The sequence below is a fragment of the Maniola jurtina genome, chromosome 25, assembly GCF_905333055.1.
Source record: "Maniola jurtina chromosome 25, ilManJurt1.1, whole genome shotgun sequence".
Classification (NCBI taxonomy): Eukaryota; Metazoa; Arthropoda; class Insecta; order Lepidoptera; family Nymphalidae; genus Maniola; species Maniola jurtina.
The window spans coordinates 4878133-5115031 of NC_060053.1; the positions used below are offsets into that span (position 1 = coordinate 4878133).

At 37.3% G+C, this 236899-nt stretch overlaps 13 protein-coding genes and 1 long non-coding RNA gene across 24 annotated transcripts; 8 read left to right on the forward strand and 6 right to left on the reverse strand.

The window, feature by feature from the left end:
• Positions 1-6986: 6986 nt before the first annotated feature.
• LOC123877943 lies at positions 6987-130240 on the reverse strand. 2 transcript variants are annotated; one of them, XM_045924879.1, is made up of 11 exons: positions 129968-130240; positions 41738-43015; positions 40397-40506; positions 20695-20789; positions 17365-17632; positions 16473-16589; positions 16046-16125; positions 14919-15024; positions 13027-13170; positions 12306-12387; positions 6987-12216 (listed from the first exon to the last, which is right to left on the reverse strand). In XM_045924879.1, the coding sequence occupies exons 1-11, from the start codon at positions 130020-130022 to the stop codon at positions 7583-7585; spliced, it is 6969 nt and encodes a 2322-aa protein (XP_045780835.1). In that variant the 5' UTR covers positions 130023-130240; the 3' UTR covers positions 6987-7582. The 2 variants fall into 2 exon arrangements, with proteins under 2 accessions (XP_045780835.1, XP_045780836.1); XM_045924880.1 differs by lacking the exon at positions 129968-130240 and adding an exon at positions 73022-73293.
• A 1516-nt stretch (positions 130241-131756) lies between these two features.
• Positions 131757-133900, reverse strand: LOC123877947. Its single transcript, XM_045924886.1, has 2 exons — positions 133133-133900; positions 131757-132313 (listed from the first exon to the last, which is right to left on the reverse strand). Exons 1-2 carry the CDS (start codon positions 133481-133483, stop codon positions 131870-131872), a joined length of 795 nt encoding a protein of 264 aa, XP_045780842.1. The 5' UTR covers positions 133484-133900; the 3' UTR covers positions 131757-131869.
• An 871-nt stretch (positions 133901-134771) lies between these two features.
• LOC123877982 lies at positions 134772-140565 on the forward strand. 3 transcript variants are annotated; one of them, XM_045924942.1, is made up of 6 exons: positions 134772-134969; positions 135107-135368; positions 135914-136072; positions 136698-138771; positions 139151-139320; positions 140181-140565. In XM_045924942.1, exons 2-6 carry the CDS (start codon positions 135200-135202, stop codon positions 140249-140251), a joined length of 2643 nt encoding a protein of 880 aa, XP_045780898.1. In that variant the 5' UTR covers positions 134772-134969; positions 135107-135199; the 3' UTR covers positions 140252-140565. The 3 variants fall into 3 exon arrangements, with proteins under 3 accessions (XP_045780898.1, XP_045780897.1, XP_045780899.1); XM_045924941.1 differs by having other exon boundaries at positions 134772-134943; XM_045924943.1 differs by lacking the exon at positions 134772-134969 and adding an exon at positions 134981-134992.
• Positions 140566-143763: 3198 nt separating this feature from the next.
• LOC123877987 (porphobilinogen deaminase) lies at positions 143764-153313 on the forward strand. The gene is made up of 7 exons (XM_045924950.1): positions 143764-144055; positions 144951-145023; positions 145454-145640; positions 147484-147566; positions 149174-149358; positions 151189-151348; positions 152628-153313. Exons 1-7 carry the CDS (start codon positions 144005-144007, stop codon positions 153116-153118), a joined length of 1230 nt encoding a protein of 409 aa, XP_045780906.1. The 5' UTR covers positions 143764-144004; the 3' UTR covers positions 153119-153313.
• A 7757-nt stretch (positions 153314-161070) lies between these two features.
• On the reverse strand, positions 161071-164771 carry LOC123877995 (mitochondrial import receptor subunit TOM20 homolog). The gene is made up of 4 exons (XM_045924967.1): positions 164504-164771; positions 162498-162601; positions 161840-161944; positions 161071-161209 (listed from the first exon to the last, which is right to left on the reverse strand). The coding sequence occupies exons 1-4, from the start codon at positions 164628-164630 to the stop codon at positions 161081-161083; spliced, it is 465 nt and encodes a 154-aa protein (XP_045780923.1). The 5' UTR covers positions 164631-164771; the 3' UTR covers positions 161071-161080.
• Positions 164772-165180: 409 nt separating this feature from the next.
• Positions 165181-167056, forward strand: LOC123877983 (vacuolar protein sorting-associated protein 26B-like). Its single transcript, XM_045924944.1, has one exon. The coding sequence runs from the start codon at positions 165369-165371 to the stop codon at positions 166905-166907; it is 1539 nt and encodes a 512-aa protein (XP_045780900.1). The 5' UTR covers positions 165181-165368; the 3' UTR covers positions 166908-167056.
• Positions 167057-181954: 14898 nt separating this feature from the next.
• Positions 181955-182325, forward strand: LOC123877997. Its single transcript, XM_045924973.1, has one exon. The coding sequence runs from the start codon at positions 182105-182107 to the stop codon at positions 182303-182305; it is 201 nt and encodes a 66-aa protein (XP_045780929.1). The 5' UTR covers positions 181955-182104; the 3' UTR covers positions 182306-182325.
• Positions 182307-183735, forward strand: LOC123877986 (GPI mannosyltransferase 1). Its single transcript, XM_045924949.1, has one exon. It carries the CDS (start codon positions 182307-182309, stop codon positions 183600-183602), a length of 1296 nt encoding a protein of 431 aa, XP_045780905.1. The 3' UTR covers positions 183603-183735.
• A 448-nt stretch (positions 183736-184183) lies between these two features.
• LOC123877996 (mitochondrial import inner membrane translocase subunit Tim10) lies at positions 184184-188925 on the reverse strand. Of its 5 annotated transcripts, XR_006798717.1 has the most exons (5): positions 188753-188903; positions 187978-188124; positions 187056-187246; positions 185641-186186; positions 184184-185598 (listed from the first exon to the last, which is right to left on the reverse strand). XR_006798717.1 is itself a non-coding variant. In XM_045924968.1 (4 exons), exons 3-4 carry the CDS (start codon positions 187195-187197, stop codon positions 186047-186049), a joined length of 282 nt encoding a protein of 93 aa, XP_045780924.1. In that variant the 5' UTR covers positions 187198-187246; positions 187978-188124; positions 188753-188925; the 3' UTR covers positions 184184-186046. The 5 variants fall into 5 exon arrangements, 4 of the variants coding, with proteins under 4 accessions (XP_045780924.1, XP_045780926.1, XP_045780928.1 ...); XM_045924968.1 differs by having other exon boundaries at positions 184184-186186; positions 188753-188925; XM_045924970.1 differs by having other exon boundaries at positions 184184-186186; positions 187978-188119.
• Positions 188926-189456: 531 nt separating this feature from the next.
• Positions 189457-194226, forward strand: LOC123877992 (UPF0488 protein CG14286). Its single transcript, XM_045924962.1, has 3 exons — positions 189457-189832; positions 190615-190749; positions 192638-194226. Exons 1-3 carry the CDS (start codon positions 189643-189645, stop codon positions 192976-192978), a joined length of 666 nt encoding a protein of 221 aa, XP_045780918.1. The 5' UTR covers positions 189457-189642; the 3' UTR covers positions 192979-194226.
• Positions 194227-194583: 357 nt separating this feature from the next.
• Positions 194584-198673, reverse strand: LOC123877990. Of its 3 annotated transcripts, XM_045924958.1 has the most exons (5): positions 198468-198673; positions 197269-197437; positions 195957-196209; positions 194861-195266; positions 194593-194672 (listed from the first exon to the last, which is right to left on the reverse strand). In XM_045924958.1, exons 1-5 carry the CDS (start codon positions 198607-198609, stop codon positions 194647-194649), a joined length of 996 nt encoding a protein of 331 aa, XP_045780914.1. In that variant the 5' UTR covers positions 198610-198673; the 3' UTR covers positions 194593-194646. The 3 variants fall into 3 exon arrangements, with proteins under 3 accessions (XP_045780913.1, XP_045780914.1, XP_045780915.1); XM_045924957.1 differs by having other exon boundaries at positions 194584-195266; XM_045924959.1 differs by lacking the exons at positions 194593-194672; positions 194861-195266 and adding an exon at positions 195732-195773.
• A 682-nt stretch (positions 198674-199355) lies between these two features.
• On the reverse strand, positions 199356-208947 carry LOC123877984 (coatomer subunit delta). Its single transcript, XM_045924946.1, has 15 exons — positions 208808-208947; positions 208621-208660; positions 208413-208533; positions 207749-207851; positions 206820-206939; positions 205997-206056; positions 204872-204983; positions 204189-204276; positions 203644-203796; positions 203143-203219; positions 202198-202286; positions 201684-201825; positions 200751-200862; positions 200163-200285; positions 199356-199597 (listed from the first exon to the last, which is right to left on the reverse strand). The coding sequence occupies exons 1-15, from the start codon at positions 208808-208810 to the stop codon at positions 199429-199431; spliced, it is 1512 nt and encodes a 503-aa protein (XP_045780902.1). The 5' UTR covers positions 208811-208947; the 3' UTR covers positions 199356-199428.
• Positions 207949-229098, forward strand: LOC123877998. Its single transcript, XR_006798718.1, has 3 exons — positions 207949-207960; positions 209688-209689; positions 227553-229098. It is a non-coding gene; the product is annotated as an uncharacterized LOC123877998 (long non-coding RNA).
• On the forward strand, positions 209243-225675 carry LOC123877991 (deubiquitinase DESI2). Of its 2 annotated transcripts, XM_045924960.1 has the most exons (9): positions 209243-209482; positions 210360-210514; positions 219889-220016; positions 220857-221009; positions 221401-221490; positions 221979-222030; positions 223577-223665; positions 224557-224648; positions 225549-225675. In XM_045924960.1, exons 2-8 carry the CDS (start codon positions 210386-210388, stop codon positions 224642-224644), a joined length of 729 nt encoding a protein of 242 aa, XP_045780916.1. In that variant the 5' UTR covers positions 209243-209482; positions 210360-210385; the 3' UTR covers positions 224645-224648; positions 225549-225675. The 2 variants fall into 2 exon arrangements, with proteins under 2 accessions (XP_045780916.1, XP_045780917.1); XM_045924961.1 differs by lacking the exon at positions 210360-210514.
• Positions 229099-236899: the final 7801 nt, after the last annotated feature.

Here is a 236899-nt window from a genome sequence, read left to right on the forward strand (position 1 = left end):
CTAGCACTTGGACGGTTTTTTAAATTTCATTTTGATTCATTATCAATTACACGTGTAATGAAATTAATGTCGTTTACACGTGTAATTGATGCTGAAACTAATTTCGTACCACTAATTTCGTAATGTAAATTCCGCTTTACTTATGCTACATTTTATCCCGGAAAATCAAATACTTCCCATGAGATTTTTAAAAATCTAAATCCACTCGGACGAAGTCGCGGGCATCAGCTAGTAATCTATAGATAATAAGAATTAATAGGGTCATAGGTCGGTACTTTAAGCCGATGTAACTGGAATTTGGTAAAGCTCGTAAAATCGTAAATATTCGTAGGTATTCAGTAAAAGTACAGCTCAAGTCAACGTCAAAAAAGACAGCACATAATGCGGTCACGCGATATCTGTGCTAGGCACAGGTTTGCACCTCAGCTATGGAATCATACTACCTACTCGGTTTTCCGATATAAATAACTAGCTGATACCCGCGACTTCGTTCACGTGGATGTACTTTTTTTAAAATTCCCGTGGGAACTCTTTGATTTTCCGGGATAAAAAGTAGCCTATGTGCTAATCCAGGGTATAATCTATCTCCATTCTAAATTTCAGCCCAATCCGTCCAGTAGTTTTTGCGTGAAGGAGTAACAAACACACACACACACACACACACACACACACACACACACACACACACACACACACACACACACACACACACACACACATACAATCTTTCTCCTTTATAATATTAGTGTGATGTACCTACCAACTATTTATTTTCGTATGAAAATCAATGTAAGTATCATTATCATCCTTATCAACCCATAGACGTCCATTGCCTGGCAATAGGTCTCTGGTAGGGTTTTCTAGTCACCTGCACTGACTCCAGCTTCTCCCTGCGACTCGTTTGATTTTAAATTTATTCAGATAGGTACTAGAGGATGCCCGCGACTTCGTCCGCGTGGTTTTGGGTTTTTAAAGATCCCGTAGGATTTTTTTTTAAAATTATTTAGACTAGCGCTTGGCTGCAATCAGACCTGCTAGCAAGTGATGATGCAGCCTAAGATGGAGCGCGCTTGCCTAGAAGTTGCCTATTCACTCTTGACTTGAAGGTGCCCATATTATAGGTGGAAGGGAAAACTGATGCCGGAAGGGCGTTCCATATCCTAGCGGTTGGAATTAGTAAAGAGGAACTGTTTGATTTTCCAGGATAAAAAGTTGCTTAAGTCAATTACAGACGCGAGCTACCTCCGTACCAAATTTCATACAAATCGCTTAAGCGGGTGGGTTTTGGGAATACCGTGGGAAGTTTGATTTTTCCGGGATAAAAAGTAGGCTATGACCGTCCCCGGGATATAAGCTAACCCTTTACCAAATAATCGGTTTTAAATTGTAGGGCCGTGAAAATGTAGCAGACAGACAGACAGTAACATTTTCGCAATTATAATATTAGTATGGATGAGTTAGCCCTTGGCTGCAATCTCACATGGTGGTAAGTGATGTCTGATGATGCAATCTAAGATGGAAGTGGGCTAACCTAGAAGGGATATGGCAGTTTTTTACTAAACCCATATACCCCTTTGGTTTCTACAGGGCATCGTACCGGAACGCTAAATCGCTTGGCGGTACGGCTTTGCCGGTAGGGTGGTAACTAGCCACGGCCGAAGCCTCCCACCAGACCAGACCAGAAATTTGGAAACTATAAGATTCCAAACCCCTGCCGAGAATCGAACCCGGGACCGGGAAAAAGCAAAAAAGTAAAAAGTTTATTTGAATAAAAATCTATTCTACTTATTCTAACGGCCGTATTCACAAACGTTACTCAGCTCGAACGCATAGGGTAGGTTCCACCAATCAGATCATTGTAAATTGACGTGATACAGTCATCTGATTGGTGGAACGGACACTGTGCGTTCGAGCGCACTATGAGACCTCATAGTAACGTTTGTGAATACGGGTGTACGATCTGCTGGCAAGTGGTGATGCAGCTTAAAATGAAGAGTTAGAGTGCTTTCCTAGAAGACGTCTTAGATTCAAGTACCTATCTTTAAGTCGAAACTTGAAGATACGTTGGATGGTATTAGGTAGGTGGAGTGGAAAATTGATACCAGAATCGCGTTCCATTTTTTGGACTGTAAATTGTAATAGTAAGTTGGAAGATAGGTACAAGTTGGTGCCATACACCGTTATTGCGTGTTATCTAACCTTCGTCGATCGCAACTTCGTAAACTATGGTCAATAAACTGTTTCGTAATCTTTGTTTGTTTTTATGGAATCCTTAAGGGGCATGAGACGGGCGTGCCTGCGAAATTCAAGTTTAATTTGGTTTTTCGCAATTTGTAAACTAATACGACAACGTAGGCTAATGGTATTTTAATTGCGACAATTTTATCATCCTCACAGGTTTATATAAAAATCTTTACTTGAAAGGGTCCAGTTTAAGAAATTAATTCTAGTATCGACTATCCTCACAAATTAGTCGATTCCTGAATCTTACTTATGATAACTTAGGCGGGCATTAACCCTGCAGCATCAGGATTTTAAGGTGGATCAAGAAATTTTTATAGGACCACCACGAAAACTTCTATTGTTGATTTAAAAAAAAAATTTGCAAATCGGTCCAGAAACCTCAAAAAAATCTGTACATACATTAAAAACATACGGGCCGAATTGAGAACCACCTCCTTTTTGGAACTCTGTAAAAAAAAAGCATCTGTTCGGAGTACGGACATTATCTAACATGTACCTACATAGTGAAGGTGAAATAAAAGAACATGCTTAAGAAAAATCGTTTTATTATTATCAAAGTCTACCTCGATATGGGCAATACGTAATTAGTAATACTTAATACGAAACAATACTACGTAACTCTACGTACTCGTAATAATGAGTTAACTTCACAACTTTCATTGTACACTGGTGATAATTTAATTTTGTCTGGTGGTTCTGTGAATCAATTACTAAATAGCCAGTTTTTAGGGTTCTTAGGATTTTAGGGACCTCAAAAGGAAAAAGGAACCTTATAGGATCACTTCGTTGTCTGTCTGTCTGCCCGTCTGTCGTGTCTGTCAAGAAAATATATAGGGTACTTACTTGACCTAGAATCATGAAATTTGGCAGGTAGGTAGGTCTTATAGCACAATTAAAGGAAAAAATCCCAAAACCGTGAATTTGTGGTTACATCCCAAAAGGAAGTTTAAAATGTGCTCATGAACAAATTATAATTAGTATTTTTCAATTTTCAAACTAAGATAATTTTACCAAGTGGGGTATCATATGAAAAGGTTTTACATGTACATTCTAAAACAGATTTTATTTATTTTTATGCAGCATTGCTCGTAAGATAGACAAGTTTCTAAAATCCAAATAATTACTTAGTTTTTAAAACACAAAAAAATATGTTTGCTATCTTAAGTTTTCGTAAATGAAAATAAGTAAGATTCTATTCACAAAACCATTAGACAAATGGCAATAATTTGCACTTTTTAAGGCTTGATTACATTTTATTATAAAAATGATATTTATTTTTTAAATAATGTCACCTTTCTGTACACATTGTTTAATATTATTTCATTAATTTGGTTATTTCAACAAGTTACCAATAATAAAAGGTAATTAGGAATCAATTCAATGACATATTTTAATTATTTAAAAGTACTATTGTAAGGTACGCAGTGCCGTTCCGCGTATATGAACTTATGAAGTGCATCGCTGAGTTAATATCGAACAATGTGTAGAAAATAGTGCCTAATTTATACTAATAATAAGGCCTGTTTTTAATTAATTAGAAAAATGTTTATAAAATAGAGAATATTTGCGGTTATCAGTTATAATTTATGTTATACAGGCCTTAAACATAATTTTGATTCTGATTAGAATTCCGACTTAAGCCTTTTTTTTCTCTCTCGTCTGGCTTTACACTGATTAGCCAATGTCAAGTTTGTAGTTATTTACAAGTTATGGAAACTATATGTATAAGTATGGACTTCGTCTGTGCCGTCGCCCGCCGACATACACGCGGCGCCCCTTTAGAGCGCCTCCCAGTCAGTTCCACCAGCAATAAACACCAGCAGAACACAAAAACCGGCCACTTCTCACAAAAAACACTCCAAAAAAACACCGCACGCGCGCCAGCAAACGCCACCACAGACGAAGTCGACTTTAGCCTTTTACATATTGTATGCATTTAATGACCATCAATTAAGCTGTGATGCGGTGAAATGCAAGCAGACAGATACTCTTTCGTATTTTTAAAACAGTACGGTGCAAGTTAGGTAGGTACCTACCTTTTTTTTTTTCTCTCTCGTCTGGCTTTACAAAGATTAGCCAATGTCAAGTTTGTAGTTATTTGTAACAAGTTAGCTAAACTATACAAGTATGGACCCCGTCTGTGCCGGCGCTCGCCGACATACGCACGGCACCCCCTTAGAGCGCTTTCCAGTCAGTTTTAACAAAAATAAACACTCCAAAAAGGCAGAGCACGCCCGCCAGCTAACACCAACACAGACGAAGTCCCAGGTCCCTACTTATAGGTACCTTACCTATGAGTTTTTTTTTTGTAAAAATACAAAATGTATAAATTATTTATCAAATAAGGCCCAATGTCGGCATTATAATAAGAATCAATACCATTATTCATTTCCTAATTAATACAATTCCTTGTATGTAACTTTAAGTAATTTTATGAGTACAGTAATTTATTACTATCATTGTAGAGTACGCATTGCTTGAGATTTAAAAATAACTTTAATGTTAGTACAATTCTCCTATAATTTTACGTTTTCAATTAAAGCCATGGTCCAATACAACGCGTGACGGCAGCGGCAGAGTTTACTGGCGAACCAATCGCGCGCCGGAACAAACACCATAAACATCGCGCTAAACATCTTTCCTCTAACAAGATCGATAAATAAAATTCAGGATTACTTTTCCAGATTCAGAGTTATTTTACTATATACATAGTTATAGCACAATAAACAAAAGATATTTTTGCAGCCTAAAACAGCATGTGGTAGTTTAATGATTTTATACCTAGACCGCATCTTGCTGTAGCTTTTTAACCGACTTCAGAAAAGGAGGAGGTTCTCAATTCGTCGGAATCTTTTTTTTCAACATCACGATACGACCGTTTGCCAACGATTTTGTTACATTTTAAATTATTATGGCGTACGGCCCTGTGGCATGGCACTTTGTGGCTAATTTTAGAGCCTCGTTAGCTCAACGGTTCAGGAGCAGACTGAATTCCGAAAGGTCGGCGGTTCAAACCCCAACCGTTGCACTATTGCCGTACCCATTCCTGGCACAAGCTTTACGCTTAATTGGAGGGGAAAGGGAAGTATAAGTCATGATTATCATAGCTAATATTCTTTTTTCAAAAAAAAATCTGTTAATAAATCTCCAAACTAAAATACAGGTCTAAATATACTGATACTCCCTGTGGAAAAGATATCTCTAAAGTTAGATAATAGTAGCGCAAATCATAGTAGCAGCTGTAACGCGTTGCTGCCGCATCGCGCTGTGTGTGACCAGGACTCAAAAGTTATCAACTTAATCAACTAACAGTCTCCACGAGTTAAGTAATTTAAGTAGGTATACTTTGTCTTCTGTTGCGATAAAATTAAATAAAAGTAATTTCATTTTTGCAAACTTAAAGGTATTCTGTTACAAAAAAGTTAAACTGTGTAGGGGGCTAACAGGAGTAAAGAATTTAAAAATGTGGATAAATTTTGGTGTATTGGTGGTTTTGTATGGTGTATTTTAGCCATTGGCGTCCAACCTTAACTGACTTAAAAGTTAAATAAATAGCTTCTCGCTGGAATGCGTAAGAGGAGCACGATACGAGGCCCAAAGGACCTTGGTATAACGAAATGACAATGAAACCATGATACAAGTGAAAACTAGGTCTAAGCACTGAGCGAATCGCGTCGCTTACGCGTTTCGCTGAGAAGGTTTCTGCAATTTATTTATCTTTTAACTTAGCTAAGGAAAACTAAAGTATAATTTTATATGCCATGTGACAAAGTAAATAGTAATAAATATTAATATATTGCCCCCCTACTTGAAGTATTTAAATATTCACTTCATTGTTATACCAAAACAAAATAAAATTTATGATGTACTTAGTAAATTCTATTTTAACTAGTTCTACATTGTAAAACTGTTCTATATTGAAAAGAAATCACGACATAACAAAATTCATAGAAATGTAGGGTAGTTACAAAAATAAATTCATAACCATGATTGGCAGTGGTCGGATTTCGAAAAAAAAATCGGAATGTAAAAAAACCGATATTCTATTTTCGTTTCAAAATCGATCGCAAAAATAAACGTAACCTAAAAACAACATCTCTACTTTTTGGTGTTAGTATTATCTACGAAGTAAAACTTAAAATTAAAAAAATAAATACTTTGAAAATGATTTTCAAATTTAAAATTGCACGAAATAATATTTTTGAAAATATATATTATATAGATCTAATGCTACATATTTCACGATGGCACTTTCGGATAAATATATAGCAAAATAAGCTTAACAAATCTTTATGTACAATGTGCGAATTGATTGTTATATTTTGTGCATAGTGATGTATAACATACCGCCAAAATATCTATCTTGTCTATGGCACAAGACATCAAAGCTCAAGGAGGTTTGACAAAACAAAAACATTATTTACATTATGGTGCCAACACACTAATCCAACGAATGCCAACTATGAGATAATATTGATCACTGGTCTGATAGATGTGTATAGAGTAGCCAACAATAATTAAGGTGTATGAGACAGGTCTGTCCGCGAAATTCAAATTTAATTTGGTTTTTCGCAATTTGTAGATTAATACGACAACGTAGGCTTATAAATTGAAAGTGTTCAGTTTAAGAAATTAGTCAAAATAATGAGTTTGACATGAGTTACTCACAAATTAGTCGATACTATAGCTAATTTCTTAAACTGGACTTTTTCAAGTAAATTTTTTTATAAAAACCTGTGAGGATGATACTGCCATTGGCGCAATTAAAGTGCCATAAGCGTACTTTGTCGTATTAGTTTAAAAAATTGCGAAAAACTAAATTAAATTTGAATTTCGCTGGCAAACCCGTCGCATGCAGCTTAAATATAGACTGTTCACTATAACTTGTCCGTAGCCGTCATGTTGGCACCATTGCTTTGATTGTTTTAGTCCTTAGAACTTAGGATTTATTATTGTGTGAACTGCATGACGGCAAAGGACTACAGTCCAACAAGGCTCTTTTGGGACTTGAATGAGGGCGCTGTTGTAGCTTTATGCTGACACAGCGAACTAACTTCTCAAAATGGCGGCTTTAGTTCCGATTTTGGCCACGCGCCAAAAGAGCCTTGTCGGACTGTAGTTATAGTGAACAGACGTGTTACCAAAGAGTAAAGAACGTTGAATGTCCAACGCCATATCTCTTGAAGACAATCAATGGATCGGTGTGTTCGCTTCCTCACAATAATTAACAATAACCTTATAAATATTAAGTTCGAAAGTGGGATTTCAAAAAAGTGGAGTAAAAAATCAGACGGAATAATTATTTCTAAATGCATCGATACTTATCACTCGTCCAAGCTCATTGGAATTTATTGACAACCTGTTTCACCCAACTTTCTTTAGGATCATTTTCATTAACGTCCGAATTTTGATCGCTGTTCTTATTGATAACACTCGATCTTACAGTCGTAGGTGAAAGAACACTTGATCTTACATTTCTGATTTCTTTACCACTATTTTCACTAACACTTCTTTCGAATGACGCAACTTTCGATGTCACAGATTTGGGTTTGGGCATTGGTTTCTTCTGTACCGTTTTATTCGTTTGGCTTTTAGTCATTTGTTCTATTTCTAATCGCCTTTCTAATACTGATTTTGAGGTTGAAGGCTGTTCTGCTGACGATCGTTTATTTTCAATGACTGGTTTAGTCTTTCTTGTAGCCGAATCTAGGCTCGCCCTTTCAAAACTTAGCCGTTTCATTTGTATATTTCCTTGAGGTTTTATTTCTTCTTTAGTCGATTTACTTTCAAGTTTCTCATTTTTATCTCTTTTCGCAACTTTTTCTTCTACAGAATTTTTATCTTTAGATGCTGGGGTGGGTTCTGATTTTGTATACGATGGCCTATAATTCGAATTCCGTTTTATGGTTCGTGTATTAATAGATTCTGATGACGATGACTGTTCAATACTTTTAGATAGATTGTTGTTGCACGTTACAATTTTACTTTGAACAGTCGAGACTGTAGGAACATTGGTCATTTTAGGTTTAATTGGTACTGGCGGAGCTATCTTTGTTTTCACAAACTTTTCCGCGCTTTCAGCCTTTTCGTCTTTATGAATATTTTTATTACTACCTATTTGTTGGTTTCTAATACTTGTAGTAATAGTACGGGAATTAACACTACTTTTCTCTGAAATAATCGTTGACACAATGACTTTTTTGGATCTGAATGAAGATTCGCGTTTGATGCTCTCCACTCTAGTTAGATGTTTGTTACCAGCTTTATCAGTCTGTTCATTTTGTAAATCTTCACCGTCTTCCTGATCAGAATAAACGGCTGAGTCTCTAAACATATCTGCGTCTGTAATTTGTTCTATCTTTTCAAACGATTTTTCATAAAAACTCTCATCCGAGTTTTGTTTTTCTACACACTTTTCAGTCACTAGGCTCTGGTGCGTAGTATTTGCCTTATTTTGATTTTCTTGATAAGTACTCTCACTGGATGAAGTAACGAAGGAAGAATTAGAGAAAAGACTATCGGGTCTTAAGGCATTTTTATTAATAAGTACATTGACATTTTTAAGTGCGTCCTTTTCATTTTTCAAGGTCGTTGGATCTACGTAATCTGACTGAGCTATTCTAGCGCCTAAATGCTTACTACCCTGCATATAGACTGGCAGTTTATTTAGGCTCTGATAAGAACTGCAATTTGATTTAGACGGTGAAGGTGTACTACTTATAGAACTTGAAACATTGGTCACCATGCTAACACTTTTTTCGTAACTCGGTCGGTACAAAGTGGGCTTTTCGTTAATATTCTCACAGCTTTGAGATAGAATTTCCAAATGATTTTTCTCTTTCTGACTTTCACTCATTGTAGTGTGTTCACAAACACTTTTACTTAAAGCGTCAGTTTGAATAGAATAAACAATGGTTGAGGTTGTAGGACTGTTATCAGTTGACGTGATAATAACTTTGATTTCCGTTTTTGCAATATTATTATGGTTATCTCCTTTAATCTTGTTTTGATTGTCGTCTGGCTGTTCGTCACCAATAATACTTCTAAACCGCTGCAACAAGTTTTTAGAGTAGCTTCGAGGATTCAAAGCAGATCTTTTTTCGCCGGTTGGACTTTTTAAATCAGATTTTGCAGTTTCAAAACTTTGATCGTTTGCATTGATTTCGATATCTTCATTATTTTTTGGCGGCGTACGACTTTTAAATCTACTAAGCACATTCTTTAGTGATAGCACATTACTTGTTGGTTTATATATTTTATGTTCTGGGTGTATAACATCAACAAGTTTTGTTTTTTCTTCACCATGTTCAACTGTCAAGGCCTCGCAAGAAGACGTTGTAGAGACATTTAAATTAACTTGTGATGTATTCATCACATTTTCTTCCTTACTAGTTTCCAAATCTACTTTTTCAAAGTTACTTTTATAACATCTGTCTATTTCTTCTTCTAATTCTAACGTCGACTTACTGATGTTTTGTGGATATTCTTCATCTTTTGATTTAGAATTCTTATTGAATTTCAATATATCTCCTTCGCTCATGTAAGTTTCAACATCATCATAGCTTATTTCACTTTGATCGGACGCGATTGTGAACGGTCGATCTACGCTCATAACTTTACCATCTCTGTTTAAATAAGTTTTACTATTGCTGTTGGGCTTATATTTAAATGTGCTTAAATTATCGTCTTCTTGACCTGTCATAACTACTTGAAAACTTCTCGGCAGGGATCCAGATTTCCTATCTCTAGAGACGTTAAAGTGTTCTTTCTGTCGACTCAGCCATATTTCTGGGGTGTTAGGGCTTTGTTGATCCGGACTCATAGGCAAGTAATCCGTAGGTAAAGTACTTGGTACATCTTTCTTTCTTCGACACACATCTATTAAATTATCGTAAATGTTTTCATCATTGGTCGCAGGACCTTGATTCTCCATAGCAACATAGTAATCTGCAACATTTGTAGTTTGGTGGACTTTTACATCTTTTTCTGGAGTTTTTACTGGTACATCGTATATTCCATCATCTAAATTTACACGTCGTTTGTCTTCATCAAAAGAAAGATAAACATAGTCCGATTCTGGTCCAGTCATTTTAGTTAATTCGGAAGTATTTGAGGTCGGATTTTGGGGAGACGATAATCTTTTAGGTCGAGAAACATGCGTATTGTGTTGTATTAATTTGCTTTTATTGTTTAACTCATGTAGGTTAATATCGACTCTATTTTCTATTCTCAAGGTTTCGTAAATATGATCTTCATCAGAAGCGTCATCGATTTCATTTTGAACATTTCTTTCTGTGTCATTCTGCTCATTTATTTTCAACTCTATATTTTCTGATAACTGTCTAGTATACTTTGGTTTTAACTTTGTGAGTTCGTTTTTGGCTAAGATTACTGTATCAGGGTTTGAGTGGGACTTCAAAAGTCTCTGATGTCTTCTTTGCGCAGTGTTTCGCAGCTGTTGTTTCTTTAGAAGCTTTTGGAATTCTCTGTTTTCCAATAACAGTTGCGATATTATTTGCTCTAACGGCTGTTCAATTTCTTCACAGATCTCTTGCGCTTCTGCTTCTTCTAACTTTTCAATGTCATGTAATTTATCTTCAGTCTCAGTTCCTTCTGATATTACTTTTTGCTTATTCAAGAACTTAACCTTTTCTAGTTCGTTCTTTTTAAATGAATCTGTTTTTTCTATTAACTTTTTATAGGTTTCTTCGTCTATATCTTCATCTTTACTTATTGAATCTGGAATATCTAAACTTGGTTGGATCTTGGACTTGTCAATATTAAGACTATCAGTAGATTCAGATATGTGTAATATATTTTCAGTAGATACATCAGTTGAAAAATCTGTATAAAATCGTGTGGTAGTATCTGAGCCAAGACGCAATCCTTTAGCTCTATTCTTTTTAATTTTTGAGATTTTCTTTGGTATATTTTTAGTATTGTACATCTTTATTTCTAAATTCGGTTTCAGTCCACTGTTTGTCAATTTCTTTCTACTGTCTAGTTCAGGATCGGATATAATAGCTCCGTCGTTTGATTTAGTTTTTTTATTGATTTTATTGGAACCACAATTACGACATTCAAATTCTATCTTTTCACTCCCTTTGCTTTCTGTCCTTTCACTATCACTGTCTTGAGACCTTTTAGTAAACATAACGGTATTTTGCAAACCAGGTTCAGATTTTCTTCTCCAAGTACCAATTTTTGATAACTTAGATCTCTGTGGATCGTCTTTAGATTTAGATCTTAAAGTATCAGTTCTATGCTTATCAACGTTGCATCTAGATTTTCTCATTGTGTTTTCTCTACGTAACGTCCCCGTAGCATCTATTACTGCTATGTTTTCTTTTATTTTAGAGCATTTTAGGCAAGTTTTTTGGATACTCTTAACATTGGCTAACGTATCAGACAAATCCTCTTTACTTTTGCTGTCTGTATAACTGACGATATTATCAGATGAATGGTAACCCCTTGTTTTGTTAAGAGAACCACTGAATTCTTTAGTAACACTTTCTTGTGAGGATTTAAAATCGGAACATTTGCAGGATTTCTTTCTTTCTATTTGCTCTGTGCTTCCAGAGTCCATATAATGAAGTGCTCTATCACACTCAGCACATCTTTCTCTAGATTCATTATCAGCACTTTGGCAGCTACATTTCTCATCTTTTGCCTTGTCTTTTGTAACTTCAGTTTCACAGTCCGAACACAGATCTATATAACAGACATCACATATATAATCTATGCCTTTTTCAGCTGAGTATTGAGCACAGTCACATTCTTGTGTATCATCTCTGGAATTGTTCATTGGGTATTTTCTGTTAACTTTCTTAAGTCTTCCTCTGATGCCATTCTCGAATGATTTTCTCCTTTCTCTTTCCACCTTTCGTTTTTCGAGATACTCTGGGGCGGATAGCTGTTTTCTCATCGATGCTTGAGTTATTAAATTGTGCGATTTCTCAGCCAAAATGTCATCTGCAATAGAGGATAAACGGGCATTAAGTACATAATTTAAGTTACAAATATTAGCTTTACTTAAGTAATTTATAGAAATATTTACATACCATCAGTTTTATTTTGTCCTAATTCCATCACTAACTGCCGTGCGTGTGATGGTATCACTGCATTGTAGTTTTCCAATATAACCTTTGAAATTAAAACACATGTTTTTAATGAAATAACTAACTTTCTGACAGCACTACCGTATATTAAACATTAGATGATGCCCGTGATTTCGTCCGGGTAGATTTAGGTTTTTAAAAATTCCGTGGGAACTCTGATTTTCCGGGATAAAAAATGGCCTATGTCGATTTCCGGGATGCAAGCTAATTTTTATACCAAATTTCATATATAAATCGGCTAAACGGATGGGCCTTTAAGAATCCCGTTTTAACTCTTTGATTTTCCGGGGTAAACGATAACCTATGTCCATCCCCGGGACGTAAGCTTACTATATACCAAAGATCAAAATCGGTTAAACTGTTGAGCCGTGAAAGCTATAGCAGACAGACAGCCAGACACACTTTCGCATTTATAATATGAGTAAGTATAGTTTGGATTGAACCTCATATTTCAGCATTTGGCGCTAAAAAACTAAAATCTAATAACTTGCTGAACAATATTTATTTATTGAACGACCACTCGATGGGAGGTTATTTTTTTTTTACTAAACACCCGCTTGTGGTCGTCTATACACTTCCTAAACAAAGTCTACACTCTACAGTAGGGTTATGGTCTGAGTTTGATCAAAGAGTACAATGAGTAGTAGTTGTAAAATAAACTTACTCGTTTAAGTAATAAAGTCCATTCTCGCTTGTGCCGCGGAGATCGGGCTTGCAGAGTGAGTTGTGATCGAGGTGCATCCCACGGGATAACGTGGAAGGATAAAGGAGCCCCCGCGATGGATTCCACTAACATCATGTTGTTGCACTGAAAAGTTGCAAAATCACACTAATATTATAAAGGCGAAAGTTTGTATGTGTGTGTGTGTGTGTGTGTGTGTGTGTGTGTGTGTATGTTTGTTACTCCTTCACGCAAAAACTACTAGACGGATTTGGCTGAAATTTGGAATGGAGATAGATAATACCCTGGATTAGCACAAAGGCTACTTTTTATCCCGGAAAATCAAAGAGTTCCCACGGGATTTAGAAAAACTTAAAACCACGCGGGCGAAGTCGCGGGCATCGGCTAGTAGTATGATATTTTATTATTGTTTCTTTCCAATAATACCGTTTAAATGAAAAAAAAAACCGGCCAAGTGCTTGTCAGATTCGCGCACCGAGGGTTCCGTACTCGAGTATTTTATCCGACATTTTGCACGATAAATCAATAACTATTATGCATTAAAATAAATAAAAATCTGGTCTAGAAAAAACAGGTAAAGCCCTTTCAAATGATACGCCACTTGGTATAGTTATGTTACTTTGAAAATTGAAACACATTTTAATTTTTTTGGATGATGTAACCACAAATTCACGGTTTTCGGATTAATTCTATACTTGTGCTATAAGATATTCTACCTACCTGCCAAATTTTATGATTCTAGGTCAACGGGAAGTACCCTATAGGTTTTCTTGACAGACACGACGGACGGACGAACAGACAGACAGATAGACAGACAACAAAGTGATCCTATAAGGGTTCCGTTTGTTCCTTTTGAGGTACGGAACCCTAAAAACACTTATAATACAGGATGTCATAGAACACTAGCGAAAACTTAGTGCTATTATTATACCTAATACAATTTGATACCAATAATAACCATTTGCCTTGTAGTTATAGTGATTTAGTATTTTTCGAACCCGCAATGCGAAATTCGACGTCAATGCTTCACTTACGACGCGGAATTGACCCCGCGGCACCTATCTACGAAACATTCGTTGACCTCTAGCGTCAGACAGATGTTTTATATGCAATACATTGCGAACTTTTAAAAATTGCAGGAATTTCAAAACAGCAGGAAAAAACAGGTAAAGCCCTTTCAAATGATACGCCACTTGGTATAGTTATGTTACTTTGAAAATTGAAACACATTTTAATTTTTTTGGATGATGTAACCACAAATTCACGGTTTTCGGATTAATTCTATACTTGTGCTATAAGATATTCTACCTACCTGCCAAATTTTATGATTCTAGGTCAACGGGAAGTACCCTATAGGTTTTCTTGACAGACACGACGGACGGACGAACAGACAGACAGATAGACAGACAACAAAGTGATCCTATAAGGGTTCCGTTTGTTCCTTTTGAGGTACGGAACCCTAAAAACACTTATAATACAGGATGTCATAGAACACTAGCGAAAACTTAGTGCTATTATTATACCTAATACAATTTGATACCAATAATAACCATTTGCCTTGTAGTTATAGTGATTTAGTATTTTTCGAACCCGCAATGCGAAATTCGACGTCAATGCTTCACTTACGACGCGGAATTGACCCCGCGGCACCTATCTACGAAACATTCGTTGACCTCTAGCGTCAGACAGATGTTTTATATGCAATACATTGCGAACTTTTAAAAATTGCAGGAATTTTTTTGCGGGTTTTTCTTGTGGTACCTACCTTATCAGTAATCATCAGTAGGTATGTACTATCACCCGTCTTCGTTTTTGATTGCGTTCTAATAACAACCTGTATAATTAGGTTGAAATAAACAGATGTTAATGCTTACCATGATATGGGATTTGTACGCAAGTATCCCGTCCTCTCGATTCTTGGTGACGAGAAGCATTTTGTCGAAGAGGAAGGCGTGCCGCATTGCCTTGGCGCCGAAAACTCTGGAACGTTAGTTAGTTAGTTAGTAATTACAGGATGTTCAGTATTTTCGTTAGGTATTTAAATTATTAATTTCCTAGCACAAAACAGACCTTTTTTCCAAATTCTTATTTTATATAAATAAATCAAAACAAAATCATTTATTCAAAATGGGTACTATTTGTACACCTTTTATTTGTCCGATTTGTTAGATTTCAAAGACGATATATTGGTGATAATTAATGGCGTTAACTTAAAACTAAAGCTACGAGGGTTCCAAACACGCCCAAGTCTGAGAAGAGCCCACAACAAACTCAGCCGGGTATAAAATAAAATAAAATAAAATAAAATAAATATATTTTATTACAATCAGTCAGGGTTAACAATGTAACCGCTTAAAAAATTAGAACGCTGCTAAAACCGGCAATAACAGTGCTGTCAACGATGGAGAAGGGGACGCGGAGAAGACGAAGAAGGAAGACGAGGAAGAAGAATGTAACAAGCGCCGAGGAGGGGAGTAGGGAAAGTGAGGAGTAAATAGGAGAGAAGTGGATGCCAGGAGACACCACGACTGGCGAAGGGAATACCCCAGAAAGGGGAGAGTGACTATTACTATGACTATGACTATGACCACGACCATATAGGAAAAAGGAAGCTGATAGAAAAGTTTTTTTTTAAAGAATATTAGTCAAGTTTTAGTTTCCTGTGACTTGGTACTATCCAACACTAGCTTCTCCTTTTAGCAAAGGTTGCCTGGTAGAGATTGCTCTAAGCAATAAGGCCGCCTTTGCACACAATTGTTTTTTCTTGTGCAATAAAGTGTTCTATCTATCAAGTTTAATTATGACTAATATTCCCTTCTCCCCCCCCCCCCCCAAGCGTAAAGCTTGGGCTAGGAGTAGGTACGATAGTTATAGTGCAACGGGTGGGATTTGAACCGGCGACCTCTCGGATTTCAGTCCGCTCCTTTTAACCATTAAGCTATCGAGGCAAAAAAGTATTTTTAAAATGGATAAGGAAGGTTAGACAATATTAAAAAATTACCTAAATGTCCCTTCAGCGCACAACTCTCCATAGGTTGTCAAATCTGGTCCGTTCCATCCGTACAATAACGATTGGATCTCCTGCAAATAAACCATAATGGTAGCTTTAACCTGTGTACCTAAGAAATATATATATTGTATGAAATATATTGTATGTTGTAAGAAGTACCTAGTCTATTAGTATAAAATAGATTCTTAAGGCCATAAAAGAAATATCAATGTGGAACATATTTTCTTTACTTTGTTTTGTTTTCTCCGAGTTGGAAGCCCTGTTTTCCGAGACACCGGTTTTACTAGTTCGGAAACAGATGCACAGTAATGTTTGTTATTATAACTAATTACCTATATTAAGTAAATATGTTTTGTTACATTTATTACTGAGCCAAATAAATTTATCTTATCTTATCAATAGCTTAAAAGGATCGTACCTGTACTCGGACGGCATGTTCGTGTCGTCTCTTCATGTCGTCGATGTGATGCGCGATGCCCGTCATCTTCAGCAATGCGTACTCCGTCTCGCACGACGCGCATTGCTTCACCACATTCTGGAAACGTCACATAGATACTTGGTTTATTGATAAAATGAAAATTACTGTCTGCTCTTAGGCGTCACCAACAAAAGGACGAGCCAGGTCTGAAGCCCACCAGTCAGGTGACGCCTTGAGCCCAAACGTTTGGGAGCAAGAGCGCAGTTAAATAACAGAACTAAATAAAATAACAGAAGTAAAGACGTAATTATAGCAGCTCAAGTGTAAATTAAAAATTTATAGCACCCCCGACAAGTGAAGGATACAGTAACAAGAAAAGAGCTGATAACTTTCAAACGGCTGAACCGATTTTCTTGGATTATGGCTAAGAACACTCTGGATCAAGCCACCTTTCAAACAAAAAAAAAACTAAATTAAAATCGGTTCATTAGTTTAGGAGCTACGATGGCACAGACAGATACACACGTCAAACTTATATCACCCCTCTTTTTGGGTCGGGGGTTAAAAATATGGTACTTAAAAACTGTTGCAAAGGTTTCAACAAGTACGAAGCCAGTGGTAAAGGATGCCTCAACTCCAGCTGCCATTTCTCTAAACTCTCTGGCGCTTTGTGGTCGCGACGACAACATTGCTAGTTGCTCCATGGTTTAAGGGTAGCCAGTACAGTATGAGGCGTAAACTGAGAAACCAGTGCTATTGTCAACTTACCAAATGAATTTTGGGAATTGAGATGTTTTGACTCTCTCCAAAGTTGCTCCATGGAATAATCTTGCAATCATCAAAAATACAAGATAGTGTATTGAAAAGTATCGTAGTTCATTAAAAGACTTACTTGTAAAAGCAAATGGTACTTCAAAATCCGTTGCACAGGCTTCAACAAATACGAAGCCAGGGGTAAAGGATGCCTCAACTCCAGCTGCCTTTCTCTGAATTCTCTGGCACTTTGTGGTCGCGACGCCAACATTGCTAGTCGCTCCATGGTTTTGGGGTAACCAGTACAGTATGAAGTGTACACTGAGAAACCAGTCGTGTTGTTGACGAAGCATCGGGCTATGCAAGTGGCGTCTAGACGACAGGAGTTCAGCTCGCTGCATAGTGATCTGAAAATGATATGACCATTTTATTATTATTTCTCTCTCACTAGCTGATGCCCGCGACTTCATTCGCGTGGATGTAGGTTTTTCGAAATCCCATGGGAACTCTTTGGTTTTCCGGGATAAAAAGTAGCCTATGCGCTAATCCAGGATATTAGCTATCTCCATTCCAAATTTCAGCCAAATCCGTCCAGCAGTTTTTGCGTGAAGGAGTAACAAACACACACACACACACACACACACACACACACACACACACACACACACACACACATATACAAACTTTCACCTTTATAATATTAGTGTGATACCACATCACATCGCACTACAAAGGCGAAAGTTTGTGTGTATGTGTGTATGTTTGTTTCTCTTTCACGCAAAAACTACAGGACGGAATTGGCTGAAATGTAGTAAAAGAGAACTTTTCATGTATAAAATTACCTGCGGGATCGATTTATGCAAAAGTAAATAACAAAACTAAACATAAATCTCAACCGCTTGAAGCTTGACCTTCGCATATTTTATAACCAGAAAATACATAAATATTCCCATTGTTCTCATTCCTTATTCCTATTTACCATTGTTACTCGTATTTCTACACTACGACCAACCAGTTCATAGGAAACGTGACTTTCCGTATTTTTTAGTAAGTATAGTTTCAAGTCTGTAATAAAAAAACTCTGTAGTAAAAAAAAATACTAAGGAACGCATCCAACGAAGTAAGAACCTAATTTTTTTTAAAGGACCCCTGCCTTCCCTTTTGACCTCAAACCAAAAAGTATTACAAGGTTTTTAGGGGACTTCGTCTGTGTTGGTGTTAGCTGGCGGGCGTGCTCTGACTTTTTGGAGTGTTTTTTTTTTTGTTAAAACTAACTGGAAAGCGCTCTAAGGGGGTGCTGTGCGTGTGTCGGCGAGCGCCGGCACAGACGGGGTCCATACTTTAACTAACTTGTTACAAATAACTACAAACTTGCCATTGGCTAATCTTTGTAAAGCCAGACGAGAGAGAGAGAAAAAAAAGGTTTTAGGGTTAAAAACCTTATAATACTGATGAATTAATTTACATTCCAAAAAAACTATCGAATTGATATCGTAACATGAGAACATGCAATAAAGCACCCCTGCCTCTGTCATACCAACACAATGTCTCAAATAAACGACAATTTTGCCTTTCCACATTTTCTAGGGTGCTATTTGAGCGGCTTTTTTTTGTGTGTGACATTTGGCACAGGGAGGGATTTAGGATTTTTTCATTAAAAAAAACCAGTGATAGCCTAGACCCTAGGGATTAAGACGTTGGCCTACGGGTTAGGTAAACTTTTCGGAGTTAAGTGCGTTTAAAGCAATTAAATATCACTTGCTTCAACGGTCAAGGATAACATCGTAAGGGATTCTGCGTGCCTAATTTCCGTAAAAATATCTAGTTTTTACGTAATTCCGTAAGCCTTTTGCTTAGTTTTGTGAACTAAATATTTTAACAGAAATCTGACATGCACATGCACAGATATTAATTCCTAGAACATATCTACAAAATATTGATCTACAAAATATCTACAAAAGTTTGATTGGTTATAGTATTCAAATGAGAGCCAAACTACGTTTTTTTGGAGCGCACTACGAATAAACTTCTCTTATCCTACTGAATTTTTATGTACTATACTAATGTTAAACACTAGCTGCCCGCGGTGCAATAAAATGGGGAAAAAGGACGCCACTTGTTGCACTCTCTGTCGCATTCACACGCTCGTAGTATCGATGTGTGTGTGTGAAAAATAACGATATAACATAATTATGAATTACATTTATTTTATTCGTCAACGAGTGTAAATTAAAAATTTATAACACCCCCGACAAGTGAAGGTTACAACTTACTGTAACTAGCAAAGAGCTGATAACATTTAAACGGGTGAACCAATTTTCTTGGATTATAGCTGAGAACACTCTCAATCAAGCCACCTTTCAAACAAAAAAAACTAAATTAAATTCAGTTCATTAGTTTAGGAGCTACGATGCCACAGACAGATACACAGATACACACGTCAAACTTATAACACCCCTCTTTTTGGGTCGGGGGTTAAAAATACATACTTAGACCGCGCACTAGAGCACATACTATTTGTTTATCATTCTAGAAATCAATAAACGGTTATCAATAAGTGACCCACCGAGCGGAGCGAGTGTTTAGTATTAGTATAGTAACCATACTTTAATCTTGACGTCCAAATACGGCCCTTGCTAAAACGAGGACTTTCGCCTCTGTAGATATAATAGGGAAGGACGTCAAAACCAGAGGGTGCAGTATTTTTATGAAGGGAATATTATGCTTGCCTAATCGTTTTTTTCCTGTGCATTTTATTAAGTACGCCCAATATTTATTATTTACGTACGTATGTATGCATTTCAATTGAGGAGACCAGCGACGACAAGGTATTTTGTAATTCGTATACCATCAACACAGTTCACGACAGTTAACTTGTACAAAAACGCTGAAGCTTCGAAGTCACTGGCAGGCGCCAAAAAAAGGGACCCTTATAGGATCACTTCGTTGTCTGTCTGTCTTTTATGTCTGTCCAGAATAGGGAATCAAAACCTATAGAGTACTTTCCGTTGACCTAGAATCATGTTTGTCTCCGGTCGTGTCGGATTTCCGATCAGTCGCAGGACCGACGGCTTCGAGCTCTCCGACGCACGGGGGTTACACACCGCCAACTTCCTCTCAACAGAAAACCCCAATACTTAACTATATTTTGGCCCGACCAGGTCCCAGTGCCAGTCCCAGGCCATGTGCAGTAACACACACACACACACACACACATACACACGCACGCACGCACGCACGCACACGCACCCACACACACACACACAGAGACACATACAAGATAGTACTGTATTGTTATGGAAGAGCGGTGTCTTCTGACACAGAGGTAGTTCTCCTACCTCTAAAAGAAGGCTCCAACCTCCTCCAGACGATTGTTAACATAAGTTACCGAAAATAAACAATTTTGAATTGGATTTGCAGTCGAAGATACTAACTAGACCAACGAGGCAGCAGATATCTAAGTACCTACCTATTGAAAGCGTAGATGTCTTCAATGTTATTGAACAGCTCTGTCAACTCTTCATCAGAGAACGTAGCGTCCCGACGCCAGACGTGCAGGTAACCCTGGAATAAAGAGACAAAATATAAGGGCTATGTTCAAGAAAAACCGGCCAAGTGCAAGTTGGGCCTCGCTCTTTTTGGGTTCCGTACAGAATTACATTTTTGTCACCTGCAACTACATGTATTATAGAAGCAGGCGTTATTTTGCGGAAGTCCATGATATATATACAAGGAACCAAAAGTTCCGTTTCTTAATAATAATAATAATATTTAAATAATTCTTAAAAATAAATAATAAAAAGAATGAAAAACCTACTCAGTGAGCCCTAGCTAGACAACCCTTGCATGTGGATACATAAAAAAAACCTTTTGAAAGACTCCCCCCCTGAAAAATAAATAGGTAAATAAAATTAAATTTATTATTTTTGCCATAATGTTTACACCAGATTCTTACCAAAATTTCAGGTTCGCAACTTATTTTGTCTACGAGCTAAAAACCCGTGCTGTGATGTGACGCAGACAGACAGACATACAGCAGAATGACATTAACAAGGCTACATTTCGGTACGGAGCCCTAAAAACAGGGATAACAAATCACCAATAAAAAAATTATCCTGGTCCCTTGACCTGATCCTAGTATATAATCATAGTTCCAATTTCATTTGAGTATTAAGCAACCAAAGTCCATGAAATTTTGCACACATATTCTAGAAACTAATAATTTGTGCCAGTGGTGTTTTAGATTTTTCTAAAAATAAGTATTTTTAAAATTACAGGGGCTCAAAGATTTGTATGTAAATTTTTAAGACCGCGTAACTTTGAAACCGAATAATTTAACAGAAATTTTTAAAACCACAGGCATAGATATTAGTTTCTAGCATATCTCTGCAAAATTTTTAAAAATGACTTTGGTTGCTTAATATTCAAATGAAATTGGAACTATGTTTGTATGGAGCGAGTGACGGAGAGACCCCTCTTAAATAAAACACGAACCCTTCTGTTCGCAAATCATTATTCGCACCGCGAAAAGATGCTATCAACAAAATAAACCTCATGGCCTTTGCTAAACTTTACGGTTACAAACTTACTGAACAAAAACAAGGAAGTAAGTCATACTAATAAAAATCCGTCAAGTGCGAGTCGGACTCACACACAAACGGTTCCGTACCATCCTACAAGACATAGTAAAAGTCAAAGTCAAAATCATTTATTCAAAGTAGGTACAATTGTACTCCTTTTGATGGTCGAAATTGTTGTACGATATTAGTGGTGATAATTAATTACGTAACTTAAAACTAAAGCTACGAGGGTTCCGAACGCGCCCAAGTCTGAGAAGAGCCCACAACAAACTCCACCACCACCACCACCACTTTACAAAATCACATGAACATATTAGAACTATCATAACTATTTTTAATTATCATAGCGGGGCCATTTAGTTTTTATCGTATGTTGTTAAGCAATACATATTCTGTGAAAATTTAAAATGTCTACCTATTACGGTTTATGAGGCACAGCTGATGGACGGATAGACGGACGGAGGGACAGCGGAAGCTTAGTAATAGGGTCTCGTTGGTGCTCTACGGGTACGGAACCCTAACAAGAAAGTAAGTAGTAACACAAGTACTAGTAAAATTCCAAACAAAACAGAGGTGCGTTAGGTACGCTTGTACGCTTGCAGTGCTAAGAATAACTCTACCATTGCGTATGCGCAGTTCGATAACCGCAGGTGTAATTTATTATCACACGACTGCCCAAAAACCGGTCAAGTTCGAGTCAAACTTGCACATGAAGGGTTCCGTACCATCGTACACGACATTTGTTCCTTTTTTAGGGTTCCGTACCTCAAAAGGAAAAACGGAACCCTTACAGGATCACTTTGTTGTCTGTCTGTCTGTCCGTCAAGAAACCTATAGGGTACTTCCCGTTGACCTAGAATCATGAAATTTGGCAGGTAGGTAGCTCTTATAGCACAAGTAAAGGAATAAATCCGAAAACTTTGAATATCTGGTTACATCATTAAAAAAAAAATTAAAATGTGTTTATTTTTTCAAAGTAAGATCACTATACCAAGTGGGGTATCATATGAAAGGGATTTACCTGGACATTCTTAAACAGATTTTTATTTATTTTTATGCGTAATAGTTTTTGATTTATCGTGAAAAATGTCGAAAAAAATGCCCGAGTAGGGAACCCGACTGCGCGAGTCCAAAAAAATGCCCGAGTACAGAAACATCGGTGCGTGAGTTTGAATCGCACTTGGCCAGGTTTTTTTAATTTGCATGGAGTCAATTTGCAATTTTTTTTTTTTTAATAAAAAAATAGCTAGCAAAGGAGCTCTCAACCTGTCACACACTACAGGTACATATCTATGCTACAGGTGCTAGGTAGGTACGTATACAGAGTAGTCTCATGATACCTACTATAAAATGGACAGCCATACGTGGAATATTACGATCAATTGAATATGCAGTAGTTCCATATTACATCTATATTATACTGACTGCATCATACTAACTGGACTAACCAGATTATCAAATAATAAAGACTCTTTATGCTTCGTTGACATGTGAGAGTTAACTCGATAGAGTCACTAAATAGAACCTTAATAGCGTAACAGGGACTTCGCCTGTGATGGCGTTTGCTGGCGCGCGTACTGAGCTTGTTTGGAGTGTTTTTTTTGTTAAGAGTGGCTGGTTTTTGTGTTAGTTGGTGTTTTTTGGTGGTGGAACTGACTGGGAAGCGCTCCAAAGGGGCGCCGCGCGTATGTCGGCGGGCGCCGGCGCAGACGGAGTCCATACTTGTATAAATTCAATAACTTGAAAATATCACAAACTTGACATTGGCTAATCAGAGTAAAGCAAGATTTAAATAAAAAAAAAATAAAAAAATAAAAAATAGCATAACAGGCAAGTAGCAAATGAAAATAACTAACATATCGAAATACGTTACCTAATTCAACTGAAATTGCACAATTGTCGTATCTACTCGTAGATTCATAAGTTCTTGTTGCCAAACAGCTTTGATAGTTCTAATGAATATAAGTGATTTTGTAAAGTGGTGATAAAAAAATAGAATACCCGGCTGAGTTTGTTGTGGGCTCTTCTCAGACTTGGGCACGTTTGGAACCCTCGTAGCTTTAGTTTTAAGTTTACGTAATTAATTTATCACCACTATATTATCATCTTTCAAATCTAAAAAATCGGACAAACAAAAGATGTACAATAGTACCGATTTTGAACAAATGATTTTTGATTTGATTGATTTGTATATTTAGTTGGAGGGGAAAGGGGAATCTCTCCTTGCTTCGTATTCCACATATTAGGTTATGAGCCCTTTCCATTTATTACATTATGGTTGCAGATTTCTTAGGATATAATACGGTAAGTTTCCGGATCCTTCCGCATAGCCATAACTCGACTAAGAGAACGAGAATTCGACTCTTAGGTGTTCCATAATAACCGGGACCGACACCTTAATGCGCTCTCCTTAGAAACGAAAAGGCTAACTTGAAAGACGTGGTTCAACGCGCCTTCAATCGATTTACATGTGTGTTAACTACAGATCAAAAAACACGTCACTCAAGAAAGGGAAGTCAAAAAATTGGAGTTTTCAACAGCACAAAAACTAAAAGGAATTTGAGTCAAAAATTGATCATACCTACTCGTATGTACTAATTGTGATAATGATTCACTAAATTGATAATGAATCATTGCTGCATGTTTAGTGTCATTTATCATTGCGGGACATATACGGAATCACAATAAATGGTAGTAGGAGTCAAAACAACCACAATATTATAGTTTTACAATTTGTAAAACACTTTGTCACAGAGTAGGTGAACGTTTTATTCACAAATTGTAAAACACTATGTCTTCTTGTACTGTTTGTACACTTTCGCTAAAAACACTTTCTTTATCCATACTTATATTATAAATGCGAAAGTGTGTCTGTCTGTCTGTCTGACTTTCTGTCTGTCTGTCTGTCTGCTACGTTTTCGTTTACGGCCCAACCACTGAACCGATTTTAATGGAATTGGTAAGTACAGACTTGGGATAAAACGCACATAACTCCGAAAAGATGGAGGCGCGTGCCCGGAGTCAAACTCTTGAATTTATTTAAGTTTCTTTCTATTTATGCACCTTCTGCAATTATTTTCTATGGCATTATGATATGATTAGCACTTTATTAACACTTGTCATAAAGTTAGTCACTACTATTTGTCGTTCAAGTCACGTAACGTCTCCAAACGCGGCACGCCGTGTAAACAATGGCGACACCAGTTTGCCCACTGTCATTGTCACTGTCACGCTCTTACTACCATCATGTGTAAATACATGCTCACTTTACCGGTTTTCCTCATTCGAATAGTATCAATTGACTTGCTTTTGTACGTGACTACCGCGTGGATTAAAAAAAACAAGTTTACCCCATTTACGCCTTTTTTACGCATTTGAATTTTTTTTTTGAATTTACGCCTAGTCCCCATTTTAAATCAAACTGTGGGAGAAAAAATCCCCTATCCAAAAAAAATTGTATATAGAAAATAAACTAAGGGCTGAGTTTTCAACCATCAAAAAGTTCTTATACTTACAAACTATACATCCATATGCATCTGACTAGTAAAGACATTTTCATACAAAAACTGTCAAAACGTCAAATTCTTGGGCCGCGATTACACCTGTATGTTTTACGCATATAAGTAGCTAAGTACCTTAAGTACGTAATTATTAATTTACAACTTTACTAATGTAAATGTACTTATGAGTGTTTACATTAGTAAAGACGTAGGTATTATTTATTATCTGGCGACTTTCTGGCGATTGAAAATGTATTAGAGTAAGTGTATTTTATCCTTCCTGAAAGTATGTTGGTTATGTTAGTGAAAAACTCATAAAAAATTGAACTCGAAACTGTACGGTCGGCCTCAGAATTCGAGTAGCAATTCTGCCAAACTATAACAATCAAAAACCTGTCGCACTTATGACGTTTTTCTATAAACACGCCACACACACCTAACGCATAACTTCGCCACGCGAATATGATCATTAAGTTGTTAAACGACTTACGGCCTTTGACTGTAGCTACAATTTTAAATGTAATATATGTAAACTAAGTTAGAAGAAAGTTGGCGTATAATTTATTTATATCCCTTGTATGCCTACGGGACATAACTCTTTTTATATCGCAATGCGTGGGCGCACGACACAAATAGACACGTTCCATTCTGTGTGACTGTCATTATACGAAGTTAAAATTAAACTGTTTGATGGCAGTTTTATGAACGATTTTAAAGGGTTTTCGTAAGCTTGTAATGTTTTGGTTATTTAACAAGCTGAGCAATCACACTATCACACTTCACACTATCACACTAATATTATAAAGGAGAAAGTTTGTATGTGTGTGTTTGTTTGTTACTCCTTCACGCAAAAACTACTGGACGGATTGGGCTGAAATTTTTGAATGGAGAAAGATTATACCTTGGATTAGCACATAGGCTACTTTTTATCCCGGAAAATCAAAGAGTTCCCACGGGAATTTTTAAAAACCTACATCCACGCGAACGAAGTCGCGGGCTTCAGCGTTAAGGACGTATTTGCACACTTGTATAGATTTTCGGTACGCTTTGTGGCTAAAATATACTAAGTAAATTGGAACTACAGATTGCTAAAAATAGATTGGTCTTTTATCTCCAGAGATCGAGTAATTTTTTGATAAAATCATTAATTTTGATACTATAAGAACGATTTTCCTTCACCTCTTCCACGCAGAATTAACGATTTAGGGTCAAGTTTAGGTACATTTTTCTCAGTTTACGTACGGATTTTATTCTTCTAATAAATATTTTCCGTTAGCACATAATGTGCACCTCAAAATATAGCATTATTATATTAATAATAGTATAAAAATAAATAAAAACATCGTGTATAAATTTTTCACGTATTTTGCTTCAACCGCAAACCTTAATACAGTGCACTAAGGGTTATTTTGATATTGGGCAGGCAATGGTATGATTTCAAAATTATATCAGTCAGCGGCCAGCCGCCTTCGTGGGTGGTCTCTGCGTCGGTTGCTACAATTTTTTGATGTGGAAAAGATCGCTGTACGAACACAAAATAGTTCGACAAAACCCTAACTGATATTTATAGGTACTTATTCCGTGATTGTGCTGATATTTTGGCAAGGTAAGATAATAATGATAATATTATGTACCTATTATCACATTTTATCGTTAGCTGGATTTTTTTCTTGAGCATGATAGTGATCTGATAGTGAACTTCGAAGGCTGCGACAGGAACTTGAAGACTAGAAGAACTAGATGTGTCCAGTTTGGGCTCGTTTTCTTAGTCATGACGAGATCTTACCTCCGGATTTGTGGAGTGACCTGATGGTATACCTCGAAAGTCACTATTGGAACTCGGAGACGAATAGAGCTAGGTGTTTCGAGTTTGGGCTCATTTTCTTAGTCATGATGAGATCTTACCTCCGGATTTGTGGAGTGACCTGATGGTATACCTCGAAAGTCACTATTGGAACTCGGAGACGAATAGAGCTAGGTGTTTCGAGTTTGGGCTCATTTTCTTAGTCATGATGAGATCTTACCTCCGGATTTGTGGAGTGACCTGATGGTATACCTCGGAAGTCACTATTGGAACTCGGAGACGAATAGAGCTAGGTGTTTCGAGTTTGGGCTCATTTTCTTAGACATGATGAGATCTTACCTCCGGATTTGTGGAGTGACCTGATGGTATACCTCGGAAGTCACTATTGGAACTCGGAGACGAATAGAGCTAGGTGTTTCGAGTTTGGGCTCATTTTCTTAGTCATGATGAGATCTTACCTCCGGATTTGTGGAGTGACCTGATGGTATACCTCGGAAGTCACTATTGGAACTCGGAGACGAATAGAGCTAGGTGTTTCGAGTTTGGGCTCATTTTCTTAGTAATGATGAGATCTTACCTCCGGATTTGTGGAGTGACCTGATGGTATACCTCGGAAGTCACTATTGGAACTCGGAGACGAATAGAGCTAGGTGTTTCGAGTTTGGGCTCATTTTCTTAGCCATGATGAGATCTTACCTCCGGATTTGTGGAGTGACCTGATGGTATACCTCGGAAGTCACTATTGGAACTCGGAGACGAATAGAGCTAGGTGTTTCGAGTTTGGGCTCATTTTCTTAGTAATGATGAGATCTTACCTCCGGATTTGTGGAGTGACCTGATGGTATACCTCGGAAGTCACTATTGGAACTCGGAGACGAATAGAGCTAGGTGTTTCGAGTTTGGGCTCATTTTCTTAGTAATGATGAGATCTTACCTCCGGATTTGTGGAGTGACCTGATGGTATACCTCGGAAGTCACTATTGGAACTCGGAGACGAATAGAGCTAGGTGTTTCGAGTTTGGGCTCATTTTCTTAGTCATGATGAGATCTTACCTCCGGATTTGTGGAGTGACCTGATGGTAACCTCGGAAGTCACTATTGGAACTCGGAGACGAATAGAGCTAGGTGTTTCGAGTTTGGGCTCATTTTCTTAGTCATGATGAGATCTTACCTCCGGATTTGTGGAGTGACCTGATGGTATACCTCGGAAGTCACTATTGGAACTCGGAGACGAATAGAGCTAGGTGTTTCGAGTTTGGGCTCATTTTCTTAGTCATGATAAGATCTTACCTCCGGATTTGTGGAGTGACCTGATGGTATACCTCGGAAGTCACTATTGGAACTCGGAGACGAATAGAGCTAGGTGTTTCGAGTTTGGGCTCATTTTCTTAGTCATGAAGAGATCTTACCTCCGGATTTGTGGAGTGACCTGATGGTATACCTCGGAAGTCACTATTGGAACTCGGAGACGAATAGAGCTAGCTGTTTCGAGTTCGGGCTCATTTTGTTAGTCATGATGAGATATTACCTCCGGATTTGTGGAGTGACCTGATGGTACACCTCGGAAGTCACTATTGGAACTCGGAGACGAATAGAGCTAGGTGTTTCGAGTTTGGGCTCATTTTCTTAGTCATGATGAGATCTTACCTCCGGATTTGTGGAGTGACCTGATGGTATACCTCGGAAGTCACTATTGGAACTCGGAGACGAATAGAGCTAGGTGTTTCGAGTTTGGGATCATTTTCTTAGTCATGATAAGATCTTACCTCCGGATTTGTGGAGTGACCTGATGGTATACCTCGGAAGTCACTATTGGAACTCGGAGACGAATAGAGCTAGGTGTTTCGAGTTTGGGCTCATTTTCTTAGTCATGAAGAGATCTTACCTCCGGATTTGTGGAGTGACCTGATAGTATACCTCGGAAGCCACTATTGGAACTCGGAGACGAATAGAGCTAGGTTTTTCGAGTTTGAGCTCATTTTCTTAGTCATGATGAGATCTTACCTCAGGATTTGTGGAGTGACCTGATGGTGTACCTCGGAAGCCACTATTGGAACTCGGAGACGAATAGAGCTAGGTGTTTCGAGTTTGGGCTCAATTTCTTAGTCATGATGAGATCTTACCTCCGGATTTGTGGAGTGACCTGATGGTATACCTCGGAAGTCACTATTGGAACTCGGAGACGAATAGAGCTAGGTGTTTCGAGTTTGGGCTCATTTTCTTAGTCATGATGAGATCTTACCTCCGGATTTGTGGAGTGACCTGATGGTATACCTCGGAAGTCACTATTGGAACTCGGAGACGAATAGAGCTAGGTGTTTCGAGTTTGGGCTCGTTTTCTTAGTCATGATGAGATCTTACCTCCGGATTTGTGAAGTGACCTGATGGTATACCTTGAAAGTCACTATTGGAACTCGGAGACGAATAGAGCTAGGTGTTTCGAGTTTGGGCTCATTTTCTTAGTCATGATGAGATCTTACCTCCGGATTTGTGGAGTGACCTGATGGTATACCTCGGAAGTCACTATTGGAACTCGGAGACGAATAGAGCTAGGTGTTTCGAGTTTGGGCTCATTTTCTTAGACATGATGAGATCTTACACTATTGGAACTTACAAAACGAGCTCAAACTCATAACATCTAACTCTACTCGACTCGAAAGTCCAATAGTGGCTTTTGAAGTATACCTTCAGAGCACTCCAACAAGTTTCAAGGTATAATCTCGTCATAACTAACAAAACGAGCCCAAACTCGAAACACCTAGTTCTATTCGTCTCCGAGTTCCAATCGTGACTTCCGAGGTATACCATCAGGTCACTCCACAAATCCGGAGGTAAGATCTCATCATGACTAAGAAAATGAGCCCAAACTCGAAACACCTAGCTCTATTCGTCTCCGAGTTCCAATAGTGACTTCCGAGGTATACCATCAGGTCACTCCACAAATCCGGAGGTAAGATCTCATCATGACTAAGAAAATGAGCCCAAACTCGAAACACCTAGCTCTATTCGTCTCCGAGTTCCAATAGTGACTTCCGAGGTATACCATCAGGTCACTCCACAAATCCGGAGGTAAGATCTCATCATGACTAATAAAATGAGCCCAAACTCGAAACACCTAGCTCTATTCGTCTCCGAGTTCCAATAGTGACTTTCGAGATATACCATCAGGTCACTCCACAAATCCGGAGGTAAGATCTCATCATGACTAAGAAAATGAGCCCAAACTCGAAACACCTAGCTCTATTCGTCTCCGAGTTCCAATAGTGACTTTCGAGGTATACCATCAGGACACTCCACAAATCCGGAGGTAAGATCTCATCATGACTAAGAAAATGAGCCCAAACTCGAAACACCTAGCTCTATTCGTCTCCGAGTTCCAATAGTGACTTCCGAGGTATACCATCAGGTCACTCCACAAATCCGGAGGTAAGATCTCTTCATGACTAAGAAAATGAGCCCAAACTCGAAGCACCTAGCTCTATTCGTCTCCGAGTTCCAATAGTGACTTCCGAGGTGTACCATCAGGTCACTCCACAAATCCGGAGGTAAGATCTCATCATGACTAAGAAAATGAGTCCAAACTCGAAACACCTAGCTCTATTCGTCTTCGAGTTCCAATAGTGACTTCCAAAGTATACCATCAGGTCACTCCACAAATCCGGAGGTAAGATCTCATCATGACTAAGAAAATGAGCCCAAACTCGAAACACCTAGCTCTATTCGTCTCCGAGTTCCAATAGTGACTTCCGAGGTATACCATCAGGTCACTCCACAAATCCGGAGGTAAGATCTCATCATGACTAATAAAATGAACCCAAACTCGAAACACCTAGCTCTATTCGTCTCCGAGTTCCAATAGTGACTTTCGAGGTATACCATCAGGTCACTCCACAAATCCGGAGGTAAGATCTCATCATGACTAAGAAAATGAGCCCAAACTCGAAACACCTAGCTCTATTCGTCCCCGAGTTCCAATAGTGACTTTCGAGGTATACCATCAGGACACTCCACAAATCCGGAGGTAAGATCTCATCATGACTAAGAAAATGAGCCCAAACTCGAAACACCTAGCTCTATTCGTCTCCGAGTTCCAATAGTGACTTCCGAGGTATACCATCAGGTCACTCCACAAATCCGGAGGTAAGATCTCTTCATGACTAAGAAAATGAGCCCAAACTCGAAGCACCTAGCTCTATTCGTCTCCGAGTTCCAATAGTGACTTCCGATGATACCATCAGGTCACTCCACAAATCCGGAGGTAAGATCTCATGATGACTAAGAAAATGAGTCCAAACTCAAAACACCTAGCTCTATTCGTCTTCGAGTTCCAATAGTGACTTCCAAAGTATACCATCAGGTCACTCCACAAATCCGGAGGTAAGATCTCATCATGACTAAGAAAATGAGCCCAAACTCGAAACACCTAGCTCTATTCGTCTCCGAGTTCCAATAGTGACTTCCGAGGTATACCATCAGGTCACTCCACAAATCCGGAGGTAAGATCTCATCATGACTAATAAAATGAGCCCAAACTCGAAACACCTAGCTCTATTCGTCTCCGAGTTCCAATAGTGACTTTCGAGGTATACCATCAGGTCACTCCACAAATCCGGAGGTAAGATCTCATCATGACTAAGAAAATGAGCCCAAACTCGAAACACCTAGCTCTATTCGTCTCCGAGTTCCAATAGTGACTTCCGAGGTATACCATCAGGTCACTCCACAAATCGGGAGGTAAGATCTCATCATGACTAAGAAAATATACCCAAACTCGAAACACCTAGCTCTATTCGTCTCCGAGTTCCAATAGTGACTTCCGAGGTGTACCATCAGGTCACTCCACAAATCCGGAGGTAAGATCTCATCATGACTAAGAAAATGAGCCCAAACTCGAAACACCTAGCTCTATTCGTCTCCGAGTTCCAATAGTGACTTTCGAGGTATACCATCAGGTCACTCCACAAATCCGGAGGTAAGATCTCATCATGACTAAGAAAATGAGCCGAAACTCGAAACACCTAGCTCTATTCGTCTCCGAGTTCCAATAGTGACTTCCGAGGTATACCATCAGGTCACTCCACAAATCCGGAGGTAAGATCTCATCATGACTAAGAAAATGAGCCCAAACTCGAAACACCTAGCTCTATTCGTCTCCGAGTTCCAATAGTGACTTCCGAGGTATACCATCAGGTCACTCCACAAATCCGGAGGTAAGATCTCATCATGACTAAGAAAATGAGCCCAAACTCGAAACACCTAGCTCTATTCGTCTCTGAGTTCCAGTAGTAGGTTCCAAAGTATGCAATTTCATCAAGTCGGGAGGTAATGTAATGCTATACTTCTCAGATTATTTTAGTCATAGTAGGAGCTCATAATTTCATAAGCATGGAAATGTTGTTCATTGCCAAGAAGTCATGGTGAAATATTTCATCATCAGACCCTTAGTCTGTAGGCACTGTTCTACTTACTGTATTATTGTCAAGATACATATTTTAAAAAAAAACTGTTAAAAAAAATAGATGACCAAATATAAAATAAAATAAAAATATCAAAGTATCAAAATCAAGTCGATTCACTCATTTTGACGCAGCTGTGTGCGTGTGGGCAGTGTACTTATGTAGTAGTGCAATTTTGATACCTATTCATTTTGCAAAGACGTCCTTAATAAACTTTCTAAGTATATGTTCGCCCTAAAGCCATCGATTACGAAGCAACCTCCACACAATAAAACTCTCATCGTGGGCGTATTACAGTTAAGAGGGGTCTCTCCGTCACTCGCTCCATACAAACGTAGTTCGTCTCTCATTGTCATACTAACCAATCATACTCAATGGAATTTTGTAGAAACGTTCCGGGAACTAATATCTATGCCTGTGGTTTTCCAGATTTCCGTTAAAATATTAGGTTTCAAAGTTACACGGTCTTAAAAATTCACATACAAATCTTTGAGCCCCTGTAATTTTAAAACTACATATTTTTAGAAAAATCTAAAACACCACAGGCACAGACATTAGTTTCTAGAATATGTCTGCAAAATTTCATGGACTTTGGTTGCTTAATATTCAAATGAAATTGGGACTACGATTGTATGGAGTAAGTGACGGAGACCTGTTAACATCGATATTCGATCATGAACGATGCGCCTACGTCGATCGATCACGGGCGATGTATCGTAATCGATCACTGGATGGGTTACCGTTCTATCGATATGTTCGGTAGCAATTCTCTATTGTTATAAATTAGGTAGGTAGGTACTTACATGTTATTCAATAATGAAATAAGTTGTATGTACTTACATGTTATACAATCCATACTAATATTATGAATGCGAACGTGTGTCTGTCTGTCTGTCTGCTACGTTTTCACGGCCCAACCGCGGAACAGATTTTGATGAAATTTGGTACAGACATGGGCTACATTCCGGGGAAGGACATAGGCTACTTTTTATCCCGGAAAAATCAAAGAGTTCCTGCGGGAAATCCAGGCGGGCGAAGCCGCGGGCATCCTCTAATAATGAAATAAGTTGTACGTAGATACTAATAACTATTCGTACCAATTAAGTATTCAAATAAGTAAGTAGGTATTATAATAAGTGTAAATTAAAAATTTATAACACCCCCGACAAGTGATGGTTAGTAACTAGAAAAGAGCTGATAACTTTCAAACGGCTGAACCGATTTTCTTGGATTATAGCCATAGATATAAACGACTTTAGTATAGTATTATTTGGATTTCTGTGATTATAACTAAGAACACTCTCGATCGAGCCACCTTTCAAACAAAAAAACTAAATTAAAATCGGTTCATTAGTTTAGGAGCTACGATGCCACAGACAGATACACAGATACACACGTCAAACTTATAACACCCCTCTTTTTGGGTCGGGGGTTAAAAAGAAAAGGTCACCAACTGACTGACTGATAACACACAGCTCAAACTACTGGACGTATCGGATTGAAATTTGGCATGCAGACAGCTTTTATGACGTAGACATCCGCGAAGAAAGGATTTTTGAAAATTCAACCCCTAAGGGGGTAAAATAGGGATTCGAAATGTGTGTGGTCTAAGCGGACCAAGTTACGGACACAAGCTAGTCATTTATAAATGCGAAAGTATGCCTGTCCATCTGTCTGTCCGCTTGATCTTCACGGTCCATCCATTTAACCGATATTGACGAAAGGTACATAACCATTTAACATACAGAGATACATATAGCTTCCTGCTACATCCCGAAAGACGATATTAAAAAAAACCGACGAATTGAGAAACTCCTCCATAGCGACCTCGCACCAGGCAAAATCTGTTCCTTACTTATACGAAATTCCAATATAACTGTATCACAAATGTTTCTAACAAGCTAGCTTGATTAATCATCACGTCTATTTTACATTGACCCCTCCATATATTTCGTTCCTACTTAAACCTAACCGTTACGAGAAAACCTTCGGGACGTGGAGATCATTTAAAACTGGTCATATTAAAATTATGCAGCCAAGAGATTTTAAACTCTATGTCTGAGTGATAAGAGCGATTTGTTTGGATAAATGTTTGTAGGTTGTTACTTGTTAGTCTCCTAACGGGATGGCCACAGCCTAAAAAGGGATGATTGTAGGGTAGTGCTGGTTTTTGCGAACTGTATGTAATAGGCGTAGGCTATGTCGTGACTTTATTGGGTTACATATAAATCACTCGTGTAATGATGTTAGGTACGGGTGATAAGTGATCCCGGATTTGAATCCCATATGGGGTGCAAAATGTAGTCAATATTTTTTGCGTGTCAATGAACATATCAGACAGTGTGGCTAATTCTCTTGTACACAATCTCTTAACTATACTAAATGAACAAGTAGCTAAAACCTAGAGTTATCCTTTTCTGAAGCGACCATAATGAAAATGGCATTACATTATAGACCTCTCATTTTAATTTAGAGACAGAAATCCTCCCGCACCCTCTTCAATCCGACAATAAGATTTTAAAATAAAAAAGGTTTTTTGAAAATTCCACCCTAAGGGGGGGTTAAATGGAGTATGAAAGTTTGTGTGAAGACCGTTCATTTTTCAAATTATATGTATGAAAATTTGTATTTCCTCTTATCGTTAAAAATGAGGGAATACGTATGTAATTATTTAATTTAAAGGGTTTTTAGTAAATTCATCCTCAAGGAAAATAGGGGATGAAAATATATGAAAATTCGTCATTTTTCAAGTAGATAGATAGGTACCTACTTGTAAATTAAACTTTCACAAGTACTTTTGAATCGTCGAAACCACCTACCACTGGTACGGAATGTCTTTCCTACCGAGAAGAACCAGCAAGAAACTCGGCGGTTGCTCTTTTTAAAGAATCATTCCCTTAATTAATTACTTTTGGACTTTCGCTATTGAACGTTACGTTATTGAAGTTAGATTTATAGTCCAAATCGCAGTGTATTAACAGTGTAACATAAGCACTAATTAGGCTAGTGGAAACTTTTAAGAGAAAGCTAAAATGTAAAGCCGCACTTTACCGGGGAAAGTGTGTAATTTGGCTATAAATTCTGTTCCGAGTGAGATAATTGGACAGTGGACATCAAACTTATGGTTAGCATGCAACATTTGTCGGGCTTTGTCTTTTAGAGAATCTGTAGCATACAAAAACATACCAACATACTATGTACTATTACTTTAAAAAACCCTATTAAAACTATGCTGAGTAAAGCATATTATCCAATCGAAGATTATGTAAATGATAAAAAAGCGTGGATTTGACCTGCAGCTCGCTCCAGCAATGTGCGGATCTTCAATTACTTTTATACATGGCATAATATTGTATATCCAATCTTTGAAAAGGGCAACCGCTGAGTTTCTTGCTGGTTCTTCTCGGTAGGAAAGGCATTCCGAACCACTGGTAGATGCTATTAAGGTTGGAAAGTACTTGTAAAAGTCTAATTGAATAAAAATATATTGAATTTGAATTTAAGGGCTAAAGCTATAGATTAATTACTGTGTATTGGCAACGCTGAGCGGCGCGCAGAACAAGGGACAGCGATTCTAATGACGGGGAGTAACAAGTGTAAATTAAAAATTTATAACACCCCCGACAAGTGAAGGTTACAGTAACTAGAAAAGAGCTGATAACTTTCAAACGGCTGAACCGATTTTCTTGAATTATAGCTAACGACACTCTCGATCAAGCAACCTTTCAAACAAAAAAAAACTAAATTAAAATCGGTTCATTAGTTCAGGAGCTACGATGCCACAGACAGACACACAGATACACACGTCAAACTTATAACACCCCTCTTTTTGGGTCGGGGGTTAAAAACAGGGGTTTGTGGAGGATTTGCGATAATTATTGGATAGTAACTAAGTACGTGCTACGTACCAAATTATGTGAGTAGAGGCCTAATGTAAAGAAGTAAGAAGTACTTCAGTACTTACGCGTTATATTGACGCATACCTTACCTATTAATTTTATCAAAACACTAGCGACCCGCCCCGGCTTCGCACGGGTGGACATTTATTTTTTCTATTTTCCGGGATAAAATATAGCCTATACAGATTCGGAAGAATCCCTCTAAGTAATGGTAAAAGAAATTTTGAAATCGGTCCAGTAGTTTTTGAGCCTATTCAATACAAACATACAAAAATACAAAGGTTTCCTCTTTATAATATTAGTATAGATTGGCCGGGACTGGCCGAGAGATCTGCTGAACAAAATTTTGTCTTAAGTCTAAACAGAGTGCTCTCTATAGATCTTACCCTAAAAGATTTTTTTTTTAAATTATATAGACTGGCGCTTGGCTGCAATCAGACCTGCTAGCAAGTGATGATGCAGCCTAAGATGGAGCGCGCTTGCCTAGAAGTTGCCTATTCACTCTTGACTTGAAGGTACCCATATTATAGGTGGAAGGGAAAACTGACGCCGGAAGGGCGTTCCATATCCTAGCGGTTCGAATTAGGAAAGAGAAAGCAAATCGTTTCGTACGTGTTCGAGGAGTCCTTGGTACTTAAAAGCTCACTGTACCTAGTAGGTATTTATAGGCGGCTTTTCTCGTTAGGAACTCGAAAATAACCGAAAATAACTTCAGAGAGGGCTGTCAAGTATCGCGCGTCCCCCATTAGCGCTTGTCAAAGTTAATGAGCTATAGCTTCGCTTGACAAATACGACAGCAGGCTATTCCTCAATCGTCCAAAAGATCTTGTTTCGAATTTCACACCTAAATATATACTTCCCATCAAAAAACACTTCACAACACCTTTCAGTTTGGAAATGTTTCGATTTTATTGATGAGAAGTATATGTATTTTTGAAGATTCTGGCACAACAGCAAAACAGTATAAAAAGTCTCTAATTTGATAATTAAGAAGCTTATTTCAAAAGCCCAATATTAAATAGAGTCATTTGGGATAATGTAAGGATTCTATAAGATGCCCCATAAATTCAAATCTGTTCAGGCGTTTAGAAGTAATGGTGGAATAAAGTAACTCACATACGTGAACCCTGAAAATATGACATTCCTTTTTTTGGGCAGTCGAGTAAAAACGAATCTAATTAGTATGTACTTATTTTAGTTTTCCAAAAATGTACCTATACTATTAATTACTACTGGCGTGTGCAAAAAAATGTGCATTGTTTTAGTGGTCTTCGCATTATTGCCTTTCTAATGAAACTGGCGTTTAAGGCACATCGGTTGGATGGTTTCAAAATCTATAAAGAACATAGGTAGTTTTTTTTTTTTTGTATTAGGATTATTCTCATAAATATAGCCTTATCTAAGTCAATGCAAAGTTACCACGGCACGAAGTTTGTTTTGCGGTTGCCTAGCAAATCCCTTGTCCTACTGACCTGCTAAGTAATCAGAGTGTTACGGAGAATCACATTGACATTTTACTGTAGGACAAAATAAAATAGCAAACATTTATGTATCGCTTTATAGGTTTGTATAATTATTATTATTACAAGCTCTTTAAGGTGCATGAGACGGGTCTGCCCGCTAAATTCTTTAACTTGGTTTTTCGCAATTTGTAAACTAATACGACAAAGTAGGCTCATGGCACTTTAATTGCGACAATGACAATATCACCCTCACAGGTTTGTATAAAAATCTTTATTTGAAAGGGTCCAGTTTCAGAAATTAGTTATAGAATCGACTAATTTGTGAGTAACTCGTGTCAAACTCATTATTTTGACTAATTTCTTAAATTGAACACTTTTAAGTAAAGATTTTTATGTAATCCTGTGAAGATGGTACTGCCATTGTCGGAATTAGAATAATGCCATAAGCCTACTTTGTCGGATTAATTTACAAGTTACAAAAAACCAAATTAAATTTGGATTTCGCGCGCAGACTCGTGTCATGCACGTTAAATTTAAATTATTCAAATCTATGATAGCTTGTAATGCTAAAATCCTAACCCTTTCTTTTGGCTTTGCCATATTCGGTTAAAAATACCAGAAGTGTAGAAACAAGATAAAGTTGAAAACTAAAAGCCGACTGAGATCGCCTCAATAAACGCTGAAATATTATATTAAAATTATTTTTCTGCCGCTTGGTATATTATGTTGTTGTACATTTATATTCATGAGCTCAGGATTTTCTACTATTTCATTTGACATCCCACTCGATACAATAGCAAAAAAAATTTTTGGAGACCTCCACTTTTTTGATGTAACATCCGTTAGGTCAATTTTTTTCGTTTAAAACATAGCCTACGTCACCTGGATCTTTACAAAAAATCAATTGACACTTCATTCATCAAAATCGGTCAAGTAGTTTAGGCACTATGGTGGAACACACAGAATTTGGACACAAACATACATAAATACATACATAGACTGCTAAAATCATAACCCTTCCTTTTGGCTTTGCCACAGTCGGGTAAAAAGGAAGTATTTCTACCACCTTCCGACGTCTAATAGGATTGCTCAACGATATTTATTTGCGGCCGCTTCCTCTTCAGAACGCTTTGAAACGTTAGAACTGCGTTTCAATTCATCTGGATGTGGTTGTATAAATAGCTTATACCTACTTACCTAAGTTACGTCACATCACACCTAACACTATCACACTTCACACTAATATTATAAAGGCGAAAGTTTGTGTGTATGTGTGTGTGTTTGTGTCTGTATGTTTGTTACTCCTTCACGCAAAAACTACTGGACGGATTTGGATGAAATTTGGAATGGAGATAGATAATATCCAGGATTAGCAGATAGGCTACATTTTATCCCGGAAAATCAAAGAGTCTCCACGGGATTTTTAAAAACCTAATTCCACGCGGACGAAGTCGCGGGCATCAGGGAGTATGATTTGAAAATGTTATATTGGGGACGGAATAACTTTTTTCTGAATGATAGGTTACCTAATGGTAAGTTACGTAATACTAACTGATGCCCGCGAATTCGTTCCCGTGTGTTTTTAAAAACCCCGTGGGACCTCATTGATTTTCCGGAGTAAAAACTATCCTATGTATATCTAGTATCCAAAGTATATCTATCTGCATTCCATCCAGTAGTTTTTGAGTCAAAGAGTAACAAACATCCATACATCCATCCATACATACCAATTTTCGCGTTTATAATATTAGTAGGATTATCATTTTCTTCGCAGCAGAATCTGCTTTCCGAACGTTGGTAGAGTCATATCATTAGAGCATAAGTCATAACTCATAACGTATGTTCCTAAATACTCGTATGTTTTTAAATCTACGTTTAGAAGTAATTTTCACCTAAAATTTGAGTTAGCCGTTATTGTAACCTACGATTCAAACCTCGTTTGGACTAAAACCGTCGATAAGGCCTAAAAAATGTTTTTTAACAAGTGTTAATTAAAAACTTATAACACCCCCGACAAGTGAAGGTTACAGTAACTAGAAAAGAGCTGATAACTTTCAAACGGCTGAACCGATTTTCTTGGATTATAGCTAAGAACAAAATCAGAATCAAAAACTAAATTAAAATCAGTTCATTAGTTTAGGAGCTACGATACCACAGACAGATACACAGATACACACGTCAAACTTATAACACCCCTCTTTTTGGGTCGGGGGTTAAAAAATGGAAATGCACAAACACTTTACGGGTTAGGTATTGGGTAAAGATGAATGACCGCAATCGAAACCTAGGCTGTAAATATATTTCAAAAGCGGTAATCTAACTCAGAAAAGGCAACGAAACATTTCACGGATCTAAAAACGGCTTGTTGTTTATCGCAGTAGTTTATTAATAGAAGCAAAGGGGTACTTTTCTTTTAGTATCTTTTCGATATGGATAAAAATAGTAAAATTACAAATAAAATTAACTTACCTCAACAACTTGCCTGAGGTCTTCGACGTAAACGTTTTCCGTTTGCACGATTTCGGCACACACTCGCTCCAGCTGCGATAACCCTGGCATCTCCTCGAAGGCGTTTTGTCCTGTTCAATAACTCAAAATTTAAGAAACCCCCGACACAAAAACCTCTATAAGAAAACTAGAAAAAAGCTGATAACTTTCAAACGGCTGAACCGATTTTCTTCGATTATAGCTAAGAACACTCTCGATCAAACCACCTGTCAAACAAAAACAAACTAAATTAAAATCGGTTCATTCGTTTAGGAGCTACGATGCCACAGACAGATACACAGATACACACGTCAAACTTCTTCTTCTTCTTCTTCTCTCTGGGCTGGTTTCCGCACTTAAACGTTTCCGTCTGTTGTGCGTGCGTTGCCCCTCCCCGCCGAAGTACACGTTAAACTTATAACATCTCTCTTTTTGGGTCGGGGGTTCAAAAAGTAATTATTCAACTGATTTTTGTTTCTAAAAACGTGAAAAAGCGGTGCCTTACTTTCAAATAGCCTAATGGTTTGTTTAAGCAATTTTTTATTTTTTTTAATGTTTAAGAGGGCTCCCTCCGTCACTCGTTTCATACAATCGTAGTTCATATTTTTGGAAAAATCTAAAACACCACAGACACAGATATTAGTTTCTAGTTGGAACTACGATTGTATGAAACGAGTGACGGAGAGAGCCCTCTTAAATATCACTTGCTTTAGCGGTAAAGGAGAACAACGTGAGGAAACCTGCATGCCTGATAGTTCTCCATAATGTGTGTGAAGTCCGGCAATCCGCATTCGGCCAGCAGCGTGGTTTTCTTTCACCAAAAAACCGTCCAAGTGCGAGTCAGACTCGCGCACCGAGGGTTCCGTACTCGGGCAATTTTACCGACATTTCGCACGATAAATCTAAAACTATTATGCATAAAAATAAATAAAAAACCTGTTGTATAATATGCAGGTAAAGCCCTGTCAAACAATACCCCACTTGGTATAGGTATCTTAGTTTAATGATTACTTTTTTTAAATGATGTAACCACAAATTCAAGGTTTTCGGATTTATTCCTTAACTTGTGCTATAAGACCAACCTACCTGCCAAATTTCATAATTCTAGGTCAACGGGAAGTACCCTATAGGTTATAGGGTACTTCCCGTTGACAGACACGATGGATGGACGGACAGACAGACAGACAGACAACAAAGTGATCCTATAAGGGTACCGTTGAGGTACGGAACCCTAAGGTCACTCATCAAATCAAAAACCCTCCTTTTTATAAGGTTTTAATGCTTCCTAACCAAGTTCAAGCGGTTTTTACAAAGGTTACTTACTTGGCAATTCCGTCCGACTATCTTCTGACACACTAGCTTTCAGCATACCAGCGCTGTTCACAAAATTATTGCTCCCATTTGCAGACGTCATGTCAGCATCACTATGGTCATCCAGACTTTCGATCGAAGCTAAGTACGCTGAGTTCACTCCTCCCTTATTTTGTACCCCACTACTCGAAGTCGAACTTGAGGACGCAATGGAACTCATTGATAGAGGTCTGGTCACTTCTATTGCAGGATTTAGCCTGATGACTTCCTTTTCTTGTATCATTTTTAGATTCCCTGTAGATGCCACAGCTTCGGGATAGGGTCCAGATTTTAGGAGCTTACTCGGTGAACCCTCAGTTTTGCTGCCAAAGTTTTTTCTATGTAAACTATTAGTACCGTCATTTAGATTTTTTGGGAACTTGATTGGAGACGCTTCAGGTGTCGAAGTTTTGAGATCAGGCTTTTGTGGGGAACTGTCTTTTGAGGGCAATTTAGTATCGAATTCCCTATCATTAGAAGATATAGAGAGCTCGATCGATTGGTCGATGAAAGGTAGGGAGAGAGATTCAAATGCTGTCTTATTAGAATTAGGAACATCGTATATAGTGGGTTGGTTATTCGTTGGGACATCGTACGTCGTTTGCTCTTCGTCGATTTTAAATTCCGGTTTGATTGGAGCCGTTTTTGCTGGAGATTCATTGCTGAAAGTTTTTAATGTCGGCTGATCGTAGATTTCTACTGACGGTAATATTTCTAGTCCCGATTGAGATATTTTTGACGTTGCCCCAACTAGTGGTATATTGCATCGTCGGGTTGATGATCTACCGATGGTTATGGATTTCTTTTGGAATTTCAGAGTCGTCGTCTCCGCCGCGCCTGATATCATTCTTTTAACGTTTGGGGAGAGATTATCGAAAGTGGTTGCTTCTTTGTTAACTTCTTTGAACGTTCTTTGCACTTTAACTGTATCACTGGTAAGGTCACATGTGGGTTCGTTAGCACCATGGTTATCACTTTTAGTTCGTAATGTAAAGAGGGAGCTTTTGTTTACTGTTGCTAAGGGTAGTTTGACACTGCCTGCTATTTTGGAAGGGTCCTTCGGTGGGCTCGCGGGTACTGTAGTATCCTTTTCTTCGGTCATATTGGCTTCAATGTTTTCCTGTACAGGTGGGTCGTTTCTGGCATCTTTGGCTGTTTCGAGGCGATCCGCTTCAGGCCTCAGGCTCTTGACTGGTTCCAACAGGGAGTCGTATATGCCGATAAGCGTTGGTGCGAGATCTGTTGTACTACCTGTAACAATAGATAAAAAAAAATTAGTTGATGTAGTGATAACAGCCTAGTGGTTAAGATGTCAGCACCCTTTTCGAGAGGTCTGGGGTTCCATCCCAGTACGGAATTATGCGTGTTTCAGCTTGAGGAAACCCCCATGCCTGAGAGTTATCCATAGTGTTCTCAGCGTGTGAAGTCTGTCAATCCGCACTTGGCCAGTGTGGTGGACTATGGCCAAACTGTTTTGATTCTGAGAGGAGACCAGAGCTCAGCAGTCGGGCTTCTTAGCTAGAGCACAATAAATGCTATGACAGCTTTTTATTTCAGTCGCATAGTTATCTACAATCTACATTCCTATCTAGATAATTCTTAAGTTAGAAGAAACGCCACTCTGCATAAACGATGAGACTGAGGAACTGTAAACGTAACTTGCATTGTAAATGCGGCTTTAGTAATCTCTACCAATCAAAATGCACCATTGCATTTTCTAAGTACACAGTAACTTATCACAGAATTCTTTGTACCAAATAGATTTGTTTGTTTTAGCGGATTATAGCGAAGTAAATGATGCCGGTAAGTAACTTCATCTGCGTGTATTCGGGGGGTTTTTAATTAAAATCCCGTGGGAACTCTTTGCTTTTCCGGGATAAAAAGTTGCTTATGTCAATTTCCGGAAGGCAAGCTACCTCTATCATATAAATCGATTAAACGGATGGATCTTTGAGAATCCCGTGGGAACTCTTTGATTTTCCGGGATAAAAAGTAGCCTATGTCCGTCCCCGGGATGTAAGCTAACTCTGTACTTTTCATCAAAATCGGTTAAACTGTTGGGCCGGTAAAACCTAGCAGACAGACAGACAGATACACTTTCGCATTAATAATAGTATGGAAGTATGGATTAAGTATGTCGTTCCTTGTATTTAATTTAGATAAAACCAATAGAAATAGATAACAAGATAAAGTTAAAATCTAAAACCCGACTACAATCGTCGTAATAAACGCTGAAATAATAAAGTAAAATTGTTTTTCCGTCGCTTAATATTTTAATATTATTGTACATTTATACTCATGGACTCAGAATTTTCTCCTCTTTCATTTGACATTCCACTCGATACAATAGCAAAAACATAATTTTGGAGACCTCCACTTTTTGTAATGTAACATCCACTAGGTGAATTTTTTTCGTATAAAATATAGCCTATGTCACCCGGACCTTTACAACGAATCAATTGACACCTCATTCATCAAAATCGGCCCAGTAGTTAAGGCAGGTTTACAGTGGAACACACAGAATTTGGATACAAACATACATACATACATAGACTGCTAAAATCATAACCCCTCCTTTTGGCTTTGCCGCAGTCGGCTAAAAAAGCTCGTGATCAAAAGTATAAACAGAGAAAGCAATTGATGCTTATCATGGTAACGTCAGGATTATGTCACATGGTAACAAAAAGGCTTTTAACTTTGGTGATGGGATCCTGTTTAGTGACGGAATGGGGGCGATGACGACACGATGTTTTTTGTTACGCGGATTACGAAACATTGTTAGTATTTAGTTAGTATTTTGATTTACAAAACAACCTAATTATCTGACACAAAAGACATGTACCTAAATCTGATAACTGAAAATAAACTGAAATTGATAACTGTGTAATAAACAGCATATCCATACTAATGTTATTATAAATGAGAAAGTGTGCCTGTCTGTCTGTCTGTTTCTGTCCTATCCTATAGGATCCTTATAAGGATTCCTTTTTAAGAATTCTTATAGGATCACTTTGTTGTATCTCTCTAATATTTTAAACTCAAGTATATCAAGAACCGTCAAAGAAATCAAAACCTATAGGGTAAAATTTCCTGTTGACCTAAAATCATGAAATTTGACAGGTAGCTCTTATAGCATAAGTAGAAAAAGGAAAAAATCCGAAAACCATGGTTGCATCACAAAAAAGTGTTATTTTTAATTTACGATGGTACGGAACCCTTAGTGCGAACCTAACTCGCACTTGACCAGTTTTAACAACTTTTAAATGCAATAATTTTCAGATTTAATTGAATAATGTACCTATTTCACTTGACTTTTGGTACATAAAAAATAGCAAAACTAACGATTTTTCAGAAAATCCCGGTTCCGGAAATTTTCCGGGAACGGAGCCAGGCCGGAAAAAACGAAACCCTAGATCGGGCTGAAAGGCATGCAGATAGCTATTATGACGTAGACATCACTGCTGAGAAAGGATTTTCGAAAATTCAACTCCTAAGGGAATTATAGGTTTATGGGGTAGTTCATGCGGACAAAGCCGCGGGCATAAGGTAATCTCAAGTACAATACTTGTCGTAACTCCTAATCGAATTTGTTCGGCCACTTCCCGACTGTAATGGGAGTTTTATGGCCCTTTAAGTAGTTACATACGTACTCGTATGTAGGTATGATCTTTGAGCCCGTATAGAGATGTTCCTTTCTATTATCATTTAAATTAACACTACGGCGCCACGCTTATCCGTCTTTTTTGACGTGACAACGTCTTATAATTCGATAGAGCCGGCTGCACGCACGAAAAAACATGACTCATGCGGCGTTACCGCGCTCTGAGGCGTTCCATGTAAGGCTTGAAGTGCAAGCGAGAGCGCGGAACGAGCGACAAAGAAGCACAATCGGCCTTTGTTGTCACGTTCAACTATCGTCAGTAAACCGACTTTACAGACAACCAATTTTTTTTTTTCAAGTTAGCCCTTGACTGTAATCTCATCTGGTGGGAAGTGATGATGCAGTTTAAAATGAATGTGGGCTACGCTGGAAGGGGTATGCCAGTTTCAATTAAACCCATAGGTACTCCTTTGGTTTCTACACGGCATCGTACCGGAACGCTAAATCGCTTGGCGGCACAGCTTTGCCGGTAGAGTGGCAACTAGCCACAGCCGAAGCATCCCAGCAGAAAACGGTGTCCCACCAGAAGTCTTTTATGAAACGGTAATCTTAAAAAAACCTAAATAGCCTATTGTGTTATGTCCGTTATAAATGTTGGATTCAATAATGGTTTGGCGGATTATAGCAAACCTTATTTGGGTTCCTTGTATAAAAATCTGTCTCGTTTTAACTGAAACTTAAGTCTAAGCAAAGTCAAAGTGCACTCTATAGATTTAAACCTGAACAATGCTTGGACTGCATATGTGATACCTAATTGATAGAGTAACAAGTAGGTTCCTACTTTCGCGAGAAGTGGCGATGTCTATTACGACATGACAACGCTATAATTTGGCAGCTAACATCTGTTGCTCCGGAAGCAATTTGTTGTGGAGGACAAAGGTCATTAGCACAAGTAGATAGTACAGCCAGCAAAAAAAAACACTTCTCTAAAATTGAAAAGTATCAATCTTTCTAATCAGATATGTTTTTACAAGCTTCGCTAAGGCTTTTTAATCGATTTCCGGTTTGAATCGTTATTTTTTGAAATACATATCTACTAATAATATTAATTGTTCATGAACACATTGCTTAATGTAACCACTTCACGGTTTTCATATTTTTTCCTTTACTTACACTACTGTGCGATAAGACCTACCTGCCAAATTTCATGATTCTAGGTCAACGGGAAGTACCCTATAGGTTTTCTTGACAGACACGACAGACGGACGGAAGCAGATAGACGGATGGACTGACAGACGGACAACAAAGGGATACTATAAGGGTTCCTTTTTTCCTTTTGAGATATGGAATCCTAAAAAGGAATCCTTATAGGACCAATTCGTTCGTTGTCTGTCTGTCTGTCTGTCTGTCGCGCCTGTCAATTCAAGGAAATCAAAATCATAGGGTACCCATTTTCCATTGACCTAGTATCATGAAATGCAGCAAAGCAATGCCTTATAGTGCAAGTAAAGAAAAAAACCGAAAACCGAGAATTTGTGGTTACATAACAAAAAAAATAAAAAAATATTATTTCTTGTACGATGCTAAGGAACCCTTCGCGTGCGAATCCGACTCACACTTGACCGATTTGTACTATTCCAGCGTAAGCAAAATAGCAGACTGATATTAAATGTAATGCTCTATTTAATCATGTGATCTAAAGGTGATCTAGGACAAAAGTAAAAACGGATGTGTAGCGATCATATCATTTGTCGCGCGGATGGACCTCAATTTTCTAGACTTTAGACTAGATGTTAGGTTTAAAGTAAATAATACCTAATTTGACGCCATTCGCCATTATGCTTACCGGATTTGTTGACCACTGTCTGGTCATAGGCAGGCATGTGTTTCAGCGTTGATTTTATGTATTTAAATTGAATAAGGTCATTTTGAAGAAGTTCTGAAGAGTATTAAAATATAATTAAAAGACACTAGTTTTTGTTAACCCCCAATCCTAAAAAAGGGGTGTTAAAAGCTTGACGTGTGTATCTGTGTATCTGCGGCATCGTAGCTCCTAAACTAATGATCCGATTTTAATTTAGTTTTGTTCGTTTGAAAGGTGGCTTGATCGAAAGTGTTCTTAGCTATAATTCAAGAAAATCGGTTCAGCCGTTTGAAAGTTATCAGTTCTTTTCTAGTTACTGTAACTTTTACTTGTCGGGGGTGTTATAAATTTTTAATTCACACTTGTTGAAGTATGTACTTACTCTTTTGGCCGCCATAGTAAATAAATAAATAAATATTTGTAATTCAATTAAACTTTTACAAGTACTTTTGAATCGTCAAATGCATCTACCACTGGTTCAGAATGCCTTTCCTAGCGAAAAGAACCAGCAAGAAACTCGGCGGTTGCTATTCAAAGATTTGATATACGATATTATGCCATGTATAAAAGTAATTGAAGTCCGTTGCTGGAGCGAGCTGCATGTCAAATTGCATGGATGCTCTTTTTACCATTTACATAAATAAATAGATAAAGTATGAAATAAATTGTACCCCAAAATCTTTCCTATGGCATCAGTTTCAATATAATTGGGTGATTTAGTAATAGTATTTTATAACTATTGCTATTTGGTGTATTGATCGGATATCCAGATATGTCCAAGGTTGACTCCAATCGTAGAACAATAGAATTCCTTGAACTAGTAACCTATGTTGACACCGATATTCAATTGAGAATAATTGGGTAGAGCGTGGCGTGGATATCGACAATGGATTCGAACCAAAACTGTTATTTTGGAGGAGCTTTTGCCTCTTAAAAAACTGGCTAAGTGCGAGTCAGACTCGCGCTCTGAGGATTCCGTACTCGGGTATTTTTTCCAGCATTTTGCACGATAAATCAAAAACTATTATACATAAAAATAAATTATAATCTGTTTTAGGATATGCAGGTAAAGCCCTTTCAAATGATACCCCACTTGGTATAGTTATCTTATTTTGAAAATTGAAACACATTTTAATTTTTTTTTCTGCAATGTACCTATGCTATACACGTAACTACAAATTCACGATTTTCGGATTTATTTCTGTACTTGTGCTATAAGACCTGCCTACCTGCCAAATTTCATGATTCTAGGTCAACGGGAAGTACCCTATAGGTTTCTTGACAGACACGACAAACAGACAGACAACAAAGTGATCCTATAAGGGTTCCGTTTTTCCTTTTGAGGTATGGAAACTGAAGAAATACTCACGTTTCAGGATTTATAGAAATTCCACTTCCAAAGGGGTTAAATAAGCGATGAAAGTTTATATGAAAGTACGTAATTTTTCGTTATATCTATGAGAATTCCTACATGGGTTTTCGGGTATAAATGAAAAACTACGTGTTTCAGGATTTTCGCAAATTGCACCCTCTTACCGATTTTCAAAATAGGTCGCGAGATCAGCTAGTCTAAAAATATAAAAGGAAAAGGCGACTGACTAACTGACTGAAATATAACTCACAGCTCAAAGTAGGTATACTGGACGGATGCAGATACCTATTATGACGTAGAAATACGCAAAGAAAGGATTTTTGAAAATTCAACCCCTAAGGGGTTAAGAAAGGGGTTTGAAACTTGTGCAGTCCACGCGTACGGAGTTGCGGGAAAAGCCAGTTAGGTATAAACTATAAACTAAAGTCTAAGCAGTGAAAATGAAGTGGTCAACGTAGCCTAGTATTGATTTCCAGTATAACTAGTATAATATTAATTTCCAACGTTATCATAAACTGACAGTAACGGTTTAAATCTAATAACGATGTTATAACGGTGGTCGTAATAATTTTACGTCGCACTTGACCATCGAATCTTAATTCTAAATTCAAATAATCCAATATGGCGTCGTAAAGTTCCCGCGTTTTATGACCCCTAGTAAAATTTCCTTTGTAGATTGACGGATACCAAACTTTTATAGTGTTCTCATTATTTACTTTAAGCTTAAGGTTGGGTAAAGTACGGAAGAGGTAGTAATTGTGTATTTCAGTCACGTAGGAAAATCGCTAAGTATTTAAAAATTCAAGGAAAAAATAAGATATGAGGAAATTTAACCAAGACAATAGGACATGATGACTATTAAGGATTTAATGCAACAGCGACAAAAAATGATAGGGAAAATCTAGGTAGACTAAAAGTTAACAAAAAAATATCTTCTATATTACATATAATAAAATTGTAGAAAAGTGGTGTCTGTACAATGGACATATATAAAAAAAAAAGTAGCAGGGGTTGTTATTATATCGATGCCGAACCCGAAATTGTAATTAATTTTTTTTTGTCTGTTTGTCTGTTTGTCTGTGTGTTTGTGCACGCTAATATCAGAAACGGCTTATTCGATTTAGATACGGTTTTCACTAATATATTGTAGTAAGCTTCACTTAACATTTAGTGTTTATTTCATGTCAATCGGTTCATAAATAAAAAAGTTATGTCAATTTAAAGAATCACGGCGAACATTTTTAACGTACAGAGTATATGCTGCCCGAAAAGTCACTATTCCACGCGAACGAAGTCGCGGGCACAGCTAGTTACTAATAAAAATTGTCAATGCTTGATACCACTGCAGCTTCAATGATGTCGAAAGACTTTTAAGAACTAAGTACTAGATTTAGGAAGTAGGAATCAGCATAGCAAAGATTATCATCATCATCAAGCCATCACCGGCCCACTACTAAGTACGGGCCTTCTCTCAGAATGAAAAGGGAATGACCATAGTCCACTGTGCTGGCCAAGTGAGGATTGGCAGACTTCACACATCTTTGAGAACTTTATGAAAATCTTCAGAGCAGACAGGTTTCCTCGAGATGTTTTCCTTCACCGTTAAAGCAAGTGATATTTAATTATTTTTAACTATTTATGATAGTGTTTTACCTACACTTAAGGAAATTAAATAATTTTTAAATACATATTTAGATCAATCCATACCAATATTATAAATGCGAAAGTGTGTCTGTCTGTCTGTCTGTCTGTCTGTCTATCTGTCTGTCTGTCTGTCTATCTGTCTGTCTGTCTGCTACCTTTTCACGGCCCAACAGTTTAACCGATTCTGACGAAATTTCGTATAGGGTTAGCTTATATCCCGGGGACGGACATAGGCTACTTTTTATCCCGGATAATCAAAGAGTTCCCACGGGGTTCCCAAAAACCCATCCGCTTAACTGATTGGTATGAAAGGTACCGAGGTAGCTTGCGTCCCTGTAATTGACATAGACAACTTTTTATCCCGGAAAATCAAACAGTTCCCACGGGATCTTTAAAAACCTAAATCCACGCGGACGAAGTCGCGGGCATCCTCTAGTTAATTATATATTTGATTGCTTAAAACTCCGAGAAGTAAAAGTAAAAGTAATACCCGGGATAGAACCCCGTACCTCTCGAATAGGAGGCCGACGTTTTGACCACTAGGCTATCACCGCTAACACAATAAAACCGAGACCCAAAGTGGAATGAATATCAAATTCCTAGCAAAGGGAAACTATGGGCATATAAGTACTGAGTAGAACTAGAGAAAGTGTGCAAAAGGTATGCAATTACAGGGAACAATACTAGCCGCACTCTATGCTCTACAGTCTACGGTGTATTATGTAGTGCAGCGCCGGCCAAGGCGAACTCGGCGCCCTAGGCCAAGGAGCCCGGGGGCTAAGGCCTAAGACCAACCACCACCAAGCAACACCAAATAATTGTAAATCCATAGTACTTAATATTATAAAGGTGTCTGTCTGTTCGTCCGTCTGTCTGTCTGTCTGTCTGTCTGTCAGTCTGCTAGCTTTTCACTGGTACAGAGTTAACTGACACCCCGTTGGAGGACATATGCTACTTTTTATCCCGGGAGATCAAAGAGTTCCCACGGGATTTTTTACCCATCCGTTTCACCGATTTATATGGAATTTCGTACAGAGGTAGCTTGCGTCCCGCACAAATTGACATAGGCAAGTTTTTACCCCGGAAAAACAAAAAGTTTCCACAGGTTTTAAAAAAACTCAATCAACGCAGACGAAGTCGCTGGCATCATCTAGTCTAGTCTAGTCTAGGGTGGGTTATAATATGTTTGGCCTGTAATGTGTGTCCGTCCCACGGTCCCTATATCCGCTCGTAACTTCTCAAAGGCTCCACCGATTTTGATAAACGATACGTCATTAGATTCGTCTTGATAGCGCAAAAGACACTGGGTAAAATAATTTGGGCAATAAAAAATGGGTTTAAAAAATCAAAATGGCGAATGCATCCGCATTCGGGGTTAAAAAAAAATTGTATTCAAAAGCTTTACCATGAATCAAGATAAGATCATCATCATCGTCAACCGATAGACATCCATTGCTGGACATAGGTATCTTGTAGCAAATAAATGATTGATTGATTGTAGAACCGCCCGAATCCGACGGAAACCTGCAACTCGTTTGATAGAGTCAAATTCAAAGTCAAAATCATTTATTCAAAGCAGGTACAATTGCACTCCTTTTGATGGTCGGAATTGTTAAAGTACAATATAGTGGCGATAATTAGATTGATTGTAAAACCGCCCGAATCCAACGAAAACCTGCAACTCGTTTGATAGAGTCCAATTCAAAGTAAAAATCATGTATTCAAAGTAGGTACGGTACAATTGTACTCCTTTTGATGGTCGGAATTGTTAAAGTACGATATAGTGGTGATAATTAATTACGTAACTTAAATCTAAAGCTACGAGGGTTCCAAACGCGCCCAAGTCTGAGAAGAGCCCACAACAAACTCAGCCGGGATAACGTCTGTTTTCAAGGGTTCTTCCAACGCTGCACTTTCCGGTGCAAGGTCGCCATTCTAGCTTTGATAACACCCCACCCCCAATTCGAGCGCCCTAGGCCGTCGCCCAGTTCGCCTAGGCCCTAGACAGTCCGGCCGGTCTATGACATTATGCGAGTGCAATCGACGCTGAAAGTGCAGGGAAAGTCATATTATATCAAGCGTATGGTAATGTGTGGTTGTGGGATGTGTATTAATGTCCCTTGTCTATGCCCTCATTTGAAAGTAATCATTGAGCGTTTGCAAGCAATCACAAAGCGGTTATGGCTTCGTGGTTAAGACCTCAGGCTCCTATTTGGAGGTCTGGGGATCACGGTACGTACCTCTAACTTTACGTGCGTTCTAAGCTATTTTAGGGTTCCGTAGTTCAAAAGGAAAAGCGGAACCCTTCATAGGATCACTTTGTTTGTCTGTCTGTCGTGTCTGTCAAGAAAACATATATAGGGTACTTTCCGTTGACCTATGTCCTAGAATCGTAAAATTTGGCAGGTCGGTAGGTCTTATAGCACAAGTAAAGAAAAAAATCCGGAACTTATCGATGAAGGAAAGTATCGTGAGGAAACCTGCAGGCCTGAGAGTTCTCTATAATTTTTTCAAAGGTTTGAGAAGTCTACCAATCCGCACTGGGCCAGCGTGGCAGACTATGGCCTAAACACTTCTCTCTCTGAGAGACCCGTACTCAGTAGTGCGCCGGCAATGGGTTGATCATGATAATTCATAGAAAAATCCAAGCTTTCCCTAGTTTAACTAAAGTCATACATTCCGACAGTTTTGCCGTAAAAACACGCACGCTTCAATCAAAGCAGATTATGAGTACAAGTATTTGCGAAATTCAACAAGATTCTTATAATAATTGGCTATCAACACAAACAACGTATATTTTAACGATCAATCATTTAGAAATTCCGAAAGCCATATTTTATTTTTATTACTTGATAAGATGTTAGTAAGTAGTTATGTAGAAAACTTAGGTCCGGTGTCCACCTAAGCGGAGCGGAGAGGATCAGTCGATCAATCAGATTCATTAAGTGGAATTTACATTACGAAATTAGTGGCACGAAATTAGTTTCACGACGTTAATTTCATTATAATTTCCTTTATTTCATTTATCTGATAGACAGTCAGTCAGTCATCTTTGCCTTTTATATATTTAGATTTATCTGTAGTCTATACTCTGTACAGCATTATCTGTCAATCTCTATAATCTGTGGTGAGTTTTCCCGCGTCACCCCGGCGCCTGCGCCGACCGGCGCCGGCGCAGAATCTCATGCGAGTTAATACGAGTCGCATATCATAAACTAGTCGGTACTTTCGAACGTGGAAAGTGAAAACTTTATTTATTTCTTTTCGATTTAGTTTATTTTATTTACAAGATAAACCGTGATAGCTTAGTGGTTAGTCTCTTAGTCGGAGGGTCCGAAGTTCGATCTCGGGCACGCATCTTTTTTTATTCAATAAGTATCACTTGCTTACGGTGAAGGACAAAATCCTGAAGAAACTTGTATGTCTTAAAGTTATCTATAATGTTTTCAAATGCGTGTGAAGTCTGACTTGGCTATCGTGGTAGACTATGGCCAAACAGGGATCCTTCATCATTTTTTTTTAAATTCAGATACAAGTTAGCCCTTGATTGCAATCTCACCTAACGGTAAGTGATGATGCAGTCTAAGATGGAAGCGGGTTAACTTGGACGGCATGTGGCAGTTTTTATAAAACCCTTTGGTTTGCTTTGGAACTTTGCGTTTAGAACGCTAAATCGCTTGGCGGTAGGCTTTGCCGGTAGGGTGGTAACTAGCCTCGGCCGAAGCCTCCCACCAGGCCAGACCAGTGAATTAGAAATTATAAAATTCTGAAACCCTTGCCGAGAAAATCGAACCCGGGACCGCCCACTAATAAGACCACAGCCCTTCTTAATGCACCATGGAGGTCGTCATATAAATAAAATTATTGATCCTAATCCCTAATACCGTTTCATAACCGGTACTTTTATAACGTTCGCGTTATTAAAAAGTAACGATAGCGATCATAATGAGTTCCTACTTAACTACTTAAAAAGCCAATCCTTCATACCGAAGTAGTCTCCATTATGTAAGATCATCGTTAAGAAAATTCATTGAATACCACTTAACACTTTTTTTTATAAGCCTCGCTTTGTTTTCATGGTTATTTCAACGCGTTAACATAATGCGATGACATTCATATTGTCCAATAAAGAAAAAATGTTAAAAAGCACAGCATTTTCAACTCTATCACAATGGAGATAAGAGATAGAAATCGATAAATTAAAGTTAAGTAATAAGATACCCCGCTGTTAACAATTCGATACGGTAGGTATTATTCGTATGTAATTTAAAATGCAATTTAAGCTTATCGATTCATCGTATTTAAAATCAATGATAAATTATTACCGTTAATCGATTCATAGCTCACTACTGTGTAATGTGAAAGCCTGTTTATCCGGCTAAGTTTGTAGTGGGCCTCTTCTCAGATCAGGGCGCGTTTCGAACCCTCGATGCTTTAAGGTTTAAGTTTACGTATTTAATTATCACCATCATCGGACCGTCGCGCGGACGGTCCGTATGGCGGAGATATGGCAAAGATGTCCACTGAATAGCTAGGATTTGGATCAGAGATCGGAATAATGCGTATTCGTAATATCCGAGTTCGGTCTGAGTTTTTTATATCCGTATTTTGAAACCTGCATACCTGAGAGTTCTCCATCTTCTCAAAGGTGTGTGAAGTCTGCCAATCCGCATTAAGCCAGTGTAGCAGACTATGGCCTAAACCCTTCTCACTCTGAGAAGAGACCCGTGCTCAGTAGTGGGCCGGTAATGGGTTGATCAAGTAAAGAGAACTCTCAGTTTCAACCACTTTAAAATCTTTTAGCTCGAACGAAACTCAAATTGTGTCAGTAAACCATTGAGTTATTTTTCCTTACAACATTGTTTATAACAGTGTACTCGTGATTAACAAATTGTTATCAGAGACAGGAACTCAACCGGTATGGTTTCAATTTAAGACAGGCCACGAAGATGGCCGCATTTATACCGCACGACAAAATAATGATACGACACGATAAATAAAAATGCAGACCTTATACGTCAATATTATCATTTATTCATAATTATTTATAAGTTCTATACATTATACGTCAATCACAATTCACATTCATTTTTTAATAATAACATGTCACTCGCTCAAGTTCATTTTCTATTGTTCATTTAAATATCGACTAACTAACATCACGCATGCAAGTATATTATGTGAGCCAGCTTATCTTATCTTTCAAAATAGCTAATATTTATTTTAGTCTAGAGAATCGCTTTTATTTTTTTATATTAAAGTATTTAGAATGTTGGTTTCGCTTCCGAACTGTCTCTAAATAAAATAAAAATACTTATTGAAACTTAGAATCCAATAAACTTTTCAACAAACCCGGGCACGCACGTATAACTTTTTGCAGTTATGTGCGTTTAAATTATTATTATTACTTGACATCACCGTGAAGCAAAACGTAATGAAGAAAACTGTATGCCTGAGAGTTTTCAAAGGTGTGCGACATCTGCGAGGTAAACTATGGCCAAACTCTTTTCATTCTGCAAGGATACCCATACCAGTAGTGAGCCGACGATGGGTTGAGGACGATGCTGACTTATCGTTACGATACCATAACGTTATCGTGTCGTAACGGTTAAGTAATATACCGGTGCGCGCTCAAGCCAGATGCCAGTGTTATCGGTCACAGATAACTAATGAATATTCATACCATACCGTTTACTGTTAGATTACTCATGGCCCCAGTGTTGCCACGTGTGAATAATGTGGTTAATTACTTTTATTTCACGAAAAAGTTAACAAATCAAAAATAAACGTTTTAGTTAACATTTTAGCAAAATTATAGTAGTAAATAATTTGATCGTAAAAAAGATAAATAAAGTTATATACTAATTCAATTGTCTATTTATAACGGTACAAGAGGATGCCCGCGACTTCGTCCGCGTGGATGAAGGTTTTTAAAAATCCCGTGGGAACTGTTTGGTTTTCCGGGATAAAAAGTTGCCTATGTCAATAACATGAACGCAAGCTACCTCGGTACCTTTCATACAAATCGGTTGAGTGGATGGGTCTTTAGGAATACCGTGGGAAATCTTTGATTTTCCGGGATAAAAAGTAGCATATGTCCGTCCCCGGGATATAAGCTAACTCTGTACAAAATTTCGTCAGAATCGGTGAAACTGTTGGGCCGTGAAACGGTAGCAGACAGACAGACAGACACACTTTCGCATTTATAATATTAGTATGGATAAATATTAATTCAGTACGTAATTAGTTTTGCATTATCAAATAGCACCATTTTCAAGTGTGAGAAATTTTAGTTGGTTTAAGGCAGGGTCGTTTTCTAATTTTTAACCCCCGACCCAAAAAGAGGGGTGTTATAAGTTTGACGTGTGTATCTGTGTATCTGTGTATCTGTCTGTGGCATCGTAGCGCCTAAACGAATGAACCGATTTTAATTTACTTTTTTTTATTTAAAAGGTGGCTTGATCGAGAGTGTTCTTAGCTATAATCCAAAAAAATTGGTTCAGCCGTTTAAAAGTTATCAGCTATTTTCTAGTTTTCTTGTAGAAAAGAAGGTTAGATAACCCTTAGGTTCATAATATTCAAGTGTCAATGGACAAATGTCAAGCTGTCAAGATGGACGTTGCATAGATATACATAATTATTTATTTGAAAATGATTTGTCGGGGGTGTTGAAAATTTTTAATTTACTCTTGTTTGAATTAAGCACAACGTGTAAATCTAACATCCGTATCATTTTTAAAAGCGTTACATTTCTACCTGTGTCTAATTTATAAAAAAAAAGAAGTTATGTAAATCTGACAACCCACAGTGGGGGTCCAATGAACGTGTGCCAGCCGCGGCGTCAAGCTTGGCGCCAAGTTTGTGACGAATGACATTCGAATTACGAATGACATTTCACATTCGAATTTCGAATGTAGTTACACCTATGCATGATTCTGCATTCCATACTCCGCATTTGGCCTAATCTTGAGAAAAGTGTACCTACCAAAGAGAAAATTGGAACTTTTTTCGATAACATAGGTATTTTAGCCACAGAGTTATCGATATATAATCATATTTTATTTTATTATCAGCTTATCAGCAATATTATCTGCTATAGGTATGCATTTTTACAGCCCGTTTACAAATCATAATGTTACCTGTGATAAGTAATCACTAATCATCCCACGATATCTTATTACTACATTCCATATTCAAAATAATGTCTTGCATTCCGAACCAAAGACAAAAATCATTATTTTTATATTCATACGTAGTAATGGGAACGTAATGTTTCGCTATTGAAATATCATTTATCACTATTAAAACATTATTTTATGGAGATGGCGCAAACTCATAAAACCGAATGCCTTACAAGATGACAAAATATGTATTTCGTTAGAAAGAATCTCTATCTAATTTCATTTCATGAATTCACGCTTATGTTTAACTGATTTTTTTATCGATATAATCATTTTGGCAAACACTTTGGCTCTGCTTAGTGCTTATATTTACAATATATATTATATTATTGACTAGCTGATGCCCGCAGCTTCGCCCGCGTGGATTGGTCAGATCCCCTGCAGCATCAGGATTGAGGAGTTGGACTCCAAATTTTTTATGAAACAATGTCGCAAAGTTCCTCTATCGATTAAAAAAGAAATGACGCAAATCGGTTCAGAAATCTCGGAGATTTCGGTGTACATAGGTAGAAAAACACAACTCCCTTTTTGAAAGTCGGTTAAAAAAGTAGCCTATTTTACGCCCTGGTCAATCCTCTACTTGCCTGTGAAAGTCCCGTTAAAATCGGTTCAGCCGTTCCAAAGATTAGCCTTTTCAAACAGACAGACAGACAGACAGACAAAAATTTTAAAAACGTGTGATTCAGTTATGGTATCGTTCAAATAACCATATGAGCTTAATATGAGGTAGTTATTTCGAAATTACAGACAGACACTCCAATTTTATTTATTAGTATAGATAACAACATGGGGTTATCCAAGGAGCGGACCAACAAATTCCTGAAAAGCCGGCAAGGCATCGGCGCGGTACCTTTGGTGCTGCAAATGTTCATGGGCGGCGGTAATCACTTAACATCAGGTGACCCGCCTGTTCGTTTGCTCGCTATTGTATATAAAAAAACTGAATGAAAGTTATTTAAGCTCAATCTGGCATCGCTGTGTGATTATAATAAGCGAGTACTGCGCGTGCGGGCGCCACGTGTTTCGCAGATCTCCCACAGTGACGTGAGTTCGAATTTTGAATGGGTACATTCCATCGGCCATTTTAAGCCACTTTTTTTTTTCAGAACGTCGCATTTCCTTTTTTCAAGATTCTGAAATATTTCTGAACGATGTACCTACTATTGAAATTTTTTTTTTTGCACTTCACGATGATAGGCACATGATACGCCATGATTATTAACCCCCGACCCAAAAAGAGGGGTGTTATAAGTTTGACGTGTGTATCTGTGTATCTGTGTATCTGTGTATCTGTGTATCTGTGTATCTGTGTATCTGTGTATCTGTCTGTGGCCTCGTAGCGCCTAAACGAATGAACCGATTTTAATTTAGTTTTTTTTGTTTGAAAGGTGGCTTGATCGAGAGTGTTCTTAGCTATAATCCAAAAAAATTGGTTCAGCCGTTTGGAAGTTATCAGCTCTTTTCTGGTTTTCTTATTACTTTTATCCCAGGACCACCAGAGGTTACGTATTTTCTGACACAGGAAATATGTACGATTGAGTAGTGTTAGTAAGTATTAAGAAAGCATGCCTAGCCTACGTGCTAGCTTGCTTAGACGGCCAATTTTCAGGCATCTGATAATCAAGGTACATAAAACCATTACTTACCTCACGTAAATTCTCCAAACTGATTTTTACGTATATTTTAGGCAATATCCTTAAAAATATGTCGCCAATACTCCCAGACACTTCCCGCGTCGGCCGTATTACTTTTCAGACGCTTTAAAGCTCCCAAAATAAGTAATTACTTAACTGCACGTAAATTCTGATGCTCCATTTTTATATATGTCCACCAGACAACTATTTTAAAACCTTTTACAAGAAGACAGACCCATCCAGAGGGCCAATCATCCCCTAAATTCAATTTTAATGCCTCTGTGGGTTTGAGCGCGAGGGCATCATTATCTACGCGCATGAGACTAAGTAAGACATATTGACTTCTCTCTCACTCTCTTATAGTTTACTTATGTCAATTAATTATTAATATTAAAAACTAGGCGATGCCCGTGACTTCGCCCGCGTGGGTTTAGGTTTTTTGAAATCCCGTGGGAACTCTTTAATTTTCCGGGATAAAAAGTAGCCTATGTGCTAATCCAGGATATTATCTATCTCCATTCCAAATTTTAGCCAAATCCGTCCAGTAGTTTTTGCGTGAAGGAGTAACAAACGTACACACACACACACACACACACACACACACACACACACACACCCATACAAACTTTCGCCTTTATAATATTGTATATAAAAATTGGCCATCTAAGCAAGCTAGCAGGTCTGTAGGCATGCGTTCTTAGTACATACTAACACTACTCAATCGTCCACATTTCGTTCGTCAGAAAATATGTGACGGCTGGTGGCCCTGGGATCTTTCACTATTGTAACAGAGGTTCATAATATTATGTCAATTGGCAAATGTCAAGCTGTCAAGATGGACGTTGCTTAGATACATAATTATTTATTTGAAAATAATGTTTTGGAAAACTCCGATACTTTGGATCGTAGGCGCGGAGTTTCTAATTTATAAAATATTATAATCACAGTTAACCGAGAAAACATCAATTCAATTATAATATCCAACAGTCAACCAAAGGCCACGAACAATCAACGCAAACCCAAACCATAGTCAAACTATTTTTAGGGTTCAGTAGGTATCTGTAGAAAAAAAAATGTTGTAGCCTCGACTGTTGTAGTCGCGTAGGTGTGCATGTCACCATTAAATATCGTAGGAGGCGATGACCCTCCGCGCGGCTGAGGTTCCCGCATCGTAGTCGCTTTGTCGCGCAGGTTTGGATGATGCATTAGGCGCACCTTCTTTATATTTTATCTGCTTGAACTCAGCTTATTTACTTTGACAAAATACGTTTAAAATTCATCATCATCAGGATCAACCCATCGCCGGCTCACTACTGAGCACAAGTCTCCTCTCAGAATGAGAAGCTACCACACTGGCCAAGCACGTATTGGCACACCTCACGCACCTTTGAGGGAGCATTATGGCCAACTCTCAAGCATGCAGGTTTCCTGACGATGTTTTCCTTCACCACTTCGTTGTCTGTCTGTGTGTCATCTTTCAAGAGAATCAAAACTTATAAATTGAGTACTTCCCGTTTACGTAGAATCATGAAAGACAGGTAGCAATATCTTATAGCCCAAGCACTCTACTCCTGTGGCCCAAGTAAACAGAAAAATCCAACAACTGAATTGTCATTACATAAAAAAAAACTTGTACGGAACTCTTCATGTGTGAGGCAGACTTGCACTTGACCGGTTTTTGAAAGTTATGTCAAATAAAAATTTGACATGCAATAACAAACAAAATGAAATACAAGCCACTTTATTCCTTATTTCATCGGGTGAAAGTCGATTTCAATTTAATCGTAGGTATATCTTGAAAAGCGAACTATTATACGACTACAATACGACTACGTAAAATGGGTACATTTTTAAAGCAACGACATGTTAGAAACAGATATTTCGTTTTGGTCGTGTTAAACTATGTGAGTCATTCAGAAAATTCTTGATTTAGTGATGTTCGGTCAAAAATATTTCATGGAACGTATAATTAACATAACATTGATGTTACTTTTGAAGAGATATTAGCTACCTTATTGGATTTATATTATTATAGAAATTGGGTTTTAGAATGGCACAAATAAACGGTAATTTATGAATAAAAGTTTAAAAAGCGTGAAATAAAAATTAAATTAAAAATTTAAAAACCCCCGACACATACACCTCTAAAAAGTAAAAAATAATAGGTAAGTATGTATGGGCCCTTTAAGAATAGTATAAATAGTAAAGTTTTTATCCAAGCGTTCGTTGCGTCGGGGGACCGCTAAAGACTATTCTTTCTACAACAGATGACTTTCATAGTTTATGATAGGTAGCGGTCCCCTGGCGCAACGAGCGCTTGGATAAAAACTTTACTATTTATACTATTCTTAAAGGGCCCATACATACTTACCTATTATTTTTTACTTTTTAACCCCCGACCCAAAAAGAGGGGTGTTATAAGTTTGACGTGTGTATCTGTGTATCTGTGTATCTGTGTATCTGTGTATCTGTGTATCTGTGTATCTGTGTATCTGTCTGTGGCCTCGTAGCGCCTAAACGAATGAACCGATTTTAATTTAGTTTTTTTTGTTTGAAAGGTGGCTTGATCGAGAGTGTTCTTAGCTATAATCCAAAAAAATTGGTTCAGCCGTTTGGAAGTTATCAGCTCTTTTCTGGTTTTCTTATTACTTTTATCCCAGGACCACCAGAGGTTACGTATTTTCTGACACAGGAAATATGTACGATTGAGTAGTGTTAGTAAGTATTAAGAAAGCATGCCTAGCCTACGTGCTAGCTTGCTTAGACGGCCAATTTTCAGGCATCTGATAATCAAGGTACATAAAACCATTACTTACCTCACGTAAATTCTCCAAACTGATTTTTACGTATATTTTAGGCAATATCCTTAAAAATATGTCGCCAATACTCCCAGACACTTCCCGCGTCGGCCGTATTACTTTTCAGACGCTTTAAAGCTCCCAAAATAAGTAATTACTTAACTGCACGTAAATTCTGATGCTCCATTTTTATATATGTCCACCAGACAACTATTTTAAAACCTTTTACAAGAAGACAGACCCATCCAGAGGGCCAATCATCCCCTAAATTCAATTTTAATGCCTCTGTGGGTTTGAGCGCGAGGGCATCATTATCTACGCGCATGAGACTAAGTAAGACATATTGACTTCTCTCTCACTCTCTTATAGTTTACTTATGTCAATTAATTATTAATATTAAAAACTAGGCGATGCCCGTGACTTCGCCCGCGTGGGTTTAGGTTTTTTGAAATCCCGTGGGAACTCTTTAATTTTCCGGGATAAAAAGTAGCCTATGTGCTAATCCAGGATATTATCTATCTCCATTCCAAATTTTAGCCAAATCCGTCCAGTAGTTTTTGCGTGAAGGAGTAACAAACGTACACACACACACACACACACACACACACACACACACACACCCATACAAACTTTCGCCTTTATAATATTGTATATAAAAATTGGCCATCTAAGCAAGCTAGCAGGTCTGTAGGCATGCGTTCTTAGTACATACTAACACTACTCAATCGTCCACATTTCGTTCGTCAGAAAATATGTGACGGCTGGTGGCCCTGGGATCTTTCACTATTGTAACAGAGGTTCATAATATTATGTCAATTGGCAAATGTCAAGCTGTCAAGATGGACGTTGCTTAGATACATAATTATTTATTTGAAAATAATGTTTTGGAAAACTCCGATACTTTGGATCGTAGGCGCGGAGTTTCTAATTTATAAAATATTATAATCACAGTTAACCGAGAAAACATCAATTCAATTATAATATCCAACAGTCAACCAAAGGCCACGAACAATCAACGCAAACCCAAACCATAGTCAAACTATTTTTAGGGTTCAGTAGGTATCTGTAGAAAAAAAAATGTTGTAGCCTCGACTGTTGTAGTCGCGTAGGTGTGCATGTCACCATTAAATATCGTAGGAGGCGATGACCCTCCGCGCGGCTGAGGTTCCCGCATCGTAGTCGCTTTGTCGCGCAGGTTTGGATGATGCATTAGGCGCACCTTCTTTATATTTTATCTGCTTGAACTCAGCTTATTTACTTTGACAAAATACGTTTAAAATTCATCATCATCAGGATCAACCCATCGCCGGCTCACTACTGAGCACAAGTCTCCTCTCAGAATGAGAAGCTACCACACTGGCCAAGCACGTATTGGCACACCTCACGCACCTTTGAGGGAGCATTATGGCCAACTCTCAAGCATGCAGGTTTCCTGACGATGTTTTCCTTCACCACTTCGTTGTCTGTCTGTGTGTCATCTTTCAAGAGAATCAAAACTTATAAATTGAGTACTTCCCGTTTACGTAGAATCATGAAAGACAGGTAGCAATATCTTATAGCCCAAGCACTCTACTCCTGTGGCCCAAGTAAACAGAAAAATCCAACAACTGAATTGTCATTACATAAAAAAAAACTTGTACGGAACTCTTCATGTGTGAGGCAGACTTGCACTTGACCGGTTTTTGAAAGTTATGTCAAATAAAAATTTGACATGCAATAACAAACAAAATGAAATACAAGCCACTTTATTCCTTATTTCATCGGGTGAAAGTCGATTTCAATTTAATCGTAGGTATATCTTGAAAAGCGAACTATTATACGACTACAATACGACTACGTAAAATGGGTACATTTTTAAAGCAACGACATGTTAGAAACAGATATTTCGTTTTGGTCGTGTTAAACTATGTGAGTCATTCAGATAATTCTTGATTTAGTGATGTTCGGTCAAAAATATTTCATGGAACGTATAATTAACATAACATTGATGTTACTTTTGAAGAGATATTAGCTACCTTATTGGATTTATATTATTATAGAAATTGGGTTTTAGAATGGCACAAATAAACGGTAATTTATGAATAAAAGTTTAAAAAGCGTGAAATAAAAATTAAATTAAAAATTTAAAAACCCCCGACACATACACCTCTAAAAAGTAAAAAATAATAGGTAAGTATGTATGGGCCCTTTAAGAATAGTATAAATAGTAAAGTTTTTATCCAAGCGTTCGTTGCGTCGGGGGACCGCTAAAGACTATTCTTTCTACAACAGATGACTTTCATAGTTTATGATAGGTAGCGGTCCCCTGGCGCAACGAGCGCTTGGATAAAAACTTTACTATTTATACTATTCTTAAAGGGCCCATACATACTTACCTATTATTTTTTACTTTTTAGAGGTGTATGTGTCGGGGGTTTTTAAATTTTTAATTTAATTTTTTTAGAGGTTTATGTGTCGGGGGTTTTTAAATTTTTAATTTAATTTTTATTTTCCTATTAAAATGTAAAGGATTATTTAAGTGATAAGAAAGCTTGGGAATGAGTTGCCAAACAGCTTTGATAGTTCTAATAAAGTATAAGTGATTTTGTAATGTGGTGATAATAAAAAAAGATACCCGGCTGAGTTTGTTGTGGGCTCTTCTCAGACTTGGGCGCGTTGGAACCCTCGTAGCTTTAGTTTTAAGTTTACCTAAATAATCACCACTATATCATCTTTCAAATCTAACAAATCGGACAAACAAAAAGTGTAGGTACAATAGTACCTATTTTGAATAAATGACTTAGATTTTTGATTTTTTTTTTTTGATTCCTGCTTTGTAACTTATGTATGATTTTGGATTTTAGTTGATTCTTATAAAATAGAATGACGCGAAAAGATCGTCCTTTTCTTAGGTACTTTGACTGATGAAACTAAAATTAACAGCTTGATTCATTTATTAATGAATATAAGAGTTCGATAGTAATACAGTAGCAAACATTCCCGCTATTACGCCCATTTACGTTTCATAACAAATTTTCTAAAGTGAAAATAAAATATGTAAACGAATATAAATCACTTCTCTACACAAGCCCGCTATTTATCTGTTCATTTCATTGATATGGTATAGAATACAGATAATAAATTAACTGAGAACTCATGACTAATATCGGATGGGTAATTTTACAATGTACGATATTCTGGCATTTAGGTTTCCGTCAACCCTGGTTTAACACGCTCATAGGTGTCATAACGCGCCGATATCTATAGTCTTTTATTTATTTATTCAGATACAATATTAGCCCTTGACTGCAATCTCACTTGATGGTAAGTGATGATGCAGTCTAAGATGGAAGTGAGCTAACCTTGAACAATGCCCCTTTGGTTTCTACTAGACAACTCTAGTCTGTCACTACGCGTATGTTTCACACTCACAAGCGTACTTTGTCTTCACCTTTTTAAAACATAGTTGTGTGAGGTTTGCCTATATCTGGAGTTATATTATATCTTTATTTTCCGAAGTAAAACAAAGAACCGTTACAGTTTCGTCCAATCCATCTGTCCAACTGTTTGTCTGTCCATCTGTCCGTTAGTCCGTATGTTTGTACATCACAAACATTTTAAAATAAGCTGCTATCAACTTTAGCACGGTTATTACCGTTACATGGTGACATATGAGTTTTATTCCTGAAATTGCCCCAAACGGGGACTGGCACCTGTGTCATTTTCGGGTCGTCAAATCGTATCGTAAGCGTCTCGTGATCGCCTTAAAAAAAGGTTTATAAACCACCCACTATAGAGACTGAACAGTTATGCTTGCATGCTGGTAACTAATAAAATTACTGTAGGTAGGTAATATCTATAAAAAAATATCTTTTAATTCAGACTTAACAGGGCTCTCTCCGTCACTTACTCCATACAATCGTAGTTCCAATTTCATTTGAATATTAAGCAACCAAAGTCCATGAAATTTTGCAGACATATTCTAGAAACTAATATCTGTGCCTGTAATGTTTTAGATTTTTCCAAAAATATGTAGTTTCAAAATTACAGGAGCTTGAAGGTTTGTATGTGAATTTATAAGACCGCGTAACTTTGAAACCGAATATTTAACAGAAATCTGGAAAACCACCGGCATAAATATTAGTTTCTAGAATATTTGGTTGCTTAATATTCAAATGAAATTGGAACTACGTTTGTATGGAGCGAGTGACGGAGAGACCCCTCTTAATGATTTGACTGACCCTAATTTTATGACGTAGGTGTATATGATTATCGTTTTATTTTTATTTAGGTATTTATTGGAGAAAGGTAGGTGGCCCAATGATTAATTACACAATGCAAGAAATTCACATTCGTAGCACGGAGTTAGGAATTGATGGTGTTACCACCCTACCGGCAAAACGTGTCGCCAAGTGATTTAGCGTTCCAGCCCGGCTAGTGGATATAATCAGTGGATATAATACCCCGATTATATCCACTGATGTCATACAAATCAGTGGATATAATCGGGGATATAATTTTTATCTACTGCCCATGCTAGCCGGGCTGTACGATGCCACGTACTGTTCCTAGTGTGAAGTGAAATCAAACAAACATTTCTATCGCCCATACAATTAATTCCATGTGAGTTTAGTTTAACATATGGTAATAGTGGATAAGCAGACGGCGCCTTCTTAAACGTGTCTCTAGACATCTTGATTCTTGAATAACTACCTTCACTGACTTGATGTGACACCCTTTAGAAAATTCCTTACATTGCTCACATAGCTGACACAAAAAAGAAGTACCAACCTATCCATTATATTTTTATTTTTAACCCCCTACCCAAAAAGAGGGGTGTTATAAGTTTGACATGTATATCTGTGTATCTGTCTGAGGCATCGTAGCTCCTAAACGAATGAACCGATTTTAATTTAGTTTTTTTTTTTGTTTGAACGGTGGCTTGATCGAGAGTGTTCTTAGCTATAATCCAAGAAAATCGGTTCAGCCGTTTGAAAGTTATCAGCTGTTTTCTAGTTACTGTAACCTTCACTTGTCGGGGGTGTTATAAATTTTTAATTTATCCTTTTGTCTTAGATAAAGAGTGCCACGTTTTTATAAAATACGTATTCATAGTCACATACAAAAACTGTCAGAAAAAGTGTTTACAGCAGAACCGAAAAAAATATGGTCAAGTGCGAGTCAGAGACGTACACGAAGGGTTCCATACCATCGTACAATAAATTACTTACACTTCATTTTTTTGTTGTGACGTAACCACAAACACATGGTTTTTGGATTGTTCCCTTTACTTGTGATATAAGGCATTGCTAGCTGCCAAATTTCATAACTCTAGGACAACGAAAAGTATCTATCCTCTCAATATATCTTCTATTATACTATATATAATATAATATATACTTGTATATTATATAATATAACATAATATCTATTAAGCTTTTTTCATGAATACTGTCTATCTTTGCTGTACCTATTCTACTCCCTTTACAACCTCTCGCACTGCCAAGGGTCACTGGTAGAGATCTCTTATAGAGATAAGTGCTGCCCTGTCCACTTTTTCTTTCTTTTTATCATTATTTTTACAACTTTCTGGTACAAATAAAAAAAAAATATAATTAAATGAATATTTTCTAATCTATTCTATTCTAAAAACATCACCAGGTCAAACCGCAGTCAAGGGGTTATCTGAATAAATGAATGAAAAATCTCGAACGGAATTACGCTATTTACGTAACTATTATCAACTTGTCCTTACAACTGTCATGTCTTAATTACCTACCTCTACTTTTTTAAAGGCATTGTTATCTGTGGAATTATACCACAGATTATACTGCTACTGATTAGACGTAATTGTTGGTTAATTATACGTAATTCGTAAATATAATCAAAAGTGAAGCCTTAAAATTATTGAGTCACATTTGTCATACTAATATTATAAATTGCGTTTGTGTGAATGTTTGTTACTCTTTCACGCAAAAACTACTGGACGGATTAGGCTCAAAAGAATGGAGATAGATTTTATCCTAGACTAACACATAGGCTACTTTTAACCCGGATTAAAGAATTCCTGGACTTCGTCTGTGTTGGTGTTAGCTGGCGGGCGTGCTCTGCCTTTTTGGTGTGTTTTTTTTTTGTTAAAACTGACTGGAAAGCGCTCTAAGGGGGTGCCGTGCGTATGTCGGCGAGCACCGGCACAAACGGGGTCCATACTTGTATAGTTATTTAACTTGTTACAAATTACTACAAACTTGACATTGGCTAATCTTTGTAAAGCCAGACGAGAGAGAAAAAAAAAAGAGTTCCTGCGGGACATAAAAAACCTATATCCACCCGAACGAAGTCGCGGGCATGAGGCCAGTATTTTATAGAGCACTATCTCATCTACTCTAATGTATCTTCTGAGTTAATTTAATAGTAATAGTAAGATGATAATGATGATATGGAAATATCTTGAATATTTAGGGAAATGAATAAGGTTTGGTTGCGTTTCTCTGTGAAATAATGCAAAGTAAGTAATGTAAAAGTAACAGTAAGTAGAAACTTGTTTTTAATTCCATTACAAGTTAGCCCTTCACTGCGATCTCATTAGGGGTGATACAGAGATGGAAGCGGACTTGGAAGAGGCTGTTTTTAACCCCCGACCCAAAAAGAGGGGTGTTATAAGTTATACGTGTGTATCTGTGTATCTGTCTGTGGCATCGTAGCTCCTAAACTAATGAACCGATTTTTATTTAGTTTTTTTTTTGTTTGCAAGGTGGCTTCATCGAGTGTGTTTAGCTATAATCCAAGAAAATCGGTTCAGCCGTTTGAAAGTTATCAGCTCTTTTCTAGTTACTGTAAACTTCACTTGTCGGGGGTGTTATAAATTTTTAATTTACACTTGTAATCAAACCCATACCTACCCCTCTCGGTCTACAGAAGAAACCCCTACCATTTTTCAGGTAGCATTGATGACGTGAAGATGACGTGTTAACAGGGCTCTCTCCGTCACTTACTCCATACAATCATAGTTCCAATTTCATTTGAATATTAAGCAACCAAAGTCCATGAAATTTTGCAGACATATTCTAGAAACTAATATCTGTGCCTGTGGTGTTTTAGATTTTTCAAAAAATATGTAGTTTTAAAATTACAGGGGCTCAAAGATTTGTATGTGAATTTTTAGGACCGCGTAACTTTGAAACCGAATATTTTAACAGAAATCTAGAAAACTACAAGCATAGATATTAGTTTCTAGAATATGTCTGCAAAATTTCATGGACTTTGGTTGCTTAATATTCAAATGAAATTGGAACTACGTTTGTATGGAGCGAGTGACGGAGAGACCCCTCTTAAAAATAATTTGAGGAAATCCGAAGTCAATAAATAAATAAGTTATTAGATTTTTCAATGATGAAATCATTCATTGATTTAAATATTCAAATGAGATGCCGATCGAAGCGTCATGACCTAGAGTAATTTTAAACAGAATCATCATCCGAAGGCCGAATTGATTTCGTCATTTTAAATTCAATAAATTATTCGGAATATGTATGTAAATACATAAACAAATTATTACAACTTTGATCTTTGAATTTGATCCGCCCGGCTAGCATGGGCAGTAGATAAAAATTATATCCCCTATTATATCCACTGATTTCTATGACATCAGTGGATATAATCGGGGGATATAATTTTTATCTACTGCCCATGCTAGCCGGGCAGGCTATCTACACTACTTAGCAAAAATTGGATGTCTACGAAATAAAACTATAATCCAACTATTCCTATACATCTACATCTAATATTATGATATATTAATTAATCAATATAATATATCAATTACTTTTATACATGGCATAATATTGTATTTCAAATCTTTGAAAAGAGCAACCGCCGAGTTTATTGCCGGTTTTTCTCGGTAGGAAAAGCATTCCGAACCACTGGAAAATATTTTGAAATTTTTTTTTTTTTTTTTTTAATATGTATTTTTTAATATGTATATGTTACAGTCATAGTGATTAAATAGCTATTATACATAATGACTGGTCATTATGTATAATATCAAAATTGACTAGACAATGTAATAAATTAATCACTTTATCCGGATATTATTCATAATAGCGGTTCAAAGTTAGCCAAAGTAATAAATACGGTCTAACTTTGAACCTAACCTAACCTAACCTAACCTAACCTAACCTAACCTAACCTAACCTAACCTAACCTAACCTAACCTAACCTAACCTAACCTATGTACCCGTTATAATACATAATTATGTCATTAAACCACGAAATAAGTCTCAAAACAGTATAATATTGCTACACATATAGTTAGGTATGCATAAGGCAAATTGAAATATAATTTTATAATATTTACCTGTAAGTACCTACTTGTTTTATTACATCATCCAAGTCTTCGAAGAAATTATATAAAATTGCTAGTTAATGTGATTAATTCTGTGTCAATTATCAGTTTATCTAAATTGGGTAGACATTATAAATAATGACTAGATAATATATATAATATCAGGATTTATTACTTTGGCTGTGACATATATATATAAAAGGTAAAGGTGGCTGACTAATTGATCTCTCAACGTACAGCTCAAACTATTGGATGGATCGGGCTGTTTGGCATGCATATAGCTATTATGACGTAGACATCTTGTAAGAAAGGATTTTCGAAAATTCAAACACTAATATTATTAAGGTGAAAGTGTGTGTGTGTGTGTGTGTGTGCGCGCGCACGTGCGTGTGTATGTTTGTTACTCCTTCACGCAAAAACTACTGGACGGATTTGGCTGAAATTTGGAATGGAGATAGATAATATCCAAGATTAGTACATATGCTACTTTTTATCCCGGAAAATCAAAGTTCCCACGGGGGAACTAACAGATTTAAGACTAACAGGGAACTAGATTCTAACAGTCGCCGTCGACTGAGTCGCCGGGCGACTAGTGGACCGTGTGTAATGGGTCTAAATCGCGGATATCATCTAGTATATAATATTCTGTGTTCAGTCGCGGTAGCCAATAAGTCTGCCGGTAATTATTATCTCATACAATTTATTACAATAATAAAATCATTATCACAATAGGCCTGCGTGAGTACAACTGGCCCGGTTATCGACTTGTGTCGTTACCTACTTATTGCAATTATTGCAGGAAACACTCGCATTGCATAAATAATGTAGACATCATGTTACAGCACCTACCTGCACCCAATCACACTAATATTATAAAGGCGAAAGTTTGTGTGTATGTGTGTGTATGTTTGTTACTCCTTCACGCAAAAAATACTGGACTGATTTGGCTGAAATTTGGAATGGAGATAGATAATATTCTTGATTATCACATAGGCTACTTTTTATCCCGGAAAATCAAAGAGTTCCCACGGGATTCCGAAAAACCTAAATCCACGCCGGCGAAGTCGCGGGCATCGACTAGTCCATTATACTACAAACGAGCTTATGTTCGCGAGACTTCGTTCGCGTGGATTTAGTGTCCAAAAATCCTCTTTGATACTGGGATATAAAACAGATCTTTCGTTATACCCATGCAAAAAATACGTCAATCCATTACGTATACGCCACAATAACGGCCAACAACGCGATGTGCAACGGCGTTTCCCGTTAAATGTAGATGTAGCCACGATCAACGTTTAACGGCATTTACAATGCCGTTTGGCGTTAGACAAGCCTCAATTCAAATAGCATTAGACGTTGATCACTCAGTTAAACGCGTTGATTATCGCAATAATTATGGCGTTGTTGGGCATTGACGTTAACCTTAATGTAGCCGCAAAATTACCCCGTTGCGACGTGATTGAAAAACAAATCAAAATAAACACACTTTTGCATTAATTATAACATGGTTAATGTTGCGGAAGTATGTCTGCGTGTCTGTCTGTTATCATTTCACAGCCCATCCGCTTGACCGAGCGAACCCTTGAGCCTAGTGGCTAACACGTCGACCTCCTTATACAGCCGGGTTCGATCCGGGGCACGCACTTCTAACTTTTCGGAGATATTTTCGTTCTGTACAATTGAATATCACTTTTAATGATTTTTACCTACACTTCAAGGAAATCACACTATCACACTAATATTACATAGACGAAAGTTTGTGTGTATGTGTGTATCTAATATCTATGTTACTCTTTCACGCAAAAACTTAATATTGACATGGACTAGTTTAAGATTTCACCTCCCTGACCGACCTGGTTCGCCGAGTTTCTTGCTGGTTCTTCTCGGTAGGAACGGCATTCCGAACCAGTGGTAAATTATTTGACGATTCAAAAGCACTTAAAAGCACTTAAAAGTAAAAGTTTATTTGAATAAAAATCTATTATATTCTGAACCATCTCAAAATTTCACCTAACTTCTTCATAGATTACTTAAGATCAGTTCAAACTGTACCAGACTTTCTATACGCCCCAGGCATGCTACCTACTACAATACTAGAATACTATACTACCGGTAGATCACGGAGTGCCTCAGGCTTGTAATCCTTGCCTTATCTCATAGAATAGAGAGTTGGATAATGCACAGACGAGTCACTCTCTAAAGGCATGCAAATATGCCTACAGTGAAAATCTGCTCTAAATTAATTGACACGAGAAACTGAAATAATATCGTCTCTACTGTCATGGTGTGCTTACTCTGTAAGTAAAAGTATTAGGTTCGATTCCAGTCGGAATTTTGATTTAATTAATAAAGAAAAACAAGCCATTATCAAAAAAATAAATGCGACTATCCTGAAAATGGCGCCGAACAGCCGCCATGTTGCAATTTTTCAAAAAAAAAAATTGTAGCCAGTGTTACTTGGGATGATTTAAGAATTCTAACGATACCTCACACATCCATTTCAGGCATTTAGAAGTTATGGTGGAATAAAAAACTCACATACACACCTAAAAACATTCGATGACTACATTTAGACTCTTTTTTTTGTGGGCATTCGTAAAAAATGTATTGAACCTCTGTCACACTGGAACTGGCCAATTAAGTTTAAGTATTTTTATTTAATAAAATATTAAAGACTAGGTACTGTTACATACAGTAACAGTACCTAGTTGCCTAATCTATACATTATAAAAAAACCCTTAAACATGATAATTGGAACAAGAACAAAGTTAAATATTAACTAATATGTACGTAAAACTCAAATTACATAAATACCTACTCACTCTCTAAGATTGCCTTACCTTAAAAATAATAATAACTGTAATCCAACAAAATCCGACAATATAACATTAAACTGTGTCACACTTATCTAGTCCTCAACTTAAAAAGGCTCAAAACTAGAACCCAAAGCCGTAAATCCATTAATGAAGCACAAATTCCACTTCAAAACACAGGAACAAGATTCCTTGCTAAACTTGGCTCTACCAAAGACAAACCAGAGTCCAGAACCGCGCGATTTATTTAAAAAAAATAAACAAAAACAAAATGGACGTCTGTTTTCGTCCTCTCGCACGCGGCACTGGCGCGATGAACGATGAATCACAAATAAGGCAAATAATACCAATTAAACTTGTACAATAGGATATTTTAAGATGTTTTTGCTATAATTGCAAGCGATTTTCAACTTTATATCTAGGTCTCTATAGTGGTAAGATGTTTGTTTGTTTCGCAAACTTTTTCACACTTGAGCGAAGACTAAATTAGATAATGGACAGAGCACAAAAAAGGCTTTTATGTGTAAATGAAAAATTAACCAGATTTCGTCTGTGTTGGTGTTCGCTGGCGGGCGTGCTCTGCCTGTTTGGAGTGTTTTTTTTTTCTTAAAACTGACTGGAAAGCGCTCTAAGGGGGTGCCGTGCGTATGTCGGCGAGCTCCGGCACAGACGGGGTCCATAATTGTATAGTTTAACTAACTCAGTGTTGCGTTGGCCTAAGACAGAGTAGAGACCATGTAATTGATCATTCGGAGAAGCCAATTTTCAAGGCATCGCATTGCCCTGATCGCTTCTCAAAACATGACACAGGTCTTCTGATTACCTCGTCTCTAGTATTTTTATGACGAATCATCTTCAAATCATCCTATAATTGATACATTGAATCAATGATAGTAGGAACTCTACTATCATTGATTCAACACTTCTTACTCTATAGTTACAGATTTCTACGCAAAAAATTCCACTCAAGACATTGTTTCATTTATCGAACATTATTTTTTGATGTGACAACGTCTTATAATTCGATAGAGCCGGCTGCACGCACGAAAAAACATAACTCATGCGGCGTTACCTCGCTCGGAGGCGTTCCATGTAAGGCTTGAAGTGCAAGCGAGAGCGCGGAACGAGCGACAAAGAAGCACAATCGGCCTGTGTTGTCACGTTCAACTATCGTCAGTAAACCGACTTTACAGACAACCAATTTTTTTTTAGTGGCATTCGACAGTTCATTTTCCGTCTATCTTTCAATTTAGTCTGTACACTGGAGAAACTATGACGTAGTTCTATGACTCAACTCTACTACTACACTTCAACACAAGTTCAAGACTTCCTAGTATTATGACGTTATAACAAATTATTTAATTCATGACTACTTTTACGGTATTTATTTGCCGTTTTAGTTGATACAGGAATATTGTCTCTGTTATTGCATAGTTAGTTGTTTGCATATTAAGTAATTGAATTGCGGTAGAAAAATTCCAATTAAAAAATTCTCATAAGAACCTTACTCTATTTGGCTTTTCAGGATGCGCGACTTTAGAAGCCCAGAATGCTTGTAATCTACTGTTTTACAAAAATTTACATAATCCATACTATGTAATGTGTATAGTACTATAAAACCGAAAATGTGTCTGTCTGTCCGTCTGCTAGTTTTTCATGGCCTAGTTTTTCACGGTTTAATCCATTTTGACCAAATTCGGTGACGAGGTAGTAAGCATCCCAGGAATAGAGGCTACTCCATATCAAATCAAAGAGAATCAAATAGTTTCCACGGAATTTAAAAAAACCTACACCCACGCCAACTTTATCTAGCTACTTTTTACCTATGAAAATCAAAGAACTCTAGAATTTTTTTAGGACAGGATTTTTACTAAAACAAAGTCGAGGGCATTATCTAATAAATCCATCCATACTAATATTATAAATGGGAAATTGTGTGTCTGTCTGTCTGTCTGCTACCTTTTCACGGCCCAACAGTTTAACCGATTCTGACGAAATTTGGTACAGGGTTAGCTTATATCCCGGGGACGGACATAGGCTATTTTATCCCGGAAAATCAAACAGTTCCCACGGGATTCCTGAAAACCCACCCGTTTAACCGATTTGTATGTTTGGTACCGAGGTAGCTTGCGTCCTTGTAATTGGCATAGGCAACTTTTTATCCCGGAAAATCAAACAGTTCCCACGGGATCTTTCAAAACCTAAATCCACGCGGACGAGGTCGCGGGCATCCTCTAGTTATATAATATTTGATGTTGCGCAAACCTAGTTCGAAACACTTAACGCCTCCAAAGGTCATGCACCGATTATGCAAAGTAAAATTTTTCTGGCGTGTCACACATTTTGTATTCTAAGGTCGTACCCAATTCTCGCGCTGTAGGCGACTGCTGAGCGATAGTCTGTGTGACAGTGACAGATGTCTGGTGTTGTGCATCTATAATTTATTTATTTATTCCTCTCACCTCGTGCTAGAATTCCCTCTATTATTTTGTTATAGTCTGTTTGCTGTTCTCAGAATAAGGTGTATTTTTTAACCCCCGACCCAAAAAGAGGGGTGTTATAAGTGTGACACGTGTGTATTCCGAACCAGTGGTAGATGCTTTTGACGATTCGAAAGAACTTGTAAAAGTCTAATTGAATAAAAACATTTTGAATTTGAATTTGAATTTGAATTTGAATTTGTATCTGTCTGTAGCATCGTAGCTCCTCCTAAACGAATGGACCGATTTTAATTTAGTTTCTTTTGTTTGAAAGGTGGCTTGATCGAGAGTGTTCTTAGCTATAATCCAAGAAAATCGGTTCAGCCGTTTGAAAGTTATCAGCTCTTTTCTAGTTACTGTAACCTTCACTAGTCGGGGGTGTTATAATTTTTTTGATTTACACGTGTAGAAAGTATAGTTTCTGTTATCTAAATCAAAATCGGATCATTCGTTCAGGAGCTACGGTGCCACAGACAGATACACAAATACACACGTCAAACTTATAACACCCCCCTTTTTGGGTCGGGGGTTAAAACGATTTGTACCCGGACGCTCATATTGTTTCGCAGCCAGTACAACTAGATCAAAGAGGCAGTAGAATAGAATAGAATAGATTTTTATTTAAATAAACTTTTACAAGTGCTTTTGAATCGTCATATAATTCACCACTGGTTCGGAATGCCGTTCCTACCGAGAAGAACCAGCAAGAAACTCGGCGGTTGCTCTTTTCAAGTGTTGATACTAATAACTATAATAGTTTATACTGATAGAGTATAGCAAATAAAACAAAGCATCTAGTATTACGAAACCTCAGTAATTAGTAATCAATTGAGCGTAAGCACGAGGTCGTCTCGAAGGCCGCAAATGAATGGTCTCTCCCACGACTGTCGGGCTCGGCAGACGGCATAGATAACCTTTGAGATGATGCTACTTGATTTGTAAATAATCAAAATAATAAATAACACTATTCATTTGCTCGCTATATAAAAATAACGAGCAAACGAGAAGACAGTTCACATGATGTTAAGTGGTTTCCACCGCCCATGAACGTTTACAGCGATGCGTTGCCGGCCTTTCAGGAATTTGTTGATCGGCTCCTTGAATACAAACCTACACACATACATAGTGTAGTAGCTAAAATCATCACTTCCTTTTGGCTGTGCCGTAGTCGGGTAAAAAGGCTTTGACGCCTCAGTTTATTCCATAGCATATATTTTTATAGTGAACACTGATCAGAGATCTGAATTCTGACCATGTTTTACGAGCAACGTATAATTTACATGCATAGATAATAATTAAAAACGTCTCAGTTTTATCATACTTTATTCCTTACTATATTATTTTATATTTCCACAATGGCCGGTTCTGTCTCTAGTATATTAATCCCTTATCAAGCCAAGCACTTGGTTTTTAATCACAATGCATCTTCATCGGTTATTCATTTCTCATTTTTACTGTACGCCCGCCGGCCGTAATTACAGTTCATATCTTCGGACATTTTCTAGGCGTTTAAAAAAATATTTTTTATCTTCACAGCGAGTGCATTCATTAGTACCGTAGCGGTCAATGACCGCACGCATATCGCACGCAGGGCTGCGCTTAGTCGATAGAGATTTATCGAGATGAACTTATAGACTCGAACTGAATAACAGCGTTGTGGTTACTCTGTGTATCCACAACATTTAGCTGAGTTGGCCTTTTCGTTGGCACGACACATAATATTATAAACACGGTTAAATTAATTTAGATTTTAAGGAATTAATTTATGAATAAGATAATTAATTTTATTAATTAAGATTTTTTATCTTTGTAAATATTTATTGTGTTTAATATGTGTTGGATCAACGAATAAACCTTATTCTATTGTATTCTTTTCTATTCAATTCTATGATACCTGCCACTTCGTCAGCGTAGTTATAGATTTTTCAAAAATCCGGTGGGAACTCTTTGGTTTTTGGGGATAACTAACAAGAATATTATAGCCTAGGTACGGTCGGCCTCAGAATTCGAGTAACAATTCCGCGAAATTATTACATCAAAAACCTGTCGCACTTTGAGTAATCGGGGAACATACATGAAAAAAAAAAGATTCCGACGAATTGAAACCTCCTCCTTTTTTGAAGTCGGTAAATTAAAGTAAAAAAAAATCACATATAAGTAGATAGGTAGCCAAAATTTACACTCACAGTCCCCATTACATAACCTCTTAATATCAGGGTGCAATGATGCACTCAAGCGCATGCCAATATTAAGAAGTCAAGCATTTCATTTAATGAAAATAAAATCTTAAAGAAAACATAACAAATTGGCGAGTTGCAACCATATAAGAATGTGAAATCAATCGACATATTTTTTCAATTAATTGGCTGACATGTTATTTTATCCGTTTTTTCTGCTCTCTCTCGAAATCGATTTATTCTTACATATCGGTGTCGTTACAGATTTTCTCGGATCTGACTGAACCGATAACAAGCTCTGATAAATGCAATTACGATTAAAAGGGCAAAGTCATTTTACAAATTGAAAAATGTGTTCACTGATTTTTGTTTTACAGGTTGAGGTTGAGAAACAACAGAAAGTACAACATTTAACTGTTAACAAAAATTTCACTATTTAACTATGACTATTTAACATTTAGGAGATAGGCGTTGATTAGTCGATAAAAACAAATAAATAATAATATTGTAAGTGAGACCTTGACTGCAATCTCACCTGGTGGTAAGTGATGATGCAGTCTAAAATGCAAGCGGGCTAACCTGGAAGGGGTATAGCAGTTTTCATAAACCCATACCAATTTGGTTTCTACACGGCATCGTACCGGAACGCTGAATTGCTTGGCGGCATAACTTTGCCGGTAGGGTGGTAACTAGCCACGGCTGAAGCCTCCCACCGGACCAAACCAGTAATTTAGAAATTATAAAATTCTAAACCCCTGCCGGGAATCAAACCTGGGACCTCCCACTAATAAGACCACAACGCCACTGCGCCAGGGAGGCCGTTAAAAAATTAATATCGATAACACGATTACATCACTATAAAGCAACAGTACACGAAATAAAAGCAAAGTCATAATATCCTGCACCGCACGTGCGATAGCCGTCAGTTCGACTCCGAGTCAAAAAGCAACACTACAGCCCCTCTCTAATGGGAGATCCTATACCCAACATTCTCCTTTGCCAAAGTACCGGACCACTGGGTCAACCACAAATATTGTATGGATCGGAGTTTGAGTGAATGTAATCATAATATTATCCCATAATATAATTTTTATTATCTATTGTAACGTAGCAACCATATAAATGTGTGCACTGCATAGTAGGCTGTATGATGACTTATCATCAAGTGAGATCGTGTTAAGGAACATTTTGCTGTTTGACAACTTAGCTTTACATGACTTGTCAAAGAACGAAATCTTTCGTAACAACTGACTACAGAAAATCAAAATTAAAATGAAAGCGCATCTTATAATTTGCAAACAGACAAAATACCTACTACTGTTTTAATTTTTTTTAAAGGCCAAGAGTAGCTATCTTAATCTAAATAATAAGTAACTAGATCAACCATTTGGGTTTCGTTTGGACGGATTTATTGAAAATCCTTTTTTAATGGGGGCCTAAATTATAAAGCATATTGTAATGTTTTTCAAATAGTTATAACTGCAGCGTCACATATTATTAAAATAATTAACAAAGGCTCATTACAGCCAATCTTAGGTCGTTTATAGACTTATATGACTTTGCTTAGACAAGATTCAGTAAAAACGAGACAGATTTATGCCAGTGATATAACGCTGTCTCGTTTTAACAGTGTCTTTAGTCTGAGCAAAGACAAGTATGCTCTATAGGGCGCAAATCTCCTTTCAGACGTATCATTCTTTAGTTTCAGCTCGAAGTAGGGCCTATAATATCCACAATACCACATTTAGACTCGAGCACCTCCATTGAGCGCCGAGATGAATGGAGATTTGCCTCTTGACTCGGAAGATGGATGATAAATGTGTATAGGGTCTCATAAAAATAACTGTTTTTAACCCCCAGACCCAAAAAGCGGGGTGTTATAAGTTTGACGTGTGTATCTGTGTATCTGTCTGTGGCATCGTAGCTCCTAAACGAATGAACCGATTTTAATTTTGTTTTTTTTTTTTTGATCGAGAGTGTTCTTAGCTATAATCCAAGAAAATCGGTTCAGCCGTTTGAAAGTTATCAGCTCTTTTCTAGTTACTGTAACCTTCACTTGTCGGGGGTGTTATAAATTTTTAATTTACAATCCATACTAATATTATGAACGCAAAAGTGTGTTTGTGTGTGTGTCGATCAATTAGCACGGGATCGTTAAAAATCTAAATCCACGCGGACGAAGTCGCGGGCATCCTCTAGTTGTACATATTTAGACAAACAAAACATTATAGCGACAAATAAACGCGGCTTTACTTGGTACTTGAGCGGTTCGTTTAAGCCCTCAAGGAAGTAGGTCATCTAGAATCTAGATAAGGCCTAGATCTGAGCTAACACAGATTAGCCATTGAGCGTTTGCATTTACAACTGACCGATGCCGTGTACCTATTCGCTTATTACCCGACTACGGCAAAACCAAAAGGAAGGGTTATGATTTTAGCAATCTATGTATGTACGTATGTATGTTTGTATTTATGTGTGTTCCACCGTAGCGCCTGAACTATTGAGCCGATTTGATCTGTTAAATACAATGCTGAAGTAAAATGACGAAATAAAATTATAAAAAATTCCATATCAAAGTAGCATGGGTACGTGTGTCGTCATTATATACTAATTACCAAACACCCTGTATATCAACGCACAGCTCAAAAGTTCTAACTATAACTGCAAACTGATAGCTATTTTATGACGTAGACAGACGTCCGCTAATAGGGATTTTTGAAAATTCTAGCTGTGGAGTATCATTGTTTAGAGCTCATTGAGTACAATATGTTTTTTTTTATTTATTTTTTATCTTAAAAAATAAGGAAATGGGCCGCCAGTTTTTAGACCATTTTTGTGAGGAGGCTATCTCAAAAACTAAACTAGTCAGGAGTATGAAATTTCGGTGTATTATGTACCTACCATATATTGTATTTAAAGAATAAATACTGAAAATAACGATTTATAAAATAGTTTGTACCTAAGCTGTGACCAAAGCAAACGAATATTTTTTGGGGTTTTTCTTTCACGATTTATTGCGATGTTCTAGCCCGGAAAAGAAAAATTTTCATACATACGATGTTAAGAGGGTTCTCTCCGTCACTCGCTCCATACAAACGTAGTTCGTCTCTCATTGGAATACTAACCAATCATACTCAATGGAATTTTATAGAAACGTTCCGGGAACTAATATCTTATGCCTGTGGTTTTCCAGATTTCCGTTAAAATATTCGGTTTCAAAGTTACGCGGTCTTAAAAATTCACACACAAATCTTTGAGCCCCTGTAATTTTAAAACTACATATTTTTAGAAAACACCACAGGCACAGATATTGGTTTCTAGAATATGTCTGCAAAATTTCATGGACTTTGGTTGCTTATACTCAAATGAAATTGCTACGATTGTATGGAGTAGGTACCTGAGAGAGCCCTGTTAATAATTATGTGCAGAACCCACAGGCAGAACCCTAAAAGACTCGCACTTTACCAGTTTTTAATGATAGTAAGTAAAGTCTAAATATTTTACTATAGTAAGTTAGTAACTCATAAACAAACAGTAATTTACTTTAAACATACCTAACCATAGAGTACATCTTGCATATCACGATTTGCAAATACTATATCAACTTACAATACCAGTGTCATATCTAAATGAACTTTATGTTTAAGGTATTAAGGTTGTAAACATAAAAGCAAGGATCAATACTGGCTCAGTAGGTCACGTCTTCGGTAATTAATTGGCTGCTAAGTGCTATGTAGTGCAAGTTAGGTCATTGTAATAGGATGCCGCCCCGTTTGCATACTTTTACAAATACAGAGAAGCCCCTTAGCATGAAAGTTGTAAATTATAATAAAACCACAATAATTCAAGCCTCAATAGCTCAACCGGTAAAGGAGTGGACTGAAAACCGAAAGGTCGACGGTTCAAACCCCGCCCGTTGCACTATTGTCGTACCTACTCCTAGCACAAGCCTGACGCTTAGTTGGAGAGGAAAGGGGAATATTACTCATTTAACATGGCTAATATTCTTTAAAAAAAAAAAAAAAAGCGATGAAATGCGAGTTAGTCTGGCTCGCACACGGGGGATTCCGTAGGTATGATCCTGTATGATATAATATAACACTATGTACTTCAAATTTTTAGGGTTCCGTAACTCCAAGTGGGGTATCATAATATGAAAGGGCCTATACCTGCATATTCTAAAACAGATTATTATTTATTTTAATTTTTTAATTTATTTTCCGGTATTTATTATGCTCCGGTGTCGGGGCGAAACGTGCGTCGAATGGTGTTGGGATTTGTGTGGTGCTGCGTGGTGGTGGTCCGTGTCTTGCTTGGTGGCTGGCTTTTCCTGCATGTTTATCAGTGGGAGGGCGGGCGGCGCATGTCGCATGCTGCATGTTGCACCATACAGATTTCTTTGGTTTGGCGGATAACAGCAAAATAAGCTTTTGGTTCCTTGTATAAAATAATTTGTTTAGCTAAGTTTTATTACTCTCAAACAATACAAATGCACAAGACGGTCTTTTTATCTGTGTGTCTGTTCAATGTTTAATGCATATTAAAAAACAAACAAACGCGGGACATCCGTCACACGTGGCCGCTCCTAATTTGATATTCATAACGTCTGCTCCGCTGCCTTTCAATAAAGAACCGCTTGTAATACCAATTTTGTAGTACACTCTAGTAATATCGATGTTACTGGAGAATAGAGATATAATTAATGATTATATATTGACAAGACCAATGGGTATCTATCTACGATTAGCGAGAAACGAGTAGTTTTACTCGTATTTGTTTATTTTTTAAGATAACAAAATAAAGTTGAAAACTAAAACCTGACTGCGATCGTCTTAATAAACGCTGAAATATTAGAGTAAAATTGTTTTTCTGTCGCTTGGTATATTTTAATGTTGTAGATATTTATATTTATGAACTCAGAATTTTCTCCTCTTTCATTTGAGCAAATACAATAGGAAAAATAAAAAATTTTGAGACCCCAATTTTTTTATGTAATATCCGTTAGGTCAATTTTTTTCGTATAAAATGTAACGTATGTCACCCGGACCTTTACGACGAATCGATTGACACCTCATTCACCAAAATCAGCCCAGTAGTTTAGGCGCTACGGTGGTTCACACAGAATCTGGATACAAACATACACACACACATACATAATACATAGGCTGCTAAAATCATAACCCTTCCTTTTGGCTTTGCCGCAATCGGATAAAAAAAAATCAAAAAAAAACTAAAAAGTAAAAAATAATTCAATTTATTCCGAATACCTACATTATGTACTTGTACAAGAGTTAATGTAGTTCTTCGCTACCGTTTTTAGGAACAGGTGCCAATAAATAATTAGCCACACGGACCGTTTAATCTTCATATTATTTGTTACTCTACATTGGCACCTCATTGGCACTTTTCCGGGATAAAAGTTGGCTATTTCAATTTCCGGGACGCAAGCTACCTCTGTACCAAATTTCATACAATCTGGTAATAAACGGATGGGCTATTACACGGCCTAACAGTTGAACCGATTTTAATGAAAGGTACAGAGAGCATACATCCCGGGGACGGACATTGGCTACTTTTTATCCCAGAAAATCAAAGAGTTCGCACGGGATTCTTAGAGACCCATACGTTTAACCGATTTATATGTTTGGTTCTGAACCAATCTTGGTACTTCCATCCTGGAATTTGAGATTGGCAACTTTTTATCCCGGAAAATAAAATAATTTAAAATCCTAAATCCACGCGGCAAAGTCACGGGCATTATCTAATTAATATAACAAGTATGGCTAACGTATATCTGCACTTGTCTACATGCTAATGCGTAGTTTCAAACTCTATCATCACCTACCATCTGTTGAGGCAGCAGCCAAGCGTATAACCTGTCGACGACGCGACGGCAAAAAATAAAAGAAGCTCCTCAAATATCCCAAAACGGGGCCGATTTAATTAAACTAAGGATCACTACCTCTACTTCCAAATAGTATAAAAATATTGCCTTTGTTTGCGTTTTGCGCTTATAACTTCTACAATCTACATAAACTTCTAACGGTTCTAACGACCGAAATTTGGTAATCTGTCTTACCCTCAAGCAATCTCTTAAGTCGCGCCTAAAGAAGTTTTACTTGAAAACAAAATACATCCAAAAATTGAGACATTTATAGCTCGTTCATACAGGCTGTGTAAGCGTAGACGTAGAGTGTACCATTTTATGTATATATGAAACATCATACATACAATGGTACAACATAACTGTATGAAACATGGCACACCGCTTGTGTAAAGCGTGGACGTATGCGTAACCCGGTTTGTTAGGGGTTTACGCGCGTCACTACGCACGTGTCACGTGCACGCAATTGGTGTGAATTGGCTTTTAAACCAAATTAGCGATATATCATTATAAACCAATAAAATACACAACATATCTCGCATCCAAGCCAGTATATAAATATCAATCGGACACTAAATCGAAAGGTCAATCGATATAAATGTCGATTACGTTTAGATTGTACGACCATATCGTAAATAACGCGGCCGGCGACATTATTGCGAATAGGTTTAAGAGAGGTCTCTCCGTCACTCGCTTCATACAAACGTAGTTCCAATTTCATTTCAAAATTAAGCAACCAAAGTCCATGAAATTTTGCAGACATATTCTAGAAACTAATATCTATGTCTGTGGTTTCCAGATTTAAAATAAAGTTAAAATATTCGGTTTCAAAGTTACGCGGTCTTAAAAATTTACATACAAATCTTTGAGCCCCTGTAATTTTAAAACTGCATATTTTTAGAAAAATCTAAAACACCACCGACACAGATATTAGTTTCTAGAATATGTCTGCAAAATTTCATGGACTTTGGTTGCTTAATATTCAAATGAAATTGGAACTACGATTGTATGAAGCGAGTGACGGAGAGAGCCCTGTTAAAGGGTTTAATGTATTATCTTTTAAAGTACATGAATAATTCAAATTAATAGTGAGTATTGCGGTAGCAAAAGGCCTTGAAGATAATAGAAATGGACGTTGAAATTGGATAAAAAAAATTGTTAAAAAATTGGCCTTGAAAATAGAAATGAACGTTAAAATTGCCTCAATTTTGATAGAAATAAAAAAACAAGCCATAAAAGTGAATGAATTGTTATTTATTTTATTTATTTATTATACTTACCTACTGCATAGATAGCAAAGTAAAAAAAAAATTAATTGACTTAATTAATGGACTTCATTCGATCATGATTCAATCCGTCTTCTATTTTCGAGTCTACAAATCAGACAGGTGCTATCTTCAAATAATTTATAACTTCAGCCTTTGCGTTGTTGCAGAATTTTTTTAAACAAGTGTAAATTAAAAATTTATAACACCCCCGACAAGTGAAGGTTACAGTAGTAACTAGAAAAGAGCTGATAACTTTCAAACGGCTGAACCGATTTTCTTGGAAAGAACACTCTCGATCAAGCCACCTTTCAAACAAAAAAACTAAATTAAAATCGGTTCATTAGTTTAGGAGCTACGATGCCACGGACAGATACACAGATACACACGTCAAACTTATAACAATCCTCTCTTTGGGTCGGGGGTTAAAAAGTGTCAAAACGCCCGCGCTGTCGCTTCGTAAGCCGCCATTGCTATACTTAATCAGAAATTCCAAAGAAGGATAAAGTTAGAAAAGGCGGGAGGTGTGTTTGTGAAACAAAATTATACAGATCCGTTCGCGTTGGTCTTGAGACGATGTATTTTTGGGCAATTTTAGTGAATTATAGTCTTCAAAATGGTTGTTTTAGTCGATGTAAGCTCGACTAGTTTCTAGTAGTTAGTCCGACTAGTTAGTAGTCTAGTCACGTATTTAGTCGGGCTTAGATCCACTAAATACGTGAGTAAAGCTGGTAGGTACCTACGTTCTAAGTATAATTTTGAAAATTTCTAATTTCTAAGCCGGTTCATGCCTGGTCTAGAGAGGATCTAGCTGAGGCTAGTTTTTTTTTTTCTCTCTCGTCTGGCTTTACAAAGATTTGCCAATGTCAAGTTTGTAGTTATTTGTAACAAGTTAGTTAAACTATACAAGTATGGACCCCGTCTGTGCCGGCGCTCGCCGACATACGCACGGCACCCCCTTAGAGCGCTTTCCAGTCAGTTTAAAAAAAAAACACTCCAAAAATGCAGAGCACGCCCGCCAGCTAACACCAACACAGACGAAGTCCCTGAGGCTAGTTAACCCTACAAGCAAAGTCGTGCTGCCAAGCTATATAGGAACGAAATATCGTTCCTGTACAAAGCGGTGGTATGGATTTAATAGAACTGCCATACCCCTTCCAGGTTAGCCCGCTCGCATCTTAGACTGCATCCTCACTTACCACCACTTCACCAACCAGGTGAGATCATAGTCACTAACTTGTCAATAAATAAAAATAAAACGAAACATCAAATCAAGGGTCCAAAAATGTAGAACCTGGTTCTGTTTGTTATCTTAGCGGCGCATCTTTAATTACCTGTGAACAAAATAACATTAATTTTAGATATGGCGTTATAAATTACGCATTTCGACGAATCCTTGGTTTTATACTAATTAGATAGTTCGATAGGTGTGACTTATGGACGAAACAAAATTAAATAGTTAGGTATAATAAATTTATTTGCAATCAATCGATAAATTACATTATAAGAGTTCAAGATACTTAGCTGTTAAGTAGTAAGTTTAATAAAAAAATAATTTTTAGTAGATATAAGTTAGCTTAGTACACTGTGGCATTAGGACAGTTGTTTGTCTAAAATCATATAATCTTTTTTGACTTTTGGTGGATTTAGGTTTTTCGAAATCCCGTGGGAACTATTTGATTTTCCGGGCTAAAAAGTAGCCTATGTGCTAATCCAGGATATTATCTATCTCCATTCCGAATTTCAGTCAAATCTGTCCTGTGGTTTTTGCGTGAAGGAGTAACAAACACACACACACACACACACACTGCCACACATATACACAAACTTTCGCCTTTACTGTGATTTCGGCCATAAGAATAGAAAATTATCAGAAAAGATAGAGATTCTGTATTACTTTCTTTTTACAATTAGGACAATTTAGTAGGCGTACCCTACTCAGCAGTGAAAACAGATGCGAAGCGCGCAAAGCCACTTCAACATTCCATATATACAACTACATAATTACAGCTACTACTAGGAACTACTACAACTAGGGAAACAGGAAATGCGATCGGCCAACGTTAACTGGAACGCGATTATTGTTACACTAGCTGATACCCGCGACTTCGTTCGCGTGGATGTAGGTTTTTAAAATTCCCGTAGGAACTCTTTGATTTTCCGGGATAAAAAGTAGCCTGTGTGCTAATCCAGGGTATAATCTATCTCCATTCTAAATTTCAGCCCAATCCGTCCAGTAGTTTTTGCGTGAAGGAGTAACAAACATACACACACACACACACACACACACACACACACATACAAACTTTCTCCTTTATAATATTAAGTGTGAAGAGTATGCATCGAGTGATCATCATCATGATCATTATCAAACAGTAGATGCCCACTGCTGGCCATGGGTGTCTGGGATTACCAGTTACCACACATCACACATGATGTCCTCATGAGGAAGGAGGCGTCTACCAACGCTCCTCTCTGGTTTAAAGGCGAAGGAAAACATCGTGAAGAAACCTGTAGCTCGATTCCGTAAAACCTGCATCAATCATTATCACAATCGCAATTGTTGTTATTGGCTGTTATGTTATTCTTGTTGCATGGTTGCAACAATGCATTGTAGCAAATAGTGAGCGAGCGGGAACCAATCCGAGTTTCTTCAACCAACCGCCGAGTTTCTTGCTGGTTCTTCTCGGTAAGAACGGCATTCCGAACCAGTGTAAATTATTAGACTTCGTCTGTGTTGGTGTTAGCTGGCGGGCGTGCTCTGCCGTTTTGGAGTGTTTTTTTTTTTTTGTTAAAACTAACTGGAAAGCGCTCTAAGGGGGGGTGCCGTGCGTATGTCGGCGAGCGCCGGCACAGACGGAGTCCATACTTGTATAGTTTAACTACACTAGCGGCACGCTATGATGGCCGGTTTGACACATTACAATAGTGATGTGGAATGTCAATTTATTCTCGAACAAAAAACAATTAAGTTTTGTTTTTGTACCTGATTAAATAGGTTTAATAAAACAAAAATGTATATGTTTATTTAATTTATTTGAACGAACTGAATATTTGAACGAAAATGAATATACATACTTTATATGCACACAAGAAACATATGAATACAAAAGATACCAAAAAAGGTGCCACAAAAGGCCATAATTAATCAGATTCGTCCATACTACTATTTTCACTGTCGTCACTGCTATCATCACATACATTAATAATTATATGTTCGTTTTCTATAATATTATCTATTTTCACATCTCTTTCATAATCTTCCCTTATTAATTTAACAGTTCTATTCACAACCTTTTCCCAGTCTCCTTTAGTCACATGTTCACAAGCTTCTTCTAATAAAATCTAGCCAGCGATCCTATGTGACGATCGTATTAGATTCCATTTTTAAAAATTTATTGATATTTTTTTGCGATTTCAGAGGTTTGTCCACATAGTGAAAATTGTTCATATTCACAAGTACATTCACCCCTTAAATGGTGCAAACTGATTTTTCTACACTTGTATACATTTAAGAAATCAATTTAATAAATAAATTTTGAGTCCTAAACCTAAAACTACATTCGATAAAATTTATGAATCTCTGCACATCACTATCGTCAATAAAGTAATACAATTATTTCCTTCAAAGTCGTTATCAATTAATACGGAACTTCATGAGCGGACAAACGTCAAACCGGCCATCATAGCGTGCCGCTAGTTTAACTAGTTACAAATAACTACAAACTTGACATTGGCTAATCTTTGTAAAGCCAGACGAGAGAGAAAGAAAAATCTATTCTATTCTAATCAAAGGTGATTGCGATCGTGACATTGTAGCTGTCATTCTACCGCAGTCGAGTAGCAGCATGAATGATGGTTGAAAGGCATGTGAAGTATGCCAATCCGCACTGAACCAGCGTGGCAGACTGTGGCCTAAACCCTTCTCGTTCTGAGAGGAACCCGTGCTCAATAGTGGGCCGGCGCGATGATGCTCATGATGATGTAGATGAGATAAAAGCTTAGCAGTTTTTTTGTCCCTAATTTTTTATTCAATAGGTTATTACATATATAACAAGTGTAAATTAAAAATTTATAACACCCCCAACAAGTGAAGGTTACAGTAATAACTAGAAAAGAGCTGATAACTTTCAAACGGCTGAACCGATTTTCTTGAATTATAGCTAAGAACACTCTCGATCAAGCCACCTTTCAAACAAAAAAAAACTAAATCGGTTCATTAGTTTAGGAGCTACGATGGCACAGACAGATACACAGATACACAGATAGATACACACATACACACGTCAAACTTATAACACTCCTCTTTTTTGGTCGGGGGTTAAAAATAGGCAAGATACAAAGGAAGGATATTATATTTCATTGTTAGTACATTTACCGGCCAATCCTATGACTCAGGTTGCATCATAGTCATAACTCTAGGATCTAACGCGCTTAGCGTGTAAATGCACAGTTCCCAACTGCCATTTATCAACGTCCTTTGCTCGTGTTTACAACCATTTCTGTCAAACTACAGTTTTGTGGTTTTACTTTGGAAAACACACTATACAAGGTGTAAAATAATGTCTGTATAACATCTCGATAAGCTGAAGTAAGGATCGATGTGAGGTGTAGTAAAAAAAATGAGTCTTGTAGCTTTGGGAGATATAAGGACTTAAATAATAATTAGTTTAAAGGTCCAATCAAGGTAAAAGACTTCTGTGAACTCGAAGCAATGTTTGAACAAGTAGCAGACTCAGACTCAAACTCAAACTCAAAATCATTTTAGGCTTCCGTACCTCAAAAGGAAAAACGGACCCCTTATAGGATCACTTTGTTGTCTATCTATCTGTCCGTCCGTCCGTTCGTCACGTCTGTCAAGAAAACCTATACGGTACTTCCCGATGACTTAGAATCATGTATGGCAGGTAGGTAGGTCTTATAGCACAAGTAAAGAAATAAATCCGAAAACCGTGAATTTGTGGTTACATCAGTAAAAAAAAATTAAAAAGTCTTTCAATTTTTAAAGTAAAATAACTATACCGAGTGGGGTATCATATGAAAGGGCTTTACCTGTATATTCTGAAACAGATTTTTGTTTATTTTTATGCATAATAGTTTTTGATACATCGTGCAAAATGTCGAAAAATTACCCGAGTACGGAACCCTCGGTGCGCGAGTCTGACTCGCATTTGGCCGGTTTTTTTTTCAAAGTAGATATTATCGTACACCTTTTGATAGTCAGAATTGTTAGATATGTAAGGTGATATATTAGATAATTGAGTACGAGGGTTCCAAACGCAGACTCAGAGACGACGAAACAATTTATGGCTCGGGATTTCGTCTGTGTTGGTGTTAGCTAGCGGGCATGCTCTGCCTTTTTGTTAAAACTGACTGGAAAGCGCTCTAAGGGGGTGCCGTGCGGGTGTCGGCGAGCGCCGGCACAGACGGGGTCCATACTTGTATAGTTTCCCTAACTTGTTACAAATAACTACAAACTTGACATTGGCTAATCTTTGTAAAGCCAGACGAGAGAGCGAAAAAGAAATCTATGGCACTAACATATTGGTACTACACACCTTCCTCATCAATTGTTAGGTACATTATATTTATGACTAGCTGATGCCCGCAGCTTCGCCCGCGTGGATTGGTCAGATCCCCTGCAGCATCAGGATTGAGGAGTTGGACTCCAATTTTTTTATAAAACAATGTCGCGAAGTTCCTCTATCGATTAAAAAAGAAATGACGCAAATCGGTTCAGAAATCTCGGAGATTTCGGTGTACATAGGTAGAAAAACACAACTCCCTTTTTGAAAGTCGGTTAAAAAAGTAGCCTATGTTACTCCCTGGTCAATTCTCTACTTGTCTGTGAAAACCCCGTCAAAATCGGTCCAGCCGTTCCGAAGATTAGCCTTTTCAAACAAACAGACAGACAGACAGAAATTTTAAAAACGTGTGATTCAGTGTTGGTATCGTTCAAATAACCATATGAGCTTAATATGAGGTAGTTATTTCGAAATTACAGACAGACACTCCAATTTTATTTATTAGTATAGATTAATCACACACTTAGTCCAGCATGCAACTTTGTCACTAAGAAATTCATCAATTATTGTTTAAAAAATCAGATACATCCTGACTCACAATATTGGTCATTTAATATTGAACAAAGAGACTGTAAGCATTACTTAAATAATGTGTGTTATTGTTTTATTTATGAACATTAGTTAAGTGGTGATTTAAATCAAACGTTTTATGGAAGGTGCTTCGTTGTTTTCCATTTGATTTCCATTGTTTAGTTTGTTACTACGATCAATGATGATACTTACTTTGCGATTTCTCACAAGGCAATAAATAAATAAGTTTCTCGTACGTGTATTTAATCATTTATATTTTAATTAGATTAACAGATCACTTTGAATGCTCATGAGAAACTTAAAACAAAATTAATTTAGCAGATAAAAATCGAGGAGTCACTAAAATCAATTAAATAAATAACCGGTAATGTTGTGACAAAAATGACCTTTTTCTTTATTTTATCCCTGTTAATATACTAATTATACTATTATATTAATTATACTATAACAGTATAAATGCAAAACTGTGTCTGTCTGTCCGTCTGCTACCTTTTCACGGCCCACCAGTTAAACCTATTTTGATGAAGGTTACTTACATCCCGGGGAAGAACATAAGCTACTTTTTATCCCGGAAAATTAAAGAGTTCCCACGGGATTCTTAAAGGTCCATGCGCTTAACCGATTTATAGAGGTAGCTTGCATCTCGGAAACTGACATAGACAACTTTTTATCCCGGAAAATCAGAGAGTTCCTACGGGATTTTTAAAAAACCTAAATCAACACGGACATAGTCGCGGGCATCATTTAGTTTTAGATATAAGTACTCTATCGATGTAACTTTCAATTTTACTTACAACTTTAGGATTTCAGACTTCGATCTATCTACCACTTTTGTGAAAATTCTTAACGGAGGCTGCCAGGTTGCCAAACATTGACACAAATTAAAGTGAAATTAATTAATAGTAATTAGATAAGGCTAGCTTTTAAATTTTATTGTAATACTAGCTGATGCCCGCAGCTTCGCCCGCGTGGATTGGTCAGATCCCCTGCAGCATCAGGATTGAGGAGTTGGACTCCAAATTTTTTATGAAACAATGTCGCAAAGTTCCTCTATCGATTAAAAAAGAAATGACGCAAATCGGTTCAGAAATCTCGGAGATTTCGGTGTACATAGGTAGAAAAACACAACTCCCTTTTTGAAAGTCGGTTAAAAAAGTAGCCTATGTTACTCCCTGGTCAATTCTCTACTTGTCTGTGAAAACCCCGTCAAAATCGGTCCAGCCGTTCCGAAGATTAGCCTTTTCTAACAGACAGACAGACAGACAGACAGACAGACAGACAGACAAAAATTTTAAAAACGCGTGATTCAGTGTTGGTATCGTTCAAATAACCATATGAGCTTAATATGAGGTAGTTATTTCGAAATTACAGACAGACACTCCAATTTTATTTATTAGTATAGATTTTCATTAAAAAAATAAAAAAAAAAGCCAAAATTATATAGAAATATTGAAAAAAAAAAAAGTGAAATGTGCATTTAATGTTGCCAGTTGCCACTCAAAACATCATAGCCAAATGTTGCAATTACTATTGCTAGAACGCTCTTTCACGTTTATGGGAGGAACGCGAGATTTTATCATGGAAGAAATGATGCTCTACGAATACTTATGCAACTTTGTTACTTTGTACTTATGTAAGGCCACGTGTAGAAAACCTTTTACGTCCTACCTGGCGCAGTGGTGAGCGTTGTGGTCTCTTAAGTGGAGGTCCCGGGTTCGATCCTGGCAGGGGCAATTTGGGAATTTATAATTTCCAAATTCCCTGGTCTAGTTTGGTTGCAGGCTACGGTCATGGCTAGTTACATTACCACCCTACCGGCAAAGCCGTACCGCCTAGCGATTTAGCACTCATGAAACAAACAAAGTTGCGCCAATACCTGATTAGGGGGTTTCACATTTCACGATAACTGTAACGTAACGTGACGGCAACGATTAAAATCCAAGAGCAAAGCCTAGATTATTAGCAAATTGAGACAATTTTTTTCTTAAAAAAACCCGTCAAGTGCGAGTCGGACCTGGATGCGAAGGGACTTAAAATTAAATTAATTAAAATATTGCTTTACCTATAAGACCATCGATTTTGGATTCATCGTCCCCCTTATACATGCCATAGGACTGATGGACAGACAGACAGATAGGCAACAAAGTGAGCGTAAAGGGCTCCGTTTTCCTTGCGAGGTACGGACCCCTAAAAAAACTATTGCAACTTTGTTTACGTAATAACTAACAGCACGTGTAGCCAACCTTTTACGTTAGTTCAAACTTAAATGCAAAGTGATGACTGCCGTATAAAGTAGGCCGAGCTTTGATTAGAGTGTTTTGCTTTCTGATTCATTGTTCCTTATGGGTTGTTACCCACTTGAACGAATACTTGGTTGAATAAAACTGTGATTTTATATGGAGTTAATAATAACTTATTTAAATATCAGTTATTTTGTTGAAACAAAGCCCTTTTTTTCTCTTTCGTCTGGCTTTACAAAGATTAGCCAATGTCAAGTTTGTAATTATTTGTAACAAGTTAGTTAAACTATACAAGTATGGACCCCGTCTGTGCCGGCGCTCGCCGACATACGCACGGCACCCCCTTAGAGCGCTTTCCAGTCAGTTTTAATAAAAAAACACTCCAAAAAAACAACTTTTGATAAAGATAGGTATAATATATCAGTTCACTAGAGGATGCCCGCGACTTCGTCCGCGTGGATTTTGGTTTTTAAAGATCCCGTGGGAACTGTTTGATTTTCCGGGATAAAATGCCCATGTCAATTACAGGGCCGCAAGCTACCTCGGTACCTTTCATTAAAATCGGTTAAGCGGATGGGGTTTTAGGAATCCCGTGGGAACTCTTTGATTTTCCGGGATAAAAAGTAGCCTATGTCCTTCGCGGGGATATAAGCTAACCCTGTACCAAATTTCGTCAGAATCGGTTAAACTGTTGGGCCGTGAAAAGGTAGCAGACAGACAGACAGATAGACAGACACACTTTCGCATTTATAATATTACTAGAGGATGCCCGCGACTTCGTCCGCGTGGATTTAGATTTCTATAGATCCCGTGGGAACTGTCTGATTTTCCGGGATAAAAAGTTGCCTATTTCGATTACAGGGACGCAAGATACTTCGGTACCCATACAAATCGGTTAAGTGGATGAGTCTTTAGGAACCCCGCGGGAACTCTTTGATTTTCCGCGACAAAAAGTAGCCTATGTCCGTCCCCGGGATGTAAGCTAACTCTGTACCAAATTTCATTAAAAACGGTTCAGCGGTTGAGCCGTGAAAACGTAGCAGACAGACAGACAGACAGACAGACAGACACACTTTCGCATTTATAATATTAAGTATGGATATTAGTAATTGGTATGGATTTGTTGAAACAAAGCCTTTGTTATAGATAGTTAGATAAATCTAAGTAGTTATAGTGCATACCTACATTAGGAGCTTGGATGAAGGATTATAATTAGGAGAAAGGGCTCGCAATAATATTTTATCTATGTGACAACGGTCATAGAGTATACTTCCTATGGCTCCTTATTCTAAGCTTTTTTTCACCTTTCTCAAAATTTATGGATTATACACACATTTGTTAAAGTAAGTGATACCTTTTTATTAGTAGCTTAAAACGTACATAACTCCAAAATGCCCCGGATCGAACCCTGTTTCCCCCGACTTGGGAGCCAACATCTTAACCATTAGTAACTAGCTATCATCGCCGTATAGATAACAGCGATAAAATGATAACAGAACTAAGTCACACATGATTGCACTTTAATAGACGTCTGCAAATAAACCTGGCCCGTAGTAGGTATGTTATCTGTTCCATAATACCTCGCAAATAAGATAAGCGATAAGAAATATATCTACCAACATTTATGTACCACGCAATACCTTTTTACCCGACTGCGGCAAAGCCAAAAGGAAGGGTAATGATTTTAGCAGCCTATGTATGTATAAATGTATGTATGTATGTATGTAATGTATGTATGTATGTATGTTTGTATCCAGATTCTGTGTGTTCCACCGTAGTGCCTAAACTACTGGGCCGTTTTGATGAATGAGGTGTCAATTGATTCGGCTATATTTTATACGAAAAAAATTGACCCGGATGTTACATAAAAGTGGGGCATCATATGAAAGGGCTTTACATGTACATTCTGAAACAGATTTTCATTTATTTTTATGCATAATAAACATACATAAGCCTGATTATACCATTATCACACTAATATTATAAAGGCGAAAGTGTGTGTGTGTGTGTGTGTGTGTGTGTGTGTGTGTGTGTGTGTGTGTGTGTATGTTTGTTACTCCTTCACGCAAAAACCACTGGACGGATTTGGCTGAAATTCGGAATGGAGATAGATAATATCCTGGATTAGCACATAGGCTACTTTTTATCCCGGAAAATCAAAGAGTTCCCATGGGATTTTTAAAAAACCTATACCCACGCGGACGAAGTCGCGGGCGTCAGCTAGTAGAAGCTCCTTAAAACAGATCCGATTAAAAGCCATCAATAAAAAATATGTGAGTATCAAACGCAATAACAATATATCATAATCAATAATCGAATAATAATAAAATCGATGTCGCAACATCTCGATACCGGTCGTAACCCGTACGCGTATTAACCGAGTGTCATTAAAGTGAAAGTGCTTGACAGATGTCAACGTCGATTCCATATCGTGTTAATGAAAGTTGCACCAAAATGGATGCATCATTCATAGTTTAGGGCCTACTTCCAGTGCATGCGATGCTAATGCTAATTTTGCTGTAAGCTAACTTAACCGGCAAAACAAACACCGGCGAAGTGCGAGTCAGACTCACGCACCGAGGGTTCCGTACCCGGGTATTTTTCCCACATTTTGCACGATAAATCAAAAACTATTATGCTTAAAAATACATAAAAATCTGTTTTAGAATGTATAGGCAAAGCCCTTTCATATGATACTCCACTTGGTATAGTTATCTTACTTTGAAAATTTAAACACATTTTATTTCTTTTTTTACATGATATAACGACAAATTCGCGCTTTTCAGATTTATTCCTGTATTTGTACTATCAGACCTACCTACCTGCCATGATTCTAGGTGAACGGGAAGTACCCTATAGGTTTCTTGTCAGACACGACGGACGGACGGACAGACAGACAGACAGACAGACAACAAAGTGATCCTACAAGGGTTCCATTTTTCCTTTTGAGGTACGGAACCCTAAAAAGGATTGAAAGCCTAGTAAACAGTGATAGTCCTCCTCCTATTCGGAAGATCGGGGGCTGAATCCCGTACCTCTAACTTTTCGGAGCTATGTTAAATATCGCTTGCTGAACCGATGAAGGAAAACATCGTGAGGACACCTACATGCCTGAAAGTTCTCCATAATATTCTCAAAGAAGTGTGAAACCTGCCAATCCGCACTTGGCTAACGTTGTGGACTATGACCAAACTATTCTCATTCTGAGAGAAGATTTTGATGCTGTGCATCAAAATCTTCCGCGATAGGCTTTCTGAATGACGTAAGGAAGATGGCTTTGGTGAATACCCAAACTAACAATACCACAGTTTTAGTTAGGAAACTTGCCATAAAACGTCGAGGTTTCGACGTCACTTGTTGGCGTCAAATGTTCCTGCATTTGACGCTAGGTAGCCTGTCAATAACCTGTTTTTCTTTGATTTCACGTCACCCATAGCCTAATATTTGACATATCATAGATTCAGGATATTACTCAAAATTTTAAAAACCCCCGACACAAAAACCTCTACAAAAAAACTAGAAAAGATCTGATAATTTTCAAACTGATGAACCGAATTTCTTCGATTATAGCTACGAACACTCATGATCAAGCCACCTTTCAAACAAAACAAAACAAAATAAAAATCGGTTCATTCGTTTAGGAGCTACGATTCCATAGACAGATACACAGATACATACGTCAAACTTATAACACCCCTCTTTTTGGGTCGGAGGTTGAAAACCGAGAGTTCCTTCCCTCACTCTGGTTAACTCTGACAATACCTATATACAGTCAATTTTGTACCTAGTGAGACGTTCAAAAATCAATCATCACATATTTTAAACATACGAGAGAAAGCTAGCTCCGCTAGCAGTGAAGGTATAGTTTTAAATTAAAAGTAAATGATCACGCGCCATAATTTTTGACAGAATTACATCACTATCCCGAGCAAAGAACTGTCATTGAACTTGATTTCCGAACGAAGGTGCGAGTTTATATCGGATGCTTTTATAATCACTCCTAAACGAAAGTTCCATTTTTAAATATGGAAATCTGACGGCCATATTCCAATATGGCAACTGGCAGGCCATCTTAGAAAAGAGTATTTGGGGTATTATGTATCATATTTAAAAGGAAAAGTTGACTGACTGACTGACCAATCTATCAACGCAAAACTCAAACTCTGGACGGATCGGGCTCAAATTGGGCGGCATGCAGATAACCATTATGACGTGTAATCACACTAATATTATAAAGGCGAATGTTTGTATGTGTGTGTGTGTGTGTATGTTTGTTACTCCTTCACGCAAAAACCACTGGACGGATTTGGCTAAAATTCGGAATGGAGATAGATAATATCCTGGATTAGCACATAGGCTACTTTTTATCCCGGAAAACCAAAGAATTCCCACGGGATTTCGAAAAACCTAAATCCACGCGGACGAAGTCGCGGGCGTCAGCTAGTTAGTATAATAAATGCATACTTGCTAAATGCATACTGTAGATTTGACTTTACAAGATCATGGACGTATAAATACTCTACAAGATTTAAATAATTCAACTATGTAGGTTTTGCCTGCGTTTAAAATGAAATCTAATTAAAAGTTTTCTCTTTTGCGGAAATTTCAAAAGCCAAAAAGGAAATGAGTTTACGCTAGGTAGGTACTGATGCTTTGAGTTGTTAATATTAAATCTTTAGTTTATTTTATGCTGAAAGTGTGAATACAGTTAAGCTTTAAAGTTTTTTTTTTAATCAGATTTTTTAAGGGACTAGCTCTTAAGTTGTTGAGATGCTTGGTAAATCTCAATAAATCACATCACACTATCACACTAATATTATAAAGGCGAAAGTTTGTATGTGTGTGTGTATGTGTGTGTTTGTTACTCCTTCACGCAAAAACTACTTGACGGATTTGGCTGAAATTTGGAATGGAGATAGATAATATCCTGGATTAGCACATGGGCTACTTTTATCCCGGAAAATCAAAGAGTTTGCACGGGATTTCGAAAAACCTAAATCCACGCGGGCGAAGTCGCGGGCATCGGCTAGTATACATTAATTATTGTGTACCCTTAGTTACTTTACAAATTCACGTATCCTAATTAATATACGTATATATCTAACTCATTGTTCAGGCTTTTTACTTATATAATACTAGCTGATGCCCGCGTCTTCGTCCACGTGGACTTAGGTTTTTGAAAATCCCTGGAAAACTCATTAATTTTCCGGGATAAAAAGTTTCCTATATCATTTTTGAGAGCGCAAGCAATCTAGCTGTAAAAAAATCATATGAATCGGTGAAACGGCCCACCCGTTTCACCGATTTATATGATTTTTTTAAGAATCCCGTGGAAACTCTGATTTTCCGGGATAAAAAATAGCCTATGTCCGTCCCCGGAATGCAAGCTAATTTTGTACCTTTCATCAAAATCGGTTAAACAGTTGGGCCGTGAAAAGCTAGCAGACAGACAGACACACTTTCGCATTTATAATATCAAATATGGATTTAGGTGCAGGATTTTCGAACATTTGATTTAAATACTAACGAAGTTGTGTATATTCATTGCCACTCTTAGATATAAACTCACGTCAAACCAGTGTAGAATTACTAACTGCGTAGGCGCAACCAGTCCGCCCACGGTCGCTCCAGAGTGAATGAAACCTTTGTGAGTAGGAATAAAACAACCCAAGTTACACACTACTACATACGACAAGTGTAAATTAAAAATTTATAAAACGCCCGACATGTGAAGGTAACTAGAAAAGAGCTGATAACTTTCAAACGGCTGAACCGATTTTCTTCGATTATAGCTAAGAACACTCTCGATCAAGCCACTTTTGAAACAAAAAAAAACTAAATTAAAATCGGTTCATTCGTTTACGAGCTACGATGCCACAGACAGATACACAGACACACACGTCAAACTTATAACACCCCTCTTTTTGGGTCGCGGGTTAAAAATACAGCATTCTTTTTTATTACCCCTTCTTCACCGTTTCTATATTCTTTTCTTTTTTAATTTAATTACAAGTTAGCCTTTGACTGCAATCTCACCTGGTGGTAAGTGATGACTTGATGAGTCTAAGATGAAAGTTGGCTAACCTGGAAGGGGTATTGCATTTAATCAAACCCATACCCTTTGGTCTCTACACGGCTCTCTACCGGAACGCTAAAGACCACACATCACTTTCCATCAGGTGTGATTGTGGTCAAGCGCTTACCTATAGTGAATAAAAAAAAAAAAGATCAGAGATTTGATATTATTATTATAAAGTGCCTGCCGGGAATCGAACCTGGGACCTCCCACTAATAAGACCACAACGCTTACCACTGCGCTTGGGGGGTCATCGAAACAATACATAATTGAAGTTGTTTCAAACCGACATGGCCGCGAAAATGTTTAAAATAAAAAAATACAGCCATTCTTTCATTACACCTTCAAAAGACCGTTTCATATTCCAGTCACGTTGTGGCAGCGTACAACAATTGGTTGTAAATATGTCTGTCTGTCTGTGTATTTTTGCGGTAGGTCGCGCAGATACCTACGCAACTTTGTAATGAACAATACCACGTAAACTATGGGTGACCTTTATAACAGGGCTCTCTCCGTCACTCGTTTCATACAATCGTAGTTTCGATTTCATTTGAATATTAAGCAACCAAAGTCCATGAAATTTTGCAGACATATTCTAGAAACTAATATCCGTGTCTGTAGTGTTTTAGATTTTTCTAAAAATATGTAGTTTTAAAATTACAGGGGCTCAAAGATTTGTATGAAAATTTTTAAGACGCGTAACTTTGAAACCGAATATTTTAACAGAAATGTGGAAAACCACAGACATAGTTATTAGTTTCTAGAATATGTCTGCAAAATTTCATGGACTTTGGTTGCTTAATTTCAAATGAAATTGGAACTACGATTGTATGAAACGAGTGACGGAGAGAGCCCTCTTAAAGCCGTCTTCAACTTAGTGGACGAATACTCGTAAATCCGAGAAATACCACTGTAGATTGATGAACACATAACTATTTTTGCGTTGCGCAGTCGGTTAAAAAAGACGCGTGTCACACCTGTCAATTCAAATTCGATTGGACAATGACATACAATGAATAAAGTTGATAATAATTAGGTGCCTTATACATCACGTTTAGTTACCGAAGTTACATAGCGGTTGGCACTTGCAAAAATCATAAGATGCACGATAAAAAAATCGGTCAAGTGCGAGTTGGGCTCAAATACGGAGGGTTCCGCACCATCGTACAAGAAATGTCCCTTTTTAACTATTTTTAGGGTTCCGTACCTCAAAAGGAAAAACGGAACCAGACGAACGGGACGGAAAGTTTTTGATTTATCGTGCAAAATGGAGTATTAATTATTCGTCAAAGGCAAAATGTTGGAATAAATACCCGAGTACGGAACCCACAGTGCGTGAGTCTGACTCGCACTTGGCCGGGTTTTTTTTTTTAATTTTCATAGCGGCCATTTTGAATTTTTTTATAATAATTGTTGATATAGCGGCCATCGAAATACACACTAAAAATTTCAACTCTACATAATTACATTATGAGATACAGCCCGCTGACTGACAGACAGACAGACAGGCGGACGGACAGAGTGGAGTCTTAGTAATGTTTGCACCATGCTTCAGGTACGGAACCGATAAAAATAGGCGTGTCACGCCTGTCAACTCAAATTCGATTGGACAATGACACAATGAATAAAGTTGGTAATAATAAGGTGGCTTATCTATCACGTTAGCGAAGTTACATAGCGGTTGGCACTTGCAATAATTAAGATGCACGATAAAAAACCCAAACAATGGCGGTGGTAACAATACCGCCCACTGGGACCGTTTATTGCTTTTTGCAAGAGTGGCAACACTTGATTTCAGAATATAAATATTCATTTTATTCTTTCAGTTAACCTTTTTCTTTTAATTGCTCAATTATTGTGCTCCCACTGTAATTAGTATAATATTCTTAAATCTATACCAATAAATAAAATTCAAGTGTCTGTCTGTAATTCCGAAATAACTACCTCATATTTTATTTGAACTGTACCATAACTGAATCACACGTGTTTAAAATTTTTGTCTGTCTGTCGGTTTGAACGGGCTAATCTTCGGAACGGCTGAACCTATTGTAACGGGACTTTCACAGACACAGATAGAGAATTAACCAAGGAGTAACGTAGGCTACTTTTTAACCGACTTTCAAAAAAGGAGGAGTTGTGTTTTCTACCTATATGTACACCGAAATGTTTGAACCGATTTGCATATATTTTTTTTAGTCGATAGAGAAACCTTGCGACATTGTTCCATAAAAATTTGGATTCCTACTCCTCACTCCTGATGCTGCAGGGGACCTGACCACCAATACTGGTGAGATTTAGAAACTGTCGTTTAGAAACTGTAAAAATTCATATTGGAAGTGCCTTCTCCAAGGTGTGTGAAGTCTGCAACTGTCCGCACTGGACCAGCGTGGCAGACTATGGCCTAAGTCTTTTTCACTCTGACAGGTGTTGACTGTTGATTTGAGGATGATGATTATAACGACGACGAAGTCGCGGGTAACTGCTAGTCTTCTTAAATAAAGTTCTTCAAAAATAAACAATCTGTATAAATCTTTTTTATTATCTCAAAAGTCAGAAGCCCAAACTGTTAAACAATCCAATCTTTCTAAAAGCTCATAAATCCTCGGCCAGTGACACTGATTCGGAAGACAGTAAATCTTTTTAGCGCATTAAAGCCCAGTTGCCTGACATGCGATTAAAGTTACGCTACGTTTACCGTTAAACTTTGACCGTCAAGGAAGGCAAAATGGATTGCACTAATAGGCCTCTATATCAAATAATAAGCCTCAATAGCTCAACGGTTATAGGAGCGGACTGAGATCCGAAAGGTCGGCGGTTCATACCCCACCCGTTGCACTATTGTCGTAGCTACTCCTAGCACAAGCTTTAAGGTACCCAGTGACATACGCGCGTCGCGGCTGGAGAGAATATCGTGCGGGGCGCTGACGCGACGCGCAGTTCAATTGCAGTTCAGTTCGAGTGCGTGGGCACCTTTACGCTTAGTTGGGGGGGTAGGGGGAATGTTAGTCATGATTAAAATGGCTAATGTTCCTTAAAAAAAATGTCCTCCCGACACATTAATTTCGGCCACGGGCCCAATCTTCATGGAGATTAGCGAACTGCGCAGGTGATATTAAAGTCCAGAAGTGTGTTCACAGTAACAAGTGTAGGTGCACTCTGTATTCCCTCACTTTCATAGCCCGATGGGACGGAATCCGACACGACCGGAAAAAGATCAGGCGCAGGACCGACGGGTTTATGTACTTTCCGAGGCACGGAACTCCTAACTCCGGCTTTGTTTTTCATTGGTGGTCTACGTTTAACCGTAGTTAACTTTAACTAATTGCCATGCAACTGGACGTAAAGCACGCGCAGTTATGTCAACACGGGTTTGAGTGGCCACCGTTATTCTGACAGTTCAGTTTGCGCAATGGCAATATTAAACCAGATATCTCACACATACTTTACTATCTTGTACCCGTTTCATTTACTACTTGCGAAGCTAGTAAGATTTATGGGTCCCTACTGCGTTTCTTATATTTGAAATGTTTAGGGTTCCGTATGTCAGAATGAAAAACGGAACCTTCGTAGGAGCATTCGTGTCTGTCTTACCGTACATGTCACAGCCAATTTGCTCCTAATCTACTGAACCGGATAGACATGTGAATTTCAGAAGACATCTACCAATTCAGGAGGTCAGGGCCCAGGGGTTTGATTTCGGGCTTAGAGGTCAGTGCCCGGAGGTTCGATGCTTTTACTACCTCTACCTTTCCTCTAATTTATTTTGCTTTAACGGTGAAGCAAAATATCATGCGGAAACGTGCATATTATGTTTTTTTTATTTGTTTGTTTTATGCGGCACGAGTTTGCCAGTAGGTTAACTAGCCACGACCGAAGCCTCCGACCAAACCAGACCAGAAATTTCGAAATCATAAAATTCCAAACTCCTGCCGGGAATCGAACCCCGGACCTCCAACTAACAAGACGACAGCGCTTACCACTGCGCCAGAGAGGGAGAGTTAACTATTATGTTCTTTCTCTTTCTCAGAGGAGACTCGTTCTCAGTAGTGAGCCGGTGATGGGTTGTTGATGATGATGATGATGATGAGAATTTTTGGCAGAAATCGAACCTTTATAATTTTACAGGGCCATAAGGCACTGTTGCTTCGAAAGTTAATCTTTAATCTTGTTAGAGAAATGTATCTCACTAGTTTATTACATAATCAAAATCAGTTAAGTATATTTGCGTAAACATTTTGACACAGGCTCGTGAGGAGGTCAGTGTGTCAGGGGTTACCTGAGGTCACGCTTACGAGTTAATCGATAAAAAAACATTGACAGGTACCTGATGTACTTACCTGATGGTGTATTGGAAAAAGCGGCATTTAACGTTACCAGATCGGATTATCCATTTTTTTTTTGTGATTACTTATAAATAGTGTCTGTCTAATATATCTGTCTGTTTGAGACATTTTTAGGGTTCCGTACCTCCGTACCGGCCAAGTGCGAGTCAGACTCGCGCACTGAGGGTTCCGTGCTCGGGTATTTTTTTCCAACATTTTGCACGATAAATCGATTTAATTTTTAATTTTGTAACCGCAAATTCGCGGTTTTCAGATTTATTCCTGTATTTGTGCTATAAGACCTACCTACCTGCCAAACATGATTCTAGGTCAACGGGAAGTACCCAATAGGTTTCTTGACAGATACGAGGGACCACGGACGGACGGACAGACAGACAAACATACAACAAAGTGATCCTATAAGGGTTCCGTTTTTCCTTTTGAGGTACGGAACCCTAAAAACGGAAACCTTATAGGATCACTTTGTAATACGAAGAAGTTGCCCAAACTTTTCCGAAAGCAACCCAGGGCCTCTAAAATAGAGACGACAAAGCACCGCCTGCGCCATAGAAGTCTCATTCGTCAAAAGTCAATACGCGAGCTCGTGTATGTCAATGATATTTAATGTAGGTAGGTATGACTCGAGACGTTCGCAGCTGCTTTTCACACTTGTGCGGTGACTAACGGTTTACTTTACAGTGCCTACACGTGATTGGTTTCCATTAGAGGTGTCAAACACGCATCTAGAGTAGGCCATGAATGCTGAAAGGACGCCCAGGACATCCATCCATACACACCCGTAGCCAGGAATTGGTAGTGCGGTACGACAGGAAATAATAGCAGAAGGATAAGGCAAACGAGCTCAGCCATAACACAATTATATATTTTAAAACACATCACTCTACTGTTTTCATGTTTTTCATCCTGGAAAATCATCATTTCGTTGATGGTGGCGGTAGACAAACGCCTTAACACCAAACCGGGACAACTAACTCACTGACCGGGACACAATGCTTCCGATCAGGACATGTCCTGGTGTACCGGGACGTATGGCAGCCCTAGTTTAGACTCTAGAGCCGTTTATCATTGTTGTATAGAAGCAGTCGTTACTTTGCGGAAGTCCATGATATACAAGGAACCAAAAGCTTAATGTGCTATAATCCAGTAATCCAGACAAATCTGTATGGTGCAATGCTGCATGCGATATGCACCGTCCGCCCTCCCACTGATAAACAAGCAGGAAAAGTTAGGCACCAAGCAAGTAATACGCACCATCACCACGCATGCTGCATGTTGCATCATACAGATTTGTTTGGTTTAGCAGATTATAGCAAATTAAGCTTTTGGTACCTTTTTTTTTGCTCTCTCGTCTGGCTTTACAATGATTAGCCAATGTCAAGTTTGTAGTTATTTGTAGGTAACAAGTTAAGGAAACTATACAAGTATGGACCCCGTCTGTGCCGGCGCTCGCCGACACACGCACAGCACCCCCTTAGAGCGCTTTCCAGTCAGTTTTAACAAAAAAAAAACTCCAAAAAGCAGAGCACGCTCGCCAGCTAACACCAACAACACAGACTAAGTCCCTTTGGTTCCTTGTATTCATCATTGTGTCATATCAGTTTCCGGGACGTAAGCTGCCTCTGTACCAAATGTCATATAGACCTTTAAGAATCCAGTAAGAACTCTTTGATTTTTCCGGGACAAATACCCTGGGATGTAAGCTAACACTGTACCAAATTTCGTTAAACTGTTGGAACGTGAAAAGCTAGCAGACAGACAGACACACTTTCGCATTTATAATATTAGTATGGATAGAATCGGTTAATTCAAATGCACTATTCGTTGGTATCGGCTACCATAGTGCATTGGGATTATGTAGAAACAACAATCACAAACTTTCTTCGTGTCAGCGGCAGGAAGCGCCGGATCGTGGAATACATAAACCGTTGCATAATGGACACGAGCGCGCACGCTACACAGTTCCGATGTATAATGGAAAGTAACGCTTTTGTTTACTTTTATAAGTCCATGGGCCTAGGTATATCCAGCGTCCTATGTCCTAACTCCTAATGCCGCGCCGCGCCGTCCGCGTCACTCGTTGCTCGTTGTTAAAAGACAAGAAACAATTAAGAGGGGTCTCTCCGTCACTCGCTCCATACAAACGTAGTTCCAATTTCATTTGAATCTTAAGCAACCAAAGTCCATGAAATTTTGCAGACATATTCTAGAAACTAATATCTATGTCTGTGGTTTTCCAGATTTCCGTTAAAATATTCGGTTTCAAAGTTACGCGGTCTTAAAAATTCACATACAAATCTTTGAGCCCCTGTAATTTTTAGCCCTATAATTTTATAGCCCTTAATTTAAAAAGTTTTCAAAAACCCCAACTGTGGTTTGCACTGCATCTTTCTCAGTCCGCACATTAAAGCGCATAAAATCCGTTTTTTTTTTTTTTTGGTGATGTTATGTACCCAGTGACCATCGCGCCATCAAGACGATTCTAATGACGTAATTTATCAAAATCGGTTCACCGTTGAGTACGAGAGACTCAAACAGATAAACCGTCTTTTTGCGCTTTGCTGCAAACGGGTAAAAAAAGCATATTTTCGCTTTTATAATAGTTTTATATAGCTTTTGTATAATATTTTTATAATATTTTATTTTAATTTAATAATGATTTTTGATGTCACTAATCCACATGATGATAATCTAGTGAAAGCAGAAAAGGAAAAAGTATCGAAATACTTGGACCTGGCCCACGAGATTACCGCCATGTGGAGTGTTGTCTCAGCGATTATTGTACCGATAGTTGTATCAGTCCACGGTCTTATTGCGAATAGTTTCGACCAACATCTTAAGAAACTGTCGCTTAACTGTTGGATCAAGGGTAAGATACAGAAGGCAGTGGTTCTTGAGACGGCACGCATTGTGAGGAGGTTCCTCACTCTGGAGCCCTGACCACTGGCGGCTTGGGTCCAACCCACCCCGCTGCTAGTGGGTCCCATTTTACCGTATTTTTATCCAATGTTTTTTCTTTCTTCCGTTACTTTAGTTTTCTGTTGTTTCTGTTATTTTATTTCTCTTTTGTTTCTGTTATTTACTGATTGGGTAAGGATGGCACCTTGATGAAAATGAACCCCGATTCCTGAAGTATAGCCAGGGACGGGCGCGGCGAAGGTGATCAATATGTCATTGAACTTGAACTGGCATCAGTTAATTGCGCCACGCTTCGCGCCACAGATTATATTAGCGAACTATCCAACCATAGACTAAAATAGAGGAGACATCGACCTGTATTGTATTGAAATCACTGAATAGGAAATTGAGATTTAACTGCTAGTGGACCCGGTGGTCTTACAATCTATTCCATAGATTAATCCGGGTATATTTAAAACAAGAGTGAATAGGAACCTTCTAGGCATCCCATCTTAGACCACATCATCACTTCTCATCAGGTGTGATCGTAGTCGTGCGTGCGGCTATAGTGAATAAAAAAAAGATAAACTTTCCTCGTCAAAAGATCTGTACCACAAAGAAACCCGTATTGAATTGCGCTGAGTTTAGGTCCTACCAATTTTTTTTTTTTTTTTGCCGAAATCGAATGGTAAAGAAAAACTATCCTGTATGTTAACCCGAAGTAATAGCATAAGTATGCCAAGTTGTATTCAAATCCGTACAGCAGTGTCAGCGTGACGCATACACAGACAGACACACAAATACAGAAATCGCCCAGTTACTGTTTCATTATTAAAAGTATTTAAAGTAAGTTTAGTAGATTATAGAAAAAAGGAATTGAATAATAACTGGTCAAGTTCTACAAAGTTCCGAAAACAATCTAGTGCATCACAAGACGATCTTCATCACTCTAATATTATGAAGGCGAAAGTTTGTGTTTATGTATGTGTGTATGTGTGTGTGTATGTTTGTTACACCTTCACGCAAAAACTACTAAACGTATTAGGCTGAAATTTGGAATGTAGGTAGATTATATCCTGAATTAGCACATAGGTTACTTTTTATCCTGGAAAATCAAAAAGTTCCCATGGGATTTCATATACTTAATTATTCCTAAATCTACGCGGACGAAGTCGCGGGCATCAGCTAGTCAAGAATAAAATGCTATTAAAACTGATTAAGTATTTAATTGCTTCCACTTCCTCGCTTAAACCCTTTCCACTAAACTTAACTCATCGAATAAAATCAACACGCAATGTTTAGACAATTCGAGAATAGCTCTCTGAGATTTGTCTTTCTTACTTGGCTAATGTAGTTCTATCCTTATTTAGCCTATTGGGTCGTTCAACTTAAAGATTTTATTTCACTCGTAAAAATATTCAACCATAAGAATACTTCAACCACAGAATTCTAAATAGAAATGGTATCTGCTGTTTTTAATACTGGGACAGCGAATAAAAAAAAAGAATTCAGACCTAAGACACCGCACTCAAAAAAAATACAAAAAAAAATATATAAAAAAAAGATTCAACTTTTTTCGCGAGTACGTCTGGTCTAATATACTTATTAATAATTCCATAATAAATTATGTCCCGCCGATAAAATCATGCAATGAAAATTCGCAGTGCGGGCTTACCCTAATATTAATATTGCTTAGATCTACTGACCGAATCTAAGCTTTTAAGTTTTAGTACGAAAATATTAAATTACTAGCCGATGCCCGCGACTTCGTCCGCGTGGATTTAGGTTTTTCGAAATCCCGTGGGAACTCTTTGATTTTCCGGGATAAAAAGTAGCCTATGTGCTAATCCAGGATATTATCTATCTCCATTCTAAATTTCAGCCAAATCCGTTCAGTAGTTTTTGCGTGAAGGAGTAACAAACATACACACACACACACACACACACACACACACACACACACACACACACACACACACACACACACACACACACACACACACACACACACACATACAAACTTTCGCCTTTATAATATTAGTGTGATACCTATGACCCCTAGCATTATTTTAAGTACTTATACATATTTCCCACGCAGATTGACTAACTAAATATTGCCGTCTGAATATATACCAAATAACAACGCAGTAAGGTTGAAAATATAACAATCGCTGCGAAATGAGTTTGCTCTCACAAGCCCAAACGAACAATAAAGTATAAACAACTCTTTTGAAGAACCGCTCATATCCAGGACTCTTTGACATATTGAAAGTGGTGATGGCAAGAGCTTTTAACGTAAACGACTAGGTTTAACAGGGCTCTCTCCGTCACTCGTTTCATACAATCGTAGTTCCAATTTCATTTGAATATTAAGCAACCAAAGTCCATGAAATTTTGCAGACATATTCTAGAAACTAATATCTGTGTCTGTGGTGTTTTAGATTTTTCTAAAAATGTGTAGTTTTAAAATTACAGTGGCTGAAAGATTTGTATGAAAATTTTTAAGACCGCGTAACTTTGAAATCGAATATTTTAACAGAAATCTGGAAAACCACAGACATGGATATTAGTTTCTAGAATATGTCTGCAAAATTTCATGGACTTTGGTTGCTTAATATTCAAATGAAATTGGAACTACGATTGTATGAAACGAGTGGAAACGAGTGACGGAGAGAGCCCTCTTTAGTGGCGTGCAGCTCATAGAGGTATAAAGGTACTGCCTACCCTAGTGGTAATAAATCAACACTTATTTTCCATTATGATCTGCCAGAAAATAAGTTCATACCTTAATGCCTACCCTGGCTTTAAATCCTGTGCACGCCACTGTGGGATAACATTTTTAGGGTTCCCTACCTCAAAAGGAACTCTTATATGATCACTTTGTTGTCAGTCTGTCTGTCTGTCTGTCGTGTCTATCAAAAAAACCAATAAAGTACTGTTCGATGACCTAGAATCATGAAATTTGGCAGGTGTATTGAATTAATTGGAGAACCTATAGACGTAGATAAAGCCAGCCCAGCCAGGAGTTTATGGGCATCAGGATAGTAAAAAATATACATATTACATAAACACAGATGCTTGGTTGTACTTTATTATTAAAAAATTGAGCACACCCAAATAATTTATATTCTACCTTATTAAACCTTTCCCATCATTAGCACTTTTAGCAGATTATAAAAAGAGAAACTCTGTATAAACATAAAGTGCAATTAACGCTCCCTTCGCTCCCTCGACGAAGCACTCCGGATTAGAGATGGACCATTTCAGATATAGCATGTGAAAAATCACATTTTCAAACATAACACTTACTACTTTACAGTAGCTTGTGAAAAATCACGAAGCACAATCTCACAAAAATGAAAATTATTATATTTAACCCTGCTATAGTTTAAATTTTGCGCGCGCACGGTCACCGAGTCAAGGTAAATAGCGTGCGAGCGAGAAAACTGCATCGCTGTATGTTTGGAAGAGAAAAACAACGCTTTTCGTGAAACATAGCAAACGGTTGTTTATGTTTACAATATTGATTGCACTAGTTGTTTTTCTCGTCGCCATCGCCCTCCCTACAAATAAAACAGGCAGAATGGATTACTTTGATCTTGATCAAATTAATGTAGCAAATGATAGTTAAGCGTGAAAATTAAGAAACACTTTCCGTGAAAAATCGCCTGTGAAATTACCAAATGAAAATGATTCAAAGTTAGCAATCATGCCCATCGCCACTCCCGACAAAATAAAACAGGCAGAATGGATTAGTTTAACGCTATGAGTTGATTTATTGCGAACCACCCCTAGGCACTATGAGCGCCCCTACAGAAAGTGGTTATGAGAATCCATAGAAATAACGATTTGTTACAACAAAAATGAAGAATTCAAAAATGTTTTCGCTTTTTTGTAGTGGGCGTGCATTTTTACCCGACTACGGCAAAGCCAAAAGGAAGGGTTATGATTTTAGCAGTCTATGTATGTATGTGGGTTTGTATTTATGTGTGTTCCACCGTAGCGCCTATGCCCTATACTACTGAGCCGATTTTGATGAATGAAGCGTCTATCAATTCGTTATCATAGTCCGGATGACATAGTTTCATTTTGAATGAAAAAAACCGACATGGCAACCAAATGGCATAATATTGTATATCAAATCTTTTAAAGGAGCAACCGCCGAGTTTCTTGCTGGTTCTTCTCGGTAGGAAAGGCATTCCGAACCAGTGGTAGATGCTTTTGACGATTCAAAAGAACTTGTAAAAGTCTAATTGAATAAAAATATTTTGAATGTGAATTTGAATTAGTAGGTACGTACCCATTTCTCTTTCTTTTTTTTTAATAAAATATTACAATAAAACTTAACGCTAGCCTTATCTAATTACTATACAAATCATGTCCGCGTGGAATGGTGCCAAGAATACTGGCACCATTATCTTATTACATATTTCTCTTATCACTACAAGAGTTTGTACGAAATTGTTAACATAAACTATGGCGCTTACAACTGTTATCTCTATTCGAGTAGGGAGCGTATCGACCCGCGCAGGCCTACCCCAAAACTGCTGATAACGGAATAGGGTTCGACATTGAACCTTGCCTACTAGCGGAAATTGTACGATATTTTTTAACCCCCGACCCAAAAAGAGGGTGTTATAAGTTTGACGTGTGTATCTGTGTATCTGTCTGTGGCATCGTAGCTCCTAAACTAATGAACCGATTTTAATTTAGTTTTTTTTTGTTTGAAAGGTGGCTTGATCGAGAGTTTTCTTAGCTATAATCCAAGAGAATCGGTTCAGCCGTTTGAAAGTTATCAGCTCTTTTCTAGTTCTTACTTGTAACCTTCACTTGTCGGGGGTGTTATAAATTTTTAATTTACACTTGTTGTACAAATTGAAGATAATAACAAGTGTAAATAAAAATTTTATAACACCCCTCTTTTTGGGTCGGGGGTTAAAATGGCGACTGACTGACTGATATATATCGACATATAGCTCATGCCTACTACTGGACGAATCGGATTTAGGCCTATGGTGCAAACCACATGCCTACAGACAACAGAACTTAAAAAACTGGTCAAGTGCGAGTCGGATTTGCAGAGGAATGGTTCCGTACCAGAAATAACACTTTTTTTTCACTCGTCTGGCTTTACAAAGATTAGCCAATGTCAAGTTTGTAGTTATTTGTAACTTTGTAACAAGTTAATTAAACTATACAAGTATGGACCCCGTCTGTGCCGGCGCTCGCCGACATACGCACGGCACCCCCTTAGAGTAAGAACTCACGGAGCGGTTTTCACCCGTGCCCGCCGCGGTGGCGGAATTTTAAAAACTTTTCAAAACTCACGAGACCGGAGTTTTGTGCGGTAACGCAGCCGCCACGGTTGCGATTATCGCCCGCAAGCTTGGCGGGCGATAATCGCCAGACGGGCGGTTGCAAGACGGGCGGTATTTTAGTTTCAGTTCCAGGCAGCCATAGACATACATCAGAAACGAATTGTTGCGTTATACTTACTTCATAGAAAAATGAAAAAAGAAGGTTCTGGGTGCATCCACTGATTAAGGAAAGAGATCGTTATGGATTATTTGTTACTCTTATTAGTGAGTTAAAGAAGGATGAAGAAAAGTTCTTTAATTATTTTCGAATGTCTGTATCTAGTTATCTAGAACTTTTGAGAAAAATGAAAATTGCTCCGCCGCCCACCGCGGTCGCCCGCCAAGTGATCGCAGAGTGCGCGGGAGCAAACCGCCGAGACTGCGGCTGACCGCAACCCGCGCGATTCTACAAGTTGCCCGCCGGTGCAGCGGGCGCCGCGAGTAACCGCGACCGCCGCGGCCGTAAACCGCGTCGTGAAATGTGCCACTCAGTTTTACATACATATCAGCATTCTACAGGAACTGCGGGCCCGCTACCGCAGCGGGCGCGGCTGAAAATCGCTTCGTGAGTTCTATCTCTTAGAGCGCTTTCTAGTCAATTTTAACAAAAAAAAAAAAAACACTCCAAAAAGGCAGAACACGCCCGCCAGCTAACACCAACACAGACGAAGTCCATAACACTTTTTAATTTTCATGGCGACCATTTTGAAATTATCGGCAATAGAAACTGAAAATTTCAACTCTCTACCTAACCTGCAGCGTCTATCAGAGAGGTCGTCAAAAGTTTCAAACAGTTTACAATTTATTGGCCCCCGCTTTCCCCTGGCGCAGTTTATCTCACGGGTTTTACGGGCAGACAGACCTACCCCAAACTGCAGACAGTTGAAAGGGTTGTTCATTGAATTGTCTTGGCATCCTGCCAGTCGTCCAAGCGGGCTGTAATAAAATTATCCCAACAAAACTGTTCAACGGTGCTTTAATTTTGTACAAAATTCAGTTAAACTGTGATTTGAAAGTCCAATTTCCATACTAATATTATCAATGCGAAAGCGTGTCTGTCTGTCTGTCTGCTAGCTTTTCACGGCCCAACAGTTAAACCGATTTTGGTACAGGCGTTAGCTTACATCCTGGGGAAGGACATGAGCTACTTTTTATATCGTAAAATCAAAGAGTTCCCACCATGTTCCCACAGGATTCTTAAAGGTAGCTTGCATAACCAATTTATATGGGTACAGATTCAAAGAGGTAGCTTGCATCCCTGAAAATGACATAGCCGACTTTTAATCCCGAAAAATCAAAGAGTTCCCTCGGGATTTTTAACAAACCTAAATCCACACGGGCGAACTCGCGATCATATACTAATTGAAATTAGCAGATGATTATTCTTTATACAAATCACACTTCACATCACACTAATATTATAAAGGCAAAAGTTTGTATGTGTGTGTGTGTGTGTGTGTGTGTGAGTGAGTGTGTGTGTGACGTGTGTGTGTGTGTGTGTGTGTGTGTGTGTTTGTTACTCCTTCACGCAAAAAACTACAGGACGGATTTGGCTGAAATTCGGAATGGAGATAGGTAATATCCTGGATTAGCACATAGGCTACTTTTATCCCGGAAAATCAGAGAGTTCCCACGGGAATTTAAAAAAAATTATATCCACGCGAACGAAGTCGCGGGCATCAGCTGGTAAAGAATAAATCTGTAACTTGTAGTGACTATAAACTTTTAAACCCTTTATTAATTTAATACAGTTTTACGAGTGTGTCCTTAAGAGGGCTCTCTCCGTCACTCGTTTCATACAATCGTAGTTCCAATTTCATTTGAATATTAAGCAACAAAAGTCCATGAAATTTTGCAGACATATTCTAGAAACTAATATCTATGTCTGTGGTTTTCCAGATTTCTGTTAAAATATTCGGTTTCAAAGTTACGCGGTCTTAAAAATTTTCATACAAATCTTTGAGCCCCTGTAATTTTAAAACTACATATTTTTAGAAAATTCTAAAACACCACAGACACAGATATTAGTTTCTAGAATATGTCTGCAAAATTTCATGGCCTTTGGTTGCTTAATATTCAATTGAAATTGGAACTACGATTGTATGACGCGAGTGACGGAGAGAGCCCTGTTAAAAAAACGATAAAATCGTCAATCTCGTCTGATCGCATGATTCGAATGACAAAAAGGCGGCGGCCGTAATGAGTTAACTGCAACGAGACCGACATTCGTGACAGAATGACTGCCTTTCGGAGAATATCATTCAACGGTCCGAACATTTATCTACTTTAATATTTACGACACGACACGACACGATACGACAGTTAATTGCTTTACACATGTCGTCTATAAAATAGTTTTCCTTATATTCGGTGTCGAGACCCTTCGTCCGTGGGGTCCTATCGCTATAAGGCTTTTTAGGGAAATATCAAAAAGGTTAGTCGACATAACAGGAGACCGAAGAGCTGGCAGCTATCTCGGACAAAGAATTATTAGTATAGCCATTCAAAGGAGGAACGCTGCGAGTATCTTCGGAACCTTGACGAAAGGGACTTCTTTTAATAAATAATTTATTTTAGTTAGTTATTATATTATATTTTTTAAGGTTTTTAGTTTTAGGTTCATTGTTTTAATAATTTAGATTTTAGATGTTCTGAAATTAAAATAATTATCACTTTCGTTATATCGTATTGTATTTTCATCTCGAATGTATTTGGGTAAACTCTTTCTATTTTGATTCTTAACTCATTAATTTTCGTTGGGTTCAAGTTCATAGTCAAAGATATTTAAGTATTGTCTACTATTACATTCATATATTCAACTGTTAAAATTCGTACCAAGATAAAATAATTTAAATATGACTAGGTAGCAAACAAACTAAGATTTTTCGAAAAAGATTTTACAATCTTTAACAATGGAGATAGCTGAAGAAGATAGCTCAGATATAATAAAAAATCCTGTTCAAGTCAAAGTAAAAGATGTGCTATGTACCTACTAACTGCTTAGCCTAATCTTTCGCCACAAAGTTTTATTTTTACTTAATTAGGCAGATTTATGCTAAAATAAGTACCTATATGTTAATTCTTTTTCTTTAGTTGGTATTTGGTATGAATTAGAGACAAACCCCACGATTAGTCGTGTCGTCGAGTCTAAATGACAAATCGAAGGCGCGCAAATTGTTTTTATTGCATTTTTTAGGTTCATGGTGCAGAGGAATCTTGCATTTTTATCCTTTGAGTCACGCATCCCGCCGGCGCTGAATTATAAATGATGTTCTGCTTATGTTTTTTTAATAAGTTACCAATCACTTTTGTTATGCCGTCTTCCAACCCCAGGGGGTCATGGGTCTTAAACTCTTAACTAGCTGAATCCGCAAGACTAGTTTTTTTTAATAATAAAATAGCAAGCAAACGAGCAGGCGGGTCACCTCATGTTAAGTGATTACCGCCGCCCATGAACATTTACAGCACCAGAGGTACCGCGGATGCGTTGCCGGCCTTTCGGGTATTTGTTGGTCTGCCTTGAATAATCCAGTGTAATCCAGTGACCAGCATTGTGCCTGCATGTCTGAGAGTTCTCTATAATGTTCTCAAAGTCTGTGAATTTCATAAATTCTAAAAAAAACCGGCCACTTCCGAGTCAGACTCGCGCACCGAGGGTTCAGAACTCAGGTATTTTTTCCGACGTTTTGCACGATAAATCAAAAACTGTTCTTACTGTTATGCATAAAAATAAATAAAAATCTGTTTTAGAATGTACAGGTAAAGCCCTCTCATATGATATCCCACTTGGTATTGAAAATTATAACACTTTTTTTTTTGTGATGCAACCACAAATTCACGGTTTTCGGATTTTTTCCTTTACTTGTCCTGCTATAAGACCTACCTATCTGCCTTTCATGATTCTAGGTCAACGGAAAGTACCCTATAAGATTTCTTGACAGACACGACAGATGGGCAGACAGACAGACATACAGACAGACAGCGATAAGGGTTCCGTTTTTCCTTTTAATGTAGGAAACCCTAAAAAGCGGATATTCTAACGTCTATGCACAAACAATACTAAATCGATTCACATAGACCACACAATACTTAGACCTAAATCATACTCATACCTATCATTCGCAAAACAGATACTAGTCGCAAAAGTTTTTTTTTCTCTCTCGTCTGGCTTTACAAAGATTAGTCAATGTCAAGTTTGTAGTTATTTGTAACAAGTTAGTTAAACTATACAAGTATGGACCCCGTCTGTGCCGGCGCTCGCCGACATACGCACGGCACCCCCTTAGAGCGCTTTCCAGTTAGTTTTAACAAAAAAAAAAACCCTCCAAAAAAGCAGAGCACGTCCGCCAGCCAACACCAACACAGACGAAGTCCGTCGCAAAAGTTTGTTTCAGAGAAAATAGATTTCCTATTTCATAGAGTCAGTGGTGGAGGAAAATGTGTATTATATTCATGAATAGCGGCCAAAAAGACCAGTGGTACAGTCTTAGCCTACATTATAAACTGAAGCCACCCCGTCTAGACGTCTGCGTCTGCAGCGCCGCGCATGCGTACGACTCTGTGCTCGCTGCGTTGCCAAAAATCGACGGCGGTATATTTAGGATAATAAAACCTTTATCAAGCTTTAAGGTACAGTATTTTAAGGTAGGACTTAAGTAACGTTTTCATAGCTATAAGTAACTAGGTACTTTTTAACCGCCGACCCAAAAAGAGGGGTGTTATAAGTTTGACGTGTATCTGTCTGTGGCATCGTAGCTCCTAAATGAATGAACCGATTTCAATTTAGTTTTTTTGTTTGAAAGGTAGCTTGATCGAGAGTGTTCTAAGCTATAATATAAGAAAAACGGTTCAGCCGTTTGAAAGTTATCAGCTCTTTTCTAGTTACTGTAACCTTCACTTGTCGGGGGTGTTATAAATTTTTAATTTAGGTACACTTGTTAGTATAAATCGATGCTTTTTAGGATTCTGTACCCGAAAGTTGCCAGAGGGTCCCTAAACCTCAGCTGTCCGTTCGTCTGTCCGTCTGTCTGTCAGCGGGCTTGATCTTGTGAACCGTTACAGATAGAGAGTTGAAATTGTCACATAATGTATATTTCTATTGCCGCTATAACAACAAATAATAAAAATTTCAAAACGGCTGGAATGTAAAAAAAATTAAAAACTATTATTTCTTGTACTTGTACTTATACTTGTTCGGAACTATTGGTGTGGGAGTCTAACTCGCACTTGACCGATTTTTATTAAGAAAAGTCCTTAGTGTGCTCCCCAGCGTTCTCCATACAAACGCAGTTTGATTGTCATTTCAAATTAAACAATCAAACTAAATGAAGTTTTATAGACACGTTCGAGAAACTGAAATATCTGTGTTTATGGTTTGCCAGATTTCCTTTGTTTAAAAATAAAACTACAGCTGAATTTACATTATGAAATTAGTTTCACGACATTAATTTGTTTAATGTAAATTCCGCTTACTTCAGAGTTGTACGAGTATTTAGTGATCGACACGGATCGACCTCACGAACTTTGATTTCAAGTTTTGCACAGTTTTAGGCTGTTTTGCTTGGAAATAAGTCTGGATTTGTATTTAATGGGCCCAAAACTTCCAAAATCCGAAAGAACAAAAGTATTTTGTTCAGAAGTGTAATCTATACTTAATATTATAAAGAGGAAACCTTTGTATTTTTGTATGTTTGTATTGAATAGGCTCAAAAACTACTGAACCGATTTCAAAATTTCTTTTACCATTACTTAGAGGGATTCTTCCGAATCCGTATAGACTATATTTTATCCCGGAAAATAGATAGGATTTTTCGTGGTAGTGAAAATTGTGGAGTAAGGCGTCGAAAAAACTGCCATACGTTAACGATTCTCGCGAACGCTGCCTAAATGGTTAGAGATGTATGGTTGACTTCTATAGAAAAGTTGTAGAACTCAATAATGCCTACAAAAAAGTCCGCGATAGTATAAACCAAACATTTATATTTTAGCCATTATAACCACTTTTCCATAGAATAAAAGTAAATGTCCACCCGTGCGAAGCCGGGGCGGGTCGCTAGTATTGTAATATTACACCGTAATCTTCGCCAGCGGCCAGGCTCCTCAATTCGTGTCAAATAAACGCACCCATATTAGGTACGAAACATGTACTAACTCGTAAGTAAATGCAGTCATTTTCTTACACTATTTATCTTCATTCGTTTGCTTTAAAACAACAAACAAAGAGACAAACAGAACATTGTAGCCCTTGTTAAGAAATTAATCGAACACGGCTAGGGTTGCCAACTAGCTGTTGAAACAGCGTATATTTACCGTATAACATATAAAAATATTGCTATCAATTTCACCAATGTTTAGATAGGAATTTGAACTTTACCTTTACTAGAACCTATCGCCAGCTCACTACTGAGTTCGAGACTCCTATTAAAATGAGAAGAGTCCACATGACATAGTCCACCACGCTGGTCAAGTGCGGATTGGCAGACTTCTCACAGTTTTGAGAACATTAGAGAGAGTTCTCAGGTGTGCGGGTTTCCTCACGATGTTTTCCTTTACCGTTAAAGCAAGTGTGGACCACGCCAGATGTGTATTCATGTGAGTTGGCAGATAATTTACTAGAAAAACATTTATTTTCACTAACAACTGATAATAATCGTCGTTATCATCGCCTCATAGCATAGGTCTCTTACGTACAGGGGCTTCCATACGTCACAGCATTGCACTGCCTGATTCCAGCAGCTTTCTACGATTCTTTGATTTCGCAAGCGGAAGAATCTGGGAGCCCTCTGCAATGCAATGTTACCCCTACCATTGATCAATGGAAGGTTTGAAGATCCTGAAAAATTGTTCCTCGATCTCAATTTCACCTGATACTAAGTTAAAGAATTTTTACACGACTGCCCAAAAAAAGGAGTGTAATATTTGCAGAGTTCATGTATGTTTCCTTATTCCACTATAACTTCTAAATGCATATTTGCACAATATACATACTTGTATGTATCGTTAGAATGCTTACATCATCCCGAGTGAAACTGGCTATAATTTTTTGTAATAAAATCAATATGGCGGCTGCACTGTATCTACAAATATGAAAGTTTTTAATTTTTATTTCAGTTTTTTTGGAAGTCCTGTTTTTTAACTTTTTAATTTAGGTTTATTTAGTCGCAACCCTACACGCAAATGACGTCATGGCGTGCGAACTGAATGCAACGTGCGTTCGTTGACGCGTCATGTTGAAAAAATAAATACAGATCTTTTCTGCACTCAAACTTGAAATGCAAACAAATAGGATCAACATTTCTTGTGTTACTTTTTAATGGCAGTTTTGAAGTTTAATAAAATGGTATGTTGGAATTCATCTTCAAAAGGGGCTGACAGTTTCCAATCCAATGATCCACTTTAGCGTCAGTTTTATGGAGAAAATTGTATTGGATTGAAAGTTAAAACATCGATGGTTGAAACACATATTTTTGTCGTCATATACTAAGTTTTGATAGAGAAAAGTGCAGGGAATGAAAAATACCAACTGAATATTTTCACAATTTTTCTCTATGAAATACTATTGATAATACAATAGAAATATGTCTTAATTAAAGCTAATTTTATGGTTTAGGTCTTGGCCGAACCACATGTAAACTGGCTGAGTTTGGCTGACCATAAATTAACATCGCATCGAGCATCGAGTGTCTATTACCTACCTGTTGCGATCTATAACCGTGAGCATCATCTTTATGTAGTACAATCTATAGATATCGATAGGTTTTTTTTTAAGAACATTAGCCATGCTAATCATGACTAATACTCCCCTTTCCCCTCCAATTAAGCCCTCTAGTAAAGCTTGTGCCAGGAGTGGGTACAACAATAGTGCAACGGGTAGGGTTTGAACCGCCGACCTTTCGGAATTCAGTCCGCTCCTCAACCGTTGAGCTGCCGAGGCTCTATCACAGACAACGTTCATCAGTGCATAAAGCATTACACAGTCGGCCGTGTGTAAACTGGCTGAGTTTGGCTGAGCATAAATTAACATCGCATCGAGCATCGAGTATCTATTACCTAGATTATTACCTACCTGTTGCGATCTATGACCATAATTATTATCACACTAATATTATAAAAGCGAAAGTTTGTATGTGTGTGTGTGTGTGTATGTTTGTTACTCCTTCACGCAAAAACCATTGGACGGATTTGGCTGAAATTCGGAATGGAGATAGACAGTATCCTGGATTAGCACATAGGCTACTTTTTATCCCGGAAAATCAAAGAGTTCCCACGGGATTTCAAAAAACCTAAATTCACGCGGACGAAGTCGCGGGCGTCAGCTAGTCATCTTTATGTAGTACTTAGTAGGTACAATCCGATAAATAAAGATGGTAAACCTGAATAAAATAGTGAATAATAAATTAGATTTAAGTTTATTTTTATAGAATTTTTAGTTTTTAGTTTTAGTTTAGATGTATGTACTTAAGTTTATTTTATTTAAAAAAAACTCTTATGTTAATGTCAATTTAAAAGAAATAAAAACCATGTTATAGGATTGTTGACCTGTACATTCTAAAACAGAATTTTATTGATTTTTATGCACAGTTTTAGATTTATCGTGCAAAATGTCGGAAAAAATACCCAAGTACGGAACCCTAAGTTTGTATAACGGTGAATTAAGACCCACTTTACAAGCAAATAATATAAAGTACCTATTTTTGAAATATTTTAAATTCTACGAGAGAACCTGCATGCAAAATCGCAAGTTTCTTGAGTCATCTAGAGAGATGTACGTTCGTACATCTGTCAGTCAGTTTCTCCTTCTATATACTTATACAGAATACAAATTACATACAAGTACCTACTTAAATTGTACTAGCATTAACAGGGCTTTCTCCGTCACTTACTTCATACAATCGTAGTTCCAATTTCATTTGCATATTAAGCAACCAAAGTCCATGAAAATTTGCAGACATAGTCTAGAAAAACTAATATCCGTGCTTGTGGTGTTTTAGATTTTTTTTTAAATATGTAGTTTTAAAATTACAGGGGCTCAAAAATTTGTATGTGAATTTTTAAGACCGCGTAACTTTGAAACCGAATATTTTAGCGGAAATCTGGAAAACCACAGGCATAGTTATTAGTTCCCGGAACGTATCTACAAAATTCCATTGAGTATGATTGGTTAGTATTCCAATGAGAGACGAACTACGTTTGTATGGAGCGAGTGACGGAGACACCCCTCTTAAGCACAAGGAAAACAAACTCGCTTTCAAAAGGAATGCCCGTTGAAATAAATTGCTTTTGCGAGCAAAGTCGAGTGTTTAAAGTTATGTAATCGCCAGGTATTGGTTGTCGTAAGTACCGCATACTTAATAATTAAGATGCGAGAGACATACCATTCCTTTAATGATGAAATTATTAACTTGTCTTAATCAAAACGTAAATTTTCCGACGTTTAGTATAGGGTTGTCACTTGTCACGCTTTTTAGGGTTCAGTACCTCAAAAAGACCTAAAACGTAAAGCAAATATTTATTTTAATCAAGGTAAAAGCACTAATGGCGGACAGAGAACTAAAGGAACTTTGAAATAAAATTTAGAATTTTATTAATTCATTATTTTTACTTTATTAGTCATTAGTTTATTCGGTATTTACCTAAAACGTGAAGCAAACATATTTATTTAAATTATTTGTTTATTGCTAAGTTTAGAAAAAATTAAAAGTTCGCAACCCTAATTTGAATTTTGAAGGGTAGTTTTATTTGACGTAAGTATAAATAAAACTTAAAACTGCCTGCACCATTTAAATTACAACTCAAACCCCAACTTAGTAAGACTCAAAATAGGGGGTATTTGTTAGAGTTATGTTTCTTTTGTGTCATTGTACTGTCAAAGAAACCCCCAAAAATTTTTTGTAAACAAAAATATATCGTATAATAAACTCTTTAGGGGTTAAAATTCCATGCACCAGCTTGTGAATTATGTATTCTGCATAATGGGAGGTATTAGCGTAGTAGCGTTGAGTAGCTTCATTAAGATTTCCGTATTTACAAATCATTATTTTCATTGTAAATTGTAAAAACCGGCCAAGTGCGAGTCAGACTCGCGCACCGAGGGTTCCGTAATCGGGTATTTTTCCGACATTTTGCACGATAATTCAAAAACTATTATGTATGAAAAAAAATATATTTTAGAATGTACAGGCAAAGCTCTTTCATATAATACGCCACTTGGTATAGTTATCTTACTTTGAAAAGTGAAAATAGGTACTAATTTTTTCATGAACACATTTTTTTTTGTGATGTTACCACAAATTCACGGTTTTGGGTATTTTTCTTTTACTTGTGCTATAAGACCTACCTGCCAAATTTCATGATTCTAGGTCCACGGGAAGTAACCTATAGGTTTTGTTCACAGACACGACAGACAGACAGACAGACACACTTTCGCATTTATAATATTAGTATGGATGTATAATTAAACTAGGTCACTGCAGGTATTTTATTTGTAGGCACAGGCAGTATAATTGCTATCAATTGCGTATAATAAAAAAATATATACAAACACACCTTGAACTAAAAACCGGGGACCACGCGAGATTGTGTATCGCTGATCGCAGTAAAATCGATATTTTACGATCTTTTTATTTTACGTAAAATACGAGTATGATTTTATAAAATACAGAACTCGTTTTGTTTTATATGTACACTAGGTGCGCCCCGCGGTGTTACCCGCGGTGAATAAGTTAGTAAATCCCACGGAAACCATGGATTTTTACGGGATAAAAAGTAGCCCATGTGCTAATCCAGGGTATAATCTATCTCCATTCTAAATTTCTTAATTGATGGTACTTAGGTTATTTTCACAAAATGGTCATAAAATAGCCTTCTTCTATATTTTCTCTTTCGGGTCGATTTTTTGAAAATCCTTACTTAGTGGGGAACCTACATGTCAAATTACTAGACCCAGTCAGTTTCTTTTTTAATTTTTTTTTATAAGAAACTGTAGGATGCCCGCGACTACGTCCACGTGGATTTAGGTTTTTAAAGATCCCGTAGGAACTGTTTGATTTTCCGGGATAAAAAGTTGCCTATGTCAATTACAGGGACGCAAGCTACCTCGGTAGTCGGTACCAAACATACAAATCGGTTAAGCGGATGGGTCTTTAGGAATCCCGTGGGAATGCTTTGATTTTCCGCGATAAAAAGTAGCCTATGTCCGCCCCCGGGATATAAGCTGACCCTGTACCAAATTTCGTCAGAATCGGTTAAACTGTTGGGCCGTGAAAACTGAAAAGCTAGCAGACAGACAGACACACTTTCACATTTATAATATTAAGTATGGATTACGATTGTTTAAACTAAAAAACCAATAAGTTTATAAGCTTGCAATTGCGCTATATAAACAAGTGTAAATTAAAAATTTATAACACCCCCGACGATCCAAAGTATTTGAGTTTTCCAAAACATAATTTTCAAATAAATAATTATGTATTTAGGCAACGTCCATCTTGACAGCTTGACATTTGTCTATTGACATAATATTATGAACCTAACGGTTATATCTAACCTTCTTTTCTACAAGAAAACTAGAAAAGAGCTGATAACTCTTAAACGGCTGAACCAATTTTTTTAGATTATAGCTAAGAACACTCTCGATTAAGCCACCTTTCAAACAAAAAAAACTAAATTAAAATCGGTTCATTCGTTTAGGCGCTACGATGCCACAGACAGATACACAGATACACAGATACACAGATACACAGATACACAGACACACAGATACACAGATACACAGACACACAGATACACAGATACACACGTCAAACTTATAACACCCCTCTTTTTGGGTCGGGGGTTAAAAAGCTTTATTAACATAATAGGTACTTATTTTATGCATGTACAATGTACTGGTACACGGTACACTTTCAATTCTCATCAAGGCAGAATGCAGACAGACGCATGCAGTGTTCTTTTTTAAAAAAAAAAAAGACGCGCCAACAGCTCATTACTTCGTCTGATAAGACAAAGGCAAAGGAACATTTACACAAAGCCTAAGTTAAAACTTCATGCAAGAATAGAAACCGTGATCAATTAAGAAATCCAAAGGATATGAAAGCGGTGAAAGTTTTTATTAGTATGCGAAGTCTAGACCGTTGTTAGTTACATTGGTTTTTAACCCCCGACCCAAAAAGAGGGGTGTTATAAGTTTGACGTGTGTATCTGTCTGTGGCATCGTAGCTCCTAAAGTAATGAACCGATTTTAATTTAGTTTTTTTTTTGTTTGAAAGGTGGCTTGATCGAGACTGTTCTTAGCTATAATTCAAGAAAATCGGTTCAGCCGTTTGAAAGTTATCAGCTCTTTTCTAGTTACTGTAACCTTCACTTGTCGGGGGTGTTATAAATCTTTAATTTACACTTATTTTTCGAGCGAGCTGCACTCTTGGATTTCTAATTTTGTTTTAATATGCTCGCTCGACTTCATATCTAGGTACATTACACGTGTAGCTAAGCAAAAATTATTTTTTACTTCTTAGTGTTTGTGGTTTTTGAAGTCGGTTTTATTTTTCTTTTGAAATTTATTTTGTCTGTTATCTACCTTTTCACGCCTCAACCAAGGAACTGTGTGCCTAGTGGGAGATTTTTAACCTATTCGATCGCGTAAAAGTTAACTGCGTTTTGTATGGAATAGAAACAGCGCCATCTTCTTGTCACTAGATGGCGCTGTTTCAATTCCATACAAAACGCAGTTAACTTTTACGCGATCGAATAGGTTAAAAATCTCCCACTAGGCACACTGGCTCAACAGATATTGACATTTGGCACAAATCATTTACTTTCATCCCAGAAAATTAAAGAGTTCCCACGGGATCTTTATAAACCTAAATTCACGCGAACGAAGTCGCGGGCATCCTCTATGGAAATATATTTCTATAGCGGCTTCTACTGGGCTTATCGAATGATGAACGATCACTGCTTAGATCGAATCGAGCGATAGAATTAAAACGACATAATTATCTTTCCATGTAAAGGAGTTCACGGAAGTGCACTGCATTAATTAGGTTGCCTTATACGATACGATGATCCCACATAGGGACACGCTTAATCTCACAAGGAAAACTATTCATTATCTCGACGGATTAAAGACTAAAATAGCTAGACATTAATTGATAGCTTCGAATGATTTACAACAAAACCAATGATCCCCGCCTAGTATAATGCATTGATTATGTCATTTCTGTAGTTAAAATGCTGTCGAGAATGCAAATTGATGTTGATTATTATTTTTCTCACGAGTTAGAATTGTCCTCTAGAATTTTTAAATAGTGGATAATATGTAGGTAGGTACTTATTGAGAGGCCTTCTCATGTTAACGTTTAGCTTACATGACTAGCCATTTGGGACCATAATTATGGACGGACGGACAACATCGCGATTTGACATCTTCACAAATGTTACTCGATTATAGTGTGGTTATCTTTAAAATGTGGTCAGGTGCTTGAAAGTAGCTAAAGCTTGTTAAAATAATAGGTACATTAGGTAATTATCATAAAATTATCGATGGGACAATAGCCCTTTCATATACAATGTACCTATGCAATATATTTATTATTTATGGTAAATATAATTTAGTTTATTTTTAATCCCCGACCCAAAAAGAGGGGTGTTATAAGTTTGACGTGTGTATCTGTGTATCTGTCTGTGGCATCGTAGCGCCTAAACGAATGAACCGATTTTAATTTACTTTTTTTTGTTTGAAAGGTGGCTTGATCGAGAGTGTTCTTAGCTATAATCCAAAAAAATTGGTTCAGCCGTTTAAAAGTTATCAGCTCTTTTCTAGTTTTCTTGTAGAAAAGAAGGTTAGATAACCCTTAGGTTCATAATATTCAAGTGTCAATTGACAAATGTCAAGCTGTCAAGATGGACGTTGCCTAGATTATTTATATGAAAATGATGTTTTGGAAAACTCAGATACTTTGGATTGCAGGCGCGGAATATTCTAAGAAAATCGTTCAGCCGTTTGAAAGGTTACTGTAATCTTCACTGGTCGGGGGTGTCGAAAATTTTTAATTTACACTTGTTACTTTACCGTTAAAGCAAGTGATATTTTTCTTAAAATGATTTAACAGGGCTCTCTCCGTCACTCGTTTCATACAATCGTAGTTCCAATTTCGTTTGAATATTAAGCAACCGAAGTCCATGAAATTTTGCAGACATATTCTAGAAACTAATATCTGTGTCTGTGGTGTTTTAGATTTTTCTAAAATATGTAGTTTTAAAATTACAGGGGCTCAAAGATTTGTATGAAAATTTTTAAGACCGCGTAACTTTGAAACCGAATATTTTAACAGAAATCTGGAAACCACAGACATAGATATTAGTTTCTAGAATATGTCTGCAAAATTTCATGGACTTTGGTTGCTCAATATTCAAATGAAATTGGAACTACGATTGTATGAAACGAGTGACGGAGAGAGCCCTCTTAAATTCAAATCATTCCAATCCGTCGAATCAGAGAATAATAAGAATATTATTTAGAGTTTTTCCAAGAAACTGTACAGTGTTTCTGGCATTCATAAGTGTGTGCTCTGAGTCAGTACTAATTGCTGTATCGTAGTTGTGTAGCAAAACATTGGGAGTAGCAAAAAAAAACCGGCCGAGTACGAGTCAGACTCGCGCACCGAGGGTTCCGTACTCGGGTATTTTTTCCAACATTTTGCACGATAAATCAAAAACTATTATGCATAAAAATAAATAAAAATCTGTTTTAGAATGTACAAGTAAAGCCCTTTCATATGATAACCCCACTTGGTATAGTTATCTTACTTTGAAAATTGAAACACAATTTTTTTTACATGATATAACCACAAATTCGCGGTTTTCAGATTTATTCCTGTATTTGTACTATAAGACCTACCTACCTGCCAAATTTCATGATTCTAGGTCAACGGGAAGTACCCTATAGGTTTCTTGACAGACAGACAGACAGACAGACAGACAACAAAGTGATCCTATAGGTAAGGGTTCCGTTTTTCCTTTTGAGGTACGGAACCCTAACAATAGGAGCCTAATATGTAAGCGCAAAAAACAGAAGTAAAATGTAATTGTTGTCTGTTAAAAACTTTTTGTTCTGTATAAAACGAGTGGTTATTCAACTCCAAAATAAATTTTGAATGATTACCTAATTCGCAAAATTTTGATAAAGAATTGTATAATCACAGGTCGAAGAAATGAACGTAAAAATAATTTAGTTGATTTACTTATTTAATAATCGATATTAATAAAATTTTATGAGCACTTCATAGAGACAAGAGCGCACTGCATAATATTTACTCTATTTTCTAGTATATTAATCATTGTTGGTTTATGTTTCCCAGGTCCAAAAGTGTTTTTAAAATAAAAATAGCGAGCAAACGAGCAGGCGAGTCACCTGATGTTAAGTGATTACCGCCGCCCAAGAGCAGCACCAGAGGAACAGCCGATGCGTTGCTTGCCAGCCGAGAAAAACCAGTAAGACCAGTAACCAGCGGTTGCGCTTTTCAAAGATTTGGTATACAATATATTGAGTACTTTGAGAATACTATAGAGAACTCTCAGGTTGCAAATTTTCATTACATATTTTTGCACCGTTAAAGCAAGTAACACCTTACATAACTACCTGCGAAAAGTTAGAGGTGCGTGCCCGATATCGAACCCCGGACCCACGGACCTCACGATTAGAAGGCTTACATCTTAACCACTAAGCCTATCTACACTTTTTCACTCATTACCTAACATGAATTGCGTTCCATAATATTTAAGACTGAGCATGATTCTAACAAGTTGTTTTAATTAGTCATTCTGAGTACAAGTAATAGACGGAGGAATTTGGGTTGTTATGACAACCGGATGGCGTTCCATCCATCCGGTTGCGCTCTTTGAAATAATAAAGAAAAAAAAAATAACTTTCACATACATAAGCGTTAGTCTCGTTACATTATAATGATCGAAGTGCGTAATATATTGAATAATAGAGAGTACAGACAACGGACTTAGACCTCATTCGCACGAGAGCTTTTTTAACGTCCGTTAAAAAGCGTTCAAATAGAACAAATGCGTTCCCAAGTATCTGTTCACACGTCAACGCTTTTTTAACGCGCACTTTGTATTGTCAGCGCAACGCCGGGTTTTAACGCAACGCTTTTTTAACGCTCGTGCGAATTAGGGCTTAGGATTGAAGTCTATGTCTTTGACTTTGCTTAGACTTAAGTTTCAGTTAAAACGAGACAGATTTATGCCTAGCGGTATTTAACGGTATTTTTATTCATTCATAAAAAACAAAAATCGGCCTAGTAGTTTAGGCGCTACGGTGGAACACACAGAATCTGGATACGAACATACACACATACATACATACGCAGTCTCGTTTTAACTGTCTCATCACTTGGATGGATTAAATTCATCCAAGGTTGATGATGATGATGGTGATGGTGATGATATCAGGATTTGTAAGACAAGTGTAAATTAAAAATTTTCAACACCCCCGACAAGTGAAGGTTACAGTAACTAGAAAAGAGCTGATACCTTTCAAACGGCTGAACCGATTTTCTTGGACTATTCCGCGCCTACGATCTAAAGTATCTGAGTTTTCCAATGTATCTAGGCAACGTCCATCTTGACAGCTTGACATTTTGTCAATTGACACTTGAATATTATGAACCTAAGGGTTATCTAACCTTCTTTTCTACGAGAAAACTAGAAAAGAGCTGATAACTTTTAAACGGCTGAACCAATTTTTTTGGATTATAGCTAAGAACACTCTCGATCAAGCCACCTTTCAAACAATAAAAAGTAAATTAAAATCGGTTCATTCGTTTAGGCGCTACGATGCCACAGACAGATACACAGATACACAGACACACAGATACACACGTCAAACTTATAACACCACTCTTTTTGGGTCAGGGGTTAAAAACACGTTGTTTTGAAAGAGTTGATAAATCACGTTCGAGAGATACCCACAGTGGGCGGGCAAGAGTACCAGCAGGCAATGAACCGATTGAGCGCAACGCACACATGCCTTAAGTGGAAATGCTAAGTAAACCTGTCCCTTCCCGACTTAGCCTCGGGAAAATCACGACATGGTACCTACCTACTTTTTACTCATAGATAGGTAGGTTATAAACCCTATCTATTTTTAACCCCCGAGCCAAAAAGAGGGGTGTTCTAAGTTTGACGTGTGTATCTGTCTGTGACATCGTAGCTCCTAAACTAATGAACCGATTTTAATTTAGTTTTTTTTTTTGTTTGAAAGGTGTGGAGATCGAGAGTGTTCTTAGCTATAATCCAAGAAAATCGGTTCAGCCGTTTGAAAGTTATCAACTCTTTTCTAGTTACTGTAACCTTCACTTGTCGGGGGTGTTATAAATTTTTAATTTACACTTGTCTATATTGTAATAAATTAATTTATCACATAAGGGTAGAAGCACGTAGAAGATTGTTCCTTCTCAACTTAGCTAAAAAAGCTACCCTATAGCTAAGCTATATTCTAGCCTTTTCCCGATTTAGCCTCAGGAAAAGGATTCAAAATTTAATTTAATTTCTAACGGATTTTAAAAATTAAGAACATCCTCGTTCTTTTTTGTAGTCGGTTAAAATAGGTCGTTTCTTAGCCCTCCTGATCATAATAACACAAGTTCTTTTCTGAATTCACTGAGAAAAAACCTTTTTTTTCCCACGATTTTAGCATTAAGGGAAATAACTAGAAAGGTAGGTACCTACATACTGCCCTATAATACCTAAGTATACCTACTTAGTGGTACCAATTTACGTATTTAGAACTGAATAAGTAGTATCAAAGCTTTTTAAGTAAATTAAGACATAATCTAGTAAATTGATAAGCGTCTTAGAACAAGAAACACCTAATAATCTGAACGTAATTAGAATTAGTTGTACCTACCTACCTATCTACTTAAAACATTCGCCAAATCGCCATGTCTATTTCAATGCATTCGCCTGAAAATTAAGTTGGAAAATAAACTAAACTACAAAAGCTGAAAAAGTCCGTCAAAGTTACAGACAAAGTAACAATCACTTAAACCTATATAGGTAAAAAAAAGTTGCTAAAGCTTTAAGCTACAAACTAAGTTAAAAATAGTATAGAAAACTCGAAAAAAAGTACAAACCAAAAAAGTCCTCCCAAGTCATAGAGTGATCCGAGTCAGCGCTCGCACCGTCCATCTTTCCAAACACAATGCAATTAACATAACATCAAGGAAAATATCCATTGAACGTTACAAAACGTTAACAAAACCCCACATGTCTACCCCATTTACTATATCATTTCACATAGCACTTGATTTTTGTTTGTTGATAAACAAGTTCGCGTTAGGTGTGCGACAGAAGTGCATACAGGCGCGCGGACGGCCGACGACTATTGAATGAACGTGGAAAAGTTCGACTTCGGAGTCCCCGTGGCCCTCCGTGTTCCTCCGACGTCGCTCCCTCCTCGAGCACTAGAATATTATTACTATTCAAAGTTCAAACAAGTCTTTTTCTGTTATTACAGCAAATGCAGCAAGAGTCGAAGCAAAGCCATTGTTACTAGCTGATGCCCGCAGCTTCGCCCGCGTGGATTGGTCAGATCCCCTGCAGCATCAGGATTGAGGAGTTGGAATCCAAATTTTTTATGGAACAATGTCGCAAAGTTCCTTTATCGATTAAAAAAAAATTACGCAAATCGTTTCAGAAATCTCGGAGATATCAGTGTAGGTACATAGGTAGAAAAACACAACTCCTCCATTTTTCAAAGTCGGTTAGAAAAGTAGCCTATGTTACTCCTCATCTTCCTAAGGTTTCTCAAGATTCTAAGATTCTAAGGTCAAAAATAGAATCCTGAGCGGAGTGAGGAATTCAAAGGCTCGAGCGCAAATAAAGCAGCCGTGCGAAACACACAACTTTTCATCTCACTATAACAGCGCTAAACTAAACGCTAAACTAAATGCTTGATACAAGAGGCGCCAGTACCGTGGAGGTTTTAATGAGTAGTTTCTATATTAATAGGGCGCAAACTACCTCTGTGCCCGGACTTCGTCTGTGGTGGCGTTTGCTGGCGCGCGTGTTGTGACTTTTTGGAGTGTTTTTTTGTTTTTTGTTAAAGCTGACTGGAAAGCGCTCTAAGGGGGTGCCGTGCGTATGTCGGCGAGCGCCGGCACAGACGGGGTCCATACTTGTATAGTTTAGCTAACTTGTTATAAATAACTACAAACTTGACATTGGCTAATCATTGTAAAAGCCAGACGAGAGAGAGAGAAAAAAAAACCTCTGTGCCCATATAAATCGGTTAAACAGATGGGCCCTTAAGTACCTATCCCGCGGTAACTCTTAGATACTCTGGGATCAACGTGGTGGAATTCCATCGGGAATTGAAGGAAATAAGGACTAAAATAAAACTCAACGCTGTGATTTTTTTTAAACAAGTATATGATGAATCTTTTTTTGGATAAAAATGAAACATTACGCTGGTAAATTCCATAATTTCTTTCTTAAAATTTTCGCCGAAAAAATAAAACATTATTTGTGAGTGCAAATCTGCACTACCTAACATCCTAACTCAGAGTCACTTTATAAGTAACTAGCTGATACCCGCGACTTCGTTCGCGTGGATGTAGTTTTTTTAAATTCCCGTGGGAACTCTTTGATTTTCCGGGATAAAAAGTAGCCTATGTGCTAATCCAGGGTATAATCTATCTCCTTTCTAAATTTCAGCCCAATCCGTCCAGTAGTTTTTGCGTGAAGGAGTAACAAACATACACACACACACACACACACATACAAACTTTCTCCTTTACAATAATAGTGTCATGACTCTGAGTAAGGCCTCATTCGCACGAGAGCTTTTTAACGTCCGTTCAAATAGAACAAATGCATTCCCAAGTATCTGTTCACACGTCAACGCTTTTTTAACGCGCACATTGTATTTTCAGCGCAACGCCGGGTTTTAACGCAACGCTTTTTTAACGCTCATGCGAATAAGCTTAGGATGTAGGCGATTAATCAGCTTACGAATTTAAAGTAAAATTCCAAGCCTACGAACGATTGTTAGAAGGTCCTTGCAAATCCTGGTGTTCTATACTAAAATCGCATTGGGTCTTCAAATCACTACCTCCCGACATCTCAGATGGCTCTGAATAATTCGGATAAATCGTAGCAAACTGAGGCGGAAACTGCCTCTCCGAATGTCTGAACATTCCCATATCCGCATCAAACAGAATCTTGCTTATTTTAAACTCGGCTTGAGCTCGAGTGTAATCATCGTACGTGTTTAGTTTATTCGCTACGTATTCTCCAAAACTTATGTTCGAGTTTCTTTCTTTATTTTCGTTTGCATTAAATAAAGATCCACTCCTTTCTATTGGTTTCGGTGGTTGTAATGTGATTTCTTTCTTGGGAACCATTTTTATCTGTGGTTCCTCTGAGGAATCCGAAGATTCATCTGATAAAGGACTGTCATCATCGTCGTGTTCGGTTATCTGAAAAATAGATATTCTTTTACATGATCGCTCAAGTAAATGAAAGATATTGTAATTTAGCGATGGGCGATTTGTAACAAAAAAAAAAGAATCGAATGAATCAAACAATCGATTGTCAATTTATTCGTCTTCACAAAAACAATCGAATAAAAATTGACAATTCGATTCATTCATTGTTAAGTTTACGTATGCAGAGCGCACGGTCTGGAACGAATAAATTGAAGATCTAAATCAATATTGCATTCGATTTTCGGTTCATTCGTCCAGCGTCTAAAACCCGCGCGCTAAGTGACAATCCAACAATCGAAAACAATCGATTGTTTTCGATTTTTCAATTGTTGTAGAATAACAACAACAATCGAATAAATCGCCCTAATCTCTTAATAGCATACCTACAACCTAAGAAAAGCTAGAGCTTTCCGGATTTCATGAACAGTTTTCGCGATTTTAAGGCAAAAAGCGCCATTAACGCATGGCAAAAAGTGTCACAACTGCCCAAAAAAGTAGTGTAATGAGGTTCATGTACCTATGTAATATGTACTTATGTGAATTTTTTCACCATTTTCACCATAACTTCTGTCTTCTAAATGCCTGAACAGATTTGGATGTATGGGATATCGTTAGAATCCTTAGGTAGGTGCCTACATCATCCTATTCACGAGTGACTCAGGCTATATTTTTTTGAAAAACGTCGACATAATGACCTCAAAAGGAAAAACGGAACCCTCATACGATCCGTAAAAAAGGGCAGTCTTGTTTTTAATTACTTACTAAATACTTATTAAAACTTAAAAGTAGGCACTTGTTAGTTTTACTCACAGAAGTTTTAGTAGAGTTTTCGCTGTCTACTCCTGTACCACGACCATCTACTGACAAAATGAAGGAAATTGCGTCATAAGCGAACCAAGTTATCTGTTTACCACCCTTCTTTTTGTGTTCAGTTTGTGCATAGGTCCTCAGATTTCTGAACTTTTTGTAGGCCACGTCGGGCGTAATATTGAATTGTGCGGCGACGGCACTCCATGCATTAAACTTAGCTTTGCGGTCTCGATATGCACTCACGGAGACATTCCATAATTCAGGTCTCATGTGAACTTCTTTTATAAACTTTATTATTTTCTTGTTTGACCACAGGCGTTTATTCATAGTATTTTGTTCTTCGCTAGTCATTAAAAAAAAAAGTAAAAAAGCGCGGGAACACGTTTGAAATCAAACCCAAGCGCGCGAATTTGCACAATCAAGATGGTTGAATTTTCAAACGATTGGCCGCTTGTCGATGGTCGACCGAGGAATAGAAAGAGACACGCCTATACAACAGAGCAAGATAGAGACCTGGTAGTAAAAGTACCTAATTATTTTAATGCCTGAATTGTTGCACTTCGCGTTTGCTGCTGTATTCTCAAATCATAACTTTCCAAGTTCACTAATATTACCACTAACACAGTTTAGCTGGCTAGATATTAGACGCTTAATATGCAATACCTATCACAGGGATAACTTGCAAGATTGCAATAAGTATTGCACTGAGTTGCGCGATATATAGGCGGCTAGGGCGCGGCAAGGCAACTTGCCCATTTTATTGCCCGTTTTACGTTTCGTAATGGTTAAATAAAGCAGGCTATACATTACTAGACTGTCGTGTCGCTAAACCACGTTACATATTTGTGTGTTTGACATATTTTTATTTAAATTGATTCGTAGACCATAGACGCAGCGCATGCTAAAATAATGTTATGAGGCCGGTTGCTATAGGAACTCAAAATAAATAAATCTGCTTGGACTTTCAAAAATCTTTTATTATGCAATGAAACATTTATTTTTAAATAAACTAAAAATTTTGAAATCAGACATTCGTAGCCACTGATTCTGTGCAACTAAATAAAGTATTCGCATCTTTTCCTTACCAATGTAATAAGAAAAGGAGAGAGAAACCTAATTATATTTAGAACTGTCAAACCTCGTGATTTAGGTGTCGAAATTGTGAGCCTATTGTTTAAAGTAGAGTGCACAAAAAATTCGAGGCTTAAAAATATAAAATTCAAGCCAATAATACAAAGATGGTTTTAGACCATTAAAACAATGGATGTATTAGTAATATTCTTTTTTTTAGCATAGTAGCACATGCCGGGTATCCGCTGGTACTTAATAAAATAAATATAACTTTCTATGTTATTTGTCGTTGAGCGAATAGACAGCCTTATTTTATTTATTATCTGTGCATTCGCTACAACATCAGGGTTGCTAGTATAATATACAAGTCTTTTTTATAAATAATCTGAATTGAAAAATTATAGTAAAATTGAACGAATATTATACTATTATTTCCAAAATAAGCTATTGCACTCAGATAAAGTGAGTTTTATTATCAAAAAATCGTGAATTTAGTGTAAAAATAATAATTTTTTATTTTTCTTTACATAAAATATTTATTTCTAGCAACATCTCGTGTCTAATCAAATTGATCGGTTGAGTTTTCATCAACATGGCGAACTTTCGTTAAAACTAACAAACACAAATCACAAAATAGTCAAAAATAGCGGAATTTATCTGTTTTTTCGTTCTAAATCAAACGTGGCAAAGCAGGTCAACTTTCGTTGTTGTTTTTTCCCTAACTACCGATAATTGAACAGGTAAAAGTAATTATTTGGGCACGAAGGTAACTAATGAAATACTTGTTTGGTAACTTTTTTTTAATGCAATGTCTATTATATGTGTATTGTAAAAAGATTCTACTTTAAACTAGATACGAACAATGCTTCTAAAGATATATCATGCTATATTACATCATTTCAGGCGTCTTCGAAGAAGTAATCTTTAAATCAGACCGATAGCAAAATATGCAAGGATCAATGAACTTTTGAGAAGATATTTTCTGGAATTATTAGAATGCCGCGCCGCGGGCATGAGTTGGAGGTGCGAGCGGCTCTTAAAAAGGTGAAGGCTGTTGAGGAGCCATCTAGTTTGGACGTCAGTTTCAGTGACGACGAGGCATTGCCTCCAGGTATCGTCTTCACAGATGTTTTACAAAAGAAATGGCGAATAGGAAAGCCTATAGGTAAGCAAAATATCTTCATTTTTGTCTTATAGTATTTATATTCTATCCCTGCATAGATAAATTAGGACTTTACCCTTAAATTGTTAAAATTTTGATATGGATCAGTCAATTTATTTGCTTAGTAACAATGATGTTCACCATCATCATTTCAATTCATTGCTGGCCCACTACTGAGAATGGGTCTCCTCTCAGAATGAGGATTTACACCACAGTCCACTATGCTGGCGAAGTGCAGTTTGACAGATTTCACACACCTTTGAAAACATGGTTTCTTGCTCGCTATTGCCAAAATGCACTTAACTCAGAAAAGTTACAGGTACTTACCTGAGATCAAACTTCAGGTCTCCTGAATAGTAGGCCCAAGCCTTAACCACTAGGCTAACAATACTGCATCATCACCTACCATTTGGTGTGATTACCGTCCTAGCCTATAGTTTATTTTTAGTTAAACAGAAGGGGAAATCCTCATGAACACCCTAACATCTGGACAAGCCTATAGTTACAATATAAAACATTATGGTGGGTTCTGTTTCCTTTATTTACAGGCAGAGGCAGCTTTGGAAGAATTTATTTGGCTTCGGATGATACAGACAAGGAGGTGACTAAGCTTAATGCTCGGTATGTGGTCAAAATCGAACCACACACCAATGGGCCTTTATTTGTTGAAATACATTGTCTTATTCGGACTGCGCAAGTCAATGAAGGTAACAATATTACAATTTTTTTTATATTAGCTATAAGCTCTATTACAAATAATCTATATTCATACTCCATACTAATATTATAAATGCAAAAGTGTGTCTGTCTATCATCTATTTTAACCAATTTTCATAGTTACAGAGCTAGTTTGCATCCTCAGGCTACTTTTTATCCTAGAGTTTCTATGGGATTTCAAAAACTCAAATCCATCAGACAAGTTGCTGGCATCCCTTATAATCTCTATTACAAATAACTCCCCTACCGCAGTACATAGAGCCATAGAGAAGAAAAGAAGAAGAAGAATAACTCCCTATAGCAGCAATACAAGACTGCACTATCACTTCTTTTTCTCCCTTGAATGAGAGTGAAATAATTCATAGAATAACTCAACAGGTTACTTAAAGTGGACTGAAAACCGAAAGGTCGACGGTTCAAACCCCGCCCGTTGCACTATTGTCGTACCTACTCCTAGCACAAGCCTGACGCTCAGTTGGAGAGGAAAGGGGAATATTAGTCATTTAACATGGCTAATATTCTTTTTAAAAAAAAAAAAAAAGAAAGCCCTTGTCATTCACTAGAACAATAATGGGCTATTACATATTATAAACTCTTTGATATTTTGTGTTTCAGTCAAAGCATGGAGACACCAAAACAAGAGGAAACGATTAGGCATGCCCATTTATATAGCAAGTGGATCATTTACCGATGAGAATGCGGGCGTCAAATATCGGTTCCTAGTGCTGCCGCGCTACGATGTAGACTTGCAGAAAATCATCTCAAGAACTAAAGTGCTGGACTTGAGAAATGTACTTGTGATAGCCATACAAATACTCGATGTATTAGAGTATTTACATAACAAGGGATATACGCATTCAGATATAAAAAGCTCCAACCTTATGCTAGGCTTTGATGGAAATAAATATAGTAAGGGACTCTCTAAACCCCCACCGTCATTCCAAAAAGACGATAAGCAAATTGTGTTGCTCTCAAAGAAGCATAGAAAAGCTAAAAGTACCAGGTCTCGAGCATCCAATTATTATGATGACGAAGATTATAAAACTAGAGAGAGATCCTCCACAGAAACTCAAGAGGAAAACGACAAAAGATTGGCCACTGTCAAACGGAAGCTAAGGAAAATCCTCTCCGAGAAAGACAGTAGGACATTACACCGTCATCATGCTTTCAATCTCAGGCAACTGTCAAATTATGTCAACTACGAAGATTTGAACAGTTCTGTATGCTCAGACCAATCATATCAAAATTTTCTTGACGATTTCGGCCAAATTTACTCACCTAGAAAGGTTTATAATAAAGAATTGAATGACGAAATTTGCAATACTAAAGATATAAATGAAATTCACAGGGAAGCAGTTTTGTCACAGTCTAACGGTCAAATCTATTTACTTGATTATGGACTTGCATCAAAGTTTGTAGATTCGAATGGGAAGCATAAGCCGTTTGATATGGATGCTAGGAAAGCTCATGATGGTACCTTGGAGTATAGTTCTAGAGACTCTCACATCGGGGCTCATTCCAGACGTTCGGACTTAGAAACTTTAGGTTTCAACCTCCTCGATTGGCTCACGGGGACTCTACCATGGAAAACGACAGAGGTTTTAGCGGAACCAGACTTAGTGCACGTTTTGAAGAAAAACTTTATGAACGACACAAAGTCTCTTCTCAAAACCTGTTTCAAAACGGAATTCTACCCTCAGTTTATGGAGAAGTATTTGCAATATGTAAAAAGTCTGGATTTCACCGAAAAACCTGATTATGATTATTGCAAAAGTTTGTTCCGAAATGAGTTACTGAAAAATGGGTATGTCCTAGATAAAGAATTGAATGTGAACTTTGCTGAGACACCGATGACTCCAATCAGAAACAAGTTGTGTTACTCAAAACGGTTTGGTAGGAAGAACACTCCACAAGATTTCATTGCACGAAACGGTATTAAGAAAGCTTTCGAAAGAGAAAACGTCTGCTCATTAGAAAATGACTTGAAACTAGAACTCTTAAAGCAAACTTTGAACACATCAAGTGACGGCATCCGTAAACCTTGTGCATCTAGAAACTTTTTCATTTCCGACGCAGACTTAGTAGCACGTTTGAAGAAATCTCTGATGCCCCACGATGTATTTGGCAAGAAATTATCCCCTAAGAACTTACGGTCAAACAAGAAAAATGTCACAAAACGCAAAAGTGTGAGGAGACATAGGAATAGTATTGGAAAATTCGGGAAATTTATGGGTTCAGCCCGACAGTTCACTTGGGCAGAGATTTTAGCTGGCAACCCGGAAGATATCATCCGCAAAGAGCGTAACCCTGTCACAGACAACGAAGAAGAAGATGACGATTCGACATGCAAGTATAGGATAAGGAAGCTGTCGAGTGCATCAGAAAATTCTGACACCCAATCTCCTTTGTTACAGAATGAGTTTTTACATGACAAAAATCCGACTTACGCTATGAAAGAAGTCATATCCAACTTAACTAACAGAATAAACCGTAAATCATCAAAAGATGTCGATGACAAAAATCCTCAGATCGAAGGTTACACTCCGGCAATGATGAAATATTATTTGATTAAGAAGAAACGAGAAGCCGATGAGAAAATCGAAGCTCAGAAGAAGCAGCATTGCATCAAGGAGGTTACAGTACGATGCACTCGATCAATGGCAAATAATTCCAAGAAAACTCAAACAAGGTAAGTCATAGGATCACTATTTCACTCATCATCATCAACTCAATGCTGGCCCACTACTGAGAATGATTTTCTTCTCAAAATGAGAAGCATATGCCCAAGTGCAGATTGGCAGACTGACACTTCACTGTTATTATTACTATTTACTAGCTGATGCCCGCGACTTAGTCCGCGTGGATTTACGTTTTCCAAAATCCCGCGGGAACTCTTTGATTTTCTGGGATAAAAAGTAGCCATTGTCTTAAATCCAGGGTATAGTCTCGTTCAGCCGTTTTTGCGTGAAGGAGTAACACACACACACACACGCACACACACACACACACAAACACGCACACACACAAACTTTCGCCTTTATAATATTAGTGTGATTCATTTATTCTAGGTCCACATCAACGAAAAGAAAGACTGATGCAAACATTGAGCAGAAAACTGTAAATAACACTGAAGAAGCAACTCCTAGAAGGAGTAAAAGAAATAAAATTAAGGACAAGAGCAGTCCAAAGGATGAAGTCACAGTTGTGGAGAGTCCTAAGAATACAACTAAAAATAAAAGTAAGTAGCTTGTCTATGATTTGTGGACAGCCTGTTCAATAAAACACCGTAAGCAGTGATCAGGATTGGTTGAATACAATTACCTAAAATTGCAATTTGTAGCTAAAATATAACTTTTTTTAGAATTCCGTACCTTAAAAGGAAAAACGGAACCCTTATGGGATCACTTTGTTGTATGTCTGTCCATCTGTTTGTTGTCAAGAAAACGTATAGGGTATTTTCCATAGGTCTTATGGCACAAGTAAAGGAAAAAAGTCGAAAACCGTGAATTTGTGCTATAAGACCTACCTACCTGCCAAATTTCATGATTCTAGGTCAACGGGAAGTACCCTATAGGTTTTCTTGACAGACACGACGGACGGACGGACGGACAGACAGACAGACAGACAACAAAGTGATCCTATAAGGGTTCCGTTTTTCCTTTTGAGTACAGAACCCTAAAAAAATTAAAATGTGTTCATGAAAAAATGAATTTACTAAATCTAATGTTCTACATAAAAGAGTTACGTATATCTTGTACGATGGTACGGAACCCTTCGTGTTCGAGTCCGACTCGCACTTCACCAGATTTTATTTTTAAAAAGTAGTCTCCATCCCTAAACAAAACTAAACAAAATAATTCAAAAATGGATGGGCAGTGACAAGGTACCTGAGAGGCACACTTTCGCATTTATAATTAAGTATGAATGTTGTACAATACCTTTTTTTTTTTTAATAAAAAATGTGAGCAAACAAGCAGGCGGGCCACCTGATGTTAAGTGATTACCGCCGCCCATGAACATTTGCAGCACCAGAAGTACCGCCGAGGTTATTTGGAGTTAAATTGAATTTTATGTAAAACCTTATATTTTTTTTTACAGAAACTGTAAGAAAAACCACGGTTACAGTTAACCGGAGGCAATTAAGAAGCAGTAAACGCAAAAAGGGCTAAGTCAACACGATATATTAAGTTTAAAAGTATCAAAGTTCAAAAAAAGTTACAATTTAAGCACCTATGTATAGTACGCGACAAGTCGAGATAGCAGTCATATGAGGCGAGGGGACACCTCGCACACCATCACGACCTGTCGTGTACTAAAGTAATTACTATAATTATATTGCTATAATTAAAATTCTTGCATTTAATTGAAAAAGAATGAAGATCACATCTAATTTTTCTATTTTCGTAATTTTCATGTTAATATCATAATTTTCGTGGGTATGTATTTTCCTACAATGCGAGAAGCGAGAGGTTGACTGAAGAACCAATAGCAGCCTCTCAAATACCTCGCGGTCTCAAGTACTTCTTACCACCAAATAGATCGATAAATCACCCACTTCGTAATTAAACCAAAATCTATCTGTAATCTATCAACCATACAATTTTTGATCAAGTTTTTAGTCCAGTCATTTGGTAGTATTGGATGGAAAGATTTCCGGGAGTTTTGAAAATTGGTGGTTTTAAAGATTTCGACGTGCTCTTTCCGAATTTTCATATTGCCACCTCGTATCTTTGCCGCTCGCGCCGCCATCTTGGAAAAATGGCGTTCAAAAACAGTTTTTTGGCGATAACTTCTTTCCAAATCATTTTACGATAAAAATTGTTATGTAACAATTAAACTAAAGGCAATTTCCTACTATTTATGTAGGTAGTCAAATTTTTTTTGTAGACTCAATAGTTTTAATGTACGAGCGCCACAAAGCCCACTCCAGCACTCGTTTTGGTCAAATAACTCATTTCCACACCACCATGTGGTAGAGTGAGTGGCGCTGTTTTTTATGGTATCTCCAGGAGACGGTAGTCACCTTCAATTTTAGCCATCACTTGGTCCAGACAAAACTAACTCTTAGAACTCTCTTTAGAATTCTGCTCGAGATAAGAGATCTCATGGGCATATTATGAGCCTTTTTTTGGCTTTCGCACATTTTGAGCACCAAATGACTGGACTAAGATTACAGATAGGATTTTTATTATTAATTTCGACCGTTAGTCAGATAAGGAAGAATAGATTAATTATACACATAAGTACACAATGGTAAATGATATAATGTTTATATTAATTTTCTAAATGGACTGTGACAAACTTGGCTAGGAGAATATCTATTATAAATTTATTATTAGATCTATCAATTACTAGCCAATACCCGCGACTTCGCCCGCGCGGAATTAGTTTTCTCAAAATCCCGAGGGAACTCTTTGATTTTCCGGGATAAAAAGTAGCCTATGTGCTAATCCAGGATATTATCTATCTCCATTCTAAATTTCAGCCAAATCCATCCAGTAGTTTTTGCGTGAAGGAGTAACAAACATACACACACACACATACAAACTTTCGCCTTTATAATATTAGTGTGATTAAAATAGTTGTCTCAAATCGTATTAAGATTTCAAACTTTAGAAAATAAATGAATCATCTGTTTGTAACTTGTTTTTCTTTTTAATCTTAAGGTAGACATACACTTGCGCACGCGCACGAACCGTGCACACTGCTTGCATAAAGTGCCTATGAGGCGCCTTCGTTACTTGACTGTATCCACGAGTATATCACGAACGCCTTTATCATTTTGTACTCTCAAAAACTCGCTAACATGTACAAGCCATGAGCTAGCTGTACAACATTCACGCAACTGCTCGCAAAACCACCCGTGAACAAGTCTACTATGTTCTTATGATTGTGTTGTGTGCATTGATTTTAGAAGAGCCACCTCTAGTTGTGTGTGATTCCTGTGTGTGCGCAGGTGTGAATTGGCCTTTATATCCTTACAATATCTCATATACATAATATATAACAAGTGTAAATTAAAAATTTATAACACCCCCAACAAGTGAAGGTTACAGTAACTAGAAAATAGCTGATAACTTTCAAACGGCTGAACCGATTTTCTTGGTTTATAGCTAAGAACACTCTCGATCAAGCCACCTTTCAAACAAAAAAAACTAAATTAAAATCGGTTCATTCGTTTAGGCGCTACGATGCCACAGACAGATACACACGTCAAACTTATAACACCCCTCTTTTTGCGTCGGGGGTTAAAAATATATACGAGTAATTGCTGACATTTTACTTGTAAAATATAACTAACCCTTTTTTATAAGATAGCATACTAAGATGATAGTGGAAACTATGATTATAAGTATTTTATAATTTAAAAGAAATGACGCCAAACTTCTTTAATGCTCTGAACATTCTGAGGTTTTTTTTTGCGCAGGTAGCCCCGTAGATGCTTTAGCCTAGCTCGCCCCGCGTAGATATTCGTCTGCAGCGACATTGTGATGAATTTGGTCAGTATTAGGATTTAGGAACGACGTACAGGTCAATATCAACTTTTTGACGTGACAACGTCTTATAATTCGATAGAGCCGGCTGCACGCACGGAAAAACATGACTCATGCGGCGTTACCTCGCTCTGAGGCGTTCCATGTAAGGCTTGAAGTGCAAGCGAGAGCGCGGAACGAGCGACAAAGAAGCACAATCGGCCTTTGTTGTCACGTTCAACTATCGTCAACCGACTTTACAGACGACAAATTTTTTTTTGGAATCCTTACTGATAGGTTACAAGAACTTAGCAACAAATTGGACGGCTTTATATTAATCAAATATTTTATTTAATTATAGTTTTATTTGTAACCTTGGCCGCTTCTATAAATTCTTAGCAAATATAAGAAATTCATTTGTGTAAATATTTAACTAATTTTAAAGCAAGGCGCATCTTATGAGATGTAAGATGTTACATGGTAACATTTTGAAACGTCATTCGTTAATGTCTGCAATGGTTAGTGACGTGATGTCGCAGCGGTTGTTCGATAAAAATCGATTCGAATTATAAATTGTTTTCACAATATTGATTTACTAACTCACTTAAAAATCGATGTATTTTTTTAAAGTTTTATTTGTAGTTAGGTGTTTCTGTTATTTTTTTGTTAACATGTTTAAAAATAAGGTTAAATGAGATTAATAAATAAATGATAAAAATTATACGTTTTTTATTAATAATATAAATGCATCATTTATTTCTATACTTTTATCGATCTAACTTTGATCACAACGATCACGTGGTTTACGGATTTTTCCTTTATTTGTGCTATACGACATACCTACCTGCCTGATAGGTCAACAGGAAATACCCTATAGGTTTTCTTGACAGACAACAATGTTATCCTTTAAGGTTCCGTTTTTCCTTTTGAGGTGCGGAACTCTAAAAAGGATTTCGGATGGGTTTCGAAACTAGTTGAGCTTACATCGACTAAATACTTGAGTATAGCCGTAACAATCTATGCTTCTAATGGAAATGACTCACGATAATCGGTAAAAAAAAAAAATATCAAACGGTAAAATATTCTAATTTTATTACCGAATCGTATTCATAATTGATTGAATGATAAAAATCGATTCTGTCGATACTAAATTCATTCGTCATTCTCCTCCTTATCCCCGTGACACTCATTGGCTGTCATCCATAGTTTTGACAGTTGACATTTCTTATCGAAAGTTTATCGTACATGGTTACGATAACTTAAAAATAATTTAAAACAGTTTAATAGTTTTATTATTACTTGTCCACTACAGTGTTAGTGACAAGTATTTGATTAGTTTTTACGATAATAATGCCTAAAGTGTAGTTAAAGGCGCCTTTTTAGATTTTCTTTAGTGTTATGTTATAACCTATAAAATTTATTTCTATTCAAATTAATTATATTCTTGAAATGGATAATCAAGGGAAACATGTTATTCGTGTCGGTTCGAGGAAGAGCGAGGTGATTGCATATGGAAATTTATAAATTATAAGTTTTTTTTCCACCTAACCACCTAATTGGATTATTATATCTCTCATACTTGCTTATTTAATACCAAGTAACTACTATTAATCAACTATCTATACTTATCTTTATAATATACCTATTAAAGAAAAAACAGGCTGACTAACCTATCAATGCACAGCTGAAATTGCTGTCTAGAAACTTGAATTTTTGTAATTAGCTTCTATAATAAATAAATAAAATTTGAAAAATTTAAAAATTGAAAAATTCCAACAGGATTCCTAAAAAACCTAAATCCATACGGATAATGTCACAGAGATCAGCTAGTCATTATAAACTCAAAAATGCTTTTTTTTTGTTACTTCTTAATGTCTCACTACTTAATTTACTTAAATAAAATAAGATAATTAAGCTTAAATAGTACTTGAACCAGGACAATACCAATGCCCGTATACTGTGTATTCTGCTAAAGTAGAGGATTTCTAATGGACTCTAAAGAACCCAAATCCTCAAGATGCAGTCACAGGCCAAAGCTCATTATACTACCCATTTTAACTACTTATCCATACTAATATTATAAATGCGAAAGTGTGTCTGTCTGTCTGTCCGCTACGTTTTCACGGCCCAACCGCTGAACCGATTTTAATGAAAGGTACAGACTTGGAATACATTCCAGGGAAGGACATAGGCTACTTTTTATCCCGGACAATCAAAGAGTTCCCATGGGATCTAAAAAATCGAAATCCACGCGGGCGAAGCCGCGGGCATCCCCTAGTTATTCATACTTATTAATATTTTATGTACACATTACTAGTAGCACATTACGCACTGCTGCACTACCACAGGAGTGTCAGCTATGTGCTATACCCATACTTAATGTTTTTTTTTTCAGTTGGCGCTCATTCAAACTAATTTTGTTATTGACAGCTTAAAGAAAGTTTATCCTGATAAAGAATTTAAGATAGGTATGATTTTTATTTCTACTTTAAGTAAGACCAAAAATATAAGATAACAAAGTCCCCTTCAAACATCTCCCAATCAACACCTTAACACAAACCTTTTAACACAATTATAGCCTCGAGGCTTTAATTGTGTTATAAGGTTTGTGTTCAGAATTCAATCAGATCTTCAATGGTTGAGCTATCAATAGCTCAACGGTTGAGGAGCGGACGAATTCCGAAAGGTCAGTGGTTCAAACCCCACCCATTGCACTATTGTCATACCCACTCCTGGCACAAGCTTTACGCTTAATTGGAGGGGAAAGAGTATTAGTCATGATTAGCATGGCTAATATTCTTTAAAAAAAAACCCTATTTTGACCCTGAAATCTATTACTCTATAAAGTGACCATTGAGTTACTATTGGAATTATTACTTCATAGATTTTCTTTTTCAGTAACCATGACAACGTTAGGTGATAGAATCCTGGACGTCTCCCTGCCGAAGATTGGAGAGAAATCTCTGTTCACCAAAGACCTGGAGGATGCTTTAAGAAATGACACTGTAGACTTTGTAGTACATTCCCTGAAAGATTTACCTACTTCGCTGCCTGATGGACTAGCTATTGGAGCTGTGTTTGAAAGGTATCAGTCAAATCATATTATACTAGATGATGTAGATTTAGGTTTTTCAAAAATCATGTGGGAACTCTTTGATTTATTTGGGAAAAGTAGCCTGTGCCCATCCTCAGAATATAATCTATCTCTATGCCAAATTTCGTCAAAATCGGTTGGACGCAGGGGCCGTGAAAAGCTAGCAGACAGATAGACAGACATGCTTTCGCATTTATAATAATGACTAGATGATACCCGCGACTTCGTTTGAGTGGATTTAGGTTTTTTAAAAACCCCATGGGAACTCTGCTTTTTCGCGGTAAAAAGTTGCTTATGTCAATTTCCGGGACCATATAAATCAGTTAAACGGATGGGCTTTTAAGAATCCTGTGGAAAATGCTATGCTACTTTTTATCCTGTTGATTTTTGGGATAAAAAGTAGGTAGCATATGTCTGTCTCCAAGATGTAACCTAACTCTGTACCTTTCATCAAAATCGGTTAAACGGTTTGAGAGCCTCGATAGCTCAACGGCTGAGGAGCGGACTGAATTCCGAAAGGTCGGCAGTTCAAACCCCACCCGTTGCACGATTGTCGTACCCACTCCTGGCACAAGCTTTACGCTTAATTGGAGGGGAAAGGGGAGTATTAGTCATGATTATCATGGCTAAATATTCTTTAAGAAAAAAAGAACTGTTGTCCTGTGAAAAGCTAGCAGACAGACACATTTTCGCATTTATAATATTAGTATGGACTTCATGAGGATCCACCGAATAGAGGCACATGTGTTAACCACTAGGCGCTCACTGTCACTACTTACTTTACTTAATGATAAGAAGAAATATGTAGGCCTAGGATACATTGGATATACATATAGATAAGGTCATCAAATTATTAGTTTAAAACATTAATTATTATGAGAAATTTGCAAAACCAATAAATGAATAGCCATTACAATTTTATACCTAACAGTAGACCATAGAGATTACAAAAATTCAAACCTTGACCTTCTTATCTTATTTGAAATCCTATTCGGGCAAATAAAATCTTTATCATACGTCAGAATGTCTCAACTATTAGGTATTGTTTACATTCATTAAAAAACCGGCCAAGTGCGACTCAGATTCGCGCACCGAGGGTTCCGTATTCGAGTAGTTTTTGACATTTTGCACGATAAATCAAAAACCATTATGCGTAAAAATAAATAAAAATCTGTTTTAGAATGTACAAGTAAAGCCCTATCATATGATACCCCACTTGGTATAGTTAGCTTACTTTGAAAATTGAAACACTTTTTTTTTCTGTGATTTAACCCCAAATTCACGGTTCTCGGATTTATTCCTTTACTTGTGCAATAAGACCTACCTACCTGCCTTTCATGATTCTAGGTCAACGGGAAGTACTCTATAAGTTTTCTTGACAGACACGACGGACAGACGGATGGACAGACAGACAGACAGACAACAAAATGATCCTATATGTAACCAGATAGGTAATAACATCGCAAAACTATGATAATAGTTAGGCTCCATGCCATTTCAACCCGATCCGTCCAGTAGTTTGAGCTGTGCGTTGATATATCAGTCAGTCAGTCATCTTTTTCTTTTATATCAGACTAGCTGATACCCGCGACTTCGTTCGCGTGGATGTAGGTTTTTAAAATTCCCGTGGGAACTCTTTGATTTTCCGGGATAAAAAGTAGCCTATGTGCTAATCCAGGGTATAATCTATCTCCATTCTAAATTTCAGCCCAATCCGTCCAGTAGTTTTTGCGTGAAGGAGTAACAAACATACACACACACACACACACACTTACAAACTTTCTCCTTTATAATATTAGTGTGAAGTGTGATGAAATTGTTTATTAATTTCCAGGGAAGACCCCAGAGATGCTTTAGTTTTACGTGATGATGTCAAGGAATGCACTTTAGCGTCTCTACCTACTGGTTCAGTTATTGGTAAGAACATATTCTTTCTTCTACAAGTGTAAATTAAAAATTTATTACACCCCCGACAAGTGAAGGTTACAGTAACTAGAAAAGAGCTGATAACTTTCAAACGGCTGAACCGATTTTCTTGGATTATAGCTAAGAACACTCTTGATCAAGTCACCTTTCAAACAAAAACAACTAAATTATAATCGGTTCATTAGTTTAGGAGCTACGATGCCACAGACATACACAGATACACACGTCAAACTTATAACACCCCTGTTTTGGGTCGTGGGTTAATTTAACAATGCGAATGTGCGTAAAAGTTGACAACTGTGTAAATTTTCTTTAATGACTACTGTTTACTTCAAAACATGTTATTTGGATTGTACTTATAATAAAAGTGAATTAATCACTACCCATATTATAAATGCGAAAGTGTTTTTTTTTTTTTTAAATTATATAGACTAGCGCTTGGCTGCAATCAGACCTGCTAGCAAGTGATAATGCAGCCTACGATGGAGCGCGCTTGCCTAGAAGTTGCCTATTCACTCTTGATTGATTTGTTTGTCGGTTTATTGGTTTGTCCTTCAAAATAAACTAAATTAAAATCGGTTCATTAGTTTCAGAGCTACGATGCCACAGACAGATACACAGATACACACGTCAAACTTATAACACCCCTCTTTTTGGGTCGGGGCTTGCCTAGAAGTTGCCTATTCACTCTTGATTGATTTGTTTGTTGATTTATTGGTTTGTCCTTCAATCACATCGCAACGGAGCTACGGATCTTCGGTATTTTTTGCGTGACTATAGTCAAAGACCTGGAGAGTAACCTAGGCTACTTTGTATCCCAGAAAATCAAAGAGTTCCCACGGGATTTTTAAAAACCTAAATCCACGCGGACGAAGTCGCGGGCATTAGCTAGTTACACATAGTGAAAAAGTCAAGTATGGGTTTGTTTAAACAGTTGCTACTTATGTTATGTACTTAAAGCCTTAAATGATAATAATGATTATATCTATTGAAAACAACATGTTTGAGTTATCTTAAAAACAGTAAAAACGTTGGCGGCGGAACCTCACCAGTTTTTATTTTTTAGGGTTCTGTACCTCAAAAAGAAAAAAGGAATAAGATACTTTGTTGTCGAATCTGTCAAGAAAAGGGAATCAAAGATTTCCTGTTGACTTATAGCACAAGTAAAGGAAAAAATCCGAAAACCATGAATTTGTGGTTTTATCACCAAAAACATCATTTAATCACGAAGAAATAAATAATTAATTAGTTTACTAAATCACATATAGATGGCGATGTCCGTTTTTAACTTGCACTGTTACACAAAAGTGTTATATCTTTTCGAAACTCTTCGTGTGCGGGTCCGACACACATTTAGAGCTCGTTCACACAAGCTGCGTAAGCGTAGACGTAGCGCGTAGCATTGCGTTGTAATGTATGGGACTGTATGAAACATGGCATACCACTTGCGTGGCGTGAACGTTTACGTAGACGATTACGTCTACGTGAACGTTCCGTTGTATCAACGGGATCACGCGCGTCACTGCGCACGTGTCACGTGTACGTGCTGCATACGCAATTGGTGTGAAACAGTCATTAACCAGATTTTTTTTAATCAGGTACTTCCTCACTCCGACGCACTGCGCAGCTAAGAGGATCGTTCCCACATTTGTCGATAACAGACGTTCGTGGTAACCTCAACACTAGACTGCGTAAGCTGGATGCGCCCACCAAGGAATATTCCGCCTTATTACTCGCTTATTCCGGGCTTCAGAGAATGGGCTGGGGAAATCGGATATCCAGGGTAAGTATTATGGGGCATGAGACCGGCCTGCCCGCAAAATTCAAATTTAATTTGGTTAATTTGTAAACTAGTACGACAATGTAGGCTTCTTCTTCTCTTCTTTCTTAGCCCTTGTTAATCCATTGTTGGACATAGGCCTCCTCACGTGCACGCCATTCCTCTCGGTGTTGTGCGAGCCTCCTCCAAGTTTATGCCAATGTAGGCTTATGGCATTCTTATGGTTAACAATAGAAAGTACTCTTAGCTGGAAAAAACATATAAACGTTTTGGTTAATCGTATCCGAAAGCTTATGTTTATTCTGAGGAAGCTGAGAACGGTCTGCGACCAAAAATTATTGATAACTGTGTACTTTGCACTAGTGCAGTCCTTACTATCGTACTGCATCACAGTTTGGGGTGGCTCCAATAAAACTGATATGTTACGACTGGAGCGCGCCCAAAGAGGTATTCTTAAGGTTCTGGGTAGCAGACCGCGCAGGTATCCCACGTCGGCACTTTACCAAGAGTGGGACGTTTTGAATGTCCGGCAGCTCTTTATCTCCCAGGTTATTTTACGCAAACACTCAGAAACAAAAGTTCAATCCGAAGCAAATGTTAATATTTTAATAAGACGCAAACCAAAGATATTCTTAATGTTGCCGAGGAGAACCGCACTTGCCGGAAGACATTACCACTTCCTTAGCCCTAAACTTTATAATAGAATAAATGACACACTTAATATATCTAAATACAACAAACCCAACTTAAAAAAAACGGTTAATGCTTGGTTAAAGAAACTTAGTTACTATGAAGTTGAGGACTTGATCGCCGAAGTGAAATCATAGCAAGTTGTCTTTTACACACCCGTCGTACCTACTATAATTTACATCATACATACAAATAATATCACACACACACACACACACACACACACACACACACACACACACACACACACACACACACACACACACACACACACACACACACACACACACTTGCACACTTCTGTTTTACATTACTATTCTACATAATTATTATTTTTAAAATACAAATTTGTATAGTTAAGTTCTAATCGATGGATCCGAGGGAAGGCTGCGGTACCCGTAACACAGGTTTTCCTAGTACGGGTGCCAAAGCACTCACAAGAAATCTTTATTTTACTTTGTGCTTTACTTTGTCTTGTATTCTCCGTTTTGGAAGCCCTGTTTTCCGAGACACAGTTTTTACTAGTTCAGGAAACAGGTGCACATGCAGTAATGTTTATTATTATAACTAATTGTGTTTTGTTACGTTTATGTTACATTTGTTTCTGAGCCAAATAAATTTATCTTATCTTATTCTAATTCCGACAGTGGCAGTCTCATCCTCACAGGTTTATATAAAAATCTTTACTTGAAAAGGTCCAGTTTAAGAAATAATTTCTTAAACTGGACTCTTTCAAGCAAAGATTTTTATATAAACCTGTGAGGATGAGACTGCCATTGTCGCAAATAAAATACCGTAAGCATACGTTGTCGTATTAGTTTACAAATTGCGAAAAACCAAATTAAATTTGAATTTCGCGGGTAGGCCCGTCTCATGCTCCTTAATAGTCTTTCCCACATCTAACGATAACAGAGCCTGGATCACACTAATATTATAAAGGCGAAAGTTTGTGTGTATGTGTGTATGTTTGTTACTCCTTCACGCAAAAACTACTGGACGGCTGACTACTGGCTGAAATTTAGAATGGAGATAGATTATAGCCTGGATTAGCAAATAAACTACTTTTTATCCCGGAAAATCAAAGAGTTCCCACGAGATTTTAAAAAAAATAGTGCAATATAAAAAATTGGTATTTGTTTTCAGGTACTGTCATGTGCTGAGATGATGTACGCAGTTGGCCAAGGCGCCTTGGCGGTGGAGTGTCGGTCGGATAACCAACAGTTACTGGACATGTTGGCGCCCTTTAACCATCCAGAAACGTACTGCAGGATATTGGCTGAAAGGAGCTTTCTTAAGACTTTGGGTAAGATACAAGTTGAGAAATGTTGGGCAAGTTAACTTGGCCATGGAATGTGCGCCGGATAACACATTGGCTCTATATGACCATCCTAGACGCACTGCATGATATTGGCTGAAAGGAGCTTTCTTAAGACTTTGGGTAAGATACAAGTTGAGAAATGTTGGGCAAGTTAACTTGGCCATGGAATGTGCGCCGGATAACACATTGGCTCTATATGACCATCCTAGACGCACTGCATGATATTGGCTGAAAGGAGCTTTCTTAAGACTTTGGGTAAGACACAAGTTGACAAATATTGGGCAAGTTAACTTGGCCATGGAATGTGCGCCGGATAACACTTTTGCTCTATATGACCATCCTAGACGCACTCATGATATTGGCTGAAAGGAGCTTCCTTAAGACTTTGGGTAAGACTAATAAGTTGACAAATATTGGCCAAGTTAACTTGGCCACGGAATGTAGGCCTGATAACCAACACATTGGTTTTGTAAGCTATGACCATTCTGAGACTTACTGCATGATATTGGCTGAAAAGAGCTTTCTTAAAACTTTGGATAAGACAAATGGTTGAGAAATGTTGGGCAAGTTAACTTGGCCACGGAATATACGCCTGATAACAAACACATTGGTTTTGTATGCTCTGACCATTCTGCGACGTACTGCATGATATTGGCTGAAATGAGCTTTCTTAAAACTTTGGGTAATACAAATACAGGGCAAGTTAACTTGGCCACAGAATGTACACCTGATAACCAACACGTTGGTTTTGTAAGCTCGATATAACCATCCTGAGATTTACTTCGGGACACTGGCTGAAAAGAGCTTTCTTAAGACTTTGGGTAAGAGTAATAAGTTGACAAATAGTGGGCAAGTTAACTTGGCCATGGAATGTAGGCCTGATAACCAACACATTGGTTTTATAAGCTCTATACGACGATCCTGAGACTTACTTCGGGATATTGGCTTAAAGAAGCTTTGTTAGGGCATGACAAACAAGTCTATATCACACTAATATTATAATGGCGAAAGTTTGTATGTATGTATGTGTGTATGTTTGTTACTCTTTCACGCAAAAACTACTGAGCGGATTTGGTTGAAATTCCGAGTGGAGATAGATACCCTGGATACATAGGTTACTTTTATCCCGGAAAATCAAAGAGTTCCTACGGGATTTTGAAAAACCTAAATCCACGCGGGCGAAGTCGCGGGCGTCAGCCAGTTACAAAAACTGTAAACTAAACTACTAACTGTAAACTTTATTTATATATTTTTTTATCTTTAGGTGGCGGTTGCAGTGCTCCAGTAGGCGTGTCGACAAAACTAAAGCCCCTAGACACAAACTTCCAACTAACAATCACAGGCGGAGTCTGGAGTCTTGACGGCCTCACCAAAGTCGAGCACACATTGGAACAAACATTTGCTCAAATAAAACAAACGCACAAACACAAACTCAGTCCTACCGAAGAGGGTAGTAACAAAAAACTTAAGGTTGACGACGAAAATGCCGACGAACAATCAAATGACAATAATTCCGACGAAATCGATAAAAGCGTTGAGAAAATCGAAAATCCAACAAATATTTTAGATGATTTAGATAAAAAGACTAGAATTTTCTGCGGTCTAACAGAAAATCCTAATATTCCAATAGATGTTATAATCAAATGTGATAACTTAGGACGCGATTTAGCTAATGAGTTGATATCTAAAGGTGCTTTAGATGTAATGAAAGTTACGCAGGACCTCATTCGGAGCTCTATTGTTAAGAGCTCTTGACGGGTACTTAGATATTGTTATAGAAGAATTATTATTATTAAATATGGCGCATATTTTTATACCGTTAATATCGAATACTTATACTAAAGATGCCTGCGACTTCGTCCGCGTGGATTTTGGTTTTTAAAGATCCCGTGGGAGCTGGTTGGTTTTCTGGGATAAAAAGTTGCCTATGTCAATTACATGGACGTAAGCTACCACGGTACTTTTCATACAAATCGGTTAAGCGGATGGGTCTTTAGGAATCCCGTGGGAACGCTTTGATTTTCTGGGATAAAAATTAGCCTTTGTCCGTCCCCGGGATATAAGCTGACCCTGTACCAAATTTCGTCAGAGTCTGTTAAACTGTTGGGCCGTGAAAAGGTAGCAGACAGACAGACACACACACTATATGGATACTGTATGGATGGATATGGATTTGAATCACAGATTAAAGAAAGACATTTTTTTTTTTTGGATAGTTATGTCAATCCTGGCCGCCATCTTTTGAAGTACGCACGTAGGTGTCAAAAGTTGTTTAAACTCCGCGTTTTATTAAATAAATAGGTATAGATGGTTAGCCCTAATTCGCACGTGCGTTAAAAAAGCGTTGCATTAAAACCCGGTGTTGCGTTGAAAATACAAAGTGCGCGTTAAAAAAGCGTTGACGTGTGAACAGATACTTGGGAATGCATTTGTTCTATTTGAACGCTTTTTTAACGGACGTTAAAAAAAGCTCTTGTGCGAATGAGGCCTTAAGGTCTCAAGACAGTTGTAAAAATTGTTTACACAAGTGACTGACTCCATAATGAAATATGAACAAATATAGAAAATTCGCCATTTTTATTAATTTTGTGTTTACTTTACTGCCATGAATCGAATAATAAGTATTTTAATTGTTTGTTATATCTTGTCACAGACTAAAAGAAAAACAGACTGCATGTATGGATGTCTTGTGAACCTTACTATCGGCTTTTCTTCGCTCAAGTATCAATTATTGGCAGCTCTTCAATTCAACAGTCTATTTTTCATTTAGTCTATGTAATTTTTGTTACTAGTTATTTTTTTTAAGGTATTACAGATGTTCTATTTCACGAAGACCGTTTGGCCATGTTTGTGTGAGTTAAGAGGATTGTCTAGTTGTAAATTTTCATACCTTTTTGTTTGAAAATTTACAACTAGACGATCCTCTTAACTCAACGTTAATGTTTTTCTCCCCGTAAATGTACCTAGTCCAATTTTCATAAATTTTAGGAAATGTACCTAGATATAATAATGAAGGACAATGCTCGTATGTTTTAATTTTAAAGAAATATTGCTTACTAGCTGATACCCGCGACTTCGTTCGCGTGGATGTAGGTTTTTAAAATTCCCGTGGGAACTCTTTGATTTTCCGGGATAAAAAGTAGCCTATGTGCTAATCCATGGTATAATCTATCTCCATTTTAAATTTCAGCCCAATCTGTCCAGTAGTTTTTGCGTGAAGGAGTAACAAACATACACACACACACACACACACACACACACACACACACACACACACACACACACACACACACACACACATACAAACTTTCTCCTTTATAATATTAGTGTGATTATATAAAAGTTACTAGCGTCTAAATATCCATATTTTTGACCTGAAAACTTTCTTGAGTAGTTAATTTTTTTTTTAAATTTAACCAAACTAAAATATTACAAAAATAAATAAAACTTACGAACTAGATTAAGGTGGAAGCGACGGCCCTGCCCGCGAAATTCAAATTTTACTTGGTTTTTCGCAATTTGTAAACTGATACGACAAAGAAAGCTTATGGCACTTTAATTGCGGCAATGGCAGTATCATCCTCACAGGTTTATATAAAAATCTTTAAACCAAATAAAATTTGAATTTCGCGGTTAGACCCGTCGCTGACTTCGTCTGTGTTGGTGTTAGCTGGCGGGCGTGCTCTGCCTTTTTGGAGTGTTTTTTTTTGTTAAAACTGACTGGAAAGCGCTCTAAGGGGGTTCTGTGCGTGTGTCGGCGAGCGCCGGCACAGACGGGGTCCATACTTGTATAGTTTAACTAACTTGTTACAAATAACTACAAACTTGACATTGGCTAATCTTTGTAAAGCCAGACGATAGAGGAAAAAAAGGACCCGTCGCTTGCCTCTTAACGCTTATCGATACATTCACTACTACAGCCAAGGGTGAGCGGGCTTCATGAAATAGAACGACTTGTACTTACTTCTACTTATTGCTTTATAAGGTTCACTTTCAGGGATATTATTTTTGTAATCATAGTGGTACTTATTGTTGTAGTTTTTTGTTGTAAATGGGTTATATTGTAGTTTTAAATAAAATGTTCTATGACATGGGATTTTTGACTTTTTTTTGGCATCGATCCTTGTATTAATCAGCGACGCTGATTAAAAGATTTGGAATTAATTAATTATTAGGGTTAGGTACGTTTTAAGCAATCAAATATCTGATTTAACGGTAAAGGAAAACATGGTGAGGAAACTTGTATTGATGTGAGTTCACCATAATGTTCTCAAAAGTGTGTGAAGTCTTCCAATCCAGTCAGCCAAAGCTAGCGCGTTGGACTGTGGCTTAACCATGTTAAGCGCCGGCCACACAGGCCAAGTATGCGTCGCGTCGCGCGTAGACGTAGCACGTAGCATTGCGTTGTAATGTATCGAACTGTATGAGACATGGCATACCGCTTGCGTGGCGTGAACGTGGCGTAATGCGTGCAGTTATGTCTACGGATTCACGCGCGTCACAAGTAAGTGTCACGTGTACGTGCGCGCGTGTCAACAGCTTTTAAGCTCTCCTCATTTTAATGTTTAAACTACCGTGAGTGATTTCCACTTTACGAGTAAGTATAGAATGTAACGGCTATACTCATGTATTTAGTCGATGTAAGCCCGGCTAGTTTCGAACTCATCGGGGGTCCTTTTTCATAGGGACTCAGCTCGTTGCGCGTCTCGCTTGAGACTGCGAGCCGCATGCGCTGCTCCCCGGGTGCCTGAGATGGGGGGTAGATGGCTACAACTGTTCTCATTCCAAGAGACTCGTGCTCAGTACTGAGCCGGGGATGAGTTGATCACGATGATGATGGGTGATTACTCACGTCATTTCCCGAAGGAATATCGGTTGACGACGACCTCTACCATCTTACAATGCATCGTCACTAACCACAAGGTGAAATTACAGTCAAAAGCTCACTTGTCACCAGGGTGGGTTTAGCAACGGTTAAAAAAAATATCGTCTGGTGAGAGGCTTCGGCCGTGACTAGTTACCTACCCTACCGACAAAGTCATGCCGCCAAGCGATTTAGCGTTCTGGTACGATGCAGTATAGAAACCAAAGGAGTATGGGTTTAGGGGAGTATCATACTTACGGGATACTTACACTCGTCGTTCCTGTAGATTCGCCTGCCCGTCGATTACCTATGCTCTTACCGGTACCTACGCAGTGTCGTGCAGCTCATAGAGACATAAAAGCACTGGTTACCATACTCGAATAAATCAATGCTTATTTTTTTATCATTTCCCGCCAGAAAATAAGTTCATAATAAATACATGCCTTGGCTTCAAACTTGTGCACGCCACTATACCTATGCCTTAGACACGGATTTACCGGGGAAGGAAGAAATAAATGCACAAGAATTCAGTTTTGTATTGTATAGTAGGCTAGTTTTCAATTTTCGTTCATAATTTTGACGTAACAGGTTCAATGAAAAACTTCCTTCCAAGTTAGCTCGCATCATCACTTGCCACCAAGTAAGATTGCAGTCAAGGGTTAACTTTATTTGAATAAAATTTAGAAAAAAGAACCAGTGACATACAAAAAATGATTATTAAAAAAAGTTTTTTCAACTTTTCCAACCCAAAATAGGGTTACGTAGCTAGACAGTAGAAATACATCTTAGCTTAGCGACCAGGGTTTTGAAATAAAACAACGAACATTGTACAGTAGGTACGTTTATTTCACAACAAAACTTCAATCAAAATTCAAACATACAATGTGAATAACTAAATAGGTAAAAAAAACTAAAAACTACTAACAAAATAAAAAAACCTAGATACTTTTTATAATGTTAGATTTTCTAATTTTTCTTTTCTTTAAACTACTTTGCGCATTGGAGAGCTGGTAAATAAAATTATTTATTAATGTTTTCTCTGTGAAACGCTTTTATTAATGTTTAATTTAGTTGAAATTTCTATATTAAATATCTAGTATTTACGAATAAATATGAGATATTTTATAAAGAAATTTCAACCATTTTTCTTTTCGCATGAACAAATCAGAGTACGAAACGGTAACCAACACAATATTTAGTCATTTGTATCAAAAAGCGTTTTACAAAGAAATATTGCTTGTTTTACCCGACTGCGGAAGCCCAAAAGGAAGGTTATGTGTTTGACCTGTATGCATGTATGTCCTTTCCTATGTTCGTTAGTAACTCCTCAACGGCTCAGCCGATTTTGATAAATGATACGTCATTAGATTTGTTTGAATAGCGCGAGTGTCATTTGACAAGGAATTTCAAGTACCTAGGTCATTGATAGAGGACCTAGGTGAATAAAATTCTTAAAAAATCAAAATGGCGGATTTTTTGTGCTTTGATGGGCGGGCTGAAAAGATGTAGTGCAAACCGCAGTCGGGTTTTTTTGAAAACTTTAACTTTTAACTAATTAAGTCCTTGTTTTTAGTTTTCCAATCACAGCTCTAACGATTAAAATAACAAAAACCAAACATTTTTTCACTTTACAAAAAAATATTGAAGGATTTGGAAACAATTACAAATTAATTGTTAATTAATTCACTACATCTATAACTTTTAACCTTGTATCTATCAGTAATAACGATTTTAAGAACGTCTTATTAATAAATGAACAGTTAATTTTAGGTACGGAAATTATTTTTACATGGTTAAAATTCTTAGCAAAATATTATTGTACTAATAATTACAGTCAGTCAATTTCAATACACCTAGCGAATTACAAGGAATTAGGTCTTTGGAATATAATTTAATAAAAGAAATATGATATAACGCGTTCAAACTGAGAAAGGAAGTTGTATCCGCCATATTGTCACGTCCTATATCCTAGATATTTTTTAATATAATATTTTTTCATACAAAATCCATTTCCCTTTCTTAGTTTGGACGCGTTATATTAACCTTTGATAATATCCCTATGTACCAAGTTCATACTAGTAGTAGTTTCGTGTAAGAATTTGACGACTTTAGCAATAGGCAAAAGAAAAAGTATGAAGAATTTCTCCTTCTGGGTCAAAGGGTATTCAACTAATTTGTGGTTTTTTTAATGGCAACATTTGTGCATGAATTATTCACCTGACCATACATACAGCCTCTTCAATAAAACGTTTTCATAAAACAAAAAATTCTAAAGAAGTTATTTGGTAAAGGTAGTGGTAAGATTTGTCAAATACCTACCCTCTAAAAAGCATGCTGCAACTTCTCCAGTTTTAATTATATAATTAGGATAAATAATAATTCAAAATTAATCCTTTAAAGTGCCCTAGACGGGTGTGCCCGCGAAATTCAAATTTAATTTGGTTTTTCGCAATTTGTTAACTAATACGACAACGTAGGCTTATGGCACTTTAATTGCGCCAATGGCAGTATCATCTTCACAGGTTTATATAAAAATCTTAACTTGAAGTTTAAGATATTAGTCAAAATAATGAGTTTGACGTGAGTTACTCACAAATTAGTCGAAACTCTGACTAATTTCTTAAACTGGACACTTTCAAGTAAAGATTTTTATACAAACCTGTGGAGATGATACTGCCATTGTCGCAATTAGAATGCCATAAGCCTACTTTGTCGTATTAGTTTACAAATTGCGAAAAACCCAAAAATTTGAATTTTACGGGCAGACCCGTCTCATGCCCCTTAACTAAATTCTCATTAATATATTTCACATTCACACTTCAGTCATAAGACTCACTATTAATTCAAGAGTTGTTCATTAGAATAATAGTGAATAAAAAGTAGCAGCATGCTTGTTTCCAGATCGATCCACACTTGCAGAGTACGCTGGAAAAGGTGTGCCATACAAAATGAGTTTTTTGTGCCGATTTGAAACTCCACTGAGCGTACTGAGCATTAAAATTGACCTTACATCAAATGATCTACGTATTGACACTATGTTGACAAAAGTTTCATCATTTTTAGTTCCGAGTACGCTCATAGCTACTTTAACAGGGCTCTCTCCGTCACTCGTTTCATACAATCGTAGTTCCAATTTCATTTGAATATTAAGCAACCAAAGTCCATGAAATTTTTACATACATATTCTAGAAACTAATATCTGTGTCTGTGGTGTTTTAGATTTTTCTAAAAATATGTAGTTTTAAAATTACAGGGGCTCAAAGATTTGTATGAAATTTTTTAAGACCGCGTAACTTTGAAACCGAATATTTTAACAGAAATCTGGAAAACCACAGACATAGATATTAGTTTCTAGAATATGTCTGCAAAATTTCATGGACTTTGGTTGCTTAATATTCAAATGAAATTGGAACTACGATTGTATGAAACGAGTGACGGAGTGAGCCCTCTTAAGCACCAAAACAGCGATAATAATTAAATCGGCTTAAATAAAACAGCTCGGCAATTGCAGTTCCAGCCTACTCGTATCAGTCACAAGTCAGTGATCATCATCATCATCATCAGCCAGTACAAGTCAGTGCTGATGGATAATCTACAATGTATGCATGACCTGGATGATGGATGATCCATTATCTAGCCAGATTTCCAGACGTTAAAATGAATATGGGGGACGTAGGGGCAAGATGGAACACTTAAAATCTTTAGGTTTATGACAAGTACAATGGAAACTCTTTATAACGCCGTTCGTTACAACGAAAAACTCTTTCCTCTTCTTCTTAGGGTTCCGTACCTCAAAAGGAAAAACTGAACCCTTACAGGATCACTTTGTTGTCTGTCTGTCTGTCTGTTCGTCCGTTCGTCCTGTTTGTCAAGAAAACCTTTAGGGCACTTGGTCGGTTTTTTAAATACAAGATTTAAGATATATTTAGAGAATTTCTTTTGCTTGTATTTTTTGGTGTCTCATCTTCATCAATATTATGAGATGAAATATCTGAGTTTTGTTCCTCTAGCGTGTCCTCCAAAGGAATTAAACAAAGGTTAATTTTTCCATAACCAGAGCTTTTCTGACTGCATTTTGAATGTGTAGATGTTATAGACATTGGAGACATATCATTTATATCGCTAAGAAAAACAGGTGAGGCACGTTGATTTTTAAAGTCAGTATAAACACAACTGGACTCCATTGCTCGTTATAAAACTATTAGATACCTTTGAAGTTTCCATAGATTTATCGTTTTTGACGTGCCAACGTCTTATAATTCGATAGAGCCGGCTGCACGCACGAAAAAACATGACCCATGCGGCGTTACCTCGCTCTGAGGCGTTCCATGTAAGGCTTGAAGTGCAAGCGAGAGCGCGGAACGAGCGACAAAGAAGCACAATCGGCCTTTGTTGTCACGTTCAATTATCGTCAGTAAACCGACTTTACAGACAACCAATTTTTTACTGTCGGAGTGGGTCTGCGTGTCATGTAATGTTGATGCAGAAAATTGGGAATAAGTGCTTATTTCACCGTTAATATTTGAGCTGTCAAGAGGCATATCTTCAGGTGATGGTGTTTGCTCAATTCTATTGGTTACTAATGAGTTTCAATGCTTGCAATCTAATGATATTTCTAAATTGACTGTTGTGTCTGTGACTGTTTTTGAGGTTTCTGGTCTGATTTGCAATTTTTTTTGTGTGTCTTGTCATAATTTTCTTAAAGATTATACCTAAGTGTGACATCTTGTCCCTAATCTACCCAATCACCTATAGTGACGCCTGGTAAATGGGGTCTACTCATGACTGATGCACTACCTATGACCTTATGGACCCCCTAACAGAAATAATAGGCCAGGAGTTAAGCACAGAGTTTATTCGACATCTTCCTCTTGGAGCGTGGCGCCGCCGGCGCGCATGGAGGCGCGCAGCCGCTCCGACACTTCCGGGAGCTTCTTGAGCAGAAGGTGGAAGATTGGAGCCGGCATCGTTTGTTGAAGTACCTGATATTACAACACCACAATTGTTTGGAAACTTGGTTTATATTTTGAGTGTGAACATTTCCTATCTTTTTAGGGTTCCCTACCTCAAAAGGAAAAGCGGAACCCTTATAGGATCACTTTGTTGTCGGTCTGTCTGTCCATCTGTCAAGAAAACCTATAGGGTACTTTCGTTGACCTAGAATCATGAAATCTACCGACCCAAAACGAGGGGTGTTATAAGTTTGACGTGTGTTTCTGTGTATCTGTTTGTGGCATCGTAGCTCCTATATGAATGAACCGATTTTAATTTTGTTTTTTTTTTGTTTGAAAGGTGGCTTGATCGAGAGTGTTCTTAGCTATAATCCAAGAAAATCGGTTCAGCCGTTTGAAAGTTATCAGCTCTTTTCTAGTTTTCTTATGGAGATTTTTGGGTCAGGTGTTTTTTAAATATTAAGTTATTGATTTTCAATTGTTGAATTTGTAAGATAATGATGTAATGGTGATAATTAATTAAGGAAACTTAAAACTAAAGCTAAGAAGGTTCTGAGAAGAGCCCACAACAAATCCAGGCGGGTATTCTTTTTACTATCACCACTTCACAAAATCAATTAAACTTATTAGAAGAAACAAATCAATATGAAAAATACATACACTCAAAAGTTGCTGTGTCTGTCCGCACACTGCAACAGCTTGTCCGAGGTGCTCCACGCCCGCCTCGAGGTCTCCCGCCGCTAGGAGCTCCTCACCCAGTTGGATCTATCAGAAGATTAGAAGATTAGAACCTCAATAGCTGAGGTTAAGGAGTGTGAAGTGAGTGAGAAAGTGTGTCCATCTTCTAGTCTTTCACAGCCCAACAGTTTAACTGATTTTGATGAAATTTTGTACAGAATTAGCTTACATCCCAGGCACAGACATAGTCTATTTTTTATACGGAAAATGAAAGAGTTCTCAGGGGATTCTTAAAGGTCTATCTGTTTAACCAATTTATATTTTTGGTTCAGAGATAATTGTGTCCCGGAAATTGACGTAGACAACTTTTTATCCATAAAAATCGAAGAGTTGCTACAAGATATTTAAAAAACTGGAATCCACATGGACAAGGTCCAGACTTTGTCCATTTGTTGCTTCTTCCAGACTTTGTCAATTTTTAGGGATAAAAAGTTGTATATGTCAATTTCCGGGACCATCCAGTTTTAGACACAGCTACTTAGTAAACCAAATCAATAAGGGCCAATGACACGCACGACAGACGGAAATGTTTAAGTGCAGAAACCAGCCCAGAGGGAAGAAAGAAGGGCCAATGACTTACCTGTTGTAGGAAGAACCGCTGCATAGCTTCATGGTCACTCATGTCAGGCAGAGGCCCACCGACCGTACGTGACCGTGTTGCATTCTGTTGTGCTTTCTCACGACCTGCCCAACAATAAAAAGTAATCAATAGTAAATAATCAAATCATTTATCAATACTTCACACTTATAATATTATAAAGGAGAAAGTTTGTATGTGTGTGTGTGTGTGTGTATGTGTGTGTGTATGTATGTGTGTGTGTGTATGTGTATGTTTGTTACTCCTTCACGCAAAAACTACTGGACGGATTGGCCTGAAATTTAGAATGGAGATATGATTATACCCTGGATTAGCACATAGGCTACGTTTTATCCCGGAAAATCAAAGAGTTCCCACGGGAATTTAAAAAAAAACCTAAATCCATGCGAACGAAGTCGCGGGTATCAGCTAGTATATTATAAATTCAAAAGTGTGTCTGTCTGTCTGCTAGCTTTCTGCTACATCCAGGCGGAAGAAGTCATGGGCATCACCTAGTTTCAAAATATGATAAGTATGTATGTACATTGTACACTTTGTTGAAAGTGAAATAGTTGATGTAGGTAAAGGTGCTACCTTAAAACTTAAGTTAGATATTTTCTTTATAATCTGTGTAGTTTGGGCCAATACAGGAAAATCTTACAAAAGGAAATACAAAAGAATATTATTTCTAATCACGCTACTTATATTTTCTTCACATTATGAGAAAACCTGTGCCCATGAGTTTTTCATAATGTCCTCAAAGGTCAGAGAAATATACTGATTTGGACTAAGCCAGCGTGGGAGACTATGGCCTAAAGTTTAGGCCATGAGAATGGTTTAGGCCCTAAACCATTCTCATTTTGAGAGAAGATCCATGCTCAGTAGTGGGCTGGCAATGGGTTAAAATGACCTTAAACTGTACTTACTGTATTTAATTTTAATAGTTGTATAGTTTTAACGTAATTTGTAATATGTACATGAGGTAAAACTATTTGTATACCTTTGTACATAAGAATAAATTAGTGGTCTTAATTATTCAATTAGCATTTTTGCCCTCATTAAACTGCAACATAATTGCGTACATACACAAAGAAAGTGAAATGTATGTTGTACATGCATCTGCAGTCTATTGGAAAGTAAAAGTTAATTAGTTTACAATCATGTTTTGTTCATACTGCAGTTTATTACTGCTATTATTATTCAGTTAAAAACACTCAATAGTCTTTTTAACCAACATTCCTTTATAACCAACATTCAAAAACAAGGAGGTTTTCAATTTGGTTTTTCCTATATATGTACACTGTTTTCACTGAGATGTATGGCCCAATTAGATTTTTTAAAAATAAATAGAAACAGTTGGCAAGATGATTTTAGGCCCAACTTTATAACCCTGATAGTGAAATTATGGAGATTCAGGGACTGTCGTGGTGAATTAATATTGTAGGTACTAAGCAAGGAGTTCCTGATTAAACTCATCCTAACCTCTCTTTTTTGAATATTTATTTTAGTATAATAGCGGATCCAGAATTTACTCTGCTTTCTTGCATTATAATAGTTACTTATTAACTTGTATTGCAAAGTAAACTTTAAATATTTATTTGTACTGATTATTTTAAAGGTTAATTTCAATGTAGCTATGTCTAGTTTGTATAACATCATTTATAGTTAAATAGATGTGAAGCTAATTTTCTGATTGTAGTATTACATACCTACTACATTAGCTAGGCTATATGATTTCTTATCGACTTATCAAAGTATGTAACATAGTTGCATCTAGGTTTTAAATAAACTTTAATGGAGCATAGTAGTTATAGTTTTTTGAGTTTTCTACAATGCCGCAATCGAAATTTTTTATAATAATTAATTCAGTAGGTACATTGAGAAACCCATCACGTAAATTTATAGGTTGGAAATTATACAACAATGTGTCTAATATTAAATCTTATTATTGAGAACTGAGAAAAGAGATATTTTCTAAAGGTTAATTAAGGTTTTCATTTAAAACTTACGTTCTCTAAGCTTCTTTTTAAATAAAGGATCCTTGCGTCGTTGTTGGTCAAAGTAAACACAATAGCCTAGGAAAAGTGTTCCGGCCAAACCGCAGGCTATACCGAGCGTTGTACGTGTAATCTCCATTTTGTTAAAAGATATATTTAACTAATTATCCATAAAAGTATGATAAAAGACACAGTAAACACTCGTTTTTGTTGAATATTTTTGCGGTTAGTCAATCGCCATTTACAAATTTCTTTCAAAAAATTCTATTATATCAAGTTGGCAACACTGACTATGATTTTGCAATGGATGCGCTGTGTTCAAAATTAAGACTTTGATTTAATTTTAATAATCTTTTAAAAAACAATTTTACTAAGCTCTTTATGCCTATGTTATTAATTTATATAATTCTCAATAGATGCATTTGAAATTGCGTTATTATTAAATCTTATAAAATCAAATTATAAAATAAAATGTTTCTGACAAATTAAGTTATATTGAACGAATGAACAGTTTTATTTATAATGTTGCTATAACCTAAAAATATACCTACACATGATTGAAATTTGAGATTCACTTTTCATATAAAAATACTTTTGATTTTTATATATGCCGAAGGATCCCTGCAAGAAATTCGCCTGCGATATTCAAAAATGTCTCATTGGTAAGTTTTTGTTCTATTATTTTATTTACAAAACATTTCGGCGACATCCGACATAATTCGCAGTCGCCATCTTTGCTTCAATCTTTCAGTCGCCTACAGATTTGCGGGCGTTTCATCGCCGATTTTCAATGTTTTGCTCAAATAAAGCGTTATTGTTCTGTTCGAAAGCAACGTAAAAAAGTTTCTCGTGTATTGCGTAACAGTTAAATGTGAAAATGAGCTTTTTCGGATTCGGACAAACCGCGGATATCGAAATTGTGTTCGATGATGCTGACAAACGGAAGGTTGCCGAAGTTAAGACGGACGATGGTAAAAAGGAGAAGTTGTTGCTTTACTACGACGGCGAGACCGTGTCGGGGAGAGTTAACGTGACGCTGCGGAAGCCGGGATCAAAACTGGAACACCAAGGAATAAAAGTTGAGTTGATCGGTCAGATCGAATTGTTCTATGACAGAGGTAATCACCACGAATTCATATCGTTGGTGAAGGAGCTAGCGCGACCTGGCGACTTGTTGCAGCATACGTCGTACCCGTTCGAGTTCGCGAACGTCGAGAAACCGTACGAAGTTTACACAGGAGCAAACGTCAGACTGAGGTACTTCTTGCGTGCGACGATCGTCCGACGGCTCACAGACGTCGTCAAGGAGGTAGACATAGCCGTCCACACGCTATGCAGCTACCCAGACGTCTTAAATTCCATAAAAATGGAGGTTGGAATCGAAGATTGCCTACACATAGAGTTTGAGTACAACAAATCAAAGTACCACCTCAAAGATGTGATAGTAGGTAAGATATACTTTCTCCTTGTCCGTATAAAGATAAAGCACATGGAAATATCCATCATAAAGAGGGAAACCACTGGTTCTGGCCCCAATACCTTTACAGAGAATGAAACTGTAGCCAAGTATGAGATAATGGATGGAGCACCAGTCAGAGGTGAGAGTATTCCTATAAGAGTGTTTCTAGCAGGTTATGACCTTACACCAACGATGAGAGATATCAATAATAAATTCTCAGTGAGGTACTACCTGAATTTGGTTCTCATGGACACTGAGGATAGACGTTACTTCAAACAACAAGAAGTAACTTTATGGAGGAAGAGTGATAAATCACGGTTGCCTTTACATAATCCTCACCATCCACAAAATCTAACATCTGGGACACCTCAAAGGCAACTGAGTGCATCTAGTGAAGAGAACTCTGCGAGAGGTATCACACCAACAATACCAGAGAGTGCACTTCAGAGGTCCATATCACCTCCCATGCCTAACACAGAAACACATAATGGCCCAACACAAATGGAGCAAGAAGAACCTGACATATTACCACCCAAACTGGCAAATACACACATTCAACACAACGAACCAGAAAAACCAGACATTGCCAACGATAAACCAATTGAACGACCAAAGGTTGTAGAAAAACCACTTGATAAACCGCAACTAGAAGAACCGATACCAGAAAAGGTGCCAGAGAAGCCCCAGGTTTCTGAAAAACCACCAGTAGTTGTAAAGCCCGCTGTTGAAAAACCGGTTGCAGAGAAAATTGCTGTTGCAGAAAAACCATTGTTAGCAGAAAAACCTCTGTTAACAGAAAAACCGTTGTTAGCAGAAAAACCGTTGTTAACAGAAAAACCGTTGTTAACAGAAAAACCATTGTTAGCAGAGAAACCACAAGTTGCAGAGAAGCCTGTTGTGGCCGAAAAGCCTGTGTTGTCTCGACCAGACAGTGTGGAAGCCACTCCAAGTCAATAGCCTATATGTACATGTGCGGTCACCTTATCAGTGACCGACGAAATGAACTATGTGTTTTCTTACATGAAAACCGTTGTTTAGAGCAAAGGTTCACTCAAACAGTTGCAGTTTGCTTAGAATTATTTTTTAACGCAAATTGAGTTAATGAACCCAAATCAACTATAAAATAGTGGGTAAGTGTATAGTACTGTTTGTAATAGATGAAAATATATAATGACATTTAAGTTGTAACACATGTAAGTCAATTTTTGGTGGTTTTAACATTTTCAGCCTTTCGCTAGAAAATCCAGAGTGTTGTTTCTGCCAGTCAGAAGCAAGAAAATGTCCAATTAAAACTCCTTAAAGGTATGAAAAGCAACAAAACACTGTATCCATAACCCAAACCTCTGTAAACAGCAAGTTGCTAGTTTTGACTTACATGGTGTTAGAACTTAAGCGACGATAAGGGTCCTTTCAGACAGACCACAGAAGCAGCATAGCTGGAAAAGCTTCACCAGGCATAAAGTATAAAGAAAACTCATGATTGCATTATATGATATTCAACTGCTGTTGCGAATGTGTCCTTTAATCAATGTGGCCACAAACGCAACCACTCGCATATTCCCAGATCGAGACCACTAGTATTTTTTTTATTTGCCGTTGATATAATGCAATTACAGGCAGCTACATTTAAACATTACTTGACCACTGCCTGGTTACATTTCTGTTGTGTGGTTCGTCTGAATAGACCCTAAACCCTAGCACCAAACTTGTGTATTCCATCGCAGTCATTATAACTGAGGAGCTGGCAAATAGAAACGCTTTGTTTGCGAAAATAAATTTTATAGGATGATGAAAAAGATACTTCCTATTTTATATATTTTTCCTTAACTGACTTAAAAGGTAAACAAGTAATTTCTCGTCGAAAGCATAAGAGGTGCAGTATACGTAGCCCATAGGATATTACCGCGAACTGACGAAGAAATCATGATAGGAGTGTAAAATTTAACTCCAAAAGGTCTAAACAGCCAGACAAGTCATGTCACTTACACATTTCTATGATGTACTACTAAATAACTAAAGTAAATACATTATCTTGCCTTTGATCTTTAGTGGGAATGAGTGTAATATTTTATAATAAAATTCCACAATCAATTTTAGACTTGCCTTTACACAAGTTTAAAAAATCTATTAAAAGTATGCTCCTGAAAAAAGCTTATTATACAATCGAAGATTATGTAAATGACAAAAAAGCTTGGATTTGATGCGCTCCAGCAATACACGGCGCTGCAATTGCTTGTATACAGTATGGCATATTATTGTAAATTGTACATTTGAAAAGAGCAACCGCCGAGTTTCTTGCTGGTTCTTCTCGGTAGGAACAGCATTCCGAACCAGTGGTAGATTATTTTGACGATTCAAAAGCACTTGTAAAAGTTTAATTGAATAAAAATAATTTGAGTTTGAGTTTGAGTTGAGTGCTGGACTAGTATAATTTTGTTTGAAAAAATTATAGGTTATCCTGTTTTAAGTTCTTTTGTTTGGAAATATCAATAAGGATCAACATCACTCTGATTCAAAAAAGGTGTTCAAATTTAAGGAGGGCTAGTCCTTTGTCAGCTTCTCAATTGTTCTTAGTGAGCAATCTGTTAGTTTATCTAATACAAATAACTTTTTGGTTAAAAATTTTGAAATACCATTTATATCAAAAATGAGTTAAAATATCCAATCTTTTTATCCATGATGATGCAGCATCAAAATCGAATCTTATAATGATCCTTCTAACTGCCCTTATTGGCTTTTATGGTACTATTGCTGAAACTATTTCAACCAATAATGGGAGAGTTTCAGCCGAAAGTAGAAGAATTTCAGCCAATAATGGGAGAGTTTCAGCCAAAAGTGGAAGAATTTCAGCCAATAGTGGTATTCAGCCAGTTTAAATGATTGTAATTGCATCCAAGTCTGTTGCTAGGGGGGATGGATCTTTAACATCATTAAGAAGAAATACTGTATTTAGTATAGTTTTTTACAAAATCCATGTAGCAATATTATTATATTATAAATTAATTTATACAGCTTCATATAATATTATTGAGTATGAATATTATGGTATACATTTTTAATTTTAAACTTATATCAAATAAGTTAAGTAAATATTATGTTAACTTTCTATGTCAATATTTAACCAATTTTTTTAATTTTAAGCCATAATACTAAACATTTGAGTAAAACATCAATCATTTGAGTAAAACTTGAAACTGTCCTAAAAACTACATAATAGTTATATTAAATTACAATTTCATTGAAATAGCAAATTATATTATTTACATGATTTTGTAGAGTAAGTACATCTTATTATGATTGAATAGCGCTTAACCTAAAAAATAAATAGATTTCAGGTCCAATTTTTTCATTGCACTGATTTCTTTCTGTTAATATATTAGTACAATTTTTTTTTATCAAAAAATTTTACCCTTTAATGTTTTTCCTTAATCCTATAAAAATGCAAAAAAAAAACCTTTTTATTTTATTTTCAACATACTTAATTAAAACTCCAAGCTAATACATGTTAAATGCTAAATTATTTGTTTATTACAAATATATTTGGTTAGATAGCAAATGACTTGAATCCTGATTAAATATTGTAGTGCCATTAATTTTAAACATGAATTAACACAACCAAGTATGTGATTATAATATATGACCAGATAATAGATATCTCCACACCCATAATAATATGATATAATATGTATAGTTAACATATCAACTACAGCTTTTGATAATTTTTAAAACATACTATAATAATTATAAAAGCTGTGATAGTTTAGTGGTTAAAACGCGCTGATCTTTAAAAGATGTCTCTGTTCCAAACCTCTCAAGATTCTATAAAAACTCATGCTGATAATATTTTCAATTTATCGCGTGGTTTATGATGAAAGAAACCTGTATCTGCCTGTATCTTTAGCACGAGTTTGCGCATCTCGAAAACGTTGATCTTTCGAGTATAAGAACACTAACCTCGGAATAAAGTAGACCTAAAGTCGCTATGTTAAAGGTGTACATTTAGGAAGTACTGTATTTGTATATTTTATATTTATATTATATATATATTTTATATTTGTATATTATATATATCGCAGTTTCCGCTTGGGGCGCTTGCAGTAGATATAAAAACTAGATTATTTCGTCACTTAACGACATATTTTTTTTTTTTTTTTTAAATCTTTATTTTTTTTTTGGGACTTTTGTCCGACACGGACACGCCAGCCCCATCGTAACCTTAAATTACATTCTAAATAACATAGTGGAATGCAACAGATTAACGACATATTATAATATAGGTTCGAAATATCGACAAATCAAAATCATCAAATTAATCGTACTTAGTATGTATCCTGTCTCTATGTGTGTTTCGATCTTCAAAAACTATCAACGTTTTCGTGATGTGAAAACTTGTCCTAAAACTTAAAAGGGCTCTCTCCGTCACTCGCTTCATACAATCGTAGTTCCAATTTCATTTGAATATTAAGCAACCAAAGTCCATGAAATTTTGCAGACATATTCTAGAAACTAATATCTGTGTCTGTGGTGTTTTAGATTTTTCTAAAAATATGTAGTTTTAAAATTACAGGGGCTCAAAGATTTGTATGTAAATTTTTAAGACCGCGTAACTTTGAAATTGAATATTTTAACAGAAATCTGGAAAACCACAAACATAGATATTAGTTTCTAGAATATGTCTGCAAAATTTCATGGACTTTGGTTGCTTAATATTCAAATGAAATTGGAACTACGTTTGTATGAAGCGGGTGACGGAGAGACCTCTCTTAACTCCGAAGAAATCTGAGATTTGTCAAAGGATGAGAACACAAAAGATTCTGATAGGTCAAAGGCTGAAATCTATAGACAGCACTTTGACTTTGCTTAGACATAAGTTTCAGTTAAAACGAGACAGATTTATGCCAGCGGTATAACGCTGTCTCGTTTTAACAGTCTCTAAAGTCTGAGCCTGAGTGCGTCTTCACAATATGCAGGCTCCTACGGTATACATACAACAGAACAGCTTTTCTTATAATTTTTTGAGCTAACAATATGAAATATGCATTATTTGCATATAATTATAAATATAATTAGACGAAGTCGTGACTTCTAATTAAATAGCTTGTTGCACATGTAAAGGGGGCTCTCTCCGTCACTCGTTTCATACAATCGTAGTTCCAATTTCATTTGAATATTAAGCAACCAAAGTCGAGATACTAGAAACTAATATCTATGTCTGCGGTTTTCCAGATTTCTGTTAAAATATTCGGTTTCAAAGTTACGCGGTCTTAAAAATTCACATACAAATCTTTGAGCCCCTGTAATTTTAAAACTACATATTTTTAGAAAAATCTAAAACACCACAGACACAGATATTAGTTTCTAGAATATGTCTGCAAAATTTCATGGACTTTGGTTGCTTAGTATTCAAATGAAATTGGAACTACGATTGTATGAAACGAGTGACGGAGAGAGTCCTGTTAAGCAAAACGTTATGTTGTATATTAATTATATGCATAGGTTATTATGTTATGTACAATTACTTGTATGTAATGTATGTACTGTTTGTTACATCAATTTGTTTCAATTGAAACTATCTGGGTACGATATCAATTGAGTTTATCAGGAAATACGATGAAATCAACGTCATTGTTTGCCCATTTGTATAGAGTGAAGCTTTTTTTTAACCCCCGACCCAAAAAGAGGGGTGTTATAAGTTTGACGTGTGTATCTGTGTGTCTGTATCTGTTTATCTGTGTATCTGTCTGTGGCATCGTAGCGCCTAAACGAATGAACCGATTTTAATTTACTTTTTTTTGTTTGAAAGGTGGCTTGATCGAGAGTGTTCGGTTCAGCCGTTTAAAAGTTATCAGCTCTTTTCTAGTTTTCTTGTAGAAAAGAAGGTTAGATAACCCTTAGGTTCATAATATTCAAGTGTCAATTGACAAATGTCAAGCTGTCAAGATGGACGTTGCCTAGATATACCTACATAATTATTTATTTGAAAATGATGTTTTGGAAAACTCAGATACTTTGGATCGTACCCTAGGGGCGGAATAGTCCAAGAAAATCAGTTCAGCCGTTTGAAAGTTATCAGCTCTTTTCTAGTTACTGTAACCTTCACTTGTCGGGGGTGTTGAAAATTTTTAATTTACACTTGTTTACGGGTGAGTTTCGCCGCTGTGGTGTAAAATGAGAAAAAATCGGCTTAGTCGGCCTCCCGACGAAGAGTGCCATCGTACAAGAACACTTTTTAATTTTCATGGCGGCCATTTTGAAATTTTTAGGGTTCCGTACCTCAAAAGGAAAAACGGGACCCTTATAGGATCACTTTGTTGTCTGTCTGTCTGTCAAGAAACCTATAGGGTACTTCCCGTTAACCTAGCATCATGAAAGTCAGGTAGGTAGGTCTTATAGCAGGAATAAATCTGAGAACCGCGAGATTGGGGTACATCAATTAAAAAAAATTAAAATGTGTTTCAGTTTTCAAAGTAAGATAACTATACCAAGTGGGGTATCATATGAAAAGGTACCATACCTGAACATTCTAAAACAGATTTTTATTTATTTTTATGCATAATAGTTTTTCTGCAAAATGTTGGAAATATACCCGAGTACGGAACCCTCGGTGCGCGAGTCTGACTCGCACTTGGGCGGTTTTTTTTGTTATAGCGACAATAGAAATACACATTCTGTGAAAATTTCAACTCTACTTTTTACGGTTCATGAGATACAGCAAGCTGACAGATAAACGGACGGACGGACAGCGGAGGCTTAGTAACGGGGTCGTCGGGTATGGCAACCTAAAAACGATTTTGTTTTTCAGGCAGTAATTAAGATATTGGGATACAAAAAATATTTTTAGCCCCATTTTGGCAAAAATCTAGGTAATGTCAATGGACTCGTCCTAAAATATCTTGAAAACGTTCCAGAGTCGCGTCACAATTGTGTTTGCGTTTGTATAGAGGTTTGCGCCTAATGACTGTCCATAACAAATCATAATATTGTTATGTAAGCCTTTACTCCCGGGGCGATCATTTTTTGCAGCGGTCTGCCGCCGCGCTGAACGCAAACAATCATGTAGAAAAACATTTTTTTGACGTGACAACGTCTTATAATTCGATAGAGCCGGCTGCACGCACGAAAAAACATGACTCATGCGGCGTTACCTCGCTCTGAGGCGTTCCATGTAAGGCTTGAAGTGCAAGCGAGAGCGCGGAACGAGCGACAAAGAAGCACAATCGGCCTTTGTTGTCACGTTCAACTATCGTCAGTAAACCGACTTTACAGACAACCAATTTTTTTTTTTTAAAGAAAATATAAACCATGCTAAAGGTGAACGCACACTTATCCGAGCCGAACGAAACGAATTTTAGAATCCTGTATATGAAATCTCATGAAACCTCGCACACTTCCTCGCGTCGAATCGTTCGAATCGGAAGTAGATTTCATATAGAGAATTCTAAAATTCGTTCCGTTCGACGCGTTCGGCTCGGATAAGTGTGTTCAACTTAATCATGACTAATACTCCCCTTTTCCCTCCAATTAAGCGTAAAGCTTGTGCCAGGAGTGGGTACGACAACAGTGCAACGGGTGGGGTTCGAACCGCCGACCTTTCGGAATTCAGTCCGCTCCTCAACCGTTGAGCTATCGAGGCTATAAATTTTATTTAAAAAAAAATTAAATTATTAAAAAATTATACAAATATTGGAGGACATTTAACGCTGCCCATACACGATCGGACGCCGCTTCAATTCCGCTGCAAATATGACGGTAAAGAAGCGTTATTTCTTGTACGATGATACGAAACTTCATGTGCAAGTCCGACTTTGTACTTGATCTATTTTATTATGATTGATTATTTATTTACTATTTACACTTTGTGATTTTGTGTATATTTTGAGGTAAGCTAAAAGTAAATCTTGAGTTTGAACTCTGACAATAGATTTCTCAAGGACAGTACGCCAACTAATAATAAGTACAGTTTTATATGCTTGAGGTTTGAATTGGGATACCCTAAAATAAACAAGAATAAGGTTGAATTACGGAAATGGGCTAAGTAATCTTAAGTAATTCGGTAAAAGATCCATTAACAAATTCGCAAGAAATGTGATGATTTTAAAAATATGTAGGTAGAGTAAATCATTAAGTATAACATATGAATGATTTGGCAATAATATTTATAACTCAAAATTTAAAAAAACCCCCGACACAAAAACCTCTATAAGAAAACTAGAAAAGAGCTGATAACTTTCAAACGGCTGAACCGATTTTCTTCGATTATTATAGCTAAGAACTCTCTCGATCAAACCACTTTTCAAACAACAAAAAAACTAAATTAAAATCGGTTCATTCGTTTAGGAGGCTACGATGCCACCGACAGATACACAGATATATATTATATGCGTCAAACTTATAACCCCCAACTTTTTGGGTCGGGGGTTAAAAATAGTACCCCATCAGTGGGCAACATTATAATTCATTCGAATAATAATCATTTCTAATACATACATTTTATATATTATATTTTACTATCTTACTCGCGAAGTGGCACTTTATTTAAGAGAAATGAATCTTGGAGACTACTCGTCTGTAAAAAGTATACTAAAAATAATAATAGTATGATGTAACTAAATAATTATAATAGTTACTTAGGTTTAAAATTGTTAACTGTGGATTAAAATGTATAGTTGTGTATTTACATAAGCAATTTTAAGATATAATAGCATTAATATCTATACCATACAAGTTTAGTATTCAAAGGGAATTGATCTCAAAAATATGCGATTTGTATGGCATAGGTTTGTTAAGCGGGCTCCACATCTGCGCCTTGCCTATGACCTGTGAGCTTATTTGCCAACTCAGTGATCATCACTAAATTAATGCCATCAAACTCATCTGACATTGCTTGGTTCTACTTTGCCGCTTCACTGAGCGATATAAGAATAATATTTCGTAGGAAACCTTCAGTGGATTAAAAATAAATGTTATTTAATGAGCTTGGTGTCTTTCAATCAGTGATGATCACTCAGCGAATCAGCCCTTGTACAACAATTTTGGCGATTTCCACGCCAAATCTGCTTGCCATAAAAATTGAAACATTAATGTGGAGCTCGCATAACAATTCACACGAAACAATAACGTAATAGCGTAAGATTCAAACCAAGAGTTTTTTATAAACTACCCACAGTTGGCTTTATATTATACGCAAAAAAAAAACCTAGTTATCCTTTATTTTATGTAAATTAGAAATTCCATGTTATTGAATTTTGTTATTGTCTTCAGATTGATTTTAGCGTCGTATTGTATATTGAAAATCTTTTCTCCCCAGAGATAAAGAACGAGCATGTCGATTATATCATATTGTTAATAAAATATATGTATAAACTGCTGAAATGGTTTCTTATTTCTTGTATTTACCTTTAAGAGGGGTCTCTCCGTCGCTTCATACAAACGTAGTTCCAATTTCATTTGAATATTAAGCAACCAAAGTCCATGAAATTTTGCAGACATATTCTAGAAACAAATATCTATTTCTGTGGTTTTCCAGATTTCTGTTAAAATATTCGGTTTCAATGTTACGCGGTCTTAAAAATTTACATACAAATCTTTGAGCCCCTGTAATTTTAAAACTACATATTTTTAGAAAAATCTTAAACACCACATACATAGATATTATTTTCTAGAATATGTCTGCAAAATTTCATGGACTTTGGTTGCTTAATATTCAAATGAAATTGGAACTACGATTGTCTGAAGCGAGTGACGGAGAGAGCCCTGTTAACAGACAAACCAATTTGTGTTTGGGGCTGGGCACACTCTGGCCCTTTCGCAAACAGTGCCACTAGTGTTTCTCATTTTGATACTGGTATCGTTATTCTAGTGGAATCATCGCCATTATCAACCGATAACGGCCACTACTAACCATAGCTCTTATGCGGCTCAGTCTCAACCGCGACGCCCAGCGAGCCTTGAAAAAAAAACCGGCCAAGTGCGAGTCGGACTTGCGCCCTGAGGGTTCCGACCTCGGGTATTTTTTTCGACATTTTGCACGATAAATCAAAAACTATTGTGCATAAAAATAAATGAAAATCTGTTTTAGAATGTACAGGTAAAGCCCTTTCATATGATACCCCACCCACAATAGTTTTGGATTTATCGTGCAAAATGTCGGAAAAAACACCCGAGTACGGAACGCTCGGTGCGCGAGTCTGACTCGCCCTTGACCGGTTTTTTCAAACTACATGCCCTGCCCATTTCATACTTTTCGCAATCCGTTGAGCTATGTCGGTTACTCAGACAGACAGACAGACAGAAATGATTCTGACTAGATGATGCCCGCAGCTTCGCTCGCGTGGATTGGTCAGATCCCCTACAGCATCAGGATTGAATTTCAACTTCAATTTTATTTATTAGTAAGTACAGTGGCCCCCGGTAATCCGGCACCCCCTGTAATCCGACATACTATTATTATTGAATTTACTAAAGACATACATAGTGAAGTATGATTTGTACTTTAGAGTATCTATAATATATTATACCTAGATGCCTATTATTGGATCTGTAATTTGTCGGATTACAAGGTACTTCTTTTGTAAAAAAATCCGGACTCTAGGGGGTCTCAGGCTCAGGCAGTACTATATAATCCGACAAATTCGATAGTTCGACAATGTCCTGCAAAACGTTTGTTGGAATATCGGGGGTCCATGTATAGATTTGATCACGTAAAGAAACTCCAAGCATAGCAGCTCTCTCCATCGCCCGCCGAGTGACAGCTTTCTTATGAGGCCCGTATAAGTAGTTACCACCATGTCTCCAGAAACTATAGAGAAATGAATTAGTTGGACTGGAAAAATGTGAATCGGAGATTATATTTGACGCCATGAAACCGCAACATTGTTAATCGAACCAAATTAGTTTGTCTGTTCGTATTACCATTAACTCCAGCCTTGGCCTTGATATGAAAACATGTTTTTGTAAATAAATTGATTCTAGAGAATTCCTTTAAGCAAGACATCGTTAATTACTGCGTACCTACGTCTTGATTCAAATTACTATGCTGCTGTGGCATACTTGAAATACATCCACCCATAGCCATACTAATATTATTATAAATGCGAAAGTGTGTCTGTCTGTCTGTTACCTTTTCCAACAGTTTAACCAATTCTGACGAAATTTGGTACAGGATTAGCTTATATCCCGGGGACGGACATAGGTTACTTTATAACTCGGAAAATCAAAGAGTTCCCACGGGATTCCCAAATACCCATCCGCTTAAGAGTAAAAAGTACCTATGTTCTTCCCCAGGACGCAATCTAACTCTGTACCTTTCATCAATATCGGTTTAACTGTTGGACCGTGAAAAGCTAAGTATGTATTAATTATACCATCAAAGTAAGCAATGCCTTTCTGTCTATATGAAATGTAGGCTGTGTCGTGCCTGCATCACATTGCAAATGCGTTCACACTGTAGAATGTGTACTAATTGAACACATGTGTTTCTGATACTCAGCTGTAGGAGCCTCGGTGTGGGTAGATAACGATCTAATTACCAACATGAGACTTCTAAAGTGATTAATTGATTAGCAGATCTGATAACACCTGTAAACTGTATAAAAATAGCTGGGTAGGTACTAAAATACCAGCATCTTAAATGCAGGTCTTGTGGGGGTCCTGTAAATTGCAAAGTCCTGATTGCTATGAAAATTCAAGCAGATAGGTACTACTTAGGTAGTTATTTTTAGGGTTCCATGTAAAGTTAAGTCAAATCATTTATCCATACTTCCATACTTTACTAATATTATAAATGCGAAAGTGTGTCTGTCTGTCTGCTACCTTTTCACGGCCCAACAGTTTAACCGATTCTGACGAAATTTGGTACAGGGTTAGCTTATATCCCGGGGACGGACATAGACTATTTTTTATCCCGGAAAATCAAATAGTTCCCACGGGATCTTTAAAAACCTAAATCCATGCGGACGAAGTCGCGGGCATCCTCTAGTTTAAAATAGGTATGATTTGTACACCATTTGATTGTTAATTGTTGGATTTGTAAGATAATGATGGTGGTGATAATTAATTACGTAAACTTAAAACTAAAGCTACGAGGGTTCCAACCAAGACAAACAGCGTCCAGGCAAGTCGACATATGTAAATATCTATGAGTTATATTGATAAAATAAAAATAAACGCGCCCAGGTATGAGAAGAGCCAAACAACCTCAGCCTATGATCTACGACAGCTAATGTCGGTTAAAAAAGTCGTCGCAGTGCCTCGTATTAGCCTTTAATAGCATTAACTAATAGTTCAATAAACTAGGGTAGACCACCAATAGGTACTTACCAAAAATAATCGTTATACTTATAACCTGCGAAAACGTTTCCTATACATGGGGTAAAATCAGAGATATTTAAAGCAGTATAATAGCGAATAACGAATTTCTTCATTTGGGATACTGTCCCTTTGAGAGACTCCCTACGTAGCCCGCTCCATAGCATGAATTTGTGGACAAGGCCAACTATCCAATTAAAGACCTAATATCGATCAATAATTGGCAACTTTTTAACGCATTACAAAAGTAACTAAGTACTTCTAAATCTCTTTTGGATGGCCGTTGAGGTAAAATATAGATTCGTCGTTCGAATCTCTTTTGAATTTAATTTAATTGAAACTTAAGAGGGGTCTCTACGCCACTCGCTCCATACAAACGTAGTTCGTCTCTCATTAAAATACCAACCAATCATACTCAAAGGAATTTTGTAGAAACGTTCCGGGAACTAATATCTCTTCTTTGTCGTGTCACTCTTGACAGAGCGGTCGTGGTCATCATGAAGCAACGTCTTTGAGGGCAGATGTTACACGCCTCACGAGCATTCGCCACTTCTCCCTAACTAATATCTATCCCTGTGGTTTTCCAGATTTCCGTTAAAATATTCGGTTTTAAAGTTACGCGGTCTTAAAAATTCACATACAAATCTTTGTACCCCTGTAATTTTAAAACTACATATTTTTAGAAAAATCTAAAACACCACAGGCACAGATATTAGTTACTAGAATATGTCTGCATTTCATGGAATTTGGTTGTTTAATATTCAAATGAAATTGGGACTACGATTGTATGGAGTAAGTGATGGAGAGAGCCCTGTTAAGTCTGCGCATAGTCAAAGTGCGGTCTATAGATCTCAACCTAGACCCTGCGCCCGTGTGCGTACCTGGCTGTACCATAGATAAAGCCGGCACAAAGCATTATGGTATGATTGATAAAAACCCCTGGATAAAAATGTCTACTCTATTCATGTTTTATATCCACGGGTAAACCGTTTCGCCCACTCTTCGCTCGTTGTGACGTAATCATTCGCTAAACCGAAGGTCAAACGATGTACGTTGAACCGCTATCGCTATCAGAAGTTATCAGACACGTTAAAAAGTTACAATTTTAAGCGAAATATTATTTGCAGCTTAAAATTCATGGACCTCAATAACTATGAGAGCAGTGGCGTACAGCTCATAGAGGTATAAAAGTACTGCTTACCCTAGTTGTAATAAATCAACACTTCTTTTCCATTATGACCTGTCAGAAAATAAGTTCATACCTTAATGCTTACCCTGGCTTTAAACCCTATGCACGCCACTGTATGAGAGTATAAGTCGCAAAAAATCGTCGAAATGGCATAGGCAGGGAGTTGGCCTTATCCCTTAGCGATATGGCTAACTCCCGGGAGATGTTAAAACGACAACTCAATTGGATCATTTCACTAAACAAATCTAGTAATGTCATAGAATTCCGAGCATAGCTTAGTGACTAGTGAAACACCTGAGAATATTACCCAATAGAACCTAAGTGCCCGCCTGCGGCTGGGCACACGGATATTTGTGTTCTAATCTAAAACCAGAGGTTTGAATTTCATTATTATGTAAATGTTGGCTTATATTCGTACCCACTTGGCACTCCAAGCATAAGTATCAGTATCACGCATGTTAGAAATAGAATAAAATGTGTAAAAAATGTGCCTTACATTACGCTTTTTGAGTTCTTTGTAAAACATGCATAATTGTGGTAGAGTTTTTTTTTTATTCACTATAGGCAAGCGCTTGACCACAATCACATCTGATGGAAAGTGATGATGTGGTCTAAGATAGGACGCGTTTACCTAGAAGGTCCTATATTCAAAGGGCTACCACCGTTTAGACTTCGGAAAACAGATCGTACGGAAAGAGCCGCCATGAAACTGCAGTTAGGAAGGTAGGTCCCTTTTCAAAGGCAATACGTTGCCATATCAATAATAATAAGGGATGGACCATTTCACAGATAGCATGTGACAATTTTCAATGCTACGTTACATCATTGTACTACCATTTTTAGGGTTCCGTACCTCAAAAGGAAAAACGGAACCCTTATAGGATCAATTTGTTGCTTGTCTGTCCGTCTGTCTTATCCGTCAAGAAAACCTATAGGGTACTTCCCGTTGACCTAGAATCATGAAATTTGGTAGGTATAGGTAGGTCTTATAGCACAAGTACAGGAATAAATCTGAAAACCGCGAATTTGGTGAACGTCAGGATGGCCGCTCAAGTGCTGGAAAACTGATGAAATATCTTTCAAAAATTGTACCTAAATTGTGCTATTTAGTACCTTGATCAATTAAATAATATAAATAAAGTTTCTCATACACCGGCCATCCTGACGTCAGGTTGGCCGGTATGTTTTTGCATCGGTCCTGCGCAAACCGCCATGTTGCAACTTCAGACTGAATTACTTGTTTCACGCGCACCATAACTCCAACCTACCGTGTATAGATTTAGTGTTATTGCTTCAGAGAACAACTTCCAAGAAATCCGCTGCACGGACGTGTTCGAGGCGATGCGACAGTGTTGTCTGAAGCACAAGCCGGTGTCTCTAGTCTGCGACGGTTACCGCTTGGAGCCGCGCGTGTTTGCGCCGGCCACCGACCGGCCGATCCAGAATAAGTGAGGGTAAAATTAATTGTATTTTCGATCGATGGTACACATCGACCGCCCGTAGTGCCAGATCCTTTTTTCCACGCACATGCAAACTGTGGAATTAACTCCCATCGGCAGTGTTCCCACTAGACTACAAGTTACAACATGGGGTTATTCAAGGGGCGGACCAACAAATTCCTGAAAGGCCGGCAACGCATCGGTGGTACCTCTGGTGCTGCAAAATGCAAATGTTCATGGGCGGCGGTAATCACTTAACATCAAGTGACCCGTCTGCTCGCTATGTTTTATACTTATTAAAAAATTTAACATGTAAGCAGGGTATGCAGACCAAACTGTGAAAAATAGAAACCGGCAATAGAAATATACACTTAGTGAAATTTTCAACTCTACTTATTTCATATCTACAGACAAACAGACAGACGGATAGCGGAGGCTTAGTAATAGGGTCCCGTTGGCACCGTTCGGGTACGGAACCCTGAACAGTAATGCCATCTCTTTTTCAATGTTCGCTGTGAACAAGGATGGCATTATGCCATTGCACGCCAATAATGAACTGTTTTGAAGATCCTCAAACTACTTTTGTTTTTAATTTCTAACCAACGATAAATAATAATCCATACTAATTATATTATTATAAATGCGAAAGTATGTCTGTCTGTTTGTCTGCTACGTTTTCACGGCTCAACCGCTGAACCGACTTTAATGAAATTTGGTACAGGGTTAGCTTATATCCCGAGGACGGACATAGGCTACTTTTATCCGAAAATCAAAGAGTTCCCAAGGGATTCCTAAAAACCCATCCGCTTAACCGATTTGTATGAAATTTGGTACCAAGGTAGCTTACGTCCCGGCAATTAACTTCGGCAACTTTTTATCCCGGAAAAGCAGAGTTCCAACGGGGTTTTTAAATATACCTAAATCCACGCAGACGGAGTCGCGGGCATCATCTAATTGATTAATAAAGTAGGATAGGTTTTATAGAGCTAAACTAATAATAAACTTTCATTCACAGATAATTATGGAAAGAAGACAACCTTTAAAACCACTCGGTCAAAGAAGTTGGATCTACAGATACCCGAAGACATTTCAGATCACATTTACTCTGCTCGGACTTAGCATTTTCTTCTCGAAACCTCTATACGACATCTTTATCCGGGAAAGAGTTGAACCAGATTACTCCGAGCAACCCACCACTTTCGCTAGACAACGCGAGGAGCATGGACGCAGTCAAAAAAGCTAGGGAACGATTCGCGAAGTACCCACTTATTTACGCTAAATGTGCGAAACAAGGTTCTTTATACGCTAGATGTGTCCTTCTCCGGGAGGATTCTGTTAAAAAAGACGATTGCGTAAAAGAGTTCCAGGAATTTAACGCTTGCCTACAAATTGCATGCAAGGAACTGAAAACTAAGCTCTAAAATGGATTTCCTGACCAAATTTGTTAAGTGCGAATTTCGTACGCACGTAGAAATCGGTGTTTTGATCCGTGTGGCGTTAATCGTATTCGGTATATACCATGATAAATATTCTGCTGTATCGTATACGGATATAGATTATAAAGTTTTTACGGACGCAGCCAAGCATGTTTACAAAGGGGATTCCCCGTACAAACGTGACACGTACAGGTACAGTCCACTCATAGCTTTTATGCTGTTGCCCAACGTGTTTTACAGCCGAACCTTTGGCAAGCAACTGTTCTGTTTATTCGATGTCCTTGTTGCTATTGCGTTGAAAATTTTGGTTGAACGCCAGTTAAAATCTAAAGAGAATGCTTCGAATATTGCTAAATACTGCTCGTTATTTTGGATCTATAATCCGATGAGTATTGTGATTTCTTCTCGAGGGAACGCAGATTCCGTTCCTTGCTTTTTCGTAATTCTATCAATACTTTTCCTACAAACCGATATAGTCAAAGGTTTCTCAAAGTACATTTTATCCGGAATTTTCTTAGGCTTCTCAATACATTTACGCTTGTATCCTTTAGCGTTGAGTTTTCCAATGTACTTATCCCTGGGCGAATACAAAATCAATCGAAATACTAAATTAGTATCTGGTATTCTATCGCTAATGCCAAATAGAAAACAATTGTTACTTACATTCAGTTGCATTTTAACTTTGTTTTCTTTGACCTATGCAATGTATAAAATGTACGGATATGAATTTTTATTCGAAACCTACATCTACCATCTTTTTAGAAAGGACACAAGGCATAACTTTTCAGTTCTATTCTATTATTCATATTTAAACATGGACGATATATCTTTTGATGGAGTTAAGATAATTTTGCAAACTTTTGAGGTTATTATTCTGTTCGTCATAAGTTTGACGTTTGGGACGAAGCCAGAGACTTTGTCTTTCGCTCTGTTCTGTCAAACTGTCGTTTTAGTTACGTATAATAGTGTAATGACGTCACAATACTTTATATGGTTTCTCTCCCTTTTGCCGTTGGTAGTTCACAGTTTCAAAATGAAGGTATCGCAAGCATTTATATTGTTTGTTCTTTGGATATCTTCTCAGGGAGCTTGGTTATTTTACGCGTATTTACTAGAGTTTAAAAGTAGGGAAGTTTTTCTTTTTGTTTGGTTAAAAGGCATCGTATTCTTCTGCGCGAATATTTATATTCTTGCACAGCTTATAAAGTGTTATAAACCTGGCTATGGTTTCGGACTTTGTCAAACTAATGAAGTAAAAACCAAAGATATTTTAAATACCTAGTATCTAGTACAACTAGGTACTTCCTGATCCCAAGTCAGTAACTTATACCTACAATTGACTTAGGTTGAGAACTATAGAGAGCTCTTTGTCTATGGTCAGACTTAAGACGCTGCTAAAACGAGACAGCGTTATATCGCTACTTAAGACGCTGCTAAAACGAGACAGCGTTATATCGCTGGGATAAATCTATCTCGCTTTAACTGAAACCTAAGTCTGAGTAAAGTCAACAGAGGAAAAAAAAGAGTAAAGTCAAAGTGCGTTCCATAAGTCTCAGCCTTTGTCTAACTGTAAATTGCATCTAAGTTTGACATTGAATATATTTTAATTTCGCGTTCTTATATCGTAGCACCAGTTTTGTAGATAGAAATTTTTAAGTAGTTTAAACGTGGCGTAACAATGCTTCTATTATAAAAAGTGTTTGAATCGCCAAAAAAAACTTTCGGATGGGGATTTTTAACAACTGATGTTTCTACAAATAGTACAAATGAATGCTATGTTACACGAAGGACCAAACTAAAACCCTTAGTCCTATGTAGCATTTTTTTAAAACATCAGTTTTTTTTAAATTCCCACGTTTTTTAGCAATTTAAACTCAAACACTTCTTAGAAATAGGTTCGCAAAATGACAAGATGTTAGGATTTAGGGACCCAAATATTATTGTTAATATTGTAATTTTTTTGCACAATTATGTAATACAAATATACAAATACTACTTACTATAAAGTTAAACTTCTTGATTTTTGGGTCAAATGGTGCTTAAAGTAATTTTTAGGGTCCTTAAATACTATTGTTAGTTGTTACCCCACTAACTATTTAGTTTAGTAGTTATTAAATTAGTATTTTTATGAAATTAAATGTAGTATAATATTGTTTTCATAGTTTTATTTGTCTATACTAATATAATCAACACTAAATTAAAACAATATAGTCTAGTCTAACTAAAAATGCATAAATTTCAACAAAAAACCTATTATTTTGGTTCATAACTTGCAAACAATTTTTTGTAACGCCTATCGCAAACGACCGATAAAATAAAATAAAACAGGACTTTTATAAGTACTTTAACGAAGTTATTTTTCAAAAAAATCCTTAAAAATATCAGACGTAGAGAAGGGTGGAACCACAGAATTGAAATCGAAGTCGGTATGGAAATGGTAAAGGAGTATTTAGTGTGTGTTATTGAAAAAACACACGTATTTCTGTAGCGTTATTGTTTAATTTCCCTTGCTTTAGATGGGAGAGATGTGTTTTATTAAACATCTGTATCTGTAACTATAATTCGGTGACACTGTCCCGTTATCAAAGAGCATATACCATTTCTATAAATGTATTTCGAACTCTGTAGATACAAAACGCGCAAATAAGCCTTTAAAAAACCACCAGATAAAAATCTATCTCAGACTAAAAGCGGTCGTCTACGTGTAACAGATACAAAAATAAATGTACACAGTACATTCAGTTTGAAATTATAATAATTGTAACATTGTTCACGTTTATTGTACTTATAAACATTCAAGCAAAAGTCAACAACAAGCACTAGTCTAAACTTGCTATGAATTGTTTTTATTGTTTGAAAATAACCTAGAATTTTGTCATCTTTTTTTTATCTCTCCTCTGGCTTTACAAAGATTAGCCAATGTCAAGTCAAGTGTCAAGTTTGTACTTATTTGTAACAAGTTAGTTAAACTATACAAGTATGGACCCCGTCTGTGCCGGCGCTCACCGACACACGCACGGCACCCCCTTAGAGCGCTTTCCAGTCAGTTTTAACAAAAAAAACACTCCAAAAAGGCAAAACACGCCCGTCAGCTAACACCAACACAGCGAAGTCCTTTTGTCATCTTGATCATCATCAGTCTTTCAGAATGAGAATGGTAAATGACAAAAGGGATGCACGAGCCATGGCGTAAGCCGTGGATCAGTAGGAGCGAGCGAGATGGCAAGATATTATCACTCCCTACTTCACGCTTTCATTTAAAATAGGAAGTGTCTAGACTGCCACAAGTGGTCGTTTAATATAAACAATTAGCCTGCCACTAGTGAATTTATTAGCTTTTAAAATTACACCGTTTATAAGATCATAAAGTCTAACCCATTATTCTTTTTTCAGTTAGTTTAAAAAAAATTGTATTAAATAATAATCAACACTAAAATCGCAAACTACCCTATTTGCATAGTAATTTTTTTAATATAATCAATGAGAATGGCTTCCTTCTTTATTGTAGGTACCTACTTATGGTATGGCTCCACTACACAACACTATGTGGTATATTAGATATACCAGTATATATATAAAAACAGTTCCCGCAGGATTTAAAAAAAAATATCCACGCTTATATTAAATCTATATAGTGGGGCCGAACCATTATTGCAAATTGGTTTTGACTGAAGTTATGTTTTATAACAATAAATTAACAATTCATGGCAAGTTACCACGCGTCTACTATTTCTTTTCTTGCAGGTTAATCTTTGTCAAATCCTCTGCCTCGCCTTGCGACATATTGGATAGTTTCTTTCCTATTCGCTCATGGACATCTAGGTACTTGGCTACGCAGCGGTCTAGGCAGACTGATTCGCCTTTACCTGGAAAATATATAAATAAACATTTTAAACTAGGCACATTACTAGTTCAACTGTCTAGCGGACTATAGCTTTCTTCCTTTTTAGGGTTTCGTACCTCTAAAGGAAAAATGGAACCCTTATAGGATCACTTTGTTGTCTGTCTGTCTGTCAGTCAGTCGTGTCTGTCAAGAAAATCTATAGGGTACTTCCAGTTGACCTAGAATCATGAAATTTGGCAGGTAGGTAGGTCTTATAGCACATGAAAGGAAAAAATTCGAAAATCGTGAATTTGTGGTTACATCACAAAAAAAAAATTAAAGTGTGTATATTATGAACAAATAATTAGTATTTTCAATTTTCAAAGTAAGATAACTTTATCTAGTGAGGTATCATATGAAAGGGATTTACCTGTCGTACATTCTAAAACAGTTTTTTTTTAAATGCATAATCATAAATATTTTTGATTTATTGTGCAAAATTGCTGAAATGGCTGAGTACGGAACCCTTGGTGCGCGAGTCTGGCTCCCACTTGGCTGGTTTTCATTCTGAGAGGAGACCCACACTCTAGGGCCAGTGATGGGTTGATCATGTTGATGATGTTGTCCTAGGCTAGCTTAGTAGAAACCAGTTCAATACTAGAACTCATGCAAATAAACTAATCAAAACCAAGCTGTGCTAATCACTCTGTCTCACTCATACACTATACATAGACATAGTGTGTAAGTGGGAGCGAATTTTCGATTGGTTTATTTGTTGGCAGGAGTTATATAACACCAATAAACTTATTCAAACGAAGCAGTGCTAATCATACTGTCTCACTCGTACACTAATTACAGCTGTAGTAAGTGAGAGGGAATTTTATTTATTGGCAGGAGTTATATCACACTCACCAAGTTCAGCCTCATGGTATTTGACAGGGATACACTTGCGGTGGCACGCGCTCACGAGTCTGTTGTACATGTCGGACATCATCTCAATCTCTAGCTCCTGGACTAGCTGCAACTTTGCAGGATCCAATTGTGGCATGGCCATTTTGCTGCGTTATCACTTACGTTAGTATGAATTTACTGTTCAACTGCACCTGAAATAATAAATTCATCTATATCTATATGTATAAAGAACAGAAAGAAAAGAAAGACAAGACTGACTGACTGACGCACACCTCAAACTGTGGGATGGATCAATCTGAAATTTGGAGCTTTTGTAAGTCTACAATCGCTGAGAAAGGTTTTTTGAAAATTCAACCCCTAAGGCTGTAAAATTATAGGGGTTTGAAATCTGTGTAGTCCAAGTAGATGAAGTTATAAGCTACAGAGCTGTGAAAAAATATAGACTAGAGGCATTATCCAAGGTAATTAAAATATAATGACCACAAAAAATACGAACTCGTCAATATAAACTTCTTAAATAACAAATAAAAGATGCAAGCACTTTCCCTGATCACGTTCTAATTGCGACTGAGTTTATAATTATTCACAGTGCAAGTCGATACGTGTGACAACAAGCGTTGCGCTTGACGTCAAGGTCACGCAGAGACAAACCGTATTATACGTACCATGCATGTGGGCATATTTAGTATTAGATGACTTTGTTAGAGCTTAAGTTTGTTGAGTTTAATCTTTAAAACATTGAAAAAATGATTTGAGTCTATATTTTTTCACAGCTCTGTAGTTATCCATAAGAGGCTTAATTTACTGGATTTGGAAAATCAAAAAGTCCCTGTGTTATTTTTTAAAAACCTATATTCACTCGAATGAAGTCGCGGGCATCAGCTTGTATAATTATATACATACAATTCTTAAGTACACTTACACTCACTACTTCCTATATGAGTCCTCGTACTCTCCCTGGTTGGATCTGCGCATGCGTTCACGAGCTTTCATATTCTCCACGCGATGCCCATCTACGTTTTTCTTGGCCAACACAAACAGAGACAGACTAGTTATAGTTACAGCTACCCTGGAAGATATTTTACACTTACTACTACTAGAATACTAAATAATGCCCACAATAACATGTGAGGACTTAAAACTGTTATGAAATATTTCCAATGTCTTCTTGAAGCTTATTATAAATAGAAACACATAATTGCCGAAAAATGAATTGCCTTAGAATTACAAGTTTTTGTTTATAATATGTAGATTTTGAGTCACATTTTTCCTAAAATTCTGCCTAGCCTACAGTTGCACTGGGTAAGCAACGTTGACCCAAGATGTTTGACAAGGTTTGAATTCTACTTTTTCATTTCTGTCATACCAGAGCCTTTAGCTTGGTTGAGGTTAATGAGCTAAGCAACCCGAAATGAGCCTTACTTCTAACTTACTTCGTAAGTATAACAAGGACAACTTAAATATTACTCACGAAATTATAATAAATCTAAATAATATTAAGTAAAATTATTTTATAAAGTAGGTACCCAAATAATAACTGAACATGATATAGGGATTTATATATTTTACAGGTGCAGTGGGAACACTGTAAATGTACATAGGTACTAATGTTGAATTAGTTATGTGGACCCCAAATACTGAGAAACTAACCTAAAAACTTCTACAAAATTATATTTTAAATGAAACGCAGCGCTCACCACTGGACTATTGTTATTTCTGGAATTGGAAAAAGAGGTGATGTGTAACTAATTACCACGAGAGTGTTATTTTTCCGAACTTTCCAAGCGGCATAATCCTATCTAATAGAGAAATCAGATGATCGGTGATCTTTTTTATTTTGAGTGTAAGATTTTGACATATAAGTTTGAGGTTAGGTCAAAGACAATTTGATCAATAGCATAGAGAGTAGAGGTCACCCATCTATGAGCTATTAATAAGGTTACCCTGGTCACCCTACTGACCAATCATTGGCGGCGCTACATGTTTGTGACAAACATTAAAGAACAAGCACTGGCAAGCGTTTGGACGAGTGTTTACGTATGCTTGCTAATGCTTAGAAGTGCTTGCCATTTGATCCGATTGGCAGGCACACCAAACACTGTGAATAAAAAGTTGTATCGTTTGCAGATGCTTGCTGTATGTTGTTTGTCGCAAGCATTTAGCGCCACCATATTATCTTTATACTTTGACATAATATCAATAGCTTTATCCTTTTCTTGTGCTTTATTTCCATGGTTTATTTCAATACTATATCTCTTTCTTTTGGGAATGAAATAAAGGTAGCAAGCAGTCTATCTACTACTGGCTATTCTGTCTACGTAATAATATAGCATGTGATCGCGCGACCATCTGAACAAAGCCTAATGAACCATAAAGTAACCAAACATCCTGGAAAACTGTGATGGAAAATTTCAATGTCAACTGTCAATGTGTCAATAACTTGAAAACAGAACGTGGGACTAATATTTTCTACTAAATTAACCAAAAATATCATTTAAAACGGTTATCCATTAGTTATTTGTGAGAAGAAGTTTATTTTAAAGTGATTTTGACTTCCTGCAATAGTTACGTAAGACAATTTAGCACAATGCCTAAAGCCACAAAGCTACATAGCAAAGGCAAGCCAAACTCTCTTCAAAAGTCTTGCAAACCAGACAAGGAAGGAACAGATGGTGGAAACCCTGAAGATTCAATCAGGGAGTTCCAATTACAACTGTGCTGGTGCATTCAGCAGTTAGAAAAGACCCTAGCGGACAAAAAAGGAAATGAAAAACAATGTAAGTTATAACAGTATTTTTGCTTAGTTCACGGAAGATTTTATGTGAACAAATAAGACCTTAAAGTTAATCACCTTATTTAATAGTTGGATCTTCTAAAGTCTGGTTAAATTCAATTATACTAATATGCAGAAAGATCTGAAACCCCCTGCCATTCTGTGATTCATTCCTTACCTTAGTAACCTTTTTTACCATTAGGAAATAAAATTCCAAAAGAATGACTGGATTTTTATACCCAGACTAGTAACTTCCATAATCTTATGCAATATGTACTTTAAGAACCAAACTTAATATTTGTGTTCATTTTTATGACAGAAATAATAATAATTGATCACATCTGTATGATGATTGTGCAGAAAATATCCATGCTCAGTAGTGAGCCAGCTATGGGTTGTGACTTGGGATGATAAATTGATCAGATGTTACAATGGTTTGAAACATTTAGCATTGAAATTAGAAATTACCTACTCAGAGGAGTTGGAATCCAAATTTTTTATGGAATAATGTCGCAAAGTTCCTTTATCGATTAAAAAAATTACACAAATCGTTTCAGAAATCTCGGGAGATATCAGTGTAGGTACATAGGTAGAAACGCACAACTCCTCCATTTTTGAAAGTCGGGTAAAAAAGTAGCCTATGTTACTCCTTGGTTAATCCTCTACTTGTCTGTGAAGGTTTAGCCATTCTGAAGATTAGCCCATTCAAACAGACAGACACTCAATTTTATTTATTAGTAAGTATAGATTAAGTATTTATTTTTTAATTATGTTCTTTGTTTCCAGTACAAGAAGCCTGGAAAGTCCTAACAGTGTTGAAAAATAACAACCAGCCAATGATTAGAAAAAGACAATTAATGAGAACCCACTTTGGTGACTATAGAGCTAAAATGGCAGCCGAAGAAAAGAAACTGGCCAAAAGTAGGTGTCTGGTTATACCTAGCTAGCTGTTAGGATGCAATTATATTTAAATTTAAGGTGTGTTAAAAATAATTGTTACTATTTAAATAAATAAAAAATCTCAACTTCAATACACAGAGTAAAATAAATAACAGATAGTGCAAACACTTGGATTACCTGTTTTGTGCGCACTATAAGGCTAGGCGTATGCTGAGACGCAGGCGACGCAGGTACACGCAGGGACGAGCAGAGCAGATTTTGTAAAGCATGGAACGTCATTGAACTACGTACGCTGGGACGTAGGCACATGCGATACAGACATGTGTCTGTCCTGCTCTGCGTCTCGTTGTGTGCCGGCACAGAATTCTGCGCGACGCGTGCACGTCGAGACGTGGTTATTAACAATATTTTATAATTTTGTTGCAATGACAACATTTAATTGAATTGGTTCACTGTGAACCTTGCTTGTGCGATGCAAATCATCCAGACTATTCAAAAAAGACATCTAACGTCAAACATCTACTCCTTGTACTAGCTAGGATGCGAATGTCAGTTGCGTCGCAGCATGCGGAGGGGGCACATGTCTGCCTCAACTGCCCTGCCCTGCACTGTGCTGTGCTGCGTCGCCTGCTTCTCAGCGTATGCCTAGCCTAACTGCTTGTAAATGACAAAAGCCCGTGTTTCTTTTATGCACTGCTAGGATATGGAATACCCTACTGATTCCCAGTTTCCCCATCACCAATAATATTGATACACTAGCTTCGCCCGCGTGGACTGGTCAGATCCCCTGCAGCATCAGGATTGAGGAGTTGGAATCCAAATTTTTTTACGGAATAACATCGCAAAATTCCCTTAACGATTAAAAAAAATTCACGCAAATCGGTTCAGAAATCTCGAAGATATCAGTGTACATAGGTAGAAAAACACAACGCCACTGTTCAAAGTATGTTAAAAAGGTAGCCTATCCTTGGTTAATCCTCTACTTGTCTGTGAATGTCCCGTTAAAATAGGTTTAGCCATTTTGAAGATTAGCCCGTTCAAACAGACACAACACTCCAATTTTATTTATTAGTATAGATATGTTCAAAGCTGAATAACTTCCATCATTTTCCTTCCACCTTAGACTGCAATATACCATTAGGTGGGATCACAATCACACTATCACACTAATATTATAAAGGCGAAAGTTTGTATGTGTGTGTGTGTTCGTGTGTGGGTATGTTTGTTACTCCTTCACGCAAAAACTACTGGACGGATTTGGCTGAAATTCGGAATGGAGATAGATAATATCCTGGATTAGCACATAGTCTACTTTTTATCCCGGAAAACCAAAGAGTTCCCACGGGATTTCGAAAAACCTAAATCCACGCGGACGAAGTCGCGGGCGTCAGCTAGTCTTTAAAAAAATCTTCTAACCAGGGGTAATCTACCTTCAGGCTGCATTGTCATTTACTATAGATGTGATTGACAAGTGCAAGCCAATATAGTTAAAAATAGAGTAATTGTCTTTTAAGGTCTTGTTAGGAATATTTTGTAATTAATTTAATTAATTATTTTTTTATAATTAATTATGTAAGCTACACACATAAGTAAAACTTCCTTCGAAGTGTAATCCTGGCCAAATAATGTTTTTGAAAGCTCTGAGATCATTTTTCTTTTGTCTGTAATATTTGCACTTATATACATTTTTCTGTTCTTATTATTGTGCGGAAATAATTCATAATGATAATAAAAGTTAATGTTTTTCTGTAATACTTTAATTTATTTCAAGTTTTAGTGTAAAAATTTATGTTACATTTACATTAAACATTATTATACATTAATTCTGCTGATTCCAAAAGTGATTATAAAATATCAATATTTAAAAAAATTAAACATTTTTTTTAATGAAAAGTATAATTTTTTTCAGTGGCGAGCAAAATAAAGATATCAGAAAGTCCTGTTCAGCCAAAAGCTACCTTTTTAAGAAAATCGGCTTTCCTAACCAATGGAGATAGCTCATTTGAATTCAATTTTGCGATACCAAAGGATTTGACAGATAGTGATAAAACTATTGACCAAAATAAGAATTGCAATTCTGTAGTAAATGTTACTGGCAACACTGATTCATCAAGTGCAAGTGTTGCTACAGATAAAGATAAATTACCACATGTAGATTCGCAACCAAAGGAACCTAACAATAAAAATAGTGCTTCATTTTCTGGTTCAGGTTCCGAATTCAGATTTAATTTTGAAATAGATGATGCTTAAAATAGAAAAAATGTAGTTCTATTTTACTCTGATAATATTTTAAGCTCAGTTTTTTTATATTTAATTGTAAAGATATACTGACCCTAAATTGGGGTAACTGTGCTATTAACTGCTGTTATAGTGAAAAAAAAGAATTTATTGATAAAAATAAACTTTTTTTAATTCTATTTTTTTTTAAACTACCATACCCCTTCCAGGTTAGCCCACTTCTGTCTTAGACTGCATTATCACTTACCAACAGGTGGGATTGCAGTCAAGGTCTAACCTGTATCTGAATAAGAAAAAATTGTCGACTGCTGGACATCGGTATTTTGTAAGAATCTCCACAAAATACAGTCTGTTACTACTTATATCTAAAAGCTTGCATCTTATCGCTTGAAATCGTACCTGAGTGGTACAGTTATTTGGTAAAGATATTAATAAAAAAACCCCGACACAAAAACCTCTAAAAAGTAAAAAAAATAAGTAGGTACATATAATACAAATTATATTAGGTCGGGTGTCTCGGTGTTGGAGAAACAAACACAAAGTTCAATAAACACCCCGTTTATTTTAATGTCTGTTCACACAGTCACTTGAGTACTTGGATTATACCTACTACTCGCGGAACCCTAGTGAAGGGTCTATTGAGCCGCAGTCTCTTCTCCAGTCTTTCTCTGAGGTCCAACCGGCAGGCAAAAACCGGGTCCGAAGCTGGAGCAGATAGGACTGAAGAATTGAGAACTAAAGTATTTTGTCCAAATGTATCAAAGTCAAAGTCAAAGTCAAAATCATTTATTCAAAGTAGGTACAATCGTTTCTATAGGCCGTATAAATTTAATTTAATTAGTAAAGTTTTAACCCAAGCGCTCCTCGCGTCGGAGACTTCTAAAGGTAACAGAAACAGCTATGAAATTCATCTGTTTTACAAAGAATTTGTGGAGTCAATAAAGCAGTAAAATAGCCAATCTTAGGAAGTCCTCGGAAACAGCTCTTTTTTTGATGATTTTTTTCCAGAAATAATTTTTAATATTTTTTAATCCATATATTTTATGATATTTATACATGAAGTTCAGTAAAACGTTACCTTCTCTTTGAGAGGTTGTAGAGGAGGTCAAATGCTATCAAATGACCTCAACACCTATGGGCTAGGGTTAAAAACACATTAAAATCCTATCATCCATTTACTGTTAAGCTTACACTGCAAAGCAAAGTTACCCCAATTTGGTTTACTTATAAGGATTTAAGGAAATAAATTTTATAATATTACACAGTTCTTATCATTTATTTATTGACAAAAGGAGTTTAGTCGTAGCGTGCTTCAAACAAACGTAGTTTATTTCTCATTTGAATATCAACCAAACCGGTTTAACCGATTTTGATAAAATTTGTTTCAGAGTTAGCTTACATCCCGGAAAATCGAAGAGTTCCCACGAGATAATCTTAAGGTTCATCCGTTTAACCCATTTATATGTTTGGTTACAGGGGTAGCTTGCATCCTGGGAATAGACTTTTTATACAGGAAAAGCGAAGAGTTCCCACGGAATTAAAAAAAAAAACCTAAATCCAGTCAGATCCAGCCATTTCACTCCTTGTTCGGTTAATATTGAAATGAGAACCAAACTATGTTTGTATGGCTAGAGAGAAACACTTCTCTACCTTTTCCCCACTTCCTATTTACGGGATTTCTTAAAAAATACCCACTTTTCCTTTTACTATCGCAAAGCTCCTGGTAAAGAAGCGCGCTTCACTTCCTATTTACGGGATTTCTTTAAAAATACCCACTTTTTCTTCTATTATCGCAAAGCTCTTGGTAATGAAGCGCGCTGGGGAAACTTCTCTTAACCTTTTCTCCACTTCCTATTCACGGGATTTCTGTATAAATACCCAATTTTCCTTTTACTATCGCAAAGCTCTTGGTATTCACCAGGATCGACCACAAAATCGGCGTCATCACGAATTTTCTCAGCGCACAATTTGTCTTCGAGAAAGTTATCCGAGTTCGGTATAGCAAAGCCAACTGGCAATTCGTATTCACTAAAATAAGCGCCCCAAGTGGCGAGACCTAGCAACTTGCCGGTTTTTTTATTTATTATCGCACTACCCTCAGAACCGTGGTAGTTATTGCATTGGGGATGTTTCATTGCTCCTGGACTTCTAAACTGGCTTAAAGTGCATGAATGGTAGCATGGGACAGCGAAGCCGTTGAAAAGTTGGTATACTATTTCACGGCACAAGTTTATGTCTACGTGGACGTCTAGCTGGGTCAGGTAGTATGGCCTTTTCCACACCAGAGCTGATTCGTCTGTCTGTGGAGAATATTAAAATCTAAATAATTAAGTTAATATAAATAAAATATCTATAAATAATTAATATAAATTAATTAATTATCTATAAATATCTCTATAAATAATTAAGTTAATATTATAAATGCGAAAGTGTGTCTGTCTGTCTCTCTGCTACCTTTTCACGGCCCAACAGTGTAACCGATTCTGACGAAATTTGGTACAGGGTTAGCTTATATCCCGGGGACGGACATAGGCTACTTTTTATCCCGGAAAATCAAAGAGTTCCCGCGGGATTCCTAAAGACCCATCCACTTAACCGATTTGTGTGAAATTTGGTACCGAAGTAGCTTGCGTTCCTGTAACCGAAATAAACAGTTGCTTATATCCGGGGTAAAAAGTTTTTTACCCCGGAAAATCGAACCGAAAGTTCCCACGGTATCTATAAGAATCTAAATCCACGCGGACGAAGTCGCGGGCATCCTCTAGTGAAGATATAAGTCAAACGTGTTCAAGCTTAGGTTGGGTTACCTTAAACATCGCATATCGCTCGAATAGTTCCACAGCTTCCCATCTCCCAGGGCATTCGTCGTGGATGATGATAAAATCATCAAGAGACCTATATATATACGTCCATCGATAGACGAAGATGATTATGACACTATTCTACGCTTAGTATAACATGTTCTAAGCTTAGGTTGGAACTTGGATTACCTTAAACATCGCATATCCAACAACCCTGTGTTCAAAGTCTGCAAACTGTAGATTCGCAAACCACTTGTAAGCTCGGTCAGTTCGTTTCTGCTCGAACAGCTGCACAGTTTCCCATCTCCCGGGGTACTCGTCGTGGACTATGATAAAGCCTATGTCATCGTACATTTGCTTGGTTTCGTTCGTCGGTAGCACAAACGCTTTGGGTTTGAGGCGATAGTCCTGGTATACCAGCGATGTGTGACTTATTTTCAGACTATCGACCAAAAAAAAAAAATTAAATTGACTTCAAAAAAAAAAAACATTTTGTAGTAGTGAAAAGTACCTTCCTACACATCAGAATATATGATGAAACTAGCTAATGCCCGCCACTTCGTTCGCGTGGATATAGGTTTTTTGTAAATCCCATGGAAACTCATTGATTTTCCGGGATAAAAAATAGCCTATGTGTTAATCCAGGGTATAATCTATCTCCATTCCAATTTCAGCTAAATCCGTCCAGTAGTTTTTGCGTGAAAGAGTAACAAACATACCTATACACACAAACTTTCGCCTTTATAATATAAGTGTGAAGTGTGATATAAGAATAGTTAGTCATACAGCGGACTATCATCATCACGATCAACCCATCACCAGCCCACTACTAAGCACGGGGCTCCACTCAGAATGAGAAGGTTTTAACCTTAGTCCACCACGCCTGGCCTAGTTCGGATTGGCAGACTTCACACACCTTTGAGAACATTACGGAGAACTCTAGGCATGTTAGAGGAAATGATATTTAAGGGGCATGAGACCGGCTTGCCCGCGAAATTCAAATTTAATTTGGTTTTTCGCAATTTGTAAACTAATACGACAACGTAGGCTTATGGCATTCTGATTCCGACAGTGGCAGTATTATCCTTACAAGTTTGTATAAAAATATTTACTTGAAAGGGTCCAGTTTAAGAAATTAGCTCTAGTATCGACTATAACTCACAAATTAGTCGATACTAGAGCTAATTTCTTAAACTGGACCCTTTTAAGTAAAGATTTTTATATAAACCTGTGAGGATGATACTGCCATTGGCGCAGTTAAAATGCCATTCAAACCTACGTTGTCGTATTAGTTTACAAATTGCGAAAAACCCAATTTAATTTGAATTTCGCGGGCAGACCCGTCTCATATCCCTTAAAGCACATATAAATCCGAAAAGTTAGAGTTAATGCCGGGGCTCGAACCCCTGACCCCCGAATAAAAGGCCGACAACTTAACTACTAAGCAAGTGCCTCGTATAATAAGCACCAATAATAATGTAGGTAGGTATTAAATACGTACAGAAGGACGCATTTGGCAGCAGTAATGAATATCTGTGGAGATATACATATGGCCGTACACAGCTGGGGTTTGGAGTACACCTTGGAGTGCAAAACCCTCGCTACCCACGGGTAGTCGATCTCTGACGCCGACTTCGCGTTCACTTGATAGTTCTTTAGATTAAGAAAATCTGGAAACAAGGCCTCATCATAGCACAGTTCACGATAGTTATAATATGCGGGAGCCCGCTTCGTTATTTTATAGCTGAAAGTTTCTCTGCGTATTGTCCCCAAAACAGGGAGGATCAGCGCCTATGAAGTTTGGATTGGCGGCTTTGGCAGATAACAGGTTAAAAACCGATCAAATTCGCACCAGTAACCACTATCAAATGCGCATGAAAGCATAATGAATGATAAATGACTCGCGCACCGAGGGTTCTGTACTTAGGTATTTTTTTTCGATATTTTGCACGATAAATCAAAAACTTTTATGCATAAAAATAAATAAAAACCTGTTTCAGAATGTACAGGTAAAGCACTTTCATATGATACCCCACTTGGTATAGTGATCTTTTTAATTTTTTTTTGATGATGTAACCACAAATTCACGGCTTTCGGATTTATTCCTTTACTTGTTTTATGTGACCTACCTACCTGCCAAATTTCATGATTCTAGGCCAACGGGAAGTACCCTATACGTTTTCTTGACAGACACGACGGACGGACGGATAGACAACAAAGTGATCCTATAAGGGTTCCGTTTTTCCTTTTGAGGTACGGAACCCTAAAAAGGCGAAAAAATTACGTCAGAGTATAAAGTCTAATTTTTTTATATTTTCTTTGGAATAGTGTTAGAAATCAAATCATGCATTGCCACCCCTAAAACTTTAATAAATTGTTAAACTTTAAGGGTGTCTTGGACTTCGTCTGTGTTGGTGTTAGCTGGCGGGCGTGCTCTGCCTTTTTTGGCGTATTTTTTTTTGTTAAAACTGACTGGAAAGCGCTCTAAGGGGGTGCCGTGCGTATGTCAGCGAGCGCCGGCACAGACGGGGTCCACACTTGTATAGTTTAACTAACTTGTTACAAATAAGTACAAACTTGACATTGGCTAGTATTTGGCCAGACGAGAGAAAAAAAAAGGTGACTTAATTTCGAATGTATTTTGAAAACATGTTTGTGATTGGTTGGTGACTCAACTGACTAAAGAGGGTAGTTACTAACACGAATTTGTGAGATTTAACTCGGCTTCATCGGACAAATTCTTGTCGTCACGCAAAATCCAATATGGCGATTCGTCAAAATAATAGGCAACTGTAAAACGCACGAAATATAGCAACGATGTAGTTTTAGGCAAACTGCACATTTTATTCTGGCATGTTTTATGACTGCAATAACTATGTTGATGTAAAATATCGTTTTATTAGGGTTCTGTACCTCAAAAGGAAAAAAGGAATCCGTATAGGATCACTTCGTTGTCTGTCTGTCAAGAAACCTATAGGGCACTTCCCGTTGACATAGAATCTTCAGGCAGGCAGGTCTTAGCACACGTAAAGGCAATAATCTGAAAACCGTGAATTTGTGGTTACAATACAAAAAAATATTAAAATATGTTGTTCATGACAGTTAATAAAATTAGTATTTTCAACTTTCAAAATAAGATTACTATACTAATTCTAAAACAGATTTTTGTTTATTTTTATGCATAATCATTAATGTTTTTGATTTATCGTTCAAAATATGACTAGTACGGAACCCTCGGTGCGCTAGGCTGAATCGCACTTGGCTGGTTTTTTTTAAATATTAAATCTCACTTTTACTGCACTCATAACATTTTATGGAAGTTTAATCTCAGTAAAAAATAGTAAAGTGCAGGGATCAAATATTATTTTAGTATTATAACAACACTAATAAAATATGTATGATAAGAAAAAATAACCAGAGCGCAGCGTTGCCAGCAATTTTTTTTTTCACATTACAAAATATAAAACCGGCCAACCGGCCGAAAAATTTAATTCACTAAATCATAGATGGCGCTGACCGTTATTAAATTACAAAGTTCTACATATAGGTGTTAGGTATATCTTGTAAAGTAAAGGAAAAACAAAATGGATAGTATAATAATCATTTATTTAGCATAAATCTGAAATACACGGAATATATTAATACAATTGATATACTAGTACTACACGATTTCGTATTTGTCTGCATGGAAGCTGATATCCTGCGAGTAGTCTACGGCTGAGGCGTCGTCGGCCTGCGTCACCTTGGTCGCGGTGAGGAGGGCAAGCGACGTGTCGGACGTCCACGTTACAGACAACGGGAAAAAGTCGTTGGGGATGGCCGGTGTTACCCTATAACAAAAATAGTAATAAAAAAATTGGTTGTCTGTAAAGTCGGTTTACTGACGATAGTTGAACGTGACAACAAAGGCCGATTGTGCTTCTTTGTCGCTCGTTCCGCGCTCTCGCTTGCACTTCAAGCCTTACATGGAACGCCTCAGAGCGAGGTAACGCCGCATGAGTCATGTTTTTTCGTGCGTGCAGCCGGCTCTATCGAATTATAAGACGTTGTCACGTCAAAAATCAACATGGCGGCTGTATGGCGCCATTTTCAAATGTGGAAAGTCTTTTGATCTTGTTTGTTGGCCGGGCAGTCGCGTTTTTAATTTTTTAAACACGACTGGTTAACTAACGTAACATAACAAAATAGTTTGGTATTTTTACAATATTTTTACTACTCGCACGATACATTTTGCGTCATCAATCCTCATACGCACGGCTGAGGTTTGGAATACTTTTCCGCGATCTGTGTTTCCTACCAATTACAATCCGGGTCAAGCGCTTGCCTATAATAAAAAAAACCGACGACCTCCCTGGCACAATGTACAGGCGGATTTAAAAAAAAAATTATCCTCACGTAAATTCCAGCGTGCCAGTTTTCTGCTGCCTGTTGATAATAGGAATACTCCAGATTATGCTACGGCCCTTCTGCAAGTAGCTGCCTTCCCATTGGTGCACCACCAGCGACGGATTGCCAGACCTATAAATATATAATATACAAATAAATTAAAAAATACGACCATTTCCTATTAAACTAACTTATAAAACTATATAATATATTGTTAACACACAAATAATATGATGATTGATACAAAAAAATCTTTGAGCCAGTGCAACTGTTACTTTCTTGAATGTGTCTACAAAATTACACATTTCGATTTGGGCGTATTTCAATCGTCGGGAGCGTTTAAACCTTCGTCTGCGGCTCGAGTAATAAATTTGCGCCTCGTCTATAATTTTCAACTTTGCGCACTAGTAACATAAACAACTCACGGAAGTGGTGGGCGCCTCGTGAGGGTAGGTTAGAAATTATATGGTATCTGCCAAGGTGAAACTAACAAATCAATCAGTGCATGCCTAATGCTCGTGTTTGATTGACACTCCTCGCAGCCTCGTCTATAATTTTCAAGTTTACGCACTAGCAACATAAACAACTATTACTCACGGTAGTGGTATGGTGATGTTGACGTCGGAGAGCACTAAATGCTCCTGCTCTAACTCGTACTCGATGTTGACGTCACATCCGCCGCCCGCGCCGTCCGACGGCCAACAGTTCACTGCAAGTGAATTAAGAAACTAGACTATGCCCGCATATTGGATTATGGATGTGTGGATTTATATTTTTAAAATCCCATGTGAACTCTTTACGCGATAAAAAGTTGCTTATGTCAATTTCCGGGAGGCAAGCTACCTCTGTACCAAATCTATACATATAATAAAATTGTAGAAAAGTGGTGTCTGTACAATGGAAAATATTTAAAAAAAAGTAGCAGGGGTTGTTATTATATCGATGCCGAACCCGAAATTGTAATTAATTTTTTTTTGTCTGTTTGTCTGTGTGTTTGTGCAAGCTTCACTTAGCATTTAGTGTTTATTTCATGTCAATCGGTTCATAAATAAAAAAGTTATGTCAATTTAAAGAATCACGGCGAACACGCCTCGCGCCTGAGCGTCCGTGGCTATATAAAGCGCGCTGAGAGCCGCGTATTCCACGCGAACGAAGTCGCGGGCACAGCTAGTTTCATATAAATCGCTTAAACGGATGAGCCTTTAAGAATCCCGTAGGAACTCCGATTTTGACTAAAAATCGGTTAAACAGTTGGGCCGTGAAAAGCCACACAAAGAGACAGACAGACAAACAAATTTTCGCACTTATAATATTATTAAGGTATAGGCACATATAATATTAAGGTAGGCATGGAGTATGGATAGGATGGATAAAAAATTTGTTGAACTGTTCTGTAGCATCGCATTTGTATAATTCAAACTCGATGTAACGAAAAACCGAAGTTAAACATAAAGCCCCTTCTTATTTTGAGAGGAGACCCGTTCTCTGTAGTGAGCCGGCGATGGGTTGATCATGATGAGTGGTACTTACCCGATAGTGGCGCAGCATCTGCATGAGTAAGACGCCATTTTAACACGCCGACGTCGCTGTGAAGAGGGAACGGGCGCTGCGCTTGCTTCAAACGGATCACTCCTTCCGATCTGAACGCTTCCTTATCCACGTTTGGATGAGTCTGTAATAGTTATTTGTGTCACATGGGACCAAAGTGATATTTTGTTCCTTGAGGGCGTTATTTATTATTATATTATATATTACTAGATGATGCCCGCACGGATTTAGGTTGCTTAAAAATTCCGTGTTAACTCTTTGAGTTTCCAGGATAAAAAGTTAGCTATGTCAATATCCAGGATGCAAGCTACCACTATATCAAATTCCATATAAATTGGTTAAGCAGATGGGCCTCTAAGAGTCCAGTGGGAACTCTTTGGCTCTATATCCGTCCCCCGGGTGTAAGCTAATTCTGTACCAAATTTCATCAAAGTCGGTTAAACAGACAGACAAACTTTCGCATTTATAATGTGTATTAGTATGGATATAGATTTACCTGTAATTGCAATGGCCTGGTGTCCTTGTTGTCGACATGAACGTGAATTTTCCCGAACTGCTCGTTGCTTATACGTAACGTCAGCAAACCTAAAGTATAAAGAATTATTATTTCAGAAAATTTTCGTTAGCATGTCCCTTATACTATATAAATAATATGTAGCCGCCGAATCATTGCTCTAGTCACTAGTGGTTAGCATATTCCACTGCCATAAAACGCTTAAGTATTGCATTTTTCTGAAGATATTTGCAGTACTTATAACCCAGAGTCACAAAGTTAAACTAGTAAAACCGTTGGACATTATTTGTTTGTTTTGATTATTTCATGTTTAGTGCGCAGTAAAGTTTTCTATTTATCTATCTCTCCGGTCGTGTCGGACTTCCGTCCCATCGGGCTATGAGAGTGAGGGAATAGAAAGTGCACCTGTGTTTGCGCACACACTTTTGCATTATAATATCTCCCGAGGAGTTGGATAATATCTATGAAGATTGGCTGCCGTGGCCGAAAACTCGGTTGGGAGGACAGTGTTTATATATTTATTAGCGACCCATCCCAGCTTCGCACGGGTTGCTTATTACAATTTTTAAAAATAAAATGGTTCATTTACGATTACTTCCAACAAACTAACTTAGAAATTTCACCTCTTTATAATATTTGTAAAGATATGTGGTGATACCAATATGAATTTGTAAGACCTATTTAACCTGCATTTAAGCAAATAAAATAATTGATTTGATTTGAAAGAAAGAAAAAATTTAAGCTTTCATGCAAGTATAGGACCTGGGGTAAATAACTCTTTCAGTGCAATAGAACAGAAAATCGAATGGTATGGAATATAAGTATGCGGAAAAAATGCCGAAGAAAAATTTCACGCGCATTTTTCTGCTCGCAGAATCTTGCTAGATATGCTCCTATCAGTTTATAATCAATTTAAATAGTTTTTACCTGAAAGTTCGAAGTTCTGTACGTCACCGTCGCGCCCGGCGGTCAAATTGAGCCTCTCTTCGAAACGCAAATGCACACTGAAACAAGAAACTATTCTTAAAAAGTTGTCTATAATAAAAACCTACGCTGACCTTAACCTACCTAAAGATTTACGCTGTACTTGTAAGTGGTTGTTTAATTAAAAGAATTATCCTGCCAATAGAGAAGTTACGAGGTTCCGTACCCGCAGGGTGCCAATGGAACTGTCCGTCTGTCAGCGGGATGTATCTCATGAACCGTAATAGGTATAGACTTGAAATTTTCACTGAATGTGTGTTTCCATTGCCGCTATAACAATAAATAATAGAAATTTCAAAATGGCCACCACGAAAATAAAAATATTAAAAAATAAATTCTTGTACAATGGTACGGAAAACTTCGTACGCTTGACCTTGACTTGACCGATATTTATCAAATGATAGTTTATGTGAAGTTTCAAGTACAAGTGCACAAAAAACTTACTCCTTCTGGTTAGCGACAGGCGCTTTATCAATCTTAGCGGGTGTGGCCACGGCTGAAGCGGTAGTATCGCCCTCGCTCCTCAGGCGGGACACGAAGGAATCCGCGTCGGTGCCTCGAGAACCAAGTTTCATGGCCGAACGGGTTGACGGACGACTAAAACATATAAAATTACAAATTATCAATAAAACTTCCAATTTAAACAAGTATTATGGACACTTCTGTTATACATAATCTCTGAAATCAATATGGATGTCATTTCCGAGATTTTTCAGTGCACTGATAAAAAATGACATCAAGTCAAAGATGGCCGATAATTTCATTAGTATATTGAATACAGATTAAAGGCTGACTCACAGCAAATGCGTACACGTGACACGTGCGTAGTGACGCGCGTTAAACCCCTAACAAACCGGGTCACTCATACGTCCACGCTTTACGCAAGCGGTGTGCCATGTTTCATACATTACAACGCAATGGTATGCACTACGTCTACGCTTACGCACCCTGTGTGAACGAGCTAATAAAAGAAAGGTGACTGGACTCACGTGTCTCGGACAGGCGTGGTGGGTATCTTTTCAGTGATCGGTTCAGTTGCCGTCGAGGCCGACATCGATGAACTACTAAAGCCACTACCTGAGAATCAAATAATAGTCATTTATCTACGGCCAAATCAAATCCTGAATATGAAATCAAAATGTCACTTATTGACATACTTTGTTTACGTACATCTTTAATATAAAAAAAAACCGACCAAACGCGAGTCAGACTCGCGCACCGAGGGTTCCGTACTCAGGTATTTTTTCCGACATTTTGCACGGTAAATCAAAAACTATTATGCATAAAAATAAATAAAAATCTGTTTTAGAATATACAGGTAAAGCCCTTTCATATGATACCCCACTTGGTATAGTTATCTTACTTTGAAAATTGAAACACATTTTCATTTTTTTTAATGATGTAACCACAAATTCACGGTTTTCGGATTTATTCCTGTATTTGTACTATAAGACCTACCTACCTGCCAAATTTGATGATTCTAGGTCAACGAGAAGTATTCTATAGATTTTCTTGACAGACACAACGGACAGACAGACAGACAACAAAGTGATGCTATAAGGGTTCCGGTTTTCCTTTTGAGGTACAGAACCCTAAAAACACATTAAAGCACGGTTTTGTTAGCAAATATAACTAACTTTAAATATATTTTTCATCTTGTAGGTTAACTTACCAAACCCGCTGGAAGATCGTGGCTGTTGTCCTCTCTTGGCCGCCTCCAGTCTTTCCCTCTGCAGCTCCTTTGCACGCTCACGCATACGATTGGCTGCTTCGCGCTCTTGCGTCTACAACGAAACAAATATATTAACATAAGATGTGTCTGGACTTCGTCTGCGATGGCGTTTGCTGGCGCGCGTGCTGTGCTTGTTTGGAGTGTTTTTTTTGTTAAGAGTGGCTGGTTTTTGTGTTAGTTGGTGTTTTTGGTGGTGGAACTGACTGGGAAGCGCTCTAAAGGGGCGCCGCGCGTATGTCGGCGGGCGCCGGCGCAGACGGAGTCCATACTTGTATAAATTCAATAACTTGAAAATATCACAAACTTGACATTGGCTAATCAGAGTAAAGCCAGATTTAAAGAAAAAAAAAATAAGATGTGACTGTGTGTAAGTACTAAGTAGTCTATCTTGCAGTATAAAATTTGATGTATAAATCGTTATATTTGCTCTGTGTCAATTGTCATGTTAAAAGCACGATTTATAGCTCGTTCACACATGCTGCGTAAGCGTTGCGTAAGCATAGACGTAGCGCGTACCATTGCGTTGTAATGTATGGAACTGCATGAAACATGGCATACGCTTGCGAAAAGCGTGGACGTATGCGTGAATTGGTGTGTTAGGGGTTTATGCGCATCACTCCGCACGTGTCACATGTACGTGCTGCATACGCAATTGGTGTGAATTGTATTTGAAACAATTGTCACCCACAGTAAATCACACTGTAATAAAATTATTACCATGACCATCTTTTGAACGCACACTATCTCTGTTCTAAATATAACTAGATCAGTTTGGCAAACCAGTTAAAAGGTAACAGATAGCATACTTTCGTATTTATGGTTTAGTTTGGTTTGAAATGTTGCATAAAACCTCAAAAAATCACCTTTTAACCAAGTTTTCTTTAGCTTCAAAACAAAATATTATATATATCCCCTAAATTAAATTTAATAAAAACAAAATAAAATATAGTGATTTTCCCCTGTCTGAGCAGATCCATAAAAACTACAATAAAAGAAACTGGGAGTCTCATTCAATGATACCAGGCCAATTTATTTCTGTTCACAAATGATATTCATTTACTTTACCTGTCTCACAGCTTGATAGATTTTCTCTTCATGGGAGTCCATCTCAACAAACGAGCGTACCTTAGAAAATAATAATAAAACTAATATACATACTTATAATTAATAGGAAACAATTGTTATTTTAATAATAACATTGTTTCCAACTCTTTATTATTATTTTTAAACCAAAAATCAACATTTTTTACCAAAAAAATTACCATATTTGTAACCATTTTAAAACTTTTATAATCATCAGCATCAATCTATTGCTGGCCCAATACTGAGCGCGGGTCTCCTCTCAGAACTTTTATAATAATAGAGTAAATGTAATGATACCTACTTGAAGCGGTGATATGCTAATGACTTTGACTTTGTTAAGGATTCAGGTTAGTCCAGGATTAGATTCTGGTCATGCACCACTAACATGGCATATTACTGTGAATTGAATACTTGAAAAGAGCAACTGCCGAGTTTGTTGCTGGTTCTTCTCGGTAGGAACGGCATTCCGAACCAGTGGTAGATTATTTTGACGATTCCAAAGCACTTGTCAAAGTTTAATTGAATCAAAATATTTTGAATTTGAACATTTCAGAGCTAAGGGTGTTTAAGACATGTTTTAACATCATGAGGAAACCTGTATGCCTGAGAGTTCTCCATATTGTTCTCAATGGTGTGTTAAGTGTGTCAATCCACACTTGGCCATCATAATGAAGAAAAATAAAGAATCATTTTATTTTATTTCATTTCATTTCATTAATGGACTGTGGCCATAGCGGTTATCACTCTGATAGAATACCGGTACTCAGTAGTGGGGCGGTGATGGGTTAATGATGATAAATATTACCTGCGCCAAATTAACACTCTCCCTGTAACCAAGAGCAACAATCTCATCAAAGGCGAACAGCAAGTTGAATGCCTGGTTCAACACTTCTGCTTCAGTAAGCTGTGTGCAGTACTCTGGCACCTGCATATAGAAATACAGTATAAACTCTATATAACGACACTATATAACGGTACTGCGCAATTTATGACGTTATTGAGAGTTGTCGTTAAATGGAGAGAAGAAAAATCTTTATTAGAAAAAGAAAAAGTTTATTTCAGACTAGTGTTAGTCTGCCAACATCGCTTATCTTCTCTCCCGCCTCTATTGCGTGTATCAGTAATTTTTTTTCGTCAATACAGTGATTTTCTCTAACTTGCCATTTTTACAGTTTGAGCAACTAAGAATATAACATTTAGATAATCTATGACTCCTACTGACAAAAATCACCATGTGCAAGCAATCCCAAGTTGTAAACAAAAACCGGACAAGTGCGAGTCAGACTTGCGCACTGAAGGTTCTGTACTTGGGTATTTTTTCCAACATTTTAAACGATAAATCAAAAACTATCATACATAAAAAATATTAAAAAACTGTTTTAGAATCTATACGTAAAACTCTTTTATATGATACCCCACTTGGTATAGTTATCTTACTTTGAAAATTGAAACACATTTTAATTTTTTTTAAATGATGTAACTACAAATTCACAGTTTACAGATTTTTTCTTGTACATGTGCTATAAGACCTACGTACCTGCCAAATTTTATGATTCTAGGTCAACGGGAAGTACCCTATAAATTTTCTTGACAAACACGACGGACAGACAGACAGACAGACAAGGAACAAGCAGGGAATTTAAAATATCACCTTTTTTAACATAAAATCCATACTAGTAAAGAAATAAGATCAGTATCAACTTCATTTTATGTAAAAATGTAAACAATTCTTACCACTCTACTGAATAAACGCAGTGTTTCTAAGTCCTCCAAAATATTACTGGCTTTAGTTGTTATTAGCAACATGTATAGCTTATCCAAGGGTTGGTATACATATCTAAAAGAGAATAAACAGATATCTTAGAATCAGTAACTACTGGCCAATGTTCAGTGTGATATAGAAATAAATACTTAAATAAATAATTTACTGTACAGAAAATATAAGTGTAAGATCTTTACTATGACTTGTGATAACTTAGACAATATTTTTTTTAATGTAATTTTTTATAGGAGGTAAGGTTATCATCTTTACTATGCCTATATTGGAGTGATAACTTAGACACCATATGTTTTTTGTTAATCTAATTTTTTATAGGAGGCTATTATTGTAAATCCATACTAATATTATAAATGTGAGAGTCTTGTCTGACTTGCTGCTAGTCTGTTAGCTTTCTATAGCCCAATTTTGACATTATTTTATACAGTTATTCCTAACATCTCAGGAAAGAACATGGGCTATGTTTTATCCCTGAAAAGTGAATAGTTCTGTAGGGGTTTTTTAAAAATCTAATTCCAAGTGGATGAAGTCATAGGCTTACTACATGTTTCTTTAGTAATACAGATTATAAGCTCTGTAAAGTAGGTGTAAATAAAACTGTTTGTAAACTGTAAAACTTACCTCACAGATTCAGTTTCCACAAACGTATGCTGACGTCCGCCAGTCATTAGCTTAGGGAAGGCAGTTAACAAGCCTTCGATACGTGCTTTCGTCATTTCGACGAACTGTCGAGATACCAGGGCTAAAAGAACATTTTGTTATTATGTTTCAGCCATAAAATAAACTATACAATACACGTGTTATATCAATATAATTGCGTGTTATTTACCTTTCCCTGATTTCGTACAAACTGTCGCCGCTATAAGCACCTAAAATATATTAAATATTTAATTAGAATCGAAAGTTATAAGCCGAATACTTTGTTCACGAAGTTAATGGTTAAGTATAGTTTCTGATGACATAACTTTGTGAAAATGTATTAGAATAGGAAGAGCTTTATTGAAAACTATATTTACCATTTTAAATTAAACACTATTTCACAAGAAATTCAGGAAATATTGCGTATTTTTGAAACTTTATTACATTTGACAGCATAAGCAAGATGACGTGTTGACAAAATGCATGTGACATTGACAGTTTAAAGGATAGGGTTGATTTTTTTGTATAATTTGAAAACCGGTAAAATAGCAAACGTATATAAAAGATTAGATAACTGCACTGAACCATGGACCTTCCTCTGAACTTTCATTAGCAGATTTGAATCAAAACATGAATAATATTATCCAAAATATTTTTGTTCGACCTTTTTATACAGTATATCTTTCAACACTACCGATACTTTTTAATCTCTTTCTCTCTCTCTCTCTCCGCTGGCTCGCCTATGCTAGTATAATAGTTATCTGTGGCCTATGATAGGGATTGCAATAGCGACTAGGTCCTATTCACACCTACGTCGGCAGCTGCAGTTGCAATCGTAATACAAAAAATAAAATAAATGTCACTTTTGTCAGAAAGGAAGTAAGCACATTGTGTTCAATTTGTTACATTATAAAATATATCTCTGTATTCTTGCGCTTAAATAGTGTTAATCATCGACGAGTTCAATGCCGTTCCAATGATGGAGCTATTCATCTGAGCCACGCAGAGTTCTATGGAATACACCTTCAATAGGCAGACTGCTACATACTTTTGTAAGTAAAACTCTGCTTTTTTGCGTTAACAGCACATTGATATGCTCGATACATTGGTGTATATGCGTTGTTATCGATAACCTGACGTGTTTTAGCTAATAGTTACATGTTTCGTTTGCATACAATAAAGTACTTTCATGCCTGACTAGTCTGTAACTCAAATATCTATTTAAGAAGTCTTTTAGAAGCATAGGAACTAAAATAGATGTAGAATGTTTCTCATTCATATCTTTAGCATTAGTTTTAGTTTATTTTTCATATAATTTAGTAGTGTTTATCTTAGTAGTTTAATACAAAGTCTTGGTCATAAAACCTATAGATAGACCTTCCTGTACTTATGATGTATAATTAAACTTATTTCTATAGTTGTAATTAAGTTAAATTTACAAGTTATTGCCGATAAATCTAATAGCCTCTATTTTGTATCTGTAATGGGCAAACAGACTTACTAAAGGATTAGTTTATATACAATTATTAGTTTTCTCAATTGGATTCTATTCGTCATAGTCTATGTTGACTAAGCTGTAAAATATAATAAAATAGTCTTGAGATTGGTTATAGATATTATAGTGAAACAAATACATATTATATAAAAATTGTTTGACCAAATTCAGTGTATATAAAAATACAAATTTCTAAAAAGATATTAGTTTTGATTCAATATATACAATAAGACATATTATTCAAAATTTAAAATAAACATTATTCTTTTTTTACCAGATGTAAACAGCTTAGTTGTAAAATTATGTAAAAAAAGGGAGCCATATTTTTTTATTGAGAAATAACTAATGTAATTTGGTTACTTAATAAACAAAATTATATAAAAAGGAAATTATACATTTTGTTTATTAGTTTAATCTGTTGGACATATCCACAGTCCGCAGTTAAGAAGTATGTATAGCAATGAAGAAATGCGATGCCTGCCGTAACCGTTGCGATCGGGGGGCTCCGGACCGGCCTGGAGACGACCGGGACCCCCTCCTAAACACTCCTGCCATCTTGCAGGAGGAGCCCCACGATTTACCCAACTTAGTAAGACTTGAGACATTTTAAATGTAGACTGGCACTTTTGTGTTGTGCACGAAAATTACTTTTAGCTCTGAATACAGAAAAGCAACTTAAAAGTTAGGGTGCATTCCCATTATGTTGTAATGATTAATTTATCTTTGGACAACTATCTCTAGCTGTTCCCATATATGTCAACAATTTTTTAAATCTTTGAACTACTATTGTATCTAGCTATGTCCCATTGAATGCTGTCCCATTAAATTTGCCATGAGCTAGCTGCTCTCATTGTCTCGACAATCTGTCATCACTTCATAAAAAAGTTGTGGAAGACAGTCAATTGTACACTTCTATATGTGAACCCCTGACACTTTAAACTGCACGACCATCTGTCGTCACGACAGTGGGAACGCACCCTTAGAAGGAAGGATATCGGAAAGTGCAATACATTCCTGCAGCATGGTAGAGGCAGCATCTTTTCTACTCAAAATCAATTTTGTTCAATTTGACATACAATTAAACTTGGTTTAATTAAAACAACACATAATTATAAAAGCCTCAAAAAGGGCATACTGTTTTGAACCATTCCTACTATGCCAAAGTAAATAAAGTTAAATTTTTCTTGTTATCAAAAAAGTTTGTCAAAGTAGCAGCAGTGAGTGTCAAATAGTGTCTGTGCCTCTGTGCCAATCCACTTTACAGGAGTGCATTGTGCCTAAGAATTTGTGGCTTTTCAGTATTCAGTCATTCAATACTTAGCACCATTTTTTTTAATAGTTTACTTCATTCATAGTTTCTTTGCAAGTCTGTACTAAATAGATATTTGTTTATTATTTAATGTCCATTAGCACCCAAGCCTTTGTTCTGTAGCTCATGTATAATAATGTATAATATGTATAGTCATTTTTTACTAAGTAATGTGAAGCTAAATCGGCACATCTTTGCCTTTAGGTGGTAATTTTTTTTTTTTTTTACTTTAGGTGGTAATTAGCTAGGGTCGAAACCTCCCACGAGACAAAGCCACTAAGCAAAAATTCGTAATTAATTTAGCCTTGCTTCCATTCTCTTGGAACAAGCGATGCAAGTAATCTCTTTATTGCAAAGTGTAAACAACGTGGGACTGGTCAGATTATAAGCGTGTTTGATAAAAAGCAGGCTTTTTTGCAGATTAAAATGATTTATAACTAGTCAAGTGTGAAGCAGAACATGTATAGGTAGGGTTCTGTAGTCATACCAATGGAAAACTTGCTGTAAACATAAGTTGGATTTGAAATGCAAAACAAAGTTATTTATTTTGTGGTAGGTAAACTTTTCCTTTGGCCGAGTTTGTTCTATGCAGACATTGAAATGAAATGAAATATTTATTTCTTGTGCCACTTTATGACATGTTAAGTCTATCAACAGTGAGAAAGCAGATTCTATTTATTCTAAAAACTCAGCGGTTGCCATTTCTAAAAAACAAAATGTTACAATAATATCTAGACTCTAGAGACATAATACATAAGCAATATAACTATTACATTACCTTCTATAAGAGCATTATACACATATTACATTCAGTTAAAGCCAGTTGAGCGGCTTGGTTGATGTGTCTTCACTTTGATATATTATGGCTGTATCGTTCTTTCTTATAGCACACATAGCGAAATGTCTTTTATATAAAACTTATTTGTACATTTGGTCCTCAAATCTGTTCATAGTCCACCGACTGATTGCAGATGGAAGAGTTATGAAGAAAAAAAAAAACTTATTTGTAACAATGACAAGTTTGTGTAGAGCAAGTTCCTAATAGTTTTGACTGACAAACAAACTGAGGATTTCTTGTTTGCTTTAGGAACCCTAAAAACTCAGATAAAAGCTGTAGGCTAATGATTGACAAGACCATAAACACATAGTAGCGCCTATCTTATCTGTTCCATTATGAAAAAAGAGACAGCAAAGTACTTTTGTTTCCCTGGTGTTAAATATGCAGTGTTAAAAAATAGAAAAAAAATCTCTTTTTAAAATAAGTTAAATTTAAAATAAGTTTTTTTGTGGTCAAAATGAATAGTGAAATCATCCAAAAAAACACTTGTGTTGGATTAGCAATTTTTTGTCAACTGCAAAATTAATAATGTTTTTTTTTTTTTAATAAACATGGACATTAAATTATTAAGTGTTTTTTCGCGCCAACTTTTCATGTTGCTTTAACTTTTTTTTCATTGTTATTAGATGTTAGTTTTAACATAATATAATGAATAAGAAAATAAACGTTACAGAGCTACCAAAGCAGGTAGGTAATTTGACTATGATGCATAGTGCATAGTAATGTTATTAAATATCTTGTCTGTCTGTCTGTTACCTTTTCACGGTCTATCCAGTTAACCCTATTTACATACCTACAAGTTTCTGCGGAACCCTCAGGCGCGAGTCCAACTTTCCGGTTTTTAACCCCCGACACAAAAAGAGGGGTGTTATAAGTTTGACGTGTGTATCTGTGTATCTGTCTGTGGCATCGTAGCTCCTGAACTAATGAACCGATTTTAATTTAGTTTTTTTTGTTTGAAAGGTGGCTTGACCGAGAGTGTTCTTAGCTATAATCCAAGAGAATCGGTTCAGCCGTTTGAAAGTTATCAGCTCTTTTCTAGTTACTGTAACCTTCACTTGTCGGGGGTGTTATAAATTTTTAATTTACACTTGTTTTACTATCTTGTCATAATTTTCCTAAAGTTTATAAGTGTACCATAATTACTACTAGCTGACGCCCGCGACTTCGTCCGCGTGGATTTAGGTTTTTTGAAATCCCGTGGGAACTCTTTGATTTTCCGGGATAATAAGTAGCCTATGTGCTAATCCAGGATATTATCTATCTCCATTCTGAATTTCAGCCAAATCCGTCCAGTGGTTTTTGCGTGAAGGAGTAACAAACATACACTCACACACACACACACACACATAAAAACTTTCGCCTTTGTAATATTAGTGTGATCTTATCCCACCTTCCATGTCTGTTTTGACGTCTGTCAATGCTAGAAGATAACAGAGTCTTGAGTCATGAGTCAAGCCACCCATGTATGAGCACTCTAATTAACATGCTGTTATAATAACAAACATAATGAATAACTATTGTTTTAATTGGGCATTGTTATGAGTAATTTATTGAGAAACATTTATCGCAAACGGTTTACGCATTTCGTTTGACCATTCAGTCTTTTTGCGTCATTGAAGATACTGAGTCCTATTATTTTTAACCGACTTCAAAAAAGGTGGAGGTTCTCAATTACTTGGAATCTTTGTTATTTTTTTTATGTATGTTCCCCGATTACTCAAAGACGCCTGGACCGATTTGGAATTTTTCTTTTTGTTTGAAAGGGTAGACCTCACATCACTTCGTTTCTAGTATGTTCAATTTCAATCGAATCGGAAATCGATATTATTTAAAGTGAATCGACGTGCCTAGGATGGACTCGTCGCGATACTGGCCCGTGGAGATGGCGCCTAGGTTCAAATTTAATCAGTAGGTATAGGTATGATGTGGATAATATTCTGTTGTGCGAAATCTCTGAAATAAACTAAAATTGCAGCTCTCGAAATATACTGCTGTCCAATTCATAGTGAAAAGGATAGCACTAGGTTTAGAGTTTAGACTGTCAATTTAATTTAGAGAGAGACTGGGCTTGCTGTATACAAAATAATTACCTACAATTATATCCTTCAGGTCAAGGTGGTCGTAAAACCCTGAAACAAAATAACATGTTAGCTGTCAGGGTCTCATTTACAACAGGTGTTAATTCGCACGTTTTCAATTTTTCAACTAGAATTTAGTTTAACTCCTACTTAAAAGCCGTGATACATTAAACATGCCTGAGAGTTCTCCATTATGTTCTCAAAAGTGTGCGAAATCTGAGGAGACCCGTGATCAGTAGTGGGCCGGCAAAAGGTTGATCATGATGAAAAAGATTCTCACTGAATTTGTACACGTTAATAATGTAAGTCCAAAAACATTTTGAAAATCGGGAATTCTTCTATTACCCTAGTCGGGAATCAAATCCGTGATCTCCATTTATGAACCACATCGCTCACTACTACGTAAGCAAAGTTTTCATAATTTGGAGTCATTAATGCCTGGGTCATTAATAATGTATTTATAAAAAAAAACCTGCCAAGTGCGAGTCAGACTCGCACACTGGGTTCCGTACTCGGGTATTTTTTCCAACATTTTGCACGATAAATTAAAAACTATTGTACATAAAAATCTGTTTTAGAATGTACAGGTAAAGCCCTTTCATATGATACCCCACTTGGTAAAGTTATCATACTTTAAAATTGAAATACATTTTTTTTAAATGATGTAACCACAAATTCGCGGTTTTCAGATTTATTCCTGTATTTGTGCTATAAGACCTACCTACCTGCCAAATTTCATGATTCTAGGTCAACGGGAAGTACCCTATAGGTTTCTTGACAGACACGACTGACGGACGGACAGACAACAAAGTGATCCTATAAGGGTTCCGTTTTTCCTTTTGAGGTACGGAACCCTAAAAAGTCTGACCTCTAGGTCGCGGCATTAGAATGTCGTCAGTTCATAATTAATAATAATTTTATCGCTGACATTCGAAATATGGATCCCCTATCATAATTTGATTAACACCAAATGTTCCTACCTAAAATTAGCAATGGTGGTTAAGACTTCCCGTGGACAGGGTATAGTATGAGAATTTATAGCAATTTGTAACATTACGCGTGCCTTATATTTTATACATTCGATTAATGAACATTCTACGCTTTTATCTCTTACTAGCTGATGCCCGCGACTTCGTTCGCGTGGATATAGGTTTTTAGGGAACTCATTAATGTTCTGGGATGAAAAGTAACCTGTGTAATTCCAGGGTATAATCTATCTCCATTCCAAATTTCAGCCAAATGCGTCCAGTAGTTTTTGCGTGCAAGAGTAACAAACATACACACGTCACACATACACACAAACTTTCGCCTTTATAATATGAGTGTGACTAGCGACCAGCCCCTGCGTCGCACGGGTAACTTCGCAGGGATCTCTAATTTTTTGAGAAGAAAATATAACTTACTAGCTCAAGCCCGCAACTTCATCCGCGTAGATTTACGTTTTTCAAATCCCGCGGAAACTCTTAATTTTCCGGGATAAAAAGTAGCCCTATGTGTTAATCCATGGTATAATCTATCTGCATTCCAAACAGCCAAATCCGTCCAGTAGTTTTTGCGTGATTGAGTAACAAAGATCCAAACATCCACACTTTCACATTTATAACATTACTAGCTGATTAGGATTACGATTAGGATGTCACTCAGGAATAATGTAGCTGTCTACTTGTGAAAGAATTTTCATAATCGTTTCAGTAGTTCCAGAGATTGCTGCCTACAAACAAACTTACAAACTTAGCCACAAAACTCAGGTCTTCCGAGACAAAAAGTTGCCATAACTCCAGGATGCTTCATCAAAATCGGTTGAACGAATGGATTGTGAAACAGACAGGCAGACACACTTTCGCATTTTTAATATTAGTATGGATATTGATCAGATTAGTATGGCTCTTTAAATACAATTTAGCTTAGCACCAAAGCTTTACCCTCTTAAAACTAGATTTGAGACATTTTTAGGGTTCCGTATCTCTCGAGAAAAAAGGAACCCTTACAAAATCACTTCGTTGTCTGACCGTCGTGTCTGTCAAGACCCGTCAAGGGAAACAAAACCTATAGGGTAGGTAATTCCCTTTGACCTAGAAACGTGAAATTTGGTAGGTAGCAATGTCTTATAGCACAAGTAAAGGGAAAAATCCTAAAACCGTGAAATTGTGGTTACATCACGAAAACAATTAAAGTAACATGTTTAGTACGATGGGTATGGAACCCTCCGTGTGCAAGTCCGACTCGCACCTAACCGGTTTTTTCTAAACTGAGGTTTTATTAATTCTTAGTCCACTAACAATGTAATCACATTTAACAAAGAAATAGTAACATCAGCCTATGTAAATGGGGGACAAATTATAATTTTAAATTAGGTAGTTATTTATTTTTGTGTTTTATTCTGTGCACTTCAATTTGAATCTTATTTCTCATTTGAATACGGCGTAAATTGCTTCAACAGCTTGCTTTTAGGGGACATTTAGAAAGAAAGTAGGGTTGTCAACCACGGAACAGAAAAAACAGTGGAAGTGCTAAGTAGGCGTGGCACGCGTGCCACAATTAAGCATCGTTATGCTTAACGGATCCCAGTAGCGTTCTAACATCGCGTAGAGTTGGTAGTCTCGCGACAAATTCATATTGCCCTAGCAATGCCGTACTGTTCCGTTTTGGAGTGTAAAAATGATAGTAGGACAAAAAATCTTAAAAATGGAGGTATTTCGTATCATCGGTAAGTAGGATTTTCATTGTTTTCTAATAAATCTTAATTTATTTCAATTTACTAATATTTAATAGAACGGTTAGTCAAAATCAACCTTAAACCATTAAGATAAAGTTTATTTTGGATTGATTCTATTCAATAGCGCTCGTTCGCTACTCAAGTAGTGATGTGGCCAAGTCGAATATTGAATTTATCGATTATATCGGTACAAGGAAATAAATAGTAAAGTAATAATTATAATTTATTAATGAGTGAGACGTTGCATTGATCACTAAATAGACATCAGTAGTTCCTTTAACCTTCATTTTAAATATTTTTAGGTTTCCCAAAGATGCAAGCATCAAAGAGAAATGGATAGATGCAACGAGTAGAGTTAATTGGATACCAACCGAACTGTTCGTCAGCTGTTGAAAGGATAAACAGAAGTAGTATGTCTCAAGATATGTCACAATACGATCAAATTGAGGACGATTCAGAAATTGAAGAACTAGGAGGGCACTTTTCTGATTTCAGTAATAAAGCAATAGCCCATAATATTGCTGGTTACATTGCCCGAATGTTAATGAAAAAAATAAACTGTGATGTCTGTGTTGACGCATTAGTGACACATCATTTTCAACCAGAGATTTTCGAAAAGGAGTAGCGATAACTCAAATAATGCGAAAGTTCATAGGAACTCTTTTATTTAACGATATTGCCTCCCATCAAATTGGCGAATTTCTTGCGTCCAATCACGTTACCGATCTGATGAAGGCAATAGTCGAAAAATATATAAATGTTCGTATACATCATTTATTAAAATTAAAAATAAGACTTTCGAAACGCCAGTTTCTTAACAAATATGTTTTATTTCAAGGGCAATAAATAAAATTTTACTATTTTCATACGTTGCAGTATTTATAGTGCATACTTATAAAAGGCATGCACACATACCAGCACTTTTATTCAATTTTATATATACCTTTTTCTAATTTTATTTTAGTGAATGGACAAAATAACGCGTATCTATCGATATCGATAGATAATTCAATGAGCTACGTCGTGCGGCCTTGGCTGAGTAGCATTAGAAATCGACCGATCACGAAAATGTCAACCATATGTTCTACGCTATTAAGTTTATAATTGCTACCACTTAGAATACCGCCATCTATGGTCAAGTAGGGGAATTAACTGGACAATCGAATCTAGTGTGACTATAGCTCGTAAGTACGTTCTTCCGCTAAAGCAAAATAAATCTTATTTCTAGAACGTCAGGGTTTGTTTCCAAATCTGTGACGTAGGCTAGTTTTGACTAAACTTAAAACGACAAATCAAACGGTTTGTTTCTTTGTAGTGCAATATATGTTTATCGGTATATTTGTATGAGTTTGGCGACAGCGGTTCCTATAGTAATTTTGGTGCATTGCACTTCCACTGTTTTTTCTGTTCCGTGTTGTCAACCATATTTTTGGGACTGATCCATATTTTTGTTGGGTTACTGGATTAGCGATTTTTTTCTAGTTAGCAAATGTTCTAATTATTAATTATTGATATAATATCTATTCTAAAAATACATAAAACGTTTATAACCCAAACATACATAAAAGGAAATCAAATTATGTATTGACTCGATGAGTAATTTTTATTTTAAAAGAAATGTTTCGAAACCGAAACAATGAAATAAATCTAGAAAGGCTTTGTTCGATGTACCTATTTATATTGAATTGGTCCTCAATTAATTGAAATTCAAATCTGATACTAAAAAAATTGGTGCCAAATTGAGAAGCACATTTTTTTGGTCCAAAATCATTGAGAAGCTCATTTTTTGGTCCAAAATCATTGAGAAGCTCATTTTTTTGGTCCAATATGGTTTTTTCAGTACCTGAATTAGATTTTTATAACAATTTATTTTTCAAAATTATAGTGTCAAGTGTCAACCCTACACAAAGAGTACATTACAACCACTGCCCTTGTAGCGTACTTTCACAAGTATGATTTAGTGTTTTACTTTTTCCTCCTATAAAGCCATAGGGAGCAATTGTAGAAAACCTTATACTTAATATGTATTTATGGTAAAATAAGGGCCTAGGGAGACCGCATACGCCTGCGAGATACATTTTGCATTGCTGAAAATGAAAATGCAATTCAGTAGCATCAGGGGCGCTGTAAAAATGCTGTTCAAACTGTTTGAGGAAATCAAAAGTTATAGTTCCAAATCCCCTGGCAGTACAGTTGACAATACTGCAGGCAATCCGTCGACTAAAGAAAAAGTATATACCTACTAGACTAGCTGAGAGTTGAGACTCATGGAGTGTTCCCGAAGTGAAAGTAGTCTCGAAATGAACTCCAACTTGTCCTCCAACCAATCTGCTCATAGTCCAAGGACTGATCGCATGATAAAGCAACCCACCAAAAAAACCCAGCCAAGTGCGAGTCAAACGCGCGCACCGAGGGTTCCTAGGTACTCGGGTATTTTTTTTGACATTTTGCACGATAAATCAAAAACTATTATGCATAAAAATAAATAAAAATCTGTTTCAGAATGTACAGGTAAAACCCTTTCATATGATACCCCACTTGGTATAGTTATCTTACTTTGAAAATGTAAAAACATTTTTTTAAATGATGTAACCACAAATGCATGGTTTTCAGATTGATTCCTTTACATGTGCCTACCTACCTACCTGCCAAATTTCATGATTCTAGGTCAACGGAAAGTACCCAATAGGTTTTCTTGACAGACACGACGGACGGACGGACAGACAGACAACAAAGTTTTTTTTTTTAAATTATATAGACTAGCGCTTGCCTGCAATCAGACTCGCTAGCAAGTGATGATGCAGCCTAAGATGGAGCGCGCTTACCTAGAAGTTGCCTATTTACTCTTGACTTGAAAGTAACCATATAGGTGGAAGGGAAAATTGATGCCGGAAGGGCGTTCCACATCCTGAGTGATCCGTGATCCTATAAGGGTTCCGTTTTTCCTTCTGAGGTACGGACTACGGAACCCTAAAAAATGTAGTGTGGCAGGTGTATTGAGCTGTGTGTCGCGTTGCAGACGTGCGGCATCTGCACGATGTTCCCGTCGTGCATGTCGCTGCTGCCGCGACGCAACGAGCCGCGCCCGCCGCGCCCGGGGCAGGCGCCCGTCGTGCTCAACGTGTACGACATGTACTGGACCAACTGGTGAGTTACCTTACTCTTGAAGCAGGTGTAGTCCAGCATATTGAAGCCTCAATGATCAAGCAACGGATTGAATACTGAAGATTATTGACGGTTACTTTAAACTTCACCTGTTGCACTATTGTCGTACCTACTCCTTTGTTTTTTGTAATGAAAATCCACACCACCACAATGGTTTTGTCGGACTGCTACGGGCTAAAAACCTCTCGAAGTTCCCACCGCTAACGACGGAGCTTAAGGAACTGACATCTCCTCGTTACTCCGCCAACGATGTCCCACCAGTAGGCCCACCACTAGGACACTTCGTGTCCACAAGGACTGTTAGAGGCATGCCAGAAAAACACCTGGCCAACTAACTCGAGAGGACCATACTGTGAGCGATGGACCGCTCGGTGTTTCCACAGGTCCTCTTGAAGGCCTGGGCTCGCGGGGAAAGCGATTCCCTCTCCATCTTCCCCATCCTCAATATCTCCGGCGAGCAATCTAGTCTCATACCTAGGCCATGGGTGCGTCTACTGCGCCCTCTGCTCGGGCTCAGAGGAAACCCATATCTTGCCAGATCCATTAATTATGGCTAACAATATCCCATGAACAGAAGTTGTTAACCATCTACTATTATCACTTTCATACTTACCGCGATCTACTATTTAAAAAAAAAAACTGTTTTAGAATGTTAATGATTCTTGGTCAACGGGAAGTACCCTATAGGTTTTCTTGACAGACACGACGGACAGACAGACAACAAAGTGATCGTATAAGGGTTCCGTTTTTCCTTTTGAGGTACGGAACCCTAAAAACAGCTTAAATCAACTGTGTACCATAAATGATGGTGATTGTCGTCAGGTATACAGCGGGTGCGGGTGTGGGAGTGTTCCACAGCGGAGTACAAGTGCACAGCTCGGAGTGGGCGTACGGCGGGCACCCCTACGCGTTCACGGGCGTCTTCGAGATCACGCCGCGAGACGAGCGGGAGCTGGGCGAACAGTTTCGATTCAGGTGTGTAGAGTGGCATGTCAATCAATCAATCAGCCTGTTTGCATCCACTGCTGGACATAGGCCTACATATAATGCATACATAATTTCGAATAATTCTCTGCGACTTAGTACTATCCAACTCTAGCTTCTCCTTTCAGCAAAAAGCAGTTTCTAGAATATGTCTGCAAAATTTCATGGACTTTGGTTGCTTAATATTCAAATGAAATTGGAACTACGTTTGTATGGAACGAGTGACGGAGGGACCCCTCTTAAGACTTTGGTCTTTAGGCTTAAGCATGTGACGACAACTATCTAGTTGTCACATACTGTCGATAGGTTAGGGTTTAGTATGTATGTCGGTATGTGATATAAGTAGTCTTCATAAGTATGATATAATATTTTGTATTGACAGGCAAAGCGTGCACATAGGCTACACAAGCTTCAGCGAAGAGGAAGTGAGACGGCTGGTCACAGAGCTGGGCAAACAGTTCCGCGGTGACAGGTAATCCCCAATATAGCTTATTTTTTTAACACTTTTATATTAACTCGCTTGTTTGTCGGCGCAAATTTTGCAATCGGTTTTAAACTAACTTCTTTTGGTTCATTGAGAAGTTAGTTTACAATCGCCTTGAAATTTCAAACCATCCAATCCAATCCAATACAATGGCAATGCGAATTTACTCGCCTTGTCTCTCTGAACAGACGAACGAACAAGCAACCTAGCAAATAGTTTGTTTCTTTGTTCGTCTGTTCACTACAAATTTTACTGTCGATTTTAAACTAGCGTTCCAAGGAGCCTAGAAACTTAAAATATTAAGCAAAGATGGATGGCAACGCTATATTAATTCGCTTTTTAATTTGTTCGAGTACGCTTACATGACGCTAACTGCCGCTAACAGCGCCAAAATGGCAAAAATCAAATTGCTTCAAAAACATGAGCAATAACAAGTCCAATGAACTTATCTATGGAATGAATTGTCTATTTTCCAGGTACCACCTCATGAACAATAATTGTAATCATTTCACGTCCGCCTTTTGTTTGGTAAGTACCTATTTAGTAGGGCTACTATTATATTACGCGACAGGTTGAGATGGCAATCGAGGTATGAGGCGAGGTCACCCGCATCGGTATAGCCCTCGCGCTAATCCGCTGCGGGTGAGCGCGGGTGACGTGCCATGTGCATGTCGACCTGTTGCTTTCTATATGTGTTTGACAAACGTATATTTTTAACCCCCGACCCAAAAAGAGGGGTGTTATAAGTTTGACGTGTGTATCTGTGTATCTGTGTGTCTGTGTATCTGTCTGTGGCATCGTAGCGCCTAAACGAATGAACCGATTTTAATTTACTTTTTTTTTTTGTTTGAAAGGTGGGCTTGATCGAGAGTTCTTAGCTATAATCCAAAAAAATTGGTTCAGCCGTTTAAGAGTTATCAGCTCTTTTCTAGTTTTCTTGTAGAAAAGAAGGTTAGATAACCGTTAGGTTCATAATATTATGTCAATAGACAAATGTCAAGCTGTCAAGATGGACGTTGCCTAGATACATAATTATTTATTTGAAAATGATGTTTTGGAACTCAGATACTTTGGATCGTAGGCGCGGAATAGCCCAAGAAAATCGGTTCAGCCATTTGAAAGTTATCAGGTCTTTGATAGTTACTGTAACCTTCACTTGTCGGGGGTGTTATAATTTTTTAATTTACACTTGTTATATATTCATCTGAACTATTTAGTCTAGGTAATCACACTAATATTATAAAGGTGAAAGTTTGTATGTGTGTATGTGTGTGTGAGTGTGTGTGTACGTTTGTTACTCCTTCACGCAAAAACTACTGGACGGATTTGGCTGAAATTTGAAATGGAGATAGATAATATCCAGGATTAGCACATAGGCTACTTTTTATCCCGGAAAATCGAAGAGTTCCCACGGGATTTCAAAAAACTTAAATCCACGCGGACGACGTCGCGGGCATCATCTAGTTAAAAATAAAATAAACAAAATCAGCGCTGCAGTAGTCCAATATTGCAGCATTATGCTGAGGCAGAGCTTTAAGTTCACACACAAAATATTTGTATTATCTATCTATCTAACTATTTATCAACATTTATCTAATTATTTTCTATCTATCTATGTATTTTCTAGTTTTAAGTTTAGTAGTTATTTTGTATTATTAACATCAATTGTATTTTTATTCTTTATTGTGATTTTGTTGAGCTAAATAAACTTTTATTTAGTTATTTTATTTAAATTCACTTCTATACAATAGTGATGATGACTATTTCAAAAATAAATTATTTCTTATTAAATAGATTATATTCCAAAATGCGTTAAATCCACATTCGATGCTAGTTTTAAGTATGCTATTTTAAATTATATGTAGATTTAACTAAAAAAGTACGTCAAATTACGTCAAACATTATGACGTCACATCTGTGTATTTCCTACAAGCTCCCTTACTAAGCAAGCGTTTTGACGTTTGATAAAAAGTTGCTGATTTGACTAGTAGTCATCATTCCTATTGTGTTAAAGAGAGCAAAGCACCCTATGTTAGCTCGACTCTGTGAAGAAGGTTATATTTTTGTTTTTCAGGCGCTATGCGACCGGGACATCCCCGCGTGGGTCAATCGGCTCGCGTACGTCAGTTCCTGTGTACCTTTCCTACAGCGCTGCTTGCCTAAGTGAGTACAGATTACTACAGAGTACAGATTACCGACACGTCCATTGTGGAGTGGAGTCTATTTTTAATCGACTTCCACAAAAGGAGGAGGTTCTCAATTCGTCGGAATCTTTTTTTTTAATTTTTTTTGTATGTTCCCCGATTACTCGAAGACCCCTGGACCAGTTTGGATTTTTTTTTTGTTTGAAAGGGTATACTGTGCAGGTGGTCCCATACAAATTTGGTGAAGATCTGATGAATATCTTCGGAGATGGAGAACAGAACTCCTCAATGGATAAGAGCAAATTTCTCGCGATCAGTGTAATAGTTTAGTAAACAGTAGGGTTTTAACTGGGCATAGCATATTATAGTACAGTGGGGCCACTAAAAATTATGAAATAAAAAAATATAACCGATTTCAAAAACCACAAACACTAAAAAGTAAAAAATAAGTTTTGTTTAGCTACATGTGTAATGTGCCTAGGTATGAAGTCGGGCGAGCTTACTCTTGGATTTCTAATTTTGTTTTAATATGCTCGCTCAACTTCATACTTCATTCACACGTGTAGCTAAACAAAACTTATTTTTTACTTTTTAGTGTTTGTGGTTTTGAAGTCGGTTTTATTTCTTGGTGTAGTCCCATTGTCCCCGCTTGCCGTGGCCAACGGGACTACACGCCCATTTTGGTACCACACACCACGCATCTTTTTTTTTATGGTATCTTGTCAGACTAATCATCATTACTATCACCTGTCTTCGTTTTTTTTTTTTCACTATAGGCAAGCTCTTGACCACAATAACACCTGATGGAAAGTGATGATATGGCCTAAGATGGGACGCGTTTACCTAGAAGATGCCTCTTCACTGTTGTTTTGTTGGCGTTCTAGTTAGACCTGTATATTTTGTTACGCAGAGAGTGGCTTACCCCGGCGGCGTTGCAGCACTCTCTAGCGGCGCACTCGCGGTCGTCTTCGCCCGCCACGCCCTCCACGCCGCAATAGCGCCGTGAGTATACCATCACTGTCACTGTGATTCACTAACTGAGCCTGAGATCTATAGAGCGCACTTTGACTTTGCTCAGACTTAAGACACTTAAAACGAGACAGCGTTATACAGCTGCCATAAATCTGTCTCGTTTTAACTGAAACTTAGTGCGGGGTGATTCGCTAACTGAGGCTGAGATCTATAGAGTGCACTTTGACTTTGCTCAGACTTAAGACACTTAAAACGAGACAGCGTTATACCACTGGCATAAATCTGTCTCGTTTTAACTGAAACTTAAGTCTAAGCAAAGTCAAATTGCGCTCTATAGATTTCAACATCAGTGTCTAACACTGAATGATAGCCACCGAGCTTATTTTTTATCCATTGAAGGTTTCCTAGGAAAACATTTTTTTATATCACCCTGTCAAGAAGCAATGTAGAACCAAACCAACCTCAGTGGCTATCATTCAGTGTTACTGTTCAGTGTTACACTGGATTAGCAAATCACCATGCCAAATTTCAGCCCGATCCGTCCCAGTAGTTTCAGCTGTCCGTTCATAGATTAGTCAGTCAGTCAGCTTTTCCTTTCGTATATTTAGACTAGCTTATGCCCGCGACTTCGTCCGCGTGGACTACACATATTTCAAACCCCTATTTTACTCACTTAGGAGTTGAATTCTCAAAAATCCCTTTCTTAGCGGATGCCTACGTCATAATAACTATTTGCATGGCAATTTCACCCAATCCGTCCAGTAGTTTGAGCTGTGCGTTGATAGATCAGTCAGTCAGTCAGCTTTTCCTTTTATATACTACATATATAGATAGTTCAATCCACATTGCCTCTGTTGATTATATATAGTATATATATATATAGTATATAACAAGACAAGTATATAATTTTCTTTTTCATTTCTTTCACAGACGAAAACCTGCACTCATGCAGACCCAAAAGAAAACGTGTTGTGCATATTAATTAGATGTAATATTAGTTGATTGTACATTTGGCGCATTGTCGAACACACTAGAATTACTAATGTTGCCAGGTGGTTAAAAAAAAACGGTGTTGCCAGTCGAAATTTAAACAAAACGACAACGAATAATATGTTAATTAGTTTGTTATGAATGTATGACATTTTTCGATGTTACATTATATTTCGACCTGCCCGGTGATTCGCTACCTCAGGCTGATATATATAGAGCGCACTTTGACTTTGCTCAGACTTAAGTCGAGCAAACGAGACAGCGCTATACAGCTGGCATAAATCTGTCTCGTTTTAACTGAAACTTAAGTCTAAGCAAAGTCAAAGTGCGCTCTATAGATTTCAACCTCAGCGTCTAAAACTGAATGATAGCCACCGAGCTCATTTGACATTGATTAGATCTAACATTGCTGCTTCATTGAGTGATATTAAAATGTGTTTTCGTAGAAAACCTGCAATGGTTAAAAATAAATGTCAAATGAGCTCGGGTACTGAGATAGTGAATCAATAGGCTGGCAACGAAACTTAAATCGTGTCAATGCAATAACATTATTGCAAAGATGACGATTTTATCTAAATTATTATAATCTCCCGCCTAGCTTAATGTTTTTACCTAATATGCAAAAAATATTTGTTTATTTCGAAGTGTTCCTTAAAATGAACCCAATATGCCAATTAACTCCACCCAATAATACTTTAATAGTAACACGTGACTGCTCAAAAAGTGATGATTTGAAGTTCCTAAAAACACATTTTGCGACTTTATTGAATTGCTATCACAATTTTGAACACATCGTCATTAAAATATCCCATAATGGTAGGTTTTTTAAATCGATAGGTTAGCTTTTTCAACGCCGACTTATATAAAACTAACGTTAATAAATAACTGACTGTATTCGAAAATAAATAAACGAATTATGAATTAAAATCACAGAAAAGTAATAGGCTTATGTTCTTCGATCTTTGCCCATCTTAAACAAAAAAAAATATATCATAGACAAATAGATTTAATCCAAGTTAAATGCAAAGTTTACAAAGTGTCTATAGACTGGCTCTCTATCGATGCGTCATCTCTCAGGCCGTTTCATCTTCCTTCAGGCCTTCATTTATGAATGACTAACTGACTGTCTAAATGATAAGTGATTGCCTGATTGACTCGTTTGCGGGAGGCTCAAGGGTATCCGTTTTTTTATCGAATACGCCAAATACCGCGCTCGGTCGTCCCTTCATTCAGCTTAACCCATTCGACTTTTCTCGAAGCTACGGATATCCGTAGCGAAGCAAAAGTCGAAAAGGCTTTGTTTGCCGATTTTAAATTCTTTGGGACGCATCGATAAATAGACACTTCCTAAAGCTTAGGAATAAAACAATTTGTAGGTTTTTTTTTCTCTCTCGTCTGGCTTTACAAAGATTAGCCAATGTCAAGTTTGTAGTTATTTGTAACAAGTTAGTTAAACTATACAAGTATGGACCCCATCTGTGCCGGCCCTCGCCGACATACGCACGGCACCCCCTTAGAGCGCTTTCCAGTCAGTTTTTTAACAAAAAAAAAAAAACACTCCAAAAAGGCAGAGCACGCCCGCCAGCTAACACCAACACAGACGAAGTCATTTGTAGGTTAAATATTTTATACATAATGCGTAGATTTAGGGTTCCGTCCGTTGAAAGTTTGAACTAGATTAAAATATAATATCTTCGGTGTGTAAAAAAAAAGTATGATAAACAAGAACAAAGTATATGCCTTACTGGATGCAATGTACTTAAATTCATTTTTTAACAGTCCGCCTTATGTTTTGTTTAACTAAAGCCATTTAACTTATATTTTTATTGTACAATAGATTTGTATTTTTGTTTTATGTCATTGTTTCATAAAGTTAAATTAAAGTTGAAATAACCTGATATCAGTCACTGTATCTTATTTTCGCATTAACTGAGTGAAATATAGGCAAAACAAAATTTTCTATTTTAATAGTTTGTAGTTATAAACTAGTTTTCTTGATATAAAAAGTGCCATGACAGTACATAGTTGTCAGAGTAAAATAATTTATATGATAATAATATAAATAATGTAAATTAAACATACTAGCTCTCATTCACAGTTCTATTAAATTGTTAGTGTGTTAGTTTATTATGTAGATAAACTAAACGCCTAAAATAAATCATTAAAAAGTTTTTTCGACTTGTAGAATAATAAGGGTTGAATAATATACTAGTATACAATATAAACAATAATTTTTTTTAGTGCGTCGTTACACCTATGTCATGATACTTGGCGTTTGACTAATCTATGCCATGTTTCATGTGAGATTCTTGTGTATAAAAGTTAGTCTTACAATGACGTTTGACTCAGTGGACGTGTGCTTATGCAAAGCGTCTATTGGCATAGGGTTGAGCCAATAAACATGTAATAAAACTGCACAGTTGTAGTATTAACATTAAATTTTTCACGAAATAAACAATAATTAAACATTCCTTAATAACAAATTAACCATTCTTCTCAGTAACACAAAATCATACATTTACCTTCCTAACATAAATTAATTATTTATCTTTTTTCACAAAAGTTAATGTAAACTAGATTATAGAATTAGCCCTAAGGAGATTTATATTGTTATATCCTCGATTTGACAATGCGCCAAAAATTATGACGTTTTTCAGATAGAAACTAATAATAGTAAAATTATTACGTATAAATAACAATTGCTGTCAAATAAAAAGCACTTTAAATATTAAAAAAAATACATACATACTTATTTTAAAAATAGCAAAGGGGCCTCACTTTTTGTGTTAGGGTTTCTAAATGAAAAACGTCGGTCTTCAAGTATCGGATATTTTAGAATGTAAAGGGCGATTTTTTTTTTAATTTAACATTTCTGCAACTTCAGTTGTGCACAAAACATAAACTAAATTGACAGGATTAAAAATCTTGCACACCCTTTAAGGTGCATGAGACAGGTCTGCCCGCAAAATTCAAATTTAAATTGGTTTTTCACAATTTGTACACTAATACGACAAAGTAGGCTTTTGGCATTCTAATAGCGCCAACGGCAGTATCATCTCCACAGGTTTATATAAAAATCATTACTTGAAAGTGTTCAGTTTAAGAAATTAGTCAAAATGATGAGTTTGCCGTGAGTTACTCTCAAATTAGTCGGTAGTCTGACTAATTTCTTAAACTGGACAATTTCAAGTAAAGATTTTTATATAAACCTGTGGAGATGATACTGTCATTGGCGCTATTAGAATGCTATAAGCCTATTTTATCGCATTAGTATACAAATTGCGAAAAACCAAGTTAAATTTGAATTTCGCGGGCAGACCCGTACTTTAAATCCTGTGCACTGCACTTTCTACTGAGTGAAGTTAGCGGGAGATGTCAAGCAGTGTAAGTTACAGGTATAGCGCATAACTGAGGAGACTCCTGCGGGTAGTGGAGCGGTGCGGGAGGGAGACAGCTGTCACAAGTTGACCAATCACGGAGCTCTCGCGTCGCGTCATCACACGCCTCCCACACTGGTGCACTACCGCAGGAACCTATTGCGTTATGCCTGTAACTATTGAATATTAAATTCAATGAAATCAATTCCCATGTCTTTCTCTAAAATAAATTTAGAGTGTCTGCATCTTTTTCTTTTAATAGCTCGTTCACACAGGATGCGTAAGCTTAGACGTAGCGCGTACTTTTGCGTTGTAATGTAAGAAACATGGCACACCGCTTGCGTAAAGCGTGGACGTATGCGTAACCCGGTGTGTTAGGGGTTTACGCGCGTCACTACGCTCGTGTCACGTGTATGCAATTGGTGTGAATCGGCCTTTAGTATTGTTAATTAAGGGCGGAAAATTAATTTTAAATTGAGTAGGTACTAAATAGTGCTATAGTCAGTACAAAATGGCTTTTCACGCGCCATTTTAGATTTATGGGTCAAAAGTCATGTCAAAAGTACGGTTCAACTTTAAAATAAGGACTAAAATCGTACTTCTGACATGATATTTGACATAAAGTTAAAATGGCGCGTGATAAGAGATTTTTTACGCATTATACTCAACACTTTTTTTTCTTTCGTCTGGCTTCACAAAGATTAGCCAATGTCAAGTTTGTAGTTATTTACAAGTTAAAAAAACTGTATAAGTATGGAGCGCCCCCTTTTAGAGCGCTTCCCAGTCAGATCCACCACCAAAAACACCAGTAAAACACAAAACCCGGCCACTTTTACCAAAAAAAAAAACACTCCAAAATGGCAGAGCACGCGCGCCAGCAAACGCCAACACAGTCGTAGTCATACTCAACTTTAAACACTATGCTCAAAATTGGCGCCTAAAGTCACGTGGTTTGACAGTTTTAAATTAAATTTAGTTTGTCCTTTTCTTATTACATTGGTGAGAAAAAGATGCAAATACTCCAAAATTTTGTGCCATTAGAATCAGTACCATTGTATATTTTATATCATCATGTGCCACGTTTTCGCCACCGTATAATAGTATAAAAATGTTTATAATACTATTTGTATAGTATAGAATTAATATTGCTAGTATGTACTGGATTACTAAATTATAGTGCTGTGTTTTGGTGCATAGTTCTATTTTAAATAATTTTTTTCTGATTTCTTTTATTACTTACTTTGTTTCCAAAAAAGTAATAAATCCAGTCATTATGTGTAAAATAGCCACTATGCATAATGTCTTAAAACAAAGTAATACATTTTTCTTCAATATTTTTTCATCTGAAATTATATTGACAAACACTGCACTAGTTACAAATAGTAATTAATAATTATGTATAGTAAAATGGGTAGTTAATAATGCGTTAATTACATTAATTACACACAATAAAAGTTAATCCTTGTGGTGTCAATCCCGAGGCCACTGTCCACCTTCGACGGCGAGAGACTAAAGTGGACTGTATTGGATGTTAATTTCGAATTTGGAAGGTGTCCACGCGGGTCAAAGGGCACATGAAGGATACAAGGACTCGTGCACTAACCTCGACAGTCTGAAGGCGGGAACCAGCACGCACAAGCACTCGTAGTCCCTCGCACAGGCACAATTCACTTCACGGGACACTCCAGGGGCGTATCTCAGACGAACAGCGGCGATCGCATATCCACCATCTTGGGTTGAATGAACACGAGGACGCGACTCAATTGTCGTACGTGCGTCTCGCGGAGCGTGCATGACATACTGGCGTCATAAAGACGCGAACATCGTGGCGTTGCAGTTAACACCACGAAGATAGGCGAAAGTGCACGAAGGGAGAATGGAGGGTAGTTAGGAAATAAATGTGAAACACCTTATCACATTACGTTAACCAATAAATAGCCAAAAGGTGGCGCCACCATTCCCCCGCCCTTAAAGGGTTGCCTTTAAGAGAAATACTACTACTTGAATAGCGGACTGCCTTCAGCAAGCAGTAGAAACTGTATGTATAAATAGGCAATATATAGTACATAAATATATGCTAAATATACATGGCGGTAATATTAAATTTATCAATAGAAACCATGAAATATTAATTAATTATCCTTACCTAATCTAACCTAAACTAAAGTAAAAGAACGGCTCGACGATTAGATAAGTGCTGCCAAACGTAGGAAAGTGTTCCTAGCTGGCCTGATGAAAGCTATATGAGCTGCGCCGTCTTAGAACGATGGACCCTGTCTACAACACCTGTCCATCGCTCCCTAATGCATCGGACAATCCTTTTTATAAAAGAACGGCGAAAATTAAATTTTATGATTAAGCTTTCCCAACATTCAATGCAACGTTGGGAAGCAGGAGGTTGTAACTTGTATGAAATATGAATTTCAGTCGACTTCTCCTTAAAGCGCGAGCGATAATTTTTAAATATAAAATTAAAAGGGTTATTGAGATACGAACGAGTTCCTATAACGTTCCAAAGACTGTTCGTACTCAGACCTCTAACTATTCCAGTGTGAACTGCGCGAGTATTCAGATTAGTAAAATTATATGAATTAGATTTATGCCTACGAGCGCCACGACATTTTATTGGTCTATGGGTTACATGGGTTGCGTAATTGCAGCCTGTCTGTATAATACCCTTGAGAGCGCGCGAGTCTTTACTGCTCGGCAGATCAACTTCTAGAAGAGAAGAACGCGGTTTTAATTTAACGCGCGTATTATAATTATTTTTGACGCGAGTTATTATTAAACGTCGGTCGGTTAACATTTGGAACCTAGGTCTGAGAGCAGACAAAATAGTTTCTAGTTTAGCGTGCGAATGTTTTTTATGCTTAGACGATAGCTTATCCGATAGAAGTTTCTGTTCTGGTATTTCAGAAACAGAGATACCATCCAGTTCCTCAATTGGCAGCTGGGATGGTGCGAGCAATGCTCGCGGAGGCTCATGGAGCGACACGAAACGGTTAGCTGAACTACTAAGCATACCGGCAACATCGGCGGCGACATGCAACTTGGTCGCGTTAGATTTTTCCTCGCGAATGACGTTATGATGCGTGAATAAATACGTAGGTATACGCGAACGATCAGACTCAAAGCGAGGTGACAGAGGAATGTAATTATTCCGTAAGTATTCGCGATAAACCTCATTATAAGCCAGCCTCAGCTGGGAGTAGGCTTTAGGTTTACGCTGTAGACACAACAGGTGTTCATAAGCAGGTTTAGCAGAGTTACCAATCGCAAACATATTTTTGCGGAAAGGTAATGCAACTGAATGACTATCACTGACGGAAACTCGTGCAGTGATAGTGCTAGATAATCTTTCGCATTCATGGCCAACGGAACCTTGAACGGACGTGCAGGTAAGCTCCTGAAGATTATTTAGATTGCCAGTAGCGGAAGTCGACGAACTACGCACTAAGGTAAGGCAGGCAGTCGTAGTTGACTGAATACTAGTAGGCTTCAGTGCAGGCGCCGAGCCCATGAGAACATAGCCGAATACGGTATGTATAGCCGAGGGCTCGGAAGGCTTTCCGAGTACGACGCCTGGAAGCAATAAATGCGGAAAAAGTGAAGACCCTATTAACATGTCAATAGGGCTTGGACTCGCGAACGCATTGTCGGCGAGGTGTAGGTTACTTAAATGCGCGAGCGCGTCTTTATCGATAAGCGACGAAGGCAAGTTTTCTGTTATATGATCTACGACCAGTGCTGAAATATCGAATTTAATGTTCGTATTATACTTAGAATGTAATTGCACGGACACCGACTTACTTATAGGTTTTTCTGAGCCACTGAAACCCTTAACAATTGTGTGTAGGGTATCGTTTTGGTGAATATTCAAGCGTGTACAACAATCAGCTGAAATAAAGTTAGCTTCAGCCGCGGTATCTAACAAACAACGTAATAGATGAGAGTTTCCCTTAGTATCGTAGACTATCACTTGAGCCGTCGCGAGCAAAACCGAAGTAGGCATATTACATTGCTCGCGAGGTACCGATGAACTTTCAATACACGTTGTTTGCGACGCGGCAATGGATCTCGTACATAATACGACGCTCTCATTCAAAGTTACCGTTGGACCGGTTCTATCGACCGCGGCCGAGCGCACGGGCTGTATAACGGCCGGCAGCGGCGCCTGCGCATCGCTCGACGCGGCGGGTGCGGTGCCTAGCGGCTCAGTGGTTACAGTGTCGGGCATGCCACTGGAGGTAATGTGGTTCGAATCTGACGCAGTAATGTGGAGCCAGGTCGAGTGCCTTAGGTTACACTTTTTACAATTCGTATTTGAATTGCAGCCCGAAACCTGATTGTGCTTATTGGAAAGACAATTTACGCACGCGTTATATTGTTTAACTAATTGGAAGCGTTCTTCTGGAGAAGCTTGCACAAATCGCGGGCATTTGAATAAATGTTGATGAGTTATATTATCACACAAACATTTAACAGCGGGTTTATTATTGACAACCGTGGTTACGAAGGCTAGTTTTTGAGAAGAAGCCTTTTTCTTATTAGCTGCGCTTCCACGATCGACAACCTTCTTTGTATCACTGCTCGGAGACGCTGGAGACAAGCGCTGCATTATTTTAGATTGATTTTTAATAAAATTAACTAAATCTTCGAAGGTAGGTATCGAAGACGAATCACCTAGCCGTTCGAAAGTACGTATAGAATCTGAATCTAATTTCTTAAGCGCGATATGTAATACAATAAAATCTGTCAAATCAGGTAGCTTAAGATTTTTAAGGCCCCTATAGGCCGCCACAAACTTTTCTATAAATAAATCAAAGTTATCGGCAGAGGCACTTATCGATTTAAATTCTAACAACTGATCTAAATAAGTAGCAGCTAGCATTCGTTTATCGTCATATTTGTCTATGAGAGTTTGCAACAACAAAGAATAATTCTCGGCGCAGGGTGTTATTCCTGAGCATGCGCTAAGCGCCTTCCCCGTCAGTTTACCGAGAAGATAATACATCCTCTCCGAATCAGTAAGAGTTGTATTATCGTGTATAGTCGATTTAAAATTGGCATAAAATAAAGGCCATGAAAGAATATCACCGTCAAATGACCTCAATTCGATAGGTGGCAAAGTTGGCTTATTTTTGCGTAACGACGCTTCTTTGCTTTGAGTTTGAGGGCTAATCTGGGAACTCACTAATTTAATATGACCATACAACTCGTCAAAGGAAATTAAGCAATAATATTGAGGTGTCGCATCAGGATCAATCGTTAATAAACGGTCATTATATTGATCTACAAGTTTTTGAAACTCAGTACGAAGCGTATCTAATGTGACAACCGAGCTAAGAAAACTTTCCTTTACATCCGCGTTTGTATGTACGTTTTTTGAAGAATCATAAATATTTTGGATTCTTTGGAAAATAACGTTTCGTTTAGCCTCTAACAATGTTAACTCCCTATCTTTTGGAATCGAGGAAGCGGTTCCTAAACCTTTATTCTTGTCCGCCATGTTTACACGAATAAAATAATTCAACGCGTAAACCGGGTTGATATCGCTTGTTAATGACTAAGCGGTAATGCAACGTCGCACGATCCGACCGTAAAGTATGTGGGTACCTAGGTCGGTTGCGACTTGCGAGACGAAATATTATGAATTTACGTATAATTTATTTAATAAATATGCAATATATTATTAAATACACAAATCTATAATTATATACGTATGGGGAATGCCTACAACTCAATTATTGTGGCGTAGATACGATATATGATCGTTGTAAATGCGTGACGAATATTATGCCACGCTTTATAAAATACATATATACGAAATATAATATAAAATGGACTTATTAGGCAATTCTAATAAGAGCGGGTGCGTTTGTTAGGCCAAACTAGAGGGATGGATCAGCAATTTAGATCGCAGTCGCCACGTAGTTTACGAAACAAAGTTCGAAAGATCCGGCTTCGAACGGAACACAAAAAAGAATGGTGTCAATCCCGAGGCCACTGTCCACCTTCGACGGCGAGAGACTAGTGGACTGTATTGGGTGTTAATTTCGAATTTGGAAGGTGTCCACGCGGGTCAAAGGGCACATGAAGGATACAAGGACTCGTGCACTAACCTCGACAGTCTGAAGGCGGGAACCAGCACGCACAAGCACTCGTAGTCCCTCGCACAGGCACAATTCACTTCACGGGACACTCCAGGGGCGTATCTCAGACGAACAGCGGCGATCGCATATCCACCATCTTGGGTTGAATGAACACGAGGACGCGACTCAATTGTCGTACGTGCGTCTCGCGGAGCGTGCATGACATACTGGCGTCATAAAGACGCGAACATCGTGGCGTTGCAGTTAACACCACGAAGATAGGCGAAAGTGCACGAAGGGAGAATGGAGGGTAGTTAGGAAATAAATGTGAAACACCTTATCACATTACGTTAACCAATAAATAGCCAAAAGGTGGCGCCACCACCTTGTCTTCATAAAATTATATCTAAGGAGCTGGGGAAGAAACCGGTGCAATTACACTAATTAAAATTTTACAGGAGGAACAAAAACTTAATTTTGCTGTTCAATAACGTTTTGATCAAAATGACGAACTTTTGACTTAATTTTAGTATAGTTTTAGACCGTTTTGCTTGGAAATGAGTTCAAGTTTGTATTTAGTGATGGTAATCATAAACTTGACTCAAAGTTCAATTTTAGGCAGTTTTACTTAGAATTTGTCTTCAGTGGTCTAAAAACATTTCGGATTATAGAAAAAAATCGGTCAAGTGCAAGTCCGATTCGCGCACGAAGCGTTTCCTACTATCGTACGAGAAATAACACTTTAATTTTTAAATTGTGATGGTGGCCATTTTGGAATTTTTATTGTTTGTTGTTATAGCGGCAATAGAAATACACGTTCTGTCAAAATGTCAACTGTGTAGCAGCGTATGATAACTAATAATAAAAGGCCGCTCACGTATTTATAAGTTGTATTACATGGGCTGTAACAACATGTGCCATAGTTATATTTAGAACTGTGGTAGAAAACGAGGGCCGGAGCTTGATGCTCGACCGAGGTGTTTCGGTCTTGATGTCTTTGAGGTGAATGTGGTGCCCGGAGTTCGCCAAGGCCAGCAGGATCTTCTTCTTCTTCTTCTATCTGGGCTGGTTTCCGCACTTAAACGTTTCCGTCTGTGGTGCGTGTGTTGCCCCTCCCCGCCGAAGTAAGGCCAGCAGGAAATTCGATTTCAAATTGTGTTCTAAGTGGCAGCTGCAAAGTGCAATGTTTTCTTCGCAGCTGCCAGTCCTAGAAGAGGCTGCACGCCTCTAACTGTAATTATTTCGGTTGATGAGATACAGCCTACTGACAGACAGACGGATGGACGGCCAGCGGAGGCTTAGTAATAGGATCTCGTTGGCACCCTTGAGGTGCGGAGCCCTAAAAAGTATTCTTATCAGAAGTACAGTCCGACAAGGCTTATTTGCCACTTGTGTGAGGGCGCTGTTGTAGCTTAATGCCGACACAGCGAACTTCACCAAGTGCATTTCTCAAGATAGTGGCTTTAGTTCCGATTTTGGCCACGCGCCAAAAGAGCCTTGTTGGACTGTATAATTACACCGTTTTGTTCGCCAGCTCAATTACTGTATAAAGTGGGTCAGTTGTAAACCAAAGATACGAAAATGTAAGATATCGACGCGATTTGTTTCATATTATTCCTCTTAAACCTTAGGAAATGTCCTAACAGTATAAAATGGTTGCATGTTCAAAAACATTTACATCTTTTAATTCTGCTTTTTAACAAAAGAAAGGATCTCCTTTCTTAAATTTTTAGTTAGGTTCTTTATGTTTTCTAATTAAATTTTAGTAAAAAATTCTTTATTAGAATATTATTTGTATAAATGCCTAGCTATTATCATAAGG

What these genes read in the sequence shown, in the direction of transcription:
- LOC123877943 (XM_045924879.1), bottom strand. Translation starts at nt 130,022, where the DNA reads ATGGACGGTGCGAGCGCTGACTCGGATCACTCTATGACTTGGGAGGAC. An exon ending in AGTACCATTTGCTTTTACAA is followed by an intron (nt 16,590 to 17,364) that starts GTAAGTCTTTTA and finishes TGACGTTTCCAG; the next exon opens with AATGTGGTGAAGCAATGCGC. An exon ending in TGCGCTGAAGGGACATTTAG is followed by an intron (nt 15,025 to 16,045) that starts GTAATTTTTTAA and finishes CTAACGTTCCAG; the next exon opens with AGTTTTCGGCGCCAAGGCAA.
- LOC123877947 (XM_045924886.1), bottom strand. Translation starts at nt 133,483, where the DNA reads ATGACTAGCGAAGAACAAAATACTATGAATAAACGCCTGTGGTCAAAC. An exon ending in AAAACTCTACTAAAACTTCT is followed by an intron (nt 132,314 to 133,132) that starts GTGAGTAAAACT and finishes TCTATTTTTCAG; the next exon opens with ATAACCGAACACGACGATGA.
- LOC123877982 (XM_045924942.1), top strand. Translation starts at nt 135,200, where the DNA reads ATGCCGCGCCGCGGGCATGAGTTGGAGGTGCGAGCGGCTCTTAAAAAG. An exon ending in GACTGCGCAAGTCAATGAAG is followed by an intron (nt 136,073 to 136,697) that starts GTAACAATATTA and finishes TTTGTGTTTCAG; the next exon opens with TCAAAGCATGGAGACACCAA. An exon ending in TCCAAGAAAACTCAAACAAG is followed by an intron (nt 138,772 to 139,150) that starts GTAAGTCATAGG and finishes CATTTATTCTAG; the next exon opens with GTCCACATCAACGAAAAGAA.
- LOC123877987 (XM_045924950.1), top strand. Translation starts at nt 144,005, where the DNA reads ATGGATAATCAAGGGAAACATGTTATTCGTGTCGGTTCGAGGAAGAGC. An exon ending in ATTGGAGCTGTGTTTGAAAG is followed by an intron (nt 145,641 to 147,483) that starts GTATCAGTCAAA and finishes ATTAATTTCCAG; the next exon opens with GGAAGACCCCAGAGATGCTT. An exon ending in ACCTACTGGTTCAGTTATTG is followed by an intron (nt 147,567 to 149,173) that starts GTAAGAACATAT and finishes TTTTTTAATCAG; the next exon opens with GTACTTCCTCACTCCGACGC.
- LOC123877995 (XM_045924967.1), bottom strand. Translation starts at nt 164,630, where the DNA reads ATGGAGATTACACGTACAACGCTCGGTATAGCCTGCGGTTTGGCCGGA. An exon ending in TAAAAAGAAGCTTAGAGAAC is followed by an intron (nt 162,602 to 164,503) that starts GTAAGTTTTAAA and finishes ATTGTTGGGCAG; the next exon opens with GTCGTGAGAAAGCACAACAG. An exon ending in AGACACAGCAACTTTTGAGT is followed by an intron (nt 161,210 to 161,839) that starts GTATGTATTTTT and finishes TTGTAATATCAG; the next exon opens with GTACTTCAACAAACGATGCC.
- LOC123877983 (XM_045924944.1), top strand. Translation starts at nt 165,369, where the DNA reads ATGAGCTTTTTCGGATTCGGACAAACCGCGGATATCGAAATTGTGTTC.
- LOC123877997 (XM_045924973.1), top strand. Translation starts at nt 182,105, where the DNA reads ATGGACGCAGTCAAAAAAGCTAGGGAACGATTCGCGAAGTACCCACTT.
- LOC123877986 (XM_045924949.1), top strand. Translation starts at nt 182,307, where the DNA reads ATGGATTTCCTGACCAAATTTGTTAAGTGCGAATTTCGTACGCACGTA.
- LOC123877996 (XM_045924968.1), bottom strand. Translation starts at nt 187,197, where the DNA reads ATGGCCATGCCACAATTGGATCCTGCAAAGTTGCAGCTAGTCCAGGAG. An exon ending in ATACCATGAGGCTGAACTTG is followed by an intron (nt 186,187 to 187,055) that starts GTGAGTGTGATA and finishes TATATTTTCCAG; the next exon opens with GTAAAGGCGAATCAGTCTGC.
- LOC123877992 (XM_045924962.1), top strand. Translation starts at nt 189,643, where the DNA reads ATGCCTAAAGCCACAAAGCTACATAGCAAAGGCAAGCCAAACTCTCTT. An exon ending in AAAAGGAAATGAAAAACAAT is followed by an intron (nt 189,833 to 190,614) that starts GTAAGTTATAAC and finishes CTTTGTTTCCAG; the next exon opens with TACAAGAAGCCTGGAAAGTC. An exon ending in AGAAAAGAAACTGGCCAAAA is followed by an intron (nt 190,750 to 192,637) that starts GTAGGTGTCTGG and finishes AATTTTTTTCAG; the next exon opens with TGGCGAGCAAAATAAAGATA.
- LOC123877990 (XM_045924957.1), bottom strand. Translation starts at nt 198,609, where the DNA reads ATGTGCAGTTTGCCTAAAACTACATCGTTGCTATATTTCGTGCGTTTT. An exon ending in GCTGCCAAATGCGTCCTTCT is followed by an intron (nt 196,210 to 197,268) that starts GTACGTATTTAA and finishes TTTGGTCGATAG; the next exon opens with TCTGAAAATAAGTCACACAT. An exon ending in TTGGATATGCGATGTTTAAG is followed by an intron (nt 195,267 to 195,956) that starts GTAATCCAAGTT and finishes TATTCTCCACAG; the next exon opens with ACAGACGAATCAGCTCTGGT.
- LOC123877984 (XM_045924946.1), bottom strand. An exon ending in CCAGGCCATTGCAATTACAG is followed by an intron (nt 201,826 to 202,197) that starts GTAAATCTATAT and finishes TAACTATTACAG; the next exon opens with ACTCATCCAAACGTGGATAA. An exon ending in ACTGGCACGCTGGAATTTAC is followed by an intron (nt 199,598 to 200,162) that starts GTGAGGATAATT and finishes TTTTTGTTATAG; the next exon opens with GGTAACACCGGCCATCCCCA.
- LOC123877991 (XM_045924960.1), top strand. Translation starts at nt 210,386, where the DNA reads ATGAAGAAATGCGATGCCTGCCGTAACCGTTGCGATCGGGGGGCTCCG. An exon ending in GACATGTACTGGACCAACTG is followed by an intron (nt 220,017 to 220,856) that starts GTGAGTTACCTT and finishes GATTGTCGTCAG; the next exon opens with GTATACAGCGGGTGCGGGTG. An exon ending in GGCGAACAGTTTCGATTCAG is followed by an intron (nt 221,010 to 221,400) that starts GTGTGTAGAGTG and finishes TTGTATTGACAG; the next exon opens with GCAAAGCGTGCACATAGGCT.